The 288,358-nt window shown below is 38.9% G+C and overlaps 1 protein-coding gene and 4 pseudogenes across 1 annotated transcript; all 5 read left to right on the top strand.

The window, feature by feature from the left end:
* The first annotated feature begins 61,122 nt into the window (after nucleotides 1-61,122).
* Nucleotides 61,123-71,583, top strand: LOC136330551 (T-cell surface glycoprotein CD1b-like). The gene is made up of 6 exons (XM_066267511.1): nucleotides 61,123-61,239; nucleotides 61,556-61,822; nucleotides 63,409-63,687; nucleotides 63,905-64,183; nucleotides 65,835-65,928; nucleotides 68,465-71,583. The coding sequence occupies exons 1-6, from the start codon at nucleotides 61,167-61,169 to the stop codon at nucleotides 68,484-68,486; spliced, it is 1,014 nt and encodes a 337-aa protein (XP_066123608.1). The 5' UTR covers nucleotides 61,123-61,166; the 3' UTR covers nucleotides 68,487-71,583.
* A 23,255-nt stretch (nucleotides 71,584-94,838) lies between these two features.
* On the top strand, nucleotides 94,839-97,764 carry LOC136330542 (T-cell surface glycoprotein CD1e, membrane-associated-like; annotated as a pseudogene).
* Nucleotides 97,765-127,077: 29,313 nt separating this feature from the next.
* LOC136329876 (T-cell surface glycoprotein CD1e, membrane-associated-like) lies at nucleotides 127,078-153,919 on the top strand (annotated as a pseudogene).
* A 12,712-nt stretch (nucleotides 153,920-166,631) lies between these two features.
* Nucleotides 166,632-178,920, top strand: LOC136328781 (T-cell surface glycoprotein CD1b-2-like; annotated as a pseudogene).
* Nucleotides 178,921-187,035: 8,115 nt separating this feature from the next.
* LOC136329875 (T-cell surface glycoprotein CD1e, membrane-associated-like) lies at nucleotides 187,036-252,712 on the top strand (annotated as a pseudogene).
* Nucleotides 252,713-288,358: the final 35,646 nt, after the last annotated feature.

The following is a 288,358-nucleotide window of genomic DNA, read 5'->3' as shown; positions in this document are numbered from 1 at the left end:
GCTCCAGCAAGGGGTTATTCAGTCTGCTGAAGGCCCACGGTCAAGGCATATATGAGAAAGCAATCAATGAACAACTAAGAAGTCGCAATGCGCAACGAGAAACTAATGATTGATGCTTCTCATCTCTCTCCGTTCCTGTCTGTATGTCCCTGTCTATCTCTGCCTCTGTAAAAAAATAAAAAAAAAGAGAAAGCCCTACAGGAATTGTCTGACTCCATCAGAAAGAACAACATAAGAATAATGGATATATCAGCAGGAGAAGAGAGAGAAAAATAGAATGGAGAACATATTAAAACTAATAATAAACTAGAATTTCCCAAGCCTGTGGAAAGAATTAGAGCCTCAAATCCAGGAAGCAAACAGAACACCAAGTTAGGTTAACCCAAACAGACCTAATCCAAGACACCACATAATGAAATTATCATAAACCAATGACAAAGAAAAAATTTTCAAGGCAGCCAGGGAAAAAAAGAATACAATATTCAAAGGAAGGCCCATTAGGATATCATCAGATTTCCTAGCAGAAACTCTGAAAGCCAGAATAGAGTGGACCCAAATATTTAAAGTACTGAAAGAGAAAAACTTCCAGCCAAGAATACTATATACATCAAAGGTATACTTCAAATACGAAGCAAAAATAAAAACATTCACAGATATAAAAAAGATGAGGAAATTTTTTTTAATATTTTGTTTTTAACTTTATTTAGCTTTTGTTTTTGTTTGTTTTTTTAGAGAGACATAGAGAGAGAGAGAGAGAGAGAAGGGAGAGGAGCAGAAAGCATCAACTCTCATATGTGCCTTGGCCAGGCAAGCCCAGGGTTTTGAACTGGCGACCTCAGCATTCCCAGGTCGACACTTTATCCACTGCACCACCACAGGTCAGACCAAGATGAGGGAATTTATCACCAGAAAATCCCACTTCAGGAAATACTAAAGGGGGTTATTTGACAAGAGTCAAAGAAAAAAACAAAAACAAAATTAAAGTAAAAGCTCTAAGATCACAATAAAAACAAGATTAATCTGTGACAACAAAAACAAAAAAGGGGAGAAGACAAAGATTAACAGTAGCAAAGGAGGATGGAGTACAGAAGCACTCATGAGATAAAGTACTACAGTGAATATAATATATATCCTTTTTATTACATAACAGTAACCACCACTAAAAAATCACTACAGAAACACATGGCTTAAAAAAAGAAGAAACAGTGGGAAGAAGTATGAAATGCTACCTAACAAAAACAAAGGACAAAAAAACAAAAGAGAAGAACCAAACAAGATACAGAGCCATCAAAAAGCAATATATAAAAAGGCAATAGGAAACCCTCAAATGTCAATAATTACACTTAATGTCAATGGATTGAACTCACCAATAAAAAGACACAGAGTAGCAGAATGAATCAAAAAAGAAAATCCAACTGTATGCTGCCTTCAAGAAACATATCTAAGCTACAAGGATAAAAACATATTCAAAGTGAAAGGCTGGAAAATGATTTTCTAAGCAAATATCATCCAAAGAAAAGCAGGTGTAGTCATACTCATATCTAACATTGCTGACTACAAGACAGCAAAGGTAATTATAGGCAAATATGGTCATTTTATAATGATAAAGGGGACATTGAATCAAGAAGACATAACACTTCTTAATAAATATGCACCAAACCAAGAAGCACAAAAGTATATAAGACATCTACTAAATGATCTAAAAATAAAAACCAATAAAAATACAATCATACTTGGAGACCTCAGTATACCACTTATGGCTCTAGATCATTCATCCAAACAAAAAATCAATAAAGAAATATTGGCCTTAAATGAAACACTAGAAAAATTGAATATAATAGATATCTATAGGATATTTTATCCCAAAACACAAGAGTATACATTTTTTCTCCATTGTACGTGGAACATTCTCAAGAATGACCATATGTTGGACCACAAAACTAACATCAACAAATTCAGAAAGATTGAAATTATACCAAGCATATTTCTGATCATAAAGCTTTGAAAATAGAATTCAACTGCAAAAAAAGTAAACAAACCCACAAAAATGTGGAAATTAAACAACATACTTCTAATAAATGAGTGGGTCAAAGAAGAAATAAAAGCAGAGGTCAAAAGATACATACAGACAAACGAAAATGACAATATGACATATCAGAATCTTTGGGATGTAGCAAAAGCAGTAATAAGAGGGAAGTTCATATCACTACAGGCCTATATAATCAAATAAGAGAGAACCCAAGTAAACAACTTAATATCACTTCTTAAGGAACTAGAAAGAAGAAAAAAGGCAACCCAAAACCAGCATAAGAAAGGAAATAATAAAAATTAGAGCAGAAATAAATAAAATAAAGAACAGACAAACTATACAAAAAAAATCAATAAAACAAGGAGCTGGTTCTTTGAGAAGATCAACAAAATTGACAAACCCTTGGCAAGACTCCCTAAGGAAAAAAGAGAAAAGACTCATATAAACAAAATCCAAAATGAAAGAGGAGAAATTAACACAGATATTATAGATATACAAAGAATTATTGTGGAGTATATGAAAAACTATATGCCACCAAATATAACAATTTAGAAAAATGGATTATTTCCTAGAACAATACAATCTTCCTAGATTGAGTCATGAAGAATAGATAGCTTAAACAGACCTATAAGCAGGAAGGAAATAGAAACAACTATCAAAAACCTCCAAAAAAATAGAAGTCCAGGGCCAGATGGCTATACTAGTGAATTCTATCAAACATTCAAAGAAGACTTGGTTGCTATTCTACTCAAAGTCTTTCAAAAAATTGAAAAAAAAAGCAATACTTCCAAACACATTTTATGAGGTCAATATAACCCTCATACCAAAACCTGGCAAGGACAACACACAAAAAACAACAACTACAGACCATTATCACTAATGAATCCAGATGCTAAAATCTTAAACAAAATGCTAGCAAATCAAATACAACAACGCATTAAAAAAATAATTTATCATAATCAAGTGGAATTCATCCCGGAATCACAAGGATGGTTCAACATACATAAAACAGTTAATGTAATATACCATATCAACAAAACAAAGAACAAAAACCATATGATTCTATAATAGATACAGGAAAGGCATTCAATAAAATACAACATCATTTTATGTTTAAAACACTCAACAAAACAGAATTGGAAGGAAAATATCTCAACATAATAAAGGTCATTTATGACAAACTATCAGCTAACATCATGTTAAATGGCAGAAAACTGAGGACTTTTTCACTAACATCAGAAACAAGATAGGGTTACCCACTTTCTCCACTCTTATTCAACATAGTGCTTGAAGTTCTAGCCAGAGCAATCAGACAAGAGAAAGAAATAAAAGGCATTCTTATTGGGAAAGAAGATGTAAAGGTTTCACTTTTTGCAAATGATATGATCCTGTACATCGAAACCCCCAAAGACTCCACCAAAAAACTATTAGTAACAATAAACCAATACAGGAAGGTTGCAGGATACAAAAGTAATATACAGAAGTTTATTGCCTTCCTATACGCCAACAATAAAACATGAACTCAAAAAAATAATTCGTTTTGGTTGCAATAAAAGAAAATAAAATACCTAGGAATAAACATAACAAATAATGTAAAGGACCTATATAATAGAAACTACAAAGCATTGTTAAGGGAAATCAAAAAAATACAATAAAATTAAAAAATATTTTTTGATCGTGGATAAAAAATAAATATAGTCAAAATGACCATATTACCCAAAGCGATACACAAATTTAATGCAATTCCTATCAAAATATCAATGTCATTTTTTAAAGAAATGGAACAAAAAATCATTAAGTTTATATGGAACTATAAAAAAACCCAAATAGCCAAAGTAATCCTAAGGAAAAAGGACAAAGCTGGGGCATTACAATACCTGACTTCAAATTATATTATAGGGCCATGATAATCAAAACAGCATGATATTGGCAGAAAAATAGACACTCAGACCAATGGAACGGAATAGAAAGCCCAGAAATAAAACCACATACATATGGTCAAATAATATTTGATAAAGAAGTCAAAAACACACAACAGAGGAAAGAAAGCCTCTTCCATAAATGGTGCTCAGAAAACTGGAGACCCACATGCAAAAGAAAGAAACTCAACTACAGTTTTTCCCCTTGTACTAAAATTAATTCAAAGTGGATCAAAGACCTAAATATAAGACCTGAAACAATAAATTACATAGAAGAAAACATAGATACTAAACTAATGACCTTGGCCATAAAGAGCATTTTATGAATTTGACTCCAAAGGCAAGAGAAGTGAAGGCAAAGATAAATGAATGGGACTATTTCAAACTAAGAAGCTTTTGCACAGAAAGAGAAACTGACAACAAAACAAACAGACAGCCAACTAAATGGAAAATGATATTTTCAAACAACAGCACAGATAAGGGCCTTATATTCAAAATATACAAAGAATTCCCAAACTCAACAACAAACAAGCAAACAATCCAATAAAAAATGGGAAAAGAACATGAACAGACACTTCTCCCAGGAAGAAATAAAAATGGCCAACAGTTATATGAAAAGATGCTCATCTTCATTAGCTATTAGAGAAATGCAAATCAAAACTCCAATGAGATACCACCTCACACCTGTTTGATTAGCTATTATCAACAAGACAGGTAATAACAAGTGTTGGAGAGGCTATGGAGAAAAAGGAACTCTCATCCACTGTTGGCGGGAAAGTAAAGTATTAATAGTACAACCATTATGGAAGAAAGTGTTGTGGTTCTTCAAAGAATTAAGAATAGAACTACCATATGACCCAGCAATTCCTCTACTGGAAATATACCCCCAAAACTCAAAAAACATTGATATGTAAAGACACATGCAGCCCATTTTCATTGCAACATTGTTCACAGTGGCCAAGACATGGAAACAACCAAAAAGCCTTTCAATAGATGATTAGATAAAGGAGATGTGGTACATATATACTATGGAACACTACTCAGCCATAAGAAATGATGAAATAGGTTTACAACAACATGGATGGGCCTTGATAACATTATACTGAGTGAAATAAGTAAATCAGAAAAAACTAAGAACTGTATGATTCCAGACATAGGTGGAACACAAAATTGAGACTCATGGATATGGACAAGAGTGTGGTGGTTACCAAGAGGAGGGGACAGGAAGAGAGAGAGGGGATAGGGGGAGGGGAGGGGCATAAAGGAAACCAAATAGAAGGTGACAGAGGACATTTTGACTTTGGGTGATTGGGTATACAACATAATCAATTGTCAAAATGATCTGGAGATATTTTTCTCTGAATCTATGTACTCTAGTTGATCAATGTTACCCTGTTAAAATTAATTATCTAAATACAATTTAAATATATATATTTTTTCTCTCATTTGGTTGGCCCTTTTCTGTTTTGTTGGTAGTTTGTTTTGTTTTACAGAAGCTTTTTAGTTTGATGTAGTCCCATTCATTTACTTTTGCCTGTTTTTCCCTTGCTTTGGGGTCAAATGTATAAAATTCACTTTAAGTCCAAGGTCCATAATTATAATTACTCAAGTTTTCTTTATGTAATTTATTTTTTCTGGTCTTATATGTAGGTCTTTGTCCATTTTGAGTAAATTTTTGTATATGCAGACTAAGAGTAATCTTATCATTCTTTTGCAGGTGGTTTCTATTTTTCCCAGTTCCATTTATTGAAGACACTTTTTTTTCTCTATTGTGTGTTTTTGGCTTTTTTGTCAAAAATTAATGTCCCAAATACATGCGGACTTATTTTTGAGCTATCAGTTCTGTTTTATTGGCTTCTGTGTTTGCTTTTCTGCCAATATTATACTGTATTGATTATTTTGTTTCATAGTATAATTTGAAGTCAGAAAGTGTAATATCTCTGACTTTGTTTGCTTTGTTTTGTTATGCCAGATGCTTTGGCTATTTGAGGTCTTTCGTGATTTCTTAAAAAGCTGATGTGGGTGTTTTTCTATTTCTTTTAAAATATCATTAGTATTTTGATAAAGATAACATTAAATTTATATATTGCCTTTGGCAATATGGCCTTTTCTTTTTCTGTGACAGAGTGAGAGTCAGAGAGAGGGATAAACAGAAAGGGAAGGAGAGAGATGAGAAGCATTAATTCTTTATTGCAGCTCTTTAGTTGTACAGTGATTGTTTTCTCATATGTGCCTTGACCAGGGGGCTACAGCTGAGTGAGTGACCCCTTGCTCAAGCCAGCAACCTTGGGCTTAAGCCAATGACCTTGGGTTTCAAGCCAGTGACCTTCGAGCTCAAGTCAATGACCAGGATTCATGTCTATGATACCATGCTCAAGCCAGTAACCTCATGCTCAAGCTGATGAGCCCCAGATGAGCCTGTGCTCAAGCCAGCAACCTCGGGGTTTTGAACCTTGGTCCTCCTCATCCCAGTCCAATGCACTATCCACTGTGCCACTGCCTGATCAGGCATGGAATATGGCTTTTTAACTAGGTCTATTTTTCTAGTTTTCTTTAGCACTTCCTTTTTCTACTTTCTTTGCATTTCATTTGAGTTATTTTAGATTCTAACGATATAGCTATGACTCCATGATGACCAAGCAAAATGCTTTACCTTAAAATGGCTATTTCTGCTGCTTTGTTCTTTTACTAATCCCACCTTTTTAGTATCTGTAAACCTGCTTCCACATTCTGCATATCTTGTAACCCCACCTAACTTTGTAACCTTAAAACCCCAAAGACCCTGCCATTTGGGGCTTAGACTTTGGAGCATTAACTTCCTTTAAATCCTCTGGCATAATAAACCAGTTCTCCAACTCTTCTAGTGTTGTTTGGCTTTCTGCAACAACATCTGGTTCGCTGGCTGGGAAGCCAACCATACCGGTCCCTTGTACCACTGACCTAGCAACAGGAGCCATCGGTTGGCAGGGACCTTCTGTGTGAATGAGGCGGCGCTACCTGACATTTTGCACAGGAAGTCCTTCCTGGAGGCCCCCCACACCAAGACATGCCTAAGTTCTCGCAAGAGACAAATCCAGGTGGGCACCTAAATGATTCCTGAGGAAGGAGCACCCAACCTTTGTTCATCTTGTGGCACTGGACATGGGGAGGACTAAAGTAGAACTCAGGTCCATTCAGACTATATGCTCAGAAACATTAAAAAGGGATTCTCTGATGACAAGGTATAAAATTAACCCCTGAGAGCTTTGCACTCTTTGTGAACTGGAGTGGCCCACCTTTCAGGTTGGGTGGCCATTGGAAAGAACCTTAGATTTGCCAATGGTTCCGGCAGTGTACCAGGTTGTGATGGGTAATCCTGGCAACCCAGATAAGTTTCTTTATATAGATTCCTGGTTACAGAGAGCCCAGACCCTGCTCCCATGGGTTTGGTTCTGCGTTAATAAAAAGGGACGGTGCAAGGTCCTGGTAACCTGCTCTTCAAAAGGAGGCAAGCCCCTGATACTTGATCAATGTACATATAACAAAGAGATCAGACATTGGAAAATAAGTGCCCCAACTTGAAAGCAGTTTCCAGCCCTGCTGACAAAACCGCTCAGTCAAGGAAAGGAAAATATCAACCAGAACCAGTAGTCCAAGACTTGATCAGGCTAGCTGGGGTTGATTCCAATTAGGTAAGACAAGGATCCATGAAATTAGGCCCTTGGGAAACCACAGTCAGCATGACAGTAGGAGGCCAGCCAATGACTTTTATGGTGGACACGGGAGCAGAGCACTCTGTAGTTACAATGCCAGTTGCACTTTTTACTGAACCAAAGGCCACCATAATCAGAGCCAAGGGCGCACAAACTACTTACCCCTTCAGTAAGTCTTAGACATGCCAACTCAGGGGACATAAGGTTGTTCATGAGTTTCTATATCTGCCTGAATGCCCTATCTTTCTTCTGTGAAGAGACCTGTTGACCAAGCTGGGAACCTAAATAACTTTTACTCCTGAATAATCTGCCAGCCTAACTTTAGAAACACAGGAGAGCCTGATAACATCTTTAACAGTTCTTAGAAAGGCCAAATGGAAACTCTATGCTCAGGAGATAAATGAGAAAAACCATCTTGAACTACTAGAGGAGTTTCCACTGGCATAGGCCAAAAAGAACCCCCCCCCCAGACTAGCTAAGAATCACGCACCCCATTGTGATAGATCTAAAGCCTAGAGCCATCCTAATAAGACAAAGGCAGTACATGGTGAACAGGGAAGCTCAGATCAGGAAACAGGAACACAGTAAGAGACTCAAAGAAGCTGGGATTCTAGCAGAGTGTCCATCCCCCTGGAACACACCTTTACTACCAGTGAAAAAAGCCAAATGAAGGTGGGTACCAGCCAGTCCAGGACCTGCGAGCAGTCAATAGTACAGCTGTTACTCTGAAACCAATAGTCTCAAACCCTATACCCTCATGATTCTTTTTCCCCTTAGAGCAAGCTGGTTCACCTGCCTGTTTCTTAAGTATGCCTTCTTCTGCCAACATTTGGTCCCAAAGAGCCAGCTGTTATTTGTGTTCAAATGGGAAGAACTTGACACAGGCAGGAAAGTTCAGCTAACCTGGATATGCCTGCTCCAGAGATTCAAGAAATCACCCACCCTGTTTGGTGAAGCTTTGGCTGTGAACCTCACAGCCTTCCCAGGGGAAGAGGTAAATTGTGCCATCCTACAATGTGGTAGATGATCTCCTCCTGGCCAGTGACTCCTGAGAAGACTGCTGGAGAGGCACAAGAATTCTGCTACAGTGCTGAATGAGGCAGTGTATAAAGTATAGAAAAAGTTCCAAATATGCTGGTCCCAGGTCCAATATCTTGGGTTCATCATCACTGAAGGACATTGTTCCCTAGGACCCAAGAGGAAGCAAACCATGTGCTTGATCTCAAGACCCAACAACAAAAGGAAGCTCTGAGAGTTCCTCAGAGCAGCAGGATTCTGCCACTTCTGGATCCCTAGGTTCTGGGGAAAAGCAAAGCTCCAATATGAAGCACTCAATGGGCCAGAAAAGAAACCCTTAGACTAGGGTGAAAAACAGGAGATAGCATACCAGGAAATAAAGAAACTGCTTACCAGTTCCCCAGCAATAGGACTGCCGAATGTAAATTATGAATTGAATCTCTTTGTCTGCAAGAAAGACTGTGTAGCACTAGGGGTGCTCAACCAAACTGCTGGGCCATGGCAGAGACCATTGGCCTAACAGTTCAACCCAGTGGCTGCCAGGTGACCTCGTTGTCTCCAGGCACTAGCCACCATGATGACGCTAGTCAGAGAGGCTGAAAAGCTCACATTAGGTTGGAACATTCATGTGACAATCCAACATGCGATGGCAACCCTGATGAATAGACAAGGGTACTGATGACTCACCAGTGCCAGAATGACCCACTATCAGGGACAATTGCACAAAAACCCAAAGGTGACACTAGAAAGAGTACGCACACTGAACCCAGCCAAGGTCTTCCCCACCAAGGCTGGACCGCCAGATTATGACTGTGAGGAAACCACAGATGAGGTCTACTCATGCTGACCTAATTTAATAAACACCCCTCCTTACTGAACCTGAACTGGAATTGTTCACAGATGGGAATAGTTTTATTCAAAATGGGGAATGAAAAGCTGTATATGCAGTGACCACCCAGGACTGAGTCATCAAGGCAGAAGCATTACCACAGGGATGTTTCACCCAAAGAGCAGAAACATGGGCACTAATCCAAGAGCTACAATATTCAGAGGGGAAGAAGGTCAACATCTTCACAGACTCTAAATATGTCTTCACAACCCAACATGTGCATGAAGAAATATATAAGAAAAGAGGACTACTTATTGCTGCGGGTAAAGAAATCAAAACAAAGAAGAAATTCTTCAACTACTGGAAGCAGTCTGAAAACCCAAAAGAGTAGCAGTCATACACTGCAAAGGACATCAAAAAGGAACTGACCCAATAACCTTGGGAAACTGTTTTGCTGACCAACTGGCAAAGAGGGCCTGCCTTCATATTTACCAACGTTCAGGCAATAGCAAAAGTATTAAAAAATCAGCTGGAAACTACATGCTGCATACAGGCCTCAGATTTCAGGGAAAGTTGAATGCATGAATCAAACCCTAAAGACTACCCTAGCTAAGTTCTGCCAGAAGACAGGCTTCCCATGAGTAGACATGCTACCTCTCACTTTGCTGCAGGTGCAATGCACTCCTGGACCCACAGAATACTCTCCTTTTGAGATTTTATATGATATCCCATTCATCATTAATAAACTAAAAGGAGACCCCCAACAGGTAGGAGAATTAAACCTCTCAACTCAACTCCAGATGCTAGGAAAAACATTCCATAAAATAGCCCAGGATGTTCTAGAAAGAGCCCCATTCTGTTAGGAAATTGGACCCACCACTATCAACCTGGGGACTTAGTATGAGTTAAGGGTTAGAAAAAGGAACCACTCCAACCTGTTTGGACAGGTTCACATATAGTTGTCTTGGTTACTCAGACTGTCGTCAAAATTGCAGATACAGCACCCTGGATTCACCATACCCAAGTCAAAAGAGCTAACACTGAGGACCCGCCAGAGACCTGAACCACTCCCAGTGACCTCACAAAGACATTACAGGTGACGCTGCAAAGGACCACAGAGCCCAAGGAGCAGCCAGGACTATAATGACATGCCAGTTGCTGTTCCTGACCATCGTTGGGATTCTGACTCGACTTCTGGGCATAGGACTAGCTGCAAGTGCTCCAGTGAATTGGAATAGACTAGAGAGACTGTTATTAATAGTCACTTACATACTAATAGTAGGGTGTGTTGTTCCTGTAAACTGTTTTGGAAAATTTCTGTTGAAACAACTCCTTACAAAATCTTAATCAAACTCATCCCAGTAAGCTTCACCCTGCCACTAAATGCCCCATGCCTTCATGTCCTAAAGAAAGTTTTCAGACATGTACAGTGATGCTCCATAGATGTAGTTATAGGGCATCAAAGAAGAAAATGATATGGTTATGACACCATGATGACAAAACAAAATGCTCCTCCTTAAGATGGTTGCTAGTGTGTCTTAGTTCTGCTTTTACTAATCCCACTTCTGCATTCCACCTACCTTGTAACCCCACCCAACCATTTGACAGTAAAACCCCAAAGACTCTGCCATTCAGGGTTCAGACTTTGGTCAATTAATCTCCTCTGAGTATGCCAGCATTATAAACTGGTTCTCCAACTCTATTTTTGTTGAATTTTTTCATTCAATCTAAAATTATTTTAAAATAGAGTATTCATTTGAAAATTTTCTAGTAAAATCTAAAAAGACGCTAGAGTTTCTAGAGTATCTTATGTGATAAGATTACTTACACAAGTGTGCTCTTAACCTTACTGAAGCATCCACTCTCTGATATAAGCTATTAAAACAAATTTTTATTTTTTTATTTTTTTATTTAGACCAATTTAACAGGGTAACATTGGTCACTCAGAGTACATAGATTTAGAGAAAATATCTCCACATCGTTTGGACAGTTGATTATGCTGTATACCCATCACCCAAAGTCAGATCATCTGCCTCCCTATATATTGTTTCTCTTTAAGCCGCTCCCCTTCCCTTCACCACCTCCCTCTCCATCCCTCCCTTCCCCCTGGTAACCACTGAACTGGTAATTATAGTAACCCTGGTAACTATAAACAATAGAAGTAAAAAATTTAATTAGATATAGATGGACGACATGTTAACAATATAAACAAAAAATATAAAGACTTGCCTGACCAGGCAGTGGCGCAGTGAATAGAGATTTGGACTGGAACACGGAGGACCCAAGTTTGAAACCCCGATGTCGTGAGCTTGAGCGCTGCCTCATCTGGTTTGGGTAAGGCTCACCAGCTTGAACCCAAGGTCTCTGGCTTGAGCAAGGGATCATTCAGTCTGCTATAGCCCCCTGGTCAAGGTACGTATGAGAGGGCAATCAATGAAAAACTAAGGTGCCACAACAAAGAATTGATGCTTCTCATCTCTTTCCCTTTCTGTCTGTACCTATCTGTCCCTCTCTCTGTCTCTTTCTTTGTGGCAAAAAAGGCTCAATTTCAGTTTTAAATCTATTATTCAAATATTTTGTCATTGAAATCTTCATAAATCTATTGAGAAATGTTGACTACCCTGACATAGACGAGCAAAATAGTGATATTTATGTTAATAAAAAAGTATGTATATGGCTTCATGCAATGGCCACTCCTTCTTTTGTTATACTTTAGTTATAGGTCAAACAATAAGAAAACAGTAACCTTTAACCATAGAATATAAAATAGCATAGACTGGGTAGTTTTATGAAGAAGTGTAGAATTCTGTGATGATCAATTCTCCAGACTTTTTTTTTTTTTTTTAGAGAGAGAGAGGCAGGGAGAGGGTGACTGAGAGAAAGAAACATCAAGCTGTTTCTATATGTGCCCTGACTAGGGAACAAACTGGCAACCTCTGTGCTTCAGGATAGCATTCCAACAAACTATGGTCTCCGGCCAGGGCTTACATTCTCCAGACATTTTTAAATGAAACACTGTAGTTACCATCCATAACAGTGTCTCAGGAGTCCCAGCTGGGGATTAACAGTTTCCATTTTTGGGATTCAGATATGAGGAGTAGGGCAGCCTAATTTGTGGGCTGAACATTTGAATCTAACAAAGCCATAAGAATTTGGATAAAAACTAAAAATTATTAATTTTAGTTAAAACATGAAGACACTTTCCAAATTTAATTAAACTAAATTGGTTCAACTTAATTAATTACTATACTGAACAGCACAGAATAAATTGTTTCCATAATAGTTCTATTAGACAGGATGATTAGAAGTTGTGTGTAACATAATTTAAAGCTCCCTAAGCTACATAAAAAAAATTTAACTACAAGTGAAGAGTAAGAAGGGATTTCTATTTGAAGGTAGTGCTTTGAGGACCTCAGAGCTTATGTAATAATTTTAGCATATGGACCCAGGTTATGTCAAGAGCTGTGACACATAATGACACGTGGCAAGTGGTGACTGAGGCCATGGGAGACAGGGCTAAGAACTCTCACACAGTTTTTCAAGGGGGGAGCTAAATGCCCTCACTGGTGGGTTTATGAAAGAATCACAATTGTTAAAGGTTTTCAGGAATCTAAAAGTAGTGCACTTAAGAGGTAGGGACAATGATGATTAGAGCAATATGGGTTGATATTGCTGATGAAATCTTTTTTCATATCCTTTACTGTGATTACTTGGGACAGTATTGACTTTAAATGTTCACTTGAGTAAAGCTGTCATCTAAAGAAAAATCACTTTGATAAGAAATGAGCCCTCAGAAAAGAAATATCACTTAGTTTTAAAATTTGATATGGATGGTAAAAAAAACCTAGAATATATAAACCTTCTAAAAATTAACTATAAAAAAGAGTTGGCTGTGTGAGCAGAATTGGGAAATTGAATAATTGCTGAGTAGATGAATGGACTTAGAAAAGGCCCCATTGTGTGAATATGTAGGACAGTCTGGGCACTCATCCTCTTCTAGACCTAAGATGAAAGAGCAACATGTTTAAATTAAGAGATACAATTTTATTCTACAAAACTTTAGTTATCTATTGTTTATAGAAATAATTGTTGATGTTATTTTATAATTTCTGTTAATATTTTATTATATTTGCATATTTTTATTTTAATATTGTTAATTCATGAATCAGACTTCTTTGAAGAAAATACAGGAAGGTCATCCTTTTTATGAGTACAAAGTTTTTAATAATAGCAGATGAAAAATTTATTACATTTACACAAATTTATTAAAAATATGATTGTAGATCAATCCTAGGTGATGTCCTTTCTCATCATTTTCTTAGGAAATTCAATATTTTTAAAGCATGTCTAGTAATGTGTTTCTGGTGAATCTCTTTTGGCAGAAAGAGGATCTGTGAGTGTGACTATGGGATGCCCTCTGGGAAAAGCATAAGAGGGAAACTTTAAATGTATTTATAGAGAACAATAAGTGTTGATAATAAATAATTTAGAATTATTTATTCCTGATCAGAGTTAAAAACATTCACTCTAGAAACATAAAGTAAACCCAAAAGTGTAGAGGAGAGTAAATCAATATAAAAGCTGTATTATTAAAACAGTGATTAAATCAACCCATGTAATAGTAATTATTCAATGACCATGAACTATTTTTGGAAATTTTAATAAAATATAAAAGTAAAGTATAACAGAATTCGTGAAAAATAATGCACAGATGGACAACACTAGGATGTAAAAAGTGGGTGTTAATGGACAGAGCAAATGGATATTTCAAGAGGTCTGACATCAAATTGAAATAGAAAGGGTTTTTTTGAAAATTATAAATGATTAAAATATTACTCAGTGAAAGAAAAAACCCTAAATATGTCAGTTATCATAAAAATGAAACCTAATGGCAATGACATAACTAACCTCAAAGGTCTTAAATTCATATTTGATGGTTAATTTTAGGATATAAAAAGGACAGAAAAATACTGAGGTCATTTTATGAGGAGAGAATATCACAACAACAAAAAAAAATGTCACAACCTGACCAAAAAAGAGAAAACAAAAAACCCTTGGAACTAAATACTTGAAAATAAAGAAAAACTAAGCAAACAAATAAACCAAACACCCAAAACTTATACCAAATTTTACTCATAGAAAAAGTAAATTTAGATGTACATGCAAAGTTTTTACTAAGAGTGTAAGAATAATTAAACATTAGAAAATAAAGTAGTGTAGTTGTCTAAATTAACGAACTAAAGGGGAAAAAATGAACAACCTTATCATCTCATTATACGCCTGACAAAACCCTCAATAAAATTAAATATACATTGATGAAGAAAACATCTTGTCAATTTTGCAATAAAAGGGAACTTTCTTAATACAGTTTACTTTAGCTATAACCAAGGTTAAGGACATATACTTGATAACAAAATTTAGATGGTTTAACATTAAAATTAGAAAAAGGACAAAGGTGAATGCAGTTGCCATTACACTATTCAAAGTGGTATACTAAAGCGGTACTTTCTAGCTTAGTGAGTATAAAAAGAAGTATAAAGATGAAACTGTCATTGTGTGTGTGTGTGCGTGTGTGTGTGTGTGTGTGTGTGTTATGTGCTGTTGAGTTGGCTCTGACTCCCAGAGATCCTATGAATGAATTATGTCCACAATGTTTTGTCCTCAACAGTCCTGCTCAGCTCCTGTGCACTCATGCCTATGGCTTCTTTTATGAACTCAATCAATCTCACAGTTGAGTTGGTCTTCCTATTTTTCTGTTTTCTAATTTTCTCAACATTACCATCTTTTCCAAAGAACCCCACCTTTGTATGATATGCCCAAAGTAGAAAACCTATTTCTTCTCTTTCATTGCTCTACCTTCCCTTGATTTCTTTGCTGCAGTGTCCACCATTTTTGCATATTCTATAATATGCATGTTATTTTTATATAATATAATTTGATCTGTTACTTTTCAGAACAGATTAAACAATAGAGAGATTAATATAAAAAGTGAGTATTCTTCTATTTGAATAAATATAAAACTAACACACTAAATAAATATAATCATACTAACATACAAAATTTTACATTGAGACACATTTAAATAAAATTTCCAGCAAAAAACAAAAGACCAAAAAGCTTTATTTTCAGACAACCAAGATGAGTTGTTTATGATATAAGCAGATGTAAAATGAATAAATGTTATATATTTGTTTATTAATTATTGGTGCTTTTATGGCTGCATGAAATGTCTCTCCATATATTAAGTTCTTTAATTTCTCTTAGTAACTATTTTTGTTTTCACTGTATGTTCTTGCATAATTTTAAATAAGTTTATAATAGTGTATTTTATTCTTTTTGAGGTTTTTGTGAATAAAATTGTTTCTTTATTCATTTTAAAATTATTTCTTCTTATTATAGAGAAATATAATTGTTTTTGCTATATTTGTCTTATATCCTGTTAGCAATTTATTGTACATTTCTGTCCACAATTTTCATTGAGTTATTGAAATATGTTCTATTCTTTCATTGATATTCTTGTTTTGAGTCAACATTGTTTTCACACTTTCCCCTAATTCTTAAATGTGGGATTTATTGTTAAAATATTTTTGATGTTCATTGTTTTCCAGTTCTGAAGTTTTTCTTCTATGTCTAACACGTGAACAACATCAAAGGCAATTTAATGTTGACTTCTTTTTATCCTGTGTGTAGTCACTCATTCTTCTTTCTTTTCATGCCTCTTATTATGCTGTTGAAAATTACATGATGATATATGGATTCTGCTCTCCCAAGAATTATTGGTGTTGCTTTTTGTTTCTCTGCATGTTTCGTTAGTGACTTCTCTGGAATAATTCTGTAGTCTGACACTCTTGCAGTATGTGGTCGCAGATAATTCTGCAAGTTCTTTTTTTCATTCTTGTTTTATTTTTTAAGATAGTTATTTTAGAGAACACTTGTATGTGAGCACAGTTTAGTAAATTGTGTTCAAACACTAAGCCTGTAAGGTTTCTACCCATTGCCAATGGATCTTTGATTTGATGGGGTGTTTATTTCAGGTTCAGGAAGCTTTCCCTGAACTTGACTTTCTTCTACACTCTCTGTGTCTTTCCACAGCATGTGCACAAGCCTCTATTCATTCAAGGACTTGCAGAAGTTGGAGTTACTTGTTTCTGGTCTCTTTTGAGAATGCATGCAGCATTGCACATGTGTGCATACTTCCAAACTATCAGGGATATATGGAGGATTACCATGGTTCACTATAGTCATTTTATTCACAGGATCTTCCTCGAAGGTTTCTTGCTCATCTGCAGGTAATTTGCTTATGCTATCCAGAATTAAACCCTCAGGCAAGTGGCAAGGTAACCTTTTTTATGTGTGTGCCCTTGAGTTTGCTATTGTTTTTGACAGCATTGCCCCTGACTTTGTGTTTTTCCCTACTCCTCTTTAAATCAAGTTAGCCACCTCCAGCAGGAAAGTCTCTGATTTTCGTGGCTCTCCCTATCCTGCTAGCACTGCACTGAGAGTATTGGGCATGGAGAGGTACTGAGAGCAGCTCTAATTAGAAACATGGCTGTGCTTATCTGGGTTTATTCATTTTTCTAGAATAAACAGCATAAAATAGTTATAAACCTTTGAACCATTTAGAAATGGATCATACTAAAATAGTCTTGAAGAAAAATTATGAGGGTCATTGCTGTTTTGGCAGAGAGGATGTGCTAGGCTCCTCACTTAAATGATCTGAAAGTTCTCCATAGTAAAGAAAGCAAGTGGTCTGATTTGCTGCAGCACTGCTTGTCTGCTTGGTATTAAGGTGCTTTAGGAAAATTCCCAGTAGTGTGGGGCCTTAGTGTCACTCACAGAACTAAAACGTTAACAAGGGCTTAATTGGATGTATAAAATGGCCCTGTAGCTTGTTGGGTGGTGTTGTAGTAAAGTGAAGAACTCAACTTTGCTTTAGCTCACATCTGGGTAACAGGGTGGGGTGGGGTAGAAAGACTCCCACCCCACCCTGTTGAAGAGGATATTATTCTGAAAACATTAGGTGGCCAGCACATAGAACTTGGTACTGTACTTCAGTAGGTTAATTGATAATGAGATTTGACACACCACTCCTGAATTTGAGATTTGCATATGCTGCAGGATAACAAAGTAAACTATGTCCTTTTCAGATAGCCAGCCTTCTGAATATGTTACTTAGATATAAACATGATACACCCTATTTCCCAATGTATAAGATGCACCCTTTTTTAGAAAAGTTTGGGGTCTAAAAACTGGGTGTTATACAGTGGTTGTGGCATTTCAAATACCATAGATGAACTGGAGGAGGCAATATATGAACACAGTGATTTGTCATCAGACACAGATGAGAACAAACTAATGGATGGGAATTTTGAGAGTGATAAAGAGTTGACGAATTTTATGATGAATAAAACTTGAGTTCAATAACTTTATGTAATACATTGTTTTTCAAATTTTGGGCCCCAAAATTTAGGAGCACCTTACACATGGGAGCGTCTTATACATGGGGGAAATATGGTAAGTTTCACTAGTGTATCTTATGGAATTCAGTGAGTAGTTATATCCTAAAATATCTTTAGTCCATTTTTTAAAGAATATATATACTTAAATAGAGTAGCATATTTTAATGATGCAGAGAAGTGTTGAGTTATGAAATACATGTGAATTGTTGCTTTTTCCCAGTTCCTCAGATGGGATATACTCTCTGTATTTACTGGGTCTTAGTATATACTATGTTCCCTTTTTCAGGTTAACTCCTGATCTTCTCTCAGAATGCAGATCTGCCATTGCTCTATGGAAATCCCTTTGATATTCTTGACTTGGTCTGTCCTTTCTATCACTTGTTATCATGTCACTGTAGGTTTAGAAAATGGCTGGCACAGAGAAAGTGCTGAGTATTTAATAAATAAAAAACTAGATAAAAAAATTCAAGAAACTGGAATATTTTGAAGACACAAATAATAATATTGATTAAATTTAGCTTAAAATATACCTGAAGAAGAGGAACAGAGTTGCTTATGTCTACACTGCTTCCTATGGCCACGTGCTCAGCAGATCCAGTGCAGCCCATGGCACCTCCTTGCAATAACCCATATGCCAGAGTCACCAAAATACCTCCAGCTGGGGCCTCAGTTTCAACATGATCCAAACTGACTGTACTTCTCAACACCATCTTTCCCAAACTGTGTTGTCTATCTCCGTAAACAACACCATTTTACTTCCACCTGGTCACACTTTGTTTGACTAATCCTGCTTACCACCATGCTTTGTTATTCCTACTCTGCAGCCTCACTGCTACTGCCTTTTTTGGGTCACTAAAGTCATCTATCTGCCTTGTAACTTTCATCACTATCAGATTGCAAATGTCAACGTGAATTAGAAATTTTATCTAAATGCTATTTTAGCAACCTCATTCTCATGTTTAAAATTGTTCACTTGCTTTAAAAACAAAGAGAATTTTTTAATATACCACCTGTAATCAGGGCTTTCTTTTGTTTCGTCTTTTTTTAAATTTACTTTTTTTCCCTAAGCTTTACTATCTACTTCTCTCATGTAAGTATCCATAGATTTCCAATTTCTATTATTTTTGCTATGTGGTAAGGCAGAGAGTCCCTTCATTACTATAATGCAAAAATATGTAGGATTTTATGCTTTTTTTTCAGATAAAATTTAAATATTGTTATAGCTACTAGAACTTTCTGTAGAACTAGAGAGCTGCTACTCAGAATATACCCTTGCTCCCCTTAACTTTCTCTGCACCTGATGAAATTTATTGTAAATTCTAGCAGAAACAATGGAGGAACTGTAGGGGGTCTAGATACTTTGGTCCCATTGTTTGTTTTGGAAGCACAATGCCTGTTTTCAGGATCAAATATCTTTCAACATCCTTCTGCTAGGAGAGACATTTTTAGAATACTGTCAATGACCAATTGCTCTTACAACCCCAAATTCAATAAAAATCAGTGTCAATAAATCATTCTTCAGTTATTATTAGCAAGACAAGTGATAGTAAGTGTTGGAGAGGTTATGGAGAAAAATAAACCCTCATACACTGCTGATGGAAATGTAAATTATTATAACCACTATGGGAAACAGTATGGAGGTATCTCAAAATATTAAAAATAGAGTGACCATATGACCCAGAAGTCTCTTAGTTAGTATCTACCTGAAAAATGGAATGCATTTATTTCTAAAGGAGTATGTACATTTACGTTTATTGTAGCATTGTTCACAGTGGCCGGACATGATAAAAACCAATGTGACCCTCAGTAGATGACTGAATAAAAAAATTTAATACATAAATACTATGAAATACTACACAGCCATTAGAAAAAAAATTAATTACTTCCATTTGCATCAACATGAATAGATCTTGGGAATATTATGCCAAGTGAAAAAAGTCATATGGGAAAATTCAAGACCATAGAATTTTACATACATGTGCAATATAAATCTGAAAGCAACAAGTGAACAGAGAAACAAAAATTTCCAGACACAATAACAAACAGTGTGGTGGTTACCAGAGGGAAAATACAGTACAATGAGGTAAAAAATGATAAAGAGGGTCAAATGCATACTAATGTAAAAAGATTTCATTTAAGGTGGTGAACACATATTGCAAAATACAGAGAAAGCATTATAGAATTGTACACTTAAAACATATAATTTTGAGAGATGACATCAGAATAATGGCACAGTAGGAAGCGATACCAACAAATCTCCCCAAAAACTCAAAAAGATCTTCAACCAGAAACAGAAAAATCTATCCTTGGAGCCTCCAGATGTTCTGCAATACACCCGAAGGTATGGTCGAGTGAAAAATTGGCTAAATATATAATCAAACCCCGAAAGAAATAGGAAGTAAGAAACACTCCACCTTTCTCACTAACCTAAATAGGGCTGCTTTCACTGAGAAATAAGAGTATAGGAACTAAGGCAGGCAAAGGGGGATGAATAGATCTAGGCCATGGCACAAACAGCAGAACCAGGCTGTGGCAAGGAGATCCAAGCCGAGGAAAAACTGTGCTTGTAGCAACCCAGTCAATACAAGCTAACACTCTCGCCAAACCCAGACAAAGAAAGAGAAGTGGGGCAGCCATTCGCCCCAATCTCCTGGTCGGCGCATGCAGATAGTGGGCGAGAGATTCCTGTTAGAGCCCCAGGAGTGGGTGCCCGTGTTATCCCACAGAGAGGCAGAGTCAGAGGCCTTTGTGTGTGCTGAAAGCAGAATCTCAGGACCGCTCCAGTGCCTTGAAAAAGCCGCGCATGGGGAGGGAGCGAGAGCTAATTCCAATGCTGGAACTTTTCCGTGAGGGTGGGGGTCTCTCTCAGAGTGTGAGATGGCTGGCCTGATATCCTGGTCAGCGCGCACAGAGAGTGGGCAAGAGATTCCACCAAGCACCTCAGGAGTGGGCGCCTGTGTTACCCCACAGAGAGGCAGAGTCAGAGGCCTTTGTGTGGGCCAAAAGCAGAATCTCCAGGCCGACCCAGTGCCCCAAAAAAGCCACACATAGGTAAGGAGCAAGAGCTAATTCCAACACTGAAACTTTTCCGTAAGGGCATGGGTCTTACTCGGAGTGTGAGACAGTCGGCCTGATATCCTGGTCAGCACACGGAGAGTGGGCAAGAGATTTCTCCAAGCCCAACAGGAGTGGGTGCCTGTGTTCCGGGACAGAGGAGCAGAGTCAGGGGCCTTTGTGTGGGCTGAAAGCGGAATCACGGGCTGCCCCAGCACCCTGAAAAAGCCGCTCATGGAAGGGAGCAAGAGCTAATTCCAATGCTGGAAATTTTCTGTGCGGGCGGGGATCTCATTTGGAGTAAGAGACAGCCTACTCCATACCCCAGTCTGTGCACACAGATAGTGAGCTAGAGATTCCTCTGAGTGCCACGGGAGTGGGTGCCCACCCATGTTACCGGAAAGAGTGGCAGTCAGAGGTCTTTGTATGGGTGGAAGCCCTGCCTGATTATACTAGCAGCTCTGACTGATTGAGCCTTACCCAGAGCCCTGTGCTGAATAGGAATAGAGTGGGGATTTGCCAGCTCTCTGAGCCTCTTACTGTCCAGGTAGAGGCAGCAGCAACCCCATAGCTGGATTATCAGGCTACTAACTAAGGAAGGAAAGACTAGGAGAGAGTCTCCGGGAACATGGACTCTCTCACTGTCTAAGCCTACAAATGCTAATGAGCCTCGACTGTCAACGAGACTGAAGCCCAATATATGACATCGCCATAAAAACTTATCAACTGCAAACCTCTACCTAAGTGTGCCACAGGGGCAGAACCTGGGATACAGAGTCACCGACCAGGAAGGGGGAGACAAAAGAAAAAGCAAGAAGATAACCTCTCAAAATCAAGAATAATCCACAGACTTTATAACCTATTCTATTTTATTATATTTGTTCGTTTGTTTCTCTTATCTTCATGTCTTGATTATTTTTTTCCACTTCCAATTTGGTCATTTAATTCTCTGCCAGTCTTACTCTCTCCTCTCCTTGAACTACACTACCCATAAGTGTTACATCTCCCATTATCTTCTCTTTCTTCTTCCTTTCTCTCTATGAAGGTTGCACCCCAAAACACTTAACTCTCTCTCTCTCTCCTTTTTTTCTTTTTTCTTCTTTTAGTGGTTCCCTCTTTCTTTTTTCCTCTCTTTCTTTTCTCCCTCTATATTAGTTTCTTCCTTTCTCCTTTACGTCTTCTCTCATTCAACACTCAATAACAAACAAATTATCTTATCTGGGACTCAAACTTATGTTTGTGGTATTTTAGGGGGGTGGGGTTACTTCACTTTCTTAACTCACTAGAAGTGCTCCCAACCCTGGCTCTCCATTTTATCTAGTTCTTGTTCCTCTAAATACAATAGTAATTTTTCCCGCCATTTTCCTGTTTCCCTCTTATTCCTCTCATCATATCTCTTAGTCACCAACACAGAAAAGCAAATCATTTTATTCTTGACCCAAATTTTTTCCTTATTTGCATTTTGTGGATCCAACTCTTTATCACTTATCCCCAACTCAGGCCCTCCATTATAGGCATTGTTTGTTTATTTAGCACAATATAATTCACAGTTTATGACAAGATTTTCTCAAGAAGGAGGGCAGAGGAGAGGAGAGAAAAAAAGTAGGGAAGGAATAATTTTTTTTTTAATTTTTTTAATTCTTTTCTATTTTTTATTTTTATTTTTTTAACTTTTTATTATTTATTAAATCTCAGTAATGCTATCAACAAAACCACCCTCAGATGCCATTAAGGAAGAGAAAGTCGAATGTTATGGATACAAAAGAAAGAGAGGTAACACAGATAGATGAGGAAAAATCTATGGAGAAAAAACTTAATATATTGGAAACCTTGGAGCTAAATGAAAGAAAATTTAAAATAGAAATCCTAAAAATACTCAGAGATATACAAGAAAACACAGAAAGGCAATTTAGGGAGCTCAGAAAACAACTCAATGAACACAAAGAATATATTACCAAGGAAATTGAATCCATAAAAACAAATCAAACAGAGATGAAAAACTCAATCATGAGCTGAAAAACGAGGTAACAAGCTTGGCTAATAGAACAGGCCAGATAGGAGGTAGGATTAGTGAAATAGAAGACAAGCAACTTGAGGCACAACAGAGAGAAGAAAAAGACTCAAAAATTTTTTAAAAAATGAGATAGCCCTACAGGAATTATCTGACTCCATCAAAATGAATAACATAAGAATAATAGGTATATCAGAGGGAGAAAAGAGAGAAAATGGAATGGAGAACATAAACAAATAATACATGAGAATTTCCGAAGCCTGTGGAAAGAACTAAAGCCTCAAATTCAAGAAGCAAACAGAACTCCAAGTTTTCTTAACCCCAACAAACCTACTCCAAGGCACATCATAATGAAATTGGCACAAACCAATGACAAAGAAAAAATTCTCAAGACAGTCAAGGGAAAAGAATAATACAACATATAAAGGAAGGCCCATTAGATTATCATCAGATTTCTCAACAGAAACTCTTCAAGCTAGAAGAGAGTGCACCCCAACATTTAAAGTCCTGAAAGAGAGGAACTTTCAGCCACGAATATTATACCCATCAAAGCTATCCTTCAAATATGAAGGAGAAATAAAAACATTCACAGATACAGAAAAGATGAGAGAATTTATCATCAGAAAACCCCCACTCCAGGAAGTACTAAAGGGGATTCTCCAATAAGATACAAAAAACAAAAGAAAAAACAAAGCCACAAATGAAAGTTCCAAGAAGAATACAATAAAACCAAATTTAAACTGTGACAACAACAAAAAAAAGGGAGGGGGAGGATGGAGATGAACAGCAGCAAAGGATGAGAGAGTGCAAAAGTACTCACAAGATAGTGCACTACAATGAACAGGGTAGGAACCCTTTTCATTACTTAATGGTAACCACCATTGAAAAAAACACCACAGAAGCACATGACTTAAAAAAGATAGCAACAGAGAAAAGATGTATGGAATACAACCAAATAAAAACAAAAGATAGAAAAACAAAAGAGAAAAATCAAACAAGACACAAAACTAACAGAAAGCAATCTATAAAATGGCAATAGGGAACTCACAAGTGTCAATATTTACACTAAATGTAAACAGATTAAACTCACCAATAAAAAGGTACAAAGTAGTAGAATGGATTAAAAAGAAAATCCAACTGTATGCTGCCTACAGGAAACTCATCTAAGCAACAAGGATAAAAACAAATTCAAAATGAAAGGCTGGAAAACAATACTCCAAGCAAATAACATCCCAAAAAAAAGCAGGTGTAGCAATACTCATATCTGATAATGCTGACTACAAGACAGCAAAAGTACTCAGAGACAAAAATGGCCATTTCATAATGGTTAAGGGGACACTGAATCAAGAAGACATAACAATTCTTAATATATATGCACCAAACCAAGGAGCACCAAAATATATAAGACAGCTACTTATTGACCTTAAAACAAAAACTGACAAAAATACAATCATACTTGGAGACCTAAATACACCACTGACGGCTCTAGATCAGTCATCCAAACAGAGGATCAATAATGATATATTGGCCTTAAACAAAACACTAGAGCACCTGGATATGATACACATCTACAGGATATTTCATCCCAAAGTGACAGAGTATACATTTTTCTCCAGCGTACATGGATCATTCTCAAGAATTTACCATATGTTGGGCCACAAAAACAACATCAGCAAATTCAGAAAAATCAAAGTTGTACCAAGCATATTTTCTGATCATAAAGCCTTAAACTAGAATTCAATGGCAAAAAAGAGAAAAAAAAATCCCACAAAAATGTGGAAAGTATATAACATACTTTTAAAAAATGAATGGGTCAAAGAAGAAATAAACGCAGAGATCAAAAGATATATACAGACAAATAAAAATGACAATACAACATATCAAAATTTATGGGATGCAGCAAAAGCAGAGATAAGATGGAAGTTCATATCACTTCAGGCCTATATAAACAAACAAAAGAGAGCCCAGATGAACCACTTAACTTTACACCTTAAGGAACTGGAAAAAGAAGAACAAAGACAACCCAAAACCAGCCGAAGAAAGGAGATAATAAGAATCAGAGCAGAAATAAATAAAATAGAGAACAGAAAAACTAAAGAAAAAATTAATAGAACAAGGAGCTGGTTCTTTGAAAAGATCAACAAAATTGACAAACCGCTGGCAAGACTTACCAAGGAAAAAAGAGAAAGAACTCATATAAAGAAAATCCAAAATGAAAGAGGAGAAATCACCATGAACATTGTAGATATAAAAAGAATTATTGTAGAATACTATGAAAAACTTTATGCCACTAAATTCAACAACCTAGAAGAAATGGATAAATTCCTAGAACAATACAACCCTCCTAAACTGAGTCAAGAAGAAGCAGAAAGCCTAAACAGACCTATTAGTAGAGAAGAAATAGAAAAAACCATTAAAAACCTCCCCAAAAATAAAAGTCCAGGCCCAGACGGCTATACCAGCGAATTTTATCAAACATTCAAAGAAGACTTGGTTCCTATTCTACTCAAAGTCTTCCAAAAACTTGAAGAACAAGCAATACCTCCAAACACATTTTATGAGGCGAACATAACCCCCATACCAAAACCAGGCACGGATGGCACAAAGAAAGAAAACTACAGACCAATATCTCTAATGAATACAGATGCTAAAATACTAAACAAAATACTAGCAAATTGAATACAACAACATATTAAAAAGATAATATATCATGATCAAGTGGGATTCATCCCAGAATCTCAAGGATGGTTCAACATAAGTAAAACGGTTAATGTAATACACCATATCAACAAAACAAAGAACAAAAACCATATGATCTTATCAATAGATGCAGAAAAGGCATTCGATAAAATACAACACAATTTTATGTTTAAGACTCTCAACAAAATGGGTATAGAAGGAAAATATCTCAACATGATAAAGGCCATATATGATAAACCATCAGCTAACATCATATTAAATGGCAGTAAACTGAAGGCTTTCCCCCTTAAACCAGGAACAAGACAGGGTTATCCACTCTCTCCACTCTTATTTAATGTGGTACTAGAGGTTGTAGCCAGAGAAATCAGACAAGACAAAGAAATATAAGGGATCCATATCAGAAAAGAAGAAGTAAAGGTATCACTTTTTGGAGATGATATTATCCTATACATCGAAAACCCGAAGGACTCCACAAAAAGATTATTAGAAACAATAAACCAATACAGTAAGGTCTCAGGATACAAAATTAACATACAAAAGTCCATAGCCTTTCTATATGCCAAAAATGAAACATTTGAGAACAAACTGAAAAAAAAATTCCCTTCATGATTGCAACAAAAACAATAAAATACCTAGGAATAAACATAACAAAGAATGTAAATGACTTATATAATGAAAACTATAAACCATTGTTAAGGGAAATGGAAAAAGATATAATGAGATGGAAAAATATTCCTTGTTCTTGGTTAGGAAGAATAAATATAATCAAGATGGCCATATTACCCAAAACAATATGCAAATTTAATGCAATTCCAATTAAAATTCCAATGACATTTTTTAAAGAAATGAAGCAAAAAATCATCAGATTTATATGGAACTATATAAAACCCCGAATAGCCAAAGCAATCCTAAAGAAAAAGAATGAAGCTGGGGGCATTACAATACCTGACTTCAAACTATATTATAGGGCCATGACAATCAAAACAGCATGGTATTGGCAGAAAAATAGACACTCAGACCAATGAAACAGAATAGAAAGCCCAGAAATAAAACAACATATATATGGTCGAATAATTTTTGGTAAATGGGCCAACAACACATAATGGAGAAAAGAAAGCCTCTTCAACAAATGGTGCTGGGAAAACTGGAAAGCCACATGCAAAAGAATGAAACTGGACTACAGTTTTTCCCCTTCTACTAAAATTAATTCAAAATGAATCGAAGATCTAAATATAAGACCTGAAACAAAAAAGTACATAGAAGAAGACATAGGTTCTAAACTCATGGACCTTGGTTTTAAAGAGCACTTTATGACTTTGACTCCACAGGCAAGAGAAGTGAAGGCAAAAATTAATGAATGGGACAACATCAGACTAAGAAGTTTTTGCTCAGCAAGAAAAACTAATAAAATAAACAGACAACCAACTAAATGGGAAATGATATTTTCAAACAACTGCTCAGATAAGGGCCTAATATCCAAAATATACAAAGAACTCATAAAACTCAACAACAAAGAAACAAACAATCCAATAAAAAAATGGGAAGAGGACATGAACTGACACTTCTCCCAGGAAGAAATACAAATGGCCAACAGATATATGAAAAAATGCTCATCTTCTTTAGTTATTAGAGAAATGCAAATCAAAACCGCAATGAGATACTCCCTCACACCTGTTAGATTAGCTATTATTAACAAGACAGGTAATAGCAAATATTGGAAAGGCTGTGGAGAAAAAGGAATCCTCATTCACTGTTGGTGGGAATGTAAAGTAGTAGGACCATTATGGAAGAAAGTATAGTGGTTCCTCAAAAAACTGAAAATAGAACTACCTTATGACCCAGCAATCTCTCTATTGGGTATATACCCCCAAAACTCAGAAACATTGATACGTAAAGACACATGCAGCCCCATGTTCATTGCAGCATTGTTCACAGTGGCCCAGACATGGAAACAACCAAAAAGCCCTTCAAAAGATGACTGGATACAGAAGATGTGGCACATATACACTATGGAATACTACTCAGCCATAAGAAATGATGACATCGGATCATTTACAGCAAAATGGTGGGATCTTGATAACATTATACTAAGTGAAATAAGTAAATCAGAAAAAGCCAGGAACTGCATTATTCCATACATAGGTGGGATACAAAAGCGAAACTAAGAGACATTGATAAGAGTGTGGTGGTTACTGGGGTTGGGGGTAGAGGGAGAAGGAAAGGGGGAGGGGAAGGGGCACAAAGAACACTAGATAGAAGGTGACAGAGGACAATCTGACTTTGGGTGATGGGTAAGCAACATAATTGATTGACACGATAACCTGGACATGTTTTCTTTGAACATATGTACCCTAATTTATTTACGTCACCTGAGTAAAATTAATAAATAAATAAATAAATAAAAGATTTTAAAGAACATAATTTTATTAACTAATGGTATCCCAATAAATTTAATGTAATTTTTTTTTGTTTTGTATTTTTCTGAAGCTTGAAACGGGGAGAGACAGTCAGACAGACTCCCGCATGCGCCCAACCGGGATCCACCCTGCACGCCCACCAGGGGTGAAGCTCTGCCCACCAGGGGGCGATGCTCTGCCCCTCCGGGGTGTCGCTCTGCCGTGACCAGAGCCACTCTAGCACCTGGGGCAGAGGCCAAGGAGCCATCACCAGCGCCCGGGCCATCTTTGCTCCAATGGAGCCTTGGCTGTGGGAGGGGAAGAGAGAGACAGAGAGGAAGGAGGGGAGGAGGGTGGAGAAGCAAATGGGCACTTCTCCTATGTGCCCTGGCTGGGAATCGAACCCGGGTCCCCTGCACGCCAGGCCAACGCTCTACCGCTGAGCCAACCAGCCAGGGCCAATTTAATGTAATTTTAAAATAAATAAATAATTCTCTAATTATCATACTCTGTGTATTTTCATTTGTATTTGTAGTATTTGAAAATATATCATATTTCTGTTATTTTTTATTGCATGAATTTGGGGATGTGGATCTTAATGCATTTTATCTGCTGTCTTTTTGAAGGACTTCTTTAATGTTTCTCTTCACAGTAGAACTCTTATGTTTTATTCATTTGAGAGAGACAGAGAAAGAGTGAGAGAGAAAAGGGGGAAGAGGAGGAGCAGGAAGCATCCACTCTATATGTGCCTTGACTGGGCAAGCTTAGGGTTTCGAACTGGCGACCTCAGCTTTCCAGATTGATGCTTTATCCACTGCACTACCACAGGTCAAGCAGTTGAACCCTATCATTGTTTCAAGAAAGATAATAAATGTATTCATCTTTTAAACTAAATATTTTTAAAACATATTTAGCATTTTGGAGATAAAAGGCTGGTGGTCTTCAACACAGTGACTATATCAAATCTAAAATAATAATCATAATTTAATGGATTTTTCTTACAAACACTATATTGTTCTCTTGTAGTCAATAAGATACGATTTGAAGCCTGGGCCAGATAGCTTGGTTAGTTAGAACATCATCCAGAAGCGCAGAAGATATGATTTGATATAAACCTTTTCTATCTCCCTTTTATATCTGCCTCCCCAGAAAATAAAGTAATATGAAACTTAAGTCTTCGATTATTAACATCTTTCTGAAATATCAAATTCATTAAATTTTACACCTAATATAAAACATTATTTACAGTTAACTTTATATATTTTTTTAATTTTTAAAAATTACATTTATTGGCCTGACCTGTGGTGGTGCAGTGGATAAAGCATCGACCTGGAAATTCTGAGGTCGCCAGTTCGAAACCCTGGGCTTGCCTGGTCAAGGCACATATGGGAGTTGATGCTTCCAGCTCCTTCCCCCTTCTCTCTCTCTGTCTCTCACTTCTCTCTCTCTCTCTCTCTCTCTCCCTTTCTCTCCTCTCTAAAAATGAATAAATAAAAATAAAAAATAAAATAAAATACATTTAAAAAATTACATTTATTGAGATGACATTAGTTAATAACATTATATTACTTTCAAGAATACAATTCTATAATAAATCATTGGTATATTAGCTTTGTGTGTTCATGACCTAAAGGATAGTCTTTTCCATCAACATATAGTTGACCCTCTTTACCTTCGAAACCTCCCCTTACTCCTGTTTCCCTCTGACATCCAACCTACTGTTGTCTGTAACTATATGTTTCTTTTGTTTGTGTGTTGCTTTCTGTTTTCAATCCCACATATTATTTTTGGGGAAACTCCATACTGTTTCCATAGTGGCTGCATCAATTTACATTTTTACCAGCAGTAGATGATGCTTTTTTCTCTACAGCCTCTCCAACACTTGTTATTTTTTATCTGTTTTTAAACAGCCATTCTAACAGGTGTGAGGTGGTAGTTCTGTGGTTTGATTTTCATTTCTCCTGTGGCTAGTGAAGTTCAGCATCTATTCATGTATCTGTTGGCCATGGCTGTCTTCTTAAGAAAAGTGTCTTTTCACATTTTCTACTCATTTTTAAAATTGTACCTTTTTTTTCTTATTGTGTTTTTCAGTTGTATGGCTCTTTGTATATTTGGATATTAGCCCCAAATTAGAGATTCTGTTTGCACATATCTTCTAATTTTTTGTTATTGCCTTTTACTTTTGTTAATTGTTATTTTTACAGTGCAGAAACATTTTGGTTTGATGTAGTGCATTCATTTATAAAAATAAATTTATTTTAGAATTTTTTTATTTGAGTTAATATTTGGTCTTACTTAGATCATTAATTTCAAGAGGGAGTTTTATGGCATATTCTTTGAGTTTTTGAGTATTCAAATATTAATTTATTTGGCCCTTATAGGAAAATGATATTTTACCTGAACAAAATGTTTAAAGATTATTTTATTATTTTAGAATTCTGTCATATTTTTTCATAATACTGAACATGAGGTGTCTAAATCCAGTGTTTTAGAAGTCAGAAACAATAGATAAGACTGATTCTAAACTTTTCTCAATAACTCTGAGCATGATTCTGTGAGTTCTTTATATTACAAACATGCGTTTTAGATTGGGTATTTTTGTTTAGTTTAATTGTGTTTTATTTTCCCTTAACAACTTCTCTCTGTAACCTTACTGTTTGACATAAGTTTTGAAACAAAGGGTGAGCTCTGACTAAATGTCACTTGAATGTGTCTATGAAAAACATAGGAGTAGTATTTAAACTGCCTGCAGGTTTAAATTATCAAACATCAAAGAAAAGAACAAAAGTAAAGACTCAACACAGAAACTATTACTCCCATAAACACTCCAGTCCCTGGAGTCTCATCTGTGCCTTCTATTAAACACTGCTGTAATTAGACACACTGAAGGGACACAAGTGCTCCCAGTACATGAACTGTGAGGGGAAGGCTGCATGACTGCTCCTCATACCCAGGGGACCTGGAGACACACTCAACTCATTTAGGGTAGAGTGGGAGCCCAAGGCCTTATGCATCCCCTAGAGACCCATTCACACAACATAAATGAACATCCATCTATCACATACTTATCCCCTCACCACTTCCAGGGTAAACATACTCATAGAAAATTTTAACAGTGACACTTGGCCTGACTGAAAACTGAGCAACAGTGTATTTTCCTCAGGTTACCTAATAATTTGTATTGTCACTGCTGTTCCTTCTTCTCTGTGAATTATGGAGATATCCCTGTGAATTATACAGCTACATTCAAAGTGCCTATTGTCTTCTGATAGCGATCTTAGGAAGAGCAGGATATAAAGACAGAGTAGTCTGAGGGGACAGGAGAAACAGGCAAGGCAATGAGAAGAGAGGCAGTAGACTTTAGATGATAAAGTTATGCGTAAGTAGAAAAATACAGAGAAGACCAAGAAGAGGGGGAAAGGCTGGGAAGCTGATAGGAGGAGGAAGAGACCACAGAGAGATGAGGACCACTTTGAGGAGTGGGGACACTGTTGCAAAGGCCATGGGGTACTACTGAGGACCTTCTGTTACTTCTTTTTATAAAAATGACATTGAAAATCCCAATGTGGCCTTGAGTTCTCCAAGACCAAGAGATACTACATTTTCCAGCCAGACAACAGACTGCAGACATTGTTATAAAACCAGGACCTTGGAGCAATGGGGAGGATAGGAGGCAGACAAACCAAAAACAAAATCTAGAATCCTGAGAGGGAATAGATGGTGGAGAAATGAGAGACCCTGTAAGAGGCTTGAGGATGAGAGAAACAAAGGGAGAGGTTTGTTTGTGTGGCAAGGATAGATCAGAAAGTGTTAAAAAATATTTGGAGGGAAAGCTGACATCTGAGTTCTGAGGACAACTTGTCTTGCTAAGACATCCTTTCCCTAACAAAGCTCCAATGCTGCTGCTTCTGCCCCTGCTCTTCAAGACAATTCTCTGCCATGGTCCAAGTACAGTGGGAAAGAGAACTCAGGTGGAAAGATACCTATGGTTAGACAAATTAGGATGGAGAAAAGTTCTGGACAGGATCTGGAGGCAGGGAGTAATGCTCCTACTGAGCACTCTTGGAATCTGAAAGCCAGGCAAGTGCCAGCTGGGCACCATCTTTAACCTCAATCCGTTTCCTTTTTGATTTTTGAGATAAGAAGCTAAATTGGGCAAAAGGGAATATATGCAACTTTGTAACTATTCCCACTTTTCTTTTCCTATATGAGCTCCTCTTCTCCCCTCCATTATCCTCCCTCAATTTCAATTCTGTGTCATTCAGCTACCTTAGTTCTAGTGTCTCATTACCCAGCAGAAGAAGAGCCCTTGTCCTTGCACAGACTCCCAATCTCGTCCTTTGCCAACCAGAGCTGGCAGCACACGGAGGTCTCAGGCTGGCTGGGCGAACTGCAGACTCATCACTCAGACAGTGTCTCAGGAACCATCTGCTTTCTGTTGCCTAAAATTCCAACAGTAATTTTAGCAAGGAGTAACTGAAGAACATTCAGGTGTTATTGCAGTTGTACATTCACAATTTCCCCCTGAAAGTGCAGGCATTTTCCAGGCATTTTAGCTTGAATGTGAATTTGCTTTTTTAAAAAAATAATTGCCTAGTTTTTTTTTTTTAAAGAAGTTACTACTGGGGGATCAGAAGATGGCAGCAGAGTAGGCGGACGCACAGACGCCCAGCTCTCAACACCAAACTGGAATACAAATCAATTTAGGAAAAATCAGCATGAAAAACCAACACAGAACTGTAAGAACAGCTCTCAAAAACCAAGGAGCAAAGAGGAAGCCACAATAATCCTGGTAAGGAGTGCCTGAATCTCCTCTGCTTACAGGAACAGAAGGGGGGGGGTGAGGCTGAGAGCCCAAAGAGGATTCCACAGAGGAAAAAGAGCAGAAACTACTGCTCACAGCCACTTACCTGGAGACCAGGGAGCAAGGTGAGTTGAAAAGACCAGCTTATCTCCCAAGTGGAAAGGACAGGGAGAGGGAGAGACTGTGAGGGGCTAAGGTATGCAAGAAATGAAATAAAAAAGCTGACTCATTCATGCTGGAGGCAGCCATAGCTGGGGGAGGAACTGAACCTTTCACAAAACAGAGCTGAAGTGCTTCCAGATCAGAGATCTCCGGACATCTATCCAGCTCCAATCAGCGCAAAAAGACACAGCTGAAAACAAGAAGTGGGGAGGAGGGGCAGTAACTCAGGTCTCCATGGAGATCTGAGATACACCTCCCCCTACTGAAGCTGAGAAAAAACCCTGCCCCCAGTGAGATTAGTTGGTGGAAGAGACCTTCAGTGTCTCGGGTTACACCCACAGCATTCCTGGTTACAGTTTCAAGGAAGCCCCCTGCTGAGATCAGTTAACAAGACTATCACCTGTTAAGAAAACAAACAAATCAAGACTTCAAAGCTGCCCAAATCCGAAAGTGAATTACAAATAATAGCTGATACCAACCCACGAAGACCTAAAAATAACACAACTGAAAACTGGAGGCAGACAACACCAAGCCTAGACTCAACCAACTCTACAAATAAAAAAAATTAAAAAAAGAAAAAAAGAAAATGAGAAGACAAAGGAGTGCAATCCAAATGAAACCACAAGAGACACCTTCGAGAGATGAACTGAGTGATATGGAAATAATCAAATTTCCAGATGCGGAGTTCAAAATAATGATTGTAAGAATGCTTAGGGATCTTAGAACAACAATGGAGGGACAGTTTGAAAACCTAAACAAAGAAATAGCAAGTATAAAAAAGAATCAGTTGGAGACGACAAATACAATATCAGAAATAAAGACCACAATGGAAGGAATTAAAAACAGGATAGATAGAGCAGAGGATCGAATCAGCGAGTTAGAGGACAACTGGAATGAAGGCATGAAAGCAGAGAAGAAAAGAGAAAAAAGACTCAAAAAGTCAGAGGAAACTCTTAGAGAGCTCTGTGACAACATGAAGAGAAATAACATCCGCATCATAAGGGTTCCTGAAGAAGAAGAAAAAGAACAAGGGATAGAGACTTTGTTCAATCATATCATAGCTGAAAACTTCCCTAAATTAATGCAAGAGAAACTCTCACAAGTCCAAGAAGCACAGAGGACTCCATTAAAGAGAAACCCAAAGAAACCTACATCAAGACATCATAATTAAAATACCAAAGCTAAGTGATAAAGAGAAAATATTAAAAGCTGCAAGAGAAAAAAAAGTTATCACCTACAAAGGAACCCCCATAAGGATGACATCTGACTTCTCAACAGAAACACTTGAGGCCAGAAGGGAATGGCAAGAAATATTCAAAGTAATGCAGAACAAGAACCTACAACCAAGACTACTTTATCCAGCAAGGCTATCGTTTAAAATCGAAGGAGAAATAAAAAGCTTCCCAGACAAAAAACAACTCAAGGAATTCATTACAACCAAACCAATGCTGCAGGAAATATTAAGGGGCCTGGTGTAAACAGATAAAGTGGGAAAAGAATACAGAAAAAAAAAAAAAAGGAATACACCTTTAAAGAAGAAAATGGCAATAAACAACTACATATCAATAATAACCTTAAATGTAAATGGATTAAATGATCCAATCAAAAGACATAGGGTAGCTGCGTGGATAAGAAAACAGGACCCATAAATATGTTGTCTACAAGAGACACACCTTAGAAAAAAAGACACACACAGATTGAAGGTAAAAGGATGGAAAAAAATGTTTCATGAAAACGGAAATGAAAAAAAAGCTGGGGTAGCCATACTTATATCAGACAAATTGGACTTTAAAACAAAAAATATAGTAAGAGATAGAGAAGGCCACTACATAATGCTAAAGGGAGTAATCCAACAGGAAGATATAACTATTATAAATATCTATGCACCTAATATAGGAGCACCCAAATATATAAAACAGACTTTGATGGATTTAAAGGGCGAGATCAACAGCAATACTATAATAGTAAGGGATTTCAATACCCCACTAACATCACTAGAGAGATCCTCAAGAAAGAAAATTAACAAAGAAACAGCAGACTTATTGGAAACACTAGATCAACTCGATTTAATAGATATCTTCAGAACCTTTCACCCTAAAGCAGCAGAATATACATTCTTTTCAAGTGCTCATGGTATATTCTCTAGGATAGACCACATGTTAGGGCACAAAAGTGCTCTCAACAAATTTAAGAAGACTGAAATCATATCAAGCAATTTCTCCGATCGCAACGGCATGAAACTAGAAATGAATCACAGCAGAAAAGCTCAAAAATACTCAAACACATGGAAACTAAATAGCAGGGTGTTAAATAATGAATGGATTAACAATGAGATCAAAGAAGAAATAAAAAAATTCCTAGAAACGAATGACAATGAGCATACAACAACTCAAAATTTATGGGACACAGCAAAAGCAGTGCTGAGAGGGAAGTTCGTAGCACTACAGGCACACTTTCAGAAGCTAGAAAAAGCTCAAATAAACAACTTAACCCTGCATCTAAAAGAATTAGAAAAAGAACAGCAAGTAAAGCCCAAATGTAGTAGAAGGAAGGAAATAATAAAGATCAGAGCAGAAATAAATGACATAGAGGCTAAAGAAACAATACAGAGGATCAATGAAACTAGGAGCTGGTTCTTTGAAAAGGTAAACAAGATTGATGAACCTTTAAGTAGACTCACCAAGAAAAAGAGAGAGAGGACTCAAATAAATAAAATTAGAAATGAGAGAGGAGAAATAACAACTGACACAACAGAAATACAAAATATTGTAAGAAAATACTATGAAGAACTGTATGCCAAAAAACTAGACAACCTAGATGAAATGGACAAATTCCTTGAAACATACAATCTTCCAAAAATCAATCTGGAAGAATCAGAAAACCTAAACAGACCAATTACAACAAAGGAGATCGAAACAGTTATCAAAAAACTCCCAACAAAGAAAAGTCCGGGGCCCGATGGCTTCACAACGGAATTCTACCAAATATTCAAAGAAGAACTAACTCCTATCCTTCTCAAACTATTTCAAAAAATTCAAGAGGAAGGAAGACTTCCAAGCTCCTTTTATGAGGCGAGCATAATTCTGATTCCAAAACCAGGGAAAGACAACACAAAGAAAGAAAATTATAGGCCAATATCTCTGATGAATATAGATGCTGAAATTTTCAATAAAATATTAGCAAACTGCATCCAACAATATATGAAAAAAATCATACACCATGATCAAGTGGGATTTATTCTGGGGAGGCAAGGCTGGTACAATATTCGCAAATCAATAAATGTGATTCATCACATAAACAAAAAGAAGGAGAAAAACCATATGATAATTTCAATAGATGCAGAAAAAGCATTTGATAAAATCCAGCACCCATTCATGATCAAAACTCTCAGCAAAGTGGGAATACAGGGAACATACCTCAACATGATAAAAGCCATCTATGACAAACCCACAGCCAACATCATACTCAATGGGCAAAAATTAAAAGCAATACCCTTAAGATCAGGAACAAGGCAGGGGTGCCCCCTTTCACCGCTCTTATTTAACATAGTCCTGGAAGTCCTAGCCACAGCAATCAGACAAGAAGAAGAAATAAAAGGCATTCAAGTTGGAAAAGAAGAAGTAAAACTATCATTATTTGCAGATGATATGATATTGTATATAGAAAACCCTAAAGTCTCAGTCAAAAAACTACTGGACCTGATAAATAAATTCAGCAAAGTGGCAGGATATAAAATCAATACTCAGAAATCAGAAGCATTTTTATACACCAACAATGAACAGTCAGAAAGAGAAATTAAGGAAACAATCCCCTTCACAATTACAACCAAAAAAATAAAGTACCTAGGAGTAAACTTAACCAAGGAGACTAAAGACTTGTACTCGGAAAATTACAGAACATTGATAAAAGAAATCAAGGAAGATACAAACAAGTGGAAGCATATACCGTGCTCATGGTTAGGAAGAATAAACATCATTAAAATGTCTATATTACCCAAAGCAATTTATAAATTCAATGCAATACCAATTAAAATACCAATGACATACTTCAAAGATATAGAACACGTATTCCAAAAATTTATATGGAACCAAAAAAGGACACGAATAGCCTCAGCAATCTTAAAAAAGAAGAATAAAGTGGGAGGTATCACACTTCCTGATATCAAGTTATACTACAAGGCCATTGTACTCAAAACAGCCTGGTACTGGCATAAGAGCAGGCATATAGATCAATGGAACAAAACAGAGAACCCAGAAATAAACCCACAGTTCTATGGACAACTGATATTTGACAAAGGAGGTAAGGAAATACAATGGAGTAAAGACAGCCTCTTTAACAAATGGTGTTGGGAAAATTGGACAGTTACCTGCAAAAAAATGAAACTAGATCACCAGCTTACACCACTCACAAAAATAAACTCAAAATGGATAAAAGACTTGAATGTAGGCCGTGAAACCATAAGCATCTTAGAAGAAAACATAGGCAGTAAGCTCTCCGACATCTCTCGGAGCAATATATTTGCTGATTTATCTCCACGGGGAAGTGAAATAAAAGACAGGATAAACAAATGGGACTATATCAAACTAAAAAGCTTTTGCACAGCTAAAGACAACAAGAACAGAATAAAAAGACAAACTACACAATGGGAGAACATATTTGACAATACGTCTGATAAGGGGTTAATAACCAAAATTTATAAAGAACTTGTAAAACTCAACACCAGGAAGACAAACAACCCAATCCAAAAATGGGCAAAAGAGATGAATAGACACTTCTCCAAAGAGGACATACAGATGGCCAATAGGCATATGAAAAAATGCTCAACATCACTAATCATTAGAGAAATGCAAATTAAAACCACAATGAGATATCACCTCACACCAGTCAGAATGGTGCTTATCAACAAAACAACACAGAATAAGTGCTGGCGAGGATGTGGAGAAAAGGGAACCCTCCTGCACTGCTGGTGGGAATGCAGACTGGTGCAGCCACTGTGGAAAACAGTATGGAGATTCCTCAAAAATCTGAAAATCGAACTGCCTTTTGACCCAGCTATCCCAGTTTTAGGAATATACCCCAAGGACACCATAGAATGGCTCAAAAAGGAGAAATGCACCCGCATGTTTGTGGCAGCATTGTTCACAATAGCGAAGATCTGGAAACAGCCCAAGTGTCCATCAGAGGACGAGTGGATTAAAAAGCTTTGGTACATATATACTATGGAATACTACTCAGCCATAAGAAATGATGACATCGGATCATTTACAATAACATGGATGGACCTTGACAACATTATACGGAGTGAAATAAGTAAATCAGAAAAAAAACTAAGATGAATCCATACATAGAAGGGACATAAAAATGAGACTCAGAGACATGAACAAGAATGTGATGGCAACAGGGGCGGGGGGTTGGAAGAGGGGGGATGGGGTGAAGAAGGAGAGAGGGGTTAGGGAGGGGAGGGGCACAAAGAAAACCAGATAGAAGGTGACAGAAGACAATTTAACTTTGCGGGAGGGGTATACAGCACAATCAAATGTCAAAATAATCTAGAGATATTTTCTCTCAACATATGTACCCTGATTTATCAATGCCACTGCGTTAAATTTAATAAAAAAAAATTTTTTTTTTAAATAATAATAATAATTGCCTGAAAGAGCCAAACAGAGAAGATGACATATGGGCTCTAAACATTATTCAATCTTCCTGACCTTGTGTTTTGTTGGCCTTGGCTAACTTTTTCTTCCTTGCTTCACCTTTACCATTATTCCCAGTCTAGTGTCACCCCACCACAAACAAAAAAGGGCCTACTTATACATCTCTTCACAATCTTGAATATATCCTTATATTTTGGATCCTTAGAATTGTTGTCACCTTTTGATGTTTTTGTACCATCCTTGGCCTCAGGAACAGCTTTCTAACTAAGATCTGCACCTCTTTCTCCCTGACCTAAGTGTTCACATGGTCTAACCAGAACCTAACAACTCCTAGAGTGGCTCTGGTCGCAACAGAGGGACGCCCCGGAGGGGCAGAGCATCGCCCCCTGGTGGGCGTGCCGGGTGGATCCTGGTCGGGTGCATGCGGGAGTCTGTCTGACTGTCTCTCCCCGTTTCCGGCTTCAGAAAAATTCAGAAAAAAAAATGATCAAATGGTTTGATAAAAAGGAGACAAGAGAGTGAGATCAGACACATAGACTAGAAATAATTGAAATAAGCGCTCTGGAAAATACAGTAGAAAACTCTTGGTAGGTCCCAACCCTGTGAAATGAGAAGCATTAATTGAGATAGGATAGAGAGTATTCCATAATTGATATTATTATGTCTCCAATCAGATGGATAATCCATGTCCCTAATATTGATCTGTTTGGCTATAATAGTTACCCTGGTTATGCTGGTTGTGATTAGCTCATGGTTTAAACAGCACAGGTGAAACTTTTCTTACTTTGTTTCTTTAACTACTTATCTATTTATTCTTTTATTCCTTTATTTCACTCTGATTTCTTGTCTTTTAGATCAAAATCCTCTTCTTCTCCCACAGCTCAAATCAGAATGTCTATTCTCCCCATGCACCCAGCCCTGCTGCTCCCACAAAAGGCAACATTCAAGAACCCAGGAGTTCAGGAAACCATCTCTGCTTGGCACAGAAATCATGGATCAAAAACAAATTGTGAAGAAATGGAAAGTGAGTCTAAACCAAATCTGATGATATTTGTTTAACCATATACATAAAAATCTGGTCTGCCTCTTCTTAAACAGGGTTCAATCAAATAATCAAAGCATTAATTTGCTAAAGTAGTTTGTTTAACAAAGATTCTAACTCATTTGGAAACCTTTCTCCCATCCCCTATTTCGTGGCAATCTGTTTTCTGCTTTGACAACCTGTTTATTGATCTTCAAAGTCTTATTCAGATGCCTGTTTCTGAATCTTCCTTAGAAGTTTCACTGGATGGCTCACTTGAAATCTCAAAAGAAGTACCAGATGATCTCACTTTTATGTGGAATCTAATGAACAAAGTAAACTAACAAACAAAATAGAAGCATACTCATAGATAGAGAGAACAGGTTAATAACTGTCAGAGGGGAGCAATTTGGGGTGTCGATAAAAAAGCTGAAGGGATTATGCAGAAAAAAACCCCACATAGACACAGAAAATAATGTGATGATTACAAGAGGATGAAAGGAGAAGATTCCAAGATGGTGATGGAGTAGGTGGACATTCAACTGCCACCTCCCAGGACCAAATTGGATTACAATTTAATTTAAGAACAATCATCTTGAAAAAACAACTTTGGACTAAACAAAGAGGAGTCTATAACCAAGGAGCACAGAGGAAGACACACCGAGACTGGTAGGAAGGGTGGAGATACAGAAAGGGCTGCCCCGCTCCCAGGAGCAGGTGGAGGCTGAGATTCTGGAAGGACTCTCACTGTGAGGAGGGTCATCCTGAGAGGTGTGGGTCCTCAGCCCCTGGCCTGGAGCCCCAGCATAAAGCCCCAGATATTAGAAGAGGTGCCCACACAGCATTTGGAGGTGAAAAGAGCCTTACATCTCTCTTGCTGTGATGGAGCTCTCAGAAACCAAGGCTCCATCTTAAAGTACCTGCACAGAAAATCTCATTCACGCCACTTACTCAGGGCTCTGGTGTAGGGAGAACTGAGAGGATTAGAGTTGTATGAGGACAGTGTAAAGTTGGAGGCCCAGGGAGAGACACAGTGAGGGACAGCCACTGGAACCCCTTTGCTGAGTCATTCTCCAATACTGATGTCACCATCTTTCCTGGGTGGAGCAGTCACCTCTGAGTGGCATCTGCCTGGGGGAAAGCACGTACTCCACCCTCAGGAGTCTCTGGATCCCAGTCATGAGACTGGGTTGTCCTGAGAGGCTAGGAAGCAAGGGGAGTGTCAGTGACTTAGATTTCTGGTGTTGAGGCCGAAGCTTTCCTGAGTCTAAAACTGGTGCTTCCACTTCATGGGAAACTCAGTAGAAACTACCCAGAGTGTGAACAGACCACACCTCTGGGTCTCAGAGGTTACATTCACCAGACTTTGGGGGCCACACTCGACTGAGGTGTGCAAAAAAGTCTGGACATACAGTCATCCCTTGCCATATTGCAGTTCACTCTTTGCGGTCTCACTATATCGTGGATTTTTAAATTGTATATATCTAATTTTGTATTGCAGATTTTTCACTATATCATGGGATTTTGTGGTATATAAGTATTTTTATATAGTTATTATTTGAATTATTTTTGTGGTAAAATAAACATTTTCTAGGCTAAAACAATGAAAATATAAAAAAATATTAAAACATGTTAAAAGAATGTTAAATTGATTAAATTTTAAATATTAAATTGAAATAACTTTAAATGCCAGCTGGAAAAATTTGTTACCAGAAATGGTCCACAATTATAAATAATTCTTTCCTGATGAATTCCATCACTCTGCAGTAGAAAAGGCTATGAAGCGGGCAAAACTACTGGGAGGAGATGGCTTCAATGAAATGACTCCTGATGATATTAATGACCTGATCTATGCCATTCACAACCTTTGACAGACAAAGACCTGATGGAGAAGATTAAGTCAGCAAGCCAAGAAGAAACTTGGCCTTTTAAGCGGACCTTCCCCCCAGGACCAGAGTGGGTAAAAGCCAACATAGATGTGCATCTTGGTATTTCCATGTGCACCTGGGCCCAGCAGAGGTAACCACAAACTCTGAATTGCTTGTAGCTCCAAGAAGGTTTCAGAGAGCCAGTCACAGGCAGTGTCTCCGACTAATCTGAACCAGTTTCCTGCCAGGGGGGCCCGTGGTTGGGACATTCAGTGACTAGCAGTGGAGAGCATTGGTTCAGGACCTAACAACCCTTGCTAGAATGGTATCCTAAGGAAGGGCTCCTCACACCTGATTACCTGAGGCAAGTTCCACTCTCTATAATCAGCACTGGCACAACAACTTAATGTGCATTGGATAGGGTGGAGCTTCACAGTCAGCCAGCCTGGGTGCTGGATATCTTGCCACGCTGGGCTATATACTACAAGGGAAAGACAGGCTTGTAGCATGTACATTTAATGTGTGGGTCTTTGTGAGTTTATTGTTAGATCTGGTTGAGGGGCTTAGTCACTTTTTTGGGGGGCACAGTCAGCCCCAGGAGAAAATTCTCTCAGTCTTTCTCCCTGAGACCAAGGTCTCACCAGCTGTAAGAACTTCTGCAGAGGGGACTGTTGGCAACACTTGATCTAAACCTGCTGTTCACCTTGTTAAGGAGAAATAAAATGTGAGTATCCAACAGTGGCTGAGGGATTAGACTCTGGAGTAGGGGCCACATTCCCTGTACTGAGTTCCTGACCAAGAGACTGATTAGGTAAGGGGTCCCACTTATACTGTATTCACAACCTCAGCTGCCCTGACCTACCAAGCATGCAAACTGTAGAAGGGTTGGTTGAGTGAGGCCAGTCTGAGCCCACACTACAGTCTTTCTACAGAAGCCTCTTTGGGAAGACCAGGCAGCTGCAAGAAGAAGAGGAGGATCTGAAAAGTGGAGACAAATTTTACAGAGCTTGGGACTTTTATGGAGCTGCTGTCATCACTAAGCAGGAGAAGGCTGATTCTTCTACACAGATTGGCCCCTCCAACACTACCCAGGCACAGAAAATGTGGACACAAATAGCAAAAAGAGAAGTAGCTGCAGACAGAAAGACCATAGTAGGTTACAAACAATAGCTGACACCAACCCAAGAAGATCCAGAGCCGACAAAACTAGTAGTGGGTGCTACACAGCATCAACCTAAGACTCAGTTGGCTATACAAGGAGCATGCCCAAAGGAGAAGTCTAGCAGGCACCAGACACTGTGGACAATAAATATGCACAACAGTTCAAACATTGAACACTGTGTAATACACATGATTAAGGCTGAACCTTAGCACCAACCAACTTGAAAGAATAGCAGTATCCATGAAAAAATCAACTGCATTAAATACTCATATATAACAAGAAAGAAAATAGTATACTCAAGAAGCTTTCCTAGAATAGGAAAACAGGTGGCCTGGAGGTCAGTACCACTGTGCCCATCTTCCTCATAAAGAAACCACAAAAAATTCAAAGTCAGATAGCGCTACCTAATACACAAACAAAATAGACAGAGAAATGCCATCCAAAATATTCAACAAGATTAATCCCCAGAAAAAGAATTAAATGAAGTGGAAGTAACCAAACAACCAGATGCAGAAATTAAAATAATGGAAGGAAATAATGAGCACCTAAATAAAGGGATAGCAAGTACCTAAAAGGACATTGAAATCATAAAAAAAAAATCAGTCGGAAATGACAAATAAAATATCAGAAACAACAACTGTCATTGTTAATATCCAAATATACAAAGAACCCATACAACTGAACAACACAATAAGAAAGAAAAGGTCCAATTTTAAAAATGGGTAGAAAACGTGAAAACATACTATTCTCAAGAAGACAGCTGTGGCCAACAGATACATGAATAGATGCTAAACTTTGCTAGCTACAGGAGAAATGAAAATCAAACCACAGAGCTACCACCTCATACCTGTTAGAATGGCTGTTTAAAAACAGATAAAAAATAACAAGTGTTGGAGAGGCTGTAGAGAAAAAAGCGTCATCCACTGCTGGTAAAAATGTAAATTGGTACAGCCACTATGGAAACAGTATGGAGTTTCCCCAAAAATAATATGTGGGATTGAAAACAGAAAGCAACACACAAACAAAAGAATCATATAGTTACAGACAACAGTAGGCTGGATGTCAGAGGGAAACAGGAGTAAGGGGAGGTGACGAAGGTAAAGAGGGTCAAATATATGGTGATGGAAAGAGACTACACTTTAGGTCATGAACACACAAAGCTAATATACCAATGATTTATTATAGAATTCTATGCTTGAAAGTAATATGTTATTAACCAATGTCATCTCAATAAATGTAATTTTCAAAAATTAAAAAAAATATATAAAGTTAACTCTAAATGGTTTATATGAATGTGTAAAATTTAATGAATTTGACATTTCAGAAAAATGTTAAGAATTTTAATGTTAATAATCAAAGAATTAAGTTTCATATTACTTTATTTTCTGGGGAGGCAGATAAAAAAGGTTTATATCAAATCATATCTTCTGCTCTTCTGGATGATGTTCTATCCAACCAAACTCTCTGGCCCAGGCTTCAAATCATATTTTATTGACTACAAGAGAACAATATAGTGTTTGTCAGAAAAATCCATTAAATTATGATTTTTATTTTAGATTTGATATAGTCACAGTGGTGAAGATCATCAGTCTTTTCTTTATATCCAAAATGCTGAAAATGTTTTTAAAATATTTATTTTAAAAGATGAATACATTTATTATCTTTCTTGAAACAATGATAGGGTTCAACTGCCTGACCTGTGGTGGTAGTACAGTGGATTAAGCGTCAACCTGGAAAGCTGAGGTCGCCAGTTCGAAACCCTAAGCTTGCCCAGTCAAGGCACATATAGAGTGGATGCTTCCTGCCCCTCCTCTTCCCCCTTTTCTCTCTCACTCTTTCTCTGTCTCTCTCAAATGAATAAAACATAAGAGTTCTACTGTGAAGAGAAACATTAAAGAAGTCCTTCAAAAAGACAGCAGATAAAATGCTTCAAGATCCACATCCCTAAATTCATGCAATAGAAAAATAATAGAAATATAAGTTATTTTCAAATACTACAAATATAAATGAAAACACACAGAGTATGATAATTAGAGAATTATTTATTTATTTTAAAAATACATTAAATTTATTGGGATACCATTTGTTAATAAAATTATATGTTTTAAGTGTACAATTCTATAATGCTTTCTCTGTATTTTGCAATATGTGTTCACCACCTTAAATGAAATCTTTTTACATTAGTGTGCATTTGACCCTCTTTATCACTTTTTACCTCATTGTACTGTATTTTCCCTCTGGTAACCACCACACTGTTTGTTGTTGTGTCTGGAAGTTTTTGTTTTTCTGTTCACTTGTTGCTTTCAGATTTATATTGCACATGTGTGTAAAATTCTATGGTCTTGAATTTTTCCATATGACCTTTTTCACTTGGCATAATATTCTCAAGATCCATCCACATTGGTGCAAATGGAAGTACTTAATTTTTTTTCTAATGGCTGTGTAGTATTTCGTATTATTTGTGTATTACATTCTCTTTATTCAGTCATCTACTGAGGGTCACTTTGGTTGTTTCATGTCCTGGCCACTGTGAACCATGCTACAATTAACATAAATGTACATATTCCTTTAGAAATAAATGTATTCCATTTTTCAGGTAGATACTAGCTGAGAGATTTCTGGGTCATATGGTCACTCTATTTTTAACATTTTGAGATACCTCCATTGTTTTCCATAGTGGTTATAATAATTTACATTTCCATCAGCAGTGTATGAGAGTTTCTTTTTCTCCATAACCTCTCCAACACTTATTATTTCCTGTCTTGCTAATAATAGCTGAGAATGATTTATTAACACTGATTTTTATTGGGCTGTAAGAGCAATTGGTCATATGACAGTATTCTAAAAATGTCTCTTCTAGTAGAAGGATATGTTTGCCTGGAAAGATATTTGATCCTGAAAACAGGCATTGTGCTTCCAAAACAAGCAATGGGGGCCAAATTAACTAGAACGCCTACTAGTTCCTCCTTTGTTTCTGCTAGAAATTACAATAAATTTCATCATGTGCAGAAAAAGGTAAGGGAAACAGGGTATATCAAGTAGCAGCTCTCGAGTTCTACAGAAAGTTCTAGTAGCTATAACATAATTTTTAAATTTTATCTGAAAAAAATAAAAGCATAGATCCTACATATTTTTTGCATTATAGTAATGAAGGGACTCTCTGCCTTACCACATAGCAAAAATAATAGAAATTGGAAATCTATGGATATCTACATGAGAGAAGTAGATAGTAAAGCTTAGGGAACAAAGGTAAAGAAGAAACAAGAAAGACCAAACAAGAGAAAGCCCTGATTACAGGTGGCATATTGAAAAATTGTCTTGTATTTCAAGCAAGTGAATTTTAAACATGAGAATGAGGTTGTTAAAATAGCATTTAGAAAAATTTTTTAATTCATGTTGACATTTGCAATCAGACAGTGATGAAAGCTACAAGGCAGATAGATGACTTTAGTGACCTGAACAAAGGCAGTAGCAGTGAGGCTGTGTCGGGAGCCGATCCACAACTGCTGGCTGACAAGGTCACAGCAGAAGAAGACCCACAACTGTTGGCTGACAAGGTCACAGCAGAAGAAGATCAAAAACTGCTGATTGACAAAGTCACAGCAGAGAAGACCAATGGCTGCGGGGTGACAAAGTCACTGCAGTGAAGACCAATGGCTGTGGGGTGACAAAGTCACCGCAAAGGAAAGGCACAACGATACTTCCCCCTTTGACTTTTTGAATTAATCTGGCCTTATATCCCCCCTTTTTCTGGGTGTGTGCTATTATTTGTGGCACAGGGATAATAGTACCACGCTTTCCCTGTAGATTCGTAGTGATTTCTTTGGAAATGAGACAGAGGGTGTGAGTTCCACAGAAAAGCCTGTAAGCCCCTTGAACTGGGCTCATAGACATAAGAGGCTGGCTATGATATCCCTCGTAAAGGGTTAAGTTTGTAGGAGAATTCCTTCTTAATCATGTTAAAAAGAATAAATTGTGATTTAGGAGGCAGTGGCTGTGCACAGAGCACCCTTTGGCCTTCACTTAACATTTTTTCCTCCCTAGCCTTTTCATGTGATAAGTAGAGAAACATTTCTTTCTTCCTGCTTATTTGATCTGCAAATAGTGGTATATTCTGAGAAGAATAGAGTCAGAACTTAACTAGTGTTTAAATATAATAAATAAGTAATATTTGACTAGACAATAGTATCTTAGGTAAGGTATAGTAGAATGGCCCATTGTGTGGCCTAAGATGAGAGAGTAGTCAGCAAGAAAAGAATGTTTTACTAAGAGAATTGTCTTTTGACTAAAGGCAATTGCTAGGCTTTCTCAATGAGATGTTCTCATGAAATTTACATACTTTCCAAAATTCTGTAATAATGAGAAAATGTAGGAAGTAATAACAGTTAATGTCTTGTGTTGCTGCTGGGCTATCTTGCAAGTGCACTCTGCATATCTTTGGGTGAAAGCTATCCTTAATGTTATGTTAATTTCTTTAGAGGCAAGCCTTTCAGAATCCTGTGAGAAAAAGTAGGACACTGCATAAACTCAAGGCCATTTACCTGAGCAAGCGGTGGTCCATTGTTAGTCGTCTGCTAAATCTCTCTCTGCCCCTTAACTCACAACAGACTAATACTTTAAAAGCTTTTACTGATGTTGTTATTCAAGTTATTTTGAATGATTTGCTACCTGATTTGTGACTCATAGATGTAAATTAACTGTTATCTGGAAACATGCAAACATAGTGAAACAAAAGCAATAATTAACACCATGTGATTGTAACTCCGTGTGCGTGTATAAAAAGGGAGCTATACTAGCATTTGGCAGAGATGCCTGGCAGTAAATGCTAACCTGAGAATAAAGAGAAAGAAAAGAATTCGGCTCTCTCACTCGATTTTCGCCGATGCCGTCTCCTCCTGTGGGACCCCTGGATTCCCCCCGGGGCTGGACCCCAGCAAGGCTGCAGAGTAGAAAGAGCAAAGCATGGTGGTAAGCAGGATTAGTCAAACAAGGTGTGACCAGGAGGAGGTAAAATGGTGTCATTTATGGAGATAGTCAACACAGTTTGGGAAATATGGTGTTGAGAAGTACAGTCAGTTTGGATCATGTTGAAATTGAAGCCCCAGCTGGAGGTATTTTGGTGACTCTGGCATATGGGTTATTGCAAGGAGGTGCCATGGGCTGCACTGGATCTGCTGAGCATGTGGCCATAGGAAGCAGTGTAGATGTCTGTAACTCTGTTCCTCTTCTTCAGGTACATTTTAAGCTTAATTTAATCAATATTATTATTTCTGTCTTTGAAAGTATTCAAGTTTCTTGAAATTTTTTATCTATTTTTTTTTATTAAATACTGAGCACTTTCTCTGTGCCAGCCATTTTCTAAACCTACAGTGACATGATAACAAGTGATAGGAGAGACTGACCAAGTCAAGAATATCAAAGGATTTCCATAGAGTGATGGGAGATCTGCATTCTGAGAAAAGATTAGGAGTTAACCTGATAAACAGAGCAAAGTATATACTAAGACCCAGTAAATACAGGGAGTATATCCCATTTGAGGAACTAGAAAAAGCAACAATCCACATGTATTTCATAACTCAACACTTCTCTCCAACATTAAAATCTTCTACTCTATTTAAGTATATATATTCTTTAAAAAATGGACAAAAGGTATTTTAGGATATAACTATTCACTGAATTACATAGTATATTCTAGTAAAACTTACCATATTTCCCCTCATGTATAACACGCTCCCATGTATAAGGTGCACCTGAATTTTGGGGCGCAAAATTTGAAAAAAAAGTATTACATAGAGTTATTGGACTCAAGTTTTATTCATCATAAAATTTATCAACTCCTCATCACTGTCAAAACTCCCATCCATTAGTTTGTTCTCATCTGTGTCTGATGACGAATCACCATGTTCATATATTGCCTCCTCCAGTTCATCTATGGCATTTGAAATGCCACAACCACTGTATAACACCCAGTTTTTAGACCCCAAACTTTTCTTATAAAGGGTGCATCTTATACATTGGGATATATGGTGTATCATGTTTATATCTAAGTAACATATTCAGAAGGCTGGTTATCTGAAAAGGACATAGTTTACTTGGTTAGCCTGCAGCATATGCAAATCTCAAACTCAGAAATGGTGTGTCAAATCTCATTATCAATTAATCTACTGAAATACAGTACCAGGTTCCTATGTGCTGGCCATCTAATATTTCCAGAATAACATCCTCTTCAATTAATTCTGGGTAATGTGGAGTCTTTCTACCCCACCCCACCCTGTTACCCAAATGTGAGCTAAAGCAAACTTGAGTTCTTTACTTTACTACAATACCACCCAACAAGCTACAGGGCCCTTTTATACATCCAATTAAGCCCTTGTTAAAGTTTTAGTTCTGTGAGTGACACTAAAGCCCCACACTAGTGTGAGTGTTCCTAAAGCACCTTAATACCAAGCAGACAAGCAGTGCTGCAGCAAATCAGACCACTTGCTTTCTTTACTATGGAGAACTTTCAGATCATTTAAGTGAGGAGCCTAGCACATCCTCTCTGCCAAAACAGCAATGACCCTCATAATTTTTCTTCAAGACCATTCTAGTAAGATTCCATTGGTTCAAAGGCTTATAACTATTTCATACTGTTTATTCTAGAAAAATGACTAAACCCAGGTAAGCACAGCCGTGGTTCTAATCAGAGCTGCTCTCAGCCCCTCCCCATGCCCAGCACTCTCAGTGCAGTGCTAGCAGAGCAGGGAGAGCCACGAAAATCAGAGGCTTTCCGGCTGGAGATGGCTAATTTGATTTAAAGAGAAGTAGGGAAAAACACAGTCAGGGACAATGTTGTCAAAAACAATAACAAACTCAAGGGCACACACATAAAAAAGGTTACCTTGCCACTTGCCTGAGGGTGTAATTCTGGATACCATAAGCAAATTACCTGCAAATAGCAAGAAAACTTAGAGAAAGATCCTGTGAATAAAATGACTATAGTGAACCATGGTAATCCTCCATATATCCCTGATAGTTTGGAAGTATGCACACATGTGCAAGGCTGCATGCATTCTCAAAAGAGACCAGAAACAAACAACTCCAACTTCTTTAAGTCCCTGACTGAATAGAGGCTTGTGCACATGCTGTGGAAAGACACAGAGAGTGGAGAGGAAAGTCAAGTTCAGGGAAAGCTCCCTGAACCTGAAATAAACACCCCATCAAATCAAAGATCCTTTGACAACGGGTAGAAACCTTACAGGCTTAATGTTTGAACACAATTTACTAAACTGTGCTCACATACAAGTGTTCCCTAAAAAACTGTCTTAAAAAAGAAAACAAGAATGAAAAAAAGAACTTGCAGAATTATCTGTGACCACATACTGCAAGAGTGTCAGACTACAGAATTATTCCAGAGAAGTCACTAACGAAACATGCAGAGAAACAAAAAGCAACACCAATAACTCTTGGGAGAGCAGAATCCATATATCATCATGTAATTTTCAACAGCATAATAAGAGGCATGAAAAGAAAGAAGAAAGAGTGACTACACACAGGATAAAAATAAGTCAACATTAAATTGCCTTTGATGTTGCTCATGTGTTAGACATAGAAGAAAAACTTCAGAACTGGAAAACAATGAACGTCAAAAATATTTTAACAATAAATCCCACATTTAAGAATTAGGGGAAAGTGTAAAAACAATGTTGATTCAAAACAAGAATATCAATGAAAAAATAGAACATATTTCAATAACTCAATGAAAATTGTGGACAGAAATGTACAATAAATTGCTAACAGGATATAAGACAAATATAGCAAAAACAATTATATTTCTCTATAATAAGAAGAAATAATTTTAAAATAGAATAAGGAAACAATTTTATTCACAAAAACCTCAAAATGAATAAAATTTACAAGAATAAACTTATTTAAAATTATGCAAGAATATACAGTGAAAACAAAAACAGTTACTAAGAGAAATTAAAGAACTTAATATATGGAGAGATACTTCATGCAGCCATAAAAACATCAATAATTAATAAATAAAAGGGATAAAATATACAAATATATAACATTAATTCATTTTACATCTGCTTATATCATAAACAACTCATCTTGGTTGTCTGAAAATAAAGCTTTTTGGTCTTTTGTTTTTTGCTGGAAATCATTTTAGTTAAATGTGTCTCAATGTAAAATTTTGTATGTTAGTATGATTATATTTGTTTAGTGTGTTAGTTTTATATTTATTCAAATAGAAGAATACTCACTTTTTATATTAATCTCTCTATTGTTTAATCTGTTCTGTTTAATCAGAGTAGGCAGACATTCCAATTGCCACCACCCAGGAAAAAATTAGAGTTAATATAAATTTAAGAATAATCATCTTGAAAAACCAATTTTGGACTAAATGAAGTGTCTACAACCAAGTTGTCACAGAACCCACACTGATACTAGAAGGAGGGTGGAAACCCAAAAAGTGCTTCCCCACTCCCAGGAGCAAATGGGGTGGAGGATCCAGAAGGACTATCACTGTGCGGAGGTTCACCCTGAGTTCTGAGGGTCCTGAACCCCAAGCCAGATACCACCGCCTAGAACACCAGAAACTAGAAGAGGCACCCACACAGCATTTGGCAATGAAAAGAGGCAAGTTTTCCATCTGCTAAAAAGAGACAGAAGCTCCAGAGATGAGGGCACCATCTTAAAGGGCCAACACAGAAAACCTCATTCACAGACACTTATCCATGGCTCTGGTGGAGGGAAGGCAGAGAGGAAGTGAGTAGTATGAAGAGATTTTGAGGTTGGTGGTCCAAGTAGAGACACTGTGGGGAATGGCCACTGGAACCCCTGTGTTTAGTCATTCTTCAGTGCTGCAGTCACCATCCTTTTTGGGTGGAGCAACCCGCTCCAGGCAGCAGTAGCCTAGAGGAAAGCAACTGCCTCAGCCTCAAGAATCTCTCCTATCTCAACCTATGGAGACTGGGACATCCTGGGAAGTATGGCAGGCAGCAGAGGGTACATCAGAGACACAGTTTTCTAGCATTGAGTCCAGAGCTTTCCACCACACTCTCCCTAGAGTAGAGATTCTCATGGGAGATTCAGTGGAAACTGTCCTGACTGTGGGCAGACCTCATATCTGGGTCTCAGAGGTCACACCCACCAGACTCCTGGTGGATACACTTAAAAGGCCTGAGAAAAAATCTGAACAGGCTGACATCTGGGGCTGAGGGGTTGAAGCCACACCCAGTATCCTTCCTAATCCCTGAATTGCCTCAGGCTCTATACTTTACCAGAGATTTTATTTCAGTGGCCAAACCCAACAAGCAGCCAGCAGATAGAGGCAGCAAGAGGCAGCTCTCAAAGATCCTTGGACATTTTGCAGACCTTCCTTCAGGCCCAGTGTGGGTAAAAGGTAGCCTAGGTGTGCAGGTTGGAATGTCCATGTGCACCTGGGCACAGTAGAGGCAGCCACAACCTCTGACTAGCTTGTAGCTCCAAGAAAGTTGCTGAGGGCCACTCATAGGCAGTGTCCTGCACTGGGCTGTACGAGGTTTCCTCCAGGGAGCCCCAATGTTGGCACATCCAGTGGCCAGCTGTGAAGAGAATTGGAGCAGGACTTAATGACCCTTGCTGGGGGGTGAATCCTACAAAAGGGTTTGTGGAGCACTGGGTCCAGCTGAGGTGAGTTCTGCTTTCTGTGGTCAGCACCTGCACAACATTTTGCAAATGCATTGAATAGAAAGGAGCTTCACGGTTGGCCTGTCCCAGGTCCCAGATATTCTTCCCACAGAGGAAAGACAGAGATGTGTGGAGCACAGATATTTAAGGTGTGGGTTCCCTGAAGCCAATTGTTGAAACTTTAAAGTGGCTTAGCCACTCTCTGGGAAGGGGGGGAGGGCTGTCAACCTCAGTAGAGGACTTTCTTAGTCTTTCACCAAGGGCTCCCTAGCCAGAAGAACTTCTGCAGAGGGAACTGCCGGCCCCACGCAATTTGAACCGGCTAGGATCAAATAGAATTGGGGTATCCAGCAATGTCTAAGGAACTAGGCTCTGGAGTAGGAAGCTCTTTCCACATACTGACCTTCTAACCAAGAAAACCCTGAAGCATGGGGTCCCACTCACATTGTCATCCCAACCTCAACTGCCCTAACCCATCAAGTTTGCAACCTATAGATGGGTTAGTAGGGTAAGACCAGTCTGAGTGCACACTACAGACGTTTTAGAGAAGATTCTGTGGAAAGACCAGACAACTTCAGGAAGAGATGGAGCAGCTAAAAAGTGGAGGAAAACCTTATAAATCTTGGGCCCTCTTACAAAGCTCCTATTACCACTAAGCAGAAGGAAGATGGCCCCTCCTACACTACCGAGGTACAGAAACTGAAAACAAAAACAACAAACAGAGCAGTAGCGACAGACAGGTAACCCATAGAGGGCTACAACAATGGCTGATGCCAACTCATACTCAAACCAGTCAAGAGGACCCAGAACCAACACAACCAGTAGTAAGTGGCACACCAAACCAATGCTAGACTCAGCTAGTGGCATGCCTGTTGGAGACTACAAGCTGACAGGGTCCTTATGGTTTAGATTGGGGGGGGCACAGAGGTGTGGGGGACTGGCATTAAGCTGACAGTCTGCCCAACCCCCCACCTTACTTGCTTGATTAAGTTGCTAAAGGCTAGGTTTTTCTCCACACTTCCATGTTAGCTGTGATGCTGGATTGTTTTTACTCCTCCTATCCTCCATGTCCCGCAGAGAGACTGGAGGCAGTTATCTTTTACACTTTATTTTGTGTAGTTAAGATGTTATGTATGGTGAGGGGTTTCTGCACTTGGGAGAATTATTGAGTTGCCTTAGAAATGTAACTTTGAATCAGAGATCTCTTTGATTTGCTAATGACATTGCTCTGCCCTATAAATAAAGCAGTTGGGGGGTGGAGACTCGCTCTTGCAAGCTATGGGCTGTGCAGAAACCTCCCAATCCCATTCTTTTTCTCTGTGAGTTTATTTATTCATTCTGCATCATTCTCACTCAGGACCTTTTACTCAGGACAATTACTAGCCATGCTGGTCTGTGGCACATGCCCAAAAGAGGAGTTCAGCAAGAACCAGACACTGTGGAGAATAAATACACACAACAAGACACACATCACACAGCATCTAAAACATGTCATCAAAGTTTACCTTTAGAGCCAGCCAGCCTGAAGGAATAACCTCACTTATAAAAGGGCCAATTGCATTAAGACTCACATACAACAGGAGGGTAAATATAATCCTCAAAGAACTCAGGTGCCCTGAAGGTTAGTACCACTGAGCCCACCTTTCTTGTAGAGATGCCACAACAAAATTGGAAGTTGGAGTAGAGCTATGTAATACAAAGACAAAGAAATGTGACTCAAAAAAATCAACAAGAGAAATTCTTAGAAAAAGAACTAAATAAAATGGAAGTAACCAAACTACCAGATGCAGAGTGTAAAATAATGTTTATTAGAGTGCTCAAGGATCTTAGAGTAAAAATGGATGATCACAATGAGAATGTAAACAGGGAGATAGTAAGCATTACAAAGGATATTGAAATTATAAATAACCAGTTGGAAATGGCAAATACAATATCTGAAATGAAGACTAAACTAGAAGGAAGTAACAGCAGACTGGATGAAGTGAAAGATTGAATCAGTGATTTAGAGGATGAGATCAACATAAGCACAGAAGCAGAACAGAAAGAAGAAAAGAGACTCAAAATTCCCACGGAAACTCTAAGACCTTCATGATAACATAAAGAGAAACAAGAACCACATCATAGGGAATTCTGAAGGAGAAGAGAACAAACAAGAAATAGAGAACTTGTTTGAAGAAATCATAGCCAAAAACTTCCCTACATTGATGAAGAAAAGTCACAAAAGTTCAAGTAGCACACAGAGCCCCATTAAAAATGATTCCAAGAAAGCCCACACCAAGTAACATCATAATTAAATGCCAAAAGTAAGAAACAGAGAAAGGATACTAAAAGCTGCAAGAAAAAAGCAATTAATTATGTAGAAAGAAGCTCCCATAAGACTGCTATCTGACTTCTCAACATAAACACTTCAGGCCAGAAGGAATTGGCAAGAAAAATTCGAAGTGATACAAAACTAAAACCTACAACCAAAACTACTCTATCCAGCAAAGCTTTCATTTAAGATTGAATCAGTAATAAAGAGCTTCCTAGACAAAACAAGACTCAGGGAATTCAATATCACCAAACCAGTACTGCAAAAATGTTAAGTGGCCTCCTATAAGAAAAGGGAAGAAAGGGAAAATAAGAGATACAGGATTATAAATTTAACTAGAAAGCCCGGCGGTCATACGAAATGACCGCTCTTCTAGATATTATAAATTGTAATTAAAATGATTTGTGCAAAGGTGTCTGCTAACTAAACGTGCCGAACTGGCTTCTGAGGGATCAAGTATATATAATTGAGCAAACTTTCTTTCCCTGTCAGAAGGATGCAAAGTTCCAGTTTGATGGTAAACTTGACCATGAAGTCGAAAGCAATAAAGTCCTGGTCCAGGCAAGTCAATTGGTTTGTTTCCCATGGACGCAAAAGCAAATGAACTATTAATGGATCGAATGCTATCCATGTACTGTTTGCTATTTGGATGCTGATTAGTCAATAATTTATTCAAAAGTGGTGGATAATTCTCAATTAATGGAACTACAATGTTTCTGTACTGCATCATTGAGAAAATCCTTTCTTGCCACGGTCAAATCGATTAGTTTCTAACCTGAAGTTTAAGGACTGATAGTGTTCACATTTAATATTCATGTCACCACAGGAATGCTCAAAAATTAAAGTTTCTCCATTTGAAACTGTTTTAATCCTTTTTGCATTTCGGTCAGCATTACTCTGTCGTTTTTTTGCATTTCTCTCCTGCCTTTGTTCAAGGGACTCATTTTGTTGAGACAGGCTTTTTTGTCTTGCATCTGAGGCAAGCCTTGTTTCTCTATGCTCATCAGTCTCATTTTGCCGAGAAAGACGCATTTGCTCTGTGACTGAAGCAAGCCTTGTCTTTCTCTGCTCAGTGGTTTCTTTTTGACGAGAAAGCTATTTTTATGCAGCTTTAGCTCCTTTTCTCTCCTCTTCAGTGCTGTATTTTCTAGGAGGCATTCTTAAAAGAAATTACGTTAAGATGTACAGTGTATATGGACTATTTGAATGCCGTGGCAACTTCACCTCATTGGCTAGTACAGTTACACAAGCAACCAATAAGCTATTGGTGACAAACAGACACTTAAGCCGCATATAATAAAGAAGTATAAACTGACAATAAGTAAGTACATATCAATAATAATGTTACATATAAATAGATTAAATGCTTCAATCAAAAGACATAGGGTACCTTCATGGATAAAAAAACAAGACCCACATATATGCTGTCTATAAGAGACCCACCTCAGAACAAAAGATACACATAGACTGAAAGTGAAAGGATGGAAAACAATATTTCTTGCTAATGGAAATGAAGAATGCATGAAATGTGATAGAATAGAATAGAAATGTACTTCAAAAATATTATGCTAAGTTAAAGAATCCAGACACAAAAGTCACATATTTTATAATGAAGTGCATATGAAATATCCAGAACAAAAATCCCCACAGAGACAGAAAAAAAGGTTACTGGCTAATAGAGATCTGGGATGAGAGAGTGACTGCTTAATGAGTATGGGATATTCTTTTTCATGATAAAGTTAGTTTGGAAATTGTTAGAGCTGATGATGGCACAAAAATATAATGCACTAAATATCAATGGATTGTGTACTTTAAAATGGTTAGCTTTATGCCATGTTTCACCTCATTAAAAACATGTAATTATGAGATATTAATACAGAAAATAAAAACTCAGAGTCTAAATGTAAGATGTTCCACTAGAAAAGAAGAAAAAAAGATGGAAAATCTCCAAGGAAAAAGTGTATATAAAGTAATCAATAGAATGATAGAAGTTTCTTTGTCAACTACAGATGCAAAAAAAGAATAAGTTAGATGACACTAGAATTTGGAATACTTGGACATATATCTGCTATTCATATATAAGGATCATATAAACCACATAGACCAGTCAATTTTAAGTTACTTTTTGTACATGGGGAGAAATTGTAGTCTACTGTTATTCTTTTGCATGTGGGTTTCCATTTTTGAGCACCATTTATTGAAGAGTTTCTATTATGCATTGTGTGTTTTTGGATCCTTGGTCAAAATTATTTACCCTGTACATGTGGTTTTATTTCTGGGCTTTCAATTTTGTTTCATCAGTCAGTGTGTGTTTTTGCCAATACCATGCTGTTCCATTGTGGCTTTGTGGCATACTTAAAAGTCAGGTAGTGTGATATTTCTGGCTTTGTTCTTTTCTTATTAGTTGGCTTTGGTTATTCAGGGTCTTTTGTGTTTTCATACAAATCTGATAATTTTTTGTTCTATTTCTTTATAAACTGGCATTATGATGTTAATGAGTATTGCATTAAATGTGTATATTGCTTTGCAATATAGCCATTTTAACTGTTGATTTTTGTAATCCATAAACACAGAGAATCTTCCCATTTCATTGTGTCTTTTTCAATGTCTTTTAATAATGCCTTGCAGTTTTCAGTATATAGGCCCTTCACATCCTTTATTAAGTTTATTCCTAAATATTTTATTATTTTTGTTGCAGTTTAAAAGGAATTTTCTTTGTATCTTTCTGAAGCAGGCAGGGGCAGACAGACTCCCACATGTGCCCAACTGTGATTCATCTGGCATGCCCACTGGGGGGCAATGCTCGGCCCCTCTGGGGCATTGCTCCACTGCAATCGGAGCCATTCTAGTGCCTGAGTTGGAGGCCATGGCTCCATCCTCAGTGCTCCGGGCCAACTTTGCTCCAATGGTGCCTTGGCTGTGGAAGGGGAAGAGATAGAGAAAGGAGAGAAGAAAGGGGGAAAGGTGGAGAAGCAGATGGGCACTTCTCCTGCGTGCCCTGGCTGGGAATCAAACCCGGGACTTCCACAGGATTTTTTTTTTTAATTTTACTTTTAAGATTTCATCGTTGGCAAATAGGAAAGCAGATATTTGTATACCAATTTTATACCCTTCAAGTTTACAGTATTTAAATAGTCTTTCTAAGAGGTTTTTGGTGGTCTTTGGGGTTTTCTATATACAGAACCATGTCATCTGCAACAAGTAACACTTTTACTTCTTCTTTCCTAACTTGGATGCCTTTTATTTCTTTTTCTTACCTGCTTGCTCAGGCTAGAACTTCCAGAACTATGTTGAATTAAAGAGTAAGAATAAGCGTCTATGCTGTCTTTCTGATTTTAGAGAAAAAATTTTCAGTTTTTCACCATTGAGTATGATACTGGCTGTGGATTTTCATATATGGCCTTTATCATGTTGAGATAGCTTTCTTCCATACATATTTTATTGAGTGTTTTAATCATAAGTAAATGTTGTATTTTATTGAATGTCTTTTCTGCATCTATTGATAGGATCATGTGTTTATGCCTTTTCTTTCATTAATGTGGTATATTATATGGATTGATTTGCATATGTTGAACCATTCTTGTGCCCCAGGAATAAATCCCACTTAATTGTGATGTATGGCTTTTTAAGGTATTGTTTTATTTGATTTGCTAGTATTTTATTTATGATTTTTGCATCTACATTCATCAGAGATATTGGCTTATAGTATTCCTTTTTTGGGTTGGTCTTACCAGCTTGTGGTATCAGGGTTATGTTGGTCTCATAAAATGAGCTAAGTAGTATTGCCTTTTCTTTAATTTTTTGGAAGAGTTTGAGAAGGACAGGTACCAAATCTTCTTTGAATGTTTGTAACATTCACTACTGAAGTTATCTGGTCCTGGACATTTATTTTGGGGAAAGTTTTTTATAGTTGTTTCAATTTTTTTTACTGTTTATTAGTCTATTGAGGTTTTGCAATTCTTCATGATTCAGTCTAGAAAGATTATATAGTTTTATGAAGTTATTCATTTCTTATAGAATACTGATTTTGGTGTCATATAGTCTTTAACAGTATTCTATTTGTATTTCTATAATGTCTGTGGTAACTTGTCTCATTTCTGACTTTATTTATATGAGTTGTTTCTCTTTTTTCCCTTAGTGAGACTAGTAAGGATATTTTCTAGTTCCTTAAGATATAATGTTAAAATGTTTACTTGAAATATCTCTTGTTTCTTGAGATAGGACTGTAATAATAAAAACTTCCTTCTTATTACTGCCTTTGTTGCATCCAAAAGTTTTGATATGTTGTATTGTCAGTCTCATTTATCTCTATATATCTTTTTAATTTTTCTTTTATTTCTTCTTTGACCTGTTCATTTTTTTAAAGTATGTTTAATTTTCACATTTCTGTGGGTTTTACTACTTTCTTATTGCAGTTCATTTTTAATCTCAAAGCAATGTGTTCAAAGAATATGCTTGGTATAATTTCAAAATTTTGAATTTATTGAGGCTAGTTTTGTGACCCAAAATAGGATTGATCCTTGAGAATGTTCCATGTGCACTAAAGAAGAATGTATAATCTGATTTTCCGGGATAAAAGGGAGTAGAAAGCTCACTAACTATGACTTTGTTTTTGTCTATTTCTCCTTTCTGTTCTGTAAGTACTTTTTTTTACATATTTTGATGCTTTATGATTCAGTGCAAAAATACTAAGAAGTATTATGTCTTCTTGCTGTCATGTCCTCTTTGTCATATAAAAAGTCCATAAAAAAAGCCTGTACCCAAAATATTATATGACAATGAGGGAAGAAATTGAAGAAAATACAAAAAAGTGGAAATATATATTGTGTTCATAATTAGAGAGAATTAACATCATTAAAATATCCATGCTATTCAAAGCAATCTATAGAGTCAATGCAATTCTTATCAAGGTACCAAGATATTTTTCAAGAAACTAGAAAAAATATTCCAAAAATAGATATAAAACCACAAAAAAACCCTGAAAGCTACAGCAATGTTGAGATAAAAGAATGAAGTTGAAGGAAGTATCTTACTTGATGTTGAAATTTCCTACAAGGACACAGTGATCAAAACAGCATGATACTAGAATAAAAATAGACTTCTAGGCCAATGAAAGAGAATAAAAATCCCAGAAATAAACCCATGTCTTGATGGTCAATTAATTTTTTTTTATTCTGAGAGTTTGCTTATTAAAGTTGGGGACAGTGAAACGAAGAGGGGCTTAGGATAGAGGAAGCAACAAGAGAGAGTATAGGCACTGCTGTTTCGCTCTCTAGAAATGTTATAGAAAAAAATGAGCTTAGTCATGGATACATTAGCTCACTAAGAAGTAAATATCACAGAGGCAAAAGTGAGCCAGTGTAGTGCTGCTATTGGCTTACTTACTGAAAAGTCAGAGAAAATGAGCCTACGAGATAGATAGGTTCATGGGGTTAGTCCTAAAGAGTTGCTCATGTTCATTGCTCTACTGGTTGAAAGTCTCTTGGGATCACTTAGTTTATAAGATATTTGCCTGAGAGAAAAGAAAGGTTTGAATTTGATTCCAGGATGTAAAACACAGGTCAATTCATATTTGACAAAAGAGGAAATAACTTTTAATGAGATAAGGACAGTTTACTCAGTAAGGGAAGTTGAAAAAATTAGACAGATACATGCAAAAATTTAAAAAAGTAGACCACCTCCTTACACCACACACAAGAATAAACTCAAAATGGATTAAAGACTTAAATTTAAGATTAGAAACTATAAAAATCCTAGAAAAAAACATAGGAAGTAAAACTCTGAAATTTCTTTCACCCTGGAATTTTTTATCTGATATATCACTTCAAGCAAAGGTAACAAAAGAAAAAAGTCCTCTTTAAAATCCATTAAAAGGTGTTGGAAGAGCTAAAAACCTTGAAAACATGGGTAAAAAAAAGAATGTTTTGCTTTTCATAAATTGTCATCAACACACCCACATACAATTGTGGGGTTAGGGAGATCAGCCAAGGGGGATAAAATGAGAAAGAGGAGTCACTGAGAATGTTCAAGAGAAGAGAGGATCATGCGGAAGAATATCAAGTTGGGTGCCTTCTGATTTAACAGAGGTTATAATAAAAGACTGAGAAAGTAAAATAACTTTTCAAAACCGTATGCTGGCTTTTTCAAGGTAGTATAAAAAAAGCTGAGGTCAGGAAGAACACCTGGAAGCCGGGGAAATAAGAAAATATCTGGAAGTCAAGGGCTGGTATGGAAATGACAGGCAGAGTGGGAGGGTAAGGGTGTAGGAGGCACAACTTTTCTCTGATGTGCATTGTGGATGAGGCAGTCTTCTCCCTTGGAAGAGGAAGTCACTATAGAGGACTGAGGAAACAACAGTTTGCTGAGTTCAGAGATCAAACACCAACTCTAAGGGGCAGAAGTTCTATCTACCGGTGAAATGCTGCTTTTGCCACTTCTGTTGCTATCAGATCTCATCCCAGCTGGTGACAATAAGCATAGACACCAGCATGGTAAGAGTAACTCTGACCAGAACTCTGGGTGTGGGTGGTCTGGATGAAAGCATGCTGTGCATACCCCTGAGGGTCTAGGCTAGTTCGTCTCCAGCCCTTTTTTTCTATTTTGGAGGCTGAGGATGAAGCCAGAGGTTCTGACAGAGGCAAATGTTTCTGCCATTTTGTTCTTGAGACTCTGGGGGGAGAGGGGGGTTCTTTCCTGCATATTTCTGATTTTAATTTCCTTATCCACCCTTCCCCCACCATTCCCTGCTGCTTTACTCTTTCATTTTTCTTATTCTTCCACTACCCACAGCTTTCCAGTGGCTGACAGCTTTCCAGGGGCCGACATCTTTCCATGTTATCCAGATATCATCATTTGTCAACAGCACCTGGGAACAAAATCAAGGTTCAGGCTGGCTGGAAGATTTGCAGATTCATGGCTGGGATAGCGACTCGGGCACTGCCATTTTCCTGAAGCCTTGGTCCAAGGGCAACTTTAGTGATGTAGAGGTGACAGCGCTGGTGGAGATAATCCAAGTCTATTTCATCGGATTCACTCGTATAGTACAGGATCACATCAGTGAATTCCAGTTGACATGTGAGTGCAGTCCTTTGATCTGGGGAGATTACCAGTGATCTCTCTCTCTCTCTCTCTCTCTCTCTCTCTCTCTTCATGCTGCTGCACCCCAGGATCTTTCTCTCTTCCTTCCCAGTTTATCCAGCTGTACACACACACTTTTGTAGAGCAGTCTCCATTTTAGACTCCATACCTCCACAAAGTATTTCAGACTCTTCCTGCTTCTTGCATTCTTATCTGATAAAGAACTCTCTTTGTTTGTGTATAACTTTTTCTCTTAAACCCCAAGCAAGAAGCCATCACTTTTCTTGCCCTATCCCTGAGTGAACTAAAGTGTGACTTCCTTTGTTCCCAATCCATCTTCTCAGGCATCTCCTGCCTGCTCCTCCTCTCAATGTAATTCTCCCATCATCCTGGAATGTGTACTTCCTCCTGACTTCACCACCCTGCTCCTCACATAACCCTCTTCTTTCTTCTCACCCACTGTACTTTATTACAACAGGCCTTCCCCACCATTTATGACATGTGTACTTGTCCCCTGTTCTCTTCTTAATGAAAAGTCTCTTCAAATAGCCCTGGCTGAGTAGCTCAGTTGTTTAGTGCATCATCCCAAATGCTAAGGTTGCAGGTTCAATCCCATGTCAAGGCATATACAAGATTCATACAATGAGTGCATGAATGAATGGAAAACAAACTAATGTTTCTTTCTCTCTCTCTCTCTCACTGAAATCATCAATCAATTAAAATTTTAAAAATTACAGTCTCTGAATACAGTCATATACCACTTTACATTGAGGATATGTTCTGAGAAATACATTGTTAGACGATTTTATTGTTGTGTAACTATCAAAAAGTGCACTTAAACAAACCTATATAGGATAGCCTACCACACACCTAGGCTATATGGCATATTTTATTGTTCCAAGTTTATAATTCTATATAGCACATTACTGTACAAACATATATAACATTAAATCAAGCAGAAAATAAAAGTATCCCATCAAGATGTGCAGTAAACAAGAGAGGTATAAGGCTATTGCTGGTCATATTGTTGCATTCTTGTAATGCAACAATAAGAGAAAAAGTTATACACAAACAAAGAGGGTTCTTTATCAGACAAGAATGCAAGGCATATTGTTTCATAGCAAACTTGTCTTTCTGTAAATAGGAAGTGTACATTCTAAAATAACAATTAAAAGTATAATAAATACATAAAATAGTAACATCATTTATTATTATTATCAAGTATTATGTACTGTACATATTGCATTGTTATTCTGATATACCACTAACAGCAAAATGGGTTTGGTTAAGCCAGCATCCCCACATACACATGAGCAATGCACTATGCTATTATGACGGCCACGATGTGACTAGGCAAATAGGAATTTTTCAGCTTCTTAAGGAACTACCCTTTTGTATGTATTAATAGTTTGTTGTTCACTGTAAAGTCATTGTGGAGCACATGACAGTACTGGATAGGTTTTTGACTCATTTCATGTCTCAAACCTTTCTCCCCACTCGAATCCAAAAGTCTAGTTTCTTTCTTCATCCCTTTTCTTCTTGTTAGCTTTTAATATCTTTTTCTTTGTTTTTCTTCAATCCAGATCCCTTTGAGGTCCAGGGTATAGCCGGCTGTGAGCTGCATTCTGAAGAGATCATAGTAAGCTTCCTGAGGGGAGCTTTGGGAGGAGTAGATTTCATAAGCTACCAGAATGATTCATGTGTGCCTGCCGCAGAGGGCGGCAGCAGAGCACAGTGGTTCTGTGTGCTTTTCACTCAATACCAAGGTCTCTCTATTATTTTAAAGAGACTCCTCTTAGACACCTGCCCTCGATTTCTCTTGGGGGTTCTCGATGCAGGGAAGGCAGAACTGCAGAGACAAGGTAAGTCCTTTTTCTCTCCAAGACTTTTCTATTTCACTTTCCACTACCTCTTTAAATTCAAAGGTGGGGGTTCCCTAAGAAGAGAGAGGCTTTGTCAATAAATTATTAGAATTCAAAAGAGGTGGGAGGAGTCACTGTCCAAACTTCTCAGTTTCTGAGTCCTTATGCTCTAGATTAGAGTTATAAAGTGACACTGTCCTGCTCTTTTCTATCCCAGTGAAGCCCGAGGCCTGGCTTTCCAGTGGCCCCCCTCCTCTGCCTGGTCATCTGCTGCTGGTGTGCCATGTCTCAGGATTTTACCCCAAACCTGTACGGGTGATGTGGATGAGGGGTGAGAAGGAGCATCCAGGAACTCATCAAGGTGACATCCTGCCCAATGCTGACGGGACGTGGTATCTCCGAGTAACCCTGGACGTTATGGCTGGGGAGGAGGCTAACCTGAATTGCCGAGTAAAGCACAGCAGCCTGGGAGGCCAGGACATCGTCCTCCACTGGGGTGAGAAAGAACTGGCCCTGGCTGGAAATAGGAGGAGATGGTCTACAAACATGGAGGGAGGGGCAAGCAAATGGTGAGACTTAGTGAGTGTGACTGAGAAGCAAGGAAAGAGGGAGGAAATAAAAGTAAGAAGGAGAAAAACAAGAGAGAGAAAGAGGGAGATGAACTAAGGCAGCAATTTTCAACTGGTGTGCCACAAGAATTTTGAAAACATGCAACACCTCAGGGGCACTGAGCTCTTTTCCCTTAGAGCAGTGGTTCTCAAAGTGTGTGCCAAGGCGCACTGGTGCACCCTAGAAGATTTCCAGGTATGCCCTATGTGCCTGTTGGGGACCAGAAAACCAATAGGGTTTTTTGAGTTTAGGTTTTAGGGGGACAGAGATATGGGGAATTGGCTATAAACTGACACTCTGCCCAACCCCCCACCTCACTTGCCTGATTAGGTTGCAAAAGGCTGTTAAGCTGTGGTGCTGAATTGTTTACACTACCCTCATGTTCTGGGAAAGACTGGAGGCAAGTTTCTTCTATCCTTAGTTTGGTATAAAGTTAAGATGATATGTATGGTGGAGGTTTAGGATTGATGATTAAACATAAAAAATTGTTTCTTGAAGCCTTTTGGATTTCTATAAAAGAAGAATATGTGGCAATATCTAAAAAAGCTTTGAACATTTTACTACAATTTCCAACATCCTATTTATGTGAATTAGGATTTTCTGCCCTCAACACAATTAAGAGTAAAAGGAGAGGAATTCTTCAACGTATTGATGAGGAAATGAGAGTTTGCCTTTCAAATATATGCCTAAACATTAAAGAAATTGCTAGGCTCATGTTTCTCATAAACACAAGAATGAAAAAACTTAACACATTTGTGCTGGGACCTGCTGAATTTACTAAATCTTACTAAGAACGTATCTATATATTTAAAAAGATAACTTTTTTGTTGCTTTTTTATTTTTTATCCCATCTTTTTTATGAATTTTAAAATGCACAACTCAAAAACTATAACATAAAAATGTTTTTAATGTCAGAATAAATTTAATTTTGTATTTATTTCATTTAATTACCATAAAAGTATGCTTGGACTTTATATATATATATATTTATATATATATATTTAAATATTTACTTAATTATTATAACATATTTCTCAGAACTTTGTATATAGTGCACCTACAATTATTTGTAGAATTTTAAATGCACCCCAACTTCAAAAAGTTTGAGAACCACTGCCTTAGACTGTCAAATAAAAATGGCAACAGCCAACACAACAATAGCTATGCAGAGTGAATAAGTAAAAATGTTATGAATTTCTTTTGTCACATCAGCAAAAAACATAATATATATATTTGGTAGGCCACAGAATTTTAGTAATTTTGTGTGTGCCATAAGATGAAAAAGGTTGAAAAATCACTCACTTAAGGTATAAATGAGGTAAGAATCATGGACCTATAAATTGGGTGATGTGGGCAAGAAGAAGTAATAGAAGATAGATATAGACTATTGTGTTAGAGAATCTGAGAGGGGAAGTTGGCTATGCCTTTATATCAAAGCCTGTGAGTGATGGAGCTGACACTCAGGTGAGCAAAGGAAGGGCAGGAGACTCAGGAATGGCTTTTGCAGTGACATCTGTGTGTCTTCTCCCAATTGTCAGGACATTCCACTGCCACCACGGTGATAATTTTGGCAATAATATTTCCCACCTTCATTCTTTTGATATGTCTTGCATTATGGTATTTGAGGCGCCGGTAAGTTTTTAATATCTTATTTTTCTGTCCACTTCCCATTCTTTTATACCATTTTTATTTATTTACATCATTTTTAGCCTAAATCTTTCTTCTTTTCATTTATTTTTTTAATTTATTGAATTAACATGGTTAACCTAACCGTACAGGTTTTAACTGTATAATTCAATATAACACCATCTGTACCTTGCATCATGGTTGAACCTCCCCCCCAACAAATTCTCTTTCCACCCACCTTCCCCTCCCTTTGTACTCCTTTCTCTACCACCACCTCCTTTCCCTCTGGCCATTGCCATTCCATTGTCTGTGTCTATGTGTTATGTGTTTATGTTTGGGCTAATCCTTTTGCCTTCTTTGATCCAGTCCCCCTCCCCCAGTCCCTTTGACAGCTGTCCATCTGTTTTCTGTGCCCATACTTCTGCACTTTCTCTTCGCCTCCCTTCTATCTATGTAAATCTATTTTTTTTAACTGTGGTAAAGTATACATGACATGAAACTTATTCTCTTAGTAATTTTGAAATGCATAGTTTAATTGTATTAACTACATTTCCATTTTTGAGCAATCAATCTCTAGTATTCTTTTCATCTAGAAAAGCTGAAACTGTATACCCATTAAACAACAGCTTGTCATTTTCTGGTCATCTAGGCCCAGACAACCAACATTCCACTTTCTGTCTATTTAAATTTGACTACTCTCCATACCTCATGTTAGTGGAATCAGCAGCATGTCTTTTTATAACTGGATTATTTTATTTAGCACAATGCACTTACATTTCAGCTTTGTTGTAGCATGCATCAGAATTTATTTCCTTTTTAAAGAATGCTAATATATTCTACCGTATTTACCATATTTCCTCATGTATAAGATGTACCGTTTCTCAAAAAAAATGGGGTCTAAAAACTGAGTGTCTCATACAGTGGTTGTAGATTTTTTACTTGCATTTTCTGGTTTTTTTGCACTTGTTGTCTTTGCACTCATTGTTTCACACTTGTTACCAATATATTATGGTAGGTTACATTTTGCCATGTTCTGCGCAGAAATGGCTCAGAAAAATATTTTGTACAGTGCTGAATTCAAGTTAAAAGTGATCCAGTTTGCAGAAGTGAATGGAAATCATGCTGCTGAACATAAATTTGGTCCTCCTCCAACTGAGGAATCAATCTGAGACTGGCTACAGGAAGAAGAAACCCTACTGAAAATGCCAAGGCAGAAGAAAGCCATGAGAGGCAGGTCAGCAAAATGGCTTGATTTAGAGAGGGGACTGAAGATATGGATCAAAGAGTAAAGGGCAATTGGAATTCCTACATCCACAAAGATGGTTCAGCATCAATCAAGAAGAATTGCTGATAAAAAAGAAGTTACTGATTTCAAAAGAAGACACTATTGGTGCTTCAGGTTCATGAAACAGAATGGACTAAGCATGCATACTCACACCAGACTTGCCCAAGTTTCCTGAAAGCTATGAGCAGAAGGTCCTTGAATTTCATCATTTTGTCATTCAATGTCAGAAGACACATCAGTTTGCATTGGGACAGATTGCAAATATGGATGAAGTCTCCCTTCAATTTGATTTCCCAAGTAACAGAACCGTTGATAAGAAAGGGGTGAAACTGTAACTGTGAAGACAAGTAGACATGAAAAGAGCCATTATACAGTTGTTCTAGCTTGTTGTGCCGATGGAACCAAGCTTCCTCCCATGCTGATTTTCAAATGCAAAACAATGCCAAAAGAAGACATTCCTCGGGGAGTGATTGTCCACATTCATGACAAGGGTTGGATGGTTCAGGATGGGATGAAGATCTGGTTTGAGAAAGTTTGGAGAAGAAGATCGGGTGGGCTCTTATGCAAACCTGCCCTATTAGTGCTTGATCAATTTAGGGCACAATAGCAATAAAACACATAGAAGATTGCTGCAGAGCAAAAAACAAACTTTGCCATCATACCTGAAGGCTTGATATCCTAGCTCCAATCACTTGATGTCTGCATTAACAAACTTTTCAAAGCTGCCATGGGAGACCAATGGAACCAATGGATGAAGTCTTCTGGGGACAATTTGACACCAGCAGGAAAAGTGAAGAAATCAACTATAGGAGAAGTTTGTACATGGCTGAAAAGATCCTGTGATAAAATCAAGATTGAGATCGTTGTCAAGGCATTTAAGAACTGTGGCATTTCATATGCCATAGATAGAACTGAGGATGAGGCAATATATAAAGATAGTGATTCATCATCAACACAGAGAGGACAAGCTAATGGGAATTTTGACAGTGATGAGGAGTTGTTTGAATTTTATGATGAATAAAAACTTGAGTTCAATAACTTTATGTAATACATTTTTTTTTCAAATTTCAGCCCCAAAATTAAGGTACATCTTATACATGGGGGGGAAATACAGTATATAATATGTTTGTTTATCCATTCACTTGGCAGTGGACATTTGGGTTGATTCCACCTTTTGGTCATTATGAGTAAGTCTGCTGTGAAATGGCTGTACAATTATGTCTTATGTAGAACTAAAATTGTTTGTGTTCTTAACAGGTCATATCAGGCTATTCCATGAGATTTTATCAAGTCTCCTTTCCCATTTGAAATATGTACCCAGAAGACCAGAAGCTCAAGATGTCAGCCCAGGAGTCAATCTTGTCATAGTTAATAAATTAATTATCACATTTGATCAACTCATAGGTTGTGAAATATATATAGTTGATACACTAGCAGAAGAAAATTTAAAACTATGAATTTATTATAAGATGCTATCAATAGTGGACTCCATCCAGATTTCATAGTTGTAAGCTATGAAAAAAAAAATGTGTCTCAGAATAAATAAAGTATATATGGTCCCTGACTTACAATAGTTTTACATTATAATGTGTAAAACAATCCATATTTAGTAAAAATGGTACTTGAATTTTGATTTTTTTTTTCCTGGGCTAGGTATGGGCTTATGATGCTAGGCAGTGTCAATGGACCTAACTCCTAGTCAGCCATGAGACCATGAAGATAAACCATTAATAATCTACTGAGTGTTTATTTTGTTAGATGATTTTGCCCACATATAGGCTAATGTGTTTTGAACATGTTTAAAGAAGGCATGGCTAACTGCACTATTCAGTAGGCTAGTTGCATTAAGTGCTTTTTTGACATACAATATTTTCAATTTACAATGGATTTTTTGACATGAAATGCCATAATAGGTCAAGGAGCATTGGTCTCCAATTTAATGGTGACATAGCTTTGTCTTCCTATTGTAAAAAATTTGTTTTGCTTGTTCTGAAATAATATTTGTCAATGTAAGCTAACTAAAATTATAAGTATTGTGTTTGCAGAGATACTGATCATTTTTAATATAATTTTTCAGTCTCTACATGGATGACTTTCTAACCTTCAAAGCTCACTTGTGATGATGCTTCATCCTTCTCTAGTACTACAGTGGAAGTACCTTCCCTTGTCTGGTGTCATGCAGAAATATACTTTACTCCCTGTCCTCAACATTGCATTGACATTATTTTTTTGTACTCATAAATCCCTTGAGAAAAGCACTTGATCTAAATGAATTCCTGTCAAGATCTTTAACTTGTATATGTATTTGTTCATTAAAAATTATCTGAGTTGTTATAGCTGCCATGTTAATGGGTTTTCTCAAAATTATTTTCCTCCTCTTTTTATTTTATTTGGTTGATATTCTCCATTTCCCTCTTATTAAGATATTTTGGCATAGCAAAATGTATTTATATTATGTTCTCCTTTTTTGTGCCCTGAACATCTTTGGAGAAAACCACAACTAAATTTTACATACAAAGATTAATCAGAATAGGATCCTGTTTCTCATTTCTCAGTGAGAATGAATGAGAGGTAGGATGTGTGAGGGATAATAGTGCAAAGCAGTTGTTAAATAGTCAAAAGAGCTTTTCTTGTCTTCAGGGACTTTGGGATCTATGGTGTATAAACCTTTTGATCTTTGATTTACACTTATTTTTACTTTTTGTTGTTGTTTTGCTTGTTCTATAGTCCCCTAAAAACACCATTTTAAAAAAATCCTAATTCAGCAGGTGGGAGGTGGAGAGCAATTGAGAATAGTTTATATAGAATTTAAAAAGGAAAGTCAGAGCAAGCAGAACCTTTGTAGAACCTAGGGTTAATGGAAGCTTTTCCCCCACCTGAAAATTTTAGGGTAATATCAAATTAGCAGTTAGGAAGAGAAGAAAATAGCTGAAAATACAGTTTTATTCTTTTGCCATTAGACTAGCAGGTTACTTCTCCAGAATGCATTAAACTCCACCTCATCTTGAAGAGTAGGCATGTTGTTGTATGCTTTACTGCACCCTCAGCTACATTCTAGGGCCTTAAACCATTCTTATTTCTTGGAGTGTGGACTATGAGTCACCACGACAAGCAGTACCTATGAATTTGTTAGAAAAATATATTTTCAAGCCCACTTTAGACCTATTACATAAAGAAAAAAGAATGCAAACTAGAAAGCTGTTTTAACTAGCCTTCAGATTTTTCTGATATACATTTAAGTTTGAGAATCCCTTGTCTAAAGATTTATCAAACTTTCACTATTGACATTTGGTGCCAGATAATTCTTTGTTATGAATGGTTGTCCTGTGCACGATAGAAGTTTTAGCAGGATTTTACTCACTAGATGACAGTAGTACCTTCCAAAATTTGACAACCAAATATATCTTGAGATATGGCCAAATGCTCTTTAGTTGGCAAATTTGATCACTAATGAGAGCAGGCATAGTCTGAATAATTTGTTCAGTGTGCGTATTGACCTAATTTGGTCCAGTCTACTGAAGACTACTAATTATATTTGATGGATGAGAAAAGAAGGGGTCTTTATTATTTGGACGGTATGCCACCTCCAAAGCTCAATATTGCCACAGATTTCTGTTCCATGAGTAAAGCTGACTAGAAATAAAGTTACACATTTAGAACGGAATGGTGAATTGAGAGAGCCAAAGACCAAATCTCGCTCTAACTGAAGACTTAGCTACCTCTGGATACCTTAGTTATAAAAACAGCTTTCATTTTTCCTTTTAAACCAATTCACATGACACTTTAATTCCTTCAAAAATTATGAGCTTTCTCTGCTACCTGATGTCTTGCAACAATCTTTGCATATTCTACTAAACTTTTCTGTTTTCTTTAGTCTTATTCTTCTTCCTCCCACAAGTCATCATCTCTTAAAGGTGGTTTCCTGACCTTACAATTTTTTCCTAAGTGTCCTCATCTTGGAAAATGATAATTTACCCATGATTTAAGATGATCTCTAGATGAATAACTTTTAGAAATAGATTTTATTTCAAAATACAAGACTTTTCACCTTTTATTTCTCTTTTCTCCCTTTTTATTATTTTTTTATCTTTTTGGTCAGAGACTGTGTGCATGTGTATGTGTTCCTGTGATTTCTGCTAATATGAAAATGTTAAAAATATTTATACCTTGCTCCCAGTATCCATATTAAATTAACTTTTTAATCTGTAGATCCTCTTTGATATTCTATGCATATTTTTATGATATCTTTTAATATGAATATCCAGTTGTTTCTTTTTGATTCTTTATTGTATTATCTTGCCCAATTGCACTGGCTTCGAGCTCTAGTACCTTGATGAGAACTGACAGTTGGCATTCTCCTTTTTAAATATATTAGATAAGAATAATTCAGGAGTTAACATTAGTTATTATAATTGCTCTTAAGTGTTTTGTGAATATTTTTTATAAAATTAAGTACATTATCAAATTTGCTAAATGTTTATTATTATTACTGTTATAAAGATTAGCTATTGAATTTTACTATGTGCTTATTCTGTATCTCTTGAAATAACAAGATATTTTATATTTTGTCCTTAATGTAGTGACTCACACTTATTAATAATCAAATGGTAAAATAAAATTGTATTTGTAACGTATATGTCTTGTTTTTAATGTATATATGAGGATTCAGTTTGCTAATATTTTGTTTATTATATTTTGGATTTTAACTCCATGTCATATCTGTTTATAAATATCTTCTCCCATTATTCATTGTCTTTTTGTTTTATTATTAATTTTTTTTGCTGTACAGCAGCTTTGTAGTTTGATGTAATCCCATTCATTTACTTTTGTTTTTACTTCTCTTGCTTTAAGGGTCAAATGCATAAAATTCACTCTATGACCACAGTTTATAAGATAGTTAGTTACTCAAGTTTTCTTTATGTAATTTATTGTTTCTGGTCTGATATTTAGGTCTTTGATTCATTTTTACTTAATTTGGGTATTTAGAGACTAAATTTTGTAATTGGGGACTAAATTCTTTTGCATACTGTCTCCAATTTTCCCTGTACCATTCATTGAAGAGGCTTTTTTTTCTCCATTTGATGTTTTTGGTTTCTTTGTCAAAAATTAATTGCCTACGTACTTGTGGATTTATTTCTGAGCTCTCGATTCTGTTCTATTGGTCTGCATTTCTGTTTTACTGTCAGTGTTACTGTTGTTTTGTAGTATATATTTGAAGTAAGGGAGTGTGATAACTTTGGCTGTCCTTTTCTTCCATAATTTCGTTGGCTATATGAGGTCTTTTGTGATTTCTTACAAAGCTGATGAGGGTATTTTTTCTATTTCTTTAAAAATGTTGTTAGGATTTTGATAATAATAGCATTAAATCTGTATATTGCTTTGGGCATGTAATGGCAGTGGCCAAGGGCAAAAAGATTCACAATGGTTTAGGCATATGGTAAAGAAACAGTAAATCCAAAAAGCTTTGGACCATTTCCATTTAAAATATTCTTGCAACAGTGGATGAGCAAACAGGTAAGGAAAAACCTTTTCTCACCAGAGCAGGTGAATGAACAGCAAAATGATTCCTCACAATGGTGGGCAAGTGATCCACAATTCACCTTGAAGGCAAGCACCTGTAGCCTTACATAGGCTATACACAGGCATCTCTGCCACATGCTCATGCACTAATCATGCAAAGTGCAAGCGAGCAAGCCTAACATAGCTGTTTCCCCAACATTCCACCCCTTTTGGGTTGCTCACCTCACAATCTACAAGACAGGTATCTTCCACAATGGTCCTTGTGTGAGTAGTAAGTTACATTACGTCACAGAAACAGTACAGAATATAGCAAATGAATTACAAAAGCACAAGCTATACCAAAAAATGACAATAATTGCAAAGGTGCCCTACACAGTGACATCTCTCCAGGCACCCAAGGGACAACACACTTCCACCCCAGGTGTCCATGTGCCAGCTTCCTAGGGAGTTAACTAGAGGCCCACCTCTAGCCCCCTACCCCACGGTGCCAACAAGGCTACTCATCATAGTTAGGGAGCCTGTACAGCACAGGGCCATGCCTATTTAAGAAATGTCCTTGGTGCATATATGTGACTGGATGAGAGCAGCTTCCAAATGCATAAGGACCCCCACAGGTGCCATGCCCCCCATCAGGGTCTCCTATTACTGTCCACAAGTAGTGTATCCACTCAGCAAGGAAACCAATGCCCCCCTTTGCCACAGTCCCTGCTTCAAGAGTCCATTACAACACTCAATAATTAGTCCATGATAGACAGCCCAGATGTCTGTGCAAATAACCCAAGGTGAAAGTCCATTACAAGCAATTAGCCATACAACTAATAATAGACCCCAGCAACTTTCCATAAGCACTCTGTCCTTTGCCACAAGTCCCGTCCAAACCCTTCAGCAAGCTTATGAGTTCTGGCAGGTTCAAACACATTCAAGACCTGTGCGACCTTGACAGTTTTCTTAGCTCAAAAAAAAAGAAAGAAAGAAAAGAAAAAACACCTACTTCTAAGGCCAACACCTGCTGCACATTAGAAGTGGACCAGTAGGTTGCCAATTTCACATGGGGTCTCTGGCTCTCTTCTCATCCCTGTTAGGCGGGTCCCTTTGCCCTCTCCCTATTCAAACTAGAAAAACGGCCGTTGGGGTTTCTCCTTCCCCCAGCTGTCTCCATTATATACTTTAATCCTACAACCGTGCAACCCATATGTTAGCCATTTTCTTTGCAGGTGTAAGAGCCACCTATTTCTCCTGCTTTTTCAGTGGGTTTAACTTCTGTTCTGGCTCAAGCTACCACCAAAACTCCAAAAGAACTTTATTCAATTTGCTATCTAATTGCTCCCTGTCTGCCTGACCTGTAGTGGTGCAGTGGGTAAAGCATCAACCTGGAACTCTGAGGTGGCCAGTTCAAAACCCTGTACTTGCCTGGTCAAGGCATATATGGGGATTTGATATTCTTATGCCTCCCCCTTCTCTTTCTTTCTCTCTCTCCTTTCTAAAATGAATAACATCTTTTAAAAAAATTCTCTTTATCTGCCCCAGCCGCAATCAAATCGACCCACAATTCTGTCTGGGTAACCTTTACAGAACTGTTTCTCTTATTAATCAAGCAGCAGCATGGGCAGCTGCCCATACAAACTTATAGTTCTAAGCTGCCTCCCCCTCCCCCAAATCTGCCTGTCTGTGTAACAATGTTGCTGGGATGCTCCACATAAGGGCTCAAGATAACTACTAATAACCCAACAAGGACTGATGGGGCTCTACAGAGGACAAGGTCCCTCATCCCTTCTGTAAATACTTCCTTATCTGGCCCACAGGACATCAGGTTGAAAGCAGTATTCCTCATACCTAGTTCCCAGAGGACCTGTGTATAGCTCAGTGTATGACTATGACCAACTCACTGCCCCTGGCAAGTATCTGGCATTGCTAGACTGTACAAAGGGCAGCATCACCCATTCTAATAGGGCATGATTTCCTAGGTTGTCGTGACAGTTCTGAAGACACTGCCTCAAGGCAGAGTGCATAGTAATGGCAGCTAATTTCTCCATCTCTGTTCTGGAGAGCATGATGCCATCCATCCCTATGATCCACAACCATAACAACCAAGCTGCCAAGGACTCAGGTTTCTGCCTGAATTTCACCTGTAACTTCATCAACTCTGTCTGCATGTAGGGTTGGACCACAGAGTGCTCAACTACTTGCAGACGGGGTTGTGCCTGCCCTGAAACACTTTTTGCTGCTGGGTGTTTTCCTTCTGGGTGACCACTGGCCAGGCTCTGAATCTGTCAATGGAGTTTCAGCCTAAACCTTCTCCTCCTTCAGCAACTGCTTTGGCTCTTACAGCTGCTGGCTTTTATCCTGAAGCTGGAACTGAAACTCTTGGGTTTCTAACAACTGCCAGTGCCAGCATTCGGCTTTTAGGGCAACCTGGATCTTTCAAACCTGAAATTCCTTCTTTATCAACTGTTTCAGCTCCTGTTGCTGCTGGCACTTGGCCTCTTGCAGAAAGCATTTAGTTTTTGTTCACAGGGCTGTAAAAAACACCCAGCCATGACCCCCAACAGGGAAGCCACGGGGAACCACACGCTCAAGAATAGTCACTTCTCTATTTTGCTCTTAAAGGGTGTCAAGAGCTCCATACCATCTGATCTAAATCTTGCATACTACACTAGATGTAATGCTAGTGGCCAAGGCCAGGCAGGTTCATACTAGATTCAGGCAGATAGTAAAGGAACTGAAGAGCTAGAAAGCTTTGGGCCATTTCCATTTAATGGATTATCACAACGGTGAATGAACAAACAGGCAGGGAAAAACATCCTCTCATGACAGCAGGCAAACAAACAGCAAAATGGCCCCTCACGTTGGCAGGCAAGCAATTTTCAATCCACCCTCAGGGGAAACGCCCATAGCCTTACATAGGCTATATACATGTGGCTCTGCCATGTGCTCATGCACTGATCATGCAAAGTACAAGTGAGCAAGCCTAACACAGCTGTTTTCTTAAAAGGGCAATATGGCTTTGTCACTAGGTTTATTCTTCAAATTTTCTTTATTATTTTTTCTTTCTACTTTCTTTGCATTTTATTTGTGTCAAATAATATCTAATACCCTAATTTCAATGAATGGAGAGGGAGTTTCCCCACATTTCTAGCAAGCAATTTCTTGAACATCAGGTAGACATTTTACAATTTAACTAAATTCTAACACTACCTGAAGATAGTGTCAGGTTTCACAGGTTAAAATTTTGTTCTGTAAGAATGGCCCCCTTTTACCTACCTTCAGATGCCAATTGCAAGCTCAGGATTTTACCTGTGCTTCTGACCAAATAATTACAGATTTTAAGTTTTTATGGTTTTATCTAGGGATGCAATTAATTTTCCAAAGTTCCTCACAGAAGTCAGATAAATATCCTTATAGATCATCTGTTAATTATGAAAATGCTATAACTCAGAAAAAGCCAGCTGAAAGATGCGTAGGGCAACATACAGAGAAATGTCTCAGAGCCCTAAACCCTTTTCAAGGATGCCATTCTCTTGAATCTTGAGGTGTCTGTCAACCCGGAAGCTCTCTGGACTCTCTCTTTTAGGGTTTGTGTGAATACATCTTTATGTAGGTAAGATTAGTTAAATAATGGGCCATTGACTATTGATTTAACATCCACTTCCCCTCCCCTTCCTGAAGGTCAGTTGAGTGTGACTAAAAGTTTTAACCTTCCAATCACAGGGTTGTCTCTGCTGGTAACCAGCCCTCATCCTGAGGTTACTTCAGGAATTTCCAAAAGTCATCTCATTAACATAATAAAAAATACCTTGATTGTTTTCAATGCTTAGAAAATTTCAAAGATTTTAGAAGCTCTGTGCCACAAACAGGATCAAGACCAAATGTATATTTCTTATAAGTATAATATCACATTATTTCTAATTTCTTGATGTAGACTCTTAATTTATATTTAGACGTCATCATTTTATATTTTATTTTTAGGCTAAAAATTTTCTTTAAGCATGTCTTTAACTGCATATAAGAAAGTTTAACATAGTACTTGCCTTTGTCAGTTTGCTATACATGCTAATAATCATTTTGACACAGTTACTTAGAATTAGTATTTTTGAATTTCTAGACAGAAAAATTAATGGTTATATTTTCATCATTGATATTTATTTGAAGACTTAGTATGTTTTTTATTTTTATTAGTTTAACTTTTTAATTTTTTATTTACAGTTGACATACAATATTATATTAGTTTCAGGTGTGCAACTTATATAAATTATGAAGTGATCATGCTGATAAGTCTAGTACCTATCTTACATTTGAAATGATAAATTTAACACTTATTCATGTTACCTCATGAATAAATATGTCATCTCTAATTTTTTAGCTTTTTTTAGGTATAATTAATATTTTAAAAAATTTGCACATTCAATGTGTACTTCTTAATGAGTTTAACATGCTTACATGCATAATTCTGTTACTGGTGGAAACAATGTTCTTTACAAAGTTGCAGGGAAGGCATTCCAAAGGATTCACATAAAGGAGATGGTAGCTTGGTAAGATTTAATGGAGTTGAATTAAAAAGCTATCCACAGGTTGCCAATATCTCATCTCTGTTGGTTCCATCATAAAAAAAAACTCTAGCCTAGTCTTCATCAAGTCCAGGGAGAAGACTAGTGTGCAGAAATTCTGAGCAATGACTCGATCCTTATCCAACCTAGTGTAGTCCAGTCTTTGTCTTTGTCCTTCAGCATAGTCTGTGTGCTTGGCTATCCTCTGGTGGGTGCTGTGTCCAGACCCATGCTTGGAGTCCACACAGCTACTAGCAGCTAACCCGCCAATATGCCTCTTAAGGCTGCATGAATGCTTGGAGATTTCACAAATCAGTGGGACAAATATTTGGTCAGTGAGAATAAAGAAGAGAGAGCTTTTTTCTTAGGTTTGGGTTATGTTGCTTTGAACTTTGGATAGGAGTTCACCTTGTTTAACTAACCAATTAACTTTCAGATATTTTGCAGGCTTGTGTTGGATTCTTTCACTAATCAATCAGATACTTTTTCCAAGCTAGACTGACAGGCATCTATGGCTCCAATCATGGCTTTTTTTTTTCTTTGTATTTTTCTAAAGTGAGAAGCAGCAGGAAGGCAGACAGACTCCTGCATGTGCCTGGCTGGGATGCACCCGCATGCCCACCAGGGGGCGATGGTCGACCCCTCTGGGGTGTTACTCCACTGCAATCGAAGCATTCTAGTGCCTGAGTTGGAGGCCATGGAGCTGTCCTCAGTGCCCAAGCCAACTTTGCTCCAATGGAGCCTTGGCTGCAGGAGAGGAAGAAAGAGATAGAGAGAAAGGATAAGGGGAAGGGTGGAGAAGCATATGGGTGCTTCTCCTGTGTGCCCTGGCCAGGAATTGAACCTGGGACTTCCACATGCCGGGCCGACGCTCTCCATCATGGCTTTTAATGCACATGCTTCCAAACAGAAACAACTCTCTCAGTGCCATCTTGACTTCTATTGCTTTTCTTACCCCCATAGTCCGGGGATGGACTGGTTGACCCTGGGGAGATAGAAAAGCTTGTCTTTAATGGGTGAGTGAATGTGGTAATTCCCTTAGTGGGGCAAGCTGCAATCTCCTGGAATGTCCAAAATTGTAACTTCTTATTGAAGCAAGTAGGCTTTTTAATGTCTGATTCCCTTTGCTCCCTCCTTTATTAATATCTAACTACCTACAATAACAATTTCATCATCATAACCAAGGTACTAAATATATCTATTACTTCCAAAAGTTACCTTGTTTGTGTGAGTGTGTGTGTGTGTGTTTGTGGTTATAACTCTTAACTTAAGATCTGTCCTCTTAAAGCATTTTTAAAATACACAATATCATATTGTTAAGTACAAATACTATATACATATCTTTAGAACTTCTTCATCCTGCATAATAGAGACTTAGTGTCACACTTTCAGTTAAAAGATTGTGAAGATAAAAAGAGTAACTTTATTGTAAAAAATAATAAATAAATAAATATAAATACTGGATGACACAATCTTAACCAGATGATCAAGGTTATAGACATGTCAACATCATGTGCCCCAGCTACAACATGATGTGAAGAGCATGTCGTTGTTGTGGTATTTATTCCTCAAGCCCACAACCTCAATATTCTAAGAAAAGCATCAGACAAACCCAAGGTGGGGAAAATTCTGTCATGTCTGACTAATAATACTCTTTAAAATTTTCAAGGTCATGAAATCAAGGGAAGACTGAAAAGCTGTGGCAGATCAGAGAAGACTAAGGAGACACGATAACTAAATGCTGTGTGATAACCTGGACTGAAACTTTGAATAGGAAACAAAAGTTAGTTTAAAAAAAAAAACCTGGTGAAATTTAGAAAAATCTGTTGTTTAGGTAATGATAATGTACCAATTTTTATTCCTAAATTTGGCAAATTTTCCAGAATGATGTAAAATGTTAACTTTAAGGGAAACCAGGTAAAAGTTACATGGAAACTCCATACTTATCATTGAACTTTTTATTAAATCTAAAATCATTTTAAAATAGAGTGTTCTAGTAAAATCAAAGAAAAACCTAAAGTTTCTACAGTGTCTAACTTAATAAGATTACTTACACAAATGTATGTCTCCTAAACTTACTCTGAGGGCACAAATTTAATTAGAAATAGATAGACAACATGTTGACAATAAAAATAAAAAATATAAAGGTTGAATTTCAGTGTTAAACCTATCATTCAAATATTTTGTCATTGGAAAACTTTATGAATCTATTGTGAAGTGCCTACTACCCTAGCTGTAAATCATCAGAATAGTGACATCTGAGTTAAATAAATAAATAACTTCATGTGATGGCCATTCCACCTTTTGTTACACTTCATTAATAATGCAAAGAATAAATAAACGGTCATCTTTAACTGTAGAATATATTATAGACCGGGTACTTGGATGAAGAAGCACAGATTTATGTGGTGATCAATTCTCCAGACTGTTTGTTGTTGTTGTTTTTAGAGAGAGGCAGGGAGAGAGAAACAGAGAAACAGGAACATCAAGCTGTTCCTGTATGTGCCTTAACTGGGGATCAAACGGGAAATTGTAGAATGATGCTCTTACAAACCAAGTTATCCAGCCAGGGCTTAAGTACTCCAGATGTGGGATTTGGGGGGAAGGGAGTATTGTTTTTTTTTCTTTGTTTTGTTTTACAATTTTATAGATTGATTTTAGAGAGAGAAAAAGAGGAAACAAGAGAGGGAACTATTAATTTACAGTAGCTGTTTCTCTTATGTGCCTTGACCAGGTAAACCCAGGGTTTTGAACCAGTAACTTCAGCATTCCAGGCCAATGCCCTATCCACTGCATCACCACAGGTCAGGCACTCCAGACGTTTTTAAATGAAGCCCCTCAGTTGCCATATAAGTGTGTCAGGAGTCTCAGCTGGAGATAAGCAGTGTCTATTTTTGGAATTCAGAGATGAGGTGTAGGCCAACCTGATTTGTGGGCTGAACATTTAAATTGCAGAAACCCATAAGGATTTGAATAAAAACTGAAAGTTATTATTTTTAGTTTTCACATGAAACGTCTTTCCAAATTTAATTAAAATGAATTAATTTTAATTAAATACTATTGTGTATAGCATAATTTAAAGCTCCTTAAGCTACATAACAAAAATGTAACTAAAGGTGAGGAGAAAGACAGGATTTCCATTTGAATTTAGCACTTTGAGGGCCTCAGAGCTTATATAATAATTTTATCCTATGAACCCAGTTTATGTCAATAGCCATGACTGTAATGATACATGACAGGTGGTGACTGAGGCCATGGCAGATAGGGCTAGGAACTCTCACACAGGTTTTCAAGGTGGGCGCTAAACGCACTCATTTTGGTGAGTTTATGAAAGAATCATAATTATTAAAGACTTTTAGGAATCTGAAAATAGTGCAATTAAGAGGTAGGGAAATGATCGTTAGAGCAATGTGGTTGATAGCACTAAAGAGCTCTTTCTTGCGTCCTTTACTGTGGTTATTTGGGACAGTATTTACTTCATACATTCATATGAAGAAAGCTGTTATCTAAAGGAAGATTGCTTTGAAAAAGAATGAGTTTTCAGAGAAAAAAAATATCACTTAACTTCAAAATTTGATATGGAGCGAGGGGAAAAGCTAGAATATATAAACCTCCTAAAAATTAATCCTAAGAAGGAGTTGGCTGTGTGTCAGAGTTGAAAATTAAATAACTTTTGAGTGGATAAATGACATTTAGAAAAGGCCCAATTGTGTAGGTCTTGGTCATTTGGCTTAGTGGATAGAGCATTGGCCTGGCATATGGACCTCTTGGGTTTGATTCCTAGTCAGGGCACAAAGGAGAAGCAACCCAACCATCTTCTTCTCTCCCTTTTCCCTTCCCACAGCCAGTAGCTTGATTGGTTTGAGCGTCAGCACCAGACATAAGTTGCCAATTGGGTCCTGGTCCAGGTGCAAGCAGAAGTCTTACTATCTCCCTTCCTCTCTCTTAAAAAGAAAAAGAAAAAAAAAGAAAAAAGAAAAGGCCTCATTGTGTGACTATATAGGACAGTCTGGGCACTCACCCTCTTCTAGACCTAAGATGAAAGAGCAACATGTTTAAATTGAAAGACACAATTTTATTGTATAAAACTTTAGATGTCTATTGTTTATAAATATAATTTTTGATTTGACTGATAACTTCTGTTAATATTGTATTAAACAGGCATTTTTTAGTTTAATATTTTTAAAGTTATAAATCAGTTTTTTGAAGGAAATACAAGAAGGTCATCCTTTTAATTATTTCAAAGTTTTCAAAAATAGAAGATGGGCCCTGGCCGGTTGGCTCAGTGGTACAGCATCAGCCTGGTGTGCAGGGGTCCGGGTTCGATTCCGGCCAGGGCACACAGGAGAAGCGTTCATCTGCTTCTCCACCCCTCCCCCTCTCCTTCCTCTCTGTCTCTCTCTTCCCCTCCTGCAGCCAAGGCTCCATTGGAGCAAAGATGGCCCCTTGGCCTCTGCTCTAAGCGCTAGAGTGGCTCTGGTCGCAGCAGAGCGACGCCCGGGAGGGGCAGAGCATTGCCCCCTGGTGGGCAGAGCGTCGCCCCTGGTGGGCGTGCCGGGTGGATCCCGTTGGGGCGCATGCGGGAGTCTGTCTGACTGTCTCTCCCCGTTTCCAGCTTCAGAAAAATACAAAAATATATATATATGATTTTAGGTCAATTCTAGATTATTTCCCCCAACATCATTTGATTAGTTAGAAAATTCGATTTGTTTAATTCATGTCTTGTGATGAGTTTCCAGTGAATTTTTTACTTTAGACAGGAATGTTAATGAAAGAGGATCTGTGAGTATGATATGGGACATAAGACGGGACTTTTTACTTAAGTGACCTGGCCACAAGAATAAATATTTTTAGTCAAAAAAAGAATTAAGCAAGAGAAAGAAACTTATAGATGCTGACAACATTGTAGGTATCGCAGAGGAAAAGGAGAATAGCAAGAGTTGGAGGAAATTAGAGAGGAATAGATGGTGATAGAGGGAGAGTTGAGTTGGGGTGGTAAACAATGAAAAATACAGATGATATATTCTAGAATTGTACACCTGAAACCTTTAGAATTTTATTAACCAATGTCACCCCAATAAATTCAATGAATATTTTTAAGTGTTAGGAGCTAATGAAATTTTGTCAAGCTAGTAGGAAATAATATACCATATTTTATACCAAAAAATTAAAATTAATGTTACATCAATTTTCTTTTGGAATTTGTCCTTTGACTGATTTTAATTTAGAAGTAATTTTACTAATAATTTGATTTGTGTTAGTGGGTTGTTATCAGAAATTTATTTCTAATTTCCCCATTTCTTTGCTGTGATTTGTGAGTCTGGTCACCTCAAACTAAAAAACGGTGTGTGGCTATTTTTACCAATATAATAGTGCAATTTCTTGTGGAAAAATAAAATTATCTTATTATCTATTTATTTATTTATTTATTTTACTTTGTAAATGATTTGAACCTTCCTCAAATTAGTATAATAATTTATAACATTGATGATTGGCATATATCATTTCAATCTTTTAACTATTTAGTTTTTTCTAAGTTGGTCTATATTCCCTTTAATATCTCTCTTTGTCTATAGTCTATAATGATATTATAACCAAGTTGACTTATAAAACAATTTTTAGCTTTAAAGGCATTTTTAGAAAAGAATAAATGTTAACAATAATCTAGAATCTACTCTAGAAACAAGTAAAAGAAACATAAAATAGCCTGACCTGTGGTGGTGCAGTGGATAAAGCTTCGACCTGGAATGCTGAGGTCACTGGTTCAAAACCCTGGGCTTGCCTGGTCAACGCACATATGGGAGTTGATGCTTTCTGCTCCTCCCCCTTCTCTCTCTCACAATCTCCTACTCTCTCTCTCTCTCTCCTCTCTAAAATGAATAAATAAAGTTTAAAAAAAAAAGAAAAAAGAAACATAAAATAAACCAAAATTGTAGAAGAAAGGAAAACAATATAAAGGCTGAATTATTAAAATACAGATTAAGAAAACCATATAACAGTAATTATCAAATTATTCATAAACAATTTTTTGGAAATATATATTAACAAAGTATAAAGGTAAATTCTAGCAGAACTGATGAAATAGATAATGCACAAATGAACAACACTGGGATTTTAAAAGTGGGTGTTGCCTGACCAGGTGGTGAGGCAGTGGATAGAGTGTCGTACTGGGATGTGGAAGACCCAGGTTCGAGACCCCGAGGTCGCCAGCTTCAGCGCAGGCTCATTTGGTTTGAGCAAGGCTCACCAGCTTGAGCCCAAGGTCGCTGGCTTGAGCAAGGGTCACTCAGTCTGCTGTAGCCCCTCGGTCAAGGCACATTGAGAAAGCAATCAATGAACAACTGAGGAGCCACAACAAAGAATTGATGTTTTTCATTTCTCCCTTCCTGTCTATTTGTCCCTATCTGTCTCTCTCTCCGACTCTCTCTGTCTCTGCCACAAAAAAAAAGTGGGTGTTATATTGAAAATTATAAATGGTTAAAATAGGATCCAAAGGAAGAAAAAACTTTAAGTATGCCAGTTACTATAAAAATTAAACCTAATGTCAAAGTCATAACTAATCTCAAAGGTCCTAGTTCTTATTTGATGATTAATTTCAGGATATAAAAAAGATAGATAAAAAATTGAAGTCATTTTTTGAGACTAGGATATCACAGCTGAAAAATGTCACAACCTGAGAAAAAAGCTTGAAACTAAATATTTGCAAAAAAATAAGAACTAAGCAAACAAATAAACCAAACTCCCAAGAGCTCTTACCCAATTTTACTCATGGAAGAAAGTAAATTTATATGTACATGCAGAGTTTTTACTAGGAATGTAAGAATAATTGAATATTAAAAATGAATTGATATAGTTGTCTAAATTAACAAACGAAAGGAGAAAAATAAACAACCTTATCAGCACATTGTATCTGTAATAAAACCCTCAATAAAATTAAATGTACAGCCTGACCTGTGGTTGTGCAGTGGATAGAGCATCAAGCTGGAATGCTGAGGTCACCTGTTTGAAACCCTGGGTTTGTCTAGTCAAGGCACATATGGGAATTGATGCTTCCTGCTCTTCTCCCCGTTCTCTCTGTCTCTCTCTTTCTCTCTCCTCTATCTCTAAAAATAAATAAATAAAATCTAAAAAAAAGTGTCACCTTGGGAATCCTTTTTAAAAACAATTATATGTACATTGATGAAAAAAACATCTTATCCATTCTGCTATAAAAGGGAACTTCTTTAATATAGTTTAGTTTAGCTATAACCAAGTTAAAGGACATACACTTGATAACAAACATTTAGAAGGTTTAACATTTAAATTAGGAACAGGACAAGGCTGTCTACAATTGCCTTACACTATTCAAAGTCGTACTAAGGTGGTACTTTCTAGCCCAGTGAGTAAAGAAAAAGGGTAGAAAGAAAGATGAACTCATCATTATTTGCATGTGTGTTATGGGCTGTTGAGTTGGATCTGACTCCTGGAGACCCTATGAATGAGTTATGTCCACAATGTTTTGTCCTCAACAGTCCTGCTCAGATCCTGTAGACTCATGTCTATGGCTTATTTTACAAAGTCACTCCATCTCATAGTTAGTCATCCTCTTTTCTTATTGCTTTCTACTTTTCTCAGCATTATCATCTTTTTTCCAAAGAACCTGACTTCTCATGAGGTACCCAAAGTAGAAAAGCGTCAGCTTCATTTTTGCCTCCAGCAATGCTTCAGACTTAATTTTCTCAGAACCTAGTATAGTTGTTGGTTTCTGACAGTCCAGGATATTTGTAGAGCTCTCCTCCAACATCATATTTCAATGAGTCATTCTTTCTTCTATTAACCTTCTACATATTTAGACTCTTGTATCTGTACATAGTAATTGGGAATAAGAAGATAAAATCTAATGATACATCCTTCTTAATTCTTCTATTGTTTCCCTTTCATTGTGTTACAGGAATGAGCCTGGTTTGGGGCTGCCCCTCACTTTTAGTCAATCAAACATGAAACAGTACTGAAACCAGAAGCCTGAGAAGACAGAGGACATTCATCCACAAAGTTGCCTTAACACTCTCCTGGTGCTGCTGTGTTTTATATGGTTCAGGGGCTGTTAGTAATGGTGTAAGGGGCCACAGAAAATAAAGGGAGATTCCTTGCAGTTAATTATGTAATAATGTGTGGGTAGTGGGGGATCAGCTGCAGGAACATCTCCCCTGCAAGTTCTTCTGTTGTAGCACAGGCCTAATCAGCATGGTCCTATCTGGTGTCCTTGGTAAATCTTCAAGGCAGTGAGGAAAGGTCTTTCCCAAGGACAGCTTAGACCTGGCACCTCTGAGACCATCTACCTCTGGGAATTGTCTGTGAAAAGACTCCCTGTTTTCTTAGAATAAAAGTAAAGATTTACGATTGGTGATCTAAGTTTTAAATTAATTTATAGTCCTTAACTTTTCACAGTAGATCCTGTGGCTAGGCTTTTACAAACAACTATTGTGGTTTAAACTCTCAAAATTGTCAGATTCCTCCCCAATGTAAGCTTTCAAAGTAAAGGCCAGGGAACTATTAAGAGAGAATAGAAAGCAAATTAACTATTTGCGAACCCTTAGATATCTCCTATTCATTACAACTAAAAACTACTATTATTGCTGCCAAATTTCTCACTTTTGGGCTCCATATCATTGGCTCAAACTTCTTTAGATTTCTTTGCCAAAGTGCCACTTTTTTTGTGCATGCTATAATATGCATATTATTTTTATATAATATGATTTGATCTGTTTTCTTTATAGAAAACATTAAACAATAGAGAGGTTAATTAAAAAAAGAAAACAAATCAGCTATTTAAATGAATACAAAATCAACATGTTAAGTAAATATAATACCAAATTATAAACATTTACATTAAGACCCATTTATTTAAAATGATTTTCATCAAAAAACAAAACAAAATAAAAGACAATAAAACTTTACTTGCAGAAAACCAAGGTGAGTTGTTTATGACATAAGTAGATGTAAAGTAAATAGATATTATATTTTAGTTGATTTTATCCTTTTTATATTACTTTTTGGTGCTTTTATGACTATATGAAATGTTTCTCTATTTATTTAGAATTTTAATTTCAGCAATCTTTTTTAGTTTTCACTCTATATTTTTTCATTTTTTTAATAAATTTGTTCTTATGTACTTTATTATTTTTGAGGCCTTTAAATAAAATTTTATTTTGTTTTAAAATTATTTAGTGTTAATATAGAGATATATAATATTTTAGTACATTTGTCTTGCATCTTGCTAGTAATTCATTATACTTTTCAATCCAGAATTTTCATTGAGTTATTAAAAATACGTTCTATTTCTTCATTGATATTCTCATTATGAGTCATCATTGTTTTCATACTTTCCCTCTTTTTTTTTTTTACTAATAGAGAGAGATAGGGATGGACAGGGATAGACAGATAGGAAGGGAGAGAAATGATAAGCATCAAATTGTAGTGGCAGCACTTTAGTTTTTCATTGATTGCTTCTCATACGTGTCTTGACAGGGGGTTCCAGCTGAGCCAGTGACCCCTTATTCAAGCCAGTGACCTTGGGCTCAAGTTGACATCCATAGGGTTATGTCTATGATTCCACACTTAAGCTGGTGACAACACACTCAAGCCAACAAGCTCATGCTCAAGCCAACAATCTTGGAGTTTTGAACATGCACCCTCAACATCTCAAATGGATGCTCTATCTATTGCACCACTGTCTGGTCAGGCTTATACTTTCCCTTAGTTCTTAAATACACAATTTATTTTTTGAATATATTTGATGTTCATTTTTTCTAGCTTTGAAGTTTTTCTTCTAACATCTGAGCAACATCAAAGCAATATATGCTGATTTCTTTTTATACCGTGTCTAGTCATGCTTCCCTCTTTCTTTTAATGCTTTTTATTTTGTTGTTGAAAACTGCATTATGATATATTGATTCTGATCACCCAAGTGTTCTTGATGTTGCTCTTTGTTTCTTTTCATGTTTGCTTAATGACCTACCTGTAATTTTTCTGCAAAGTTTGACTCTCCCACAGTATGTGGCCACAGATACCTCTGCAAGTTTTCTTTTTTAATTTCAGTTATTTTTTAATTTTTCTAGTGGAACACTTGTATGTCAGTATAGCTTAGTAAATTGTATTCAAACACTGAGACTGTAAGGTTGCTATCCTTTGCCAATGGATCTTTGCTTGTGTTGGAGTGTGCATGTAAGGTTTAGGAAGTTTTCCCTGAACTTGACTTTCTCTCCACTTTCTAAACTTGTCTTTCCACAGCATGTATACAAGCCTCATGTTCATCCAAGGTCCTGCAGAATCTGGAGTTGGTCATTTCTGGTCTCTTTTGAGCATGCATGCTGCTTTGCACATATGTGCATCTTTCCAAAATCTCAGGGAAAAGTGGCAGATTATCATGGTTCACTATGGTCAAATTATTCACAGGATCTCCCTCTAAATTTTCTTGCTAGTCTGCAGGTACCTTGCTTCCCCCATCCAGTGATACATGCTCAGCAAGTTGGAAAACTAACTTTTTCTATGTGCATGCCTTCGAGTTTGCTATTGTTACTGACAATATTGTCCCTGACTTTTGTTTTTTTCCTACTCCTTTCTAAATCAAGTTAGACACCTCTAACTGGAAAGCTTCTGATTTTTGTGGCTTTCCTTTCTCTTGTAGAACTGCACTGAGAGTACTGGGCATTGGAAGGAGATTAGAGTAACCTTGATTAGAACCACAGCTGTGCTTATCTGGATTTAGAAGTTTTTCTAGAATAAACACCTCTCAGTTATATGCCTTTGAACCATTTCCAGAGTCTTAACGTGCTTGTCTTTGAAAAAATTGTTCAATGTCAATGCTGTTTTTGGTGAAAGAATTAGCTAGGCTCCTCATGTCAATATTCTAAAAGTTCCTCATATTAAAAAAAAAAAAAAAAGGTGGTCAGATTTGCTGCAGCACTGCTTGTCTGCATATAATTAGGTTGCATTAAGAACATTCCCACTCGTGTAAGGGCTTGGTGCCATGCACAGAACTAAAAACTTTAACAAAAGCTTAGTTGAATGTTTAAAAGAGCACTGGAGGCCTGTTGGGTGGTATTGTAGCAAAGTGAAGTACTCAAGCTTTCATTAGCTCACATATGTGCAACAAGGTGGTGGGGGGGAAGGAAGACCCCACATTACCCAGAAGTACTTGAAGAGGCTGTTATTCTGAAAATTTTGAGTGGCCAGCATATAGAAACATGGTACTTCAATTACTTGATTGATAATAGGGTCTTGTTTCTGGAACAAGCAGAGACAGATTTAATGGCAGGCATACCAGGAGTGCACCCTGGGACCCAACTTCTGAAGGGTCCCTCAAAACCCCAACTTTATACTTTATTCTAACATAAAGGGTTTAATATTTTCTTCTGCACTTGGGGCCTCAACCAACTTTAATTTGCTTCTGAGAACAAGCCAGGATTTGTGTTGTCTGTCGCTTTTTTCTCCAATTTTGTAAGAGACAGCAACCAAATAGGTATAAGAGTGTCTTTAATTCAAATGCAGCAACATGAGAAGGCAGGGAACTCCTGTACAAAAGAACTGCCTTAACAGTTTCATTGACTGGCCATTTTATATATGTTTTTAAGAGGTCAGTAACTCATTACAGAGCATACAGTTAGTCACATAACAGTGTGCCAGAGGTGGGAGTCTGGTCCCCAGAATGTCCTTCTTACACTGTCGTAGATCTATTTGCTGTCTTTGATGTTGCACCTAAAAGGTTGGGGTCTGATACCTCTGAAAACTTTCTATAAGAGAACTACCTGTATTTTTTAGGCAACAAAGTAAAGATTAATATTTTGTAAACCAAGCTTTCAATTAATCTATAGGCATTAACAATTCACAGTAAGTACTGTGACTAGGCTTTTACAAACAACTATTGTGGTTTAAACTCCCCTAATTGTCAGGTCCCTCCCCAATGTAATTACATTCTTCCTCCCCAAAATTCCTGCAAAGATAAAATTTTACCAGCATTTCAAAGTAAAGGCCAGGGATCCATTAAGAGACAAGCAATCAGATTAACTATTTCCTAACCCTTACATATCTCCTCTTAATTACAACTGAAAAGCTACTATTACCAAAGCCAAATTTCTCACTTTTGGGATTCCCAGGCAAGCATATCACTCTGCTAAGAGAGAAATTCTTGGATTACTGTCATATGACCAACTTCTCCTACAGCTTAAAACTCAACAAAACTAGTGTTGATAAATAATTTTTCACTTATTATTAACAAGACAATTAATAATAAGTGTTGAAAATATTATGGAGAAAGAGAAACCCTCATACATTGCTGAAGGAAATGTAGATTGTTATAACCACTACGAAAAATAGTATGAAGACTCCTCAAAAAATTAAAAATAGAGTTTCCCATATAACCCAGCAATTTCTCAATTGGTGTCTATCTGAAAAATTTGAAAGCATTTATTTCTAAAGATATATGTACTGCTATGTTTATTGTAGCATTATTCACAATGGCCAAGATGTGGAAACAACTGAAGTGTCCTTTAACAGATAATCAAATAAAAACGATGTGATACATAAAAACAATGAAATACTATACAGCCATAGGGAAAAAAATGAAACACTTCTACTTGCAACAACAGGAATAGATCTTGAGAATATTATGCTAAGTGAAAGAAGTCATTTGAAAAAAAGTCAAGAATTATAAGATTTTATGTATATGTGAGATATATAGCTGAGAACAACAAATGAACAAAGAAAAGAAACAAAAACGTACAGACAACAAACAGTACAGTGGTTAACAGAAGGACAAATGGGTAAGAAAGTATAAAGAAGGTAAATATATGCTGGTCTAAGAAGACTTAATTTAGGGTTAACACACATTGCAAAATAAAAAAAATATATTATAGAATTGTACTCTTGAAATGTATATAATTTTATAAATCAATGTTATTTTAATAAATTTAATATAACTTTAAAAAAATAAATAATTCTCCAATTATCATACTCTGTATATTTTCATTTATATTTGTAGTATTTGCAAACATCTTTTATCTTTATATTATATTTCTATTGCATGAATTTTGGGCAGCGGATTTTGAAGCATTTTATTTGCTGTCTTTTTTGAAGGACTTCTTTAATGTTTCTCTTTATAATTGAACACTTTCATTGCTTTCTAGAATGTTAATGAATGTATTTATATTTTAAAATAAATATTTTTACAACATTTTTAGCATTTTAGAGATAAAGAAAAGGCTAGTGCTCTTCATCACCATGACTAAAGTCTTCTATAAAAATTATAATTTTACAAATTTTTCTGACAAACAGTATTTTATATTTTTCTTCTGTAGTCAATATGATATGATTTTATATAAACCTTATTTATCTCCCTTCTATATATAACTTCCCAGGGAGTAAAATAATATAAAATTTGATTCTTTGAATAGTAACTCCTTTTTAAAATATTCATCAAATGCATTAAATTTTATATATGGACATTTAAATGAATATTTAGAGTTAACTACATATTTTAAAATAAATTTTGAAAGTTACATTTATTGAGGTGACATTGGTTAAAATGTTATATCAGTTTCAAGTGCACAACTCTATAATAAATAATCTGTATATTGCCTTGTGTGCCCATTGTAGGTAGGGTGCAGAGCGCATTTCTAGCAGCTGTGGCTGATGCAATTCTGTGAGAACACTCCAGCACCTGAAACTCTCCTAGCATACCCAGGAAGGAGATCACCTGCTGCTAGGAAGTAACTCAGCACCAACCAGGCAGCTCCCTGACCTTTTCAGCCATTGGCTGTGAAGGACATGCTGTAACAACCTATAGGTTGAACCTGTGTATATATGCTAGGTTACTTCCTGAATAAATTGGATCTGCGTCACTGAAACTGGTCTCTGGAGTCAGGTCTCTGGGTCTCCATTGTCCTCACCTCCAGTGGGCCTTGTCCACAACTGGCGCCTGGACAGGAACCCAACTGGCATTCAAGGGACAGGTAAGTGACCCTCTGCAATGGGAAGCCTTCAGCCTCACTCCTGAGCCCCGCAAGCTTGAGCCCTCCATGCCCTATTACAGAGTAGGCGAGTTAAAGTTAATGAAAAGGATTTTTGTACCTACTGGGAAGTCCTCTCAGGTTTCAACCCTTGGCTTCGGGACGTGCATCTTTAGGACCCTGAAACTTGGGCCCACGCTCTCCAGCGCATCTGTTCAGCAGAAGTACAAGAAGGGCAAACCTTCCCCCTTGGTCTCACTCCTGCCCTAGTAGCCATCTCCCACAGAAGACCCTCCCCCTACTCCAAAAATATTACAGGCTACCCCTCTCCCTGAGGAGCCCCTACCTCCCTATTTGCCCCCCTCCACTGAGGAGGAAAGTGGCTAAGCCTCTGAGTTTAACACACTCACGGCTGAGTGCACAAAAACAAAACCAACCAAATTGCTAACTGTGCATCGGCTTCACCAGCCGAAGAAGCAGAAGTTGCCACTCCCAAACTTCTTTACCTTTGGTGTGCTGGAAGGACCCACCACAGCACAGTGGCAGGGTCCACACCCCCTTCTAACACAAGGGAGATGTTATGCTTGTGTCTTTACAGAAAACAGCCCTTAGCCAATTTGGATCCCAGGACGAAACATAAGGCCAGTCCCGGTGTCCCAAGATGACCCCTATGACGAACCCCCCAACCCAGGAGATGGCTAGTCTCCAGAAGAAGACCTCACAGCCAATGTGCACACCCCATCACCTGGGGGGGATATGAAGGCTTTAGCAGAGCATGGCCAGAGAATGGCTCCCGACGAACCCCCAGGCCCTGGTACTCTGTTCCTGTTTATGTGTGCTATAGTAACCGCTAACTCCCAGACGCGGGCAGATCCCCAGGTCTGGGCTGCTTTTCTTCACCCTGGCATTATCCTGCCCATAGAGACAACAACAGCAAGCTGTCATTCATCAAGTCCAACTGGCCCTAATTAAAAGAGAGGGGGAAATGTAGATAGAGTGCAGAGCGCATTCCTAGAAGCTGTAGCTGATGCAATGCTGTGAGAACACTCCAGCACCTGAAAGCCTCCTAGGCACACCCAGGAGAGAACTCGCCTGCTGTAAGGAAGTAACTCAGAGCCAACCATGCAGCTCCCTGACCTTTTCAGCCATTGGCTGTTAAGGACACACTGTAACACCCTATAGGCTAAACCTGTGTATATAAGCTATCTTACTTCCTGAATAAATCAGATCTGCGTCACTGAACTTGGTCTCCGGAGTCGGGTCTCTGTGTCTCCGTCATCCTCACCCCTGGTGGGCCTTGTCCACAGCCCATGACCTAAAGTCTAGTCTCTTTCCATCCATCACCATATATTTGACCATATTTGCCCTCTTCAACTTCCCCTCATTCTCCTTTCCCACAGATAACCACCCTACTCTTGTCTTTGACAATCTGATTGGGTTTTTTGTTTGTTTCTTGCTTTCAGTTTTCAATCCCACATATTATTTTTTGAGGAAATTCTATACTGGTTCCATAATGACTGTACCAATTTACATTTTTACCAGCAGTGGATGCGGCTTTTTTTTCTCTACATCCTCTACAAAACTTGTTATTTTTTATCTGGTTCATAACAGCCATTCTAACAGGTGTGAGGTGGTAGATCTGTGGTTTGATTTGCACGGAAGTAGCTAGTGAGGTTGAGCATCTCTTCATGTACCTGTTGGCCGTGCTGTATCTTCTTGAGAAAAGTATCTTTTCAAGACTTTGGCCCATTTTTAAAATTGGACTCTTTCTTTCTTGATTGTTGAGATCTGTGAGTTCTTTGTACATTTGGATAATAGCTCCTTATTGGAATATTTTTGTACATATATCTTCTAAATTTTTGGTGGTTGTCTTTTTGTTTTGTTGATAGTTGTTCTTTCTGTGCAGAAACCTTACAGTTTGATGTAATCCATTCATTTATAACAATAAATTTATATTTATTATCTCATTCAGATTAATTTTCTATTTTACTTAGATCATTAGTTTCGTAAAAAATTATGTAGCATATCCTTGAGTTTTTGAGTATTCAAATATAAATTTATTTGGCTCTCAAAAGAAAATAAAAATTTGCATGAGTAAAAAAAATTTTAATTATCTCATTATCTTAAAATTCTGATGTATTTGCATGGCATTGAACATGAAATGTCTGAAGCCAGTGTCCTAGAGGTCAGAAACAATGGATGAGGCTGAGTATAAACTAATCTCAGTAACTCTGAGCACAATTAATTCTGTGAGTCCTTTATTTTATAAATGTAAAGGTTTTAGAATGGTTTTATTTGCTGTTGTTTTGTTTTCTTTTGTTTTGTTTTCTCTTAAGGACTTGTCTGTGAAATCTTAGTGTCTGCCATATCTTTTGGTACCAAATAGGCTCTGAATATTGCATGCGTCTATGAAAACTGTAGGGATGGTATTTACACTGCTTGCAGGTTGCACAGCAAACATCAGTGAAAATAACAAAAGTCAAGACTCAACACAGTAATTATTTCTCCCATGAACACTCCAGTCCCTGGAGTCATGTACCTGCCTCTAATAAAACTCTTCTCTAATTAGACACACTAAGGGGACTCCAGTGCTTCCAGTACATAATCTGTGAGGGGAAGGCTGCATGACTGCTCTTCATACCCAGGGACCTGGAGACACACTCAACTCATTTAAGGTAGAGTGGGAGCCCAAGGCCATGTGCATCCCTGATAGACCCACTCATACAACATGCATGAAAATTCATCTACTTATCAGCTCACTACTTCTGGGTCAAGAGTACTCATGGATCCTTAATAGTGACAATTGGTTTGACTGGAGAAACTAAGGAAAAGGGTATTTTCCTGAGATTACCTGATAATCTGTATAGCCACTGCTGCTCCTTTCTCACTGTGGATTATGGAGATTTGCCTGTGGATTATGTAGCTACATTCAAAGTTCTTGTTGTCTTTTGATAATGATTTCTGAAGAGCAAGATAAAAAGATGGATGGTAGTTAGAGGAAACAGGAAAAACAGGTGAGGCAATAAGAGGAGCGACAGTAGACTTCAGAGGAAAAAATAATGGGTAGGTAGAAATACACAGAGAAGATCAAGAAGAGGTAGAGGGAAGGCTGGAAAGCTGATCAGAGGAGGAGACCACAGAGAGATCAAGAGTGGGGACACTGCTGCAAAAGCCACAGGGCACTACTGAGGATCTTTTGTTACTTCTTTTTATACAAAAGGATATTGAGAATCCAAGTGTGGGCTTGAGTTTTCCAAAGCCAAGAGATACTACATTTTCTAATTAGAACACAGACCACACATTGTGTTATAAAACCAGGACCATTTTGTAGGTGTTGGGGCAGTGGGGTGGTTAGGAGGCAGACATGAGCAAAAAGAAAATCTGCTAGCCAAACAGAGAAGACATGGAGTGGAAATGAGAGACCCTGTGAGAGGCTTGTGGCTGAGGAAGGCAGTCGGGTTTCTCTGACAGGGAAGTGAGCAGAGAGGAGGTTGGTTTGTATGTATGACAAGGGAAGTTACAGATGAGTTCAAAAGGGTTTGGAGGGGAAGCTAATATCTGAGTCTGCGGGCATTCATTTGACTGAGGCATCCTTACCAACCAGAGGTTCAATGCTGCTGTTTCTGCCCCTGCTCTTCAAGGGAATTCTCTGGCATGGGCCAAGCACAGTGGGTAAGAAGAATTCAGGTAGAAAGGAGCTGTGGCTGGGCAAAGCAGGGTGGAGAAAAGTTCTGAAGAGGAACTAGAAGCAGGGAGTAATGCTCTGACTGGGCATCCTTAAAATCTGCATGCTAGGCAAGGGCGAGGCACCATCCTTGACTCCAGTTTGTTTCTCTGGTTTTGGGAATAAGAACTTTATTACTATTCCCATCTTTCTCACCCAACATCGGCCACTCTTCTTTCTTTCTTTTACCCTCTCTCAGTAGTCACCTCTCTGTTTTTCAGCTACCCAAGTAGCACCCCATCATTCAGAAGAAGTAGAGTCCCCTCCTATCACACACTCCAGATCTCCTCCCTTGCCAACCAGAGCTGGCAGCACACGGAGGGCTCAGGCTGGCTAGGGGAGCTGCAGACTCATCGCTGGGACAATGTGTCAAGCACCGCCTGCTTTCTGTGGCCATGGTCCCAGGGTAATTTTAGCAAGGAAAAGTTGAAGACCATCCAGGCATTATTATAGTTGAACGTGCACAGTTTTTCCAGGGAAGTGCAGGCCTTTTCCAGTCAGTTTCAGTTTGAATGTGAGTTTCCTTTTCCAAGCTGGTATTTGCCTGAAAGCTCCAACGAGGGCAGGTGATATATGGGCTCTTACCGTTATTCAATCTTTCTGACCTTAGTGTTGTGAATCCCTTGGCTCATTCCTTCTTTGATTCACCTTTACCACTATTCCCACTCTACCCCCACCCCCACATACAAAGAAGGACCTACATGCACATGTCTCTTCACACTCCTGAATGTACCCTCATATTCTGTCTCCTGGGAATAGTCACATTTTTATGTTCTTTGCACCATCTTTGGCCTCAGACTCATCTTTCAGCACAAGAATCTGCACCCCTTTCTCTCTGGCCTAATGTTCACATGGCTTAATCAGGACCTAACCATTCCAGAGCTAGCTCTTCCTGACTGGTCTACTAACAGTCTTCCCATCTAGCCCCTTCAAATTAATTATTTCAACATTTCTTTATTATTTTCACATTTTCATCCCACAGATTTCCACCCACTTTTTTATCCAAACTCCAGTCTTCATGTTATTTTCCAGTAAATGTTTCTTCCCTTGAATTATTTTATTTTCTAGATTGTTGACATTTCCTCTCTACACATCCTTCCATATTGACTCTTTTACTTGTCCACCCCCAGATCCCTTTGAGATCCAGGTATCAGGTGGCCTTAGAATGCATTCCAGGAAGATCCCAGAGAACTTTTTAAATACAGCATATCAAGGATCACATTTCCTGAGTTTCCAAAGAAATTCTGGGAAGCCATCTCCAGGAGCTGGGAGTCTGGCTCAGAGTGTCTGTAATGTGCTTATTCGCTACCAAGTTGTTAAAGAAGTTGTGCAGGGCCTTCTTAGTGGCACTTGTCCTCGATTCCTGACAGGTCTCCTGCAAGGAGGGAAATCAGACCTGGACAACAAGGTGAGCCCAACCTTCTCTCCCCTCACAGCCTCACTGCTTTAACCCTTGTATTAGAGTTTTTACTCGTTGTCATCCCTTTGAAACACAGAATAAGAGGCTAGAAGGTGAGTGTGGGTTCAGGACCATTTCGAAGACCAGAGAAAGAAGGGATTACTCAAAGAGCTAAAGTAGGTGAGTCATGTAACTCATATTGGGATGGCCTGTTAAACTCCACTTCTCATCTTTTTCCAGTGAAGCTACAGGCATGGGTGACCAAAAGCTCCAGTCCTGGTCCTGGCCGTCTGCTGCTGGTGTGCCACGTCTCTGGCTTTCATCCAAAACCTGTGTAGGTGATGTGGATGCAGGGTCAACAGGAGCAGTGGGACACTTGATGAGGTGAAGTCTTGCCCATTGCTGATGAGACATGGTATCTTTGAGTAACCCTGGATGTGGCAACTGGACAGGCAGCTGGACTGACCTGCAGAGTGAAACACAGCAGCCTGGGAGGTCATGATATTATCAACCACTGGGGTGAAAAAGAATGAAGGCTCCACTGGGAAATGATAGTCTTCCCATAGTTCCAGGGCTATTAAATGAACAGCTGGAGAATGGATAGGAGTGTTATACACAGGAGGATAAAAGTGGGAAAATACAAATCATAAAGTAGGGCAAAGAATCATAGCAATTAAATTTCCAGAAAACGAATCAGATTAGAAATACTAAAGAGAAATAAAACAAGAAGTTGATGATTTGGTAAATAAGAGAGAAAGGGGTGAGATGAGACACATAGTCTCAGGAAGAATTGAAACGAGAGCTCTAGAAAATACAGAAGAAAACTTTTGGAAAGTCCCAACCATGTGAAATGAGAAGCACTAATTGAGGTAGGATAGAGAGTATTTTATAGATTGACATTATTTTTTCTCCAATCAGATGGATACCCCATTGCCCTAATATTGATCTGCTTGGTTGTAGCAGTTACCCTGGTTACTCTGGTGTGGTGAGCCCATGGTTTAAACAACACAGGTGAGACTTTTCTTGTTTTCTTTCTTCAACTACTTATTCACTTATTCTTTTATTTCTCTATTGTTTTTCTTTCTCTTTGATTTCCTGTCTTTGAAATAAAAATCTTCTTCTTTTCCCATAGCTCAAACCAGAATATTTTCTTCCCCATTCTCCCATCCCCACTGCTCCCATGGAAGGCAACACTCAAGAACCCAGGTGTTCAAGATACCACCTCTGCTCAGCACAGAAATCATGGATCAAAAACAGATTGTTGAAGAAATGGAAAATGAGCCTGAACCAACTCTCATAATATATGTTTTACTTTATACATAAAATTCTGGTCTGCTTTTTCTTGAACATGGTTCATACCAATAAAAACAGCATGACTACTAATACAGGTTGTTCTGACAGAGATTCTGACTTATTTGGAAAATTGTTCCCCTCTCACCCCCCCCATACCACATATTGTGACAATCTCTTTTCTGTTTGGCCACCTGTTTATTGATCCCCCCTCTTTTTTTTTTTTTTTTTTTTTTACAGAGACAGAGAGAGAGTCAGAGAGAGGGATAGATAGGGACAGACAGACAGGAATGGAGAAAGATGAGAAGCATCAATCATCAGTTTTTCATTGCAACACCTTAGTTGTTCACTGATTGCTTTCTCATATGTGCCTTGACCATGGGGCTACAGCAGACCAAGACACCCCTTGCTCAAACCAGCAACCTTGGGTCCAAGCTGGTGAGCTTTGCTCAAACCAGATGAGCCCGCGCTCAAGCTGGCGACCTCAGGGTCTCGAACCTGGGTCCTCCGCATCCCGGACTGACGATCCATCCACTGCGACACCGCCTGGTCAGGCTGTTTATTGATCCTTTAAACTTTAATTCAGATACCTGTTTCTGACTCTTCCCTGGAAGCTTCTTTAGATGGCTCAATTAAAATCTCAAAACAAATACCGGATGATGTCACTTATATGTGGAAACTAATAAACTAACAAACAAAATTGAAACAGACTTACAGAGAATAACCTCAAAAACTGTCAGAAGTAGGAGTTTAGTGGGGAGGGGGCTGTGTGAAAATGGTGAAAGGATTAATAAGACAAAATACCCACATAGACACAGAAAACAGTATGGTGATTATCAGAGGATGGAGGAGAAAAGGGGGCAGGAGAAGGCCGAAGAGGGTCAAGGGGGGATAAATGGTGATGTAACGAGATTTGACTAGGCATGGTGAATACACAATACAATATACTGATGATGTCTTTTAGAATTGTATAATTGAAACCCATATAATTCTTAACCAATGCCATTTCACTAAATTTTATAATAAATAATGGAGATTCCAAGATGGTGATAGATAAGGTGGATATTCCCAATGTCAACTCCCAGGACCAAATTGGGTTTACAATTAAATTTAACAACTATCATTTTGAAAACCAACTTTAGATTAACTGAAGACGAGTCCACAACCAAGAAGCCACAGAAGCCACACTGAGACTTGTAGGAAGGACAGAGATGGAGAGGAGACTGCCCTGCTCCCAGGAGTGAGTGGTAGAGGGTCCACAGGGACTCTCACTGCAGGAAGGTTCACCCTGAGAGGGAAGGGTCCTAAGCCCCAGGCCGAGCACCCCAGCCTAGAGACCCAGATCCTAGAAGAGGCACCCACATAGCATTTGGCGGTAAAAACAGATGAGATTACTACCAGTGAGAAAGAGAGAAGAGCTCTCAGTGATGCAGGCTTTGTCTTAAAGGGCCAGCATAGAAAATCTCATTCACAGCCACTTATCTGGGACTCTGGTTGAGAGAGGGCTGAGAGGGCTAGAGTTGCATGAGAAGAGTGTGAAGTTGGTGGCCCGAGGAGATACACTGGGGAATGACTACATACACCCTGTGCTGTCACTCACCAATACCACAGTCACCATCTGTTGGGAAAACAGCTGTGTTAGGCTTGCTTGCCTGCACTTCACATGATTAGTGTGTGAGCAATTGGCATAGGCATATATGTATAACCTATGTAAGGTTATAGATCTTTTACTCAGTGCAGTTTTGGCAGATTGCTTGCCTGCCACTGTGAGGGGCCACTTTCTGGTTTGTTCGCCTGTGACATGAGAAATAATTTCCCCTGCCTGTTTGCTCTATCTGCCTGAATCCAATGTGAACCTGCTTGGTCTTAGCCACCAATGTTACACCATCTTTCTTCGGTGGAGCAGTCCCCTCAAGAGACAGCAGCCTGGGGGAAAGCAACTGCTCTGCCATTGGGAGTCTCTTCCTGCCTCACCCTATGAAAAGTCAGCCAGGAAGCAGGGGTGCATCAGGATCTTAATTTACTTGCATTGAGGCTGGAGCTTTTCCCCGTACTCTCCCAAGAATATGACTGGTGCTGCCACTTCACAGGAGATTCAGTAGGCACTGTCTGGATGGTAGGAAGACAACATCTCCGAGTTTCAGAGGTCACACCTTATTGAGGTCAGTGAAAAAAGTCAGGACAGACAGATACCAGAAGCTAAAGTCAGGAAGACAGATACCACCACCCTTCCTAATACCTGAATTTGCTCATGCTCTAGACTACACCAGAGGTTATTTTCAGTGGTCAAACCCAATAAGCAGCCAGCAGACAAAGGCAGCAGAAAGTGGAACTCAGGGAACCTTGGGCATTTTGCTGACCTTCCCCATGCCCAGTGTGTATAAAGGCCAACCTAGATGTATGACTTGGTATTATCACATACACCTAGGCCAAGCAGAGGCAGCCACAAACTCTGGTATTCTTGTAGCACCAATAAGGTTTCTGGGGGCCAGTCACAGGCAGTGTCCTGCACAGGGTTCCCTCCAGGGAGGCCCAGGCTGACACACCCTGTGGCCAACTATGTAGTGCATTAGAGCAGGACCCAATGATCCTTCTTGGCAGTGTGTACAAAGGGAGGGCTCATTGAACACTGAACCCAGATAAGGCAAGGTCTACTTTCTGTGGTCAGCATCTGCACAGTGGCTTTTGTGTCCTTCGAACAGCCCAGGTGGCAGATATCATGTACCACAGGGCTGTTTTCCACAGGAGAAAAGAAGAGGGACTTAGAGTGTGGAAATTCAAGGTGTAGGTTTCCTGGAGCTTAGTTTTGGGTCCTGTCAAGGGGCTTACCCACTTTCTGGTGGGGCACAGTCAACCCTAGTAGAGAACTCTCTCAGTCTTCCTCCCTGAGACCAGAGGCTAACAAGGTGGATGAACATCTGCAGAGGGGATTGTCAGCCCCACCCAATCTGAACCTGCTGCTCACCTTGCTGGAAATAGAATTGGAGTATCCAGCACTGTCTGAAGGATTAGGCTCTGGAGTAGGTATAACTTTGCCTGCACTGAGCTTCAGAACAAGAAACCTCTGAAGTTGGGGGTCTCACTAATGTTCTCATCTTGTCCTCAGCTACCCTAGCTCTCCATGTTTGCAACCTGTAGAAGGGTTGGTGGAGTGAGGCCATTCTGAGCTCACACTGAAGCCTTTCTATAAAAAACTCTGTGGGAAGACCACACACCTGCAAGAAGAATTGGAGCAGCTGAAATGTGGAGGCAAATATTATAGAGCTTGTAGCTTTTATGGAGCTGATGTCCTCTCTAAGCAAGAGGAATATGATTCTTATACACAGGTTGGCCCTTCCCACACTACCCAGGCACAGAAAATGCAAACATAAACAGAATATAGAACAGTAGCTCCAGACAGCTAAGTACAGATAATAGCTGACACCAATCCATACTCAAACCCCACCCGAGAAAACTCAGAACCAACAAAACCAGTAGTGGGTGGCAGACCAAACCAATGCTAGACTCAGCTTTCTACACAAGCAGCATGCCCAAAAAAGAAGTCCAGTAGCCATCAGACACTGTGGAGAATAAATACACCCAAAAAGAGAGACACTGCACAGTATCTAATGCAAATGAACAAGGTTGACCTTTAAAGCCAGTCATCCTAAAGGGATAACCCCACCCACAAAAAAACCAACTGCATTTAAGACTCACATATAACAGAAAGGTAAATATAACTCTCAAGAAGCATTCCTAGAGCAAAGAACTCAGGTGGCCTAGAAGTTAGTACCACTGATGCCTCTTCTTCATAAAGGTATCACAACAAATTTGAAACTCAGAGCATAGCTACCTAATACACAGACAAATGGACAGAAAAATAAATCTGATCCAAATGAATGAACAAGAGAAATCCACAGAAAAATAACTAAATCAAATGGAAGTAATCAAACTACCAGAAGCAGAGTTTAAAATAATGGTTAAGATGCTCCAGGTTTTTAGAGTAAGAATGGATGATTACAATGAGGCCATAAACAAAGAGATAGTAATCATTAAAATGACAACAAAATCATAAAAAAGAACCCAGCAAAAATAGCAAATATAATATCTGAAATAAATGCTGCCCTAGAATGAATCAACAGCAGGCTAAATGAAGTAGAGATTTGAATCAGCAATTTAGAGGACAAGATAAATGTAAGCACAGAAATATCATAGAACAGCAAAAATAAAAGAGGCTCAAAAAGACTGAAGAAACTCTAAGAGACTTTTGTGACAACATGAAGAAGACTTGTTTGAAGAAATCATAGCCAAAAACTTCCTTACATTGATGAAGAAAAAAAGTCACATGAGTTCCAGAAGCACAGAGAGACCTATTAAAGATTAACCCAAAAAGGTCCACATTAAGACACATCATAAATGCCAAATTAATATACAAAGAAAGAATACTAAAATCTGTAAGAAAAAAGCAATTAATTACCTACAAAGGACCCCCAAAAAATAACATCAAACTTATCAACAGAAACACGTCAGACCAAAAGGGATTAGCAAGAAATATTTAAAGTGATGCAAAACAAGAACCTACAACCAAGACTATTCTATACAGCAAAGCTATCATTTAAAATTTAAGCAGAAATAAAAAATTTGCCAGACAAAAGAGACTCAGGAGATCATTACCACCAAACCAGTACTGTAAGAAATGTTAAAAGGGGCCTGACCTGGCCCTGGCCGGTAGGCTCAGTGGTAGAGCATTGGCCTGGTGTGCAGAGGTCCTGGGTTCGATTCCCGGCCAAGGCACACAGGAGAAGCATCCATCTGCTTCTCCACCCCTCCCCCTCTCCTTCCTCTCTGTCTCTCTCTTCCCCTCCTGCAGCTGAGGCTCCATTGGAGCAAAGATGGCCCGGGCGCTGGGGATGGCTCCTTGGCCTCTGCCCCAGGTGCTAGAGTGGCTCTGGTCGCAACAGGGCGACGCCCCGAAGGGGCAGAGCATCGCCCCCTGGTGGGTGTGCCGGGTGGATCCCGGTCAGGCGCATGCGGGAGTCTGTCTGACTGTTTCTCCCCCTGTCCAGCTTCAGAAAAATACAAAAAAAGGGGGGGGGGGGCCTGACCTGTGGTGGCGCAGTGGATAAAGCATTAACCTGGAAACGCTGAGGTTGCCGGTTCAAAACTCTGGGCTTGCCGGGTCAAGGCAGATATGGGAGTTGATGCTTTCTGCTCCTCCCCCCTTCTCTCTCTCTCTCTCTCTCTCTCTCTCTATAATGAATAAATAAAATGTTTTAAAAAATAAATTAAAAAATATGTTAAAAGGCCTGCTATAAGAAGAGAAAGAAAAGAAGAAGAAGAAGAAGAAGAAGAAGAAGAAGAAGAAGAAGAAGAAGAAGAAATTAAGAGAAAGAAGATTATAGGTTTAAAGAATAAAATGGTAATAAATTAGTACACGTCAATAACCTTAAATTTAAATAAATTAAATATTCCAATAAAAAGACATAGGGTAGCTGCACAGATAAGAAAGCAAGACCATATATATGCTGTCTACAAGAGACCCACCTTTGAACAAAAGATACACATAGACTCAAATGAAGGGATGAAAAAAATATTTTATGCCAATGAAAATGAAGAATGAGTGATACTTGGTATAACAGAAATGCATTTCAAGAACATTATGCGGCCCTGGCCGGTTGGCTCAGCGGTAGAGCGTCAGCCTGGCGTGCGGGGGACCCGGGTTTGATTCCCGGCCAGGGCACATAGGAGAAGCACCCATTTGCTTCTCCACCCCCCCCTCCTTCCTCTCTGTCTCTCTCTTCCCCTCCCGCAGCCAAGGCTCCATTGGAACAAAGATGGCCCGGGCACTGGGGATAGCTCCATGGCCTCTGTCCCAGGCGCTAGAGTGGCTCTGGTCGCGGGAGAGCAATGCCCCGGAGGGGCAGAGCATCGCCCCCTGGTGGGCAGAGCATCGCCTCTGGTGGGCATGCCGGGTGGATCCCTTTCGGGCGCATGCGGGAGTCTGTCTGACTGTCTCTCCCCGTTTCCAGCTTTAGAAAAATACAAAAAAAAAAAAAAAAAGAACATTATGCTAAGTTAAAGAATCCAGAAAATGAAAGACACATATTTTATGATACCATTTATATGAAATATCCAGAACAAGTAACTTCACAGAGACAGAAAGAAGGTTATTGGTTAATAAGGGCCAGGGGTGAGAGAGTACATGCTTAATCAATATAAGATATTCTTTTGGGTGATAAAAATATTTTGGAAATTATTAGAGCTGATGGTTATACAGCATAATAATGTACTAAATGCCAATGGATTGTATACTTTAAAATGGTTAAATTTATGTCATATTTTGCCTCTTTAAAAAATGAACAAGTAATTATGAGATATTCACACTGTAACACAACTTCAGAGTCTAAGTTTAAAGTGTTCCATTAAAAAAGAATGTAAGATCCTAACCAGGCGGTGGTGCAGTGGATAGAGCGTCGGACTGGGGTGCCGAGGACCCAGGTTCAAGACCCTGAGGTCGCCAGCTTGAGCGCGGGCTCATCTGGTTTGAGCAAAAAAAGTTCACCAGCTTGGACCCAAGGTCGCTGGCTCAAGCAAGGGGTTACTTGGTCTGCTGAAGGCCTGTGGTCAAGGCACATATGAGAAAGCAATCAATAAACAACTAAGGTGTCGCAATGCACAACGAAAAACTAATGATTGATGCTTCTCATCTCTCTCCCTTTCTGTCCCTCTGTCCCTGTCTATCCCTCTCTATGTCTCTGTTAAAAAAAAAAAAAAGAATGTAAGAAAAGATGGAAAATTTTGCCTATAAAGTAATAAATAGAATGATAGAAGTGTCCTCATCAACAATAAATAAAAGTGAAGTGGTTACCAGGGAGAAGGGATTGTGGAGGAGGGGGGAGGGAGTAGAGGGAAGAGTCTAAAGAGGGACAAATATAAGATGACAGAAAATAATTTGACTTTGGGTGATGGGTATACAACATAATCAACAGTTCAAATGCTATAGAAATGTTTACCTGAAGCCTGTGTACTCTTATTGATCAATGTCACCGTGTTAAAGTTAATTTTCTAAATAAAATTTAAAAATTAAAAAAAAGCAAATGCAAAAAAATGAGGTAGATTTGACACTAGACTTTTAAATACTTGGGCATACATCTTTTATTCAGCTATAAGGAACACATGAACCACATGGTCTTTGATTCATTTTGAATTAATTTTTGTACATGGGGAAAAACTGTAGTTTAGTGTTATTCTTTTACATGTGGCTTTCCAATTTTTCTGTACCATTTATTGAAGAGACTTTCTTTTCTCTGTTATGTGATTTTGGCTTCTTTGTCAAAAATTATTTGCCCTTGTACATCTGGTTATATTACTAGGCTCTCTCAATTTTGTTCCATTGGTCTGTTTGGTTTTTTCCAATACCATGCTTCTTGGTTGCATCTCTGTGGTATAATTTGAAGTCAAGTAGTGTGATACCTCTGGCTTTATTCTTTTCTTATCAGTTGATTTTGGCTATTCAGGGTTTTTTATAGTCCCATACAAATCTGATGATTTTTTTATTCTATTCCTTGAAAAATTGACATTGTAATTTTAATGGGGATTGCATTAAATCTGTATATTGCTTTGGGTAATGTAGTCATTTAAACTATATTGATTCTTTCAATCCATGAACACAGAGTATCTTTCCATTTCATTGTGTCCTTTATAATGTCTTCTAATAGCCTGAGTAGACACTGGTGCAATGGATAGGGCCTCAGCCTGGGATGCTGATGACACAGGTTTCAAACCCCAAGGTCACTGGCATGAGTGCAGGTTCATCTGGTTTAAGCACAGACTCACCAGTTTGAGTACTGGTATGAATGTGGGATTATATTATCACCCTATAGTTGCTAGCTTGAGCCCAAAGGTTGCCGGTTTTAAGCCCAAGGTTGCTGATTTGAACCCAAGCTCACTGGCTTGAGCAAGGGGTCACCCACTCTGCTGTAGCCCCCCAGTCAATGCACGTATGAGAAAGCAATCAATGAACAACTAAGGTATCACAACTATGAGTTGATGTTTTTCATCACTCTCTCTTCCTGTCTGCCCCTATCTATCCCTCTTTATCATATACAAAAAATAATAATAAAATAATAATAACACTCAGTAGTTTTTAGTATATAGGCCCTTTACATTTTTCATTAAGTGTATCCTAACTATTTTATTATTTTTGTTGCAATTGTAAAAGGAATTTTTTTTTCTAAGGTTTCATTGTTGGCATATATGAAAGCAATAGATTTTTGTATATCAATTTTTTATGTCCTGCAACTTTCTAGTACTTGTTTATATTTCTAAGAGTTTTTTGATGGTCTTTGGGATTTCTTATATACAATGTCATGTCATCTGCAAAAAGTGACACATTTATATCTTTTCTAATTTGGATGCCTTCTATTTTCTTTTCTTGACTAAATGCTCTGGCTAGAACTTTCAGAACTATATTGAATAAGTGTGGTAAGAGTAGGCATCCTTATCTTCTTTCTGATTTCAGAGAAAAAGCTTTCAGTTTTCACCATTGAGTATGATACTGGCTGAATGTTTTTATATATTATCTTTATTTTATTATGTTGAGGTACTTTGTTTATATATATATTATTGTTTTAATCATAAGTAAATGTATTTTATCAAATGTCTTTTCTATATCTATTTAAAGGATCATATGATTTTTTCCTTTTGTTGATGTGATGTATTACAAGACTGATTTCCATACATTAAACCATTTTTGTGCCACAGGAATAAATCTCACTTAATTGTATTGTATTATTTTTTTCAGGTATTGTTGTATCACTTTGCTAGTATTTTGTTTAGGATTTTTACATCTTTATTCATCAGAGATATTGGTCTATAGTTTCTTCTTTTGTGTTGATACTTTAAGGGTTATGTTAGTCTTATTCAATGTGTTAAGAAGTATTGCCTTTTCCTTAACTTTGGAAGAGTTTTAGAATAATAGGTACCAAGTCTTTTTGAATGTTTAGTAAAGTTTAATAGTGAAAACATGTGATCCTGAACTTTTATTTGGGGAAGGGTGTTTTACAGTTGTTTCAATTTCCTTACTGTTAAGTGCTCTATTTAGGTTTTGCATTTCTTCATGATTCAGTCTAGGAAGATTATATAGTTCTAAGAAGTTATCCATTTCTTATAGATTATTGATTTTGGTGTCATATAGTCTTCCACAGTATTCTAGTATGATCCTTTGTATATATATGATGTCTGTGGTAGATTACCATTCATTTCTGATTTTGCTTTTGTAAATCATTTCTCTTTTTTTCTTAGTGAGACTAGTCAAGAGTTCTTTCAGTTTTTTAAGAAGTAATGTTAAATTGTTTACTTGGAATATCACCTGTAATGATATAAATTTTCTTCTTATTACTGCTTTTGCTACATTCCAGAAATTTTGATATGTGGTATTGTCATTCTCTTATGTTTTTATATTTCTTTTTATCTCTCCTTTTATTTATTTTTTGAGCTGGTCTTTTTTAATAGTATGTTGTGTAATTTTTATATTTCTGTGGGGTTTTTTTACTTTCTTTTTACAGTTCATTTCTAATCTCAAAGCATTGTGGTCATAGAATATAATAGGCATATGTAATTTTTCTATTCAAAAATTACTATCGCATAAGATAATATTGCTTGGAGTATAAACTGTAGTATTTACCTCATTTGATTTTAAGATTTGGGTCTCAGCAAATGTTGTAAATACTTTCCCTTCTCTGGGTCCTGAGCAGGTGGTATATCATCCTGATATGCCAAGGTTGCAGGTTCGATCCCTTGTCAGGGCACATAGAATCAATCAATAAATGCATAAATAAGTGGAACAACAAATTGATGTTTCTATTTCTCTCTTTCTTTCTCTCAACTATCCTCTTTAAAATCAATTTAAAGTGTTGAAAGAACTAAAAACATTGAAAACCAACAAAAAAATTGAAAGTTTTGCCTTTTGTATAGGTCATCAACACACACACATACACACACACAAATGTATAGTTAGGGTGACAGATGAGGATAAAATGAAAAGGAGGAACCATTGAAATGCAGGGAAAAGGTAATAACAAAATGCAAGAGAAGAGAGGGCCATGTAGAGGAAGATCAAGTTGGGTGGATGAACCAAAAGATTTTCCTAGGTTAAAACAAGTGATTGTTTACCAGTGCCTTCTGATTTAACAGATGTTACAATAGAAGATTAAAGAGGTAAAATAACCTTTCAAAACCATATGCTGGCTTATTCAAGGTAGTACTATATAAAAAAGCTGAGGTCAGGAAGAACACCTGGAAGCCACGGAGAAAAGAAAAAAATCTAGAAGTCAAGAGCTGGAGTGGAAATGACAGGCAGAGTGGGTGGATCAGGGTGTGGGAGGCACAAATTTTCTCTGATGTGCAACATGAATGAGGCAGAGTTTTGTTTTTTGGAAGTCACTATAGAGAACTGAGGAAACAACAGTTTGCTGAGTTCAGAAATCAAACACCAGCTCTAAGAGTCAGAAGTTCCATCTCTCAGTGGCATGCTGCTATTGCCACTTTTATTGATAGAAGTTCTTATCCCAGGTGGTGACAACAAGCTCAAACACAAGCATGATAAGAGTAACTCTGGTCAGAACTCTGGGTGTGGGTGGTCTGGATGAAAGCATGCTGTGCATACCCCTGAGGGTCTGGGCCAGCCTGTCTCCAGCCCTCTTCTTCTATTTTGGAGGCTGAGGATGGAGCCAGAGGTCCTGGCATAAGCAAATGTTTCTGCTTTTTTGTTGTTCAGACACTAAATTCTTTTTTTTTTTCCTGTATCTTTCTGATTTTCATCCCCTAACCCCATTTCCTCCTGTTTTTCACTTTTTTTTTCACTTCTCTTATCTTTTCACTGCCCACAGCATTAGAGGGACTGACCTCTTTTCATGACAACCACATAGCATTATTTGTCAACAAAATCTAGCCTCAAGCTGGCTCCATGATTTGCGAATTCATGGCTGGGATAGTGACTCAGGCACTGCTATTTTCCTGAAGCCTTGGTTTAAGGGCAACTTTAGTGATGCAGAGGTAACTGAGCTGGAGGAGATATACCATGTCTATATCATCAGATTCACTAAAAAAATACAGGATCATGTCAGTGAATTCCAGTTGACATATGAGTGCAGTCCTCTGATCTGGGGAGATTATCAATGATTTATTTTCTCTCTCTCTCTCTCTCTCTCTCTCTCTCTCTCTCTCTCTCATCATGCTACTGAATCTCAGGATCATTCTGTCCTTTTTCCCAGTTTACTCAACTGTATGCACACACTTCTCTAGAGCAGTCCCTTATTAAACTCCACACATCCACATAGTATTTTAGATTCTTCCTCTTTCTTGAACTCTTGTCTGGTAAAAATCCCCCTTTGTTTATGTATAATTTGTTTCTCTTTAACCCCACACAAGGAACCCTAACTTTTTCTACCCTGTCCCTGAGTAAATTAACATGTGACTTACTTGTTTTCAATCCATCTCCTCAACATCTCCTACCTGCTCCACCTATCAATGTCATTTTCCCATTCATCCTGTAATGTGTACTTACTCCTGACTTCACCACCCTGCTCCTCACATTATCCTCTTCTCACCTATTGTACTTTATTACAACATCCCTTCCCCACCATTTATAATATGTATAATTTTCCCCTGTTCTTTTCTTTCTTTTTTTTGTATATTTCTTAAGTGAGAATTGGGGAGACAAAGAGACAGACTCCCACATGCACCCAACTGGAATCTACTTGACAAGCCTACTAGGGGGGATGCACTGCCTATCTGGGGCTGTTGCCCCAATGCAACCAGAGTAATTTTAGCACCTGAGGTGAGGCCATGGTGCCATCCTGAGCACCCAGGTCAACTTGCTCCAGTGAAACCTTGGCTATGGGAAGGAAAAAGAGAGATAGAGAGAAGGGAAAGGGGAAGGGTGAAGAAGTAGATGGGTGCTTCTCCTATGTGCCCTGACCAGGAATTGAACTCAGGACTTCCACAAACCAGGTCAATGTTCTACCACTGAGCAAACCGGCCAGGGTTTCCCCTGTTCTCTTTTTATTGAAAAGTCTCTGCATAGCCTGGTATGCATAGCTCAGTTATTTTGAGCATCATCCCAATATGTTAAGATTGCAGGTTCAATGCTTAGTCACGGCATATACACACTCAACCAATTGGTGCATGAATGGGTGGAAAATAAATTGATATTTCTCTCCCTTTCTCTCTCACTCTTTTTTTCTCTATCTCTCTACCTCTCCTCTCTCTAAAATCAATCAATTAATAAAAGATTTTTAAAAATCATCTCTGAATACATTTATACACCACTTGACGTTGAGGCTATGTTCTACAAAATACATTTTTAGATGATTTTATTGTGGTGTTACTATCATAGAGCACACTTAAAGAAACTTAGATAAGGTATCTATAACACACCTAGACTATATGGTTTATTTTACTGCTCCAAGTCTAAAATCCTGTACAGCATATTACTTACAAAAAATATATATATAACATTAAATCAAATGCAAGAGAAAATTATTCTATCAAGAAATGCTATAAACACGAGAGGTATAAAGCTATTGTTGGTGTAAGATAGCATACTATTTATGGCAAACTTCTTTTTGTTAAGTAGAAAGCATATATTCTAAAATAACAATTAAAAATATAATAAATACACAAACCAGTAGCATCATTTATTACCATTTTGAAGTATTATGTATTGTATATATTGCATTGTTATTTTGTTATACAACCAGCAGCAATGTGGAGTTTTTAATCCCATTATCACACAGGGGGGAACAGCCACCAGAATCCCTGTGCTGTTATTTTCCAATACCATAGTCACCATCTTTTTTGGGTGGAGCAGTCCCCTCTGAGTGGCATCAACCTGAAGAAAATCAACTTCCCCAGCCTCAGAAGTCTCTCCTGTCCCTCCTATGTAGGTGGAGTCATGTTGAGAAGTCAGGAAGCATGGGGCACATCACTGACTCAATTTTCTGGCTTTTAGGACAGAGCTTTTCCCAGAATGCTCCCTGGTCTATAATAGGTGATTCCGTCCCATGCAAGACTCAGTAGAAACTGTTCTAACTGTGGGAAGACCATAAAGCTGGGTCTCAGAGGCCACTCCCATTGACTTCTGGGGCCAAATAACACTGAGGGCTGTAGTATCCCCAACCTCAGATGCTCTAACTCACCAAGCTTGCAACCTGTAGAAGGGTTGGTTGAGTGGGGCTAATCTGAGCCCAAATTAGTCTTTCCACATAAGACTCTGTGAGAAGAACAAGCAGTTACAAGAAAAAGTGGGGCAGCTGAAACGTGAAGGCAAATATTACAGAGGTTGGGGCTTTTATGAGATGCTGTCATCTCTAAGCAGGAAGAGGCTGATTCTTATAAACAGGTTAGCCCCTCCTAAACTACCTAGGCACAGAAAACGCAAACACATACACACACACACACACAAAAAAGAGAAGTAGCTCCAGACAGGCAGTCCATGGCACATTACAAACAATGGCTGACACCAACCCAAGAAGATCTAGAACCAAAACAACTGGTACTGGGTGGCAGACAGCACCAATCATAAACTCACCTAGCTACACAAGCAGCACACCCAAAAGAGGAGTGAAGCAGGAACCAGACACTGTGCAGAATAAATATGCTCAACAGAACAGATGTTACACAGTGTGTAATACACATGAACAAGGTTGACCTTTAGAGCCAGCCAGCCTGAAGGAATAACCATACACACAAAATGAACAACTGCATTAAATACTCACATACAAAAGGAGAGAAAATTTTACCCACATGAAGCAGTCATAGAACAAAGAAAATAAGTAGCCTGAAAGTCAGTACCACTAAGCCCATCTTCCTCATAAAGATACCACATAAATTTCAAAGTCAGACAGCACTATCTAATACACAGACAAAATGGACAGACAAAAAAAAATTGAACCAAATAAATCAACAAGAGTAATCTCCAGAAAAAGAACTAAATGAAATAAAAGTAACCAGACTACCAGATTCAGAGTTTAAAATAATGACTTTTAGGATGCCCAAGGATTTTAGAGCAACAATGGATAGACATAATGAGCACCTATATAAATAAATAGCAAGCATCAAAGAGAACATTGAAATCATAAAAAAGAACCAGTCAGAAATAACAAATACAATATTAGAAATGAAGTCTGCACTAGAAGAAATAAACAGCAGGCTGGATGAAGCAGAGGATCAAATCAGAGATTTAGAAGACAAGATAAACAAAAGCAAGAAGGAGAGCAGCAAAACAAAAAAAGGTACAAAAAGACAGAGGCAACTCTAAGAGACCTCTGTAACAACATAAAGAGAAAAAATATCCGCATCATAGAGGTTCCTGAAGGAGTAGAGAATAAACAAGGGATAGAGAATCTGTTTGAAGAAATCATAGTTGAAAATCTCCCTAAATTGATGAAGGAAAAAGTCACACAAGTTCAAGAAACACAGAAAGTCTCATTAAAGAGAAACCTAAGGAGGCCTACACCAAGACACATCATAATTAAAGTGCCAACGTTAAGAGGCAAAGAAAGAATACTAAAAGCTTTATGAGAAAAGCAGTTAATTACCTACAGAGAAGCCCCCATAAGGATGACATCTGACTTCTCAACAGAAACACTTGAGGCCAGAAGGAATTGGCAAGAAATATTCAAAGTGATGAGAAACAAAAACCTACAACCAAGACTACTTCATTCAGCAAGGCTATCATTTAGAATTGAAGGATAAATAAAAAGCTTCCCAGAAAAAAAAACCTCAAGGAACTTATTACAACCAAACCAGTACTAAAAGAAATGTTAAGGGGTCTGCTATAAAAAGAGAAAAGGGAAAAAAAGAAATTTTAAAAAAGAGCATTGTAGATTTAAAGAATAAAAAGGCAATAAATAAGCACATGTCAATAATAACCTAAATTGTAAATAGATAAAATGCTCTAATTAAAAAACTTGGGTAGCTGCATGGATAAGAAAACAGGACCCATGCATATGCTGTCTACAAGAGAACCACCTCAGAACAAAAGATACACATAAACTAAATGTGAGGGGCTGAAAAAAATTATTTCATGTAAATGGAATTAAAAAAATCTGGGGTAGCAATACTTATATCTTAAAAAAAAAAGCCTTTAAAACAAAACTAATATACGAGATAAAGAAGGTCATCACATAATAATAAAGAGAGCAATCCAATAGGAGGATATAACCATTGTAAATATTTATGCACCTAATATAGGAGCATCTAAATATATATGGCAGATTTTGAAGGACATAAAGGGTAAGATCAACAGCAATACTATAATAGTAGGAAATTTTAATACCCCACTAACATCTATGACCAGATTCTCCAGAAAGAAAATTAACAAAGAAACAGCAGCCTTAAATGACACACTAGAACTAGATCAACTGGATTTAATTGCTATCTTGAGAACATTTCACCCCAAAGCAAGAGAATATACATTTTTTTTCAAGTGCTCATGATACATTCTCTAGGATAGACCATATTAGGACACAATATAAGTCTCAATAAATTTAAGATTAAAATCATATCAAACAACTTCTCTGATTACAATGGTATGAAACTAATAAAACAATTACAATAGAAAAACTAAAAAAAATTCAAACACATAAAGGTTAAACAGCATGTTCTAGAACAATGAATGAGTTAACAATGAGACAAAAAAATTAAAAATTTTCTTGAAACAAATGAAAATAAACAACTCAAAATCAAAGGGACAAAGCAAGAGCAGTCTTGAGAGGGAAGTTCATAGCATTACATAAAGGCATACCAAAAGAAGCAAGAAAAAGATCAAATAAACAACTTAACCCTGCACCTAAAAGAACTAAAAAAAGAACAACAAATAAAACCCAGAGGAAGTAGAAGGAAGTAAATAATAAATATCAGAGTCAAAATAAATGACATAGAAGCTGAAAAAGCAATGCAAAGTGTTGTGGACCGTTAATGGCAAAAAGCCATTATAGATTCGAGGCTTGGCAGGGGGCTAAGTTCTCCCCCCTCCATCTCCATATTTGGCTTTGATGCTGAGTGTTTGCACCCACTCCACTTCCTTCCTTGGGTTGCAGGAAGCAATATACATGCCCTTCCTCTGACTCTTTGTTTCAAATGTTTGCAAATTTCAATAATGTATCCTGTTTTTGCCTTGGGAGAGTTCCTGTCTTAGCCTTTGATGTGCAACTTTGTATCAGGGTCCTTGATTTGCATAGGTCTATATAATAAAGCAAACTGGGGCGTGTGTTTCCTTAATTCCGCACCGTTATTTGAAGCCATGCTGGTCTGCAGCAAGTGGCACCCGAACAGGGACTTGAGTATGAGGAAACTAAAACTGAAGGAAGGTGACGGAACTCCCCAAAGTGAAGTGTGCACAGTGAGTAAAGAAAGTTTTTGGGGAAAGTGTAGTTGGGAGTAAAAGAATATGGGACAGATAGGGTAAAAAATAAGGGACCTTTATGTAGAAATGTTTCCATATGAAGACAAAGCATTGTCTGAAGAGCATCAGGGTGAGCTGGAAACAGAGGGATGTGAACACAAGGATAACTTGGAGTCTGAGGATGAGAGGGGGGATGAAAAATCCGCAGCTATTGCTGCTTTAGCCACGGGGCCTCCACTGCCCTCAGCTCCTTCCTACATTCAACCCTCTGCTCCTCTGTTCCCTTATTGGGCTGATTTTGGAGTCTATAGTCCAAAATCTGGGAAATCCCCTCTCCAACAATCTATAAACCAGGCTCAAAATATAGGGGAAACAATAAATGATGGCTTTACCCATTTTCCTGTTGTAGAAAGACAGGATGATACAGGGAGACTAGTGCGAGAACATGAACCTGTACCTTTTAGAACTCTGAAAGAGCTTAAACTTGCTTGTGTTCAGTATGGGCCTACTGCCCCTTTTTCACTTGGTTTATTAAATACTATTAGGGCAAAGGCTCTTCCCCCCAAATGACTGGAAGGCGATTGCTTGTGCTTGCCTCTCTGGGGGTAATTATTTGCTGTGGAAGTTGGACTTTCTTGAGTATGGATAGGAGACTCAGATATTAGGAATATTACAGCTTTTCTTGTCATGGTCTGATTTTCTTTAATATTTTGGCTACAATCTTTTGAGCTATCATTTTGTTTCTTTCTTGTTCTTTGCCTGGAGGTTGAGGCAGGGGACCTGTGTTGGATCTGACTATGGAAAATATCCCAGCAGCTGCCGAGAGCACATTTTCTTGGGGAGATTTTGCTTAGTCACATCCTTCAGTCCCTCTGTCAGAAAATGCCCTGACTAATATCAGGCAGGCATCTTTCTAATCTGGATGTGCTCTGAAATCCCGGGTTTCTCTCTGGTTTGTCTGGTTCGTTTAATTCTTGTCTCTGTTTTAGTCTTTGTTAAATGTTGTCAAAATGTGTCTGTTTTTAAGGCCTGAATTAAGTTTGTTTTTGCATGCAAAGATTGAAAATGCTGGCTCTAATATTTAGAAAAAATAAAATGTTTTTAGAACTTTTAAGGAGCACTCATTTAAATTTAAATAGAATAGAATGTAGATCCTTAAGACTTACTGATTTGGTTAGTGCATTGTGAGGTGTGTTCAGAGTTAGAAGCCAAATAGCAACTTAAGTATTAGGAAACTCCTGCAAATCTTCTTTGTCATACTCTTTTTACTTTAAGTTTTTTGAATACTAATGTACAGGGTGATTCAGCAGCAGAGAGACTCTGGAACCCTGCAAGGAAAGCCTTCCCTGAAGTGTGATGGAGGGACCCACTCACAGGAATCTGGCAAGGGCCAGACCCTGTTCTCTTATGAGGCTGAGGATATGTGTGTGTTTTTCCTAGGTCTGCTGAAGCTCCTCGGTGGATCCCTGAATGACTTGTAAGACACCATGATTCTAGATGAGAGACTCACTTCACAAGAGCAATTGCATAAGACTTACTATGCTCTCTTCCCTTTCTCAATTATTATTATCTAATTTTTTAATGTTTTAGATCATTTTATTTTCCTGCTCCATTGCTTGAAAAGAGTGTGAAAGGGGGGCCTCATTTGGGTGTTGCTGAACAGAAATCTCATACGGCCATCTTGAGATTTTTCGAGAGAGATCTCTGTTTAGTATATATCCTTATTATGTTCCTATTAAGGTAGCCCTACTTAAGATCAAGCAGGCCACAGTTTAATCTCTAAAACCCTGGGTTTCACTCTTGATTTGTGTGATTGTATGTGAAGTCTTTGTATAATGTCTAAGTGTTCTTGTTTATAAGGCCTGAATTAAGTCCTTACATGAAAAGTAATAATGATAATAGTTTTGGAAGTGCTGGCTCCAGTATTGAAAACAAAATGGGGATAATGTCATTTCCCTATATAAACATAATTTTGTTTGGAATACGTAAAGTGCACTCATTTTGGATCCAAAAGACTTGCTGGTTTGGCCAGGCTGCTCCAGGCTGCAAGTGAAAGGCTTGGGGCAGCATAGATTTACATAATAAAAGTGTAAAGATTTTTTTTTTTACTATAAGAGAATAATGAAGATCACACTGGGATTTTTCAGTTTTGATATGTACTCTTTAAGGTGCCTGTTAATTAATATTAAGGGGGTGTTTTGATAAGTGTGGGAATGTTGCTTGAAGGTGCATTTACTCTATTTTTGTTAAAAGTTAACAAAGTCAAGAATTTCTTGCAATCTTTGAAGTCAAAATATTGTAAAGTGTGCTTAACATTTGCTTAAAGATTCAATTGTAAATAATAAGAAAGGGGGGGGAGTCATGTCCTGGAGCTCCTGCAGGTCTACCCTGTTATGCTTTTTACTTCAAACAGTTTCTTTTAAATGCTGATGTACAAGAGATGCCAAATATTTTTGTCCTGCAAACTACTACCCCTTTTTTATCTTTATTTGATTCCAGCTAATAACACTGTTTTGTTCTTTTCTGAATAGCTCCAGATATATAGGCAGATAGGGACTCTCAAGCCCCTCAGCAAGATCTTCTGAGCATGGCTTTTAAGGTACCAAGAGGCCTAAAAATCCCAAAGGAGATCAGGTAAAATACTAGCTCTTGGCATATGCCCTCAGAGGCTCCAACGCTCCAACTGGAACTTCATCAGGGCCCTGCTTCAATAGTGGAAAGGATGGTCATTTGAGCCAAAGCCTGCCAAGCTTACATGCCTTTGCTGTGAGGAAGAAGGGACACACTGGAAGGTAGGCTTCCCCCTCACTCCTCTAAGGGAGGATTCAGTCTCTTCCAGCCCTGCTCCAGCCACCTGTGACCTAATCTTGCCCAAAATACTGGGATTTGCCACTGAAGGCTGAAAGGTGCCCAGGGCCATTGGCCCCATCTACAACACTGTGGATGAGCCTGGGGTATTTCTTCCAAGTAGCCAGTAGACTGGTCTCATTTACACAAGGGCCATTTAACTATGTCTTGCCTGAATATTCAGGTTTTTTATTCTTCCCTCGAAGATCTCTGTTGTGGGTATTGATAGTCCTGTTTTCTGCTGCTTTGATTAATATATAGTCTTTCCTTTATTCCTCCTGCCTCAATGCCCCACTCATATTTTAGGCTAGGACCTACTCCTAATTCAGAGCACCTTTTTCCTTTTTTGCCAACTTAAAAATTTATCTCTGCCACCCAGCTTAGTGCATCCCAAGGTTCTCCTCACCACCCCATGGCTGTAATGCTCCAGTATAGGACCCCTGGGTTCATCTTTCCAGTTTAAAGAAAACAGAAGCTTCGTTTTCATGCGTGCTGCAGATAGCTTTTCCAGTCTACCTGAGTCATCACCAGCTAGAAGCAGCGGTCATTAGGACTTTGACACTAACTGCAGGATGATATCCAACTTTGAAACAGAAACATTTGAGGCCAGAAGGGAATGGCAAGAAATATTCAAAGTAATGCAGAACAAAAACCTATAATCAAGACTACTTTATCCAGGAAGGCTATCATTTAAAATTGAAGGAAAAATAAAAAGCTTTCCAGACAAAAAAAAAAAAAACTCAAGGAATTCATTGCAATCAAACCAATGCTGCAGGAAATGTTAAGGGGCTTGTTGTAAACAGATCAAAGTGGAAAAAATATATAGGAATAGAGGAATACAGCTTTAAAGAATAAAATGGTAATAAACAACTACATATCAATAATAATCATAAATATAAATGGATTAAATGATCCAATCAAAAGACATAGGGTAGCTGCATGGATAAGAAAACAGGACCTGTACATATGCAGTCTACAAGAGACACACCTTAAAACAAAAGATGCACATAGACTAAAGGTAAAAGAATGAAAAAAAAATTTCATGCAAATGGAAATGAAAAAAAAGCTGGGAAAGCAATACTTATATCAGAAAAAATGGATTTAAAACAAAAGCTATAGTAAGAGATAAAGAAGGCCACTACATAATGATAAAGTGAGCAATCCAACAGGAAAATATAACCATTATAAATATCTACACACCTAATATAGGAGCACCTAAATATATAAAGAAGACTTTGATGAATATAAAAGAAAAGATCAACAGCAATACTATAATAGTAGGGGATTTTAATACCCCACTAATATCACTAGATAGATCCTCAAGAAAGAAAATTATCAAAGAAACAGCAGACTTGAAAAAAAAGATGGTGCTGGAGTAGGCAGATGTACCAACTCCCACCTCCCAGAGCCAAAGTGGATTACAAACTAATTTTAAGAACTAGCATCTGGAAAAACCAACTTTGGACTAAACTAAGAGGACTTTTCAACCAAGGAACACTGAAGAAGCCACACCGAGACTGGTAGAAAAGCGGAAATGCGGAGAGGGCTGCCCAGCTCCCCAGAGCGAATGGCAGCTGAGACAGACTCGCATGGCGGGAAGTGAGTTTAGCAGAGAGGGGAGGATCCTGAATTTCAGGAACAAAACCCCAGCCTACAGCCCCAGAGCCTAGAAGAGGCATATGGACAGTAGTTAGCCTGAAACAAGTGAGGATACTGTTTGTGAGAAAGAGACTGATTTCTCAGACCCAGGATACTTCTTAAAGGGACCACGCAGAAAACTTCTCTCATAACCACTCACCCGGGGCTCCAGGGGACAGAAAGAGAGGACGGGACCGGAGTAGCAGGAAGACAGTAATGAGTCTTAGGGTCTGAGCTGCAGCACCCCTACCCACATGGCTGAGGGCTCGCCAGAGGGCAAGCAGCGGTGGGACATGGAAGCATGGTTCTCTCAGGAAGGACGGAAGCCAGCTGGCCACCACTGGGCTCAGGTGTGAACTCAGTCTTGCCTGGCTAGGGAGGAGGGGGCGTGCAAAAGTGGTCAAGCCCAGCTGCGGGCTGCCTGTAATCCAGCCTGCGGGAGAAGGGCGAGAACCCCAGAAGGGGTGGAGACAGGCCCTTGAGCAAGGGCAGAGGAGCACAGCCTTGCCCCGCCCGGGGAACAGAGGCTTGTGGCCTGACTTGGGAGCCGGCTCCTCCCACGAGGATGGAACCAAAAACCCAGAACAGGCAGAGTCCCACTACTGAGCGTGGGTACACAGTCCCACCCAGCCTGTGGAGCCAAGGCTTGCAGCAGTCCCAAGAGGGCTCCTCCTGCAAGGGCGAGATGAATACACAGAAACAGGCGGAGACCCATAGTTGAGCAAACGTGCTGCCACTGACCTCAGGGCCGAGTATAACGCCACCCACGGGGGCAGGGTGAAGGCCAAGGCCACCAAGGCTTGTATACCTGAGCACATGATGACAGCCACCCCGTGAAAGAAAGGCAGAAACCACAGCAACAGCCCCAGTGGGAAGGCACCGGTAACGCTCATACCCAAAAGCCCTCAGCAGCAACAGCAGAGGGGGAGATAAGCCTGCAGACAGACCATATCTAGGGAAAAGAGGCCATACCCAGTGGACTCCAGTGGCCAAAACCTTCTTTTACACAGAGAAGATGAGAAGGCAGAGAAATGCAACACAAATGAGTCAAGAGAAATCCCCAGAAAAGGACCTGCATGAATCAGATATAACCAAATTACCAGATGCAGAGTTTAAAATAACAATTATTAGGATGCTCAAAGACATTAGAACAACAATAGATGGTCATGACAAACACCTAAATAAAGAGATAGCAGATATAAAAATGGACATTGATGGTAGAGCATCGGCCTGGTGTGTGGGGGACCCGGGTTTGATTCCCAGCCAGGGCACATAGGAGAAGCGCCCATTTGCTTCTCCACCCCCCGCCCCCTCCTTCCTCTCTGTCTCTCTCTTCCCCTCCCGCAGCCAAGGCTCCATTGGAGAAAAAGATGGCCCGGGCGCTGGGGATGGCTCCTTGGCCTCTTCCCCAGGCACTAGAGTGGCTCCGGTCACGGCAGAGCGACGCCCCGGAGGGGCAGAGCATCACCCCCTGGTGGGCAGAGCATCGCCCCTGGTGGGCATGCCAGGTGGATCCCAGTCGGGCGCATGCGGGAGTCTGTCTGACTGTCTCTCCCCGTTTCCAGCTTCAGAAAAATATAAATAAATAAATAAATAAATAAATAAATAAATAAATAAATAAGGACATTGAAATAATAAAAAAGAATCAGTCAGAAATGACAGATACAATATCAGAAATAAAGAACACAATGGAAGGAATTAAAAGCAGGATGGATGAAGCTGAGAATCGAATCAGCGAGTTAGAGGACACGATAAATAAAGGCATGGAAGCAGAGCAGAAAAAAGAAAAGAGACTCAAAAAGTCTGAGGAAACTCTAAGAGAGCTCTGTGACAACATAAAGAGAAATAACATCTGCATCATAGGGGTTCCTGAAGAAGAAGAGAAAGAACAAGGGATAGAGACTTGTTCAAGCATATCATAGCTGAAACCTTCCTCAATTAAGGCAGGAAAACATCTCAAATATTCAGGAAGCACAGAGAACTCCATTAAAGAGAAACCCAAAGAAATCAACACCAAGACACATCATAATTAAAATACCAAAGCTAAGTGATAAAGAGAAAATATTAAAAGCTGCTAGAGAAAAGAAGACTATCAACTACAAATGAGCCCCCATAAGGATGACATCCGAATTCTCAGCAGAAACACTTGAGGCCAGAAGGGAATGGCAAGAAATATTCAAAGTAATGCAGAACAAGAGCCTACAACCAAGACTACTTTATCCAGCAAGGCTATTGTTTAAAATTGAAGAAGAAATAAAAACTTTTCCAGACAAAAAAACCTCAAGGAATTTACTACAACCAAACCAAGGCTGCAAGAAATGCTAAGCAGCCTGTTGTAAACAGATCAAAGGAGAAAAAGAATATAGCAAAAGAGGAATACAATTTTAAAGAATAAAATGGCAATAAACAATTACATATCAATAATAACCTTAAATGTAAATGGATTAAATGATCTGATCAAAAGACATAGGGTAGCTGTGAGGATAAGAAAACAGGACCCATACATATGCTGTCTATAAGAGACACACCTTAAAAAAAAATGCACATAAACGGAAGATAAATGGATGAAAAAAAAATATTTCACGCAAATGGAAATGAAAAAAAACTGGGGTAGCAATACTTATATCAGACAAAATGGACTTTAAAACAAAGACTATAGTAAGAGATAAAGAAGGTCACTACATAATGATAAAGGGAGGAATCCAAAAGGAAGATATAACCATTATGAATATCTATGCACCTAATATAGGAGCACCTAAATATATAAAGCAGACTTTGATGGATTTAAAAGGAGAGATCAACAGCACTACTATAATAGTAGGGGATTTCAATACCCCATTAACATCACAAGATAGATCCTCAAGAAAGAAAATTAACAAAAAAAACAGCAGACTTAAAGGACATACTAGATCAACTTGATTTAATAGATATCTTCAGAACCTTTCACCCTAAAGCAGCAGAATATACATTCTTTTCAAGTGCTCATGGTACATTCTCTAGAATAGACTACATGTTAGGGCACAAAAGAAGTCTCAACAAATTTAAGAAGATTGAAATCATATCGAGCACTTTCTCTGATCACAATGGCATAAAACTAGAAATCAACCACAACAGAAAAACTGAAAAATACTCAAACACTTGCAAACTAAATAGCATGTTATTAAATAATGAATGGGTAAACAATGAGGTCAAAGAAGAAATTTAAAAATTCCTAGAAACAAACAATAATGAGCATACATCAGCTCAAAATTTATGGGACACAGCAAAAGCAGTCCTGAGAGGGAAGTTCATAGCATTACAAGCACACCTCCAGAAGCTAGAAAAAGCTCAAAGAAACAACTTGACCCTACATCTAAAAGAACTTGAAAAAGAACAGCAAATAAAGCCCAGAACTAGTAGAAGGAAGGAAATAATAAAGATCAGAGCAGAAATAAATGACATAGAGACTAAAGAAACAATACAAAGGATCAATGAAACCAGGAGCTGGTTCTTTGAAAAGGTAAACAAGATCGAAGAACCTTTCACCAGACTCACCAAGAAAAAAAGAGAGAGGACTCAAGTAAATAAAATTAGAAATGAGAGTGGAGAAATAACAACTGACACAACAGAAATACAAAATATTGTAAGAAAATACTATGAAGAACTGTATGCCAAAAAACTAGGCAACCTAGATGAAATGGACAAATTCCTTGAAACATATAATCTTCCAAAAATTAATCTGGAAGAATCAGAAAACCTAAACAGACCAATTTCAACAAATGAGATTGAAACAGTTATCAAAAAGCTCCCAAAAAAGAAAAGTCCTGGGCCTGATGGTTTTACAAGTGAATTCTACCAAATATTCAAAGAAGAACTAACTCCTATCCTTCTCAAGCTATTTCAAAATATTCAAGAGGAAGGAAGACTTCCAAGCTTCTTTTATGAGGCGAGCATAATTCTGATTCCAAAACTAGGCAAAGACAACACAAAGAAAGAAAATTATAGGCCAATATCCCTGATGAATTTAGATGCTAAAATCCTCAACAAAATATTAGCAAACCGGATCCAGCAATATATAAAAAAAATCATACACCATGATCAAGTGGGATTTATTCTTGGAAGGCAAGGCTTGCAAATCAATCAATGTGATTCATCACATAAACAAAAGGAAGGAGAAAAACCACATGATAATTTCCATAGATGCAGAAAAAGCATTTGATAAAATCCAGCACCCATTCATGATCAAAACTCTCAGCAAAGTGGGAATACAAGGAACATACCTCAACATGATAAAGGTCATCTATGACAAACCCACAGCCAACATCATACTCAATGGGCAAAAATTAAAAGCAATCCCCTTAAAATCAGGAACAAGGCAGGGGTGCCCCCTTTCACCACTGTTATTCAACATAGTTCTGGAAGTCCTAGCCACAGCAATCAGACAACAAGAAGAAATAAAAGGCTTTCAAATTAGAAAAGAAGAAGTAAAACTATCATTATTTGCAGATGATATGATATTGCATATAGAAAACCCTAAAGTCTCAGTCAAAAAACTACTGGACCTGATAAATAAATTCAGCAAGATGGCAGGATATAAAATTAATACTCACAAATAAGAGGCATTTTTATACACCAACAATGAACTGTCAAAAAGAGAAATAAGGAAACAATCCCCTTCACTACTTACTGCAAAAAATAAAGTACCTAGGAATAAATTTAACCAAGGGGATTAAAGACTTGTACTTGGAAAGGAGAAAACATTGATTAAAAAAATCAAAAAAGATACAAACAAGTGGAAGCATATGGTTAGGAAGAAAAACATAATTAAAATGTTTATATTACCCAAAGCAATTTATAAATTCAATGCAATACAATTAAAATACCAATGACATACTTCAAAGATATAAAACACAATTTATATGGAACCTAAAAAGAACACGAATAGCCTAAGCAATCTTGAAAAGGAAAAATAAAGCGGAAGATATCATACTTTCCAATATCAAGCTATACTAGAAGGCCATTGTACTCAAAACAGCCTGGTACTGGCACAAAAACAGGCATATAGATCAATGGAACAAAACACAGAACCCAGTAATAAACCAACAGCTTTACAGACAACTGATATTTGACAAAGGAAGTAAGAGCATACAATAGAGTAAAGACAGCCTCTTTAATGAATGGTGTTGGGAAAATTGGACTTCTACCTTCAAAAAACTTAAGCTAGACCATCAACTTACACCAGGGGTCCCCATACTTTTTACACAGGGGGCCAGTTCACTGTCCCTCAGACCATTGGAGGGCCAGACTATAAAAAAAACTATGAACGAATCCCTATGCACACTGCACATATCTTATTTAAAAGTAAAAAAACAAAACAGGAACAAATACAATATTTAAAGTAAAGAACAAGTAAATTTAAATCAATAAACTGACCAGTATTTCAATGGGAACTACGGGCCTGCTTTTGGCTAATGAGATGGTCAATGTCTGGTTCCATATTTGTCACTGCTAGATGTAACAAGTGATGTGATGTGCTTCCGGAGCCGTGAGGCGTGCATTCCATGTCACTGGAAGTAGTACTGTATGTGAACGATGCCATGCTTTGCGTCTCTCACTGACCACCAATGAAAGAGGTACCCCTTCCGGAAGTGCGGCGGGGGCCGGATAAATGGCCTCAGGGGGCTGCATGTGGCCCGCGGACCGTAGTTTGGGACCCCTGATTTAAGTAAAATCATGTAGGTAAAAAATGCTTAATAAAGGTAATCTCTATACAAATTTTTGTATAATTTAATGTAAGATCTTATATTGTGTAGGATGTTACTGCAGTAGTTATAGCTAACATATGAAACACCTTCAAACTAGATTTTTATGAGCTTCAGAAAAGATTTTCTGATAAAACTATTTTAATAATTTGTCACTGCACAAAGTTTATTGAATATTACATGATGATACATTTCAAGATGACTTTTAGTTAAGTAAATAAACATAATTTCATAGTGGCCTCTGGTTGATGAGCTTTGTCCTATAAAAATTGCTCTACTGTTACAATTTCTGGGTAGTGCAGAAAATGAGTAGGACAACTTTCTATTTGAAAATATTTTGTCTAACCTAGATAGAACGTGGTCACCAGTAGAATCCATCATCAGATCACACAGTGATTATGGACAAGGTCAGCCCTGCCTTGTGCTGGAACCAAAGACATCAATCTAGAGACCGTGGCCATGCATTAGTAGCCTGAGAGAAAGAAAAAAAATCATACTAAAATGATAAATTTAACTGTTGATGCAACAAAATAATTTCTCATTTATTCAAATGTAATCAATATGTGATTAGGTTATGTCTAAATTTTTAAACCAAAAAATTCTAAAATCTCCAAGAATTGTGAGCTCAACTTAAAAGTATAATGGAAAAAAAGGCAGAATTAAACATTCATACAGTTCAGGATTCAGAATTCAAGCCATGTACACAGAAACTAGATGGAAGGGTAATACACCTAAGCTTCAGAGATGAAGAAGGGTATGTCAAAATGTGAAACAAGTAGTGGATTAACAAAGAGAACAGTAAGGTTGTTACACTTCTTACAAAGAAAGGTAATATGTGCCAACTGTCATAATTATAAATTATTTTATGAATTAATTCCTGATATTGGAAAAGATTTGATAGATTATAACAGAAGTCTCAGATCTCAGAGATGTCTAGATCCTGTTAGTAAATTACAATTAATTTTATAAGTTTCTTTAATTTTCTGAGGATACACAAACTGTTCTTAAATATACACAAAATCTTTAAGCACAATGTGGACAGTGAAGCAGAAATAAAAGATGGGAAAGATTATCTGGGAGAATGGTTTAGCCCTAGAATAAATTCCTATCCAGTCAATTCACATAAATGATTGTGATCACAGTTCCTTTATTATTTATATAACAGAAGAGCTATCACACACACTCATGCATGCGCACACATACTTCAACCCATTCTGTTCACACAGTGTGTAATAAAAATTTAGGAAGGTAGAAGGGCTTAGTGTGTGACTTATAACAATGTTGTCATGTTGAATTGATGAGAAGTTCAGACTCTCAATGAGAAACAATTATAAAATAAAACTCTAAATAGAAGATAGGCTGACTTAATAAATACTAAAGAGGTTAATATAGACAATTAATCAAAATTTCAGATAAATTATCAAGGACAAAAATAAATTCAATGAGTTTGTTTTGCTGTGTGTGTCTATTTCACTTATGCATCTGGAACTGGAGAAATAACCAAGAATGGGTTTGGATACCTGGATACACTGGGAGATGGAGCAGAGCTAAAACTCATCAAGCACCTGGTTTCCAGAAGCCCTTCTTTGATGGTTGGAACCAGAAAGTTGTGGATATCCCTGAATTAGTGTCAGTTCAGTACACCGTAATCTCCCTGAGGTCTGAATATTTCCCTTTCCATAGTGAACAATCACGCTGATAAATGGTGCCAGGTGTCTTTAGAAAAAACTGGGGTAAGTTTTAACAATTTAAATTATAGCGGAGTGCTTCCTGAGAGGGACCCTCCCTCCCCTTTATTCAAGGGGTTTTGGGCCTATAAACCTCATGAAAGCTGGGAACTGATAAAAAGATTGCGGGAGTAGGGTTTTTTTTTTTATTTTTATCTATTTATTTATTTATTTATTTATTCATTCATTTTAGAAAGGAGAGAGAGAGAGAGTGAGAGAGAGAGAGAGAGAGAAAGAGAGAGAAAGGGGGGAGGAGCAGGAAGCATCAAGTCCCATATGTGCCTTGACCAGAGAAGTGCAGGGTTTTGAACCGATGACCTCAGCATTCCAGGTCGACAGTTTATCCACTGTGCCACCACAGGTCAGGCTTTTATTTTTTTTTTTAATTTTTATTTATTTATTTATTGGGAGTAGGTTTTGTTGGTTCAGTTATACATCTAGCTTAGATTCATACAGTTATACTACTTGTATAGATCCACTAAGAATTATTAGACTGCATTAGTTTTATTTATAGGGGCTCCATGGTCAACTACCAACACCATAGGTTTCTGTGAATTTGACTATTTCAACAATTACCTTTGACTCTGCTGTCTGTTACAGAGTGCAAAACATGCCACCTTGGCTTTGATAAGTGCTGACAGTTGGCTCCTTGACATTCTTCTCTCCAATTTTCTCCACTGAATTTGGGGCATCTGCTCAGTGGCAAAAGTTTCCACTTCAGTTTCTGACCTACACAGTTGAGTGACAACAGAGCTCTTCAAGGGTTCTGAGGCTTTCTTCACAAAATTATTTCTCACAGCCCTGATAAAATTTGTGTCCAGTGAGATTTCTGAGAGTGGGTGAGCAGGTCCTAAACAAAATAAATCTATGCTACTATCCCAGTCTCCCTAAGACTCAGGATACTTCTCTGTATCATTTACAAAGGCAGTGTTGGCATTTCAATTTTATTTAGTGCAGGCCACCTTTTTAGTACAACAATCAAATATGCTCTCAGAACACTTACTAGTCTCCCTTCTAAACTTGTCCCCACATATAGTACCCAATTTCCTTTCCATATTCATTGGGAACATGCAGTTATTTCTCGTAGGTGACACGTTCTACCTCAACCTTGGAGATTACTGGTACTTGAATTCAGGTATAGGTCTAGAAGCAAAGAGGGATGATAAGGATGAAGAGAATCAATAGTATCTGGTGAGGTCAGGGAGACCATAAAAGGTTCTCCAGACAAAATAGAGTTCACTTCCTTAGCAGAGTTGGTTAGGCTGTTTCCAAGGGCAAAGAAGACTCAGCAGAATTTAGTGGTTCTGTATTTCCAGCTTTATTGGAATCTTCCCACTTGTCCTTAATCCCACTTTCCAGGATGCCATTCCTTCCCAATCCATGCTGTCAATTTACCAGCACAAACTCTGCAAGGTTGAAAAATCAATTTTATTATAATTCAACCACACACTGGATGAAATCTGGGTTTGTCCTCCCCAAATCTCAACCTTACACCTAGAAGGGACAAAAGTTTCTTTAAGGTTATTTATGCCTTAAGCTGGGGATTAGAAGTTCTTAGCTCAAACCTTTTATTTCTCAATTTCTTCCATATGGATAAGAGTAACCAGCCAGTCTTATTATACTTTTTAGTTTACTAAAATGTTCTAAGGTATCAAATACTCAAGCATTCAGAACCTTATCTTTTATTAATATTTGATTGGGTGTATTCCCTCTAGATATTTTGTTATCTTTCTTAACACATAATGACATCGGTAGCCATTGCTCTATTCACCACTGGACACAGAATCATGAATGTCTTTAAACATAATCCTATTAGATAACCAATATTAGAAATCCTGAACCAATTCACAAAAATTTTTCTTAAAATTCTGCTCCTGTAAAACCACTCTTGGTACTGGAATTTGCATAAGTAAGGCTTTCAAAAGAGAAACAGAACCACCAGTATTACATAGAAAATACACACACACAAAACACAGAACAAGGAATTGGCTTCCTGAATTGAAGAAAGATAGATAGATGATAGATAGATAGATAGATAGATAGATAGATAGATAGATAGATAGATAGATGATAGATAGATCTGCACTGATAATGTAAATATCATAAAAATAGAAAAAGACCCTCTGGGGGAAAATAGTAGGAGAAAACAAAAAAGATTAAAACATTTTGGTAAGAAAAAAATATATGAAAGATTGCATAATATATATATATAATATATATATATTATATATATATATATGGCTTGGGGTAATATGGTCATTTGAACTATGTTGATTCTTCAGATCCATGCACAAGGGATATCTTTCCATTTCTTTATGTCTTTTTTAATCTCTTTTTAATAGTGATTTATAGTTTTCAGTGTATAAATCCTTCACATCATTTGTTAAGTTTACTCCTAGGTATTTTATTATTATTATTTTTTTTTTATTTTATAATTTTATTTTTTTAATGGGGTGACATCAATAAATCCGGATACATATATTCAAAGATAACAAGTCCAGGTTATTTTGTCGTTCAATTATGTTGCATACCCACCACCCAAAGTCAGATTGTCCTCTGTCACCTTCTATCTTGTTTTCTTTGTGCCCCTCCCACCCCCTATCCCTCTCCCATTCCCCCCTCCCCCCCGTAACCACCACACTCTTATCAATGTCTCTTAGTTTCACTATTATGTCCCACCTACGTATGGAATAATACAGTTCCTGGTTTTTTCTGATTTACTTATTTCGCTTCGTATCATGTTATCAAGATCCCACCATTTTGCTGTAAATGTTCCGATGTCATCATTTCTTATGGCTGAGTAGTATTCCATAGTGTATATGTGCCACATCTTCTTTATCCAGTCATCTATTGATGGGCTTTTTGGTTGTTTCCATGTCCTGGCCACTGTGAACAATGCTGCAATAAACATGGGGCTGCATGTGTCTTTACGTATCAATGTTTCTGAGTTTTGGGGATATATACCCAGTAGAGGGATTGCTGGGTCATAAGGTAGTTCTATTTGCAGTTTTTTGAGGAACCACCATACTTTCTTCCATAATGGTTGTACTACTTTACATTCCCACCAACAGTGTATGAGGGTTCCTTTTTCTCCACAGCCTCTCCAACATTTGCTATTACCTGACTTGCTAATAACAGCTAATCGAACAGGTGTGAGGTGGTATCTCATTGCCGTTTTGATTTGCATTTCTCTAATAGCTAAAGAAGATGAGCATCTTTTCATATATCTGTTGGCCATTTGTATTTCTTCCTGGGAGAAGTGTCTATTCATATCCTCTTCCCATTTTTTTATTGGATTGTTTGTTTGTTTGTTGTTGAGTTTTATGAGTTCTTTGTATATTTTGGATATTAGGCCCTTATCTGAGCTGTTGTTTGAAAATATCATTTCCCATTTAGTTGGCTTTCTGTTTATTTTGTTATCAGTTTCTCTTGCTGAGCAAAAACTTCTTAGTCTGATGTAGTCCCATTCATTAATTTTTGCCTTCACTTCTCTTGCCATTGGAGTCAAATTCATAAAATGCTCTTTAAAACCCAGGTCCATAAGTTGAGTACCTATGTCTTCTTCTATGTACTTAATTGTTTCAGGTCTTATGTTTAGATCTTTGATCCATTTTGAGTTAATTTTTGTACAGGGGGAGAGACTGTAGTCCAATTTCATTCTTTTGCATGTGGCTTTCCAGTTTTCCCAGCACCATTTATTGAAGAGGCTTTCTTTTCTCCATTGTGTGTTGTTGGCCCCTTTATCAAAAATTATTTGACTATATATATGTGGTTTTATTTCTGGACTTTCTATTCTGTTCCATTGGTCTGAGTGTCTATTTTTCTGCCAATACCATGCTGTTTTGATTGTCGTGGCCCTATAATAGAGTTTGAAGTCAGGTATTGTTATGCCCCCAGCTTCATTCTTTTTCTTTAGGATTGCTTTGGCTATTCGGGGTTTTTTATAGTTCCATATACATCTGATGATTTTTTGCTCTATTTCTTTAAAAAATGTCATTGGAATTTTGATGGGAATTGCATTAAATTTGTATATTGCTTTGGGTAATATAGCCATCTTGATTATATTTATTCTTCCTAGCCAAGAACAAGGTATATTCTTCCATCTCATTATATCTTTTTCGATTTCCCTTAACAATGGTTTATAGTTTTCATTATATAAGTCCTTTACATTCTTTGTTATGTTTATTCCTAAGTATTTTATTTTTTTTGTTGCAATCGTGAAGGGGATTATTCTTTTGAGTTCCTTCTCAGTTGTTTCATTGTTGGCATATAGAAAGGCTATTGACTTCTGTATGTTAATTTTGTATCCTGCGACCTTACTGTATTGGCTTATTGTTTCTAGTAGTCTTTTTGTGGATTCTTTGGGGTTTTCGATGTATAGGATCATATCATCTGCAAAAAGTGATACCTTTACTTCTTCTTTTCCGATATGGATGCCTTTTATTTCTTTGTCTTGTCTGATTGCTCTGGCTAGAACCTCTAGTACCACATTAAATAAGAGTGGAGAGAGTGGACAACCCTGTCTTGTTCCTGATTTAAGGGGGAAAGCCTTCAGTTTAGTGCCATTTAATATGATGTTAGCCGATGGTTTATCATATATGGCCTTTATCATGTTGAGATATTTTCCTTCTATACCCATTTTGTTGAGAGTCTTAAACATAAAATTGTGTTGTATTTTATCGAAAGCCTTTTCTGCGTCTATTGATAAGATCATGTGGTTTTTGTTCTTTGTTTTGTTGATATGGTGTATTACATTAACCGTTTTACGTATGTTGAACCATCCTTGAGATTCTGGGATGAATCCTACTTGATCATGATGTATTATTTTTTTAATATGTTGTTGTATTCGATTTGCTAGTATTTTGTTTAGTATTTTAGCATCTGTATTCATTAGAGATATTGGTCTGTAGTTTTCTTTTTTTGTGCCATCCTTGCCTGGTTTTGGGATGAGGGTTATGTTGGCCTCATAAAATGTGTTTGGAAGTATTGCTTCTTCTTCAATTTTTTGGAAGACTTTGAGTAGAATAGGAACCAAGTCTTCTTTGAATGTTTGATAAAATTCGCTGGTATAGCCGTCAGGGCCTGGACTTTTATTTTTGGGGAGGTTTTTAATGGTTTTTTCTATTTCTTCTCTACTGAAAGGTCTGTTTAGACTTTCTGCTTCTTCTTGACTCAGTCTAGGAAGGTTGTATTTTTCTAGGAATTTATCCATTTCTTCTAGGTTGTTGAATTTAGTGGCATAAAGTTTTTCATAGTATTCTACAATAATTCTTTGTATATCTACGGTGTCCGTGGTGATTTCTCCTCTTTCATTTTGGATTTTGTTTATATGAGTTCTTTCTCTTTTTTCCTTGGTAAGTCTTGCCAAGGGTTTGTCAATTTTGTTGATCTTTTCAAAGAACCAGCTCCTTGTTCTATTAATTTTTTCTATAGTTTTTCTGTTCTCTAATTCATTTATTTCTGCTCTGATTTTTATTATCTCCTTTCTTCGGCTGGTTTTGGGTTGTCTTTGTTCTTCTTTTTCTAGTTCCTTAAGGTGGGAAGTTAAGTGGTTCACTTGGGCTCTCTCTTGTTTGTTCATATATGCCTGAAGCGATATGAACTTCCCTCTTATCACTGCTTTTGCTGCATCCCATAGATTCTGATATGTCGTATTGTCATTTTCATTAGTCTGTATATATCTTTTGATCTCTGCACTTATTTCTTCTTTGACCCATTCATTTTTTAAAAGTATGTTGTTTAGTTTCCACATTTTTGTGGGATTTTTTTCCTCTTTTTTGCAGTTGAATTCTAGTTTCAAGGCTTTATGATCAGAAAATATGCTTGGTACAACTTCAATTTTTCTGAATTTGCTGATATTGTTTTTGTGGCCCAACATATGGTCAATTCTTGAGAATGATCCATGTACACTGGAGAAAAATGTATACTCAGTCACTTTGGGATGAAATGTCCTGTAGATGTCTATCATATCCAGGTGCTTTAGTGTTTTGTTTAAGGCCATTATGTCTTTGTTGATTCTCTGTTTGGATGACCGATCTAGAGCCGTCAGCGGTGTATTGAGGTCTCCAAGTATGATTGTATTTTTGTCAGTTTTTGTTTTAAGATCAATAAGTAGCTGTCTTATATATTTTGGTGTTCCTTGGTTTGGTGCATATATATTAAGAATTGTTATGTCTTCTTGATTCAGTGTCCCCTTAGCCATTATGAAATGGCCATTTTTGTCTCTAAGTACTTTTCCTGTCTTGTAGTCAGCATTATCCGATATGAGTATTGCTACACCTGCTTTTTTTTGGATGTTATTTGCTTGGAGTATTGTTTTCCAGCCTTTCACTTTGAATTTGTTTTTATCCTTGTTACTTAGATGAGTTTCCTGTAGGCAGCATACAGTTGGATTTTCTTTTTTAATCCATTCTGCTACTCTGTGCCTTTTTATTGGTGAGTTTAATCCATTTACATTTAGTGTAATTATTGATACTTGTGAGTTCCCTATTGCCATTTTATATCTTGCTTTCTGTTAGTTTCGTGTCTTGTTTGATCCTTCTCTTTCGTTTTTCTATCTTTTGTTTTTATTTGGTTGTATTCCATACATCTTTCCTCTGTTGCTATCTTTTTTATCTCATGTGCTTCTGTGGTGGTTTTTTCAATGGTGGTTACCTTTGAGTAATGAAAAGGGTCCCTACCCTGTTCATTGTAGCGAACTATTTTGTGAGTACTTTTGCACTCCATCGTCCTTTGCTACTGTTAATCTCCATCTTCTCCCCCCCTTTCTTTTTGTTGTTGTCACAGTTTAAATTTGGTTTTATTGTGTTCTTCTTGGAGCTTTTACTTGTGGCTCTGTTTTTTTTTTGTTCTTTGTATCTGATTGGAGAACCCCCTTTAGTGATTCCTGGAGTGGGGGTTTTCTGATGATAAATTCCCTCATCTTTTCTGTATCTGTGAATGTTTTTATTTCTCCTTCGTATTTGAAGGATAGCTTTGATGGGTATAGTATTCGTGGCTGAAAGTTCCTCTCTTTCAGGACTTTAAATATTGGGGTCCACTCTCTTCTAGCTTGTAGAGTTTCTGCTGAGAAATCTGATGATAATCTAATGGGCCTTCCTTTATATGTTGTATTCTTCTTTTCCCTGGCTGCCTTGAGAATTTTTTCTTTGCTGTTGGTTTGTGTCAATTTCATTATGATATGCCTTGGAGTAGGTTTGTTGGGGTTAAGAAAACTTGGAGTTCTGTTTGCTTCTTGAACTTGAGGCTTTAGTTCTTTCCACAGGCTTGGGAAGTTCTCATCAATTATTTGTTTAAGTATGTTCTCCATTCCATTTTCTCTCTCTTCTCCCTCTGATATACCTATTATTCTTATGTTATTCTTTTTGATGGAGTCAGATAATTCTTGTAGGGCTATCTCATTTTTTTTAATTTTTGAGTCTCTTTCTTCTTCTCTCTGTTGTGCCTCAAGTTGCTTGTCTTCTATTTCACTAATCCTCTCTTCTATCTGACCTGTTCTATTAGCTAAGCTTGTTACTTCGTTTTTCAGCTCGTGAATTGAGTTTTTCATCTCTGTTTGATTTGTTTTTATAGTTTCAATTTCCTTGGACATATATTCTTTGTGTTCATGGAGTTGTTTTCTGAGCTCCCTATATTGCCTTTCTGTGTTTTCTTGTATATCTCGGAGGATTTTTAGGATTTCTATCTTGAATTCTCTGTCATTTAGCTCCAAGGTTTCCAATATATTAAATTTTTTCTCCATAGATTTTTCCTCATCTAGCTGTGTTACCTCTCTTTCTTTTGTATCCATGATATTCGATTTTCTCTTCCTTAATGGCATCTGAGGGTGGTTTTGTTGATAGTATTAATGAGATTTAATAAAGAATAAAAAGTTAAAAAAAAATAAAAAAATAACAAATCAAAAAGAGTTGTTTTTTTAAAAAAAATTAATAATGAAATAAAGAAAAATAAAATAAAATAAAATTTTTTTTAAAAAAGGAAATTATTCCCCCCCTCTTTTTTTCCTCTCCTCTCCTCTCCCCTCTTTCTTGAGAAAATCTTGTGGTGGACTGTGAGTTATAACAAACAATGCCTGTGATGGAGGGCCTGTATTGGGGAAAAGTAATAAAGGGGCAAAAAAGAGAGAAAGAAAAAAAAAAAAAAAAAAAGAAAAAAGAAAAAAAAAGAGCGTATGGACCCACAAAAAGCAAATAAGGAAAAAATTTGGGTCAAGAATAAAATGATTTGCTTTTAGGTGTTGGTTTTCTAAGAGTTATGATGAGAGGAATAAGAGGAAAATGGAAAAATGGGGGGACAAATTAAAAACTTACTATTGTATTTAGTGGAACAAGAACTAGATAATATGGAGAGCCAGGGATGGGAGCACTGCTAGTGCGTTAAAAAGGTGAAGTAAAAACCCCCCAAAATGCCACAAACATAGGTTTGAGTCCCAGATAAGATAATTTGTTTGTTATTGAGGTTTGAATGAGAGGAGATGTAAAGGAGAAAGGAAGAAACTAATATAGAGGGAGAAAAGAAAGAGAGAGAGAGAAAAAAAGAGGGAACCACTAAAAGAAGAAAAAAGAAAGGAGAGAGAGAGAGAGTTAAGGGTTTTGGAGTGCAACCCTCATAGAGAGAAAGGAAGAGAAGAGAAATGATAATGGGAGATGTAACACTTATGGGTAGTGTAGTTCAGGGAGAGGAGAGAGTAAGACCGGTAGAGAGTTAATCGGCCAAATTGGAGGAGGAAAAAAAAGTCTCAAGAATGAAGATAAGAGAAACAAACGAACAAATATAATAAAATGGGATAGGTTATAAAGTCTGCAGATTATTCTTGATTTTGAGAGGTTATCTTCTTGCTTTTTCTTTTCTCTCCCTCTTCCTGGTCGGTGACTCTGTACCCCGGGTTCTGCCCCTTTGGCACGCTCAGGTAGAGGTGTGCAGTTGATAAGTCTCTATGGCAATGTCATGTATTGTGCTTTATTCTTGTTGGGAGTCGAGGCTCATTAGCATTTATAGGCTCCGACAGTGAGAGAGTCCGTGTTCCTGGAGCCTTTCTCCTAGTCTTTCCTTCCTCAATTAGTAGCCTGATAGTCCAGGTATGGGGTTGCTGTTGCCTCTGCCTGGATAGTAAGAGGCTCAAATTGCTGGCAACTCCCCACTCTATTTTCACTCAGCACAGGGCTCTGGGTAAGGCTCAGTCAGTCAGAGCTGCTAGCATAATCAGGCGGGCTTTCCGCCCACTCGAAGACCTCTGGATCTGCCACTCTATCCGGTAACACAAGCGGGCGCCCACTTCCGGGGCGCTTGGAGGAAACTCTCACTCACTGTCTGCAACCAGGATATCCGGCCAGCAGTCTCACGCTCTGAGTGAAACCCCCAACCGCAGGGAAAAGTTGCAGCGTTGGAATTGAGTCTCGCTCCGTCCCCGTGTGCGGCTTTTGCAAGGCGCTGGGGTGGCCCGAGACTCCGCCCCGGCCCACACAAAGGCCCCTGACTCTGCCCCTCTGCGCGACAACATGGGCGCACACTGCCGAGGCACTCGGAGGAATCACCCACTCCTTATCTGCGCGCGCAAACCAGGATATGAGGCCGGCTGCGGTTCCCTCTGAGTGAAACAGCCTCCAGCACGGAAAATCTCCACCGTTGGGATTAGTTCTCACTCCCTCCCGTGCGTGGCTTTCCCAGGGCGCTGGGGCTGCCCAGAGACTCTGCCCTCAGCCCACAGAAAGGCCTCTCACCCTGCCTCTCCGTGGGGCAACACGGGCACCCACTTCCGCGGCTTAGGAAGAAATCTCTCTTCCACTAACTGCGCACCGACCAGGAGACCGGGTAAAATGGCCGCTCCGCTTGTCTTTCTTTGTTTGGGTTTGGCGCGAGTGTTAGCTTGTATTGCCCGGGTTGCCACAGGATCAGATTTTCCTCGGCTTGGATCTCTGAGCCACAGCCTGGTTCGGCCGTTTTTGCTGCAGCGGCCTGGATCTATTCACCCCCTTTGCCCGCCTCAGTTTCTATATTCACAGTTACCAGAAAAAGCCGCCCTGTTTAGGTTAGTGAGGAAGGCGGAGCATTTCTTACTCCCTATTTCCTTCGGGGTTTGGTTATATATTTAGCCAATTTTTCACTCAATCATACCTTTGGGTGTATTGCGAAGAATCTGGAAGCTCCAAGTATAGGTTTTTCTGTTTCTGGTTGAAGATCTTGTTGAGTTTTGGGGGAGATTTATCGGTATCGCTTCCTACTCCGCCATTACTCTGACCGTATTTTATTATTTTTGTTGCAATTGCAAAAGGAATTTCCTAGAGATAGTAATGATATTAGTCATGACGATGATAAGAAAAAGAAGTGTTTTAGGGTAACTTAACTTCATCAATGACCTTTCCAACAACAGGTAAGGTAGCTACTACTCAGTTATGGTTTCTATGAGGGTGAAAAGAAAGGAAATCTCAATATAGGCAAACACCCGAGGGGGAAAAGACACACAGAAGTACCACTTTTAGCAATAATGATGGCATTTTATGTGAAATTATCTGCAAAAGCATAAATACTGCTGATTGCAAAAAAGAAAAATTGTTATACATGTTTGTGTAATGCCTGATTTACAGCATACAGTGCATTAAGTAAAACAAGATAGTAACATCTTTTTCTTTTTTGCCTATGTTACCTTGACGGTACTCAGTTACACATGTAAAGCAACATACATAACAATGACACATAATCTACAAGTATAAAGCCACATGTCTTATTAAAGTGACATTAGACTCTCTGTCTCTTCCCATTTGGTACTAAATTCTTCAATACCACTTTGTTCATAACTGAGTTATTTTAAGTCGGTTATGTTCTTTATCATGGCCTCTCTCTTATCACTGATGCTGACATAATTGTGTTTGTGAGTGTGAGTTTGTGCCCTATTTTTACTCCTTTGAAGGTAGAGAAACTGTGCTTTCTCATTTTGCTTTACTATTACATTCTAATCTAGCAGAATTTGGGTAGATAATAAGCAACCAAACAACAGATTGGTTTTTATCCAAAGATACCTAGGATTGACAATTTTCAAATGTTTCCTTGTTGTGAGTGCTGTATGATGTTTTTCTTCTTAACCAGCCGCAGCACCACTAAGAGCATCCCTGAATTGGCAGAGTAAATTAAGAGAAAAAGAAACACATGTCCCTATCCCCAGCATTAAAATGATTCAGGGACTACATAATGTAATTAGGCAGCAACGTGATAAGGAATTGATTACATCCTGCTTTTCTCTCCTATTCTCTTTGTTTTTGAATAAGTGAGGATGAAATTCCACTTTACTGTAGAGAATACAAATATTGAATATAATGGATTTGTTGATCTTATGCTTTGCATTGTATTAAGTTGACTTAAATATTTAACATACTCAAAAATCTTTGATAATTACTCACTACTCAGAACTTTGTAACTGAGGTATTATTTCAACTTGTTTTAAAATAATTTTTCTTTGAAAAATATCTCTGGGCCTGACCTGTGGTGGTGTAATGGATAAAGTGTTGACCGGGAACGCTGATGTTGCCTGCTCAAAACCCTGGGCTTGCCCGGTCAAGGCCCATATAGGAAGCGACTTTATAAGTTGATGTTTCCTGCTTCTTCCCCTTCCTTCTCTCTCTCTCCTCTCTTTAAAAATCAATGAATAAAAGTTAAAAAGAAAGAAATAAAAATATCTCTGTCCCTTTAGAAAGAACTAAACCAAATAGGACTAACAAACAAAACAAAACAAAAACAAACAGCAATAAAAAGTAAAAAAAAAAAACAACACACACAAAAAAAAAACACCTTCAAGACAGAGCAATGTGCGTCATCTCCACCAAACTAATGTGATTGTATTTATTGAATAGTAAACACCTCAGGACAAGAACTTGGCAAGCTCCTCTGAATCAAAAATTAACTACATGATGCCTCTGTTGGCTTGGTTAGCATCCAGTTTCCCTTGGAAACTGCATTATGTCACAGTTTAAATAAAATTAATCTAATGTTTCCAACACAGATAGGACTTTGTACTGAATTAGGCATCAATATGTTGTTATGTGCATATCATTTAAAAAGATAGCTTTATGCTGATTTGTAAAATAATATTAGTACATAGCCAGCTGAAGAGGATATAAAAAGCCATACACAAAGGTGATAAAAAAATTCAGGGCAGACCTTGGAAGGATTTTGTTTAATGAATGTATGATAAGACAGGATATACAAATGGCATTATATCAAACTAAAAAGATTTTGCACAGCTAAAGACATTAAGAACAGAATAAAAAGAGAAACTACACAATGGGAGAACATATTCAACAATACATCTGATAAAGGGTTAATAACCAAAATTTATAAAGAACTTGTAAATCTCAACACCAGGAAGACAAACAATCCAATCAAAAAATGGGCAAAAGAAATAAATGTACTCTTCTCCAAAGAGGACATACAGATGGCCAATAGGCATATGAAAAAAATGCTCAACATTACTAATCATTAGAGAAATGTAAATTAAAACCACAATGAGATATCACCTCACACCACTCAGAATGGCGCTCATCAATAAAACAACACAGAATAAGTGCTGGCGAGGATGTGGAGAAAAGGGAACCCTCCTGCACTGCTGGTGGGAATGCAGACTGGTGCAGCCACTGTGGAAAACAGTATGGAGATTCCTCAAGAAATTAAAAATTGAACTGCCTTTTGACCCAGCTATACCACTGTTAGGAATATACCCCAAGAACACCATAGCACTGTTTGAAAAGAAGAAATGCACCCCCATGTTTATGGCAGCATTGTTCACAATAGCAAAGATCTGGAAACAGCCCAAGTGTCCATCAGAGGACGAGTGGATTAAAAAGCTTTGGTATATATATACTATGGATACTAATCAGCCATAAGAAATGATGACATAGGATCTTTTACAACAACATGGATGGGCCTTGATAACATTATACCGAGTGAAAGAAGTAAATCAGAAAAAACTAAGAACTATATGATTGCATACATAGGTGGGACATAAAGATGAGACTCAGAGACATGACAACAGTGTTGGGGTTACAGGGTGAAGGGAAGAGGGAGGGTGTTGGAGGAGGGGAGGGGCACAAAGATCATGGCTTTTCAGCATTTGCCATATGCCCCCCTTAATCTATAGACAGCAAATATTTACGTATGGTGTTCCCACTATAAAGACTGCTGTCGTAGGGACAAATGCTGATAAACTATTTCAGCAGTTCCCCCTTCTTCAAAGACTTATATGTCAACATAGAGCTCCATGTTTTAAGGACATACTGAAGCTCACTCCATGCTCCCTGGAGCTTTAGCACAAGGGAATGCCCCCCCCCTTTTTTTTAGTATTTTTTCTTTTATTTATTTATTTTTTGTATTTTTCTGAGGATGGGGATGGGGAGGCAGTCAGACAGACTCCTGCATGCGCCTGACTGGGATCCACCTGGCATGCCTACCAGGGGGGAATGCTCTGCCCATCTGGGGTGTTGCTCTGTTACAACCAGAGCCATTCTAGCGACTGGGGCAGAGGCCATGGGGCCATCCTTAGTGTCCAGGGTGGCTTTGCTCTGGTGGAGCCTTGGCTGCGGGGGGGAGGAGAGAGATAAAGAGGAAGGAGAGGGGGAGTGGTAGAGAGGTAGATGGGCACTTCTCCTGTGTGCTCTGGCCAGGAATCGAACCTGGGAATCCTGCACACCAGGCCAATGACTCTGACGGGTCTACCATATCATGCTTTTTACTTAAAAAAAAAAAACAAAAAACATTTCTTTTGAATGCTGATGAACAGGAGACACCAAATCTTTTTCGCCTGCAAACTACTACTTTCTTCATTAGATCTAGTTAATAACACTGTTCTGTCTTTTTTCCAAATAGCTCCAGATATATGGAAAAGATTTATATAGGCGGATGGGGATCCTCAAACCCCTCAGCGAGATCTTCTGAGAATGGCTTTTAAGATACCTAGAGGCAGAAAAAGCCCAATAGAGATCAGGGGAACTACCAGCTTTTAGGATACACCCTTAAAGGCTCCAATGCCCCAAAGGGGTCTCATAGGATGCCATCTGGGTCCTGCTTCAATAGTGGAAAGGAAAGTCATTGAGTTAAAGCCTGCCAGGCTTACACGCCTCTGCTGTGAGGAAACAGGGACACTGGAAGGTGGGCTTCCCCCTCGCTCCTCTAAGGGAGGGTTCAGTCTCTTTCAGCCCTGCTCCAGCCACCTATGACCTAACCTTGCCCAGAAAGCTGGGGTTTGCCACTGAAGGCTGAAGGTGCCCAGGGCCATTGGCCCCATCTACGACACTGTGGACGAGCCTAGGGTATTTCTTCCAAGAAGCAGGTAAACTGATCTCATTCGCACAAGGGCCACTTAAGTATGTTTTGCCTGAATAGTCAGGTTTTTTATTCTTCCCTCAAAGATCTCTGTTGTGGGTGTTGATAGTCCTATTTTCTGTTGCTTTGCTTAATATATAGTGTTTCCTTTATCCCTCCTAACTCAAGGCCCCACTCATATTTCAGGCTGGGACCTACTCCTTTTTTTTTTTTTCCTTTTTTTTTCTTTTTTTTTTTTATAATAAATTTTTATTAATGGTAATGGGATGACATTAATAAATCAGGGTACATATATTCAAAGAAAACATGTCTAGGTTATTTTGTCATTAAATTATGTTGCAAACCCCTCGCCCAAAGTCAGACTGTCCTCCGCCACCCTCTATCTAGTTCTCTGTGCCCCTCCCCCTCCCCCTAACTCTCTCCCTCCCTCCCTCCCATGTCCTCCCTCCCCCCACCCTTGGTAACCACCACACTATTGTCCATGTCTCTTAGTCTCATTTTTATGTTCCACCAATGTATGGAATCATGTAGTTCTTGTTTTTTTCTGATTTACTTATTTCACTCCTTATAATGTTATCAAGATCCCACCATTTTGCTGTAAATGATCTGATGTCATCATTTCTTATGGCTGAGTAGTATTCCATAGTGTATATGTGCCACATCTTCTTTATCCAGTCTTCTATTGAAGGGCTTTTTGGTTGTTTCCATGTCTTGGCCACTGTGAACAGTGCTGCAATGAACATGGGGCTACATGTGTCTTCACGTATCAATGTTTCTGAGGTTTTGGGGTATATACCCAGTAGAGGGATTGCTGGGTCATAAGGTAGTTCTATTTGCAGTTTTTTGAGGAACCACCATACTTTCCTCCATAATGGTTGTACTACTTTACAGTCCCACCAACAGTGAATGAGGGTTCCTTTTTCTCCACAGCCTCTCCAACATTTGCTATTACCCGTCTTGTTGATAATAGCTAATCTAACAGGAGTGAGGTGGTATCTCATTGTAGTTTTGATTTGCATTTCTCTAATAACTAATTAGGACCTACTCCTAATTTAGAGCTCTCTTTCCTCCTTTTGCCAACTTGTATTATGAATTTACCTTTGCCACCCAGCTTAGTGTATCCCAAGGTTCTCTTTACCAGGCCACAGTCACAGAGCTCCAGGGAAAAGCAACCTGGTCTCAACTCTCCAGGCAGAGGAGAACAGAAGCTTCATACCCACGCATGCTGCAAATGGCTTTTTCCAGTCTACCTGAATCATTACCAGCTAGAAGCAGTGGTCATTGGGACTTGGACATGAGCTGTAAAGTATAGAATGGTGACAACAATGCCAGTGCCATGCGGACTTTTCCTGTGGGGAAATTTCCTGGACTCCTGCTCCCTGTGACAGCTCCTAACAGACTGAACTGTGGTTGGGTTGCATTTTTCAGGGATTTGGCATGGGGATGGGGCCAACTTGGACTTAGTGAACATGTTAAGGACACTACTCTTTTAGGGATTCTTGTTGTATTAGCCAAGAGTTTGCTTAAAGGCTTTTAATCACTGTAAAAAAAAATAGAGGACTGGATGAAGAAGATGGGGCACATATACACCATGGTATACTATTCAGCTAGGAGAAATGATGACATCGGATCACTTGCAGCGGAATGGTGGAGTCTTGGTAGCATTGTGTGGGGTGAAATTGGCGAATCAGAAAAAAACAGGAACTGCAGGATTCCATACATTGGTGGGACATAGAAGCGAGACTAAGAGGCATGGACGGGAGTGTGGTGGTTACGGGGGGTGGGGGGAGGGAAGGAGGGAGAGGGGGAGGGGGAGGGGTACAGAGAGAACTGGATGGAGGGTGGCGGAGGACAATCTCTCTTCGGGTGATGGGTATGCAACAGAACTAAATGACAAGGTAACCTGGAAATGTTTTCTTTGAATGTATGTACCCTGATTTATTGATGTTACCCCATTAAAATAAAAATTTATTTAAAACAAAAAAAATGAACAACTAAGGTGTTGCAACAAAAAACTGATAATTGATGCTTCTCATCTCTCTTCATTCCTGTCTGTCCCTATTTATCCCTCTCTCTGACTCTCTCTCCATCTCTAAAAAAAAAAAAAAAGTTAAGAAAAAAAAAAGTTGTGGTTCATACACACAATGGAATACTATGCAGCCATGACAAAGAAGGAAATCTTACCTTTTGTGACAGCATGGATGAACCTAGAGACTATTATGCTAAGTGAAATAAGCCAGGCAGAGAAAGAAAAATATCATATGACCTCACTTATATGTGGAATCTAATGAACAATGTGAACTGAAAAATAGAATAGAGGCAGAGGCAGGTTCACAGGGACCAGAGGGACAGCAGTCAGAGGGAGGTGGGATGAGATGATGGGATCAGAGAAGATGAAGGGATTAGAGAAATTATATATACATAACACAGAGATATAGCTAATAGGACAGCAAATCCTATAGGGGAGGGAGGAGGGAGTTAGGGGGAGGGGGGCAAAAGAAGTATAAAAAGGGACACAGGGTGGGGAGTGAGGGAGTTATATTCAGTGGGACACTTGAATTCATGTAAACACAATAAATTAAAATTAATAAAAATTTTAAAAAAGAAGATAATCATGAAATAGAAAATATAATAATACTTTACCACTAGACGAGTTTTTATTTATTATGGTTTATATACTTTTTATTGGAAGTACTCAAGTGCTGTTATTAATTTGATTTTCACTTGTGGAATTGGAAGCTTTAACTTAATCAGGCCAAGTATTTAAGAACATGTTGGGCAAATAAGTTTTAACAAATGTTTAAGTTTTTGCTTGCATATAGTTGGCATTGGGCAGCACCATGAATATGTAGTCTGTGAAAAGCTGCAGTCCTTGCACCCAGGGCAGCAGATTGCAAATTACAAATTACCTTCCTGCTGAGAAGGACCATTGTTTTGCTAATGTTTGCTGGAGGAGGGGTTTTTGGTCCTCCCCACCCACAGTTTCTGCAGATGAACAGAAGGAGGGCAGATGCAGAGTGCTGAGGGGGCTTTGGGAGCCCTACTGAGTCTTGTGGGGGGCCTTTGATCCCAGGAGAAACCAGAAAATGCATCAGGGCTTTGGAGCCCTGAATGAGGGGAAAGCTGTCTTCCTGCGTTTTACTTGTCTGCCACTGTGAGACTTTAGTGGCTCAGCATATTTTGGCTCCACTGTTTCTTTACTGTCTTCCTGAATTCAATGTGAACCTGCATGGCCATGATGGTGGTGGCCGCTGGCCATATTGAACACAATGCTATAAATTACAATTGTCTAAAACTTTCAGAGGCCTGGAGGACAGTAAATTTTTTAAGTAAATTTTCTCTGACTTAGCTGTAGCTATAAAGGGCCATGATTTTATAGCCACATTTTTTGAACTTTTTAAAACATGTATCTTCTTTTTTTTAGTAATAGCTTTTAAAAAAAAAAAACTATATTAGAGCATTATTGACAATACAAAAGTTATTCTATACACCTTTAGCAATTATAATAACAGTTGGATTATATACACAAGTTTTGAAAGAAAAAAATCTAAATAACTCTATTGTTATTAATGATTAATATTAGCAGACAGGTATACTCAATCAAACTAATAGTTTCACATTAAGTTTTGGGTGTGCAGGCCTTGTTGATGTCTTGGAAAAGTTGTCTGTTTCTGATGTTGGCTTTTTTTCATTCTCATCTGTAGGTGAAGGCAAATGTCAGACAAGAGTAAGTGCACCTTCATGGTTAGGCACCTGATAAGGTCTTTTCTGACAATGTTGGAAAGTTTTTAATATTTTTTTTTTGATGGACAATATTCTTTTGGTTCTAAGTTGTGGTCTTTTGAAGTCTTTGTCTCCTGGGAGCACATCGTGAAATGAATTAGTTACTAATTTCTTAACTTTTTAAAGCTGGTTAATAAGCCCTGGACAATAATATAGAATGTCTCCTTTTAGCAAAGTTTGTTCATATGTCCCTTTATCCAGATGCATGGGGCAGCCTGTGACTATTTTACAAGAAGGTTTACATTTACCAAAAGGAGATCTCAGGTTGAGAAGCACTGTAGGGAGAGCTTTTGGCCAAGGGAGATTAAAAGCTTACTATAGAATAAGCCAAATAGTATAAATAAACTGCATTATTTGTTCTGTAAAGTGAATCCCTTAGTCACTAACTTAGAGAAAATTTCCCAATTTGAAATTAATTTTTTTCCATAATTTACCTACCATTAAAGCTGTAGCTCTCCTGTAAGGAAATGCTTCAGCCCAGTGAGAAAACATACAAATCATAGCTAATATATATTTGTATCCCTGAAATGGTGGCATTTGGTTAAACTTCAATTGACATATTGTAAGTAGACCCGTGGAATGATTTTCCTGGATTATATTATGGACAGATAAAATATCTGCTATGAGCCCTGGCCGGTTGATTCAGTGGTAGAGCGTCAGCTTGGCGTGCAGGAGTCCCAGGTTTGATTCCCAGCCAGGGCACAGGAGAAGCACCCATCTGCTTCTCCACCCCTTTTCCTCTCCTTCTTCTGTCTCTCTCTTCCCCTCCCGCAGCCAAGGCTCCATTGGAGCAAAGTTGGCCCGGGCGCTGAGGATGGCTCTGTGGCCTCTGCCTCAGGTTCTAGAATGGCTCTGGTTGCAACAGAGCAATGCCCCAGATGGGCAGAGCATCGCCCCCTAGTGAGCGTGCTGGGTGGATCCTGGTTGGGTGCATGTGGGAGTCTGTCTGACTGCCTCCCCGTTTCCAACTTCAGAAAAATACAAAAAAAAAAAATCTGCTATGCACTTTGTATTAAAGTAGCATTTGTTTTACTTTATAAATTCATTTTTAAAACCCTAGTGTGTTAGCCCATGTACATGCTAAAAGCATAGGTAACTGAACTCCTATCAGCAAGATTGGTTTGGTTGTTTTCAAGCCATCTTTCTGCCTGGGACAAAGGTTCCCCTTTTTGTTGTTATATTTTATTGTTTTTTTTTTTGTAGTCTTTTATTGGCACTGTAAGAGATTTTTTTACTGATTTAAAAGACAACAGGAAATACTCTCATGTCTAGACAGCTTGACTATTTAATTTTCTTTTGTTTTTATGGTGGTAATTTTAGTGTCCTGAAATTTTAATAATTGTCAATTGTTTTATTTCCTGTATGGCATTTAAATTTTTTTCAACCAATCTCTCACTTTTATGGGTTGTCCTGAGGAGGTTAAGAAACCTCACTGTTTTCATAACATTCAAAAGTCATGCGCTGTGCTAACTGCATAGGGACTTTCAGTGTAAATATTGACTACTTGAATTTTTGCTAATTGACAAGCCCAGATCAAAACAATTAATTTAGCTTGTTGGGCAGATTTTATTTCAAGTAAATAAGAACTTTCAATTACTCCCATCATGTAGTTACTGGCCTATCTAGCTTAGTAATTTTTATTTTAGAGAAGATTTATGTATAAATCAAATTAAGTCAGTATTATCAGTAAAAGTTTTCTCTAAATTATATCTAAGAACAAGAAAGTGATCAGTAAGCAAAACACAATTGTGAGTGTCTTCATCCTATAGAAAGAGTTAATAAACTTTCAGGGTTAAGATGATGACAGTTTTAAGCAAATTGATTGACAGAAGTGTTGAGTGTGATAGAGTTTAATAGAGAAAAGAGCCCATAAATATTTTTTCTGCTTGTTTAGAGATAGACCTTATCCAGTAAGGGAGCCAGCCCTTTGCTACGGAAATCAAACTGTTGACTATAACATTTTATAGTTTTATGATGATCTCCATATGTTCTGGAATTTAATTCTTTTGTACGTGTGACAGAGATAGAGAGAGACAGATAGGGACAGACAGATAGGAAGGGAGAGAGATGAGAAGCATCAATTCCTTGTTGCGGCACCTTAGTTGTTCACTGATTGCTTTCTCATATATGCCTTGACCTGGGGGCTACAGCAGACTGAGTGACCCCTTGCTCAAGCCAGTGATCTTGGGCTCAAGCTGGTGAGCCTTGCTCAAACCATATGAGCCTGCGCTCAAGCTGGCAACTTTGGGGTTTTGAACTTGGGTCCTTTGAATTCCAGTCCAATGCTCTATCTACAGTGCCACTGCCTGGTCAGGCTGTAAATTTGATTTTAGTAATAAAAACTTAGAACCTAATTGTGACAATATCCAATCAAACCTAGGAATCTTCTAAACTGCTTTGTTTTTGAAAGATGGAATTTTTCTGAGTTTTTAGGGTTAATTAATAGACCATTTTTAAATGTGAGATAACCCAAGTATTTCACTAAAGGTAGAGAATCAGAGCTTGTCCTAGAGCATTAAGTATTTTATCTATGAATTAGATTAGAGTAAAATCTTTGGAAAATTCAGTACTATTCAAATCAGCTTTTATTATCTAAGACAATAGATGGGACTTTCTGCATGTCCCTGAGTCATTACTGTCCAACTAAACTTGTAACCTTCCCAGGTGAAAGCAAAGAGGTATCCCTGTCCTTTCATTTTACAGACATGCTCAAACAGACACTACACAGCTTTATTATCATTGAAAAATATTAACACAGATTATGTTTCACAGTAACAGCTGATAATAGATTATGTGAATTTGGAGCCACAGAATGTCTGGAAATAACTATCTTTTTTATAGCTTTGATATTTTGTATAAACCTATTTTACTGAATATCTAGAATTACAAGGGCCTTTACATAAAACTATATATCCCCTTTTTAAGTAATTTTGTATAATGGTCTTAATTTCAGCTAGTGTATCAGATATTAAAAAATATTAGTAAATCTTGCCAATATCTGTACTGAATAAGGCCTAAAGTTGTATTGGAATATCCTGCAACAGAAAAATCAAAATCAAAAATTTTAAAATACAGTGAAAAATTAAAATTCTATAAATAATGAAAAGTAGAACAAAGACTACCAAGAACAAGTTGCATAAACTGAGGAAAAAGAAAAAAATAAAATAAAAAACAAACAAAACACCATAAAAAAAGTATGACAAAAAAACATAATAATTTGAAGAAAAATGAAGTTCATATGAGAGGAAAAAGAAACAAAAAAAAGATGAAAAACAGGAAGGAGAGAAAAAAGAAACAAAAGATAAAGTATCAGAAATAAAACCCTCATGAAAAGTAAGAATAAAAAATATTACAACTAAGGATAATGAAGTTCAAATGAGAAAAATAAAGAAAAAAAGAAAAGAAAAAAAAACTAGGAAAAGCAAAACAAAATGTATTTTTTTCAGTTTTGAAAGGTTTCTTTTCTTCCAGCAGATGGCACTGTACTACAAGTTTTGCCTCTATGAGATTCTTGAGTGAAGCTCTGCTGAGGCATTGCTGTCTTAATGATGTAGGCAGGGTCGCACTTGTGTTGGTGAGTGGGGCTTGTTTTTAGCTCTTCGCAATTTTGTGGCTCTCGTAATGGTCTCAGGTCTCCAGGTGCCCTTCCCCACATCCCAACAGACCAGGGGATGGAAAGCCAGGCACCTCCACCTCTGGAGCGTCAGTTTTGGGGGATCTGCCATTGCCACTCTTCCCACAGCGAGGGAAGCAATGTGGCATTTGGGAGGCTAGAGCGCTGCCCCCTGGTCCTCCCACCCATACCACTCAAAGTACATCCCATGGTCACTGCAGCAGCTGTATTCCTGAGCTCAGCGCACCAAGGGCACAGATCACTGATCAAACATGACTCAAGCACCATGCAGGCCAAAGTCTGTGGGCCGAAGCTCACAGATGGAATATGCCTCAGCACTGCATGGACTGATCACCACAGGCTAATCACACTCAGGTCCAGGGAGTGTTGCAGTCTGTGCACACACCCAGTGCCAGTGATCACAAGTGGAGTTCAGCCATGCAGGCAGACCTTGGAACTCACAGTGTTCCTGCTCTAGGTTGTGTGCCCACTCTAATTCAGCATCCTCTTTTCTGCCCCTCAGTATCTCTACTTCTCCCAGATCTGAAACAAAACCCACACTAAAAGTGTGCTTCCCTTCCTCAGAACAGTGAGGAAAGGGAACAACTTGGTCCTCTGGCTCCGGAGTCCTCTGAGAATGAGTCCTGTCTTCCACCACCACCCCTTCTCACTTGGTCAAATCTTTAGTCCACTGGGTGTGTGCATTACTCAAGTTCACCTGCAACCCAGTTGGGGTTCCTTCTCTGCATTATAGTTGTTCAATTTCCTGAAATTTCAAGGGGAGAGATCAGGAGTATCTCTTACACCACCATTTCTTTGACATCATTCAACATGATTTAAAATGTCTTATTTACACTCCTTTATATCTGCCTTCCAGGGAGTAAAATAATATGAAATTTAATAATTCTTTATTAACTTCTTTCTGAAATATTAATCAATTGCATTAAATTGTACAAGTACAATTAAAGGAATGTTTAGAGTTAACTACAAATATATTCTTGAAAATATTTTTAAAATTACATTTATTGAAGTGATATTGGTTAATAACATTATATCCATTTTAAGTGTACAATTTTATAATAAATCATCAATATATTGCATTGTATGCCCAAGACCTAAAGTCTAGTCTCTTTCCATCAACATATATTTGAGCCCTTTCACCCTCCTTGATCTCCCCTTATTCCCCTTCCCCTCCATTACCACCCTATTGTTGTCTGTGACTGTGTTTTGTTTGCTTCTTGCTTTCTGTTTTCTATCTCACATTTTATTTTTGAGGAAACTCCATACTGTTTCCATAGTTGCTGTACCAGTTTACATTTTTACCAGCATTGGATGAAGCCTTTTTTCTCTGCATCCTCTTCAACACTTGTTATTTCTTATCTGGTTGATAACAGCCATTCTAACAGGGGTGAGGTGGCAGCTCTGTGGTTCTGATCTGCATTTCTCTGGTAGCTAGTGAAGTTGAGTATCTTTTCACTTATCTGTTGGCTGTTTGTACACTTTCTTGAAAAAAATGTCTTTGCAGGTCTACTGCCCACTTTTAAAACTGGACTTTTTGTTTCTTGTGTTGTTGAGTTGTATGAGTTCTTTGTATATTTGGATATTATCCACTTATTGGAGATTTTGTTGGTTGATTTTTTTGTTTTTGGTTTTTTGGTTGATTTTTTGTTGGTTGCTGTTTTGTTTTCTTGATGCTTGTTTTTTCTGTGCAGAAACCTTTCAGTCTTATGTAGTCCATTCATTTATAAAACTAAATTTACATATTTACTGTATTATTCAGGTTAATGTTTGGATTTACTTGGATCATTAGTTTCTTAAGGGTGATATATGGCATATTGTTTGAGTTTTTGCATATTCAAGTATAGACTCATTTGGCCCTCACAGGAGAACGATAATTTATCTGAATAAAACATTTAAGATTATTTCATTTACCTTAGGATTCTGACATATTCCCCACAGTATTGCACATGAGGTGTCTGAAGCCAGGGCCTCAGAGTCAGAAACAATGGATGACTCTGAGTGCAAACTTTTCTCAATAACTCTGAGCACAACTTGTTGAGTGCTTTATATTACAAACACAGAGATTTTGAATTTTAGGTTTTTCTCTTTTTTGTTCTGTTTTTTCTAATTGCCTTCTCTCTGATATCTTAGTATCAAATACATCTTTTGGGTCCAGGTGGCTTTAAATCAATGTCAGTTGAATGTGCCTTTAAAAACCAAAGGGAGACTATTTAAACTGCATGCAGGCTGCCACAGAAAACATTAATGAAAAAAAAGTAAAGACTCAACACAGTAATTAATTCTCCCATGAACATTCCAGTCTCTAGAGTCACTTCCCAGCCTCTAATAAAACTCTTCTCTAGTTAGACACACTGAGGGGACACCAGTGCTCCCAGTACATGGACTGTGAGGGGAGGGCTGCATGACTGCTCCTCATACCCAGGGGACCTGGAGACACACTCAACTCATTTAGGGTAGAGTGGGAGCTCAAGGCCCAGTGCATCCCCAATAGACCCACTCACACAACATTAATGAACATCCATTTATTATCAGCTCACCACTTCCAGGTCAATCATATGCATGGATCTTTTTAACAGCGACAGTTGGTCTGACTGGTGAAACTAAGCAAAAGAGTATCTTCCTCAGATAACCTGATAATCTGTATTGCCATTGCTGCTCCTTTTTCACTGTGGATTATAGAGATGTCCCTGTGGATTATACACTGACATTCAAAGTGCCTATTATCTTCTTTCTGATAATGATTTAGTAAGAGCAGGATATAAAGACAGAAGGTAGTCTGAGGAGACAGGGGGACCAGGCAAGGCAATGAGAAGAATGACAGTAGACTCCAGAGGAAAATTAATGGGTAAGTAGAGAAATACAGAGAAGATCAAAAGAGGTAGAGGGGAAGGCTGGGAAGCTAATAAGAAGAAGAGAAGACCACAGAGAGATCAGGAGTGGAAACACTGATGCAAAGGCCACGGGGCACTACTGAGGACCTTCTGTTACTACTTTTTATAGAAAAAAGACATTAATAATCTCAATGTGTAATTTCCAATCACATCACAGACTTTGTTAAAAAACCAGGACTCCCTTAAAAGTTGTTGGTGCAGTGGGAGATAGGAGGCAGACAAGAGCAATTGAAAATCTAGGAGCCAGATGGTGGAAGAGATGAAGGGGAAATGACAGAGCCTATGGGAGGCTTGTGGCTGAAGGAGGTGGTCAGGCTTCTCTGACAGGGAAGTAAGCAGAGGGAAGGTTCGTTTGTGGCAAGGGTCATTAGGGAAGAATAGAAAAGGGTTTGAAGGAGAAGCTGATATTTTAGTTCTTTGGGCACTAGTCCTGCTGAGGCATCCTTTACTTAACAGAACTTCAATGCTGCTGTTTCTGCCCCTGCTCTTCAAGGGAATTCTCTGCCATGGGCCAATCACAGTAGGTAAAAGAACCCAGGTGGAAAAGATATACCTGTGGTTGGGCAAGGCAGGGTAGAAGAAAGTTCGGGAGAGGATCGGGAGACAGGAAGTAATGCTCCTACTAAGCACTTTTGGAATCTGCATGCCAAGCAAGTTTCAAGCAACATCCTTAATTCCTGTCTGTTTACTTTTTAGTCTGGGGGATAAGAAGCCAGATCAGGGGAAAGGAAATATGGGAATATGTGAAAACTTTGTAACTATTCTCATTTATCTTTTTCTACATGGACCCTCTTCTCTGCTCCTTTCATGCTTTCTCAATTGTCAATTCTCTGTCTCTCACCTACCCAAATTTTAGCACCCCATCATCCAGCAGAAGTAGAGTCCCCATCCTATATTACACACTCCTGATTTCATCTTTGCCAATCAGAGCAGCAGCACACGGAGGGCTCAGGCTGGCTGTGGGATCTGTACACTCATCACTGGAACACAGTCTCCGACACCATCTGCTTTTTGTGGTCCTGCTCCCAGGAAATTTTAGCAAGGAGGATTGAAGAACATCCAAGTGTGACTACAATTGTACCTCCATAGTTTCCCCCTGGGGAAATGCAGCATTATCCAGTCAGTTTCAGTTTGAATGTGAGTTTCCTTTTCCAAGCTGATATTTGCCTGAAAGCACTGACCAGGGAAGGTGATACATGGGCTCTGACCATTATTCAATCTTCCTGACCTTGTGTTTTGTCTTTGGCTCATGCCTCCTTTGCTTCACCTTTACCACTATTCCCACTGCACTCCCAGCTCACCTCATACAAAGAAACACCTACATGTACATGTCTCTTCACACTCCAGAATATACCCTCATATTCTGGCTCCTTGAAATATTTGTCACCTTTTGATGTTCTTTCTCCCATCCTTGGCCTCAGACTCTACCTTTCCCAAGCAGGATCTGTCCTCCTTTCTTCCTGGCTGAAGTATTCACGTGACTTAAGCAGTACTTAACCACTCCAGAGTGAGCTCTTCCTGATTGCTCTGCTATCTTTCTAACAGTCTTCCCATCTAGCCCCTTCAAATTCATTATTTCAACATTTCTTTATTTTTTTTACCCCACAGATTTCCCTTCCATTTTTCATCCAAACTCTAGTCTTCCGTGTGATTTGTCAGAAAACGTTTCTTCCCTTGAATCCCTTTACTTTCTAGATTGTTGACTTTTCCTCCCTACAATTCCTTCCATATTGACTCTCTCTTCCTGTCTACCCCTAGATCTCTTTGAGACCAAGTTATCAGCTCGTTATGGAATGCATTCCAGGAAGGCCTCAGAAAGTGTTTTAAATGTGTCATATCAAGGATCAGATTTCTTGAGTTTCCAAAGAAATCCCTGGAAGCCATCTCCAGGAGCAGGGAGTCAGGCTCAGAATGTCTATAATGTGCTTAATCACTACCATGTTTTTAAAGAAGTTGTGTGGGGCCTTCTCAGAAACACCTGCTCTCAATTTCTGTCAAGCCACCTGAAAGAAGAGAAGTCAGACCTGGAACAACAAAGTGAGACCAAATTCCTCTTCTTTCATAGCCTTGGTGCTTAACTCTTGTATTTGAGGTTTTTTTATACTTTATCACCCCTTTGGAACACAGAATAAGAGGCTAGAAAGTGAGTGTTGATTCAGGAGTGTTTCCACAACGAGAGAAAGAGGTAATTACTCAAACTGCTAAGGTATCTAAGTCAAAATCTTTGTCTTAGGATGCCCTCCTAAACTCCATTCCTTCTCATCTCTTTCCAGTGAAGCCACAGGCTTGGGTGACCAAAGGCTCTAGTCCTGATCCTGGCCATCTGCTGCTGGTGTGCCACATCTCTGGCTTTCATCTGAAACCTGTGTGGGTGATGTGGATTCGGGGTCAACAGGAGCAGTGGGGCACTCAATGAGATGAAGTGCTGCCCAATGCTGATGGGACATGGTATCTTCGAGTAAGCCTGGATGTGGCAGCTGGACAGGTGGCTAGCCTGACTTGCCGAGTGAAACACAGCAGCCTGGGAGGCCATGATATAATCATCCACTAGGTTGAGAAAGAATGAGGGCCCTGATGGGAAATGATAATTTTCCCATAGTTATGAGCTAATGAATGAGCAGTTGGAGAATGGATAAGAATGCTATTCACAAGAAGATAAAAGTGGGTCAATATAAATCATAAAGAAAAGTAAAGATTCATAGCAATTAAATTTCATGAAAACAGAGGAAGAGAATAAAAGGTAGTAATGAGAATTAAAAGGAAGAGCTAATGATTTGATAAAAGAGGAAACAGTGTGAGATCAGACACATTGGCTCAGGAGGAATTGAAATGAGGGATGTAGAAAATAGAGAAGGAAACTCTTGGAAAGTCCCAACCCTGTGAAATAAGAGGCATTAATTGAGGTAAGATAGAGTGTATTTCATAAATTAACATTATTTTGTCCCCAATCATATGGATACACCATCCCCCTTATATTAATCTGTTTGACTGTAGTAGTTACCCTGGTTACACTGATTGTGGTGAGTTCATGATGAGACTTTTCTTGCTTTGTTTATTCAACTGCTTATCTACTTTTTCTTTTATTCCTCTATTGTTTGTCTTTCTCTCTGATTTCTCATCGTTGAGATCAAAATCCTTTTTTCTTTCACAATTCAAATCAGGATATCTGCTCTCCCCATGCCCCTATATCCTTGCATCTCTCACAGAAGACAACACCCAGGAGTCCAGGAATTCAGGAAACCACCTCTGCTTGGCACAGGAATCAGGGATCAAAAACAAATTGTTGAAGACATAAAAATGATCCAACTCTGATAATATATTTTTTACTTTATACATAAAATTCTGGTCTGCTTCTTTTTGAACATGGTTTATACCAATAAACAAAGATTGACTTTGCTAAAACAGTTTGTTCTGACAGAGGTTTTGACCCATTTGGAAACCTGTTCCTCATCCCCTCTTATCTTTTGACAATCTATTTTTTGTTGTTGTTTTGTCAACTTATTTATTGATTTTTAAAAGTCTAATTTAGATATCTGTTTATGAAATCTTTCCTGGAAGCTTCAATGAATGGCTTAATTGAAATCTCAAAACAAGTACCAGATGATCTCACTTATCTTATATACTTGGAATCTAATGAATAAAATAAACTAACCAACAAATTAGAAACATACTCATAGATACAGAGAACAGACTAATAGCTGTAAGAGGGGAGTATTTTTGGAAGCTGGGTGAAAATAGTGAAGGGATTAAGCAAAGAAAAATCCTACATAGACACAGAAAAAAGTACAATATTACCAAAGGAAAGAGGGAAAGTAGGGTGGGCAGAGGCAGAGAAGGTTAAAGGGGGGATAAATGTTGATGAAAGGAGATCTGACTTGGTGTGGTGAACACACAATACAGTATATGGATGTTATGTTATAGAATTGTATGCTTGAAATCTATATAAATTTTTTAACCAACGTCACCCCAGTACATTCAATAAAAAATAAATAAGGGAGATTTCAAGATGGTGACAGAGTAGGAAGACATTCCAACTCTTACCTCCCAGGAGCAAATTGGAGTTACAACCAAAATTAAGAACAATTATCTTTCAAAACCAACTTCAGACTTAATTAAGAGAAGTTCATAACCAAAGAGCCACAGAGGAGCCACATTGAGACTGGTTGAAAGGGGAGAGACCTGAATAGGGCTGCCCCAATCCCAGGAATGAGCAGCAAGCAGCTGAGGGTGTGGAGATACTCTCAGGTGCTGACAGGTTTGTTCTGAAAAGTGAGGGTCAAAAGCCCCAGGTTGTGCACCCCAGCATGGAGCACCAGAGCCTAGAAGAAATCATAGGTAAAAACTTCCCTACATTGATGAAGGAAAGTCACAAAAGTTGAAGAAACACAGAGAGCCCCATTAAAGATGAACCCAAGGAGGCCCACACCAAGTAACATCATAATTAAAATGTCAAAGTTAAAAGACAAAGAAAGAATACTAAAAGCTGCAAGAGAAAAGCAACTAATTACCTACAAAGGAGCCCCCCCTAGGCTGACATCTGACTTCTCAACAGAAACACTTCAGACCAGCATTGACAAGAAATATTCAAAGTGATGCAAAACAAGAACCTACAACCAAGACTACTCTATCCAGCAAAGCTATCATTTAAAATTGAAGCAGAGATAAAGAGCTTTCCAGACAAAAGGACACTCAGGAGCTCATTACTACCAAACAAGTACTGCAAGAAATGTTAAAAAGCCTGCTATAAGAAGAGAGAAGAAGAAGAAGAAAAAGGAGAAGAGGAAATCAAGAGAAAGAGGATTATAGGTTTAAAAAATAAACTGGTAATAAATAAGTACATATCAATAATAAACTTAAATATAAATGGATTAAATGCTCAAATCAAAACACATAGGGTAGCAACATGGATAAGAGAACAACACCCACATCTATGCTGTCTATAAGAGAAAGACCCACCTTAGAACAAAAGATACACATAGATTGAAAGTGAAAGGAGGGAAAAATGTTTTATGCAAATAGAAATGAAGAATGGTAGATACATGACAGAAAAGAAATGCATTTCAAAAACATTATGCTAAGTTAAAGAATCCAAACACAACAAACACATATTGTATGATTCTGTTTATATGAAATATCCAGAAGTTACTCCACAAAGACATGAAGAAAGTTATTGATTAATAAGGACCTGGGGTGAGTGTGTGACTGCTTAATGAATATGGGATATTCTATTGGGGTAATAAAAATATTTTGAAAATTGTTAGAGCTGCTGGCTGCACAGCAATATAAAGTACTAAATGCCAATGAATTGAATACTTTAAAATGGTTAAATTTATGTTGTTTCACCTCATTAAAAAATGAACAAGTGGAGATGACATCAGAGTAATGGTGGGGTAGGAAGTGATACCAATAAATCTCCCCCAAAACTAAACAAGATCTTCAACCAGAAACAGAAAAACCTATCCTTGGAACCTCCAGATGTTTCGCAATATACCTGAAGGTATGGTCGAGCGAAAAATTGGCTAAATATATAACCAAACCCCGAAGGAAATAGGGAGTAAGAAATGCTCCGCCTTCCTCACTAACATAAATAGGGCGGCTTTCACTGGGAACTGAGAATATAGAAACTAAGGCGGGCAAAGGGGGTGAATAGATCCAGGCTGCAGCATAAATGGCCGAATCAGGCTGTGGCACGGAGATCCAAGCCAAGGAAAAACTATTCCTGTGGCAACCCAGGCAACACAAGCTAACACTCGTGCCAAACCCAGACAAAGAAAGACAAGTGGGGAAGCCATTTTCCCCAATCCCCTGGTCGGCAAGCGCAGATAGTGGGCGAGAGATTCCTTCCAAAGCCCTGGGAGTGGGCGCCCATATTATCCCACAGAGGGGCAGAGTCAGGGGCCTTTGTATGGGCCAAAAATGGAATCTCAGGCTGCCCCAGCGCCTTGCAAAAGCCACGCACGGAGACGGAGCGAGAGCCAATTCCAACGCTGGAACTTTTCCATGCGGGTGGGGGTTTCACTCAGAGTGTGAGACTGCCGGCCTGATATCCTGGTCTGCGCATGCAGATAGTGAGCGAGAGTTTCCTCCAAGCACCCCGGGAGAGGGCGCCCACCCGTGTTACTGGAGAGAGTGGCAGAGCCAGAGGTCTTTGAGTGGGTGGAAGCCCCACCTGATTATGCTAGCAACTCTAACTGACTGAGCCTTACCCAGAGCCTGGTGCTGAGTGGAAATAGAGTGGGGAGTTGCCAGCTCTTTGAGCCTCTTACTATCCAGGCAGAGGCAGCAGCAACCCCATAGCTGGATTATCAGGCTACTAATTGAGGAAGGAAAGCCTAGGAGAAAGGCTCCAGGAACACGGCCCCTCTCACTGGCGAAACCTATAAATGCTAATGAGCCTCGACTGTCAAAGAGACTAAAGCACAATATATGACATCGCCATAGAGACTTATCAACTGCAAACCTCTACCTGAGCATGCCAAAGAGGCAGAACCCGAGGTACAGAGTCACTGACCAGAAAGATGGAGAGAAAGAAAAAGCAAGAAGATAACCTCTCAAAATCAAGAATAATCCACAGACTTTATAACCTCTCCCATATTATTATATTTGTTCGTTTGTTTCTCTTATCTTCATTTTTTATTATTTTTTTTCCTCCTCCAATTTGGTCGATTAACTCTCTGCCGGTCTTACTCTCTCCTCTCCTTGAACTACACTACCCATAAGTGTTACATCTCCCATTATCTTTTCTTTCCTCTTCCTTTCTCTATATGAGAGTTGCACTCCAAAACCCTTAACTCTCTCTCTCTCTTCTCTTTTTCCTTATATCTTCTTTTAGTGGTTCCCTCTTTTTTTTCTTGCTCTCTCTCTCTTTTTTTCCTCCCTCTATATTAGTTTCTTTCTTTCTCCTTTATGTCTCCTCTCATTCAAACCTCAATAACGAACAAATTATCTTATCTGGGACTCAAACTTATATTTGTGGCATTTTGGGGGGCTTTTACTTCACCTTTTTAACTCACTAGCAGTGCTCCCATCACTGGCTCTCCATTTTATCTAGTTCTTGTTCCACTAAATACAATAGTAATTTTTTAATTTGTCCCCCCATTTTCCTGTTTCCCTCTTATTCCTCTCATCATAACTCTTAGTCAACCAACATCTAAAAGCAAATCATTTTATACTTGACCAAAATTTTGTCCTTATTTGCTTTTTGTGAGTCCATACCCCCTCCTTTTTTCTTTTTTTCCCCCCTTTATTACTTTTCCCCAATTCAGGCCCTCCATTACACGCATTGTTGGTTCTATTTAATACAATATAATTCACAGTTCAACACAAGATTTTCTCAAGAAAGAGGGGAGAGGAGAGGAAAGGAAAAAAGGAGGGGGGAAATAATTTCCTTTTTTAAAAATTTCTATTTTATTTTATTTTATTTTTATTTATTTTATTATTAATTTTTTTTAAAAAAACTCTTTGATTTTCTATTTTTTTAACTTTTGATTCTTTATTAAATCTCATTAATACTATCAACAAAACCACCCTCAGATGCCATTAAGGAGAGAAAATCGAATATCATGGATACAAAAGAAAGAGAAGTAACACAGGTAGATGAGGAAAAATCTATGGAGAAACAATTTATTATATTGGAAAACTTGGAGCTAAATGACAGAGAATTCAATATAGAAATCTGAAAAATCCTCTGAGATATACAAGAAAACACAGAAAGGCAATTTAGGGAGCTCAGAAAACAACTCAATGAACACAAAAAATATATTTACAAGGAAATTGAAACTATAAAAACAAATCAAACAGAGATGAAAAACTCAATTCACAAGCTGAAAAACGAGGTAACAAGCTTAGCTAATAGAACAGGCCAGATAGAAGAAAGGATTAGTGAAATAGAAGACAAGCAACTTAAGGCAAAACAGAAAGAAGAAGAAAGAGACTCAAAAATTTAAAAAAATGAGATAGCCCAATGAGAATTATCTGGCTCCATCAAAAAGAATAACATAAGAATAATAGGTATATCAGAGGTAGAAGAGAAAGAAAATGGAATGGAGAACATACTCAAACAAATAATAGATGAGAACTTCCCAAGCCTTTGGAAAGAACTAAAGCCTCAAATTCAAGAAGCAAACAGAACTCCGAGTTTTCTTAACCACAAAAAACCTACTCCAAGGCAAATCATAATGAAATTGGCACAAACCAATGGCAAAAAAAAAATTTTCAAGGCAGCCAGGGAAAAGAAGAATACAACATATAAAGGAAAGCCCATTAGATTATCATCAGATTTCTCAGCAGAAACTCTACAAGCTAGAAGAGAGTGGACCCCAATATTTAAAGTCCTGAAAGAGAGGAACGTTCAGCCATGAATACTCTACCCATCAAAGCTATCCTTAAAATATGAAGGAGAAATAAAAACATTCACAGATACAGAAAAGATGAGGGAATTTATCATCAGAAAACCCCCACTCCAGGAATTACTAAAGGGGGTTCTCCAATCAGATACAAAGAACAAAAAAAAAATCACAAGTAAAAGCTCCAAGAAGAACTCAATAAAACCAAATTTAAACTGTGACAACAACAAAAAGAAAGGGGGGGGAGAAGATGGAGATTAACAGTAGCAAAGGACGATGGAATGCAAAAGTACTCACAAAATAGTTTGCTACAATGAACAGGGTAGGCACCCTTTTCATTACTTAAAGGTAACCACCATTGAAAAAAATCACCACAGAAGCACATGAGATAAAAAAGATAGCAACAGAGGAAAGATGTATGGAATACAACCAAATAAAAATAAAAGATAGAAAAACGAAAGAGAAGGATCAAACAAGACACAAAACTAACAGAAAGCAATATATAAAATGGCAATAGGGAACTCACAAGTGTCAATAATTACACTAAATGTAAACGGATTAAACTCACCAATAAAAAGGCACAGAGTAGCAGAATGGATTAAAAAAGAAAATCCAACTGTATGCTGCCTACAGGAAACTCATCTAAGTAACAAGGATAAAAACAAATTCAAAGTGGAAGGCTGGAAAACAATACTCCAAGCAAATAACACCCAAAAAAAAGCAGGCGTAGTAATACTCATATCTGATAATGCTGACTACAAGACAGCAAAAGTACTCAGAGACAAAAATGGCCATTTCATAATGGCTAAGGGGACACTGAATCAAGAAGACAAAACAATTCTTAATATATATGCACCAAACCAAGGAGCACCAAAATATATAAGACAGCTACTTATTGACCTTAAAACAAAAACTGACAATAATACAATCATACTTGAGACCTCAATACACTGCTGACGGCTCTAGATCGGTCATTCAAACAGAGAATCAACAAAGATATAGTGGCCTTAAACAAAACACTACAGCACCTGGATATGATAGACATCTACAGGACATTTCATCTCAAAGTGACAGAGTACACATTTTTCTCCAGTGTACATGGATCATTCTCAAGAATTGACCATATGTTGGGCCACAAAAACAATATCAGCAAATTCAGAAAAATCGAAGTTGTACCAAGCATATTTTCTGATCATAAAGCCTTGAAACTAGAATTCAACTGCAAAAAAGAGAAAAAAAATCCCACAAAAATGTGGAAACTAAACAACATACTTTTAAAAAATGAATGGGTCAAAGAAGAAATAAGTGCAGAGATCAAAAGATATATACAGACTAATGAAAATGACAATACGACATATCAGAATCTATGGGATGCAGCAAAAGCAGTGATAAGAGGGAAGTTCATATCACTTCAGGCATATATGAACAAATAAGAGAGAGCCCAAGTGAACCACTTAACTTCCCACCTTAAGGAACTAGAAAAAGAAGAACAAAGACAACCCAAAACCAGCCGAAGAAAGGAGATAATAAAAATCGGAGCAGAAATAAATGAAATAGAGAACAGAAAAGCTACAGAAAAAATTAATAGAACAAGGAGCTGGTTCTTTGAAAAGATCAACAAAATTGACAAACCCTTGGCAAGACTTACCAAGGAAAAAAGAGAAAGAACTCATATAAACAAAATTTAAAATAAAAGAGGAGAAATCACCACAGACACCGTAGATATACAAAGAATTATTGTAGAATACTATGAAAAACTTTATGCCACTAAATTCAACAACCTAGAAGAAATGGATAAATTCCTAGAACAATACAACCTTCCTAGACTGAGTCAAGAAGAAGCAGAAAGCCTCAACAAACCTATTAGTAGAGAAAAAATAGAAAAAACCATTAAAAACCTCCCCAAAAATAAAAGTCCAGGCCCTGACGGCTATACCAGCGAATTTTATCAAACATTCAACGACTTGGTTCCTATTCTACTGAAAGTCTTCCAAAAAATTGAAGAAGAAGCAATACATCCAAACATATTTTATGAGGCCAACATAACCCTCATACCAAAACCAGGCAAGGATGGCACAAAAAAAGAAAACTACAGACCAATATCTCTAATAAATACAGATGCTAAAATACTAAATAAAATACTAGCAAATTGAATACAACAACATATTAAAAAAATAATACATCATGATCAAGTGGGATTCATCCCAGAATCTCAAGGATGGTTCAACATACGGAAAACGGTTAACGTAATACACCATATCAACAAAATAAAGAACAAAAACCACATGATCTTATCAATAGACGCAGAAAAGGCTTTCTATAAAATACAACACAATTTTATGTTTCAGACTTTCAACAAAATGGGTATAAGGCCATATATGATAAACCATCAGCTAACATCATATTAACTGGCACTAAACTGAAGGCTTTCCCCCTTAAATCAGGAATAAGACAGGGTTGTCCGCTCTCTCCACTCTTATTTAATGTGGTACTAGAGGTTCTAGCCAGAGCAATCAGACAAGACAAAGAAATAAAAGGCATCCATATCGGAAAAGAAGAAGTAAAGGTATCACTTTTTGCAGATGATATGATCCTATACATCGAAAACCCCAAAGAATCCACAAAAAGACTACTAGAAACAATAAGCCAATACAGTAAGGTCGCAGGATACAAAATTAACATACAGAAGTCAATAGCCTTTCTATATGCCAACAATGAAACAACTGAGAACGAACTCAAAAGAATAATCCCCTTCACGATTGCAACAAAAAAAATAAAATACTTAGGAATAAACATAACAAAGAATGTAAAGGACTTATATAATGAAAACTATAAACCATTGTTAAGGGAAATCGAAAAAGATATAATGAGATGGAAGAATATACCTTGTTCTTGGTTAGGAAGAATAAATATAATCAAGATGGCCATATTACCCAAAGCAATATACAAATTTAATGCAATTCCCATCAAAATTCCAATGACATTTTTTAAAGAAATAGAGCAAAAAATCATCAGATTTATATGGAACTGGCCTGATCTGTGGTGGCACAGTAGATAAAGAGTCGACTTGGAAATGCAGAGGTCGCCAGTTCGAAACCCTGGGCTTGCCTGGTCATGGCACATATGGGAGTTGATGCTTCCAGCTCCTCCCCACCTTCTCTCTCTGTCTCTCTCTTCTCTCTCTCTTTCCCTCTCTCTCTCTCTCCCTTTCTCTCTCCTCTCTATAATAAAAAAAATTAAAAAAAAAAAAACCCGAATAGCCAAAGCAATCCTAAAGAAAAAAAATGAAGCTGGGGGAATTACAATATCTGACTTCAAACTATATTATAGGGCCACGACTATCAAAACAGCATGGTATTGGCAGAGAAATAGACACTCAGACCAATGGAACAGAATAGAAAGTCCAGAAATAAAACCACATATATATAGTCAAATAATTTTTGATAAAGGGGCCAACAACACAAAATGGAGAAAAGAGAGTCTCTTCAATAAGTGGTGCTGCGAAAACTGGAAAGCCACATGCAAAAGAATGAAACTGGACTACAGTTTGTCCCTCTGTACTAAAATTAACTGAAAATGGATCAAAGATCTAAACATAAGACCTGAAACAATTAAGTACATAGAAGAAGACATAGATACTCAACTCATGGACCTCGGTTTTAAAAAGCATTTTATGAATTTGACTCCAAAGGCAAGAGAAGTGAAGGCAAAGATAAATGAATGGGACTACATCAGACTAAGAAGTTTTTGCTCAGCAAGAGAAACTGATAACAAAATAAACAGAAAGCCAACTAAATGGAAATGATATTTTCAAACAACAGCTCAGATAAGGGCCTAATATCCAAAATATACAAAGAACTCATAAAACTCAACAACAAACAAACAAACAATCCAATAAAAAAAATGGGAAGAGGACACGAACAGACACTTCTCCCAGAAGAAATACAAATGGCCAACAGATATATGAAAAGATGCTCATCTTCTTTAGTTATTAGAGAAATGCAAATCAAAACTGTAATGAGATACCACCTCACACCTGTTAGATTAGCTATTATTAACAAGACAGGTTATAGCAAATGTTTTAGAGGCTGTGGAGAAAAAGGAACCCTCATACACTGTTGGTGGGAATATAAAGTAGTACAACCATCATGGAAGAAAGTATGGTGGTTCCTCAAAAAACTGAAAATAGAACTACCTTATGACCCAGCAATCCCTCTACTGGGTATATACCCCCAAAACTCAGAAACATTGATACATAAAGATACATGCAGCTCCATGTTCATTGCAGCATTGTTCACAGTGGCCAGGACATGAAAACAACCAAAAAGCCCATCAATAGAAGACTGGATAAAGAAGATGTGGCACATATACACTATGGAATACTACTTAGCCATAAGAAATGATGACATCAGATCATTTACAGCAAAATGGTGGGATCTTGATAACATTATACAAAGTGAAATAAGTAAATCAGAAAAAACAGGAACTGCATTATTCCATACATAGGTGGGACATAAAAGTGAAACTAAGAGACATTGATAAGAGTGTGGTGGTTATGGAGGGAGGGGGGGAATGGGGAGGGGGGTGCACAAAGAAAACTAGATAGAAGGTGACAGAGGACAATCAGACTTTGGGTGATGTGTATGCAACATAATTGAACGACAAGATAACCTGGACTTGTTATCTTTGAATATATGTATCCTGATTTATTGATGTCGTCCCATTAAAAAAATAAAATTATTTAATAAAAAAATGAACAAGTAATTATGAAATATTCACACTGTAACATAACACTTTAGAGTCTAAGGATAAAATGTTCCATCAGGAAAGAATGAAAGAAAAGATGAAAATTTTTCAGAGGAAAAAATTGTCTATAAAGTAATACATAGAATGATAGAAGTAGACTAGTCAACAATAGATGCAAGAAAAGAATAAGGTAAAATTGACACTAGAATTTGAAATACTTGGATATATCTGCTATTCAGCTATAAGGACCACATGAGCCACATGGTTTCTGATCCAGTTTGAATTAATTATTTTACATGGGGACCAACTCTAGTCTAGTGTTACTCTTTTACATTTGGCTTTCCAACTTTCCAGCACCATTTACTGAAGAAATTTATTTTCTTCATTGTGTGTTTTTGGCTCTTTTGTCAAATATTATTTGCCCTTATACACATGGTTTTATTTCTGAGCTCTCAATTTTATTCCATTGGTCTGTGTAATTTTTGACAATACCATCCTGTATTATCGTGGCTCTGTGGTATAATTGGAAGTCAGGTATTGTGATACCTCTGGCTTCATGCCTTTTTTTATCAGTTGGCTTTGGCTATTCAGGGTCTTTAGTGGTTTCATACAAATCTGGTGATTTTTTGTTCTATTTCTTTAAAAACTGACATTGTGATTTTAATGGGGATTGTATTAAATATGTATACTGCGTTGGGTAATATAACAATTTTAACTCTGTTGATTTTTTCTATCCATGAACACAGAATATCTTTCCATTTCATTGTGCCTTTTCCAATGTCTTTTACTAAAATAAAGCTTTGAAGTTTTCAGTAGTTTTCACATCCTTCATTTAGTTTATTCCTAAATCATTTATTATTTTTGTTACAATTGTAAAAGAAATTGTTTTTTAATTTTTCAGAGTTTCATTGTTGGCCTATGGCAGGCATCCCCAAACTACGGCCCAAGGGCTGCATGCGGCCCCCTGAGGCCATTTATCTGGCCTCCCGTTGCACTTCCAGAAGGGGCACCTCTTTCATTGGTGGTCAGTGAAAGAAGCACTGTATGTAGCGGCCCTCCAACGGTCTGAGGAACAGTGAACTGGCCCCCTGTGTAACAATTTTGGGGACCCCTGGCCTATAGGAAAGAAAAAGGCCTGAATATACACTTCTCCAAAAAGGACATACAGATAAATGGTCAATAGACATATTAAAAAATGCTCAAATCACTAGCATTGGAAAAATGAAAGTTAAATCAACAATGAGCTATGATCTCACACCTATCAGAATGGCTATCATCAAAAAATTAACAAACAACAAGTGCTGGTGAGGATGTGGAGAAAAGGGAACCTCTGTGCACTCTTGGTGAAACATAAATTAATGCAACTACTGTGGAAAGCAGTATAGAGTTTCTTCAAAATATTAAAAATGAAACTGCCTTATGATCAGTGATGCCAATTCTGGGAATATATCCAAAGAAAACTGAAATACTAATTTGAAATTATAAATGCACCCCTTTGTTTATTGCAGTGCTTATTTTCAATGGCCAAGACTGGGAAGCAGACCAGGTACCCATCAGTAAATGAGTGGATCAAAAACCTGTATTACAGTTACACGATGAAATATTATTCAGCCACAAACAGAGAAAAATCTTTTTTCATGGATAGATTTGGAGAGTATTGTGCTAAGTGAAATTAGGCAGTCAGAGAAAGATAAATATTATATGATTTCACATATATGTAAAATCTAAATAACAAAATAAACAAACAAAATAGAAAAAGATTCATAGATACAGAGAACAAACTGACAGTTGTCAGAAGGGTAAAAGATTGAGAAGGGAGGTCAGAGTGAAAAAGGTGCAGGAACTAAGCAAAAGAATAAAACCAAATAACAAACTGATAGACAAAATAATATGTTATCTCTGACTTAACCTGAAGCTATACATAGCACATCTCCCAAAGTTCTGCTTGTCTCATAAAAATTTGTTACTCAAACTTCCAAAGGTAAAGAGCTACTAAAAAGAAAGTCATATACTAGTAGTAAATGTAATTTTTCTTTTCAATAATTGCTGTGGCATAAAATAATGTTGCTTGGAGTATAAACTGTAGTGTTTACCTTATTTGGTTTTAGGATTTGTGTCTGCAGTACTTTAGTCCAGGCAAATGTCTTAAGTGCTTTCCCTTTTGGGCCCTGCCCAGGAAGCACACACACCATCCTGATTAACCAAGATTTCAGGTTTCATCCCCAGTCAGGGCACATGTAAGAATCAACCAATAAGTTCATGAATAAGTGGAACAACAAATTAATGTTTCTGCTTCTCTCTCTGTCATCCTTCCTCTCTTTAAAATTAATTAAAAAGTGTTTGAAGAATTAAAACCTTTGAAAACATGAAAAAAAATGCTTTGCCTTTTTTAAATGATCATCAACACACACACATACACAAATGTGGGGTTAGAGAAACCAGACAATGGGATAAAATGAGAAAGAGGAGCCACTGAGAATGTAAAAGAGAAGAGAGGAAGATTACATTGAGTGGATAAACAAAAAGAATTGTCCTAGATTAAAGCAGACAATTGTTTAACGGTACTTTCTGATTTAACAGAGGTTAGAATAAAAGACTGAGGAGGTAAAATAACCTTTAAATACAATATGGTGGCTCTCTCAAGGTAGTTTAAAGAAAGCTGAGGTCAGGAAGAACACCTGGAAGCCAAGGAAATAAGAAAATATCTGGAAGTCAAGGCCTGACATGGAAATGACAGGCAGAGTGGGAGGGTCAGGGCATGGCTGACACAGCTTTTCTCTGATGTTCAATGTAAATGAGGCAGAGTTTTGTCCCTTGGAAGAGGAAGTCACTATAGAGGACTGAGGAAAAAACAGTTTGCTGAGTTCAGAAATCAAACACCTGCTCTAAGAGTCAGAAGTTCTATCTCCCCGTGAAATGCTGCTTTTGCCACTTCTGTTGCTAACAGGTCTCATCCCAGGTGGTGACAATGAGAACAAACACTAGCAAGGTAAGAGTAACTCTGGCTGAAACTGGGTGTGGGTGGTCTGGATGAAAGCATGCTGCGCATACCCCTGAGGGTCTGGGCCAGCCAGACTCTAGCACTCTTCTATTTTGGAGGCTGAGGATGGAGCTGCAGGCCCTGGCACAGGCAAATGATTCTGTCATTTTGTTGTTCAGACTCTGGGGTTTTTTATCCTGGATCTCTCTGGTTTTCACTCCCTCACACACATTTCCTCCTATTTTTCTCTTTATTTTCACTTTTGTTTTTTTAATTACTCACAGCTTTCCAGGAGCCACCATCTTTCTATGCCATCCAGATATCATCATTTGTCAACAGCACCTATACAAAAAATCAAGCCTCAGGCTGGCTGGATGATTTGAAGATTCTTGACTAGGATGATGACTCCCGCAATGCCATTTTCCCGAAGCATTGGTCCAAGGGCAACTTCAGCAATGTGGAGGTGACTGAGCTGGAGGAGATGTACCGGGTCTATATCATCAGATTCACTCAGGTAGCACAGAATCATATTCGTCTACACCGGTTGACATGTGAGTGCAGTCCTCTGATCTGGGGAGATCATCAATGATTTCTCTCTCTCTCTCTCTCTCTCTCTCTTTCTCTCTCTCTCTCTCAGTTCATGCTACTGCATCCCAGGATCTTTCTGTCCTTTCTCCCAGTTTACTTAAGTGTATGCACACACTTCTCTACAGCAGTCCCCTATTAGACTCCACACATCCACATAGTATTTCAGATTCTTCCTCCTTCTTGAAATCTTGTCTGATAAAAATTCTCCATTGTTCGTGTATAATCTATTTCTCTTAAACCTCATGCAAGAAGCCCTCACTTTTCCCACCCTGTCCCTGAGTGAACTAAAGTGTGACTTCCTTTGTGTCCAATCCATCTCCTCAGGCATTTCCTGCCTGCTCCTCTTCTCAATGTAATTCTCCCATTCATCCTGGAATGTGTACTTCCTCCTGACTTCACCAACCTGCTCCTCACATACCCCCTTCTTTCTTCTTACCCACTGTTCTTTATTACAACAACCATTATCCACCATTTATAATATGTATACTTTCCACCTGATCTCTTCTTTTTTGTTTTGTTTTTGTTTTTGTTTTTTTTTATTTTTATGAAGTCAGAAGCTGGGGGGAGGCAGACAGACAGACTCTCACATGCGCCCGACCTGGATCCACCTGGCATGCTCACCAGGGGGCGATGCTCTGCCCCTCTTGGGCATTGCTCTGCTGCAATCAGAGCCATTAAAGCACCTGAGGCATAGGCCATGAAGCCATCCTCAGCACCTGGGCCAACTTTGCTCCAGTGGAGCATTGGCTGCGGGAGGAGAAGAGAGAGACAGAGAGGAAGGAGGGGAAAATGGAGGAGAAGCAGATTGGCGCTTCTCCTGTGTGGCCGGGAATCAAACCAGGGACTTCCACACGCCGGGGCGATGCTCTACCACTGAGCCAACCTGCCAGGGCCTCCCCTGTTCTCTTCTTATTAAAAGTCTCTGATTAGCCCTGGCTGGGTAGCTAAATTGTTTAGAGCACCATCCCGATATGCTAAGGTTGCAGGTTCCAACCTCAGTCAGGGCATAAATAACTCAACCAATGGGTGCATCAGTGTGTGGAAAACAAATTGATGGAGATTTTTTTGGTTTTGGTTGTTTTTTTTTTACAGGGACAGAGAGAGAGTCAGAGAGAGGGATAGATAGGGACAGACAGACAGGAATGGAGAGAGATGAGAAACATCAATCATCCATTTTTAGTTGGGACTCCTTAGTTGTTCATTGATTGCTTTTTCATATGTGCTTTGACCGCGGCCTTCAAAAACCTAGTAACCCCTTGCTCAAGCCAGCAACCTTGGGTCCAAGCTGGTGACCTTTTTTTTTTGCTCAAGACAGATGAGCCTGCGTTCAAGCTGGTGACCTCGGGGTCTTGAACCTGGGTCCTTCCACATCCCAGTCCGACGCTCTATCCACTGCGCCACCGACTTGTCAGGCTTGACATTTCTCTTTATATATCTATCTCCCTCTCTCTATCTCTTTCTCCTTCTCTCTCTGAAATCAATCAATAAATAAAAAATTTTTAAAAATCTTTGAATAGTGTGAAAATCACATGACAATAATGATAATTTCTGAGAAATACCTTGTTGAACAATTTTATTGTTTTGTAACTATCATAGAGTGCATTTAAACAAACCCAGATAGGATAGCTTACCACACACCTAGTCTATATGATATATTTTGTTCCTACAGGGCTAAAATCCATTAGAGCACATTACTATAAAAAAGAATACATAATATTAAATCAAACAAAGATAAAATTATCCAATCAAGTGATGCAGTAAACATGAGAGATATAGGCTACTGCAGGAATAAAATGTCATACTCTTATGGCAAACTTCTTTTTTTGTAAGTAGGAAGCGTACATTCCTTTTTTTTAATTAATTTTAATGGGGTGACATTAATAAATTAGGGTACAGCCCTGGCCGGTTGGCTCAGCGGTAGAGCATCGGCCTAGCGTGCGGAGGACCCAGGTTCGATTCCCGGCCAGGGCACACAGGAGAAGCGCCCATTTGCTTCTCCACCCCTCTGCCGCGCCTTTCTCTTTGTCTCTCTCTTCCCCTCCTGCAGCCAAGGCAAGGCTCCATTGGAGCAAAAATGGCCCGGGTGCTGGGGATGGCTCTGTGGCCTCTGCCTCAGGCACTAGAGTGGCTCTGGTCACAACATAGCGATGCCCAGGATGGGCAGAGCATCGCCCCCTGGTGGGCAGAGCATCACCCCATGGTGGGCGTGCCGGGTGGATCCCAGTTGGGCACATGCGGGAGTCTGTCTGACTGTCTCTCCCTGTGTCCAGCTTCAGAAAAATGAAATAAATAAATAAATAAATAAATAAATTAGGGTACATATGTTCAAAGAAAACATCTCCAGATTATATTGTCATTCAATTATGTTGCTTACCCATCACCCAAATTCAAATTGTCCTCTGTCACCTTCTATCTGGTTTTCTTTCTGCCCCTCCTCTCCCCTCTCTCCCTCCCTCTGTTCCCCCCACTCCATAACCACCACACTCTTGTTCATTTCTCTTAGTCTCATTTTTATGTCCCACCTGTGTATGGAATGATGCAGTTCTTAGTTTTTTCTGATTTATTTATTTTACTTTGTATAATGTTATCAAGATTCATCCATGTTATTGTAAATGATTCAATGTCATCATTTCTTATGGCTGAGAAGTATTCCATAGTGTATATGTGCCACATCTTCTTTATCCAGTCATCCATTGAAGAGCTTTTTGCTGTTTCCATGTATTTGCCACTGTGAACAATGCTGCAGTGAATATGGGGCTGCATGTGTCTTTATGTACTAATGTTTTTGAGTTTTGGGGGTATATACAGTAGAGGGATTGCTGGGTCATAAGGTAGTTCTACTTTTAGTTTTTTGAGGAAGAACCATACTTTCTTCCATACTGGTTGTATTACTTTACATTCCCACCAACAGTGGATGAGGGTTCCTTTTTCTTCACAGCCTCTCCAACACTTATTACCTGTCTTGTTGATAATAGCTAATCTAACAGGTGTGAGGTGGTATCTCATTGTAATTTTGATTTGCATTTCTCTAATAACTAATGAAGATGAGTGCCTTCTCATATATCTGTTGGCCATTTATATTTCTTCCTGGGAGAAGTGTCTGTTCATGTCCTCTTCCCATTTTTTTATTGGGTTGTTTGTTTGTTTGTTGTTGAGTTTTATAAGTCTTTGTATATTTTGGATATTAGGCCCTTATCTGAGCTGTTGTTTGAAAATATCATCTCTTATTTAGATTGCTGTCTGTTTATTTTGTTATCAGTTTCTCTTCCTGTGCAAAAATTTCTTAGTTGATATGCTCCCATTCATTTATCTTTGCCTTCACTTCTTTTGCCTTTAAAGTCAAATTCATAAAATACTCTTTAAAACCAAGGCCCATGAGTTTAGTACCTATGTTTTCTTCTATGTATTTTATTGTTTCAGGTCCTATATTTAGGTCTTTGATCCATTTTGAATTAATTTTAGTACAAGGGGACAAACTGTAGTCGAGTTTCATTCTTTTACATGTGGCTTTCCAGTTTTCCCAGCACCATTTGTTGAAGAGGCTTTCTTTGCTCCATTGTGTGTTGTTGGCCCCTTTATCAAAAATTATTTGACCATATATATGTGGTTTTATTTCAGGGCTTTCTATTCTGTTCCATTGGTCTGAGTGTCTATTTTTCTGCCAATATCATGCTGTTTTGATTGTCGTGGCTCAATAATATAATTTGAAGTCAGGTATTGTAATGCCCCAACTTTGTTCTTTTTCCTTAGAATTGCTTTGGCTATATGGAGTTTTTTATAATTCCATATACATCTGATGATATTTTGTTCCATTTCTTTAAAAAATGTCATTGAAATTTGGATGGGAATTGCATTAAATTTGTATATTGCTTTGGGTAATGTGGTCATTTTGATTATATTTATTATTCCTATCTAAGAACAAGGAATATTTTTCCATTTCATTGTATCTTTTTAGATTTCCCTTAACAATGCTTTGTAGTCTTCATTATATAGGTCTTTTACATTCTTTGTTATGTTTATTCCTAGGTATTTTTTGTTGTTGTTGTTGCAACCAGGAACAGAAATATTTTTTTGATTTTGTTTTCTAATGTTTTGTTGTTGGCATATAGAAAGGTTATGGACTTTTGTATATTAATTATGTTTCCTGCGACCATACTGTATTAGTTTATTGTTTCTAGTAATGTTTTTATGGAGTCTTTGGGGTTTTCAATATATAAGATCATATCATCTGCAAAAAGTGAAACCTTTAGTTCTTCTTTTACAATATGAATGCCTTTTATTTCTTTATTTTGTCTGATTGCTCGGGCTAAAACTTCTAGCACCACATTAAATAAGAGTGAAGAGAGTGGACAATGCTGTCTCGTTCCTGATTTAAGGGGGAAAGTCCTCAGTTTTATGCCATATAATATGATATTAGCTGATGGTTTATCATAAATGGCCTTTATCATGTTGAGATATTTTCCTTCTATACCCATTTTGTTGAGTGTTTTAAACATAAAATTGTGTTGTATTATAGTGAATGCCTTTTCTGCATCTATTAATAGGATCATGTGGTTTTTGTTCTTTGCTTTGTTGATATGGTGTATTATGTTAACCGTTTTATGTATGTTGAACCATCCTTGAGATTCTGGGTTGAATCCCACTTGATCATAATGTATTATTTTTTTAATATGTTGTTGTATTTGATGTGTAAGTATTTTGTTTAGTATTTTAGCATCTGTATTCATTAGAGATATTGGTCTTAGTTTTCTTTTTATGTTCTGTCCTTCCCAAGTTTCAATATGAGGGTAATGTTGGCCTCATAAAATGTGTTTGGAAGTATTGCTTCTTCTTCAATTTTTTGGAAGACTTTGAGTAGAATAGGAACCAAATCTTTGAATGTTTGATAGAATTCACTAGTATAGCCATCTGGCCTGGACTTTTATTTTTGGGAAAGTTTTTAATAGTTTTTTCTATTTCCCCCCTGCTTATTGGTCTGTTTAGACTTTCTGCTTCTTCATAACTCAGTCTAGAAAGATTATATTGTTCTATGAATTTACTATTTCAATTCTAGATTATTGAATTTGGTGACATATAGTTTTTCATAGTATTCTACAATAATTCTTTTTATATCTGTGATATCTGTGGTGATTTCTCCTCTTTCATTTTGGATTTTGTTTATATGAGTCCTTTCTCTTTTTTCCTTAGTGAGTCTGGCCAAGAGTTTGTCAATTGTGTTGATCTTTTCAAAGAACCAGCTTCTTGTTTTATTAATTTTTTCTATACTTTTTCTGTTCTCTATTTCATTTATTTCTGCTCTGATTTTTATTATTTCCTTTATTCGGCTGGTTTTGGGTTGTCTTTGTTCTTCTTTTTCTAGTTCCTTAAGATGCAAAGTTAAGATGGTTTACTTGGGCTCTCTCTTATTTGTTCATGTAGACCCAAAGAGATATGAACTTCCTTCTTATTACTGCTTTTCCTGCATCCCAGATATTTTGATATGTCATATTGTTATTTTTATTTGTCTGTATATATCTTTTGATCTCTGCGTTTACTTCTTCTTTGACCCATTCATTTTTTAAAAGTATGTTGTTTAGTTTCCACATTTCTGTGGGGGTTTTTTACCTCTTTTTTGCAGTTGAATTCTAGTTTCAAGGCTTTATGATCAGAAAATATGCTTGGTACAAATTCAATTTTTCTGAATTTGTGGATGTTATTTTTGTGGCCCAACATATGGTCAATTCTTGAGAATGTTCTATGTACACTAGAGAAAAATGTGTACTCTGTCACTTTGGGATGAAATGTCTTATAAATGTCTATCATATCCAATTGCTCGAGTGTTTCATTTAAGGCCAATATTTCTTTATTGATTTTGTTTGGATGAAAGATCTAGAGCCATCAACAGTGTATTGAGGTCTCCAAGTATGATTGTATTTTTGTTTGTTTTTGTTTTTAGGTCAGTCAGTAGCAGCTGTCTTTTATACTTTGGTGCTCCTTGGTTTGCTGCATATATATTAAGAATTGTTATGTCTTCTTGATTCAGTGTTCCCTTAATCATTATAAAATGACCATTTTTGTTTCTGATTACTTTTGCTGTCTTGTAGTCAGCATTGTTAGGTATGAGTACTGCTACACCTACTTTTTTTGGATGTTATTTGCTTGGAGTAATGTTTTCCAGTCGTTCACTTTGAATTTGTTTTTATCCTTGTTGCTTAGATGTGTTTCTTGTAGGCAGTATACAGTTGGATTTTCTTTTTTAATCCATTCTGCTCCTCTGTGTCTTTTTATTGGTGAGTTCAATACATTTACATTTAGTGTAATTATTGACACTTGAGGGTTTCCTATTGCCATTTTATATATTGCTTTCTGTTAGTTTTGTATCTTGTTTGATTCTTCTCATTTGTTTTTTTATCATTTGTTTTTGTTTGGTTGTAATCCATACTTCTTTCCTCTGTTACTTTTTTTTAAATTATGCGCTTCTGTGATGATTTTTTCAGGGTTAGGTTACCATTAAGTAATGGAAAGAGTACCTACCATGTTCATTGTAGTACACTATCTTATGAGTGCTTCTGTTCTCCATTGTCCTTTGCTACTCTTAATTTTCGTCCTCTCCCCTTTTTAGTTTTCATTGTCACAGTTTAAATTTGGTTTTATTGTGTTCTTGGTGGAGCTTTTACTTGTTAGTTTTGTTTATTTTTTTCTCTGTATCTGGTTGGAAAACCCCCTTTAGTATTTCCTGAAGTGGGGGTTTTCTGATGATAAATTTCCTTATCTTTTTTGTATTTGTTAATGTTTTTATTTCTCCATTGTTTTTGAAGAATAGCTTTGATGGGTATAGTATTCTTGGCTGGAAGTTTCTCTCTTTCAGAACTTTAAATATTCGGGTCCACTCTCTTCCAGCTTGTAGAGTTTCTGCTGAGAAATCTGATGATAATCTAATAGGCCTTCCTTTATATGTTGTATTCTTCTTTTCCCTGGCTGCCTTGAGATTTTTTTCTTTGTTGTTGGTTTGTGACAATTTCATTATGATGTGCCTTGGAGTAGGTTTGTTGGGGTTAAGAAAACTTGGAGTTCTGTTTGCTTCTTGAATTTGAAGCTTTAGTTCTTTCCACAGGCTTGGGAAGTTTTCATTTATTATTTGTTTGAATATGTTCTCCAATCCATTTTTTCTCTCTTCTCCTTCTGATATACCTATTATTTTTATGTTACTCTTTTTGGTGGAGTCAGACAATTCCAGTAGGGCTTTCTTATTTTTTTTTCTTTACAGAGACAGAGAGAGAGTAAGAGAGAGGGATAGACAGGGACAGACAGACAAGAACAGAGAGATGAGAAGCATCAATCATTAGTTTTTCGTTGCACATTGCAACACCTTGGTTGTTCATTGATTGCTTTCTCATATGTGCCTTGGCCGTAGGCCTTCAGCAGACCGAGTAACCCCTTGGTTGATCCAGCGACCTTGGTTCCAAGCTGGTGAGCTATTGCTCAAACCAGATGAGCCCACACTCAAGCTGGCAACCTTGGAGTCTCAAACCTGGTTCCTCTGCATTCCAGTCTGATGCTCTATCTACTCCGCCACTGCCCAGTCAGGCTTCTCATTTTTTTAATTCGTGAGTCTCTCTCCTCTTCTCTCTGTTGTGCCTCAAGTTGCTTGTCTTCTATATCACTAATCCTCTCTTTTATCTGGCCTGTTCTTTTAGCTAAGCTTGTTACCTTGTTTTTTAGTTCATGAATTGAGTTTTTCATCTCTTTTTGATTTGTTTTCATAGTTTCAATTTTCTTGGTAATATATTCTTTGTGTTCATTAAGTTGTTTTTTGAGCTCCCTGAATTGCTTTTCTGTGTTTTCTTGTATATCTCTGAATATTTTTAGGATTTCTATTTTAAATTTAACTCCTAGGTTTCCAATCTATAAAAATTTAACTCCAAGGTTTCCAATCTATAAAAAAATTTTTCTATAGATTTTTCCTCAACTATTTGTGCTACGTCTCTGTCTTTTGTATCCATATTTGATTTCCTTTTCCTTAATGGCATCTGAGGGTGGTTTTGTTAATAACACTTCAGTGTGTGGGACTTACAAACACTCCTGGAATTGTTTTTTTCTGTGTCTTTGGTTGTAGAACTAGTTGACATTTTGGGGAGAGGTATTGAGAGCAATCCTCATTGCGCCATTTCTCTGACATCTCTCAGGAAGCATACATTCTAAGATAATAATTAAAAGTATAATAAATACACAAGCCAGTAGCATCATTATTGTCATTATCAAGTATTATGTACTGTACTGATTACATTGGTATTCTGTTATACAACTGGCAGCAAAGTACAGTTTTTGCCCCAGCATCACCACAAACATATGAGCAATGCATTATGCTGCTATGATGGTCAAGATCTCATTAGGCAAGTAAGAATTTTCCAGCTTCATTATAATCAATGAGACTACCCTCTTGTACTTGGTTTGTTGTTACCTGAAAAGTCACTGTGCAGCACGTGAAAGCAATAAATTGGTTTTGGCTCATCATTTTACATCTCAAACCTTTCTCCCCACAGTAATCCAAAAGTCTAGGTTCTTCCTCCATTTATTTTCTTCATGTTGGCTTTTACATATCTTTTTCTGTGTTTTCTTTTATCCAGATCCTGTTGAGATCCAGGTTAAAGCTGGCTGTGAGCTGCATTCTGGGGAGACCATAGTAAGCTTCCTGAGGGGAGCTTTGGGAGGAGAGGATTTCCTGAGCTTCCAGAATGATATGTGTGTGCCTGCTGCACAGGGTGGCAGCAGGGCATGGAGGATCTGCGCACTTTACTCTCAAATCAAAGGTTTCTCTAATGTCTTGGAGCATCTCCTCTCAAACACCTGCCCTCAATTTCTCTTGGGTGTTCTCAATGCAGGGAAGACAGAACTGCAGAGACAAGGTTAGTCCTGCTCTTTCACCAAGACTTTTTTATTTCACTTTCCACTATATCATTGAATTCAAAGATATGGGGTTCCTCCCTGACTAAGCAGTGGTGCAGTGGATAGAGCATTGGACTGGGACTTGGAGAACCCAGATTCAATACCCTGAGATTGCCAGCTTGAGCAACAGGTCAGATGGTTTGAGCAAGGCTCACCAGCATGAGCCCAAGGTCGCTGGCTTCAGCAAGGGGTCACTGGCTGTGCTGCAGATCCCCAGTCAAGGCATATATGAAAAAGCTATCAATGAACAGCTAAGGTGCCACAAGAAAGAATTTATGTTTCTCATCTCTCTCCCTTCCTATCTGTTTGTCCCTATCTGTCCCTCTGTCTCTCTTTGTCTATGTCACACACACACACACACACACACACACACTCACACACACACACACACACACACACAAAGGGGGTTCCTAAGAAGACAGGGGCTTAATCAATAAATTATTTGTATTCCAAAAGACTAGGAAGAGTCACTGTCCAAACTTGTGGTTTCTGAGTTCCTATGCTCTGGATTAGAGTCATAGGTGACACTGTCCTGCTCCCTTCTGCCACAGTGAGGCCCGAGGCCTGGCTTTCCAGTGACCCAACTTCTTTGCCTGGTCATCTGCTACTGGTGTGCCATGTCTCAGGTTTTTACCCCAAATATGTACAAGTGATGTGGATGAAGGGTGAGCAGGAGCATCCAGGAACTCGTCAAGGTGACATCCTGCCCAATGCTGATGGGACATGGTATCTCCAAGTAACCCTGGATGTTGTGGCTGGGAAGGAGGCTAACCTGAACTGCCGAGTAAAGCACAGCAGCCTGGGAGGCCAGGACATCGTCCTCCACTGGGGTGAGAAAGAACTGGCCCTGGCCAGAAATTGGAGCAGATGGTCCACAAACATGGAGGGAGGGGCAAGCAATATGGTGAGACTTAATGGGTGTGAGAAACAAGGAAGGAGGGATGAAAAGCAAGAGAGAAAAAGAAAGAGATGAACTAAGGCAGCGATTTTCAACTGATGTGCTGCAAATATATCTAAAAAATGCACTACCTGACTATTTTACTCAGGGGCACTGACTTTTTTTCCTTAGAATTTCAAATAAAAAAAATGACAACAGCCAACACTATAATAGTTGTCTGGTTGAATGAATCAAAATTATACCTATTTATTTTGTCACATCAGCAAAAAAATATATTCTTTGGTGTGTCATAGAATTTTAGTAATTGGTTTGTTTGTGTCATTAGATAAAAAAGGTTGAAAATCACTCATGTAAGTTATAAAGGAGGTAAGAATCACAAGCCTATAAACTGGATGACAAGAGACAAAGAGTGATAAGAGATAGATATGGATGATTGTGTTAGAGAATCTGAGAGGGGAATTTGGCTATGCCTTTACATCAAAGCAGGTGAGTGATGGAGCTGACACTCAGGTGAACAAAGGAAGGGCAGGAGACTCAGGAATGGGTTTGACAGTGACATCTGTGTGTCTTCTCCCAATTGCCAGGACATCCCATCTCTACCACGGTGATAATTTTGGCAATAATATTGCCCATCTTCAGTCTTTTGATATGCCTTGCATTGTGGTATTTGAGGCGCTGGTAAGTTTTTTAAAACCTTTCTTTTCTGTCCACCTTCCTCTCTTTTACACTATTTTTATTTATTTACATTATTTTAGCCTCAATATTTCTTTTTTTAATTTATCTTTTAATTTGCAGTTGACATGCTTCGCCAAATCATACAGATTTCAAGTATACAACTCAATATACCACCATCTGTACTCCGCATCATTCTCCACCCCCAGAAAAGTTTCTTTCCACCCACCTTGCCCTCCTTTTGCTCTCCTCTTCCTACCTCCTCTTCCTATCTCCACCTCTTTTCCCTCTGACTATTGCCACCCTCTTGTCTATGTGTGTGTGTGTTATGTTAATATTTTTGGCTAATCCCTTCACCTTCTTTAATACATTCCTTTCTTCCCTCATCCCTCTGACAGCTGTCCATCTGCTCCCTGTGTCCATGCCTCTGCACTTTCTCTTCTCTTCCCATCTATTTATGTAAATCTATTTTTTAATTGTGGTAAAGTATACATGACATGAAACTTATTATCTTAGTTATTATTAAGTGCATAGTTTAATAGTATTAATTACACTTTCCTCTTTTGCAATGAATCTCTAGTTTTCTTTTCATCTAGTATAACTAAAACTGTATATTCATTAAACAATATCATGTCATTTCCTTGTCATCTAAGCCCAGACAATCAACATTTCACTTTCTGTCTATAAAACTTTGTAGATACTACTCTAGATACTTTATATCAATGGAATCATTAGTATTTGTCTTTTTATGAATGGGTAATTTTTTTAGGATAATGTACTTATGATTTAGCTATGTTGTAGCATGTGACAGAATTTATTTCCTTTTACAGAAAGCTGAATAATATTCCATTGTATTTATATAACATGTTTATTATCCGTTCATCAGTCAATGGACATTTGGGTTGATTCTACCTCTTGATCACTATAAATAAGTCTGCTAAGAAATGAGTGTACAAATATGTCTTATGTGGAGCTAAAGTTGCTTGTGTTCTTAACATTCATTTCAGAATATTTAGTGAGATTTCATCATGTCTTTTTTCCCATTTAGAATATATACCCAGATGACTAGAAGCTCAAGTTGTCAGCCCCGGAGTCAATATCATCATATTCAACAAAATAATTATTATATTTGATCAACTCAGAGTTTCCATAGGTTGTGAGATATATCATAATTTATACACTAGCAGAAAAAAGAATTAAGAACTGTGAAATTATTATAAGATGATATCAATAGTGGGCTCTACCCAAATTTCATAGATGTAAAATGTAAGAAAATGTATCTCAAAATAAATAAAATAAAGCACAGATGGTCTCTGACTTACAATTATTTTACTTTATAGTGGTATGAACACAATACATATTTAGTGGAAATGGTATTTGAATTTGGACTTTTATCCTGGGGAAGCTATATGCAGTATGATACCTCTAATGATGCTGGACAGAGTCAGCAAGCCTATCACCCAGTCAGTCACGAGATCAAGAAAATAAACCACCAATAATCTACCATGTGTTTACTGTATTAGATAATTTTTTCCACATGTAAGCTAATGTGTTTTCAGCAGGCTTAAGGTAAGCCTGGCTAAGGAATGCTATTCAGTAGGTTAGTGGCATTAAATGGTTTTTGACATACAATATTTTCAATTTATAATGAATTTTGGGGACATTTAACTCTATTGTAGATTAAAGAGCATTTGTATCCAACCTATGGTAATATATCTTTGGCTTCCAGTTTTTTTTTTTGGTTTTTTTTTGTTTTTATATTTTATTTTATTTTTAATAAATTTTTATTAATGGTAATGGGATGACATTAATAAATCAGGGTACATATATTCAAAGAAAACATGTCTAGGTTATTTTGTCATCAAATTATGTTGCAAACCCCTCGCCCAAAGTCAGATTGTCCTCCGTCACCCTCTATCTAGTTCTCTGTGCCCCTCCCCCTCCCCCTAACTCTCTCCCTCCCTCCCCCCCATGTCCTCCCTCCCCCCCCCCACCCTTGGTAACCACCACACTATTGTCCATGTCTCTTAGTCTCATTTTTATGTTCCACCAATGTATGGAATCATGTAGTTCTTGTTTTTTTCTGATTTACTTATTTCACTCCTTATAATGTTATCAAGATCCCACCATTTTGCTGTAAATGATCTGATGTCATCATTTCTTATGGCTAAGTAGTATTCCATAGTGTATATGTGCCACATCTTCTTTATCCAGTCTTCTATTGAAGGGCTTTTTGGTTGTTTCCATGTCTTGGCCACTGTGAACAGTGCTGCAATGAACATGGGGCTACATGTGTCTTCACGTATCAATGTTTCTGAGGTTTTGGGGTATATACCCAGTAGAGGGATTGCGGGGTCATAAGGTAGTTCTATTTGCAGTTTTTTGAGGAACCACCATACTTTCCTCCATAATGGTTGTACTACTTTACAGTCCCACCAACAGTGAATGAGGGTTCCTTTTTCTCCACAGCCTCTCCAACATTTGCTATTACCCGTCTTGTTGATAATAGCTAATCTAACAGGGGTGAGGTGGTATCTCATTGTAGTTTTGATTTGCATTTCTCTAATAACTAATGAAGCTGAGCATCTTTTCATATATCTGTTGGCCATTTGTATCTCTTCCTGGGAGAAGTGTCTGTTCATGTCCTCTTCCCATTTTTTTATTGGATTGCTTGTTTGTTTGTTGTTGAGTTTTATGAGTTCTTTGTAAATTTTGGATATTAGGCCCTTATCTGAGCTGTCGTTAGAAAATATCAGTTCCCATATAGTTGGCTGTCTGTTTATTTTGATATCAGTTTCTCTTGCTGAGCAAAAACTTTTAATTCTGATGTAGTCCCATTCATTTATCTTTGCCTTCACTTCTCTTGCCATTGGAGTCAAGTTCATAAAATGTTCTTTAAAACCCAGGTCCATGATTTTAGTACCTATGTCTTCTTCTATGTACTTTATTGTTTCAGGTCTTATATTTAGGTCTTTGATCCATTTTGAATTAATTTTAGTACACGGGGACAGGCTGTAGTCGAGTTTCATTCTTTTGCATATGGCTTTCCAGTTTTCCCAACACCATTTGTTGAAGAGGCTTTCTTTTCTCCATTGTGTATTGTTGGCCCCTTTATCAAAGATTATTTGACCATATATATGTGGTTTTATTTCTGGGCTTTCTATTCTGTTCCATTGGTCGGAGTGTCTATTTTTCTGCCAATACCATGCTGTTTTGATTATCGTGGCCCTATAATATAGTTTAAAGTCAGGTATTGTAATGCTCCCAGCTTCATTCTTTTTCCTTAGGATTGTTTTGGCTATTCGGGGTTTTTTATAGTTCCATATAAATCTGATGATTTTTTGTTCCATTTCTTTAAAAAATCTCATAGGGATTTTGATGGGAATTGCATTAAATTTGTATATTGCTTTAGGTAATATGGCCATTTTGATTATATTTATTCTTCCTATCCAAGAACAAGAAATATTTTTCCATCTCATTGTATCTTTTTCGATTTCCCTTAACAATGCTTTGTAATTTTCATTATATAGGTCCTTTACGTTCTTTGTTATGTTTATTCCTAGGTATTTTATTTTTTTTGTTGCAATCGTGAAGGGGATTATTTTTTTGAGTTCGTTTTCTAATATTTCATTGTTGGCATATAGAAAGTCTATGCACTTTTGTATGTTAATTTTGTATCCTGCGACCTTACTGTATTGGTTTATTATTTCTAATGATCTTTTTGTGGAGGCCTTTGGGTTTTCGATGTATAGGATCATATCATCAGCAAAAAGTGATAGCTTTACTTCTTCTTTTCCGATATGGATGCCTTTTATTTCTTTGTCTTGTCTGGTTGCTCTGGCCAGAACTTCTAGCACCACGTTGAATAAGAGTGAAGAGAGTGGACAACCCTGTCTTGTTCCTGATTTAAGGTCCTCAGTTTTATGCCATTTAATAGGATGTTGGCTGATGGTTTATCATATATGGCCTTTATCATGTTGAGATATTTTCCTTCTATACCCATTTTGTTGAGAGTCTTAAACATAAAATTGTGTTGTATTTTATCAAAAGCCTTTTCTGCATCTATTGATAAGATCATGTGGTTTTTGTTCTTTGTTTTGTTGATATGGTGTATTACGTTAACCGTTTTGCGTATGTTGAACCATCCTTGAGATTCTGGGATGAATCCCACTTGATCATGATGTATTATTTTGTTAATATGTTGTTGTATTCGGTTTGCCAGTATTTTGTTTAGTATTTTAGCATCTGTATTCATTAGAGATATTGGTCTGTAGTTTTCTTTCTTTGTGCCATCCTTGCCAGGTTTTGGTATGAGGGTTATGTTGGCCTCATAAAATGTGTTTGGAAGTATTGCTTCTTCTTCAATTTTTTGGAAGACTTTGAGTAGAATAGGAACCAAGTCTTCTTTGAATGTTTGATAAAATTCACTAGTATAACCGTCTGGGCCTGGACTTTTATTTTTGGGGAGATTTTTAATAGTTTTTTCTATTTCCTCCCTGCTGATTGGTCTGTTTAGGCTTTCTGCTTCTTCATGACTCAGTCTAGGAAGGTTGTATTGTTCTAGGAATTTATCCATTTCTTCTAGATTGTTGTATTTGGTGGCTTATAATTTTTCATAGTATTCTACAATAATTCTTTGTATATCTATGATGTCTGTGGTGATCTCTCCTCTTTCATTTTGGATTTTATTTATTTGAGTCCTGTGTCTTTTTTCCTTGGTGAGTCTTGCCAAGGGTTTGTCAATTTTGTTGATCTTTTCAAAGAACCAGCTCCTTGTTTTTTGATTTTTTCTATCATTTTTCTGTTCTCTGTTTCATTTATTTCTGCTCTGATTTTTATTATCTCCTTTCTTCGGCTGGTTTTGGGTTGTCTTTGTTCTTCTTTTTCTAGTTCCTTAAGGTGTGAAGTTAAGTGGTTTACTTCGGCTCTCTCTTGTTTGTTCATATAGGCCTGAAGTGATATGAACTTTCCTCTTATTACTGCTTTTGCTGCATCCCAGAGATTCTGCTATGTCGTATTTCCATTTTCATTTGTCTGTATATATCTTTTGATTTCTGCGCTTATTTCTTCTTTGACCCATTCATTTTTTAGAAGTATGTTGTTTAGTTTCCACATTTTTGTGGGTTTTTCCCCCTCTTTTTTGCAGTTGAATTCTAGTTTCAAGGCTTTATGATCAGAAAGTATGCTTGGTACAATTTCAATTTTTCTAAATTTGCTGATATTGTCTTTGTGGCCCAACATATGATCAATTTTTGAGAATGTTCCATGTACACTAGAGAAAAATGTATACTCTGTCGCTTTGGGATGAAGTGTCCTGTAGATGTCTATCATATCCAGGTGTTCTAGTATTTCGTTTAAGGCCACTATATCTTTATTGATTCTCTGTTTGGATGACTGATCTAGAGCCGTCAGCGGTGTATTGAGGTCTCCAAGTATGATTGTATTTTTGTTAGTTTTTGTTTTAAGGTCAATAAGTAGCTGTCTTATATATTTTGGTGCTCCTTGGTTTGGTGCATATATATTAAGGATTGTTATGTCTTCTTGATTCAACTTCCCCTTAATCATTATGAAATGACCGTTTTTGTCTCTGAGTACTTTTTCTGTCTTGTAGTCAGCATTATTAGATATGAGTATTGCTACGCCTGCTTTTTTTGGGGTGTTGTTTGCTTGGAGTATTGTTTTCCAGCCTTTCACTTTGAATTTGTTTTTATCCTTGTTGCTTAGATGTGTTTCTTGTAGGCAGCATATAGTTGGATTTTCTTTTTTAATCCATTCTGCTACTCTGTGTCTTTTTATTGGTAAGTTTAATCCATTTACATTTAGTGTAATTATTGACACTTTCGGTTCCCTACTGCCATTTTATAAATTGCTTTCTGTTAGTTTTGTATCTAGTTTGATTCTTCTCTTTTGTTTTTCTATCATTTGTTTTTGTTTGTTTGTGTTCCATACTTCTTTTCTCTGTTGCTACCTTTTTTAAGTCAAGTGTTTTTGTGGTGGTTTTTTTAAGGGTGGTTACCATTAAGTAATGAAAAGGGTACCTACCATATTCATTGTAGTACCCTCTCTCATAAGTATTTCTGCACTTCATCATCCTACGCTACTGTTAATCTCCATCTTCTCCCCCCTTTTTTTCCTTTGTTGTCACAGTTTAAGTTTGGTTTTATTGTGTTCTTGGTGGAGCTGTTACTTGTGGTGTTGTTTTCTTTTGTTCTTTGAATCTGGTTGGAAAACCCCCTTTAGTATTTCCTGGAGTGGGGGCTTTCTGTTGATAAATTCTCTCATCTTTTCTGTATTTGTGAATGTTTTTATATCTCCTTCATACTTGAAGGATAGCTTTGATGGGTATAGTATTCTTGGCTGAAAGTTCCTCTCTTTCAGGGCTTTAAATATTGGGGTCCACTCTCTTCTAGCTTGTAGAGTTTCTGCTGAGAAATCTGATGATAATCTAATAGGCCTTCCTTTATATGTTGTACTCTTCTTTTCCCTGGCTGCCTTGAGAATTTTTTCTTTGTCATTGGTTTGTGTCATCTTTATTATGATGTGCCTTGGAGTGGGTTTGTTGGGGTTAAGAAAACTCGGTATTCTGTTTGCTTCTTGAATTTGAGGCTTTAGTTCCTTCCACAGGCTTGGGAAGTTCTCATCTATTATTTGTTTGAGTATATTCTCCATTCCATTTTCTTTCTCTTCTCCCTCTGATATACCTATTATTCTTATGTTATTCTTTCTGATGGAGTCAGACAATTCCTGTAGGGCTTTCTCGTTTTTTATTATTTTTGAGTCTCTTTCTTCTTCTCTCTGTTGTGCCTCAAGTTGTTTGTCTTCTATTTCACTAATCCTATCTTCAATCTGGGCTGTTCTGTTAGCTAAGCTTGTTACCTCGTTTTTCAGCTCGTGAATTGAGTTTTTCATTTCTGTTTGATTTGTTTTTATAGTTTCAATTTCCTTGGTAATATATTCTTTGTGTTCATTGAGTTGTTTTCTGATCTCCCTATGTTGCCTTTCTGTGTTTTCTTGTATATCTCTGAGTATTTTTAAGATTTCTAGTTTAAATTCTCTGTCATTTAGCTCCAAGGCTTCCAATATGTTAAGTCTTTTCTCCATAGATTTTTCCCCATCTATTTGTGTTACCTCTCTTTCTTTTGTATCCATAATATTCGATTTCCTCTTTCTTATTGGCATCTGAGGGTGGTCTTATTGATAGCACTAATTAGAATTAATAGAGAGTAAAAAGTAAAAAAAAAAAAAAAAAAAAAGAAAGGGTAAAATACCCCACAAAAAAAAACAGTAATAATTTATTATTTCCCCCTTTTTTCTCTCTTCTCTTTCCCTCCTCTCCCCTCCTCAGGGAAATATCGTGCCTATAATGGAGGGCCTGATTTGGGGTGAAGAGTTCAAGGGGCAAAAAAAAGGGAGTAGGGACCTACTAAATGCAAAAAAAAAAAAAAAAAAAAGGAAGAAAATCTTAGACAAGCATAAGATGATTTGCTTGTAAGTGATGGTCACCTAAGAGATATAATGAGAGGGATAAGAGGGAACCAGAAAAAAGGACCAAAAAAGAATAATAAAGAAGAAAAAATAAAAATAATAAGTAAAAATCTGTTGTATTAAGTGGAGCGAAGACTAAATACAATGGAGACCTTGGGTTAAGAGGACCCAAAATGCCACAAAAATAAACAAACAAGAAAAAAAAATAAAAACAAAAGCAAAAAAAGAAATAAAGCCAAAAAAAAGCCTTGAGTCCCAAATTAACTAATTTGTTCGTGATTGAGGATTAAATGGGAGGAAAGTAAAATGAGAAAAGAAAAAACGAATAGAAAGGAAAAAATAAGAAAAAGAGAAAAACGAAGGAAGAAATAAAATAGGAAGAGAAAAAAACAAAATAAAGCAAGACAAAAAACAAAAACAAAAGAGGAGAGAGTGAGAGTTAAGTGTTTTGGAGTATAACCTTGAAGGAGGGTGAGGATGAAGAAGAAAAATAAAATGCAACACTCATGGGTACTGTAGTTCAAGAAAGGGGAAGCATAAGATGGGCAGAGAATAGAAGGACCGAGGTGGAGGAAATAAAGGCAAAAAGATAGAAGAAACAAACAACAACAACAAAAATCAAAATTAGTGGATCAAGTTGTAAAGTCTGTGGGTTTTTCTTGATTTTGAGAGGTTAACTTCTTCCTTTTTCTTTTCTCTCCCTCTTCCTGGTCAGTGACTCTGTACCCCAGGCTCTGCCCCTGTGTCACTCTTAGGTAGGGATTTGCAGTTGATGGGATTCTATGGCAATGTCATATATTTGGCTTTAGTCTTGCTGGAAGTAAAGGCTTGTTGGCGTTTGCAGGGTCCAACGATGAGAGAGTTTGCTTTCCTGGATTCCCTCTCCTAGTCCCCCCTTTCTGAATTAGCAGCCTGGTGATCCAGCTATAAGGCTGCAACTGCTTCTGCCTGGGGAGTAAGAGGCTCAAAGAGCTGGGAAATCCCCACTCTATCCCCACTCAGTGCAAGGCTTTGGGAAAGGCTCTGACAGTCAGGGCCTCCAGTGTAATCAGGCGGGGGTGGGAGTCAATTGTTGTCAAGGTGACTGTTCAGTGCCTATCATTTAGTTGGACCTCTCAACCCAGGCTTTCCACACTTTGTAGCCTGTTTTTGCAGGGTAGAAGAGGCACTAGTCTCTGCTTACGACTAGTGTAGTATAGACCTTATTATCTGCCAAGTCCTTCTTGTTAGCGTTTATCCCTGAATATGGAGGCTCTATCAATCAGAAGTTGCCCCCGCCCCTTTAGCGAGAGGCACTAAAAAATATCACGCCTCTTGTCTTGGATCGCTGAACTGAGAGAGATCTTATCAATTAGAACCGAGGGTGCGCAGATTTCATGGGTTAAGCTAATTTCAGTGATTGGGTCGCAGCTGTGCTTCCAAAGGTATTTTAGGCTGCCTGCGCGCGCCCCTCCCCCAACGCTTGATTGTTAGCTTGAATGGCTGGGTGAGGTGCCCCGCCCACGGAGAGAATCTCCCAAGCCTTTCCCGCTCGCCCTGCCGCTGGCGGCTGGACCGCACCAGGCGCAGGATAATGGAGCCCCCTGGGTGTACGGGCCAGCAGGGCGCCCTGGGCGCATGGAATGCCCAAGGCACGCGCGCGAATGGGGCGCTCCGGGCACCGGTGGCCAGCGACCCCCACTCGCAGTGTGCAGGCCGCTGGGAACGTCAGCGGTGCTCAACGGGACCGGGCGCGTGCGGCTGCTCACAGCGGCTCGCGGCGGCGGCTCGCGATGGCGGTTCGGGGCGGCCGCTCGCGGCAGTGGCTCGCGGGGGCTCGCGGTTCCCAAGTATATGGGCTGACTCACCACAGGCGCACTTTCTTGCAGTTTGAAAGAACGTCCCTGTGGTAGATTCCTCCACACCCTCGTCTCTCAGATTCAAGTGATAACAGTCCTTTCGCTATCAGTTTGTGTGGAACTCCGGAATGCTCCGAGGATAAATTTTTCTGTTTCTAGTTGATAAATTTGTTGTGATTTAGGGGAGAGCTGTTGGACGCGCTGCTCACGGCGCCATTTCCATGACGTCACTCCGGCTTCCAGTTTTAAAACACATTTTTAACCCCAGCCCAGGGATAGTCAACCTTTTTATACATACCGCCCACTTTTGTATCTGTTAGTATTAAAATTTTCTAACCGCCCACTGGTTCCACAGTAATGGTGATTTATAAAGTAGGGAAGTAACTTTACTTTATAAAATTTATAAAGCAGTGTTACAGCAAGTTAAAGCATATAATAATAATTAGTTATGTATTTTATGTTGGATTTTTACTAAGTTTGGCAGAATAAATCTTTATAAAACAACTTACTATAGTTAAATCTATCCTTTTATTTATACTTTGGTTGCTTTGCTACCACCCACCATGAAAGCTAGAACACCAACAAGTGGGTGGTAGGAACCAGGTTGACTACCACTGCCCTAGCTGAACAACTCAGTTAGAGATCTTCTCAAACACAGAGATTGCCAGTTCAAACTCAGTCAGGGTACATACAGGAACAGATCAATGTTCCCGTCTCTCTCTCTCTCTTCCTTCCTTTCTCTCTGTAAATCAAAAATAAAAATTTTAAAGAAAATACTTTTTTTGCTCATGCTGAATTAACATTTATCAAAGTAATCTAACTAAAATTATGCTGGAATAATTGTGTTTACAGAGATAGTGATCATTTTTAATGTAATTTCTCTGTCTCTACCTGGATGACTTTCTAACCCTCAGGTCCCATTTGTGATGTGTCTTTCTTCTTCCTTAGTACTACAAGAAAGTACCTTTCCCTGTCTGGTGTCATGCAGAGATCCACTTTATTTCATATCCTCAACAGTGCAGTTACTTTATTTATTTATTTATTTTTTGTATTTGTAAGTCCCTTGAGAGAGGCTTGCTTTTGATGGGTCTAAGACAAGAGCTTTTTAACTTGCATAAGTATTTGTTCAAAAAAATGATCTGAGTTGATTAACTGCCATGTTTATGGGTTTACACAAAATTATTTTCTTCCTCTTTTTATTCTTTTTAGTTGATATTTTTTATTTCCCTTTTATTAAAATACTTTCTTTTTTTTCTTTTTTTAATTTAATTTACTATGTTTACATAGATTCTAGTGTCTTAGTGAATGCATTCCCCCTCCATCTATTCCCCTCAACATCTCCCTTGCCTCTCACCAAACAGCACCCTCCCCACTTCACTTCAGGTTTATCCCATCTTATTAACCCCTTTCCCTCTGTCCTTTTTTCTTCTGGTACTTTGATCTCTCCTCTGTCTCAATTCCATTCCTCAGTTCATATTGTTCCTTGGATTCCTCAAATGAGTGAGGTCATATGATATTTTAATTTCTCTGCCTGGCTTATTTCACTTAACATATTAGTTTCTAGGTCCATCTATGTTGTCACAAAAGGTAAGATTTCCTTCTTTTCAGTGGCCCCATAGTATTCCATTGTATATATGTACCACTGCTTTTTAATCCACTTGTCCACTGACAGAAAATTGGGCTGTTTCCAGATCTTTGTTACTGTGAACAATGCTGCCATAAACATGAGGGTGCATTTCTCCATTTGAATCATTGATATGGTGTTCTTAGAATATATTCCTAAAAGTGGGTTGGCTGGGTCAACAGGCAGTTTGATTTTTGATTTTTTGAGGAATCTCCATTCTGTTTTTCAAAGTGGCTGCACCAGTCTGCATTTCCACCAGCAGTGCAGGAGGGTTCCCTTTTCTCCACATCCTCGCCAGCACTTATTCTGTGTTGTTTTGTTGATGAGTGCCATTCTGACTGGTATAAGGTGATATCTCATTGTAATTTTAATTTGTATTTTTCTAATAATTAGTGATGTTGAGCACTTTTTTATCTGCCTATTGGCCATCTGTATGTCCTCTTTGGAGAAGTGTCTATTCATTTCTTTTGCCCAATTTTTGATTGGACTGTTTGTCTTCCTGCTGTTGAGTTTACAATTTCTTTATAAATCTTGGTTATTAACCCCTTATCAGATGTATTGTCAAATACTGTAGGTTCTCCCATTGTGTGGTTTCTTTTTATTCCATTCATATTGTCTTTAGCTGTGCAAAAGCTTTTTAGTTTGATGTAGTCCCATTTGTTTATCCTGTCTTTTATTTCACTTGCCTGTGTAGATAAATTGGCAAATATATTGCGAGAAATGTAGGAGAGCTTGCTGCCTATGTTTTCTTCTAAAATGCTTATGCTTTCACGACTTACATTTAAGTATTTTATCCATTTTGAGTTTATTTTGGTGAATGGTGTAAGTTGGTGGTCTAGTTTCACTTTTTGCAGGTAGCTGTCCAATTTTTCCAACACTATATGTTAAAGGGACTGTCTTTACTCCATTGGATGCTCTTACCTCCTTTGTCAAATATCAATTGTCTATAAAGGTGTGGGTTTATTTCTGGGTTCTCTGTTCTGTTCCATTGATCTATATGCCTGTTTTTATGCCAGTACCAATCTGTTTTGAGTACAATGGCCTAGTAGTGTAATTTGATATCAGGAACTGTGATACCACCTACTTTATTCTTCTTTTTCAAGATTGCTGAGGCTATTTTGTTTTGTTTTGTTTTGTTTTTGGTTCCATATAAATTTTTGGAATATGTGTTCTATATCTTTGAAATATGTCATTATTATTTTAATTAATATTGCATTGAATTTATAAATTGCTTTGGGTAATACAGACATTTTAATGATGTTTATTCTTTCTATCCATAAATATAGTATATGCTTCCACTTGTTTGTATCTTCCTTCATTTCTCTTATCAATGTTTTATAATTTTCTGGGTACAAGTCTTTAATCTCCTTCATTAAATTTACTCCTCGGGCCTGACCAGGCGGTGGTGCAGTGGATAAAGCATCAAACTGAAATGTGGAAGGACCTGGGTTTGAGACCCCAAGGTTGCCAGCTTGAGCATGGACTCATATGGCTTGAGCAAAAAGTTCACCAGCTTGGACCCAAGATCACAGGTTCAAACAAAGAGTTACTCAGTCTGCTGAAGGCCCACAGTCAAGGCACATATGAAAAAGCAATCAATGAATCACTAAGATGTCTCAATGAAAAATTGATGATTGATGCTTCTCATCTCTCTCTGTTCCTGTCTGTCTGTCCTTATCTGTCCTCTCTGACTCTCTCTCCATCCCTGTTAAAAAAAGAAATTTACTCCTAGGAACTTTATTTTTTTGATGCAATAGTGAAGGGGATTGTTTCCTTAATTTCTCTTTCTGACAGTTCATTGTTGGTGTATAAAAATACCTCTATTTCTGAGTATTAATTTTATACCCTGCCACCTTGCTGAATTTATTTATCAGGTCCAGTAGTTTTTTGTTTAGGGTTTTCTATATACAGTATCATATCATCTGCAAATAATGATAGTTTTACTTCTTCTTTTCCAGTTTGGATGCCTTTTATTTCTTCTTCTTTTTCTCTGATTGCTGTAGCTAAAACTTCCAGAACTATGTTGAATAAGAGTGGTGAAAGGGGGCACCCCTTCCTTGTTCCTGATCTTAAGGAGATTGCTTTTAATATTTGCCCATTGATTATGATGTTGGCTGTGCATTTGTCATAGATGGCCATTATCATTTTGAGGTATGTTTCCTGTATTCCCACTTTGCTGAGAGTTTGATCATAAATGGGTGCTGGATTTTATCAAATGCTTTCTCTGCATCTATTGAAATTATCATGTGATTTTTTTCTTCTTCCTTTTGTTTATGTGATGAATCACATTGATTGATTTGCAAATATTGTACCAACATTGCCTCCCCAAAATAAATCCTATTTGATCATGATGTATAATTTTTTTTCATATATTGCTGGATCTGGTTTGCTAATATTTTGTTGAGGATTTTTGCATCTAAATTCATCAGGGATATTGGCCTATAATTTTCACTCTTTGTGTTGTCTTTGCCTGGTTTTGGAATCAGAATTATGCTCACCTCATAAAAGGAGCTTGGAAGTCTTTCTTCCTCTGGAATATTTTGAAATAGCTTAAGAAGGATAATAATTAGTTCTTCTTTGAATATTTGGTAGAATTCACCTCTGAAGCCATCTGGCCCAGGGCTTTTGTTTGTTGGGAGTTTTTTAATAACTGTTTCAATCTTATTTTTTGTAATCAGGCTATTTAGGTTTTCTGATTGTTCCAGATTGATATTGGAAAAAATATATGTTTCAAGAAATTTGTCCATTTAACCTAGGTTGTCTAATTTTTTGGCATACAATTCTTCATTGTATTTTCTTACAATATTTTGTATTTCTGTTGTGTCAGTTGTTATTTCTCCACTCTCGTTTCTAATTTTATTTCTTTGAGTCCTTTCTTTTTTTTTCTTGGTGAACCTGGCTAAACATTCATCGATCTTGTTTACTTTTTCAAAGCATCAGCTCTTGGTTTTGTTGATCCTCTGTATTGTTTCTTTAGTCTCTATGTCATTTATTTCTACTCAGATCTTTATTATTATTTTTCTTCTACTACCCCTGGGCTTTACTTGCTGTTCTTTTTCTATTTCTTTTAGATGCAGGGTTAAGTTGTTGATTTGAGCATTTTTCTACCTTCTTAAGGTATACCTGTAGTGCTATGAACTTTCCTTTCAGTACTACTTTTGCTGTGTCCCATAAAATTTGAGTTGTTTTATGCTCATTATAATTTGTTTTTAGGAATTTGTTTATTTCTTTTTTGATCTCATTGTTAAGCCATTTATTATTTAATACATGCTATTTAGTATCTATGTGTTTGAGGATTTTTCAGTTTTTCTGTTGTGGTTGATTTCTAGTTTCATGCCATTGTGATAAGAGAAAATTCTTGATATGATTTCAATCTTCTTAAATTTGTTGAGACCACTTTTGTGACCTAACATGTAGTCTATCCTATAGAATATACCATGAGCACTTGAAAAGAATGTATATTCTGCTGCTTTATGGTGAAAAGTTCTGAAGATATCTATTAAATCCAGTTGATCTAGTGTGTCCTTTAAGTCTGCTATTTCTTTGTTAATTTTCTTTCTTAAGGATCTGTCTAGTGATGTTAGTGGAGTATTAAAATTCCCTACTATTATAGTGTTGCTGTTGATCTCGCCCTTTATATCCATCAAAGTCTGTTTTATATATTTAGGTGCTCCTATATTAGGTACATAGATCAGTGGTCCCCAAACCCTGGGCCACAGACTGGTACCAGTTCATGAATTATTTGGTACTGGTCTGCAGAGAAAGAATAAATAACTTACATTATTTTCATTTTATTTATATTTAAGTCTGAATGATGTTTTATTTTTTTAAAATGACCAGGTTCCCTCTGTTACATCCATCTAAGACTCACTCTTGACACTTGTCTTGGTCACATGATACATTTATCTGTCCCACCCTAAAGGCTGGTCAATGAAAATATTTTCTGACATTAAACCGGTCCATGGCCCAAAAAGGTTGGGGACCCCTGGCATAGATATTTATAATGGTTGTATCTTCCTGTTGGATTGCTCCCTTTATCATTATATAGTGACCTTCTTTCTCTCTTACTATAGCATTGGTTTTAAATTTCATTTTGTCTGATATAAGTATTGCTATCCCAGCTTTTTTTCATTTCCATTTGCATGAAATAATTTTTTCCATTCTTTTATCTTCAGTCTATGTGTATCTTTTATTTTAAGGTGTGTCTCTTGTAGACAGCATATGTATGGGTCTTATTTTCTTATCCATGCAGCTACCCTATGTCTTTTGATTGGATCTTTTAATCCATTTACATTTAAGGTTATTATTGATATGTAGTTGTTTATTACCATTTTATTCTTTAAAGCTGTATTTCTCTTTTCCTATATTCTTTTCCCCTTTGTTCTGTTTACAACAGGCCCCTTAACATTTCTTGCAGCATTGGTTTGTTGTAATGAATTTCTTGAGCTTTCTTTTTTTTTTTTTTTTTTTTTTGTCTGGGAAGCTTTCTATTTCTCCTTCAATTCTAAATGATAGCCTTGCTGGATAACGTAGTCTTGGTTGTAGGCTCTTGTTCTGCATTACTTTGAATATTTCTTGCCATTCCCTTCTGGCCTCAAATGTTTCTGTTGAGAAGTCCGATTTCATCCTTATTGGGGCTCCTTTGTAGGTGATAGCCTTTTTTTCTTTAACAGCTTGTAATATTTTCTCTTTATCTTTTAGCTTTGGTATTTTAATTATGATGTGTCTTGGTGTAAATTTCTTTGGGTTTCTCTTTAATGGAATTCTCTGTGCTTCTTGAACTTGTGTGACTTTTTCCTGCGTCAATTTAGGGAAGTTTTCAGCTCTGATTTTATTGAACAAAGTCTCTATTTCTTGTTCTTTCTTTTCTTCTTCAGGAACCCCTATGATGCAGATGTTGTTTCTCCTTAGGTCGTCACAGAACTCTCTTAGAGTTTCCTCAGATTTTTTCAGCCTCTTTTCTTTTTGCTGCTCCACTTCTGTGTTTTTGTTTATCTTGTCTTCTAAATCACTGATTTGATCCTCTGCTTCATCCAGCCTTCTTTTAATTGCTTCTAGTGTAGTCTTCATTTCTGATATTATATTTGTCATTTCTGACTGATTCTTCTTTATTATTTCAATGTCCTTTTTGATGCTTGTTATATCTTTATTTATGTGCTCATTATGTCTATCCATTGTTGTTCTAATATCTTTTAACATTCTAATAATCATTATTAAACTCTGCATTTGGTAGTTGGCTTATTTTCATCTCACTCAGTTCATTTTCTGTGGGTTTCTCATGTTGATTCATTTGGATTGCACTTCTCTGTCTTCCCTTTTGTCTGTGTATACTCTCCTCATTTGAGTGTGTTGTTTGTAGAGCTGACTAAATCTAGGGTTGGTGTTCTCTGCCTGTAATTTTCAATTGTGTAATTTCTAGGTTTTCTTGGTTTGGCATCAGCTGCTGTTTGTAATCCGCTATGGGCCATTTATCTGCTATCATTGTTCTTTTTGCTGTTTGTGTCAGAGTTTTCTATGTCTTAGCTGGGTTCGGTGTGAGGTCCTGAACTGGTGCTTTTTTTATCTGGCCACTGAATGTGCCTGCCCTGGACCTCCCTGGCCAGGGCCTGGCACAGTTCAGTGGGTGTCACTGCCTATAACTGGTTCTTATCCACCTTTTGAGAGCTACAGGCTATCCAGATGTTGTGGATGCTTCTGCTGGATCCAGGTGCCATTGTAAATATCAGCTGTACTCCTAGGCTTGCTTTTATCTACTCTTAGCCTGGGAGAAGTCCCTTTAAAAGTTCAAGTGGCCCTAAATTTTGCTTTCTGTTGCCTTTTATTGCTGGCTACTTGTTGGACTCAGTACTGTAATTCAGTGATTAGGTACAGTATTAGATATGGCCTACTCCTTAGCCTCAGGTGTCATTCTACCCAGATATTTTATTTACTTATTTTATTTTGTATTTTTCTTCTTTTTCAGCACTCAGTAGGGTGTAGTCACAGGGGCCAAGTGGTGTGGCCCCTGTGCTCCTGTTGTGTGGTCTGTCTACCAGGCCACCACTGCTATTGCTGCCCCAGGGCACTTGGGCTCAGGTGCTGCTGGTACCAGCTTGCTTCCACAGCTGCCACTACCCTGGTCAGGCTCACATATGCCCGCATATGCCCATTTGGTCTGCATCTATGGCTTCCCCAGCCTCCACTGCCCCTGAGGGCCAGTCTACATCACAAGAACTTTTTCTCAAGGGCTTGGGAGTCTACCCTGGCTTTCACCCCTGTGGATGGGGCCACACATACCCACCCAGACCACTTCCAGGGCTGCCTCAGCCTCCACTGCTGCATAGGGCTTGTCCACGTTACCAGAGTTCTGTGTGTCTGCTCAAACATCAGTAACCACTGCAGGGGTGTCATGTGCCCCTGCTTGGATCACTACTGAGGTCACCCTTGACACTCAGGCCTCTGCCCTTGCCAAGGGCAGGCCCACTCAGTGTATGTGAGCCCAGAATTCCACCACAGCAGTGGTGGTTCTCAGCTCTACAGGTGGGCTTTCATGTGCTTGCTCAAACTTTTGCAGTTGGTCCCTTCCGTCTCTGGTCTACCCACCCCAGGCGAGCACACAGCAGTGCCTGGGGTGGTGTAATTTAGACCTCAGCACTCCTTATTTGTGTCCCTAACATGGTGCCTGGCTCTAAGCACCTTTGTTCTAGCTAGGGTAGGAGAGCCTCTGGTGTACAGGGCACTTTCTTTCCTTTGCTGGTGATGCTGTTCCCAGAAAAAATGTTCACTTTAGATTTGGATAGTGACTCAGCTCAGGGGTTAGGATGTCCTCTCAAAGTGTCACCCCTGTGCCTCTGAGACCACTCCCTCCCCTGGCAATTTCTGTCCTCCCAGCGCTCTCTGCTCCTAGAGCTCCAGGAAAGTGGCTGTGAGCGAGGCTCTCCATGCAGTTTTTTTAATACAGAGCCTGGGTCTGAGAGTCCTGTCTCCTTCTCTTAAACCATGTCCAGGCTTTTTTCTCAGCCAAATATAGTCCATAAGCCCCTTACAGGCTCCAGGGCTCTACGCTGGGATTCTGGTTTTGGGGATAAGGTCCTAGAACTCGCTGGACAGCACACCCCTTTGGGAAAGTCCCTCCCAGCTGTCGCTTGCTCCTGGTAGCAGGGCAGCCCCTTCTGCATCTCCGCCTTTCCTACCAGTCTCAGTATAGGTTCTTTAGTGGTCCTTGGATGCAGAATTCTCTTAGTTTAGTCCAAAGTTTGTCTTTCATGATGAGTGTTCTCAGATTTATGTTGTAATGCACCTCAGTTATGGGAAACAGAAGTTGAAGTGTCTGCCTACTCTGTGGCCATCTTGGAACCTCTAAAATACTTCTTACATAGAAAAATATATATATATCAATCATGTTCTCCTTTTTTCTGCCCTGAACCCCTTTAGAGAAAACCCCTCATGTCCAAACTATAACTAGAGTTTACCTATAAAGATTAATCAGAATAAAATTTTGCTCTTCATTTCTTAGTGAGAATGAATGAGAGGTAGAATGTGTGAAGGATAACAGTGCAAGGCAGTTGTTAAATTGTCAAGTCAAAATCAAGAGAGCTTTTCTTGCCTCAGGGACTTTGAGATCTGTGGTGTATCAATAAATTTTGGTCTTTCATTTACATTTACATTTATTCCTTTTTTTCTGCTTATTCTGTAATTCTCTAGGAACACCATTTTAAAAATCTAAATTTATTTGATTAAAACAGCAGTAGGAGGGAGGTAGAGAGAATTTGAGTACATTTTTATAGAACTTAAAAGAGGAAATCAGAGCAAGCAGAACTTTTGGAGTAGCATGGAGTACTGGAAGCTTTTCACCAACCTGAAAATGTTAAGATGTCAATGTTAGGTCTTGAGATGAGAAGGAAATAACTGAAAATAAAGTTTTATCCTATCTCCATTAGAATAGCAGATTACTTCTCCAGAATGCATTAAACTCTACCTCATCTTGTAAAGTAGACCTGTTGTATGTTTACTGCACCCTCAGCTACAATCTAGGGACCAAAATAATCTGTGCTTCTTGGAGTGTGGACTATGAGTCACCACCAGCAGCAGTACCTATGAATTTGTTCAAAAAGGAAATTTTCAGACTCCACTCTAGACCTATTAAATAAAAAGAACCCAAAAATGGAAACTAGAAAGCTGTGTTTTAACAAGCCTTTCAGATTATTCTCATATACATTTAAGTTTGAAAACTCCTTGTCTAAAAATTTCTCATCCTTTCACTATTGACATTTGAGGTCAGATAATTCCTTGTTATGGAGGGTTGTCCTGTGCAGAATAGAAATTTTAGCATCATCTCTACTCACCAGATACCAGCAGTACCTTCCCAATTTTGACAACCAAATATATATTCAGATACTTGCAAATGTCCTCTAGGGGCAAATTAGATGGCAGATGAAAGCTGGCCTAATCATTATAGTTCTTTCACAGTGTGTATATGACCTAATTTGGTCCAATCTAACTGAAACATACTGATTATATTTGGTGAATGAGAAAAAAAGCAACTTATTTGTCTAGATGGTATGCCACCTTCAAAGCTCAAAATTGCCACAGAATTTTGTTTCATGGGTAAAGCTGACCAGGAATAAAGCATACAAATGGAACAGAATGATAAATTGAGAGAGCCAAAGATCAAATCTTGCTCTACCTAGAGATTTAGCTACCTCTGGATATTTTAGTTATAGAAACCCAGCTGTCATATTTCCTTTTAAATCAATTCAGTTGGAGCTTTAGGTTCCTTGAAAATTCTGATATTTCTCTGCCATCTCATGTCTTGCAACAGTCTTTTCATATTTTTCTTAACCTTTTCTCTGTTTTATTTGCTCTTCTTATTCTGCTCTGTCCCCCATATCATCATCTCTCAAAAGTGGTTCTTGAAATTATGATTTTCCCCTAAGTGATATCATCTGGAAATATGTTAACTTACCCATGAGTTTAAGATTACCTCTGGATGAATGACTTTTAGAAATAGATTTTTGAAATGATGTCAGAGAAATGGCACCATGAGAAGGGCTCCCGATACCTTTCCCAAAAATTTCAACAAGTTCTACAACCAGAAACAGATAAATCTATGCCTGGCACGTCTGGAAGTCCCAAACACTGAACAAGAAATTATGATAAGGCAAAAAGTTGGCTAAATATATAATCAACCCTGAAAAAAATAAGATGGAGTACAGAACACTCCACCTCCCTCACTCTCCTGAGCAAGAGTTGGTCTTACTTGAAACTGAGAGTGGGGTTTGGGGGTGTGAAAGGAGCTGGGCTGGGGAACAGACATTCAAGCCGAGGAAAGAGTGTGCCCACAGTGACTCAGCCCATGCGAGCTAACACCAGTGCCTGACCCTGGCAAAGGCAGGTGAGTAGCAGCCACCATTACCCCCGATAACCTGGTTGGCGAGTGCAGACAATGTTCGAGAGGTTCCTCTTAGCACCCCAGGCGTGGGCGCCCATGTTTCCGGATAGAAGGACAGGATCAGAGGCTTCTGTGTGGGCTGCAACCAGAGTTTTGTTGTAGTCCCGACTCCCCCAGCAACAGTGCACTGGGAGTGTGCAAAAGCAAACTTCCCTATGCCCAGACTGCTTTGGGCAGGTGGAGCACCTCACCCAGCCATTCAGGCTAACATCCCGGGGTAGAAAAAATATAGAAGCACTAGGGGGAGGAGCGCACAGGCAGCTTGCAGACTGTCTCTGGAGCAGATCTGTGGATCAAATTGCTAAAATTAGCTTAGCCCACAGTCTTCTCACCACCCAACTGGCTTAAAGGCTCTAGTTGACAAGGTCTATCTCAGATCAGTGATCTAAAACAAGAAACTTGATATTTTTTAGTGCCTCTTGCTCTGCACGTAAGGGTGAGGGTGACTTCCTGTCAGCTGATACAGAGTGAGAAACACATTCCTATGGAAGAAACCTCAGAGAACACTGTAGAAGTTAGACAGGATAGGCTATAGGCTTTTTAAAAAGGAAGAAGCCTGCATAAAGCAATCCCACAGAACACTAAGGCAAATTTAACTACATATACCTGGAGAACTGAACAGAAGTCAACACGTCCCCCCTACCTCCTTAAGCTGGTGGCTCTGATTGGCAGACCTTTCATACTCAGGACTGTGCAGAAAAAAGAGGGACTTGGCAGCTTTTAAGACCTCCTGTTTTGTAGGCAGCAAAAAGGGCATCTTCTTCCAGCCAATACAGGTTACAAAGTGCAAAATGCCTGGGGAGAGTGGTCCCACAGAGTTCTGAGGCATACAGGACATGCCTGGAGGCTCATAGAAATACACCTTGAGAGCAATTGGCTCCCAGCCCTGCCTGATTACACTGGCAGCTCTGACTGACAGAGCCTTACCCAGAACCCTGCACTGAGTGGGGATAGAGTGGGGATCTGCCAGTTCATTGAGCCTGTTAATCTCCAGGCAATGGCAGCAGAAACCTCATAGCTGGATCATTGGGCTGCTAATTCAGGAAGGAGAGACTAGGAGAGAGGCACTGGGAAAACACTCTCCCATTGTTGGAGCCTGCAAATGCTAACAAGTCCCAACTACCAATGAGATTGAAGCCTGGTATATGACATCACCATAGAAACTCATCAACTGCAAATTTCTACCTAAGTGTACCACAGGGGCAGAGCCTGGGGTACAGAGCCACCAACCAGGAAGAGGGAGAGGAAAGAAAAAGGAAGAAAAGAACCTCTCAAAATCATGAAAAATCCACAGTGTTCAACAGTCTTTATAACTTCTTCCACTTTTTTTGTTTCTTTCATATTCTTATCTTTATTTTTTTCTTCTTCCACCTTGGTACTTTTATTCTTTGATCATCCTATTCTTTTCTCTTCATCTTGAACTACAGTACCCATAAGTGTTATTTTCCCTTTTTTTTTATTAATTTTTCTTTCTCTATCTTAGTTTCTTCTTTCTCTTTTACTTTTCCTCTCATTCAATCCTCACTAATGAACAAATTATTTTATTTTGGATTCAAATTTTTTCTTTGTGGTATTTTGTGTACCTTTTATTTCACTTTTTAACTCATTAACATTCCCCCCAACCCTGGCTCTCCATTCTATGTAGTTTTTGTTCCACTTAATACAATAATATTTTTTCCTTTTTCTTGTTTTTCTCTTATCCCTTTACCTATATCTCTCAGTCGACCATCATTTACAAGCAAATTATTTTATTCTTACTCCAAATTTTTTTCTTTTTTTGCATTTTGTGGGTCCCTACTCCTTTTTACCCATTTATTCCTTCTCAACAACTCAGGCCCACCATTATAGGTAGTTTTTGTTCCATTTAGCACAATATAATTCACAGTTTTTTACAGTATTTTTTCAGACAAGGAAAGAAAAAATGAAAAAAAAGAAATAATAATAATTTTTAATTTATTAATGTCTTTTTTAAATTTTTTATTCTTTCTTAATTTTAACTAGTGTTATTAACAAAACTACCCTCAGATGCTTTAAGAAAAAGAAAATCGAATGTCATGGATACAAAAGACAGATATATAACACAGATAGATGAGGAAAAAATCTATTAAAAATTTGGAAAAATCTATTAAAACATTGGAAACCTTGAAGTTAAAAGACAGAGAATTTAAAATAGAAATTCTAAAAATACTCAAAGATATACAAAAAAAATACAGAAAGGCAATTTAGGGAGCTCAAAAAACAGCTCAACGAACACAAAGAATATATTACCAAGGAAACTGAAACTATAAAAACAAATAAAACAGATGAAAAACTCAATTCATGAAATGAAAAAAGAGGTAACAAACATAGCTAACAGAACAGGCCAGATAGAAGAAAGAACTAGTGACATAGAAGACAATCAACTTGAGGCACAACAGAGAGAAGAGACTGAAAATTTTTTAAAAATGAGAAAGCCCAAAAGAATTGTCTGACTCCATTAACAAGAGTAACATAAGAATAATAGGTATAGAAGAAGGAGAAGAGAGAGAAAATGGATTGGAGAATATATTAAAACAAGTAATAGATGAGAACTTTCCAAGCCTGTGGAAGGAACTAAAGCTTCAAATTCAAGAAGCAAACAGAACACTGACTTACCTTAACTGCAACAAAACTACTCCAAGGCACATCATAATAAAATTGTCACAAACCAACGACAAAGAAAAAAATCTCAAGGCAGCCAGGGAAAAGAAGAATACAACATATAAAGGAAGGCCTATTAGATCATCAGATTTCTCAGCAGAAACTCTACAAGCCAGAAGAATGGACCTCAATATTTAAAGTACTGAAAGAGAGAAAGTTTCAGCCAAGAATACTATACCCATCAAAGCTATTTTTCAAATATGATGGAGAAACAAAAACATTAACAAATACAAAAAAGATAAGAAATTCCTTTTACTTTTCCTTTTTTATATAAATAAATTTTTATTTTAATGGGGTGACATCAATAAATCAGGGTACATATATTCAAAGAAAACATTTCCAGATTATCTTCTCATTTAGTTCTGTTGTATACCCATCACCCAAAGAGAGATCATCCTCCATCACTCTCTATCCAGTTTTCTTGGTACAGCTCCCCCTCCCCCTCTCCCTCATCCCCTCCCCCCAACCCCCCACCCCATAACCACAGTTCTTGGGGGTTTTTTTCTGATTCATTTATTTCACTCCACATAATGTTATCAAGATTCCACCATTCTGCTGTAAGTGATCCGATGTCATCATTTCTTCTAGCTGAATAGTATACCATGGTGTATATATGCCCCATCTTCTTTATCCAGTCTTCTATTTCTTTTTTACAGTGATTAAAAGCCTTTAAGCAAACTCTTGGCCAATACAACAAGAATCCATAAACGAGTAATGTCCTTAACATGTTCACCAAGTCCAAGTTGGCCCCATCACCATGCCAAATACCTGAAAAATGCAACCCAACCACAGTTCAGTCTGTTAGGAGCTGTCACAGGGAGCAGGATTCCAGGAAAAGTCCACATCCAGGAAAAGTCCGCATAGCACTGGAATCGTTGTCACCATTCTATACTTTGCAGCTCATGTCCAAGTCCCAATGACGACTGCTTCTAGCTGGTAATGATTCAGGTAGACTGGAAAAGCCATGTGCAGCATATGTGGATATGGAGCTTCTGTTCTCCTCTGCCTGGAGATATGAGACCAGGTTGCTTTTCCCTGGAGCTCTGCGACTGTAGCATGGTAAAGAGAACTTTGGGATACACAAAGCTGGGTGGCAAAGGTAAATTCATAATACAAGTTGGCAAAAGGAGGAAAGAGAGCTCTAAATTAGGAGTAGGTCCCAGCCAGAAATAGGAGTGGGGCATTGAAGTAGGAGGGATAAAGGAAACACTATATATTAAGCAAAGCAACAGAAAATAGGACTATCAACACCCACAACAGAGATCTTTGAGGGAAGAATAAAAAACCTGACTATTCAGGCAAAACATAGTTAAGTGGCCCTTGTGCGAATAAGATCAGTTTACCTGCTTCTTGGAAGAAATACCCTAGGCTCGTCCACAGTGTCGTAGATGGGGCTGACGACCCTGGGCACCTTCAGCCTTCAGTGTCAAACCCCAGCATTCTAAGCAAAGTTAGGTCATAGGTGGCTGGAGCAGGACTGGAAGAGACTGAACCCTCCCTTAGAGGAGCGAGGGGGAAGCCTACCTTCCAGTGTCCCTGTTTCCTCACAGCAGAGGCATGTAAGCCTGGAAGGCTTTAGCTCAATGACCTTCCTTTCCACTATTGAAGCAGGACCCAGATGGCATCCTATGAGACCCCTTTGGGGCATTGGAGCCTTTAAGGGTGTATCCTAAAAGCTGGTAGTTCCCCTGATCTCTATTGGGCTTTTTCTGCCTCTAGGTAAGATAAGAAAATTTATCATCAGAAAACCCCCACTTCAGAAAATATTAAAAGGGGTTTTCCAACCAGATACAAAAAAAACAAAAACAAAAGAAAACAACAAGTATAAGCTCCACCAAGAACACAATAAAACCAAATTTAAACTGTGGCAACAAAAACTAAAAAAGGGAAGAGGACAAAGATTAACAGTAGCAAAGGATGATGGAGAACAGAAGCACTACAATGAACATGGTAGGTACCCTTTCCATTACTTAATAGTAAACTAACCCTGAGAAAACCATCACAGAAGCACATGACTTAAAAAAGGTAGTAACAGAGGAAAGAAGTATGGATTACAACCAAATAAAAGCAAATGATAAAAAAACAAATGAGAAGAATCAAACAAGATACAAAACTAACAGAAAGCAATATATAAAATGGCAGTAGGAAACCCTCAATTGTCAATAATTACACTAAATGTAAATGGATTAAACTCACCAATAAAAAGACACAGAGGAGCAGAATGGATTAAAAAAGAAAATCCAACTGTATACTGCCTACAAGAAACATATCTAAGCAACAAGGATAAAACAAATTCAAAGTGAACACCTGGAAAACATTACCCCAAGCAAATAACATCCAAAAAAAGCAGGTGTAGCAATACTCATATCTAACAATGCTGACTACAAGACAGCAAAAGTAATCAAAAACAAAAATGTTCATTTCATAATGATTAAGTGAACAATGAATCAAGAAAACATAACACTTCTTAATATTTATGCACCAAACCAAAGAGCACCAAAATATATAAGACAGCTACTGACTGACCTGAAAACAAAAACTGACAAAAATACAATCATATTTGGAGATCTCAATACGCCTCTGACGGCTCTAAATTGTTCAACCAAACAGAAAATCAATAAAGAAATATTGGCCTTATACAAAACACTAGAGCAATTGGATAAGATAGACATCTACAGGACATTTCATCTCAAAGTCACAGAGTACACATTTTTCTCTAGTGTACATAGAACATTCTCAAGAATTGACCATATGATGTACCACAAAAATAACAGCAGAAAATACAGAAAAATTGAAATTGTACTAAGCATATTTTCTAATCATAAAGCCTTAAAACTAGAATTCAACTCCAAAAAGAGGGGGAAAAATCCACAAAAATGTGAAAGGTAAACAACATACTTTTAAAAAATGAGTAGGTCAAAAAAGAAATAAGTGCAGAGATCAAAAGATATATACAGACAAATGAAAATGGCAGTACGACATATCAAAATATCTGGAATGCAGAAAAAGCAGTAATAAGAGGGAAGTTCATATCACTTCAGGCCTGTATGAACAAATAAAAGAGAGCCGAAGTAAACCATTTAACGTCACACCTTAAGGAACTAAAAAAGAAGAATAAAGACAACCCAAAACCAGCCAAATAAAGGAAATAATAAAAATCAGAGCAGAAATAAATGAAATAGAGAACAGAAAAACTATAGAAAAAGTTAATTTTTTAAAAAGCTGGTTCTTTGAAAAGATCAACACAATTGACAAACCCTTGGCAAGACTCACTAAGGAAAAAAGAGAAAGAACTCATATAAACAAAATCCTAAATGAAAGAGGAGAAATCACCACAGATATACAAAGAATATTATAAAAAACTATATGCCACCAAGTTCAACAATGTAAAAAAAATAGACAAATTCCTAGAACAATACAACCTTCCTAGACTGAGTTGTGAAGAAGCAGAAAGCCTAAACAGACCAATAAGCAAGGAGGAAATAAAAGCTACTATTAAAAACCTCCCCCAAAATAAAAGTCCAGGCCAGATGGCTATACTAGTGAATTCTATCAAACATTCAAAGAAGACTTGGTTCCTATTCCACACAAAGTCTTTCAAAAAAATTGAAGAAAAAGCAATACTTTCAAACAAATTTAGGAGGCCAACATAACCCTCATACAGAGACTTGGCAAGAACAGAACAAAAAAAGAAAACTACAGACCAATATCTCTAATGAATATAGATGCTAAAGCCCTGGCCGGTTGGCTCAGCGGCAGAGCATCAACCTGGCATGTGGGAGACCTGGGTTCGATTCCCGGCCAGGGCACATAAGAGAAGCGCCCATTGGCTTCTCCACGACCCCCCTCCTTCCTCTATGTCTCTCTCTTCCCCTCCCACAGCCAAGGCTCCATTGGAGCAAAGATGGCTCGGGCGCTGGGGATGGCTCCTTGGTCTCTGCCCCAGGCGCTAGAGTGGCTCTGGTCGTGGCAGATCAACGCTCCGGAGGGGCAGAGCATCGCCCCCTGGTGGGCAGAGCATCGCTCCTGGTGGGTGTGCCGGGTCGATCCCGGTTGGGCACATGTGGGAGTCTGTCTGACTGTCTCTCCCCGTTTCCAGCTTCAGAAAAATACAAAAAAAAAAATTATAAAAAAAAAAGATTCTAAAATACTAAACAAAATACTTATACATCAAATACAACAACATATTAAAAACATAGTACATTATGATCAAAGGGATTCATCCCAGAATCTCAAGGATGGTTCAGCATATATAAATCGGTTAACGTAATATACCATATCAACAAAACAAAGAACAAAAACCACATGATACTATCAATAGATGCAGAAAAGGAATTCGATACAATACAACACGATTTTATGTTTAAAACACTCAACAAAATGGGTATAGAAGGAAAATATCTCAACATGATAAAGGCCATTTATGATAAACCATCAGCTAACATCATATTAAATGGCATAAAACTGAAGACTTTCCCCCTTAAATCAGGAACAAGACAGTGTTGTCTACTCTCTCCACTCTTATTTAACGTGGTGCTAGAAGTTCTAGCCTTAGCAAACAGACAAGAAAAAGAAAAAAAAGGGCATCCTTATCAGAAAAGAATAAGTAAAGGTTTCACTTTTTGCAGATGATATGATCCTATACATCTAAAACCCCAGACTCCACAAAAAATTACTAGAAACAATAAACCAATACTGTAAAGTAACAGGATACAAAATTAATATACAAAAGTTCATAACCTTTCTATATGCCAACAATAAAATATTAAAAAACAAACTCAAAAAAACAATTTTCTTCACGGTTGTAACAACAACAAAAAAATACCTAGGAATAAACATGACAAAGAATGTAAAAGACCTATATAATGAAAACTACAAAGAATTATTAAGGGAAATCAAAAAGATACAATGAAATGGAAAAATATTCTCTGTTCTTGGATAGGAAGAATAAATATAATCAAAATGATCATATTACCCAAAGCAATATACAAATTTAATGCAATTCCCATCAAAATTCCAATGACATTTTTTAAAGAAATGGAACAAAAAATCATCAGATATATATGGAACTATATAAAAAAAACCCAAATAGCCAAAGCAATCCTAAAGGAAAAAGAATGAAGCTGGGGGCATTACAATACCTGACTTAAAATTATACTATAGAGCCACAACAATCAAAACAGCATGGTATTGGCAGAAAGATAGACAGTCAGAACAGAGATGACGTCAGAGTAATGGCACGGTAGGAAGCGATACCGATAAATCTCCCCCAAAACTCAACAAGATCTTCAACCAGAAACAGAAAAACCTATCCTTGGAGCCCCCAGATGTTTCACAATACACTCAAAGGTATGGTCGAGTGAAAAATTGGCTAAATATATAATCAAACCCTGAAGGAAATAGGGAGTAAGAAATGCTCCGCCTTCCTCACTAACCTAAACAGGGCGGCTTTCACTGGGAACTGAGAATATAGAAACTGAGGCGGGCAAAAGGGGTGAATAGATCCAGGCCGGGGCACAAACAGCTGAACCAGGCTGTGGCACAGAGATCCAAGCTGAGGAAAAATTGTTCCTGTGGCAACCCGGGCAATACAAGCTAACACTCGTGCCAAACCCAGACAAAGAAAGACAAGCAGGGCAGCCATTTTCCCCGACCACCGGGTCGGTGCGCGCAGATAGTGGGCGAGAGATTCCTTCCAAAACCCCGGGAGTGTGCACCCATGTTATCCCACAGAGAGGCAGAGTCAGAGGCCTTTGTGTGGGCTGAAAGAGGAATCTCTGGGCCGCCCCAGTGCCCTGGGAAAGCCACGCATGGAGAGGGAGCAAGAACTAATTCTAATGCTGGAAACTTTTCCGTGCATGAGGGGGATTCACTCAGAGGGTGAGGTGGCTGGCCTGATATCCTGGTCGGCTTGCACAGAGAGTGAGCGAGAGAATCCTCCCAGCACCTCAGGAGTGGGTGCCCGTGTTACCCCACAGAGGGGCAGAGCCAGAGGCCTCTGTGTCGGCCAAAAGCGGAATCTCTGGGCTGCCCCAGTACCCTGGGAAAGCCACGCACGGGGACGGAGCGAGAGCCAATTCCAACACTTGAACTTTTCTGTGCGGGTGGGGGTTTCAATCAGAAGGTGAGGCGGCTGGCCTGATATCCTGGTCTGCGCGCAGATAGTGAGCGAGAGATTCCTCCAAGTGCCTTGGCAGTGCCTGCCTGTGTTATCCCACAAAGGGGCAGAGTCAGGGGCCTTTGTGTGGGCCAAAAACCGGAATCTCAAGCCACCCCAGCACCTTGAAAAAGTCGCGCCCAGGGACAGAGCGAGAGCCAATTCCAACACTGGAACTTTTCCGTGCGGGTGGGGATTTCACTCAGAGTGTGAGACGGCTGGCCTGATATCCTGATCTGCGCATGCAGATAGTAGGCAAGAGATTCCTCCAAATGCCTCGGCAGTGCATGCCCGTGTTATCCCACAGAGTGGCAGAGCCAGAGGTCTTTGAGTGGGCAGAAGCCCCGCCTGATTATGCTAGCCGCTCTGACTGACTGAGCCTTACCCAGAGCCCTGAGCTGAGTGGGAATAGAGTGGGGAGTTGCCAGCTCTTGGAGCCTCTTACTATCCAGGCAGAGGAGGCAGCAGCAACACCATAGATGGATTATCAGGCTACTAATTGAGGAAGGAAAGACTAGGAGAAAGGCTCCAGGAACACGGACTCTCTCACTGGTGGAGCCTATAAATGCTAATGAGCCTCAACTGCCAACAAGACTGAAGCACAATACACAACATCGCCATAGAGACTTATCAACTGGAAACCTCTACCTGAGCGTGCCAAAGGGGCAGAACCCGAGGTACAGAGTCACCGACCAGGAAGAGGGAGAGAAAAGAAAAAGCAAGAAGATAACCTCTCAAAATCAAGAATAATCCACAGACTTTATAGCCTATCCCATTTTATTATATTTGTTCGTTTGTTTCTCTTATCTTCATTCTTGATATTTTTTATTCCTCCTCCAATTTGGGCATTTAACTCTCTGCTGGTTTTACTCTTTCCTCTCCTTGAACTACACTACACATAAGTGTTACATCTCCCATTATCTTTTCTTTCCTCTTCCTTTCTCTCTATGAGGGTTGCACTCCAAAACCCTTAACTCTCTCTCTCTCTCTCTTTTTTTTCCTTCTTTTAGTGGTTCCCTCTTTTTTTCTCTCTCTCTCTTTCTTTTCTCCCTCTATATTAGTTTCTTCCTTTCTCCTTTACGTCTCCTCTCATTCAAACCTCAATAACGAACAATATCTTATCTAGGACTCAAACTTATGTTTGTGGCATTTTGGGGGGGTTTTACTTCACCTTTTTAACACACTAGCAGTGCTCCCACCCCTGGCACTCCATTTTATCTAGTTCTTGTTCCACTAAATACAATAGTAATTTTTTAATTTGTCCCCCCATTTTCCTGTTTCCCTCTTATTCCTCTCATCATAACTCTTAGTCAACCAACATCTAAAAGCAAATCATTTTATTCTTGACCAAAATTTTTTCCTTACTTGCTTTTTGTGGGTCCATACCCCCTTCTTTTTTCTTTTTTTTCCCCCCTTTATTACTTTTCCCCAATTCAGGCCCTCCATTACACACATTGTTGGTTCTATTTAATACAATATAATTCACAGTTCAACGCAAGATTTTCTCAAGAAAGAGGGGAGAGGAGAGGAGAGGAAAAAAGGAGGGGGGGAATAATTTCCTTCTTTTTAAATTTTTATTTTATTTTATTTTTCTTTATTTCAATACTAATTTTAAAAAAAACTCTTTGATTTTTTATTTTTTTAACTTTTTATTCTTTATTAAATCTCATTAATACTATCAACAAAACCACCCTCAGATGACATTAAGGAGAGAAAATCGAATATCATGGATAGAAAAGAGAGATTACACAGCTAGATGAGGAAAAATCTATGGAGAAACAATTTAATATATTGGAAACCTTGGAGCTAAGTGACAGAGAATTCAATATAGAAATCCTAAAAATCCTCCAAGATATACAAGAAAACACAGAAAGGCAATTTAGGGAGCTCAGAAAACAACTCAATGAAAGCAAAGAATATATTTCCAAGGAAATTGAAACTATAAAAACAAATCAAACAGAGATGAAAAACTCAATTCATGAGCTGAAAAACGAGGTAACAAGCTTAGCTAATAGAACAGGCCAGATAGAAGGAAGGATTAGTGAAATAGAAGACAAGCAACTTGAGGCACAACAGAGAGAAGAAGAAAGAGACTCAAAAATTTTAAAAAATGAGATAACCCTACAAGAATTATCTGACTCTGAGTGACGTCACGGAAATGGCGCCGTGAGCAGCACGTCCGACAGATCTCCCCTAAATCACAACAAATTTATCAACTAGAAACAGAAAAATTTATCCTCGGAGCATTCTGGAGTTCCACACAAACTGAAAATGAAAGGACTGTTATCACTTGAATCTGAGAGACGAGGGTGTGGAGGAAGCTACCGCAGCGACGTTCATTCAAGCCACGAGGGAGTACGCCTGTGGTGAGTCAGCCCACACTCGGGAGCTGCGAGCAGCCGCGGGCGCGTGCCCGGTACGATTGCAGAGCGAGCACCACCCACACTCCGGAGCGCGAGCAGCCACCGGCGTGCCTGGTCCGGTTGCAGAGTGAGCACCGCCCACACTCGGGAGCCGCGAGCAGCCAGGGCGCGCGCCCGGTCTGCTTGCAGAGCGAGCACCACTAACGTTCCCAGAGGCCCGCGCACTGCAAGTGAGAGTCGCCAGCCACCGGTGCCTGGAGCACCCCATTCGCGCACGTGCCCTGGGCATTCCACATGCCCAGAGCGCCTAACTGGCCCGCACACCCAGGGTGCCCCATTATCCTGCACCTGGTGCGATTCAGCCGCCAGCGGCAGGGTGAGCAGGAGAGGCACCAGGGTGGTCTTCTACTTGGGAGATTCTCTCCATGGGCGGGGCACCTCACCCAGCCATTCAAGCTAACAATCAAGCGTTGGGGGAGGGGCGCACGCAGGCAGCCTAAAATACCTTCGGGAGCACAGCTGCGACCCAATCACTGAAATTAGCTTAACCCATGAAATCTGCGCACCCTTGGTTCTAATTGATAAGATCTCTCTCAGTTCAGCGACCCAAGATAAGAGGCGTGATATTTTTTAGTGCCTCTCGCTAAAAGGGCGGGGGCAACTTCTGATTGATAGAGCCTCCATATTCTGGGATAAACGCTAACAAGAGGGACTTGGCAGATAATAAGATCTATACTACACTAGTCGCAAGCAGAGACTAGTGCCTCTTCTTCCCAGCCAAAACAGGCTACAAAGTGTGAAAAGCCTGGGTTGAGAGGTCCAACTGAATGCTAGGCGCTGAACAGTCACCTAGACAACAATTGACCCCCACCCCTGCCTGATTACACTGGAGGCCCTAACTGCCAGAGCCTTTCCCAAAGCCTTGCACTGAGTGGGGATAGAGTGGGGATTTCCCAGCTCTTTGAGCCTCTTACTCCCCAGGCAGAAGCAGTTGCAGCCTTATAGCTGGATCAACAGGCTGCTAATTCAGGAAGGGGGGACTAGGAGAGAGACTCCAGGAAAGCAAACTCTCTCATCGTTGGACCCTGCAAACGCCAACAAGCCTTGACTACCAGCAAGACTAAAGCCAATTATATGACATTGCCATAGAATCCCATCAACTGCAAATCCCTACCTAAGTGTGACACAGGGACAGAGCCTGGGGGACAGAGTCACCGACCAGGAAGAGGGAGAGAAAAGAAAAAGGAAGAAGTTAACCTCTCAAAATCAAGAAAAATCCACAGACTTTACAACTTGTTCCACTAATTTTTTTTTTAAGAATGATGACATCAGATCATTACAGCAAAATGGTGGGATCTTGATAACATTATACGGAGTGAAATAAGTAAATCAGAAAAAAACAAGAACTACATGATTCCATACATTGGTGGAACATAAAAATGAGACTAAGAGACATGGACAAGAGTGTGGTGGTTACCAGGGGTGGGGGGAGGGAGGACATGGGAGGGAGGGAGGGAGAGAGTTAGGGGGAGAGGGAGGGGCACAGAGAACTAGATAGAGGGTGGCGGAGGACAATCTGACTTTGGGCGAGGGGTACGCAACATAATTTAATGACAAAATAACCTAGACATGTTTTCTTTGAATATATGTACCCTGATTTATTAATGTCATCCCATTACTATTAATAAAAATTTATTAAAAAAAAAAGAATTATCTGACTCCATCAAAAAGAATAACATAAGAATAATAGATATATCAGAGGGAGAAGAGAGAGAAAAATGGATTGGAGAACATACTCAAACAAATAATAGACGAGAACTTCCCAAGTCTGTGGAAAGAACTAAAGCCTCAAATTCAAGAAGCAAACAGAACTCCGAGTTTTCTTAACCACAACAAACCTACTCCAAGGCACATCATAATGAAATTGGCACAAACCAACAGCAAAGAAAAAATTCTCAAGGCAGCCAGGGAAAAGAAGAATACAACATATAAAGGAAGCCCATTAGCTTATCATCAGATTTCTCAGCAGAAACTCTACAAACTAGAAGAGAGTGGACCCCAATATTTAAAGTCCTGAAAGAGAGGAACTTCCAGCCACGAATACTATAACCATCAAAGCTATCCTTTAAATATGAAGGAGAAATAAAAACATTCACAGATACAGAAAAGATGAGGGAATTTATCATCAAAAAACCCCCACTCTGGGAATTACTAAAGGGGGTTCTCCAATCAGATACAAAGAACAAAAAAAAAAAACAAAGCTACAAGTAAAAGCTCCAAGAAGAACACAATAAAACCAAATTTAAACTGTGACAACAACAAAAAGAAAGGGGGGAGAGGATGGAGATTAACAGTAGCAAAGGACAATGGAGTGCAAAAGTACTCACAAAATAGTGCGCTACAATGAACAGGGTAGGAACCCTTTTCATTACTTAAAGGTAACCACCATTGAACAAACCACCACAGAAGCACATGAGATAAAAAAGATAGCAACAGAGGAAAGATGTATGGAATACAGCCAAATAAAACAAAAGATAGAAAAATGAAAGAGAAGGATCAAACAAGACACAAAACTAACAGAAAGCAATATATAAAATGGCAATAGGGAACTCACAAATGTCAATAATTACACTAAATGTAAACGGATTAAACTCACCAATAAAAAGGCACAGAGTAGCAGAATGGATTAAAAAAGAAAATCCAACTGTATGCTGCCTACAGGAAACTCATTTTAGTAACAAGGATAAAAACAAATTCAAAGTGAAAGGCTGGAAAACAATACTCCAAGCAAATAACATCCAAAAAAAGCAGGTGTAGCAATACTCATATCTGATAATGCTGACTACAAGACAGCAAAAGTACTCAGAGACAAAAATGGCTATTTCATAATGGCTAAGGGACACTGAATCAAGAAGACATAACAATTCTTAATATATATGCACCAAACCAAGGAGCACCAAAATATATAAGACAGCTACTTATTGACCTTAAAACAAAAACTGACAAAAATACAATCATACTTGGAGACCTCAATACACCACTGACGGCTCTAGATCAGTCATCCAAACAGAGAATCAACAAAGATATAGTGGCCTTAAACAAAACACTAGAGCACCTGGGTATGATAGACATCTACAGGACATTTCATCTCAAAGTGACTGAGTATACTTTTTTCTCCAGTGTACATGGATCATTCTCAAGAATTGACCATATGTTGGGCCACAAAAACAACATCAGCAAATTCAGAAAAATCAAAGTTGTACGTACCAAGCATATTTTCTGATCATAAAGCCTTGAAACTAGAATTTAACTGCAAAAAAGAGGGAAAAAATCCCACAAAAATGTGGAAACTAAAGAACATACTTTTAAAAAATGAATGGGTCAAAGACAGTCAGAACAATGGAACAGGATAGAAAGCCCAGAAATAAAACCACATATATATGGTCAAATAATTTTCGATAAAGGGGCCAACAACACACAATGAGAAAAGAAAGCCTCTTCAACAAATGGTGTTGGGAAAACTGGAAAGCCATATGCAAAAGAATGAAACTCGACTACAGTTTGTTCCCTTGTACTAAAATTAATTCAAAATGGATCAAAGACCTAAATATAGGACCTGAAACCATAAAGTATATAGAAGTAAACATAGGTACTAAACTCATGGACCTTGGTTTTAAAGAGTATTTTATGAATTTGACTCCAAAGGCAAGGGAAGTGAAGGCAAAGGTAAATGAATGGGACTACATCAGACTAAGAAGTTTTTGTACAGCAAAGAAACTGACAACAAAATAAACAGACAGCCAACTAAATGGGAGATGATATTTTCAAACAACAGCTCAGATAAGGGCCTAATATCCAAAACATACAAAGAACTCATAAAACTCAACAACAAACAAACAATTCAATTAAAAAAATTGGGAAGAGGATATGAAGAGACACATCTCCCAGGAAGAAATACAAATGGCCAACAGATATATGAAAAGATGCTCATCTTCATTAGTTATTAGAGAAATGCAAATCAAAACTACAATAAGATGCCACCTCACACCTGTAAGATTAGCTATAATCAACAGGACAGGTAATAGCAAGTGTTGGAGAGGCTGTGAAGAAAAAGGAACCCTCATCCACTGTTGGTGGGAATGTAAAGTAATACAACCATTATGGAAGAAAGTATGATTGTTTCTCAAAAAACTAAAAATAAAACTACCACATGACCCGGGAATTCTTCTACTGGGTATATACCCCCAAAACTCAAAAACATTGGTATGTAAAGACACATGCAGCCCCACATTCATTGCAGCATTGTTCACAGTGTATTGTATAATAAATATGTATTTTCCGATGGCTTTAGGCGACCCCTGTGTTTTGGTCGTTCGACCCCCGCTGGGGTCGCGACCCACAGGTTGAGAACCGCTGTTCTGGATGGTCAGGAGGCATAAGGATGTACATGAACATTTGTATTATTCAAAGGGTTAAATTAACTTAGGAAGTTTAATATTTTATCTGTAGATCTTTTTGGATATTCTATGCATACTTTTATGACACTTTTAAATATGAACATTTCAATTGTTTCTTTTTTATCTTTTATTGCATTGTCTTGCCCAACTGCACTAGCTCTGAACTCTGGTACCCTGATGAGAACTGATAAGTGGCATTCTCATCTGTTTAAATACGTTAGATAAGAATTATTTAGGAGTTAATAATTATTATAATTACTGTTAAGTGTTTTGTGAATACTTTTTATAAAATTAAAGACATTTTCTTTTAAATTTGCCCAATATTTATCATTATTATTGTTATTATAAATAGCTATTGCATTTTATTAGGTGCTTATTCTGCATCTCTTGAAATAAGATATTTTATATTTTGTCTTTAATGTTTTAAATCACACTTATGATAATCAAATGGTACAATAAAATTGTGTTCCTGCAACATGTCTGTTTTGTTCATAATGTATGTATGTGGATTCAGTTTGCTAATATTTTGTTTATAATATTTTGTTATTTATTTTTGTCATTTTCTTGTCAAGTAATTCTATTAAAAATTTTTTGTCTCATAAAATATGTCAAGAAATGTTTGGTTTTTCTTTGACAGAGAGTCAAAGAGAGGAACATGTAGGGACAGACAGACAGAAAGGGAGAGAGAGAGATGAGAACCATCAATTCTTCATTATAGCTCCTTAGTTGTTCATTGATTGCATTCTCATATTGCCTTAATGCTGGGGGGGGGGGCTATAGCAGAGTTAGTGACCCCTTGCACAAGCCAGCAACCTTGGGCTTAAGCCAGCAACCTTGGGCTTGAAGCCAGCAACCTTTGAGCTCAAGCCAGCGAACATGGGGTTATATCTATGATCCCACACTCAAGCCAGTGACCCCACACTCAAGCTGGTGAGCCTGTGCTCAAGCCCAATGAGCTGGCACTCAAGCCAGTGACCTCAGGGTTTTGAACTTGGGTCCTCCGCATCCCAATCCAATGCTCTATTCACTGCACCACCTCCTGGTCAGGCAAGAAATATTTATTATGTTTCTATTTTCAGAGAAGATTTGTGTGTTTTGTTATTACTATTATTTGGTATAATTCACATGTAAAGCTGTATGTATTGGAAAATAATTAGGAGGACATAAACTTCACAGTTAATAAAAAATAAATATACCTTTATTAAAATTATTTGTTTCTTTCTGTGTCATATTTGGTATGCTGTGTTTTTCAAAAATCTGTACAAGTTTTCCAAGTGTCCAACCTATTGTTGGCTCTGTGCATAATATTTTCTTATTATCATGTTAATGTCTGTAGGGTTCACAGTTATGTACCCTTTTGCTAGATCTTGGAAATTTGTTCTCTTTCTCATTTTTTCTTTCTCTTTTTTATTTTGACAGGTATTTAACAATTTTATAAATTTTCCAAAAAGTAACTATTGGTTTTGATGGTGCTCTCTATAATCATAGTTATTTTTAATTAAATTTATTGAAGTGACATTGGTTAATAAAACTATGTAAGACTAAAGTTTTAAATTCAATAATACATAATCTGTATATTGCATTGTGTCTTCACAACCCAAAGTCAAATCTTATTTCATCACAACATACTTGAACTTTTTTAACTTTTCCTACCCTCCCACCCCCTTTCCTCTGATAACCACCATACTATTGTCTACATATAAGTTTTTGTTTGTTTGTTCTCCTTGTGTATTTATTTGTTGCTTTCAGATTTATATCCCAAATGTAAAAGAGATCATATGATTCTTTTTTTAAATTATTTTTATTTATTTATTCATTTTAAAGGAGACAGAGAGAGAGAAGAGGGGGAGAAGCAGGAAGCATCAACTCCCATATGTGCCTTGACCGGGCAAGCCCAGGGTTTTAAACCGGCGACCTCAGTGTTCCAGGTCGAAGCTTGATCCACTGTGCCACCACAGGTCAGGCTGATTCTTGACATTTTCTGTCAGACTTACTTCACTTAGTATAATATTCTCAAAATCTACTTGTGTTTTCACAGATGACAATATTTTATTTTTCTTGTGGCTGAGTAGTATTCCATTGTATGTATGTGTAACACATCTTTATCCAATTATCTATCAAAAGACACTGGTTGTTTCCATGTCTTGGCCATCAAGAATAATGCTGCAATGAACATACAGATACATAAATGTTTACGAATAAATATTTTTAAATTTTTTAGGTAGCTACCCAGAAGATGGGTACTGGATCATATGGTAACTCTATTCTCAATTTTTTGAGGCGCCTTCATACTGTTTTCCATAGTGACTACCAGCTTTCATCCCCACCAGCAATGAATGAGGGTTTATTTTTCTCCACAATTTCTCCAACATTTATTATTATTGGTCTTATTGGTAATAGCCATTGTAACAGGTATGATGAGGTGGTATCTCACTGTACTTTGATTTAAATTTCCCTAATAAGTAGTAAAGTTGACTAAATATATCTGTTAGCCTTGACTGTTTCTCAACACTTAGAAAATAACAAAGATTTTAGGAACTTAGGAACTCTGTTCCAAAAACAGCATAAGGATCAAATATATATTTCTTATAAAGTATAATACCACATTATTTCTTATTTCTTGATGTAGACTCTTAAACAATTTATATTTAGATATTATTATTTCACATTTTCTTTTCAGATTAAAAATTTGCTTTAATTGCTCTGCACAGGGTTTGCCAGGTGGATTCCGGGTGGAGAACATGCAGGAGTCTATCTCCCTGCCTCCCTGCCTCTCACTTAATAAAAAAAATTGCTTTAAGTGTGTCTTTAACTGTATATCAGAAAGATTAACACAGTGCTTGCCTTTGTCATTTTGATATATATTCTGATAATCATTTTGACACATTAGTTACTTAGAATTTGTATTTTTGAATTTCTAAACATAGAACAATTAATTATTATACTTTCATTATTGATATTTAGTTGAAAATTTTGTATGTTTATTTTTATTATTTTAATCTTTTTAACATTTTATTTACAGTTGATATATAATATTATATTAGTTTCAGGTGTGCAACATAGTTATTATACATTTATATAACTTATGAAGTGATCACTTTGATAAGTCTAGTACCTATGTCACACTGTATGGTTTTAAACTTTTGAAATTTATTCATGTTACCTCTTGGATAAATATGTCATCTCTTTTTTTTAGCTTTTCTGAGTATAATTGATATTCAAGAAATTTGCAAACATTCAATGTACACATCTTAATGAGTTTAAACATGCTTACTTACATAATTCTGTAGCAGGATGCAAAGATGTTCCTTACAAAGTTTCAGGGAAAACATTTCTATGGACTCGCATATGGGTGATGGTGGCTTGGTAAGGTTTAATGAAGTTGAATTAGAAAGCTGCCCACAGGTTCCTAATGTCTCATTTATGTTTGTTTCATTATGGAAAAGTTCAGCCTAGTCTTCATCAAGCCCAGGAAAAAGAATAGTGTCCATAAATTCTGTGCCATGACTCAATTCATATCTAACTTAGTCTAGTCCAGTCTTTGTCTTTGTCCTTCAGCATAGTTCATTTTCTTAGCTGTGTTCTGGTGGGTGCTGTGTCCAGACCCATGCATGGAATCCACACAGCTACAGCAGCTTACTGGCCTCTTAGGGGTGCATGTCTGCTTAGAGAACACACAAATGAACACAACAAACATATAGTAAGTGAGAGCAAAGAAGAGAGAGCTTTTTCCTTAGGCTTGGTTATATTGCCTTGGGCTTTGGGAAGGAATATGCCTTCTTTAAACTAACAAATTAACTTTTATATATATTTTTAGGCTTGTGTTGGATTCTCCCCTTAATCAATCAGGCGACACTGACAGGCCTCTATGGCTGCCGTCATGGCTTCTACTGCACATGCCTCTGAATAGAAACAACTCTCCCTGTGCCATCTTAACTTCTACTGCTTTTCCTCCTCCCATAGTCTGAGTTGGACTGGTTGTAACCTGGGAAGGTTAAAAAGCTTGTTCTTTCTTTTTAAATGAAAGAGGGAGTGTGTTAATCTCCTTAGTGGGACAAGGCTGCAATCTCCTGGAATGTTCAAAACTGTAACTTCCTAGTGAAGCAAGCAGGCTTTTTAATGCCTGATTTCCTTTGCTCCCTTCCCCTGTTAATACCTAGATACCTACATTAACAATTTTATCACTTTAACCAAGGTACTAAACATAACTATTATTTCCAAAAATTGCCCTGTGTGCATGTGTGTGGGTATTGTTATACACTTAACATAAGATCTATCCTCTTAGCACATTTTTAAAGTACACAATATGATATTGCTAAGTTTAGGGACTATGTACCACAGATATTTTAAAACTTACTCATCTTGCATAATGGAGACTTAGTTTATCACTCACAGTGAATAAAATGTAAAGAGATAAAAGAGCAACTTTACTGTAAAAAAAAAAAACACAAAAAACCTTGCAGATACAATCTTAACCAGATGATCAAGGTTAAAACTACTAGTTGTAAGTTATGTTGATATTATGTGACACAACTATGACTTGATGTGAAGAGCATGTCATCACTGTGGTATTTTTTTTCCTGAATCCCACAACAACAAAAGTATTATATAATAAGGAAAGCATCAGACAAACCCAAAGTGAGAAAAATTCTGGGTTATATCTGATGTATACTCTTTAATATTATTAAGGTCATGAGCTTAAGGACAGACTGAGAAGCTGTCGCAGATCAGAGAAGACTAAGAAGACACGATAACTAAATGCAGTGTGATAACCTGGACTGAAACTTTGAACAGGAAATAAAAATTAGTGAAAAAACTGGTGAAATCCAGAAAAATTTATAGTTTAGCTAATGATAATGTACAAATGTTAATTTCTTAGTTTTGGATAATTTTCCATAATTATGAAAAATATTAACTTTAGGGAAAACCAGGTAAAAGTCATATGGAAACTCTGTACATACTTATTATTGAAACTTTTCATTAAATCTAGAATTATTTCAAAATAAAGCATTTATTTTAAAAAGTCCTAATAAAATCTACAAAAGGCTAGAGTTTCTACAGTACCTAACCTGGTAAGATTACTTACACAAGTGTATGTCTCATAAACTTACTCTGCATGCATGAATTCTCTGGTATAAACTATGAACAGCTGAAAAAGAATTTTGGAGTATGAACAATAGAAGTAAAAATTTAATTAGAAACAGATGAACAACATGTTGACTATAAAAATGAAAAATATAAAGGCTAAATTTCAGTGTTAAATCTATTATTCAAATATTTTGTCATTGGAAAACTTCATAAACCTATTGAGAAATGTCAACTACCCTGGCTGTAGATGATCAGAATAGTGACACTTGAGTTAGTAATATATATTAGATAGCTTCATGCAATGGCCACTCCATATTTTGTTATACTTCATTAATACTGCAAAGAATAAAGAAACAGTAATCTTTAACCATAGAATATAAGATATCTTAGACTCGGTAGTTGAATGAAGAAGTATAGATTTCTGTGGTAATCAACTATCTAGCCTTTCTTCTCTCTCTCTCTCTCTCTCTCTCTCTCTCTCTCTCTCTCTCTCTCTCTCTTTAGCAAGAGGCAGGGAGAGACAAAGACACAGGACCATCAACCTGTTCCTGTATGTGTCAGGACCAGGGGTAGAAACAGCAACCGCTGCACTTCAGGACAATGTTTAACCAACCAAGCTATCCTACCAGGGCTTAAATTCTCTAGCCATTTTTAAATGAAGCACTGAAGTTACCATGCAAGTGTGTCCAGAGTTCTAGCTGCAGATAAACAGCATCTGTCTTCTGGATTCAGATATGAGGAGTGGGTCAGCCTGATCTGTGGGCTGAACATGTGAGTCACAGAAAGCCATGAGGATTTGGATCAAAACAGAAAGTTATTACTTTCAGCTTAAACATGAAGCCTCTTTCCAAATTTCATTAAACTAAATTAGTTCATTTTAATTAAATACTATACTGAACAGCACAGAATAAAATATTTCCACAGTAGTTCTATTGGACAGCATGACTCTAAATTATATATAAAATAATTTAAATCTCCTTAAGCTACATTTAAAAATGTAACTAAAAGTGAGGAGAAAGATGGTATTTCCCCTTGAATTTAGTACTTTGAGGGCCTCAAAGCTTGTGTAATAACTTTAGCATGTGGACCCAGTTTATCTCAAAATCCATGACTGTAATGATATGTGAAAAGTGGTGACGGAGGCCATGGCAGACAGAACTAAGGACTCTCACACAGATTTTCAAGGTGGGAGCTAAATGCTCTCAATTGATGAGTTTCGGAAAGAATCACAATTATTGAACGTTTTGAGGAATCTGAAATTAGTGCAATTAATAAGAGTAGGGACAATGATAATTAGAGCAATGTGGATTTGTACTACTGAAGAGATCTCTTTTGCTTCCTTTACTATGGTTATTTGGGACAGTATTGACTTCATATGTTCACATGAGTAAAGCTGTTATCTAAAGGAAAATCTCTTTGATAAAGAATGAGCCCTCAGAGAAAAAATATCACTTAGCTTTGAAATTTGATATGGAGGAGAAAAAAGCTGGAATATATAAACATCCTAAAAATTAACCCTAAGAAGAAGTTGGCTGTGTGGGCAAAATTGGAAAATTGAATAATTGCTGAGTAGATGAATGGACTTAGAAAAGGCCCCATTGTGTGACTATATAGGACAGTCTGGGCACTCACCCTCTTCAAGCCCTATGATGAAAGAGCAACTTGTTCAATTGAAAGATAAAATTTTATTTTCCAAATTTTGTTGTTTATTATTTATAGCTCTAATTGCTGATGTTATTTTATAACTTTCAGTAACATTTTATTAAATTGGCTTTTTTCAAATTTTAACATTATTGGAATTATAAATCAGGCTACCTTGAAGGAAACACAATAAGGTCATCCTTTGGATGATTACAAATTTTTCAATAATAGGAAATGGAACATCTTCTTATATTTAAACAAAGTTATTAAAAATATTATTTTAGATTAATTCTAAGTTAATTTTTTTTCTGAGAGAGACAGGACATTGAGCGCTCCTGTATGTGTCCTGACCAGGGAATCGAACTAGCAATCATGGTGCTCCAGAACAAAGGCCGGGTCTTAATAATTATTGATTTTTATGGATCACAGAGAGAAAGGGAGCGAGAGGGAGGGGGAAGGGAAGCATGCACTTGCTGTTCCACTCAGTCGTGTATTCTTTGGTTGATTTCTGTGTGTGTCCTGACTGAGGATCAAACCTGTATCCTTGCCATTTGGGGCCGACACTCAACTGAGCTAACCAGCCAGGACTATCATTTTCTTACTTAGGAAATTCAACCTGTTTAAAGCATGTCTTGTAACATATTTCTGGTGAATTTTAATTTTTGACAGGAAGGTTAATGAAAGAGGATCTGTAAGAATGACTATGGGACACCGTCAGGGAAAAGCATAGGAGGGCAAATTTCTTCTTAAAAGAGACCTGTTCACAAAAGATAAATATTTTTAGTCAAAAAAAAATTAAGCAAAGGAATAAAACTTACAGACAACAGTGTAGGATGACAGGAGGAAAAGAGGATTGATGGGAATTGGAAGAGAATAGAGGGGCATAGATGGTGATGGAGGGAGACTTGACTTGGGTGAACACACAACGCAATATACAGATGATGTGTTTTAGAGTTAGACACCTGAAACCTATATGATTTTATTAAGCAATGTCACCCCAATAACGTGAAGTTGAAATTTTTTTTTCAATGATTGTTAGGAACTAATGAAATTTTTTCAAGATAGCAGGAAATAATATACCATATTTCATACCAAAAAAATTAAAATTAATATCACATATTTTTTCCTCTGGAATTTGTCCTTTCACTGATTTTAGTTTAGAAGGAATTTTACTAATGAAGGAATTTACTAGGAATTTTACTAGAAGGAATTTTACTAACCTGCTTTAAACAGGTTGAATTTCCTAAGTAAGAAAATGATAGTCCTGGCTGGTTAGCTCAGTTGAGTGTCGGCCCCAAATGGCAAGGATACAGGTTTGATCCTCAGTCAGGACACACACAGAAAGCAACCAAAGAATACACGACTGAGTGGAACAGCAAAATTACTAGTATTAAGTGTTGTTGGGTTGCAATCAGAAATTTATTTGTTTTCCCCAGTTCATTGCTATGATTTGTGAATCACCTCAAAATTGAAAAATGATATGTGACTATTTTTATATATAAATAGTGCAATTTCTTGTAGAAAAATAAAACTATCATTTAATTTTTTTCTTTATTTTATTTTGTAAATGATTAGAAACTTCCTCGAGTTAGGACAATTAATTATAACATTGATGTTCAGCATATGTCTTTTCAATCCTTTGACTATTAAGTTTTTGTAAATTGGTATATATTCTCTTCAATATCTCTCTTTATCTATAATCCATGGTATTATAAAACCAAGGTAGAACCTGACCTGCGGTGGCGCCGTGGGTAAAAGCGTCGACCTGGAACACTGAGGTCGCTGGTTCGAAGTCCCGGGCTTCCCTGGTCAAGGTACATATGGGAGTTGATGCTTTCTGCTCCTCCCTCCCTTCTCTCTCTCTCTCTCTCTCCTCTCTAAAATGAATAAATAAAATATTTTAAAAAAATTAAAAAAAAAAACCAAGGTAGATTTACAGAACAATTTATAAATTTAAATGTATTCATACAGAAAAATAAGTATTGACAATAAATAATCTAGAATTCACTCTAGAAACAAGTAAAAGAAATATAAAATAAACCTAATAGTGTGGAAAATAGGAAACCATATAAAGGCTATATTATTAAAATAGACATTACTAAGACAAACCACATAATGGTAATTATCAAGTTATCCACAAACTATTTTTTGGAAATATTAATAAAATATAAAAGTAAATTCTAGCATAGGTAGGATGATGTGGCAGCATGTGCGCATGTGCAGATGATGACAGAACACCGTGTATACTGCGGAGCAGCCCACGGCCATGCCAGTCGAGATGTGGATGGTTCAGAGGAAAGTTCAGTGTGTTCTGTGGCTTGCTAAATTCGAAACCATGACCAAAGTGCAACGTGAATATTGCTGTGTTTATAACAAAGTGCCAGCACATAGGAATAACATTTACTCGGTGGGATAAGCAGTTGAAGGAAACCCCGTTCTGGTAGGCCATCAGTCAGTGACGAGTATGTAGAGGCTATACGGAATAGCTACCTAAGGAGCCCTAAAAAAATCTGTGCTCTAGAAACATTTGTTTATCATTCTGACAGTCCTGAATATTTCTAGACCTCTCCTCCAACACCATATTTTAAATGAGTCATTCTTTTTCCTATCAACTTTCTTCATTATCTAACTTTTGCATGTGTACATAATAATTGGAAATAAGAAGATATTATCTAATGCACATCTTTCCTATTTCTTTTGTTTCCCTTTATTTTTTTTTATTTTTTTTCTATGAATAGATATTTATTATTTGTAAAACTGAGTTTCATTAAAATTGGGAGCATTTTAAATATGTTTTTTTCTTTTTTTTTTAACTGCACACATGTATTTTATTGAAGAAAAAAATGTATTAACATATACATACAGAAAAGTATGCACATCATAAGTGTACAGGTCAAATAAATTTTACAATCTATACACACCCATGGAACGGGTACCCAAATAAAAAAACAGAACAAACCAGCATCTCAGAAACCTCCTGGTGCCTCTTCTTCAGGATAACCTAAAAGCATAGAGAAGTGAGTTTCCCCAGTTTTTACATAATATATAAAGTGAGTTAAATGGTAGATATTCTTTTTTGGTGTGGTTTCTAGCTCAACATATATATCTGAAACTGACCCATGTTTTTGCATGTGTCAGTAGATAAATGCAGTATTTTATTGTGTCACTATATCACAATTTGTTTACCTATTATGCCAATTTATATTTGGGGTTTTTTTTTGTAAATTTTTATTCATTTTAATGGGATGACATTAATAAATCAGGGTACATATGTTTAAAGAAAACATCTCCAGGTTATCTTGTCATTCAATTAAGTTGCATACCCGTCACTAAAAGTCAAATTGTCCTCGGTTACCTTCTATCTGGTTTTCCTTGTGCCCCTCCCTTCCCCCTCTCCCTCCCTCTCCTCACTCCCCCTCTAACTACCACACTCTTGTCCATGTCTCTTAGTCTCGTTTTTATATCCCACCTATGTATGGAATCATGCAGTTCTTACTTTTTTTTCTGATTTACTTATTTCACTCCGTATAATGTTATCAAGATCCATCCATTTTGTTGTAAATGATCCAATGTCATCATTTCTTATGGCTGAGTAGTATTCCATAGCACATATGTACCACATCTTCTTTATTCATTCATCTATTGAAGGGCTTTTTGGTTGTTTCCATGTCTTGGCCACTGTGAACAATGCTGCAATAAACATGGGGCTGCATGTATCTTTACATACTAATGTTTTTGAGTTTGGGGGGTATATACCCAGTAGAGGGATTGCTGGGTTATATGGTAGTTCTATTTTTAGTTTTTTGAGGAACCACCATACTTTCTTTCATAATGGTTGTACTACTTTACATTCCCACCAACAGTGAATGACGGTTACTTTTTCTCCACAGCCTCTCCAATACTTGCTATTACCTGTCTTGTTGATAATAGCTAATCTAACAGGTGTGAGTGGTATCTCATTGTAGTTTTGATTTGCATATCTCTAGTAACTAATGATGATGAGCATCTTTTCATATATCTGTTGGCCATTTATATTTCTTCCTGGGAGAAGTGTCTGTTCATGTCCTCTTCCCATTTTTTTCATTGGATTGTTTGTTTGTTTGTTGTTGAGTTTTATGAGTTCTTTGTATGTTTTGGATATTAGGCCCTTATCTGAGCTGTTGTTTGAAAATATCATCTCCCATTTAGTGGGCTGTCTGTTTATTTTGTTGTCAGTTTCTCTTGCTGTGCAAAAACTTCTTAGTCTGATGTGGTCTCATTCATTTATGTTTGCCTTCACTTCTCTTGACTTTGGAGTCAAATTCATAAAATGCTCTTTAAAACCAAGGTTCAGACCTGTGGTGGCGCACTGGATTAAGCATCAACCTGGAACACTGAGGTCGCTGGTTCAAAACCGTGGACTTGCCTGGTCAAAGCATATATGGGAGTTGATGCTTCCTGCTCCTCCCTACCCCCTCTTCCTCTCCCCTCTCTAAAATGAATAAAATCTTAAAACCAAGGTCCATGAGTTTAGTACCTATGTTTTCTTCTATGTACTTTATTGTCTCAGGTCTTCTATTTAGGTCTTTGATCTATTTTGAATTAATTTTAGTACAAGGGGTCAAAATGCTTTCAAGTTTTATTCTTTTGAATGTGGCTTTCCAGTTTTCCCAGCACCATTTGTTGAAGAGGCTTTCTTTTCTCCATTGTGTGTTGTTGGCCCCTTTATCAAAAATTATTTGACCATATATATGTGGTTTTATTTCTGGGCTTTCTATTCTGTTTCATTGGTCTGAGTGTCTATTTTTCTGCCAATATCATGCTGTTTTGATTGTCATGGCTCTATAGTATAATTTGAAGTCAGGTATTGTAATGCCCCCAGCTTCATTCTTTTTCCTTAAGATTGTATTGACTATTCGGGATTTATTATACTTTCATATAAATCTGATGATTTCTTGTTCAATTTCCTTAAAAAAATCTCATAGGGATTTTGATGGAAATTGCATTAAATTTGTATATTACTTTGGGTAATATGGTCATTTTGATTATATATATTTATTCTTCCTATCCAAGAACAGGGAATATTTTTCCATTTCATTGTATCTTTTTTGATTTCCCTTAACAATGCTTTGTAGTTTTCATTATATAGTTCCTTTACATACTTTGTTATGTTTATTCCTAGGTATTTTTTGTTGTTATTGTTGCAACCATGAAGGGGATTACTTTGCGGGGGTTCTTTTTCTAAAGTTTTGTTGTTGGCATATAAAAAGGCTATGAACTGCCCTGGCCGGTTGGCTCAGCGGTAGAGCGTCGGCCTAGCGTGCGGAGGACCCGGGTTCGATTCCCGGCCAGGGCACACAGGAGAAGTGCCCATTTGCTTCTCCACCCCTCCGCTGCGCTTTCCTCTCTGTCTCTCTCTTCCCCTCCCGCAGCCAAGGCTCCATTGGAGCAAAGATGGCCCGGGCGCTGGGGATGGCTCCTTGGCCTCTGCCCCAGGCGCTAGAGTGGCTCTGGTCGCAACATGGCGACGCCCAGGATGGGCAGAGCATCGCCCCCTGGTGGGCAGAGCCTCGCCCCTGGTGGGCATGCCGGGTGGATCCTGGTCGGGCGCATGCAGGAGTCTGTCTGACTGTCTCTCCCTGTTTCCAGCTTCAGAAAAAATGAAAAGAAAAAAAAAAAAAAAAAAGGCTATGAACTTTTGTATATTAATTTTGTATCCTGCGACCATACTATATTAGTTTATTGTTTCTAGTAATCTTTTTCTGGAATCTTTGGGGTTTTCAATGTATAAGATCATATCATCTGCAAAAAATGAAACCTGTACTTATTCTTTTTCATATGGATGCCTTTTATTTCTTTATCTTGTCTGATTGCTCAGGCTAGAACTTCTAGCACTACATTATATAAGAGTGGAGAGAGTGGACAACCCTGTCTTGTTCCTGATTTAAGGGGGAAAGTCCTCAGTTTTATGCCATATAATATATTAGCTGATGGTTTATCATAAATGGCCTTTATCATGTTGAGATATTTTTCTTCTGTACCCATTTTGTTGAGTGTTTTAAACATAAAGTTGTGTTGTATTTGATCAAATGCCTTTTCTGCAGCTATTGAAAAGATCATGTGGTTTTTGTTCTTTGTTTTGTTGATATGGTGTATTACATTAACCCTTTTACATATGGTGAACCATACTTGAGATTCTGGGATGAATCCCACTTGATCATGATGTATTATTTTTTTAATATGTTGTTGTATTTGATTTGGTAGTATTTTGTTTAGGATTTTAGCATCTGTATTCATTAGAGATATTGGTCTATAGTTTTCCTTTTTTTTACTGTCCTTGCTTGGTTTTGGTATGAGGGTTATGTTGGCCTCATAAAACGTGTTTGAAAGTATTACTTCTTCTTCAATTTTTTGGAAGACTTTGAGTAGAATAGGAACCAAGTCTTCTTTGAATGTTTGATAGAATTCACTAGTATAAATTTCTGGGCCTAGAATTTTATTTTGGGGGAGGTTTTTAATAGCTTTTTCTATTTCCTCCCTGCTAATTGGTCTGTCTACACTTTCTGCTTCTTCATGACTTATTCTCGGAAGGTTGTATTGTTCTAGGAATTTATCCATTTCTCTAGATTGTTAAATTTGGTGGCATATAGTTTTTCATAGTATTTTACAATAATTCTTTGTATATCTATGTCTGTGGTGATTTCTCCTCTTTCATTTTGGATTTTGTTTACATGAGTCCTTTCTCTTTTTTTCTTGGTGAGTCTTGCCAAGGGTTTGTCAATTGTGTTGATCTTTTCAAAGAACCAGCTTCTTGTTTTATTAATTTTTTCTGTAGTTTTTCTGTTCTCTATTTCATTTACTTCTGCTCTGATTTTTATTATTTTTTTTCTTCGGCTGGTTTTGGGTTGTCTTTATTCTTCTTTTTCTAGTTCCTTAAGGTGTGAAGTTAAATGGTTTACTTCGGCTCTCTCTTGTTTGTTCATATAGGCCTGAAGAGATATAAACTTCCCTCTTTTTTTTTTTTTTTTTTTTAGAGAGGAGAGAGAAAGGGAGAGAGAGAGACAGAGAGAGAAGGTGGAGAGGAGCTGGAAGCATCAACTCCCATATGTGCCTTGACCAGGCAAGCCCAGGGTTTCAAACCAGCAACCTCAGCATTTTCAGGTCAATGCTTTATCCACTGCTCCACCACAGGTCAGGCTGAACTTCCCTCTTATTACTGCTTTTGCTGCATCCCAGAGATTCTGGTATGTCGTATTGTCATTTTCATTTGTCTATATATCTTTTGATCTCTGCATTTATTCTTCTTTGACCCACTCATTTTTTTTAAAGTATGTTGTTTAGTTTTCACATTTTTGTGAATTTGTTTCCCTTTTTTGCAGTTGAATTCTAGTTTCAAGGCTTTATGATCAGAAAATATGCTTGATACAATTTCATTTATTCTGAATTTGCTGCTGTTATTTTTGTGGCCCAATATATGGTCAATTCTTGAGAATGTTTCATGTACACTAGAGAAAAATGTATACTCTGTTGCTTTGGGATGAAATGTCCTGTAGATGTCTATCATATCCAATTGCTCTAGTGTTTTGTTTAAGACCAATATATCTTTATTGATTTTCTGCTTGGATGAATGACCTAGAGCCATCAGCAGCATATTGAGGTCTCCAAGTATGATTGTATTTTTTGTCATTTTTGTTTTTAGGTCAATCAGTAGCTGTCTTATATATTTTGGTGCTCCTTGGTTTGGTGCATATATAGTAAAAAGTGTTATGTCTTCTGGATTCAGTGTTCCCTTAATCATTATGAAATGACCATTTTTGTTTCTGATTACTTTTGCTGTCTTGTAGTCAGCATTATTAGATATGACTATTGCTACACCTGCTTTTTTTGGATGTTATTTGCTTGGAGTACTGTTTTCCAGCCTTTCACTTTGAATTTGTTTTTATCCTGTTGCTTACATGTGTTTCTTGTAGGCAACATACAGTTGGATTTTCTTTTTTAATCCATTCTGCTCCTTTGTGTCTTTTTATTGGTGAGTTCAATCCATTTACATTTAGTGTAATTATTGACACTTGAGGGTTCCCTACTGCCATTTTATATATTGCTTTCTGTTAGTTTTGTATCCTGTTTGATTCTTCTCATTTGTTTTTCTATCATTTGTTTTTGTTTGGTTGTAATCCATACTTCTTTCCTCTGTTACTACCTTTTTTAAGACATGTGCTTCTGTGGTGGTTTTTTCAGGGGTGGTTACCATTAAGTAATGGAAAGGGTACCTACCATGTTCATTGTAGTACACTATCTTATGAGTGCTTCTACACTCCATCATCCTTTGCTACTGTTAATCTTCGTACTCTCCACTATTTTTGTTTTTGTTGTCACAGTTTAAATTTGGTTTTATTGTGTTCTTAGTGGAGCTTTTACTTGTGGTTTTGTTTTGTTTTGTTCTTTGTATCTGGTTGGAAAACCCCCTTTATTATTTCCTGAAGTGGGGGTTTTCTGATGATAAATTTCCTCATCTTTTCTGTATCTGTGAATGTTTTTATTTCTTTTTTGTATTTGAAGGATAGTTTTGATGGATATAATATTTTTGCTGGAAGTTTCTCTCTTTCAGAACTTTAAATATTGGGGTCCACTCTCTCCTAGCTTTAGAGTTTCTGCTGAGAAATACAGTGATAATCTAATAGGCCTTTCTTTATATGTTGTATTTTTTTTCCCTAGCTGCCTTGAGAATTTTTTTGTTGTTGTTGGTTTGTGCCAATTTCATTATAATGTGCCTTGGAGTAGGTTTGTTGGGGTTAAGAAAACTCGGTGTTCTGTTTGCTTCTTGAATTCGAGGCTTTAGTTCTTTCCACAGGCTTGGGAAGTTCTCGTCTATTATTTGTTTGAATATGTTCTCCATTCCATTTTCTCTCTCTTCTCCTTCTGATATACCTATTATTCTTATGTTATTCTTTTTGATGGAGTCAGACAATTCCTGTAGGGCTTTCTCATGTTTTTAAATTTTTGAGTCTCTCTCTTCTTCTCTCTGTTGTGCCTCAAGTTGCCTGTCTTCCATATCACTAATCCTCTATTCCATCTGGCCTGTTCTATTATCTAAGCTTGTTACCTCGTTTTTCAGTTCATAAATTGAGTTTTTCATCTCTGTTTGATTTGTTTTCATAGTTTCAATTTCCTTTGTAATATATTCTTTGTGTTCATTGAGCTGTTTTTTGAGCTCCCTAAATTACCTTTTTGTGTTTTCTTGTATATCTCTGAGTATTTTTAGGATTTCTATTTTAAATTCTCTGTCATTTAACTCCAAGGTTTTCAATTTATAAAATTTTTTCTATAGATTTTTCCTCATCTATCTGTGCTACATCTCTGTCTTTTGTATCCATGATATTCTATTTTCTTTTCTTAATGGCATCTGAGGGTGGTTTTGTTAACAACACTAATGAGAATTCATAAAGAATAAAAAGTATAAAAAATAAATAAAAATTTTATTCTTTTTCCTTTTTTCCCTTCCTCCTTGAGAAAATGCCATGAAAAATTGTGAATTATATTGTGCTAAGTGGAACAAAAATTACCTAAAATGAAGGTCCTAAGTTGGGGAGAAGTGATAATGGGCAAAAAAAGAGGTAGGGGCCCACAAAATGCAAAAAAGAAATAAATTTGGATCAAAAATAAAATGATTTGCTTGTAAATGATGGTTGACTGAGAGATATAATGAAGGGGATAAGAGGGAAACAGGAAAAAGAAAGAAAAATATTATTGTAATAAGTGAAACAAAAACTAGATAGAATGGAGAGCCGGGGTTGGAGGGAATGCTAATGAGTTAAAAAGCGAAGTAAAAAGCACCCAAATGCCACAAAGAAAAATTTGAGTCCCAAATAAAATAATTTGTTCGTGAGGATCGAATGAGAGTAATAGTAAAGAAAAAAAGAAACTAAGAGAGGGGGAGAAAAAAGAAAAAGAAAAGAAGTAAAATGAAAAAAAAAGAAGAGAGAATAAAGGGTTTGGGAATTTAACCCTTATAGAGAGAAAGGAAGAAGAAAGCAAAAAAATGGGAAATGTAACACTTATAGGTTCAAGATGAAGAGAAAAGAATAAGATGAGCGGAGAATAAAAGGACCAAGATGGAAGAAAAAATAATAATAAAGACAAAAAAGACAGCTTTTCCAGTCTATCTGAATCATTAAATTCCGCTAGAAGCAGCGGTCATTGGGACTTGGACGTGAGCTTCAAAGTATAGAATGGTGACAACAATTCCAGTGCCATGTGAACTTTTCCTGGATGTGGCCTTTTACTGGACTCCTGCTCCTTGTGACAGCTCCTAACAGACTGAACTGGGGTTGGGTTGCATTTTTTCAGGGATTTGGCATGGTGTTGGGGCCAACTTGGACTTGGTGAACATGTTAAGGACACTACTCTTTTATGGATTCTTGCTGTATTGGCCAAGAGTTTGCTTAAAGGCTTTAATCACTGTAAAAAAAAAATAAAAGACTAGATAAAGAAGATGTGGCACATATACACCATGGTATACTATTCAGCCATAAGAAATGATGACATCGGATCACTTACAACAAAATGGTGGGATCTTGATAACATTATACAGAGTGAAATAAGTAAATCAGAAAAAAACAAGAACTGCAGGATTCCATACATTGGTGGGACATAAAAATGAGACTAAGAGACATGGACAAGAGTGTGGTGGTTATGGGGGTTGGGGGGAGGGAATGAGGGAGAGGGGGAGGGGGAGGGGTACAAAGAAAACTAGATAGAAAGTGACGGAGGACAATCTCTCTTTGGGTGATGGGTATGCAACAGAATTGAATGACAAGATAACCTGGACATGTTTTCTTTGAATATATGTACCCTGATTTATTGATGTCACCCCATTGAAATAAAAATTTATTTATATCAAAAAAAAGACAAAAAGATGAAAGAAACAAAAAAAAGTGGAAAAAGATATAAAAACTGTTAAAGACTGTGGATTTTTCTTGATTTTGAGAGGTTCTCTTCTTCCTCTTTCTTTCCTCTCCCTCTTCCTGGTTGGTGGCTCTGTACCCCAGGCTGTGCCCCTGTGGCATGCTTAGGTAGAGATTTGCAGTTGATTAGTCTCTATGGTGATATCATATACCAGGCTTCAATCTCATTGGTAGTTGGGGCTTGTTAGCATTTGCAGGCTCCAACAATGGGAGAGTCTGTTTTCCCAGTGCCTCTCTCCTAGTCTCTCCTTCCTGAATTAGCAGCCCAATGATCCAGCTATGAGGTTGCCGCTGCCTCTGCATGGAGAGTAAGAGGCTCAAAGAGTTGGCAAATCCCCACTCTATCCCCACTCAATGCAGGGTTCTGGGTAAGGCTGTCAGTCAGAGCCGCCAGTGTAATCAGGCAGGGCTGGGAGCCAATTGCTCTCACGGTGTCTTTCTATGAGCCTCCAGGCATGTTCAGTATGGCTCAGCACTCTGTGGGACCACTCTCCCCAGGCTTTTTGCACTTTGCATTGGCTGGGAAGAAGATGCCCTTTTTGCTGCCTACAGAAGAGGAAGTCTTAAAAGCTGCCAAGTCCCTCTTTTTACTGCACAGCCCTGAGTATGAAAGGTCTGCCAATCAGAGCCACCAGCTTAAGGAGGTAGGGAGGCATGTTGTCTTCTGTTCAGTTCCCCAGGTATATCTAGTTAAATTTGCCTTAATGTTTCATGGGATTGTTTCCTGCAGGCTTATCCCTTGTTAAAAAGCCTACAGCCTATCCTGTCTAACTTCTACAGTGTTCTTTGAGGTCTGTTCCATAGGAATGTGTTTTTCACCCTGTATCTGCTGACAGAAAGTTGCCTCTGCCCTTATGTCCGTAGCAAGAGGCATTAAAAAATATCACATCTCTTATCTTAGATCGCTGATCTGAGAGACACCTTGCCAATTAGAGCCGGGTAAGTCAGTTTGGGGATGAGCAGACTGTGGGTTAAGCTAATTTCAGCGATTTGATCTGCAGATCTGCTCCAGAGATAGACTGCAAGCTGTTTGTGTGCCCCTCCCCCTAGCGCTTCTGTATATTTTCTTCCTTGGATGTTAACCTGAATGGCTGAGTGAGGTGCCCTGCCCGCCCGGAGAGGTCCATGCATAGGTAAGTTCGCCACTGTTCAGGAAGCAGGGATTACACCAAGACTCTGGTTGCAGCTCATGTAGAGGCCTCTGACCCTGCTCCTCCATCTGGGAACACGGGCGCCCACTCCTGGGGCGCTAGGAGGAACCTCTCGCACACCGTCCGTGCTCGCCAACCAGGATATCAGGATAATGTCAGCCGCTACTCTCCAGCCTTTGCCGAGGTCCAGTGTGGGCGTTAGCTCACATGGGCTGAGTCACTGCGGGCATACTCTTTTCTCCGCTTGGATGTCTGTGCTATAGCCTGGTTCCTTCTGTGCTCCCAGCCCCCACTCTCTCTCTGTTCCAAGTGAAAGCAGCCCTTGCTCAGATTAGTGAGGAAGGCAGAGTGTTCCATTCTCCGTCTTATTTTCTATAGGGTTGATTATATATTTAGTCAAGTTTTTGCTTGGTCATACCTTAGTGTCCAGTGTGTGGGACTTCCAGATGCTCCAAGGATAGATTTCTCTGTCACTGGTTGTAGAACTTGTTGAAATTTTGGGGAGAGGTATTAGAAGCACTCCTCACAGTGCCATTTCTCTGATGTCACCCCAGAAAAACCAACATCCTTTTATGTATATATATATGTTTTTATTTTACTCTGGGCTGTGGATTTTGAAGCATTTTATTGATATTAGCTGTCTTTTTTAAAGAACTTCTTTTAGGTTTCTCCTCAGAATTCAATCTTTTCATTTTTCCTATAATAATAATGAATGTATTCATTTTAAGGATATATATTTTTAAATCATTTTCAGCATTTTGGAGATAAAGAGAAAGCTTCTGCTCTGCACTACCATGACTAAATCAAGTGTCCTTTAAAAATTATGATTTAACAGATTTTCCTTAAAAACACTATTTTATATTGTTCTCTTGTGGTCAATAAGATATGATTTGACATAAACTTTATTTATCTTTTTTTTTTTACAGGGACAGAGAGAGAGAGAGTCAGAGAGAGGGATAGATAGGGACAGACAGACAGGAACAGAGAGAGATGAGAAGCATCAATCATCAGTTTTTTGTTGCGACACCTTAGTTGTTCATTGATTGCTTTCTCATATGTGCCTTGACCGCGGGCCTTCAGCAGACTGAGTAACCCCTTGCTCATGCCAGCAACCTTGAGTCCAAGCTGGTGAGCTTTTGCTCAAACCAGATGAGCCCACGCTCAAGCTGGTGAACTCGGGGTCTCGAACCTGGGTCCTTCCGCATCCCAGTCCAATGCTCTATCCACTGTGCCACCACCTGGTCAGGCTATCTTTCTTTTTTATCTCACACCCCAGGAGTAAAGTAACATGGAACTTAATTCTGTCATTAATTCTTTCTGAAATATTAATCAAAAGCATAAAACTTTACAAGTACATTTAAACAATTATTGAGTTAACTATATATTTTTAAATAAATTTTAAAAATTCTATTTCTTGAGGATCACATTGGTTACTAATGTTTTAACACTTTCAAGTGTATATTTCTAAAATAAATCATCAGTATACTGCATTGTATGCACATGATGTAAAGTCTAATCACTTTCCATCACCATATATTTGACCCTTCCACCATCATTAACCTCACCTTATTTCTTTTTCCTTCTGATAAGCCCCCTAATTGTCTGTAACTATGTGTTTGTTTTGTTTATGCCTCTCTGTTTTCTATCCTACATATTATTTTTTGAGGAAATACCATAATGGTTCCATAGTGACTGTAACAATTTATATTTTTACCAGAAGTGGAGGAGGTCTTTTTTCTCTATATCCTCTCCAACACTTGTTATTTTTTATCTGGTTGATAACAGCCATTCTAATAGGTGTGAAGTGGTAGCTTAATGGTTTGATTTGCATTTCTCTTCTAGCTAATGAAGTTGAACATCTTTTCATATATCTGTTGGCCATTTGTATGTCTTCTTGAAAAAAGCATCTTTTCAGGTCTTCTGACCATTTTTAAGATTGAATTTATTGAGGTTTTTTTTTTACTTTTTAAATTTTTATTTATTTCTTTAATTATTATTCATTTTAATTTATTGTATTTACATTGATTCAAGTGTTACACTTCATATAACACCCTCGCCTTCCACCCCTGTGTCCCCCACTACATTCTTTTTTCCCCCTCCCCTTAAGTCACTCCCCCCTTCCCTCTGGGATTTGCTATCCTGTTATCTTTATCTATGTGTTATGTATATATAATTTCACTAATTTTTTCACCTTCTGTGATCCCATCCCTCATCCCCCTTTCCACTGACAGCTGTCCCTCTGGTCCCTGTTACCCCACCTCTGCCTCTATTCTGTTTCTCAGTTCACTTTGTTCATTAGATTCCACATATAAGCAAGATCAAATGATATTTGTCTTTTTCTGCCTAGCTTATTTTATTAAGCATAATAATCTCCAGGTCCATCTGTGCCCTCACAAAAGGTAAAATTTCCTTCATTTTCACAACCATGTAGTATTCCATTGTGTAAATGTACCACAGCTTTTAAATCCACTCATCAACTGATGGACACCTGGCTCAAAAGGCAGTTCCATTATTAATTTGTTGAGGAAAGGCCATACTGTTTTACACAGTGGCTGCCCAAATCTGCATTCCCACCAGCAGTGCAGAATTCCCTCTTCTCCACATCCTCGCCAGCACTTATTGTGTGTTTATGTGTTAATGAGTGCCATTCTGACAGCTGTAATGCGGTAACTCATTGTAGTTTTAATTTACATTTCTCTGATGATTAGTGATGTTGAACATTTTTTCATATAATATTGGCCATCAGTATGTCCTCTTTGGAGAAGTGTCTTTCCAGTTCCTTTGTCAATTTTTTTAATTGTATTGTTTACCTTCCTGGTGTTGAATTTTAGAAGTTCTTTATAAATTTTGATTATTAACTCGTTAACAGGAGTATTGGTATGTTCTTACATTGTGTGAGTAGTCTTTTTATTTTGTTAATGGTGTCTTTTGCTGTGCAAAAGCTTTTTAGTTTGATATAGTCCCATTTGATTATTTTGTCCTTTATGTCACTTGCCCATGGAGATAAATAAACAAAAATATTGATACAATAGATATCAGAGAGTTTATTGCTTATGTTTTCTTTCAAGATGTTTATGATTTCATAAATTACATTTAAGTCTTTTATCCCTTTTGAGTTAATTTTTGTGAATGATATAAAATGGTGTTCCAGTTTTTTGTTGTTGTTGTTTTTGCATGTACCTGTCCAATTTTCCCAACACCATTATTTTTTTTAATATTTTTCTTTATTTTACAATGTTCCATATGTAATTTTTGAATTAATTTTAATGAAGTGACATTGATAAATCAGGGCACATATGTTCAGAGAAAACATCTCTAGGTTATTCTGACATTTGATTATGCTGCATTCCCATCACCCAAAGTCCAATTGTCTTCCGTCACCTTCTAACTGGTTTTCTTTGTACCGCTCCACTCCCCAAACCCCTCCCTCTCTTCCCCCCACCCCGTAACCCCCACACTCTTGTCCATGTCTCTGAGTCTCATTTTTATGTCCACTTATGTATGGAATCATATAGTTCTTAGTTTTTTCTGATTTACTTATTTCGCTCAGTATAATGTTATCAAAGTCCATCCATGTTGTTGTAAGTGATCCGATGTCATCATTTCTTATGGCTGAGTAGTATTCCATAGTATATATGTACCAAAGCTTTTTAATCCACTTGTCCACTGACGAACACTTGGGCTGTTTCCAGGTCTTTGCTATTGTGAACAATGCTGCCATAAACATAGGGGTGCATTTCTCCTTTTGAAACAGTACTATGGTGTTCTTGGGATATATTCCTAAAAGTGGGATAGCTGGGTCAAAAGGCAGTTTGATTTTTAATTTTTTGAGGAATCTCCATACTGTTTTTTTACAGTGGCTGCACCAGTCTGCATTCCCACCAGCAGTGCAGGAGGGTTCCCTTTTCTCCACATTCTCGCCAGCACTTATTCTGCCAACACCATTTATTAAAGAGACTATCTTGACTCCATTGTATGCTCTTACCTCCTTTGTCAAATATCAATTGACCATAAAGGCGTGGGTTTATTTCTGAGTTCTCTGTTCTGTTCCATTGATCTGTATGCTTGTTCTTATGCCAGTACTATGCTGTTTGATTACAATGGCCTTGTAGTATACCGATATCAGAATGTGTGACACCTCCCACTTTATTTCTCATTTTCAAGATTGCTGAGGCTTTTCAGGTTCTTTTTCTGGTTTCATATAAATTTTTGGAATATTTGTTCTATATCATTGAAGTATGTCATTGATATTTTAATAGAAATTGCAGGGTGACGTCACGGAAATGGCGCCGTGAGCAGCGCGTCCGACAGCTCTCCCCTAAATCACAACAAATTTATCAACTAGAAACAGAAAAATTTATCCTCGGAGCATTCTGGAGTTCCACACAAACTGATAGCGAAAGGACTGTTATCACTTGAATCTGAGAGACGAGGGTGTGGAGGAATCTACCACAGGGACATTCTTTCAAACCGCAAGGAAGTGCGCCTGTGGTGAGTCAGCCCATATACTTGGGAACCGCGAGCCGCCGTGAGCAGCCGCGCGCGCACCTGGTCCGGTTGAGCACCACTGACGTTCCCAGCGGCCCGCACACTGCGATTGGGGGTCGCCGAACACCGGTGCCCAGAGCGCCCCATTCGCGCGCGTGCCTTGGGCATTCCACGTGCCCAGGGCGCCCTGCTGGCCCGCACACCCAGGGGGCTCCATTATCCTGCGCCTGGTGCGGTCCAGCCGCCAGCGGCGGGGCGAGCGGGAGAGGCTTGGGAGATTCTCTCCGTGGGCGGGGCACCTCACCCAGCCATTCAAGCTAACAATCAAGCGTTGGGGGAGGGGCGCGTGCAGGCAGCCTAAAATACCTTCGGGAGCACAGCTGCGACCCAATCACTGAAATTAGCTTAACCCATGAAATCTGCGCACCCTCGGTTCTAATTGATAAGATCTCTCTCAGTTCAGCGATCCAAGACAAGAGGCGTGATATTTTTTAGTGCCTCTCGCTAAAGGGGCGGGGGTAACTTCTGATTGATAGAGCCTCCATATTCAGGGATAAACGCTAACAAGAAGGACTTGGCAGATAATAAGGTCTATACTACACTAGTCGTAAGCAGAAACTAGTGCCTCTTCTTCCCTGCAAAAACAGGCTACAAAGTGTGGAAAGCCTGGGTTGAGAGGTCCAACTAAATGATAGGCGCTGAACAGTCACCTTGACAACAATTGACTCCCACCCCCACCTGATTACACTGGAGGCCCTGACTGTCAGAGCCTTTCCCAAAGCCTTGCACTGAGTGGGGATAGAGTGGGGATTTCCCAGCTCTTTGAGCCTCTTATTCCCCAGGCAGAAGCAGTTGCAGCCTTATAGCTGGATCACCAGGCTGCTAATTCAGAAAGAGGGGACTAGGAGAGGGAATCCAGGAAAGCAAACTCTCTCATCATTGGACCCTGCAAACGCCAACAAGCCTTTACTTCCAGCAAGACTAAAGCCAATTATATGACATTGCCATAGAATCCCATCAACTGCAAATCCCTAACTAAGAGTGACACAGGGGCAGAGCCTGGGGTACAGAGTCACCGACCAGGAAGAGGGAGAGAAAAGAAAAAGGAAGAAGTTAACCTCTCAAAATCAAGAAAAACCCACAGACTTTACAACTTGATCCACTAATTTTTTGTTGTTGTTGTTGTTGTTGTTTGTTTCTTCTATCTTTTTGCCTTTATTTCCTCCACCTCGGTCCTTCTATTCTCTGCCCATCTTATGCTTCCCCTTTCTTGAACTACACTACCCATGAGTGTTGCATTTTATTTTTCTTCTTCATCCTCACCCTCCTTTAAGGTTATACTCCAAAACACTTAACTCTCACTCTCTCCTCTTTTGTTTTTTTTTTTTGTCTTGCTTTATTTTGTTTTTTTCTCTTCCTATTTTATTTCTTCCTTCGTTTTTCTCTTTTTCTTATTTTTTCCTTTCTATACGTTTTTTCTTTTCTCATTTTACTTTCCTCCCATATAATCCTCAATCACGAACAAATTAGTTAATTTGGGACTCAAGGCTTTTTTTTGGCTTTATTTTTCTTTTTTGCTTTTTTTTTTTTCTTGTTTGTTTATTTTTGTGGCATTTTGGGTCCTCCCAACCCAAGGTCTCCATTGTATTTAGTCTTCGCTCCACTTAATACAACAGATTTTTACTTATTATTTTTATTTTTTCTTCTTTATTATTCTTTTTTGGTCCTTTTTTCTGGTTCCCTCTTATCCCTCTCATTATATCTCTTAGTTGACCATCACTTACAAGCAAATCATCTTATGCTTGTCTAAAATTTTCTTCCTTTTTTTTTTTTTTTTTTTTTTTGCATTTAGTAGGTCCCTACTCCCTTTTTTTTGCCCCTTGAACTCTTCACCCCAAATCAGGCCCTCCATTATAGGCACGATATTTCCCTGAGGAGGGGAGAGGAGGGAAAGAGAAGAGAGAAAAAACGGGGGAGATAATAAATTATTACTGTTTTTTTTTGTGGGGTGTTTTACCCTTTTTTTTTTACTTTTTACTCTTTATTAATTCTAATTAGTGCTATCAATAAGACCACCCTCAGATGCCAATAAGAAAGAGGAAATCGAATATTATGGATACAAAAGAAAGAGAGGTAACACAAATAGATGTGGAAAAATCTATGGAGAAAAGACTTAACATATTGGAAGCCTTGGAGCTAAATGACAGAGAAATTAAAATAGAAATCTTAAAAATACTCAGAGATATACAAGAAAACACAGAAAGGCAATATAGGGAGATCAGAAAACAACTCAATGAACACAAAGAATATATTACCAAGGAAATTGAAACTATAAAAACAAATCAAACAGAAATGAAAAACTCAATTCACGAGCTAAAAAACAAGGTAACAAGCTTAGCTAACAGAACAGCCCAGATTGAAGATAGGATTAGTGAAATAGAAGACAAACAACTTGAGGCACAACAGAGAGAAGAAGAAAGAGACTCAAAAATAATAAAAAACGAGAAAGCCCTACAGGAATTGTCTGACTCCATCAGAAAGAATAACATAAGAATAATAGGTATATCAGAGGGAGAAGAGAAAGAAAATGGAATGGAGAATATACTCAAACAAATAATAGACGAGAACTTCCCAAGCCTGTGGAAGAAACTAAAGCCTCAAATTCAAGAAGCAAACAGAACACCAAGTTTTCTTAACCCCAACAAACCCACTCCAAGGCACATCATAATAAAGATGACACAAACCAATGACAAAGAAAAAATTCTCAAGGCAGCCAGGGAAAAGAAGAGTACAACATATAAAGGAAGGCCTATTAGATTATCATCAGATTTCTCAGCAGAAACTCTACAAGCTAGAAGAGAGTGGACCCCAATATTTAAAGCCCTGAAAGAGAGGAACTTTCAGCCAAGAATACTATACCCATCAAAGCTATCCTTCAAGTATGAAGGAGATATAAAAACATTCACAAATACAGAAAAGATGAGAGAATTTATCAACAGAAAGCCCCCACTCCAGGAAATACTAAAGGGGGTTTTCCAACCAGATTCAAAGAACAAAAGAAAACAACACCACAAGTAACAGCTCCACCAAGAACACAATAAAACCAAACTTAAACTGTGACAACAAAGGAAAAAAAGGGGGGAGAGGATGGAGATTAACAGTAGCAAAGGATGATGAAGTGCAGAAATACTTATAAGATAAGGTACTACAATGAATATGGTAGGTACCCTTTTCATTACTTAATGGTAACCACCCTTGAAAAAACCACCACAAAAACACTTGACTTAAAAAAGGTAGCAACAGAGGAAAGAAGTATGGAACACAAACAAACAAAAACAAATGATAGAAAAACAAAAGAGAAGAATCAAACTAGATACAAAACTAACAGAAAGCAATTTATAAAATGGCAGTAGGGAACCCACAAGTGTCAATAATTACACTAAATGGAAATGGATTAAACTTACCAATAAAAAGACACAGAGTAGCAGAATGGATTAAAGAAGAAAATCCAACTATATGCTGCCTACAAGAAACACATCTAAGCAACAAGGATAAAAACAAATTCAAAGTGAAAGGCTGGAAAACAATACTCCAAGCAAACAACACCCAAAAAAAAAAGCAGGCGTAGCAATACTCATATCTAATAATGCTGACTACAAGACAGAAAAAGTACTCAGAGACAAAAACGGTCATTTCATAATGATTAAGGGAAAGTTGAATCAAGAAGACATAACAATCCTTAATATATATGCACCAAACCAAGGAGCACCAAAATATATAAGACAGCTACTTATTGACCTTAAAACAAAAACTAACAAAAATACAATCATACTTGGAGACCTCAATACAACGCTGACGGCTCTAGATCGGTCATCCAAACAGAGAATCAATAAAGATATAGTGGCCTTAAACGAAATACTAGAACACCTGGATATGATAGACATCTACAGGACACTTCATCCCAAAGCGACAGAGTATACATTTTTCTCTAGTGTACATGGAACATTCTCAAGAATTGATCATATGTTGGGCCACAAAGACAATATCAGCAAATTTAGAAAAATTGAAATTGTACCAAGCATATTTTCTGATCATAAAGCCTTGAAACTAGAATTCAACTGCAAAAAAGAGGGGGAAAAACCGACAAAAATGTGGAAACTAAACAACATACTTCTAAAAAATGAATGGGTCAAAGAAGAAATAAGTGCAGAAATCAAAAGATATATACAGACAAATGAAAATGAAAATACGACATATCAGAATCTCTGGGATGCAGCAAAAGCAGTAATAAGAGGAAAGTTCATATCACTTCAGGCCTATATGAACAAACAAGAGAGAGCCGAAGTAAACCACTTAACTTCACACCTTAAGGAACTAGAAAAAGAAGAACAAAGACAACCCAAAACCAGCCGAAGAAAAAAAATAATAAAAATCAGAGCAGAAATAAATGAAATAGAGAACAGAAAAACGATAGAAAAAATCAATAAAACAAGGAGCTGGTTCTTTGAAAAGATCAACAAAATTGACAAACCCTTGGCAAGACTCACCAAGGAAAAAAGACACAGGACTCAAATAAATAAAATCCAAAATGAAAGAGGAGAGATCACCACAGACATCATAGATATACAAAGAATTATTGTAGAATACTATGAAAAATTATATGCCACCAAATACAACAATCTAGAAGAAATGGATAAATTCCTAGAACAATACAACCTTCCTAGACTGAGTCATGAAGAAGCAAAAAGCCTAAACAGACCAATCAGCAGGGAGGAAATAGAAAAAACTATTAAAAATCTCCCCAAAAATAAAAGTCCAGGCCCAGACGGTTATACTAGTGAATTCTATCAAACATTCAAAGAAGACTTGGTTCCTATTCTACTCAAAGTCTTCCAAAAAATTGAAGAAGAAGCAATAATTCCAAACACATTTTATGAGGCCAACATAACCCTCATACCAAAACCTGGCAAGGATGGCACAAAGAAAGAAAACTACAGACCAATATCTCTAATGAATACAGACGCTAAAATACTAAACAAAATACTGGCAAACCGAATACAACAACATATTAAAAAAATAATACATCATGATCAAGTGGGATTCATCCCAGAATCTCAAGGATGGTTCAACATACGCAAAACGGTTAACGTAATACACCATATCAACAAAACAAAGAACAAAAACCACATGATCTTATCAATAGATGCAGAAAAGGCTTTTGATAAAATACAACACAATTTTATGTTTAAGACTCTCAACAAAATGGGTATAGAAGGAAAATATCTCAATATGATAAAGGCCATATATGATAAACCATCAGCCAACATCCTATTAAACGGCATAAAACTGAGGACTTTCTACCTTAAATCAGGAACAAGACAGGTTTGTCCACTCTCTCCACTCTTATTCAACGTGGTGCTAGAAGTTCTGGCCAGAGCAATCAGACAAGACAAAGAAATAAAAGGCATCCATATCGGAAAAGAAGAAGTAAAGCTATCACTTTTTGCTGATGATATGATCCTATACATCGTAAACCCGAAGGACTCCACAAAAAGATTATTAGAAACAATAAACCAATACAGTAAGGTCGCAGGATACAAAATTAACATACAAAAGTCCATAGCCTTTCTATATGCCAACAATGAAATATTAGAAAACGAACTCAAAAAAATAATCCCCTTCACGATTGCAACAAAAAAAATAAAATACCTAGGAATAAACATAACAAAGAACGTAAAGGACCTATATAATGAAAATTACAAAGCATTGTTAAGGGAAATCGAAAAAGATACAATGAGATGGAAAAATATTCCTTGTTCTTGGATAGGAAGAATAAATATAATCAAAATGGCCATATTACCCAAAGCAATATACAAATTTAATGCAATTCCCATCAAAATCCCTATGAGATTTTTTAAAGAAATGGAACAAAAAATCATCAGATTTATATGGAACTATAAAAAACCCCGAATAGCCAAAACAATTCTAAGGAAAAAGAATGAAGCTGGGGGCATTACAATACCTGACTTTAAACTATATTATAGGGCCACGATAATCAAAACAGCATGGTATTGGCAGAAAAATAGACACTCAGACCAATGGAACAGAATAGAAAGCCCAGAAATAAAACCACATATATATGGTCAAATAATCTTTGATAAAGGGGCCAACAACACACAATGGAGAAAAGAAAGCCTCTTCAACAAATGGTGTTGGGAAAACTGGAAAGCCACATGCAAAAGAATGAAACTCGACTACAGCCTGTCCCCGTGTACTAAAATTAATTCAAAATGGATCAAAGACCTAAATATAAGACCTGAAACAATAAAGCACATAGAAGAAGACATAGGTACTAAAATCATGGACCTGGGTTTTAAGGAACATTTTATGAACTTGACTCCAATGGCAAGAGAAGTGAAGGCAAAGATAAATGAATGGGACTACATCAGAATTAAAAGTTTTTGCTCAGCAAGAGAAACTGATATCAAAATAAACAGACAGCCAACTATATGGGAACTGATATTTTCAAACGACAGCTCAGATAAGGGCCTAATATCCAAAATTTACAAAGAACTCATAAAACTCAACAACAAACAAACAATCCAATAAAAAAATGGGAAGAGGACATGAACAGACACTTCTCCCAGGAAGAGATACAAATGGCCAACAGATATATGAAAAGATGCTCAGCTTCATTAGTTATTAGAGAAATGCAAATCAAAACTACAATGAGATACCACCTCACTCCTGTTAGATTAGCTATTATCAACAAGACGGGTAATAGCAAATGTTGGAGAGGCTGTGGAGAAAAAGGAACCCTCATTCACTGTTGGTGGGACTGTAAAGTAGTACAACCATTATGGAGGAAAGTATGGTGGTTCCTCAAAAAACTGCAAATAGAACTACCTTATGACCCAGCAATCCCTCTACTGGGTATATACCCCAAAACCTCAGAAACATTGATACGTGAAGACACATGTAGCCCCATGTTCATTGCAGCACTGTTCACAGTGGCCAAGACATGGAAACAACCAAAAAGCCCTTCAATAGAAGACTGGATAAAGAAGATGTGGCACATATACACTATGGAATACTACTCAGCCATAAGAAATGATGACATCAGATCATTTACAGCAAAAGGGTGGGATCTTGATAACATTATAAGGAGTGAAATAAGTAAATCAGAAAAAAACAAGAACTACATGATTCCATACATTGGTGGAACATAAAAATGAGACTAAGAGACATGGACAAGAGTGTGGTGGTTACCAAGGGTGGGGGGGGAGGGAGGACATGGGAGGGAGGGAGAGAGTTAGGGGGAGGGGGAGGGGCACAGAGAACTAGATGGAGGGTGACGGAGGACAATCTGACTTTGGGCAAGGGGTTTGCAACATAATTTGATGACAAAATAACCTAGACATGTTTTCTTTGAATATATGTACCCTGATTTATTAATGTCATCCCATTACCATTAATAAAAATTTATTAAAAAAAAAAAAAAAAGAAATTGCATTGAATTTATAGATTGCTTTGGGTAGTTTAGACATTTTAATGATGTTTATTCTTCCTATCCATGAACACAGTATATGCTTTAACTTGTTTGTATCTTCCTTGATTTCTTTCTTCAGTGTTTTATAATTTTCTGAGTACAAGTCTTTTACCTCCTTGGTTAAATTTACTCCTAGGTACTTGATTTATTTAATTTTTTGTTGCAATAATGAAGGGGATTGTGTCTCTAATTTTTCTGTCAGAGAGTGTATTGTTAGTGTATAAAAATGCCACTGATTTCTGAATATTAATTTTATATACTGCTACATTGCCAAATTCATTTATCAGGTCTATTAGTTTTTTGTTTGTTTGTTTGTTGTGACAGAGACAGAGAGATAAAGAAAGGGACAGATAGGGACAGACAGAGAGGAAGGATGAGATGAGAAGCATCAATTCTTTGTTGCAGAACCTTTCTCATATATAGCCTTGACTGGGGGGCTACCTCAGACCAAGTGACCCCTTCCTCAAGCCAATGCAGAAAATCTTGTTTACAGCCACTGACCTGAGGCTCTAGTAGAGGGAGAGCTGAAAGGACTAGAGCTGTATGAGGAGAGTATAAAGTTGAAGGCCCAGGAAGGACACTGTGAGAGACAGCGACTGGACCCCTGTGTTGAGTCATTCTCCAATAGTGCAATCACCATCTTTCTTGGGTGGAATAGTCCCCTCTGAACAGCATCAGCCTTGGGAAAAGCAACTGCTCCACCCTTGGGTGTCTCTCCTGCCTCAATCATGAAGACTGGGTCATTCTGAGAAGCCAAGAAGCAGGGGGCACATTGGTGACTCAGTTTTCTGCTGTTGAGGCTGGAGCTTTCCCCTACATGCTCCTGAGTCTATGATTGGTGCTTCTGCCTCACAGGAGACTCAGTAGAAACTGTTCGGGTGCAGGCAGATCACACCTCTAAGTCTCAGAGGCCACACTCTACTGATATCTGTGAAAAATGTCTGGACAAACTGATACCTGGGGCTGAGGGTTGGTGACAACTGACCACCCTTCCTAATCCCTGAATTGCCCCAGGCACTAAACTCTACCAGAGGTTTTTTCAGTGGTTGAGCCCAACAAGCAGCCAGCAGACAGAGGTTGTAGGAGGTGAAAACCAGGGAACCTTGGCCTTTCAAGCAGACCTTTCCTCAGGCCCAGTTTAGATAAAAACCAACCTAGGTGTGCAGCTTGGTATTTTCATGTGCACTTGGGTACAGAAGAGGCAGCCACAAGCCCTGGATTGCTTGTAGCTCCAAGAGGTTGCTGAAGGCATCATGGACAGTGTCTTCCACTGGTCTGCACCGGGTTCCTGCCAGGGAGGCCCAGGGCTGCCACATCCCGTGGCCAGCTGTAGAGAGCATTGATTCAGAACCTAACAACCCTTGCTAGAGTGGTATCCTAAGAAAAGGCTCCTCACACCTGGTCCAGCTAAGGTGAGTTCTGCTCTCTGTGATCAGCACCAGTATAGTGGCTCATGTGTACTGAACAGAGTGGAGCTTCATGGTCAGCTGGACTGGGTGCTGGATATCCTGCCCACTGGTCTAGATTCTGCAGGAGGAATGGAGAAAGGCTTGGAGCATGGACATTTAAAGTGTGGGTCCCTGTGAGCCTATTGTTGAGCCTGGTCGAGGGGCTTAGCCACCTTCTGGGGGAGCACAGTTAGCCCCAGGAAAAGACTCTCTCAGTCTTCCTCCCTGAGACCAGGGGTGAACGAGCTGTAAGAACTTCTGTAGAGGGGACTGTCAGCCACACTCAGTCTGAACCTGCTGGTCACCTTGTTGGGGTTAAATAAAATTTGAGTATCCAGCAGTGGCTGAGGGATTAGGCTCTGGAGTAGGGGCTACATTCTCTGTACTGAGCTCCTGAACAAGAGATCCCTGAAGTAAGAAGTCCCACTAACATTTTATTCCCAACCTCAGCTGCCCTAAACCACCAAGCTTACAACATATAGAGTTATTGGTTAGGTGAGGCCAGTCTGAGCCCACACTACAGTCTTTCTACAGAGGACTCTGTTGAAAGACCAGGCAACTCCAAGAAGAGGTGGAGCGCTGAAAAGTGGAGGCAAATCTTATAAAGCCTAGGGCTTTTACAGAGCTGCTGTCATCTCTAAGCAGGAAGAAACTGATCCTTATAAACAAGTTGGCCTCTCCCATACTACCCAAGCACAGAAAACAGAGGAACAAATAGCAAAAAGATGAATATCTGCAAACAGGTAGCCCATAGCAGGTTACTAACAATGGCTGACACCAACCCAAGAAGATCTAGAACCAACACACTGGTACTGGGTGGAAGACAGCATCAACCCTAGACTCAGCTACCTACACAAGCAGTATTCCCAAAAGAGGAGTCCAGCAGGCACCAGACACTGTAGAGAATAAGTACACCCAACAGGACAGAGATTGCACAGTGTTTAATACACATAATCAAGGTTGACCCTTAGAGTTAGCCAGGCTAAAGGAATAACTGTACTCATGAAAGGACCAACTGGATTCAAGACTCACAAAGAACACGAGAAAAAATAGCCTCAAGATGCATTCCTAGAGGCAAATAATCAGGTGACCTGGGGTCAGTACCACTGAGCTGGTCATCCTCATAAAGATACCACAAAAATTTCAAAGTCACCTACACCAAGACACATCACAATTAAAATGTCAAAGGTAAGAGACAAAGAAAGGATACTAAGAGCTGCAAGAGAAAAGCAGTTAAGTACCTACAGAGTAGCCCCCATAAAGATGACATCTGACTTCTTAACAGAAACACTTGAGGCCTGAAGGGATTGGCAGGAAATATTTAAAGTGATACAAAACAAGAACCTACAACCAAGTCTACTTTATCCAACAAGGCTATCATTTAAAATTGATGAAGAAATAAAAAGTTTCTCAGATAAAAAACAAACAAACCCCAAAACAACTCAAGGAATTCACTGAAACCAAACCAGTATGGTGAAAAATGTTAAGAGGCCTGCTATAAAAACAGCAAAGGAAAAAAAAGAAATAGAGAAAAAGAGGATTGTAGACTTAAAGAATAAAATGGCAATAAATAAGTACATATCAATTATAACATTAAATGTAAATGAATTAAATGCTCCAGTCAAAAGACATAGGATAGCTGCACAAATAAGAAAACAGGATGTGTACATATGCTGTCTATAAGAGACCCACCTCAGAACAAAAGATACACATAGACGTAAAGTGAAAGGCTGAAAAAAAGTATTTTATGCAAATGGAAATGAAAAAAAATCAGTGTTAGCCATACTTATATCTTACAAAATAGCCTTTAAAACAAAGGGTGTAGTAAGAAATAAAAAAGGTCACCACATAATGATAAAGAGAGCAGTGCAACAGGAGAATATAACCATTGTAAATATTTGTGAGCCTAATATTATATAAGAGCACCTAAATAAATAAATGTATATAAATATTTTTGTATTATACAGGCTAGTTTTTTGTTTTACATAGCTCATTAGTTTCATAAGAGCATTATGTGGCATATTCTTTGAGTTTTTTAGTATTCAAATATAGATTTATTTGGCCCTCATAAGATAATGATAATTAGCCTAAACAAGAAACTATAAAATTATTTCATTACTTTAGAATTCTGATATATCCCCTACCACACTGAACATGAGATGTCTGAAGCCAGTGTCTTAGAGTCAGAAACTTGGATAACACTGAGTGTAAACTTATCTCAATAACTCTGAGCAGAGGTCTGTGAGTCCTTTATATTAAAAATGTAGAGGCTTCAGATTGGGGGGTTTTTGCTATTGTTTTTTCTTTTTTTGTTTTCTCTTAAGAAATTTTAAGTACTTCTCTCTGAAATGTTAATATCTGACATATCTTTTGGCACCAAATGGTCTCTGACTAAATGTCATTTGAATGTGTCTATGAAAACAATAAGGATAGTAGTTAAACTGCCTGCAGGTTGCACAGCAAAACATCAATGAAAATAACAAAAGTAATGACTCAGCACATTAATTCTCCCATGAACACTCCAGTCCTTGGAGTCACTTCCCTGCCTCTAATAAAACTCTTCTCCAATTAGACACACTGAGGAGACTCCAGTGCTCCCAGTACATGGACTGTGAGGGGATGGCTGCATGACTGCTCTTCATACCCAGGGGACCTGGAGACACACTCAACTCATTTAGGGGAGAGTGGGAGCCCAAGGCCCTGTGCATCCCCTATAGACCCACTCACACAACATGAATGAAAATCTGTCTACTTACCAGCTCATCACTTCTGAGTAAAGAATACTCATAGATATTTGGATCTTTAAGAGTGACAGTTGGTCTAATTGGGGAAACTGAGTAAGAATGTATTTTCCTCAGATATCCTAATAATCTGTATAGCCACTGCTGATCCTTTTTCACTGTGGACTATGGAGGTTTTCCTGTGAATTATACAGCTACATTCAAAGTGTCTATTGTCTTCTGAGAGTGATTTTGTGAAGAGCAGAATAAAAAGACAGGGTAGTTTGAGGGGACATGGAGAACAGGCAAGGCAATGAGAAGAGTGACAGTAGACTTTAGATAAAGTTATATGTAAGTAGAAAAATACAGAAAAGACCAAAAGCGGGGGGAAATGTTGAAAAGCTGATCAGAGGAGGAGACCACAGAGAGATCATGAGTGAGGACACTGCTGAAAAGGCCACAGGGCACTACTGAGGATCTTCTGTTACTTCTTTTTATGGAAACAGACATTGAGAATCCTAGTGTGGGTTTGAGTTCTTCGATGCCTACAGGTACTGTAATTTCCAGCCACACTAGAGACTTTGTTATAAAACCAGGACCCCTTTGTAGTTGTTGATGCAATGGGGAGGTTAGGAGGCAGACAAGAGCAAAAAGAGAATCTGGAAACCAGACAAGGAAGACATGGAGGGGAAATGAAAGATCCTGTAGGAGGCTTGTGGCTAAAGGATGTAGTCATGTTTCTCTGACACAGAAGTGAGCAGAGGGAAGGTTGGTTTGTGTGGCAAGGGTCGTTAGGGAAGAGTAAAAAAGGGTTTGGAAAGGAAACTGATATCTGAGTCTGCGGGCACTAGTCTTGCTGAGGCATCCTTTATCAGTGGTCTTCAACCTTTTTGGGGCCACAGACCAGTTTAATGTCAGAAAATATTTTCATGTACCGGCCTTTAGGGTGGGACGGATAAATGTATCACATGACCGAGACAAGCATCAAGAGTGAGTCTTAGATGGATGTAACAAAGGGTATCTGGCCATTTTTTAAAAATAAAACATCGTTCAGACTTAAATATAAATAAAATGAAAATAATGTAAGTTATTTATTCTTTCTCTGCGGACCGGTACCAAATGGCCCATGGACCGGTACCAGTCAGCAGCCCGGGGGTTGGGGACTGCGGTTTTACCTGACAGAGCTTTAATGTTTCTACTTCTGCCCCTGCTCTTCAAGAGAATTCTCTGCCATGGGTCAAGTACAGTGGGAAAGAGAACCCAGGTGGAAAGACACCTGTGGTTGAGCAAAGCAAGGTGGAGAGAAGTTCTGGAAAGGATCTAGAGGCAGGGAGTAATGCTCCTACTGGATGCCCTTGGAATCTTCATACCAGGTGACTGCCAGGCACCATCCTTGGCCCTGGTCCTTTTCTTTCAGATTCGGGGGATAAGAAACTGGATCAGGGTGAAGGGGTTATGTGAATATATGCAAACTTTATTCTCATTTTTTCCCCTATACTCTATCTTTCAGGTACCAAGTTCTAGCATCCCATCATCCAGGAGAAGTAGCTCCCCCTCCTATCACACGCTCCTGATCTCGTCCTTTGCCAACCAGAGCGGCAGCACACCAAGGGCTCAGGCTGGCTGAGGAGCTGCATAATCGTTGCTAGGACAATGTGTCAAGCACCATCTGATTTTAATTGCCCTGCTCCCAGAAAATTTTAGCAAGGAGGATTGAAGAACATCCAAGTGTGACTGTGATTGTTCCTCCATAGTTTCCCCAGGGAAGTGCAGGCATTTTCCAGTCCGTTTCAGTTTGAATGTGAGTTTGCTTTTCCAAGCTGATATTTCCCAAAAGCTGACTAGGGAAGGTGATATATGGGCTCTGACCGTTATTCAATCTTCCTGACCTTGTCTTTGGTCTTTGGCTCATTTTTTCTTTGCTTCACTATTGTCACTATTCCCACTGCACCCCTACCTCACCTCATGCAAAGAAAGACCTGCATTTTTATGTCCCTTCACACTCCTGAATATACCCTCATATTCTGGCTCCTTGAAATATTTGTCACCTTTCAATGTTTTTTCCTCTGTCTTTGGCCTCAGACTCAGCCTTTCTCAACAGATATCTGTCTCCCTTTCTCCCTGCTCTAAGGGATCATGTGGCCTAACCTGGACATTACAACTCCTAAGTGAGCTCTTTCTGACTGGTCCATCTTTCTAACAGCTTCCCCATCTAGACCCTTCAAATTAATTACTTCAATAAGCCTTTATTTTCTTCACAATTTTTTACAGATTTCCTTCCAGATTTTTTTTACCCAAACTCTAGTCTTTCATGTGATTTGCCAGAAAATGTATCTTCCCTTGAATCCCTTTATTTTTAAGATTGTTGACTTTTCCTCCCTACAATTTCTCCCATATTGACTCTCTTTCTTGTCCACCTCCAGATCCCTTTGACATCAAGTTATCAGGTGGCTGTGGAATGCATTCCAGGATGGCCTCATAAAGTTTTTTAAATATGTCATATCAAAGATTAGATTTTCTGAATTTCCAAGGAAATTCCTAGAAGCTGTCTCCGGGAGCAGGGAGTCAGATTCAGAATGTCTATAATGTGCTTAATCACTACCATGTTATTAAAGAAGTTGTGCAGGGTCTTCTCAGTGGCACCTGCCCTCGATTCCTGTCAGTCCTACTGCAAGGAGGGAAGTTAGACCTGGAATGACAGGGTGAGCTCAACCTCCTCTCTCCTCATAGCTTCAGTGCTTAACTCTTATATTTGAGTTTACTCATTGTCCTCCCTTTGGAACACAAAGTAAGAGACTAGAAGGAGAGTATGGGTTCAGGACTGTTTCTAAGACAAGAGAAAGAAAGGATTACTCAAACTGCTAAGGTACCCAAGTCACGTAACTTGGATTGGATGCCTTCCCAAACTCCACTTCTCATCTTTTTCCAGTGAAGCCACAGGCTTGGTTGACCAAAGGCTCCAGTCCTGGTCCTGGTCGTCTGCTGGTGTGCCACGTCTCTGGCTTTCATCCAAAACCTGTGTGGGTGATGTAGATGCGGGGTCAACAGGGGCAGCGGGGCACTTGATGAGGTGAAATCTTGCCCAATGCTGACAGTACATGATATCTTTGAGTAACCCTGGATGTGGCAGCTGGCATGACTTGCCAAGTGAAACACAGCAGCCTGGGAGGCCATGATATTATCATCCACTGGGATGAAAATGAATGAGAGCCCTATGAAAAAATATATTCTTCCCATAGTTCTGGGCTAATGAATGAGCAGCTGGATATATAGATAGGAATGCTATGCACCAGAGGATAAATGAGAGACAATTCAAATCATACAGAAGGGTAAAGATTTGTAGCAATTAAATTTCAAGAGAATAAAGGCAGAGGATTAGAGGTGTTAAAGAGAAAAAAAAGGATCAGAATGATTTGGTAAAAAAGAAAGAAAGGGGTGAGATCAGACACATAGACTCTGGAAGAATTGAAATGAGGGTTCTAGAAAATACAGAAACTGGTCTTTGAAGGTCCCAACCCTGCAAAATGAGAAGCATTAACTGAGGTAGAATAGAATGCATTTCATAAATTTACATTATTTTGTCCCCAATCAGATGGAAACACCATCCTCCTAATATTAATCTGTTTGGCCATAACAGTTACCCTGGTTACAGTTGTGGTGGGCTCATGGTGAGACTTTTCTTATTCTGTGTTCTCAACTACTTATCCATTTATTCTTTTATTCCTCTATTTTCTTTCTCTCTGATTTCCTGACTTAAGATCAAAACCCTCTTTTTTCTCCCACAGCTCGAATCAGAAAGTCTGCTCTCCCCATGCACCCAACACTGCCTCTCCCACAAAAGGCAACACCCAAGAACCCAGGAGTGGAAAATGAGCCTGACAAGATGGTGGAACAATGGATAGAGCATTGGACTGGGATGAGGAGGACCCAGGTTTAAAACTCCAAGGTCTCCGGCTTGAGCACAAGCTCATCTGGTTTGAACAAGGCTCACCTCTGAGCCCAAGGTTGCTGGCTTGAGCAAGGAGTCACTCCATCTGCTGTAGCACTCCGGTCAAAGCACATATGAGAAAGCAATCAATGAACAACTAAGGTGCCGCAACAAAGAATTGATGCTTCTCATCTCTCTCCCATCCTGTCTGTCTGTTCCTATCTGTCCTTCTCTCTGTCTCTCTGCCTCTGTCACAAAAAAAGAAAGAAGTGGAAAATGAGCCTGACCAGGTGGTGGCACAGTGAATAGAGTGTCAGACTCGGCCATAGAGGACCCAGGTTTGAAAACCTGAGGTTGCCGGCTTGAGCACGGGTTCATCCAGCTTGAGCATGGGGTCACTGGCTTGAGTGTAGGATCACAGACATGACCCCAAGGTCTCTGGTTGGAGCCCAAAGGTCATTGCCTTGAGCCCAAGGTCCCTGGCTTGAGCAAGGGGTCACTCGCTCTGCTGCAGTCCCCTACTCCCAGTCAAGGCACATATGAGAAAGCAATCAATGAACAACTAAGGCGCCACAATGAAGAATTGATGCTTCTCATCTCTCCCCCTTTCTGTCTGTCTGTCCCTCTCTCTGTCTCTTTATCTCTGTCACAGAAAGATAAAACAGAAATAGAAAATGAGCCTGAACCAACTCTGGCATTTGTTTTACCTTATCCATAAAATTCTGGTCAGCTTCTTCTTGAACATGGTTCAAACCAATAAACAAATTATAATTTTGCTAAAAGTAGTTTGTTCTGACAGGGATCCTGATCCATTTGGAAATCTGTTTCCCTATTCTTTGACCCCTCCATCTTGTGACAAACTCTTTTCTGCTTTGGTCACCTGTTTATTGATCCTTGAAACTCTAATTTAGATGTCTATTTCTGAATCTTCCTTGGAAGCTTCACTGGATAGCTCAATTGAAATATCAAAACAAGTACCAGATGTTCTCATTTACACGTGGAAATTAATGAGCAAAATAAACTAACAGACAAAATAGAAACAGACTCATAGATACAGAGAACAGGCTAATATCTATGAGAGGGGAGCAATTTGGGGAGCTGGGTGAAAATGGTGAAGGAATTAAGCAGAGAAAAAAATCCATAGAGACATAGAAACAACATGGTGATTACCAGAGGATAGAGGGAAAAAGAGGGTAAGGAGAAGCAAAAGAGGGTAAAAGGGAGGGAGATAAATGGTGATGAAAGGAAATCGACACACAATACAGTATACAAGTATTGTATTATAGAATTGTACATGGCAGGTTTATATAGTTTTTTAACCGTGTCACCGCAATAAATTTAATTAAAAATAAATAGAAATTCTGTAACCAAAGGGGGAGAAAAGAAATTGCTTATGTTTTTCCAAAATTTAACTGATCTTCCTAAATGCATTAATGTCTTTGTGCTCTAAACAGTAGTTATTTAGGTTTTTACTTTTTTTTAATCTCAGTTTCTTAAAAGCCAAATATAGATGTTTATATTTGTGCCCATGACCAAAAGCCTAACCTGAATTCGGGGCCTGCTCAGTGGGCATGTGACCTGTGCAATTGTTGACATCTTTAAATTTTTAATAATCTTTGAACAAAGGATATTGCATTTTCTTTTTGTACTAGTTCCAAGAATTATGGCTGGTTCTACCTCAATGTAATATTTCTCAATAAATTCTGACTAAAATAAATTGTCAAATGAAGTGATGTCTTATTTCATTTCCTCTTTGAAATCGCTACATCATTTGGCTGTATTCTTATTAGAAAGCTTTCTTTCTCCCTTTGTTTCCACCAAAAGTGAAGAAGGCAGAAAAGTGCCTCAGACTTTACAGTATTGGTGTTTATGCATCTTCAGAGATAATAATAACATGTGAGAGTCTCCTGTCAAATAAGAATAAAGTTGGGCTGGCATTTCTACTTCTCTAGATTGTGTATATGTATGTCTGGGTAGAAGTGCATATTTAGAGAAGAAATTAATATTTTGAGCAGTTAATTCCTAAGTAATTTTTATGAGTTTTTAAAATTTTTTATTCTTTTGCATCTGGCTTTCCAATTTTCCTAGCATCATTTATTGAACAGGCTTTCTTTTCTCCATTATGCATTTTTGGCTCCTTTGTCAAAGATGATTTGCGTGTGTGTGTGTGTGTGTGTGTGTGTGTGTGTGTGTGTTTCTGGGCCTTCAATTCTGTTCCATTGGTCTGGATGTCTGTTTCTCTGCTGATACCATGCTGTTTTCATTATTGTGGCTCTATATTATAATTTGAAGTCAGGTAGTGTGATACTTCCAACTTTATTCTTGTACTCAAGATTGCTTTGGCTATTCTGGGTATTTTATGGTTCCATACAAATCTGTTGATTTTTTTGTCCTATTTCTTTTAAAAAAATGACATTTGGATTTTTATGGGGAATGCATTTAATTTGTATATTGTTTTGGGTAATATGGACATTTTAACTATGACTACTTGACTACAGTTTGTCCCCTGCACAAAAAAAATTAATTCAAAATGGATTAAAGCCTTAAATATAATATCTGAAACAATAAATTACATAGAAGAAAACATAGATACTAAACTCATGGACTTTGGTAATAGAGAACAATTTATAAGTTTGACCCCAAAGTCAAAGGAAGTAAAGGCAAAAATAAATGAATGTGAATATATCAAACTAAAATGATTCTGCACAACAAAAAAACAAAACAAAAAGGCAGCCAACCAAATGGGAAATGATATTTACAAACAACAGCTGTGATAAGAGGTTAATATCCAAAATATATAAAGAACTCACAAAGCTCAGCAACAAACAAGTAAACAATCCAATTTAAAAAATGGGGAGAGAACCTGAACAGACACTTCTCCTAAGAAGACATACAAATGGCCAAAAGATATGTGAAAAAATGCTAATCTCTGCTAACTTTTAGAGAAATGCCAATCCAAACTACATGAAGAGGGTTATTAGATTGGTATTTTCAATAAGACAGGTAATAACAAATGATGGAGAGGCTGTGGAGAAAATGAAACTCTCATTTACTGCTGGTGGGAAAGTAAACTAATACACCATTATGGAAGAAAGTATGGTGGTTCCTCAATAAAATAGAACTACCATATGACCCAGCAATCCCTTTACTGGGTATCGACCCAAAAAACTAAAAAAAAATTGGTACATAAAGACACATGCACCCCCATGTTCATCGCAGCATTATTAACAGTAACCAAGATATGAAAACAAAGTGTCTTTTGATAAAGGATTGAATAAAGAAGATGTACATATATACAATGGAATACTACTCAGCCATAATAAATGATGATGTATTACCATTTACAATAACATGGATGGATCTTGAGAACATTATACTGAGTGAAATAAGTAAATCAGAAAAAGCTAAGAACTATGTGATTTCACACATAGGTGGGATATAAAACTGAGACCCGTGGACATAGATAAAAGTGAAGCAGTTATTAGGAGGTAGGGAGATGTGGAGAGGGTTGTAGGGAAGGGTGTAAAGAGGGAGAAATACATGGTGATGTAAAATTATTTGACTTTGGATGATGGATATACAACACAATCAACAGTTCAAATGCTATAGAAATGTTTACCTGAAACCTATGTACTCTTATTGATCAATGTCACCCCGTTAAATTCAATTTTCTAAATAAAATTTTAAAAATAATTATAAATATTATATAAGTTTCAGGTGCACAATTCTACAACACATTATCTGTACACTGTATTGTGTGTTTGCCACCTGAGTTAAGTCTCCGTCCATCAGCATTTATCCCTCCTATAAACTCTTCTAGGTCCTGGCCGGTTGGCTCAGTGGTAGAGTGTCGGCATGGCGTGCAGAAGTCCCGGGTTCGATTCTTGGCCAGGGCACACAGGAGAAGCACCCATCTGCTTCCCTACCCGTCCCCCTCTCCTTCCTCTCTGTCTCTCTCTTCCCCTCCCGCAGCTGAGGCTCCATTGGAGCAAAGATGGCCCGGGCACTGGGGATGGCTCCTTGGCCTCTGCCCCAGGCACTAGAGTGGCTCTGGTCGCGGCAGAGCGATGCCCTGGAGGGGCAGAGCATCACCCCTGGTGGGCGTGACGGGTGGATCCCGGTCGGGCGCATGCGGGAGTCTGACTGTCTCTCCCCGTTTCTAGCTTCAGAAAAATACAAAAATAAAAATAAATAAATAAATAAATAAAAACTCTTCTACCTCCCCCACTGTCCTCCCCACAGCCATCACAACATTGTTGCTTTTGTTCATCAATTTTTTGTTTGTTTTTGCTCAATTCTCCCACCACTTCCCCTCCCTACAGTGATCCCTGAGAAGAGTCTGTTCCTTGGTTTTCTTACTCTTACTTCTCATACTGCTCATACTTCTCCCACTTCTTGTAGTTTTCCCCAGGAGAACTTTCTTTAAAACATCCCTTACTTGTGAACCCTAATGTTACGGCCTGCCTCTGAGGCCTTCAAGGTGCCCGCTCTCTAGAAAGTGGGAGGAGCAGTGAGCAGCCAAATGCAACGTGAAAGGAAGAGGGACATAGGCAGGGCTAGAGGTGTGCATGGGAAGGGCACAGGATGTAGACTCCTGGGAACAGAGAGGCTTCCAGGAGCCATGGAAGTCAATGCTGACACTGTAGAGATGGGTAAGGGTCAGCCCAGCAAAGGTGGAGAGCATTTCTGAAACAGGGAGCAGCCCCTGCAAAAGTCCTGAGATGAGAAACAGCAGAGCTAGTTAGGAGGATTACACAGAAGTCACTATGGCTGGTGGGCCGGATGTGAGACAGTGCTGTCAGGCAGCGGCAACAGGGTGGGCAGTGGCTGCGTTCAAAAGGCTTCATGAAGCAGGTAAGGAGATTTGGAATGCCGCCCGGGCCCTGAAGTGCCTTTGGGGATCCCTTTGGTGACAGCAAAGAAAATGGATTAGAAAGGGGGAAGGTAAGGGACAGAAGACCAGTTAGGAAGCTGGTAAAATAATCCTGGCTGGAGATGATGGTTTCTGAAGGAGAAGAAGTGGGGCTGGAGGGAATCAATTTATAAGGAGAGGTGACCTGTGATATTACAAGGGCAAGGCCAAGGACCCAGTCGAGGCTGAAGGTAATCCTCAGATTGGACAAGTTATGAAAGTAAAAATGGAGACAGCGAGCATAGGTTACATTTTGTGTGTGTGTACGAGTGTGTGACAGAGAGAGGCAAGAGAGGCAAGGGAGAGAGAGGAGAAGCATTAGTTTTTTGTTGCGGCACCTTAGTTGTTCATTGATTGCTTTCTCATATGTGCCTTGACGGGGGAGGGGGGCTACAGCAGAGCAAGTGACCATAGGTTCATGTTTATGTCCCATGCTCAAGCCTGCGCCCCTGCGGCTCAAGCCAGATGAGCCCGCCCTCAAGCTGGTGACCTCTGTGTTACAAATCTAGGTCCTCCGTGTCCCAGTCCAATGTTCTACCCACTGCACTGCCTCCTAGTCAGGCACATAGGTCACATTTTTAAGAAGCTTAACCAGGCCCTGGCCGGTTGGCTCAGTGGTAGAGCGTCGGCCTGGCATGTAGAAGTCCCGGGTTCGATTCCCGGCCAGGGCACACAGGAGAAGCACCCATTTGCTTCTCCACGCTTCCCCCTCTCCTTCCTCTCTGTCTCTCTCTTCCCCTCCCACAGCCAATGCTCCATTGGAGCAAAGATGGCCCGGGCGCTGGGGATGGCTCCTTGGCCTCTGCCCCAGGCGCTAGAGTGGCTCTGGTCGCAGCAGAGCAATGTCCCAGAGGGGCAGAGTGTCGCCCCCTGGTGGGCGTGCCAGGTGGATCCCGGTCGGGCGCATGCGGGAGTCTGTCTGACTGTCTCTCCCAGTTTCTAGCTTCAGAAAAATACAAAAAAAGAAGAAGAAGAAGAAGAAGAAGCTTAACCACCGAGAGAGAAAATGAAAATTCAGGGTTAAGGGAAGGTTTGGCAAGGTAAGGAGGAGGCAGTGTCTAAGTGTCTGAGATCATTAATAGCCTGAGCACCTTTATATTGTAGTTACAAGAAAAGCAAGACATGCCCGTCAAAATGTAAGCCTCCTTGTCTTTCTACCTTGATAGAATTCTTTTGTTTATACCTGCATGAAGACCTGTTATGACAGATCGTGTCCTTATTCTGTGAGCAAAATATGTTGACAGCCAGGAGATCCAGGGACACTTAAAAAAAATAAACACTTCAAAAGTTCAGACTTGTCCCTGTCCAAACATTTCTTTGAAGATAATTTGCTTCTTCCAGGCTGGGCTTTGCAAAAAGGCCATGATGATACAAGCAGTCTTGTTATTGCTGTGGAGGGCAGAAGGTTGGAGGAAAAGTTCAATTAAAACCCTGCCTTCCTCAGCCTGGTGATGGTTTTGACATTTGCAGAAGTTCACAGGTGACAATGTCTGCCATCGCACACTCCCACAGACTGGGGAAGGCTTCTCGTTGGGGGCTGAGAAAACACCAGACAGGAGGTCTCAGCAGCACAGCTGTCTCACGTGTCAGCCCTGCCTGTCTCCTAATGCACAGGACCGTCTCCTCAGAACCTCCCCAGAGATGACGCTTTGGACATCTTCTTCCAGGTGAGGCCAAGAGAAAAAAACAAAACAAAACAAAACCTGTTGCCTGCAGGCCGGCTGATATCATTCCTCACCTAGATTTTGCAAAGCCCAAAACAATGTTGTAAAATCTTTGACTAATTTGCAAAAGCTGAGAGTGATGGTGTGAAGGAAGGTGTTTTCCAAAATACATAATTCCGCTGGACATTTGCCTAGGAGTTTCTCAGTTTACAAAATACTGGAGATACAACATCTTACTGGATCTTCACATTAATATCTGTATTTCTCCTCCTCTAGATATGGGAATGTGGAGACTCAAGTATCATCTTTTAAATTCTGCTTTTTGCTCTCTCCACCATTCCATGCTGCTCTGAAAAAAAAAAAAAAAAAAAAAAAAGAATTTCAAAAATGAGGTGGCACAATCACACATGAGTGGGAAAGAATGCTATAAAGTATGGATAAGACAGATCAAAGTGAGGGGTGATCTTAGAAAAACTGTGAAGAATCACCTTTGGTGGCCCTTACAGCCTTTTTGGCCCCCATCCACCATTGCCCAAGGCCCTCACTCTTCCCCTTTGCTAAACAAGACAACTCTTCTGTGTTGCTCACATGGGCAGCACACCACACTCTGATGTCACTGATTCCTTCCCTTCTTCAAAGTTTCCTGTTCTTACCTGTGTCCTACTCCCTTGGCTTTCCTCTAAGCAACTGATCTATTTGAATCTGAACACTAAACTTCCTAGGAAGCACCTTCCACTCTGAGAGTCGTGATTCTCTGCATCTGTGCTAAGGTACTTCAGATTGAAAGTCACTCCAGCATGACCAGGCACCCCGAGGTTGCCAGCTTGAGCGCAGGCTCATCTGGTTTGAGCAAGGCTCACCAGCTTGAGCCCAGGTCACTGGCTCGAGCAAGGGGTCACTTGGACTGCTGTAGCCCCCGATCAGGGCACATATGAGAAAGCAATTGATGAACAACTAGGGTGCTGCAATGAAGAATTGATGCCTCTCATCTCTCTCCCTTCCTGTCTGTCTGTCTCCATCTGTCCCTCTCTCTATCTCTCTCTGTCTCTGTCACAAAAAATAAGTCACACCAGTATCACCCTTCCCTGATAGCACTTCAAGCTTGACAGGAGCTCTGTCGACCCAACACAAACCCCACAATGATGTAAGAGGTTCAGGCTCTACTAATAGGTGTGATGTTACTGGGCAGGGGCTGAGACTGTTTCCAGCCTCCCTCAATCAGAGCATCACTGCCCATCCATCACTCTGATCATGATCCAAGCTAATGGCCAAAAGTAATCTCTCAAAATAAAAACAGCCCAGGTGGCTTTGAGTTTGCAAAGGCTCAACATAGTCTTTGCTGCTTCTGTCCAGAGTTAGAAAAACTACCTAAGTGAAAAATAGTACCTTTTCAAATACTCGGTGTAGGTAGTCGTGACAGGGTCCAACAGGTACTGGCCAAAAATTCAGCACCTGACCAGGCCCTGGAAGCCGGTTCTGGAGATGCAGTGAACTGAAATAGCAGAAACAGATGGAGGTGGGGATGACTGCAAGCCTCTCCTAAAGCATGTCAAATCAGAGTAGCATTGGCTAGATTTGGTCACTTTCCAAAAACTAAGGGAGGAATGAGCTTGAGAACGAGAAACAGAAGTAACAGAGAAAGTTACTGGGGTGACTTTGTGTTCCAAGAGTAAACACAGAAAGAAGTAAAAAAAATCCAAGAGAGTTACCGACAAATTTCAAAGGCCCACACTTGTTTTCCTGCCTGGAGGCTGGGCAGATCGGGGCCAGGTTGGAGGTGTGGCCTTCATCCTAAGGATGGGCTCATAATAAGGCTTTGGCTTATTGAGGAAAAAGCCCTCTTGATGGGCATCTTCACATTTTTCTCTAGGATTTAGAGGCCTTTTTCCCAGAAGTCATATGACAGAGGCCTGAGTGTCAGTGCCAACGGGTATTGAGTGTAAACAACCCATCTGCAGCCAGTAGCTAAGGCAGCCCTGACTGTGCATCTAGGCTCAGCCATGACACTGGGGCTAATGGTCCAATGCTAGTTAGAGAGACCGGCCAGAAAGTGAGGTCATGAGACGTGAATGTCTACCTCAAGGCTCAGTGCCCTGGGAGCCCAGAACCCTCAGGAGACCTACGGAGGAGCTACCAGAGACCCCAGGGCCCCTGCTCCAGCCAAGACTGCCCACAGCCCCAAAGCACGAAGCCCAGATGATGGAATATGTCTCTGACACTGAGCTGCTTTTTCCTGGACTCTGAGAAATATAAAAACAACTTCTAAAATGAAACAGTAAAAACCAAGAAACGGTGAAAAGGAACCTGAGTGGTCTCGGAATTCAAAGGCCCGTGCCCCAGCCTCAACGTGGCCACTTACAGTGGAAGGCTCTTGGACAACTCACAAAGCCTCTCTGGGTCTCTCATGCCTCATCTGCAAAATGGGTTAATAAGACCTCGACTTCTTACAGGTCTTTCCTGAGCTCCAGATGGGATGGCATCTGTAAAAATGCACGGGAAACTCCAACAGCACACATACTGGCAAACATTGCTGTTACCTAACAGGTGAGAAACTGTGGCCAGAGGAAATTAAATGACCAACATGCCCACTGTCTTAGTTTTCATACCCCAGAAATAGACCCTCAAACCAAGGTTTAGAATGCAAGTAGTTTATTTAAGAGATGTAAGTAAAACAGAGGCAAGAAGGCAGCCAGTGAAGGCTGTAACAACAACCCAGCTACCACTGTGGGCAGTAGGGGCTTAGTTCCCTGAGGAATGTCTGGAAACAGGTGGAGCACGGGCCTTGCGGTCACCCCACCCATGCAGTGAGGGAGCTGGAGGGTTTGTGCACTGACTCCCCAGAGTCCTGCGTTCAAGGCAACAGAGCCAGGGTATGGGCAGAGTGGCCCTCCACATCGTGCAGAGAAAGCCTGCTGACAAAGGGAAGAGGCTGGCAGCAGAGCTTGGCCAGAGTGCACTGCAGTGGTGAGCCCCACTGGATATGTGGATGAAATCACAGTGACTTTGACCGCTAGTAATTGGCAGAGCTGAGATCAGAACTCCAGTTGCCTGACATCTCATTAGGGTCCCTTATGCTATGCAACATCATGCTCTCCTCTAATACTGTGAATGAACACACCTGACTTCGTGAGGTTTCTGCTCAGACTGCTTTCTGCCAGGGTCTCGTCTTTCTCATACAGGGCAGCACCGTTGGGTCAGAGCCAAGAGATGGCCTCTCTTGATCACGCTGTCTTGTCCAGGGTTCTGATACTCAGCACAGAATGCCCAACCTTGCAGGCCCTGACATGAGCATTCACAGAGTTGGGGGCCTGCTTCCAGACTTAAGGGATCTGTTACCAGGATATGCTTAGGCAGGAAGGAGAAAGGGGCCCAGGGCAAGGGGATAGAAAGAGAGCAAGTACATGAGTCCAAGTGGCAGGACCGTCAGGGCAAGAGCAGGTACAGAGGATTCAGCCCCTGGCTCAAGCACTAACTGCAAACAGTGAGCATCCCCTGTGCTTCACAGAAACACACATGTCGGGTCAGGGTGAAAAGCCAGAGCAGGCCAGGACTGAGCTGTGCACCTGTTCAGGCACATGGGTGCCCCAGCCTCCTAGGAGGAGAAGAAGCAAGCACTGGGCTCTCTCCAACTGAACCCCACAGGGATCAATGGGCTGCTGACGGCTTGCCTGGCCCTGACAGACCAAAGCCTGGGTGAGAAGAAAGAGGCTTTTGCAAAGATTCTTCTGCTTGTGTTTTATCTGGAGGGAGACTAAAAAAAGGGGGGGGGATAAAATAAAAATGGAAAAACTCAACAAAGCACTAAGTAAGGGGAATCCTGACCCCTTGGGTACTGGCCTCACTGCTGCTGCTTCAGGTCATCAATTCTAAGATGCACCTTTGTCCACATTTTAACATCTCTGAAGTTGGGTTGTGTCTCACAGTGACAGCGGCCTCCCTCCCTCCCAGCCGGAAGGCCACTGTGATGAGTTGCTATTGCCCACAAGCCCCGTGTGGTTAGCGCTGTCCCCACTGTCTTTGGTCGTGTACTGACTAAAATATCTTCAGAGCTGAGTAGTGAAATGTTGGTAATTGCTGAAGTTAGATAAAGGATTCATGGAGTTCATTATTTCATTCTTTTCTCTTTTTTATATATTTCAGCATTTCCATCATAAAAAGGAAAAAAATCTTCCAGAATATACAATGATTCAGCATCGAAATGAAAGGCTTACTGTGTTTTTAGAAAAAGGAGAAAATGAAGCAGTGGGGGATCAGTGTGATGTTAGTAAAACAAATATTTACCACTGAAGGAATAACTGCAATTTTACATTTTCTCAGAAAATAACAAGCAAGCTCTTTCTGGGACCTACGAGAGAAAGATACCCACCAGTGGATTGAGCCCTGTAATATTTCATGTCTGCGACTGAAGGCAGAAGCTGCCTAGACCTTTGAAATTTGTTTTTAAAAAAATGTAGAAACAATGCGATCAAGTTATGAGTCATGCTATAGTGTCACTAAGACCCCCTGTGTCTTCATTTAAATGATGCATAAAATAATGGTTCATTTTCCCATCAACGATGTCTTGGAGTCAATAAAATACAGTACTGTATTCCCAATCTTGAATATTCCTACTGTTGATTATCCAATACAAAATTTAGAAATACACACATTTATGGGAAGAGATAAAGAGGTTACATTCACCAAAGTTTCTCCTCTGGAGAGCTCTGCATTTGTCTAGAAGAAATGCTTTAATGGGAGTCAATAAAGTGTCAGTGTCAAGGTCAGACTCTGAAATCCGACTGCCTGGGCTTGAATCCCAGCTGTGTAACCTCAGACAAGTTACCCAAGCTGTTATGTGCCGCAATTTTGTCATCTGCAAAAGTTAATAAAAGTGGATCCTTCATGAGGCTGTGTGGAGATAAGTAAATCATGCAAAAAATAAAGACTAGTGCCTGGCACAGAGGAAGTTTTCGACAGTTGGGCTGTGGATGGGAGGAGAAGGGGAGTTTGTCACTCCCGAAGAAGAGTAGGTGGGAATTCAGAGCAAAGTCCAATGACCACAGAAGCTTCCCCTGAAATGCATTGCTGTTCCCAGGGTTCCCCAAGTAAAATCATGAGGTGTGTTTACTAGGGACAACGTTAGAGGTGAACACCAGATGAAACAGAGAAAGCACTGAAAACAGAATTAGAAAGCAAAAGGGCCCTGAGCGAGTAAGTCTCCAGGCATTACCAGAATCAGCCGGAAGGCTGTGGATTGCCACAGGCCAGGCCGTCTGGCGCTAGGTTCTCTTAAACCTAAATTCCCCACCTGAGTTAAATATATTATATATATTTTTCTTTCTCAAAATGTTAAAATGGTTCTATCCTGGGCACCAACCCCACTCAGTTGAAAGGTTGTGCTGAGAAGCATTAGGAGGAGGCATTTGGGTTTTTCAGAAAGCAGCTCTGTGAGGGATTATTAGCCATGTCTGTTCTAGGCATCGGAGGACTAAGTCACAACACACGAGCATCATTTCAGTCCCCATGGCCTCAGGCCAGGCCTGCATACCCACAATATGGAAATATTGTCAACATGAGAAAGGCCCCAGCACACAATACCCTCTATTCCCCCCGGATGGCCAGGATCCTGGCACCATGGGCAACCTTCATCAGACCACACCCTGAAGTCAAGAAAATAGGTTGAGTCTAAATGTCTGAGTCATTGTGAGGTGATTCATTCAGGTACTTCACATGGGAAGAACTTGCACCCAGCAAGTTTCCAGGGATTTCTCAGCCAAAGAAAGATACAGATATCCCATCCATAGGTGAATAATTAGTAGCAGCAAAATGAATCGAAAGTTATACAATCCATATTGAAAAGTGGCTTGAAATCCAAACTATCACAGGCTTGAAAAGTGTTCACTGAAATATGTGGAGAGAAAGGAGAAAGGGTCATTTCAGAGCTCAGATGGACCTCAGCAATCATTCTATCTAAAGATCTCATTGTGCAGAGGAAGGACGGAGGCCTCAAGTTCACAGAGCCTCAGAGGCAGCTCTAGAATCCTGAGCTCTGGGATCAGCCAAGCCCAGGGCTTCTTCTGTGACGTTGGAAGTACACTGAGGGGGACGATGTGCACTCTCCTGCATCCTTGCTGCCTTCCTGTGACCATTGGACCAACTGGGAAATTATCTGCTCCAGGAACACTGACTCCCTCAAAAACTCAGCCACCCCCTGCCAGGGTAGAACCATCTGTCTGTGTTTCTTCTGAATCCCAAGACCAGAGGAATTGTCCTGCATTGTATCCATTACATTACAACCTCATCTCAGAAGTTAGCAACAGACTACAAAAGAGGTTTCAGATCATGCAGCCTCACAATGAGCAAGCCATTATTTCTGCCTGAATGGCGCTGGTTCCTAAGTCTATCCCCCAGGTGGACTACTGTGGTGTTTTATGCAATTTCTCCAGGAGATGCTTTTAAATGTGAATATGTTACTTTGGAGGGCCCCTTCATAATCTGTTCATGCTCAAGCATGCCTTGGTTTGCTCAGTTTACAGAGAACAGCACAGGTCCATGCCTTGGATGGAAGGTCCAGGGAAGTTCTTGTGCTTCACACACTTCATGGCTGAGGATGAGCAGAGGCTGCTCTTGCCCCTCCCAGCACTAGGGAAGTGGGGTAGGGTCTGTGGTCACTGTGGCAGAAGTGAGCCGTTCTTCCAGTGGTCATCACTCATCATGTTTGTAATACTTACATACATCATTGTGTGTAGCTGTCACTTATTCCTTTATCCAGGTCGTGGCACCTGAATAAACCTCCTTCCTTTTGCACCAGCACCCGCCTCACAATTTTGGCTTCATTTTGGGAGGCAGCTGAACCTGCATGTTTGATCACAAGCTGTTGGCAGCATTTTATGTTCCTACCAGGGTGGGTGAGAATTTCCTCTGTTCCACATGTCACCAACACTTAATGTTAGTTAGCTTTTTGGGTGAGTCTGTAATGATATTCCTTGGTAGTTTTATTTTGCATTTCCTTGATGACTAATGAAGTAAACACATTCTCACATATTTATTGACCATTTATATTTTCTTTTTATGAAGAGTATGTTCAAATCCTTTGCTGATTTTTGTTTTGAATTATTTGTCTTTTTCTCACTGATTTGATGGAGTCATTTATGCATTAAAGCATTAACCTTTTGTAATAATAACTGGTGAAAATATCTTAGTGTGTGTGTATTGGCTTTCTTATTGGTGTTTTTGGTGAACAAAAGTTCTTAGTTGTAATATTGTTGAGCATTTCAGTCTTTAAACTTGGTGTTTTGGGGATCTTACTTAAGAAATCCTTCCTCACTCCAAAAACATAAAGATATTGTTCCATATTCACTTCTAATAGGTTGATGGCTCTGCCTTTTGCATTAGGTCTTTTGTCCCTCTGGTATTGAGGTTGAAAATGTCTCAGACTTCTTTGTTCAATTACAGTGGAGCCACAGCATTGTGGTTTTGAACACTAGTGTAGAGGCAGGCTACCTGTGTTTGAATCTTTGTTTGGCTCAATTATTCACTAGCTGTGTGACTCTGAGAAGTTGCTTAACTTCTCTGTGCATCTGTTTGCTCAGCTGTAACAGTAACTACCTTATAGAGTTTTATGAGTGTTAACTGAGTTAATATGTGTAAAAGCGCTTAGAAGAGAGAATGCCTGGCACACACTAAGCACTTTATAGGACTTCACTATATCTTTGTTCCACCCTCAGCTTCCTCCCAGCTCACTCAGACCTCATGGTCAATCCTTGCCACTCCTCCATGAGAGCCAAGAAGCCAGACCCTGTGAACTCCAAGCTGTACGATATTCTGATTGTAGCGTTTACTCTTTCTGTGCGTCATTCCAGCGCACGTCAGTATTTGTGCTTCGTTCGCCATCTACCGGGGCTCAGCCCCCTCCCAATAGGGCAGTCTCATTAAATAGATTTGAGGATCAGAGACAGAGAATTCAATTCTTCCTGGACATTCCTCGTGCTCCCGGGAAAGTTAGAAAGCACTGAAAGTGGTGGAAAAGAGATTTCTCAACTCGGATCAACCTGGGATACACATTTGAACTGTGGGGGACACTGCTGATTTGTCCATGTCTCGCCCTGCCACTGGATGGCCCCTTCAAGACACCAGAAGTGGCTTCAAGTCAGTGAGGGAAAGGAGCCAACATTTGTTGAAAGACTTCTAAGATATAAGGGCTTTCTACACTTTATTTCACTTAAACTTCCCCATTAGTGTGAGAGGGAGGTAACCAATGTGCAGAGATGCTAGAACTACTGATACACAGACAGGACCTCTCGGACACTGGTGTGAGAACTTTTACACCCTGTTGCTCAGAGGCGTCCTCTGTACAATTACTAAAAAAACAAGTCAGTCTCACCCTGTTGTATGCTCCACACTCTTTTTTAATTCTGTCACCTCAACTGCATCTCTGGTCATTGATCCAAAGGCCCCTCCACGCTGCTCTCCCAGTGAATGCCATAGCCTGCACCTGACCGCCAACCACACACCTCAGCCTACCTGTATCTAGGCTCCCCTTCCAAAATCATGCTAGTGGCTCCCTCTGGGGAGCACCTGTGTCTCCAAGAGACCCCTGGTGGTCTCTCCAGGGAGTGGCTGCACAGGAAGTTTCCCTAAGCTCCTTCTCTTGCACAGATATGTTTATGGGTGCAAGTTAATCCACATGTCTTTGTGTGCATGTACACATGTAACCCAGAACAGGGATGTAACCACTGGGACTTGATTCATTAGAATGTTTGATCCTTGTTCATACATACAAATTGAAGTGTGTATACCTAACAAAATTTTACATAACCTAAGTAGCTGGTATCAACTAACTAGAATATTTTCTCTGAATTCCACTTTTGGAATGATGGAAGTAACACTTGCTGTTATTTTCAAGAATTCACTCAAATGAGCAATTTCTAGGTTGAGACTTTAAGGCCCTGGCATAGTGGTCTGCAGATCCCGGAGTACATAGCACATTCTGGCCCCAATAATAAGATCTTCAACAATGTTTGTTGGGTAAATGGATGAAAGAAGCAGTTGGACCCACTGATGCGCAGCCTGACCGTCATCCCACAGCTCGCCCCAGGCCGAGATCGCTAGCAGTAAGAGTCAGCAACCGGGGGCTCTGTCAGAGCCAAGTCATCAGATTCAGTTTCATGATCTAACTTAGGCTCAGTTAGGCAGAAAACTTGACTCAAGCATTTCAGAAATTATTTAAACAGCCGGAGTTAAGACGGAAATCTTTCTTTACAACCCATCATACAGGACGTCACAGGTAGCAAATATTCAATAAATACTTGCTAACTGCTTACTCTTCAGAAATGTAGGTTATTATATTAACCACATTCCTCCTTTGATGCGTTTGTGTTGATTAACTAAGGCAAACAGTCACAGTCACACACCTGCACTCCCATTCTGCCACCACCGCTGGCCTCTGGCTTTCCTGTCTCTATTTGGAGGCTCGATGCTAAAGGACAAGGTCTAATTCTTAGAATGTAAGCAAATTCCTTTTCTCTAAACCAGTGGTCCCCAACCTTTTTTGGGCCACAGACCGGTTTAATATCAGAAAATATTTTCACGGACCAGCCTTTAGGGTGGGACGGATAAATGTATCACGTGACCAAGACAAGCGTCAAGAGTGAGTCTTAGATGGATGTAACAGAGGGAATCTGGTCATTTTTTAAAAATAAAACATTGTTCAGACTTAAATATAAATAAAATAGAAATAATGTAAGTTATTTATTCTTTCTCTGCGGACCAGTACCAAATGGCCCACGGACCGGTACCGATTCGCGGCCCGGGGGTACCACTGCTCTAAACCATATGAGTTTGCTTTTCTTCTTGAGAGTTTGGCAAAAGTTACACTCCTACCTTGCCCCATATTCAAGAGGCTATCCCCAAAGTATGGGCAGAGATGGCCCCGGGTGGTGGTGGTGTCCACAGACTGCTAGCCTCCTGCTTCAGACGGCTCCCTCTTACATTCGCAGCGTGCACCCAGAGCATGCTCGGGCAACCCCAGGATGCACCAGGAAAGACCTGGCACTGGGATGGGAAGGAGAGGCACGGTGCTGTACTCCCTGGACTGTTTCATGTGTTTTTGATACCTGAAAGGGTATTGCTAAGAATTGGACCTGGCCACTTAATGGTCAATCAGTTTAAGTATGACCCATTTGCTCCTCCAACTTCCAGTAGGCAAGAAGTAGATGAAAAATAAGCTATGTCTTAGACTTTAGGCAATATTATGGGCCAAATCGTATCCCCCCCCCCCCAAATCCACATGTTGAACTTGTAAACCTAGTGCCTCCAGATTAGACTGTTGGTGATAGGCTCTTTAAAAAGGTAACTGAAGTAAAAGATAGTCATTGGAGTGGGCCCTAACCCATCATGACCGGTGTCCTCAGAAGAAGAGGAGATTAGGCCCTGGATAGGTAGCTCAGTGGGTTAGAGCATCGTCCTGATTGTGATCCCTGGTCAGGTCACATATAAAAATCAACCAATGAATATATAAATAAGTGCTGTGAGGAAGAGAAATGGAAACTAGGCAGCCAAAAATTGACAATATCCACTACAGGGCCAGTCCAGGGGCCCGGGGGACAGCCACTGAGCCCCGTCTGCCTCACTAGACAGTGAGAACCCAGGGTCAGAGGATGACGGGAAAGCTGCCTGCAGTCCCGGCCACCGTTCCCCACCTCGGTGAGGGACTCGCTCTCCACCACGCTCCCCGAGGCACCCCTCTTCTATAACACAGAATTTAATCACATTGTTCAAATATTTTTTTATTCCTGATCAAAAATATCAAATGTTTACTAATTCAGTTGTGCCTCCATGGATACTTCTTTGGACAAAGTTTGAAGGGGTCACTCACCTTCCTCACTAACTTTCCTAAACATCAGAGGTCAATCTTAAACACATGCTCACACCCCAACAGTTCTAACAGGAAGAGGGTTTGGCATAATATCTATTTTTTTCAAAATTCCTCTGACCCAAAGAAAACTTGTATTTCTCTTAAAATATCATTTATGAGTATCCAGGAAAACAAGAGGTCAAGACCCATGAAAACAATGATCACATCAGTCGAAGCTGTTCTGCAGGCCATCAGCTCTGAGCCCACCTGTAATTCCCAGACAACACAAATATCCCCCACTTTCCAAAAGTGCATGGCACGCCACTTTGCTGTCACAAAAGGCCTACATTAGTACCTGGTTTGCTAACTGAAAGAAATCTGGCAAGGATTTTGGCTCTTACAAAAAAAAGGCAAAAAGCAGAAATGGTGTTCAGTGCTTGTTTTGCAGTGAGCCACAATGGAGGCAGCTCGTGCCCTGGGGAAGCCCCAGCGGCCCGGGAAACCACGCTCTGCAGCTCAGTGTCAGGCTTGAGCTGTGTCTGGAGCGTCTGGGCTTTATCTCGATTTACTCTGTGCATTTGTTAGCAAGACGTGTCCGATGGCACCAGAAAAACCAAAAAGAGCTCAGAAGGGTGTTATGTTTAGCATAAAATTAGACATGATTAAGGGTATTTGGTATAATTTGATAGGTTAGTTTTTGGTCTGGAAATGCTCAAAATTTTTTTCATATATATTAATGGTAATTGTTTCTTCACTTTATGCAATCTGGGCCCAAGAAAGGTTTAATAGGAATGCTCTACTTTCAATTATCAGGGGAAACCTATACTACTAATGTCACTTAATAGGGTGAGACTCTTCCAATCATTCCCAAAGAAATGGTTTAAACCGCCTCCCTCCCATGCGACTACTGCTTTTTCTGAGGATGCAGACAATTTTCTTTCCCCCAGCACTCTCCAGATATGACAGAGATAAGGGTGAAAATGGTTTCTGAGGTAGATGTTATGGGACCATGAACTTTGGATGCCTGACCAACCTGTTACAGGATCTATGAAATAGCGATGATAGAGTTATAAATCCTGTCTGAATATTTAAGCTTCACCACAGAGTCTCAAAAATGGCATCAGAAGTTTTACAATTGATTTCCAGGGACCTCAACTTACTAGCCATAGACTTCTGGGATAATTGTTTTGATTTTCATGCACCTCGATTTACTAATTTATAAAATGGAGATGACAGTACCCATCCTGCCCACCTCAAAAAGGTTTTTTAAAAGGGTCAATTATAAACGGAATACAGACTGCAGAGCTTGTGTTTCCCATGTGAGTCGATGGAAGGAGGCATCAGCGTCCATGTTGACATTTTCGTAGCTTTACTGAGACAATTTTTTTTTAAATATCACCTTGTTCTCACTGAGCAAAAACTACTTGTGTTAATTTCTCAGTCTATCTAGTATTGGTTAGCTTGCTGGGGAGCAACCTCACTGTCCCAGGACTCCTGAAAGACAAAGAGTATAAAGTGAAAGACAGAAGCCATTTGTATCTCAAAGAGCTCCCTGTGAGCACTGCTAGTAACAGGTGGCTCCAGATGTGTCTGTATTTCACCTCCCCTTCCTGCTCTCTTTTGATTTTTACCCTACTTTGTCTTTGTTCTTTTCTGGATTTCTCTTATTCATTCACCAGTTTGTTTATTGTCTCTTCAACCCTTGCATCTGCTGAGTCTACCATCCCCCACGCACTATACCTAGACCAGTTTTCACAGAACAGTCCAGCTCTTTAGCAGCTGAGGGATCATGGGTAGGTTGTTACTGGGTGAGTGCTGAAAAAATGTAATGTTTTGTTATCCCTCTACCCTTTCCTGTGACATGCACTTGAGGATGGCAACACAGGGCTTGTTGTTGAGTCCTCCATGTATAGAAAGAGGTTCAAGGTCTTGGTTGAAGGTAAGGAAAACCCTTATTTAGAAGTACACACAAAATGTAGCCAAATGTAGCCAAGTGTCTGTTATCAGGTTCTCTGAGAAATAGTTTCAATGAACAGTGCTCACTCTCCCCATCTGAACCTGGAACACATTGAGAAATAAGATTAAAAAGTAAATAAGATGACCAAAATACTGATTTAACACTGACCAAGGCTAAATTGTTATATGTTTAAGAGTTTACTATGAGAGCCAACAGGACCTCTAATTATACCCCAAGAAATCACAGCTTTCTCTCATTAGGCCAAGGCAGACCCCTTGCACAGGAGAGACCCCAGCACAACTGGCAGAATGGAAGAGCAGTGGAGAACATTCTCTGTGGGAAGACTTGCACTCAGGAAAACCAAGGAGATGGAAAGAACTTGAACCTCTGCTGCCTGGTTATTCTTCCCTGAAGAAGTACAAAGAAGCACTCCACCTGCCAGGGGCTGAAGTGAGAACAGGAGTGCAGAGACCCAGAGTTAGAGCACCGGTTTCTCGTAGTCAGAGGGAGGGGCCTTAATAATAAGAAGTCGCCCTTAAGATATCTTTATCTCCCCAAAGCTGTCTGACTTCCAAATAGTTCCAAAGTGTCCAGAAGCCCATTTTGTGAGAGGTGATCACTTCAGATCTCATTGCTTCAGTTCTGCAACATCAGACATCCAACCCCCTGGATGTCTGGAGCGAAGCCTGGAGAGAAAATTTGCATATTTGTCTGGATAACAATTGGAGCTTAATTGGTATTCTGATATATCTTACAATTTGACTTCAAAGCAAGAGATAAGTGTTAATGCAGATGGTTATCATCTGTAATCTGACTAATGAACATAGAACAAAAATGTCTAATAAGCCTATCAACTGCCGGCATGTAAGTGATAATGTGGAAAATAGTTCAGACTCCGTGGCAGCAGTCTGAGATCTTAAACATTGTTGGGTCTTTAATATCCTTCAGTAGACTCAGCAAAAAAGGTTCCTATCTCCTTTGGAAATGATAACAAATTTCAAACAAAGTGAAAATTAACAAGATTTTTTTTTCTTTAAATGGCTGTTTGAAACTTCAAAGAGTTCTTCCCTAGTCAAATCATCCCCATCAGGAACTTTAGGCCCAAAACTTTCATTCCATCAGGTTCATAGCCCAGATTAAAAGAACTGTTTATAACCATTCATTTTTTTTCTCTCTTACTGAAAAAGTTACACACTTTAAAGTTTAAAATAGAAATTTAAGACACAAAGAAACAAGATAAAAGCTGCTAAAAATACAAACATTAACAATTTGGAATCTTTTCCTCCAGTCTTACATATTATATAATGTTTTTAGATGAATCATGGTTTTGCGAAGAACCTAAATTACTGCAAATCAGGACAGGGCTCCATAATTAGCGGCATGGGCGAAGATAGAGGACTCGCTCCAGCTACTGAGTTGGAAAGACCAGAAGCAAATGGCCACATAAAAATCCCACGTCTTTCATTAATGCTTGAGACTTTGTTTATAAAGTGATTCTAAATTCCAGGCTGGTCTCACCCGGCTGCCCTTGATAGAAGTAGCCTGTTTGTCATGTTAATGAAGAGAAAACTTCCAAATTCCACAAAGATTTTTTTCCCCCACTGCTGAAGAGGAGAAAAAGATGTTGGCAGGTCAGGGGTGGAATTGAATTGAACCCTAAAATCACTTCTTTACCCTTGGAGCCAGCTGGCCTAAAGTCAGGAGTGAGGCTCTGCCGCTCAGTTCTAACAGCTGGTGGGGGGTGATGCCCAGAGGCAAAGCTGCAGCCCAGCCTTGAAGCAAACTGGATTCTGTCTACCTCAGGGCTTCCCAGAATGGAGCCGATATCAGAATCCCTCAGAGGGTTTTAGAAAACACGGATTGCTGAACATCCCCCCCCTTCAGATTTTCTTACTCAGTAGATCTAGATGGAGCCCCAGAATTTGCATTTCTAACAAGAGGATGTCAATAGTGGGGGTCCCCGGACCACACCTTGAGAACCCCTGGTTTATTCTTGCATTTGTCCCACAAAGGTTCAGGGCTTCGCTTCAAATCAGAAAGATCTGATTTTTATTTTTAGCTCTATCACCTAACAGCTGTGTGAGCTTGAGTAAGTTATTGAATTAACCTGAGCCTTTATTTCCTCACAAGTAGAAAATGGGTAATTATAAGGTTGTTTCCAGGAACATGTCAAACAGTGTATATGAGCTGTTAAGCACATTACCAAGCTCACAGTAAACATTCAACATATGATTATTATTCTTTCCATTAAAGTCACACCTCAACATCCTTCTGGGATCTTTCTGCCTCTGTTAGTACTGACCTCCCAGCCCTCTAAAATGCTGCCTCACTCACTCTCCTTCCAACCTGCCCTTACAGTGAGTAAACGTCATCTCCCTACCCCCAAGAAGCCTCCCAACTCCTCCAGCAAGTGACCGAGCTTGTCCTCTGCTGCCACCTTGTGGCCTGAACTCACCCAACACCTTGCAAGCTAACCCGTCAAGTTGGAGCTCCTGGGCGGCATCCCCAAAAAAGGAAGCATAAGCAAAGGGGCCAGAGGTGGTGCCCACTCAGACTGCTCCTGCTTGGTAAGTAAGAGGACTGTGAAGAAGGGCTCCCGACCAGATCAGTCAGGACAATTCAAGTCCTGAGAACAACAAAACGTCACAGCTGCTCATCTCAGGACCAGAGGACCAGGGAGCTCCCTGCAGCTGATCCCCAGGCAGGAGCCTGGAGTCTTCCACTGACCTCGCACCTGCCCTGACCACTGGCCTCCTCAGCAAGACCTCAGGCTACCTTCCTGGAGACATTTCTGAGGACTCCTGGGACCGCAGGCCTCATCAGGACCTTGGGATTCCTCCTGCTGGTGCTGTCAAAGCCACATCAGGGGGAAAGGTGTTCTAGGGACCGTGGCATTTCCACGCCAGAACCTATTTCTGATGAACTATTTAATATGTCTGGTGTTCGGGACAGACACCTGGTGCTTTCGCAGGGAAAGGAGCAAGACGCAGATGCATGTGAGCAACCAAATGAAAGCCTAAGACACCCTCGTGTCTTGTTTTTCGTTCCCACTGCCCCCTTTCCCCAGAGTAAGTGGTTTACTAAAGTGTCACAACTCAATAAGGGTGGGGGCAACTATTACAAATTATTGTGTTTTCTTCACACAATTCTTCCACACTGGAAAGCAGACCTCGTAATGAACGTTTGAACAGAACACGTTACTTTGGGGATACTTCTGGTTATTAAAATTTATAAGTTTCTCCATCCTTCTGCCAAGTCCTGGTATAGGCAGGGGCCCTGACTCCTGGAGCAAAGGAAGGAGGGGAGAGCCTGGTCTAGCTCTGGGCACCTCCTTCCCTTCACTGTACAAGTTGCAAAAGGTGAGGTCAAGCTGGGATGTCTCTCTACTCCACCACCATTCTCAGAGCCTCTCCCTGGTGGATGTAGCTGCTTTCCTGGGAAACAGACAGGCCTCCACGGGGCAGGAAGTCAAGTGCTGGCCCTCCCACAGGGGCTCCTTGGAGAGGGCTGTAAGGACACCCTGAGCACAGCCCGTGTGGGAAAGGGAGCTCCAGCTCCACATCGCCCAGCCCAGGACCACCACCCTCTGGCCAGCCTGTTTGTTGGTATAGTGGGTCCCTTCTGTGTGGTTTCCCTTATCTACAAGAAACCTTCATATGTTTGCCCACCAGACAACAGGAATGTACTGTGCCCACAACACCTACCCTTATCCCCGCACATATGGCCCAAGACAGATCAGCAATGAGCATCCCTCTAGGAAATGAAAGCCATCTGTTTCTTCCTTCAGGCACCCCAAACCTTCACAGCTGGTGCCCTTGGAGCCCTCCTGCCCCACAGGCCTGGGGGAGGGGAAGCACACTGTCCTCCCCAACACGGAGGCCCGGGAAGCGCCTGTGCTGGACACTCCCCACTCACACAGGCTCCAGGCTCCTGAACCTAGAGCTCTGTCCCTTCCCCCCACTCTCCCCAGAGCGATGGCATCCCCAGTGAGGAGTGGGGAACACCGCCTGCGACACCTGCCACCTCTCAGGTGCATAGGCCAGCAAGGGGTGCAATTTCAGCTTCTCTCATCAGAAAGTGGGTCATTTGGTGCCTCTTCATCCTCATTTTTGGGTTCCTAGGGACCAATTCCAGGCAACTGAAAGTCCCACTCAGCATCGCTGCCTGGAAACCCAGTCCCGCGCTCGCAGGGGCCCCTGAAAGGAGAACTGGGCTGAACACTCTGACTTCTCTCCAGGAGCTGCCTCAGTTCATGCTGGACAGGCCCTTTGCAGCTCACTGGGCCCTGGAGGAGGATGTCACCATGGACACCCTCACCACTCTCCTCCAGGAGAAGAAAGCAAGACAAGAAAGGCATTAAGCAAAGGAATAGGGCAAGACCAGCACAGGCAGAGACAGGCAGGGCCAAAGGGCACTTCTGGGGGTCAGGGGTTATCTACCAACAATTGTCTTCCTCTCAACCTGACGTAAGCCCCAAAAACTCTTACTTCTCTAAACTCTGTCATTGAATAATGCTGTCTTACACTTTTTAAAGCATGCTACAGTTTGACAAAAACCTTTCCATTCATTCATAATCTCACATGGGTTTTGAGTCTTGCAGCAACCCTCTGGGTGGTAGAGCAAGCACCACTGATAAGAAAACAGCATCTTGGAGATAGTAAGTGACGTCCAAACCACCTGGCAGCAGCTTCTGGGGAGTAAAGCGTTTACATCCAACACTGCAAACCTGCATGAGATCTAGCTACTTAACCAGCTTCAAGGCCTTGTAACCAAGGCCTTGAGAAAAAGGGGCTGAGGGTGGGTGGAAATGGTGTATATAAGTTTGGGTTAAAAAGGAAAGTTCCAGAAACAGAGCCCATGCTTAAGAAGTGTGGACTCAGTTTGGCAGCAGCGTGAGTCCTGAGAGCCTGTACAGAGGGCGAGAGGAAGCTTTGTTTATTAACCATCAACCAACAGAGGGCAAACTCATTCACTATAGAATTTTTTCCTCCTCATACAGATCCAAACATGCCCAGTTGCACTATGGGAAAATCCCTTCTCAATGCCAAAAGTTACTGGGGGAAATACAAAAACCTTCTGAACTAGTTTTAACCATTTCCATGTTTGAATTTATCTTAGCAGCAAAGAAACTTTCCTTTCTGAATGCAGGGGCTTCAGAGCTGGGTTTGTTTTCCTCAGTGGTACTGGGTTCTCTGGAGGGTCCCCTGACATCTCCCCAACAGGCCCCTGCGCCCTGACAGGGAGAAGGACAGACAGGCATTCCTCATCTAAGGTGACAGAGCCTCTCCACAGTGGAGCGTGGAGCTGAATGCCAGGGGCCCACGCAGGGCTTGGTGAGCCCCACACGTCACAGCATCCCCCACTCCAGAGAGGGCCCAGGGGGGCCTTGGGAACCCGAGTTCTTGGCCTCCAACCAGATGCAACCCCACTGAAGGCAGCTGCTTGCTGCCTTCTCCTTGACAGAGAGCTGGATCAGCCGTGAGGAAGCCTGGTGCCCAGCCCGCCCACCAACCACATGGAATATCACTCTGCCACTGCTCCTCTCTGGCCTCAGTTTCCAGGTCTGTCCAACAGGGGTCTGGATGGAAGATTTCTAAAGTCCTCCTTAGCTCTCCCTTCTCTTTGATGCGATGATTGTTTGAATCCTTCCTCTCTTTCTTGTGCAGCTTTGACACGGCATTTAGATCTTGCCTTAATCTGTACAGGCTGCTAGGACAAAATACCATAGGCTGGGGGGAGGGGGGGCTTGAACAACAAACGTTTATTTCTCACAGTTCTAAAGGCTGGGAAGTTCAGCATCGGGGTGCCAGCATGGTCAAGTTCTGGTGAGAGCCTTTGTCCAGGCTTGCAGATGGCTACCTTCTCATTGTGCCCTCACACAGAGGGGAGGGGAAGCTCTGTCTCTCCCACTTCTTATAAGGGCTCTAATTCCATCCTGGGGGCTCCACGCTCATGACCTCTGAATCACCTCCCAGAGGCTCCATCTCCTAACACCAACACGTTGGGAATGAGGGTTTTAACATATGAATTAGGTCCAGAACAGGTCTTCTGACATTAAATTCTGGCATATCTCAAGAAGCAGAGAGGAGAGAGGTTTGCCAGATGGTTTCTACAACAATACCTCATGCACTTGATAAATATTTATCATCCAAAAAGGAATAAATTTATTCTATTTATGTGTCTGATATTTTTACAGTTTGGTCCCTCATCTTTCAAAGCTGGTATCTCAGGACTAGAATCAAACATCTGGCAGCCAAAGTCCAGAACTGTGCTCCCTGGGCCCTCTGCTTGGCCTGGGGGTGGGAATTATGGTGTGTTATATAATAAATTAGAGGAAATTTTACTCTATATTTACCATAAACGTATTTGTAGTCAGTCTCAGAGACACCAAGTCACAGAAGAAAGAAGAATAAAAATAAAGAGAATTGTGTTGTCAGCTGTTTTCCCTCCCTTCACCTAAAAAAGCAGCTGTCTGTTGCAGGGAGGAAGACATTTGCCAGAATTTGCTAAGCTTACTAGTTCAATATGACCCCCACTTCTTACCCCTCAGAAGACAAATTGAGAACGTGTGGCCCTAGGACAGTGGTCAGCAAACTCGTTAGTCAACAGAGCCAAATATCAACAGTACAATGACTGAAATTTCTTTTGAGAGCCAAATTTTTTAAACTTAAACTATATAGGTAGGTACATTCCTTATCGAGGTAGCGTCCGCACGTGGTATTTTGTGGAAGAGCCACACTCAAGGGGCCAAAGAGCCGCATGTGGCTCGCAAGCCGCGGTTTGCCAACCAGGGCCCTAGGGAATAGGATTCTTCCACGGTATCACAGGAGATGCATTGCAGGAATGCACACAGGAGGATTTGAGATAGAGTGGCAAGATTTACTGGAGTGGAAACAACGGACTGCCTCCAGGTACACTGTACCCAATGTCCCATCCACAACTGGGTGTTCAGCTCGGTCTCACTGTGGAAGAAGTCCAGCCTCCGGGGCCACAGGCCCACACTTGGGCCCACCAGGACCCAGAGCTGCTGTACCATTAGCCTGGCATCCGAGGCTCCAGTGGTTAGCTTAGTCTCCGTGCCTGCCTGCCCATGCTCACTGCTGTGCTTCGGCCCACCTGGCTGCTAGAGAGAGAGCATGAGACCCGGGCCTTTGCTAAGCTTTGATTCCACCTCATTGGGCCTGGGAGAGAGCAGGCTTTCTTTCAAACTCTCCAATCCATTTCCTGGGATCTTCGGGCTTCATGCTCTTATTCCATCTGACATTTTCCCAGGTGTGTCTCCTCCCTTTATGCTTGCCATCTTGGCTTCTACTGCACCGTCCTCAGCAGAGGAATTTCCCCTTCACTGTTTATTCCTCCCACCTGTTAATCTGGGGGACAGGCTGGTTGTTTCCTGGGAAGCTAGGAAAACCCGTCTTTCCTGCCTAATCAGGGATTCACATCTTTTTGGTGGAGGATGCAGCTGTTCCCTGGAGTGTCTGTGAAGCTGCCCCTTCCTAGTTATTCCAGCTTAACTAGATCTCTGGCTCCCTTCTCTTCCTTTAATATCTAACTAGCTTCCTACTGTTGACCAAAGGGGAGGGGGGCTCTCAGCTGCCTCTCAGATCCCTGGGCTCTTGGGGCTGAGGATGTCTACCTGGAGCCTCGATGGAGTGGAAGGGGGGAGAACAAGAAAAGGAACCAGGAGGAACCATGGATTTGGGGGGGGGGGGGGGTAAAACCAGGAAGCCCTGTTAGTGACCTGGCCTTGAAGGCCAACTAGAGCAGCCACTGAGTCTCAGTTTTCTCATCTATAAAATAGGGACCAAAAGACTTATCTGACAGGATTATTGTCCTCTGTTCTCCCACCCCAAGCAGTTAGGCATAGAGAAATGGTTTGACAAACTTTTACTGAATAAACTTCACATTTTGTTCAAAGCCAGCTCTGAATCTACAGGTGAAATCTCAAATTCTTCTCCCCTGAAAGATCTTTCTCTAAAGCCAAAAGATGAACTAAGGTCTGGCTCCTGTCTCACCCTTTCCTCCTTGTAGTTCTGGGACCCAGTGGAACACTGTGTTTTCCAAAAATGGGAAAGAAATGAACAGGTCCACAGCAACAATGAGGGCAGCTACTGCTCAGCTGCGAGGCTGGACTCCTCTCCCACCTGGGACCCCACAGCTCTCGTTACTAATGGACCTGGGGTGGAAGTTACCCATGTACTATAGATATGCCACACCTCAACAACACGATAAATCTAGAACCCCAGTGTCAGCTTTTAGCTAAGAGGGGAAAAAAATGAGAGAGAATTTCTAACTTTTTCTCCACCCTCCTTGAAGTCTCAGGAGTCAGCAACTTTTGCCTCTTTCCATTTGATTATAATTGATTTTAAGTCATCATTTAGCAGAGACAACAGAACATCACCGACAAACCTTGACCTACCCTTAGCCCTTCATCTGGAGCTGGAAATAGATTTTATTTCACTCTCCCACTCTGTATCCTGCAGGTAGGAGCAAGGGCCCCCTTTTGAGGGGAGTGCAGGAGAGCCAGAGCGATGCTGCGGCAGCGCCACCGTGAACAGGCCCGGCCGGGCAGGACTGGAGGGCATGCGGGGCTCATCAACAGGGTATCTGCAGGAGGAGACAGCTCTGCTTCTCTCACTGCCCACATTGTGGTGATGTGATTGCTAGTGACAGAAAAGCAATAGTTCCATTCATTTCCTCTAACCTCAACTCACCTGCCTTCCTACTTATTAAAGTCACAGAGGATCTTCTTTCTCCTTTACCTGGAAAACTCCTATTGTCCCATTACCCCTTTGAAGCCTTGCCTGACTCTAGTTCTACAATGCTTCAAAACTCATAATGGAGCCCTGCCCAGGAGAAATATGATGCCTGCCACATGTATGATTTTAAATTTTTTAATGACTACCGTAAACAAAGTAAAAAGAATCAAATGAACCTAATATTAAGAATACACTTTATTTGCCTGACCAGGCAGTGCTACAGTGTATAGAGTGTCAAGCCCGGAAGGGGGAGGACCCAGGTTCAAAACCCCAAGGTCACAGGCTTGAGCATGGGCTCATTCAACTTGAGCATAGCATCACTGGCTTGAGTGTGGGATCATAGACATGACCCCATGGTCACTGGCACAAGCCCAAAGGTCACTTCCTTGAAACCCAAGGTTGCTAGCTTGAGCCCAAGGTTGCTGGCTTGAGCAAGGGGTCACTCGCTCTGCTGTAGCTGCCCCCGGCCCCCGTCAAGGCACATATGAGAAAGCAACCAATGAACAACTAAAGTGCCGCAACAAAAAATTGATGCTTCTCATCTCTCTCCCTTCCTATCTGTCCTTCTCTCTGACTTCTGACTCTCTCTCTGTCCCTCAAAAAAAAAAAAAGAATACATTTTATTTAACCCAATATATCCAAAAAAGTATCAATTCAATGTGTAATCAATACTTTTAAAATAGTAATGAGATATTTTACATTCTTGTTCTCATTCTAAGTTTTCAGAGTAAGTGTACCTTTTACACTGAGACCACATCTCAGGGCAGACTAGCCACACTGCAAGTGCTCAGTAACTATGTGTCATTAATGAATGCTGACTTAGACAGTGCTGCCTAATATAACAGCTAGCAAATTAAGATGAATGGTGTGTTGACAAGTTCATCTGCCTGTTAGTGTTGGTCCTCAAGAACAGGACCATTAACAGTGACCAACTAATTGCCACTGCATAACAAGTCTTTGCGGAATGATTGGCTGCATTAATAAATCAATGTCACTATTGCTCACTGGCAAAACACCTATGTTAAACGAGAAGAGGGAAAAGGGTTAGGTTTGGAGTTAGGTACTTTTAGTCTCTTGAATTAGGATGTTCAGAAATAAATCAAGATGTTCAGAAATAATGATGGGAGCTCAGGGAAAGAACAGAATGAAAAATTAAGGTTATGGAGGCATGGTTTAGCAAGGTCTTCCTTACCACAGAAGGCACAAACACATCCTTCCACATGAAAATGCTGTAGACCGTGTCTAAGGAATATCACAACATGAAATGTAAGAAAATAACCCCAGCATGCATATGCCCTGACTACTTCCCTCCTGTGCTAGTTACTTGGAGCAGATCGCAGACACAGTGGGGATGTAGGTGGGATCCATATGCAGCGATCCTCTCTGAGCAGGATCCTTGCCCTCTGCTGAGTCCTCTCTCTTCCTCTCACCCTACTCTTCCAAATGATCAATACCCATCAAACAGTAAAAGAAGTCTATGGCAAACTCCCTCATATTAGAGCAGCGCTTCTCAAACTTGTTTTTAGAACAATGTCTATACCTCACCTGGGGATTGTGGTAACCTGTGGATTCTGGCTCATAGCTCTGGGGTGGGGCCTGAGAGTCTACTTTTCTAACGTGTCCCAGGTGATGCCAGTGCTGCCAGCCCAGGGACCACACTTTGAGCAGCAAGGCATTAGGAGTTAGACTTATGAAAACACTACCCAAATTTGGGTTTTGATATGTGTAAGAGAATCTCAGAAAGAAAACACTTTAGCTCACAGAAGTATAAGAAATTTCAGGGATTGGTTGAGACAAAATCTCCCCTTGAATTCTGCAAATAAACTCACAGAGCCAGCTCTGCGTACAGGTAAAGCCATCTGATTGGCAGACGGTAGCTGTGATACAATACAGATCATGATGGAATTGAGATTGACTTTGAATCCCACTGGATTGGCTGCGAGGACCGGCTGGGACCACTGGGGAGGCTCAGCTTTGCAGGGCCCACCACACAGAGCAGGAGTTACTTCAGCAGGGCTCGGGTGCCGCTGAGCCTACCCCTTAAGTATGTCACTAGTGGAGGTGTTTCGGTGGGGCCTTGATGTGGTCTGATGCTGTCCACCAGATGCACTGGCTCTAGGGCCTCCTGGGAGGTGCAGGCCAAGGTCAGCAGCCACCTGTGTCTTGTCCAGGGCCCTTTGGCATGAGATATAAAGCAATCTTCTGATGGCTGATACTTGCACTGGGCTTGGAGGTGCCCAGGAGAGGCCAAGCTGTGAACCAGGACCGGCTGCCACTAGTGCCGGGTCTGAGGCCTCTTAGTGAGAGATACGGGGCACACTGAGGCCAGAGGCTGCTTGTTTGAGAGATTTTAGGAAATTCTGAAGCCCGAGCCAATATAGGTCATTCGTATAAAAAAGCCACTGGAAACAGCTTGGGTGGGGCGGGATCTCAGCGAATCCCCAGGGTGGGGTGAACAGTGATAACCAGGGTCATGGAGTCTCAAATACAGCATCCACAGGTGTGGGGCAGCTGGGGTAGGCTTGCTCACTGGTATACGAGCTGGAAGCACTTTGCTTGATTAGTGCATAAGCGCCTGGCAGAGGCATGTGTGCATGGCCTATATAAAGCTTTGGGTGCTTGCGCTCAAGGGAGATGGGGGATTGTGGATGGTGTCGCCTGCCTGCCACTGTGAGGGGCCGTGTAATGCTGGTGGCCGAGGCCAGGCAGGTTCACATTGGATTCAGGCAGATGGTAGAAAAAATGCAGAGCCGGAAAGGGTTGGGCCATTTTGTTAAATAAAGTCTCACAATGGTGGACAAGCACACAGGCAGGGGAAACCACCTCTCAGGCAAAGAAACAGCAAAGTGGCCCCTCACAGTGGTGAGCAGGCAATCTGCCATCCACAATCGCCCTGAGCACAAGCACCTATAGCCTTATACAGGCCATACACACACGGCACTGCCACGAGCTCACACGCTAACCAGGCAAAGGGCTTGCAGCCGGTAAACCAGAGAGCAAGCCTAGCACGGCTTCCCCATAACTTCTTTTCTTGGCACTAGAGCCCTGGGCTGGGGGTCCTGGTGCAGGGCTGGGATCCCTAGCTCCTCAGGAGGAGACTGCCACAGCCCAGACAGTCCTCTCAATTTTTATCTGCCATGTGTAGATGTAGGACCGACCTGTTCTGCATCTCTGCTGCTCCTACTAATCTCGATGTGGCTTCTTCTTTATATCCTTAGTTGTAGGATTTCTTTTTTTTTTTTTTAATTTTTTTTATTCATTTTAGAGAGGAAAGAGAGAGAGACAGAGAGGAGAGAGAGACAGGGAGAGAGAGACAGGGGGGAGGAGCTGGAAGCATCAACTCCCATATGTGCCTTGACCAGGCAAGCCCAGGGTTTCGAACCAGTGACTTCAGCATTTCCAGGTCGACGCTTTATCCACTGCACCACCACAGGTCAGCTTAGTTGTAGGATTTCTGTTCAGCTATATTTCAGGCAGTTCTGAATGGTGGTTGTTCTGTGGTTTAGTTGTAATTCTGATGTGGCTGTGGACGGATGCAAATACCACGTTTACCTACGCCACCATCTTCAGAACATAATTTCCTTTTTACCTATTTTTATATTTCTTTACAGAGAGCATTTTAATAACCTCCATGGAGCTGAAAGTGATGCAGGTAATTGCCATAAGTAATTTACAGACTATTAGCGCTAACAAACCTCACCTGTGAAACACCTTGTTAAGCAGTGATCAGCAGAAAACACATAAAAATTGTGTGTAGTGTAAATTCAAGCCCTTTTACCAGTTATGCTGAAGTGAAAATATAATTACATTACACATAAATGGAGTACAGTCTTACAGCTCTCCCTGCTCCAGCCGTGGGAGGGCTCAGTGGAAGATGCTCTAGCATGCTAATGAGATCCACTTCCTTCAGAAGAGGCAGCCTCACCTCTGGTGTCATTCCTATTATCTGAACTGGCAGCTAATTTCCCACGTATGCTTCTTAAGATTATAAATCGGAGTATTTCTTAGCACAAAGTCTCCAGCAATCTGGGTTCCACCTTGGATCAGCTCATCACTAACTGTATGACCTTGAGCCTTTGTTAACCCCCTTAGGAATTAACTACTGCAACTAAAAAATAAAAATATTTTATTTGGTGCCCTCGAAGATATCTTCCAGCTCTAAAGTTCTTTGATCTTAAACAATTTATGTACTCAGCAACCCCTTTTCTGCCTATTTTAACTATTAAAAATATAACTAAGAATTAAAAGTAAAGGGGGGAAGACCCATCAAAAGTGTTAGTTCAAAATACAAAGTTTATACATTTTCTATGTCTATGCCGGTGCTCAGAATCAATTTATTCTTTCTTCATCCACTGACCTAGTAACCTGCCCTATTTGCTGGGCTCACAACACATTCGAAAGCCAAGATAGAAGAAACAGACATAAACACTGACAATAAGAAGCAAAAGTCCAAAGGAGCAAACAGAAATCTTCAAGAGGGCAGAACTTTATCTGTTTTACTGCTATATCCCCAATCAGACACACAGTATGTGTGCAGCAAATGTTGAATGAATAAGAGAAAGCAGAAGTGACCCAGCCGGGTAGCTTGGGTGGTTAAAGCACCATCCTGATATGAAGAGGTTGCCGTTTTTATCCCAGGTCAGGGCACATACAGGAACAAATCAATGTTTCTGTCTCTCTCTCCCCCGCCCCCTCTAGCTCTCTAAAAATTGATCAATAAACTTTTTTTAAAAAGAAAACAGCCCTGGCCGGTTGGCTCAGCGGTAGAGCATCGGCCTAGCGTGCGGAGGACCCGGGTTCGATTCCCGGCCAGAGCACACAGGAGAAGCGCCCATTTGCTTCTCCACCCCTCCGCCGCACCTTCCTCTCTGTCTCTCTCTTCCCCTCCCGCAGCCAAGGCTCCATTGGAGCAAAGATGGCCCGGGCGCTGGGGATGGCTCTGTGGCCTCTGCCCCAGGCGCTAGAGTGACTCTGGTCGCAACATGGCGACCCCCAGGATGGGCAGAGCATCGCCCCCTGGTGGGCAGAGTGTTGCCCATGGTGGGCGTGCCGGGTGGATCCCGGTCGGGCGCATGCGGGAGTCTGTCTGACTGTCTCTCCCTGTTTCCAGGTTCAGAAAAAATGAAAAAAAATAAATTAATTAATTAAAAAAAAGAAAACAATACTTACAAGAAGTAGATAATAATTAAGTCCAGCGGTCAGAAAACACTTAGCACAAGTACAAATGACCATTCACACCTGAAGAGCCTCCTAAAGACTATTTGACACTGCAATTGGTCAAGACAGCCGGGGAACTGTAAACCCTGCTCAGTAAGCTCTCGGTTAGATGGCAAATGATTATATCTGGTAAAGCATGATAGGCTGAACACAGAGGTTTGCCTCTACTCCCACCTAGTGTCTTACTAAAATAAAGGTAAAGTGGTGTGAGGGTGAGTGTGTGTGTGTGTGTGTGTGTGTGAGAGAGAGAGAGAGAGAGAGAGAGAGAGAGAGATCTCCAAGACAGGAAAGGATTCACACTGGACTAGAGATGTCAGCGATGTTTGCAAGCTAAAATGCATCAAATGAAATCATCAAAGCCGATAAAGAGGAGCAGCAGGGCTTGCAGAAGGGAGCCCATCAGAAGCGATGCCAGCCAGTCCAGCCCTCAGATCGCTGGGAAGACTCAGAAACCAGATGCGCTTTACGAGGGGCAAAAGGAGATGGGCAGTGAACAGAAGGGTTTAGAGTCTATTAAGAGAGTGGTTTAATTCTCACGTTTCTTCTCCCACTTTGGCAGAAAACTGGAAGTTTATTCCACAGAGAAAATGAACCTGAGAACATCCAGGCCCAGGAACACAGCAGATGGTTGAGAAAGGCACACATCTAAACACAAGGACCTGAGTAAAAGTCTTCTCACAGAACTGTAAGACCCAGAGGCCCTTGTTTATCTGGACTCTGAGAACAGGTGGCCTAGGGATGCACTGCCTCTAATCCAGAGAGACAGGATGTGCCCAGAGAAAAGAGCTGTCAGTACTGCCACTCAGTGTTCACACGTCCTCACTATTCGCAAATGCTACACTCTCACGCAGCTTTGTCGTGAATAGCTGGGTCCCCATTCAGCCACATCATAGCTAACAAACCCAGTCATTTCTCCCAAAAAATGACCAATCCGCTCCAATATAATATGCTTAGTTATAAACAGACAAATATCACTAGAAATAAGCCAGCCATAAGAAAAGCCTAGACCGAAACAAACAAAAGGAACTCCGCAGAAATCAGGTAGTAAAGGAAGAAGACATTAAACATATGTCACTGGCATCCGCAGAGAGAGGGGAGAGAAGACTCACCCATGACAAAGGGACAGGATGCTGCACTTTTTAAGGTACAAGAAACAAATTAGAAGGCATAAAATCTGAAAATACGATACCTGAAATAACAGAGTCAACAGAAAAAAAAGTCAGTGAATGTTTAGAATGTAGTTCAGGGGTTTTCACAAAAGGACAACAAAAAGACAACAGGATGAACAAGAGGAGCTAAGAGGAAATTTGAGTACCAGTCAATCCAGGACATCTACCCACCATCTGATGGAGTTCCAGAAAAGGAGAATAAAGTAACATAAAGAGAAAATTATCAAAATATTGATGCAAAAAAAAATTCTGATAGCTGAAAGACATGAGTATTTGGATGAGAAGCTGATATTCAGTGTATAGCGCAGTGAGTAAAGAGATCCCCACAGCAACTTAACATTGCTGTGATATTTCAGATCATCGGGGATATGGAGAAGTTGCTACAATCCTCAAGTCCTAAATAACTAGTTCACACACAAGACTGACAATGAAAATGTCATGACTTCTCAGTAACACAGCCAAAGCTAGAAGTTAATGAAGCAACAGCTTCAAATTTTGAATAAATATCTGTATCCTGGAATTCTATATTCAGTCAAATTATCAATCAGGTGCAAAGAGAAAATAACATTTATTAATTTTTAGGGCCTCAAAATAATATTTCTCAAGCATGTTCTCTCAAGAAGCTACTGAAGGATACGCTATACTAAAATCAGGATGTATACGAAGGATGATGAAGAGGTGAGATTAGGAGATAAAAGGTACATCCTGGGAGAGAGGCAAAGGGCAGGGCCAGGAGCTCATGTGTACGGCACACCGAGAGCCAGTCTGGCCAGACACAAGTGCAAGGGCAGAGAACTCCCAGAGAAACACCTCCAAGAACAAAGACAAACTGGTGCTTTGGGCTGGGTAGAAAATGATTAGTCAGTGGGGTTGGAGAGTTTGAAAATGATTCATGATTATGAGGAAACATAGACAAAGAAGCAGGTGAGGGAAATGAGATGATTATTAACTCCACTAAGGAAAATATTTTGAACAAGGAAGAAAATGTAACCATAAAATACTAGATGGAAAAGTAGGCAAACATTCTACATTGCTTTAACTAAAAATGTTTATATTTATCATTATATTGGGAAAACATG

This window comes from Saccopteryx bilineata, chromosome 3, assembly GCF_036850765.1.
Source record: "Saccopteryx bilineata isolate mSacBil1 chromosome 3, mSacBil1_pri_phased_curated, whole genome shotgun sequence".
Lineage (NCBI taxonomy): Eukaryota > Metazoa > Chordata > Mammalia > Chiroptera > Emballonuridae > Saccopteryx > Saccopteryx bilineata.
This window is presented reverse-complemented; position numbering and strand designations above follow the sequence as displayed.

Excerpts from the sequence above, each read along its gene's own strand:
- LOC136330551 (XM_066267511.1), top strand. The coding sequence starts at position 61,167 with ATGCTGCTTTTGCCACTTCTGTTGCTATCAGATCTCATCCCAGCTGGT. Across the intron at positions 61,240-61,555 it reads TAAGCATAGACACCAGCATG|CTTTCCAGGGGCCGACATCT; the intron begins GTAAGAGTAACT and ends AGTGGCTGACAG. Across the intron at positions 61,823-63,408 it reads CAGTGAATTCCAGTTGACAT|ATCCCTTTGAGGTCCAGGGT; the intron begins GTGAGTGCAGTC and ends TCTTCAATCCAG.